The sequence below is a fragment of the Hypanus sabinus genome, chromosome 3 (assembly GCF_030144855.1).
Source record: "Hypanus sabinus isolate sHypSab1 chromosome 3, sHypSab1.hap1, whole genome shotgun sequence".
Lineage (NCBI taxonomy): Eukaryota > Metazoa > Chordata > Chondrichthyes > Myliobatiformes > Dasyatidae > Hypanus > Hypanus sabinus.
Genome location: NC_082708.1, coordinates 11,298,230 through 11,586,587, shown reverse-complemented (window position 1 = coordinate 11,586,587; position 288,358 = coordinate 11,298,230). Strand labels below are relative to the sequence as shown.

The window sequence follows — 288,358 nt, the reverse complement described above, 5'->3', positions numbered from 1 at the left end:
CCGAAATCTCTTCCAAGGACTTGGAAGAGGTCTTGAGCAAGGGAAAGGCCTCGACTCTTCCACCTTATCTGACCCAATGACTGTGATATAGACCTGCTGGCCGGTAGCTGTCCCCCGCAGGGTCAATTGTACGCGTTCTCGGGCCCAGAGAGAAGCGCGGTGGAGGGGTAAGTAAAGGAAGCTCTTGCCACGGGCTTTATTCAGCCCTCCACCTCACCCGCCGGTGCAGGCTTCTTTGTACAAAGGAAAGGTGGGGGCCTGCAGCCGTATATTCATTATAATGGCCAGGAACCGCTGCTCCCTTGCACTCATGAATAAGTCCTTTGAGATGCTCCAAGGGGCGAGAGTATTCACAAAGTTAGACCTACGGTGTGCAACCAACCTGGTCAATAAGGCAATGAGTGGAAGAAAACTGCATTCAATACACCAACAAGGCACTACGGGCTGTTATGCCCTTCAGACTTGCGAATGCCCCAGCCATTTTCCAGGCCCTAGTTTTGAGAATGGTACATCTTGGGGTGTTGCTCACTGAGTCAATGAGGTTCTGTTGGAATCGTTTTGAATAAACTCTGGTCACCGCCTTTACATTGGAGTCTCCTCCTCACTTGGGTTCCAATTTTGAATTTGATAGGAGAGGAGAGGAGAAAGGGAAGGAAGAAGGACATCGGAGGGAGCTGATGGGCAGATGAGGTGAAGAGAAGGGAAAGGGGAGAAAAGAGAAAGTGAAGTGGAGAGAAATGGAAAAATTACATGAAGTTTGAGATTCATGATATCAGGTTGGAGGGTACCCAGACAGGATAGGCGGTGTTGCTCCTCCGACCAGTTTACCTCTCCTTGTTTTTTTACAGCACCTCTCTTTTGAAATCGTATGATTACACTTGAACCATAATTAGAGCTAGGTCCTTCAGCCCTCACTGTATCTATGGCAACCACCAAATATCAAACCATCAAATTGGTGCGGCCTTTCATTGATTCTATTGTGGATTTCTAAGTATGTCTACAAGAAAATGAATCTCAGGATTGTATATGTTGACATGTATGCACTTTGATAATAAATTTACTTTGAACTTTAAAATATCATTCTAATACTAATCCCATTTTCCAACATTTGGGCTGTGGTCTTCTATGCCTTCATCTATCAAGTTCTCCCTATTGTTTAAGGTTGTTATAGCTGGGGGTGGTAATGGGGACAAGCTCCCACTACCTATCAAATGCTCTGCACTTGACCGCAGGAAACTGCGCAGTTGTGGACACAGCTCAACTCATCACAGGAACTAGATTTCCTTCCATAAACCGTGTCTACACTTCTCATGCCTCAGTAAAGTCAAAGTAATTTTATTAGCAAAGAACGTATATGTCACCATATACAACCCTGAGATCCATTTTCTTACTGGCATTTACAGGAGAATAAAGAAATATAATAGAATTTATGAAAAATGATACAAAAACAAAGTCTGACAAACAACCAATGTTCAAAAGAAGACAAATCGTACAAAAAAGTACTAAGAACACGAGTGGTAGAGTCCTTGAAAGAGAGTCCATAGGTTGTAAAATTGATTTAGAGTTGGGGAGAATGAAGTTAACCATGCCATTTCAGGAACCTGATAGTTGTAAGATAATGACTGTTCCTGAACCTGGTGGTGAAGAACCCAAGGCTCCTGTACCTCCAGCCCGATGGCGGCAGTGAGAGGAGTGTACTATGCTTGTGCTCATCATAGATGTTCTCAATGGTAGGGAGGGCTTTGCCTGTGATGGACTGGGCCATATCCATTACATTTTGTAGCCTTTTCTATACCTGGGCAACATAGTCAGTAAAGCAGCCAGCATACTCAAAGACCCCGCCCACCCCGGACATTCCTCTTCCCTCTCCCATAGGGCAGTAGGTACAGGAACCTGAAAACACATGCCGCCAGGGTCAAGGCAACCTCTATCCTGCTGTTATCAGACTCTTGTACAGACCTCTGGGTTTCACAATCTACCTTGTTATGATCTTGCATTCTATCGTTTACCCACACCACACTTACTCAGTAGCTTTTACACTTTATCTGAAACACGAGAAACATCCCTGAAGAAGGGCCTCGGCCCGAAGCGTCAACAGTTTATTCATTTCCGTAGATGCTGCCTGACCTGCTGAGTTCCTCCCACATTTTTGCATGTGTTGCTTTGGATTTCCAGCATCTGCAGAATTTCTTGTGTTTATGATCTGCTAAGTCTCTTCAAGAGATGCCTGCCCTGAAGAAGTTTAAACCTTCTCTTCAGTGGGAGTTCAGAGAAGACCTCTCTCACTGCTCCCCCTCCATCAGCTCTGCTGCCTTCAACCATGCACTTACCCAGACCCACTACGATGGCCATGTATCCTTCCTGAGAGCCTGCCTTCACTTTCTTTCTTAAAGTCCTGAAGAAGGGTCTCGGACCGAAACGTTGACTGATTCTGCTCCATAGATGCTGCTTTTTATTCTGTTTGTCTGTCTATTTATTTATTTATCTATTTATTTATTTATTTATAAACCGTTTATTCTACTGTTTATTTTACATCGTTATTATTTTGCCTTATCCTACATGGGGATGGGACCTGGAGCGATAGAGCAGTGAAAGAAGTGCATGGAGTAAAGCCAGATCTAACATATAGAGAGGCTTTGAGGAAAGAGCAGCAGAATAAAGGGTATAAAGATAGTAAGGTAGAAGGGCTAAAGTGTGTGTACTTCAATGCAAGAAGCATCAGGAACAAAGGTGATGAACTGAGAGCTTGGATACATACATGGAATTACGATGTAGTGGCCGTTACGGAGACTTGGCTGGCACCAGGGCAGGAATGGATTCTCAATATTCCTGGATTTCAGTGTTTTAAAAGGGATAGAGAGGGAGGAAAAAGGGGAGGAGGGGTGGCATTACTGGTCAGGGATACTATTACGGCTGCAGAAAGGGTGGGTAATGTAGCAGGATCCTCTTTAGAGTCAGTATGGGTGGAAGTCAGGAACAGGAAGGGAGCAGTTACTCTACTGGGGGCATTCTATAGGCCCCCTGGTAGCAGCAGAGATACCGAGGTGCAGATTGGGAGGCAGATTTTGGAAAGGTGCAAAAATAACAGGGTTGTTATCATGGGTGACTTTAACTTCCCTAATATTGATTGGCACTTGATTAGTTCCAAGGGTTTAGATGGGGCAGAGTTTGTTAAGTGTTTCCAGAATGGATTCCTGTCACAGTATGTTGACAGGCCGACTAGGGGGAATGCCATACTAGATCTAGTATTAGGTAACGAACCGGGTCAGGTCACAGATCTGTCAGTGTGTGAGCATCTGGGGGACAGTGATCACCGCTCCCTGGCCTTTAGCATTATCATGGAAAAGGATAGAATCAGAAAGGACAGGAAAATTTTTAATTAGGGAAGGACAAATTATGAGGCTATAAGGCTAGAACTTGCGATGTGAATTGGATGATGTTTTTGCAGGGAAATGTACTATGGACATGTGGTCGATGTTTAAGGATCTCTTGCAGGATGTCAGGGATAAATTTGTCCCGGTGAGGAAGATAAAGAATGATAGGGTGAAGGAACCATGGGTGACAAGTGAAGTGGAAAATCTAGTCAGGTGGAAGAAGGCAGCATACATGAGGTTTAGGAAGCAAGGATCAGATGGGTCCATTGAGGAATATAGGGTAGCAAGAAAGAAGCTTAAGAAGGGGCTGAGAAGAGCAAGAAGGGGGCATGAGAAGGCCTTGGCGAGTAAGATAAAGGAAAACCCCAAGGCATTCTTCAATTACGTGAAGAACAAAAGGATGACAGGAGTGAAGATAGGACCGATTAGAGATAAAAGTGGGAAGATGAGCCTGGAGGCTGTGGAAGTGAGCGAGGTCCTCAATGAATACTTCTCTTCGGTATTCACCACTGAGAGGAAATTTGATGACGGTGAGGACAATATGAGTGAGGTTGATGTTCTGGAGCATGTTGATATTAAGGGAGAGGAGGTGTTGGAGTTGTTAAAATACATTAGGACGGATAAGTCCCCGGGGCCTGACGGAATATTCCCCAGGCTGCTCCATGAGGCAAGGGAAGAGATTGCTGAGCCTCTGGCTAGGATCTTTATGTTCTCATTGTCCACGGGAATGGTACCAGAGGATTGGAGGGAGGCCAATGTTGTCCCCTTGTTCAAAAAAGGTAGTAGGGATAGTCCAGGTAATTATAGACCAGTGAGCCTTATGTCTGTGGTGGGAAAGCTGTTGGAAAAGATTCTTAGAGATAGGATCTATGGGCATTTAGAGAATCATGGTTTGATCAGGGACAGTCAGCATGGTTTTGTGAAGGGCAGATCGTGCCTAACAAGCCTGATAGAGTTCTTCAAGGAGGTGACCAGGCATATAGATGAGGGTAGTGCAGTGGATGTGAGCTACATGGATTTTAGTAAGGCATTTGACAAGGTTCCACACGGTAGGCTTATTCAGAAGGTCAGAAGGCATGGGATCCAGGGAAGTTTGGCCAGGTGGATTCAGAATTGGCTTGCCTGCAGAAAGCAGAGGGTCGTGGTGGAGGGAGTACATTCAGATTGGAGGGTTGTGACTAGTGGTGACCCACAAGGATCCGTTCTGGGACCTCTACTTTTTGTGACTTTTATTAACGACCTGGATGTGGGGGTAGAATGGTGGGTTGGCAAGTTTGCAGACGACACAAAGGTTTGGTGGTGTTGTAGATCGTGTAGAGGACTGTCCAAGATTGCAGAGAGACATTGATAGGATGCAGAAGTGGGCTGAGAAGTGGCAGATGGAGTTCAACCCAGAGAATTGTGAGGTGGTACACTTTGGAAGGACAAACTCCAAGGCAGAGTACAAAGTAAATGGCAGGATACTTGGTAGTGTGGAGGAGCAGAAGGATCTGGGGGTACATGTCCACAGATCCCTAAAAGTTGCCTCACAGGTAGATAGGGTAGTTAAGAAAGCTTATGGGGTGTTAGCTTTCATAAGTCGAGGGACAGAGTTTAAGAGATGCGATGTAATGATGCAGTTCTATAAAACTCTAGTTAGGCCACACTTGGAGTACTGTGTCCAGTTCTGGTCGCCTCACTATAGGAAGGATGTGGAAGCATTGGAAAGGATACAGAGGAGATTTACCAGGATGCTGTCTGGTTCAGAGAGTATACATTATGATCAGAGATTAAGGGAGCTAGGGCTTTACTCTCTGGAGAGAAGGAGGATGAGAGGAGACATGATAGATATGTACAAGATATTAAGAGGAATAGACAGAGTGGACAGCCAGCACCTCTTCCCCAGGACACCACTGCTCAGTACAAGAGGGCATGGCTTTAAGGTAAAGGGAGGGAAGTTCAAGGGGAATATTAGAGGAAGGTTTTTCACTCAGAGAGTGGTTGGCACGTGGAACGCACTGCCTGAGTCAGTGGTGGAGGCAGATACACTAGTGACGTTTAAGGGACTACTAGACAGGTATATGGAGGAATTTAAGGTGGGGGGTTATATGGGAGGCAGGGTTTGAGGGTCGGCACAACATTGTGGGTCGATGGGCCTGTAATGTGCTGTATTGTTCTATGTTCTATGTTCTATGTCAATGCACTGTGCAATGATCTGATCTGTATGAGCAAGACAAGACAGTACACGTCAAACCAATGCCAATCCAATACAACTTAACTTAAATCTGTGGTGTCTAGTCACAGGAGAAGGACTGCTCATTATTTCTCCTATAAATGCCCCTCTTGATTTTGTACACATTGATCAGCCCCACCCCCACCATGGAGCCTCATCCACTCCATGGGAAAACTAACAGGGAATATTGGATCCTCCTCATTACCCATACACTCCACCACAGGCAATATCCAAATTAATCTCCCCTGTACCCTCTCCAGTGCAACCACATCATAGAACATAGAAATCTACAGCACATTACAGGCCATTCAGCCCACAATGTTGTGCCAACCATGTAATCTATTCTAGAAACTGCCTAGAATTTCTCTGGTGCATAGCCCTCTATAGCAGAACAATCCTTCCTATAAACACGAGAGATTCTGCAGATGCTGGAAATCCAAAGCAACACACACAAAATGCTGGAGCAAATCAGAAGATCAGGCAGAATCTATGGAAATGAATAAACAGTCAACGCTTCAGGCCAAGACCCTTCTTCAGGACCTGAAAGGAAAGAGAAGACACCAGATTAAAAGGTGAGGGGGGGGGAGGTGACAGGTGAAGCCAGGTAAGTAGGAATGGTAAAGGGCTGGAAAGGAAGAAGAGGAGAGTGATCCATGGGAGAAAGGGAAGGAGAAGGGGCACCAATGGGAATTGATAGGCAGGTAGAGAAGAGGTAAGAGGCCCGAGTGGGGAACAGAAGAGGGGCGGGGGAGGGAAAAATTGTTTTACTGGAAGGAGAAACCTATATTCATGCCATCAGGTTGGAGGCTACAATGCCATAAGGTGTTGCTCCTCCAACCTGACTGTGCCTCATCGTAGCATAAGGGGAGGCCAGGGACTGACATCCTTCTTATAGGTTGGCAACCAGAACTGTGCACAGTGCTCCAACTACAACCCAACAAATGCTTTATATAGTTGAAGTATAATTTCCCTGCTCTTATAACCTGTCTGTCTATCTGCCTTCACGTGGCCCAGAACACTCCATTCCTTGCATGTGCCTTTCTCTGTCTTAATGCCTCTTAAATGCCACCACCAAAGTCCAAGTCGAGTTTATTTTATTTCTCTTTTTAGAAATCTACAGCACATTACAGGCCCTTCAGCCCACAATGTTGTGCCGACCATGTAACCTGCTCTCGCAACTGCCTGGAATTTCCCTACCGAATAGCCCTCTATTTTTCTAAACTTCATGTACCTATCTAAGAGTCTCTTAAAAGACCCTATTATATCCGCCTCCACCACCATCAATGGCAGTGCATTCCACGCACCCACCACTCTCCGTGTGAAAAACTTAACTCTGACATCCCCCTTGAACCTATTTCCAAGAATCTTAAAACTATGCTCCCTCGTGTTAGCCATTTCAGCCCTGGGAAAAAGCCTCTGGCTATCCACACAATCAATGCCCCTCATCATCTTATACACCTTTACACCTTGTACATCTTTATTGTACAACAAATACCCCTCATTTTCCATTTTGTAGTTACCCTCTTGATGCACCATCAATAACTCTGGAGACGTGAGGCGTGATATAGGCTTTTATTGGCTGGAAGAAAGAACAAGCAGCAAGTGACCACCACACAAAATCCCAGAGACTGAGGCCGGAGCGGTGTCCCCAGTTGCCTTTATACCGGGGTCCATGGGAGGAGCCACAGGAGCAGTCAGCAGGGGGAGCGTGTCCATACAGGTATACATAGTTCACCACACCTCTTAAAGCTTAAAGTTTAAATTCAAGTTTATTATCACAGGTGCAATCAAAAACTTGCATGTCGCAGCAGTGCGGCCCCGTAACATCAGATAAGCCGCACCCACAAGAAGAGCAAGAATAAAGCGGTCTTTGAAAGGAAGAACACAATTAGAACAAAAAGCAAGTCATTCTTGGTGACATGTTCAAAGTGGCCGTAGTGCTGTTGTATGGTAGAGATTAGGATTGTGCCAGTGGGTTTGAGAGAGTTTCAAAGAATCAGCTCACCACCACAAAGGAAACTAGGGTTGTGAGGTAGATACCATCCTCGATTATGATGTCCACTACTCAAAAGTACATTTAAAAAAAGATCAATGGAAGCGAACAGAACCTGTTTGAAAGTGTTGTGAAATCTGATGTTCTGCAGCAGAAGATTTCTCTCCCTGCCCTGACAACTCCACACCCATCAATAGTGCAGTCAAACTTGGCAATTCTCGGTGTAGAGAGGCAGGGATGGGCAAGAGGGAAACTCAGATGTCTGCATGCAAATACTGTGTCATACCATTCATTCCATTGCTGAAGGCATAGAACATATAATATATAACGTAGAACACGGAAGATAGAACATGGACCATGGGACATATAACATAGAACAGTACAACACACTACAGGCCCTGCAACCCAAAATATTGCGCTTTTAAATTACTCTAAGATCAATCTGTCCCTTCCCTCCCACATAGCCCTCCATTTTTCTTTCATCCATGTGTCTATTTAAGAGTCTCTTAAATGCCTCTAATGTGTCTGTCTCTGGCAGCACGTTTCACACACCTGTCATTCTCTGTGTGAAAAACCTACCATTGACATCCCCCTATACTTCCCTTCAATCACCGTAAAGTTATGCCAACTCATATTAGACCATAAGAATCATTGGCACCCCGGGGAGAAGGCACTGGCTGGTCACTCTATCTATGCCTCCTGTCGTCATGTACACCATAATCTAGTTGTCTCTTATCTTTCTTCACTATAAAAATCCCTAGCTAGCTCAACCTTTCCTCATAAGAGATGTTCTCTGATCTAGGCATATTGGTGAATATTAAGATATCTGGAGGTCTAATTTCATTATCAATTTCTGCCCTGAGGGAGAATCTCTGGCTGTCCACTCTATGCCTCTTATCATCCCATACGGCTCTATCAAGTCACCTCAAACCCTCCTGCACTCCAAAGAGTAAAGCTGACATCAGGCGAATGAAGACGAAGGGAAGCCCACCCCACCCCTGCTGAAAGAAAAGCATGATTCATATTCAGATCAGTTCACGCCAGTTCTGACAGGGATTTGCATTCATGCATTATGCAGACTGAGGCTTCCTCAGCTCTGTTTTTCCTGTATCTAATGAAGGAAAGAAATTCCCATTTCATGCACTTCATTCTTTCCCACACACAAGAATTATTTTTGGTATAGTCGACATGAACAATAAGTAACCACTGGAGATTCTGCAGATGCTGGAAATCCAGAGCAGCACACAAAGTGTCCCTAATTGCAGCTGCCTCTACCGCCGTGCTTGGCAGCGCGTTCCACACACCCACCGTTCTTTGTGCAAAAATAACCTGCTTCTGACATCCCCACCAATCACCTTAAAAAATATCCTGTCATATTAGCCTTTCACTGCCCAGGGGAAAAGCCACTGCTGTCCACTCTAGCTATGCCTCTTATCATCTTGTACACCTCTATCAAGTCATGTAGAACGTAAACCAGCATACACAGTACATAGCCAGAGCAATATGCAATCTGCCATTGGACTTACACAATGTCAACATGGTGGGCAATAGGACCCGTACTGTACCATTCCCTAGGGATATAGAACACATCCTATGCTGAACCAATTAAACTCGTAATCAAAAGGCTAACTAATCTCAATGTTCACATCCTTCCACTTTCCTCGCATTCATATGCCTCTCGAAATGTCTCTTAAAAGTCTCCAATGTATCTGCCTCTACCCCCACCCCAGGCAGAGCATTGCAGGCACCCACCAATCTGAGTAAAATATAACTCAAACAACACACACAAAATGCTGGTGGAACACAGCAGGCCAGGCAGCATCTATAGGGAGAAGCGCTGTCGACGTTTCGGGCTGAGACCCTTCGTCAGGACTGACTGAAAGGAAAGATAGTAAGAGATTTGAAAGTAGTGGGGGGAGGGGGAAATGCGAAATGATAGGAGAAGACCAGAGGGGGTGGGATGAAGCTAAGAGCTGGAAAGGTGATTGGTGAAAGTGATACAGAGCTAGAGAAGGGAGAGGATCATGGGATGTGAGGCCTCGGGAGAAAGAAAGGGGGAGGGGAGCACCAGAGGGAGATGGAGAACAGGCAGAGTGATGGGCAGAGAGAGAGAAAAAAATAAACAAACAATTAAATATGTCAGGGATGGGGTAAGAAGGGGAGGAAGTGCATTAACGGAAGTTAGAGAAGTCAATGTTCATGCCGTCAGGTTGGATATAAGGTGTTGTTCCTCCAACCCGAGTGTGAATTCATCTTGACAATAGAGGAGGCCATGGATAGACATATCAGAATGGGAATGGGACGTGGAATTAAAATGTGTGGCCACTGGGAGATACTGCTTTCTCTGGCGGACCGAGCATAGGTGTTCCACGAAACGGTCTCCCAGTCTGCGTCGGGTCTCACCAATATATAAAAGGCCACACCGGGAGCACCGGACGCAGTATACCACACCAGCCGACTCACAGGTGAAGTGTCACCTCACCTGGAAGGTCCGTCTGGGGCCCTGAATGGTGGTGAGGGAGTAAGCGTAAGGGCAGGTGTAGCACTTGTTCCACTTACAAGGATAAGTGCCAGGAGGGAAATCAGTGGGAAGGGATGGGGGGGATGAGTGGACAAGGGAGTCACATAGGGAGCAATCCCTGTGGAAAGCAGAAAGAGGGGGGAGGGAAAGTTGTGCTTGGTAGTGAGATCCCGTTGGAGGTGGCAAAAGTTGGACCTGGGGGCTGGTGGGGTGGTAGGTGAGGACAAGGGGAACCCTATCCCAAATGGGGTGGCGGGTGGATGAGGTGAGGGCAGATGTGCAGGAAATGGGAGAGGTGCATTTGAGAGCAGAGTTTATGGTGGAAGAAGGGAAGCCCCTTTGTTTAAAAAAGGAAGACATCTCCTTCGTCCTGGAATGAAAAGCCTCATCCTGAGAGCAGATGCGGTGGAGACGGAGGAATTGAGAGAAGGGGATAGCATTTTTGCAAGAGACAGGGTGGGAAGAGGAATAGTCCAGGTAGCTGTGAGAGTCTGTAGGCTTATAGTAGATATCAGTAGATAAGCTGTCTCCAGAGATGGAGACAGAAAGATCAAGAAAGGGGAGGGAGGTGTTGGAAATGGTCAAGAAATATAACTCACCTTCACATCTCCTTTGAACTTAGTCCCTCTCACCTTAAATACATACTCTCTGGTCAATCTTGTACTTTGACTCTCCCTGCTATCATTATTTCAATCCATTCTCTTTTGCTTGGTGATGTTATACATGGATATATTTCGATTTCCATTTAGTTCGATCTTGGGGTCCAAGTTCATGGCTCCTTGAAAGTGGCCACACAGGTCGATAAGGTGGTGAAGAAGGTTATGGAATACTTGCTTTTATTGGTCGAGGCATTGATTTCAAAAGTCAAGAGGTTATGTTGCAACTTTATAGAACTCCAGTTGGGCCACATCTGGAGTATTGCACACAGTTCTGGTCGCCCCACTACAGGAAGAATGTTGAGGCTTTGGAGAGGGTGCAGAAGAGGTTCACCAAGATGCTGCCTGGTTTAGAGGCTATGAGAGGCATTTACCATGAGAGGCTGGATGAACTTGGGTTGTTTTCTCTGGAGCAGCAGAGGCTGAGGGCAGATATGATAGAGGTTTATAAGATTATGAGGGGCCTCGATAGAGAAGGAAAGAAGTATCTTTTTGCAGGGTAGAAATGTTCAATACCAGAGGGCATGCTCTGAAGGTGAGAGGGGGTAGGTTCAAAAAGGGTGTGAGGGGAAAGTTTTTTTTACTCTAGAGAGTGGTAGGTGCCTGCAGTGCATTATCTGGTATGGTAGCAGAGGCTTTTAAAAGATGTTTAGGTATGCGGATGGATATGAAGAAAGTGGAGGGATATGGACACTGTGTAGGTAGGAAGGATTAGTTGGTGGGGCTTTTTGAAATTTACCTTTTAGATGTTTTGCCACAACATTGTGGGCCAAATGGCCTGTTCCTATACTGTACTATTCTATGTTCTATGTTCTAGTCTCTTTAAGTAAGATTCAGGCTGTAGTGAAGGGGATCTGGGGCCAGACTGAAAAACAATATAAAATTTCCTTGTATGTGTCTTGATTTTATCTGCAGACTCTAGCTCTTTGACTAACTTCTCGATGGGCTTTTGGTTGCCCATCATGGAAGTGAGCAGCTCCTGGATGTTAAAGTCGGAGTTGGAATTTGAGCCCAGCCTGCACGGCCACAATGAGGGAAGAACTGAGCAGCAGTCATGTGGGAAAAAGCCTGGGGGCGTTCACAGCGGATCTCCGCCACCGTGCTTGGCATGGTTACCATCTGCTCCTTCATGCGGCCCAGGAAGAGCTTGCCCTCCATGCCGCTGTAAGGGCACTGATGCCAGAGTACCTTTGGCATCACCATCATCGTTGGCACGTCATAAGCCCGGGCTTGTATTGCCGAGGCAAAGGAGGAAACTGACGAGGAGGAACCCGTGACTCAGGTCCAACCAGAGCCGTCCTGGCCCATGAGTCGATCTCTGCCGCCGGTGTGGCAAGGCAGGACATGGAGCTGGGACTGCCCCACACCTGCACCGTGCCACAGCCCAGCGCAGCCGTTCGGAAATGGAGCCGCTCAAGACCTCCAGCAGAACCCCTCCATTGTTGCCTTTCAGGTTGAGCCGATTGGGCGAAGAGTAAGGCTTGTACGTGGACTGCCTAGTGGAGGGTCAGATGCTGTGTGTTGGTGGACATGGTGCCAACCATCACCGTAATCCATCCGGGTGCCCTCCCCAACACGGACCAGCCATCCCATCCTGGGTGGACGACGACAGCAGTCCAGCTGGCTATGGCCTCCGGCAACCGCGTGGCGATGAGAGGGGAAAGGAGGCTGTGCACCACAATGGGGATAAACACAGCGGAGCATGACGTGTTGCTAGCCGGCATCATTGGCCCGGGGCTGCTGTCCCCCTGGGGGCCCGCGGGGATGTGCCCGGGACAACAATCTACCTCAGCTCTGAAGCCGTGGCTCTCTGGCACGGCAGCTCCAGAAAGCCAGCCCGGTAGGGAGCAGAAGCAACCACCACCGGTCTCGCAGTTCCGCGCACCCCGCGGCAGCCCGACACAACATAGTGGGACTAGGGGCAAGCGGCAGTAGCAGCACATCAGGTGGCAGCCAGCCACAAGCAACTGAGCCATTCCGTGCTGGCCCAGGTGAGGGTGCTTAATCCCCTGCTCTACTCACTTTACACTTCTGACTGTGTGGCTAAGCACAACTCCAATGCCATATTTAAGTTTGCTGACGACATCACTGTTGTTGGCCGAATCAAAGATGGTGATAAATCAGCATTTAGGAGGAAGGTTGAAAATCTGGCTGAGTGGTGTCACAACAACAACCTCTCAGTCAAGGTCAGGAAGACCAAGGAACTGATTATTGACTTCTGGAGGAGGACACCAGAGATCCATGAGTCAGTTCTCATCAGGGGGCCAGAGATGGACAGAGTCAGCAACCTCAAACTCCGTGGTGTTCTCATTTCAGAGGACCTGTCCTGGGCCCAGCATGGAAGTGCAATTATGAAAAAAGCGTGGCAGCACCTTTGATGTTTGAAAATATTCGGTATGACATTTAAAACATTTACAATCTTTTATAAATGTGTGGCGGAGAGTATATATTGACTGGTTACATCATAGCCTGGTATGGAAATAGTAACGTTCTTGAACAGAAAGTCTTATGATATTGGTAGGTATGGCCCAGTCCATCATGAGTAAAGCCCTTCCCTCCATTGAGTATATCTATAAAGGGCACTGTCTCAGGAAAGCAGCGTCATGTTCTCTTCTTGCTGCTGCCATCAGGAAGAAGGTACAGGAGCCTCAGGACTCACACCACCAGGTTCAGGAAGTGTTATTACCCCTCAGCCATCAGGCTGCAAAACCAGTGGGGATAACTTCACTCAACTTCACTTGCCCCATTCCTGAACTGTTCCCACAAACAACGGACTCACTTTCAAGGGCTCTTCATCTCACGTTCTCGATATTTATTGCCTATTTATTATTATTTCTTTTTCTTTTGTATTTGCACAGTTGTTGTCTTTTGTGCGCTAGCCATTTGCCTGCCCTGTTGGGTGCGGTCTTTCATTGATTCTATTCTGGTTCTTTGACTTACTGAGCAGGCCCTAAAATAAATGAATCAGGGATGTGTTATGTTGACCTATACGTACTTTGTACTTCGTGTGTCAAATAGTTGTTGTAACACATCTAGTGTGGTCATGTAGCTTTCAGCTTCCACCGCTGGCTAGCATCCTCACGAAAAGGAAAGCTGACTGCTTAAGTCTCCCCTTGGCAGTACACAACCTCTCCATCAGCGGGTCTTGTGTAGTGCCTCCTCACTCTAACACATGGTAACTGAACTCCTTTTGGCCTTAGGCTGAACTACAGAAGAGGGGGAGGAGGTCTGGCCCCTGCACACACGGCAAACGGGCCCACCAGCGTGATCCAGATCACCAGCTGTGTGTAAATACCCCCACTGCCTTGAGGATAGTCTTGGGAGAGACAAAGGCTACGGGAGTAAACCCAGACAGAAAATCCGGAGTGGAGCCCCTAAGGCAGTTGGATGTCATTGAACATCCTCCCGGCAGCTCCTGCAACCAAGCTGGCGCCAAACGTATCGCTTCACTTTCCTTTGGACTACACTGGTGAGGCCGAGAGGGGGATCTTGTCGACTGGGCATCCCAGGAGCTCCACACCTTCCACCCAGGCTTGCGTCCTGGAGAGGTTACTCCAGTGCCAAAAAAAAACCCACTGTCCTTTGTAACAGACAGATGCCACCACTATCATACGTACTTTGGTAATAAATTTACTTGGAACGTTTAACCTTGATCATACTGCATGGAAACAGACCATTCAGCCCAACTCATCAATGTTAACCATCGGGCACCCATCTGTATAGACAGAGTAAAAGGTGGAGATATGGAGAAACTATCTGTCCTCGACTATTATTCACCTCTGATAAGGGGAAATGTTTCCTACAGTTTAACTCTACACCTCAGAATTTTAGCTATCTCAATCATGGCCTCTTAGACTATTGAATACCTTGTCGCTACAGAAGTCCTGTCACTATGACAGCAAGCTGTTTACTGTTTTCCAGCGCTACACTTGATATGTACTGTGAATTATATTTTATTCAAGTTCAAGTGTATTGTCATCTGACTGTACATATATACAACCGAATGAAGCAATGTGCCTCCAGACCACGGTGCACCCACAAAACATGTATCACACACGGTGCATAAAACAAGGTATTACCATAAATAATTTAATAAAATCGAATTGTAAGTGTGTATGGTGTGTGGCACAGGTAAACAGTCAATGGCTCACTGTCCTGGTGCCAAGCCCTCGGTGGTGGCAGGGTTTTCATTAGTCTCACAGCTTGAGGGGAGAAGCTGCTACCCAGTTCACACAGCTGTTCTTAAGCTGTTTGTGATAGTATTTTGTTTTGTGTGCTGTGTGTGATATGTGTAGTTTGGGGTACACCATGAACCGGAGGAACATTGTTTCGTTTGGTTGTTTAAATGCACAGAGAGATGACAATAAACAAACTTGAACTCCAACCTGAACTTGAACCTCCTCCACTCCACTCCTCCTCTGGACTCTCCTCCTAACCGAAATGCTCTACCCCTGCCATGTCCTGGTGAGCTGGATTTGCAAGGAACTGTACGTGTTGGAATCTGGAGCAACAACCAATTCTCTGGAAGAACTCAGTGAGTCGAGCAGCATCTGTGGGAGGAAGGAACCGTTGATATTTCAGGTTGAAACCCTGCAGTCAGGATTTATCTGACCTCATGCAGGGCTTTTACCTGAACCTCTGACAATTCCAGTCATCCCAAAGAGTTGATCGACCTTCAAGGATCTCTGGACGTACTCTGTCCCTCAATACTCCTTCTGACCCTATCATTCCACTCACTGTATACACAAGTGACCACTATATTAGGTAATTCCTGTATCTAATGAAGTGGCCACTGAGAGTATGTCCGTGATCTTCTGCTGCTGTAGCCCATCCACTTCAAGTTTGATGAAGCAGAATTAGGCCATTTGGCCCATTGAGATTGCTCTGTCATTTGATCATGGCTCATCCATTTCCCTCTCAACCTCATTCTCCAGCTTTCTCTCCATAACCTTTCATGCCTTGACATACTAAAAACCTATCAACCTCCGCTTTAAATACACTCGATGACCTGGCTTCCACTTTATTATGTGCTGCACTGGTCACAGCACAATAAAGAAAATGGATCTGCCTATAGTCCTTGGACTTGAATGTCAACCTGCATTGGACTTTCTCTGGAACTGTAAACTCTTAGAGTCATAGAGTCATAGAAATGTATAGCAGAGGAACAGGCATTTCAGCCCATCTAGTCCATGCTGAACCATTTAAACTGCCTACTCCCATCAACCTGAACTGGGACCATAGCCCTTCATACCCCTCCCATCCATGTGCTTCTCCAAAATTCTCTTAAACATTGAAATTGACCCCGCATCCACCGCTGGTGCTGGTAACACACACAAAATGCTGGAGGAACTCAGCAGGCCAGGCAGCATCTAAGGAAAAAAGACAGTCGACGTTTTGGGCCAAGACCCTTCGGCAGGACTGGATGAAAAAGCTGAGGGGTAGATTTAAAAGGTGGGAAAGGAGAGAGAGAAAAACACCAGGTGATAGGTATAGCTCATTCTGTGCTCTCACAACCCTCTGAGCGAAGAGGGTTCTCCTCATGTTCTCCTTAAACTTTTCACCTTTCACCCTTAACTCGTGACCTCTAGTTATAGAGGTCATTGGTTAATTCTTCATTTTGTCATTGCTTTTTCCTTTGCAATACCATGATGTACTTATGACATACGCCCTAAAACCCTGTTATTCCACTCTCGTGTATGTCCTTGTCTCCTTGGTACTCACAAAATTTTTGATCATCTAAAATTTGTCTGGATTAAACTCTATCTGTCCATTTCATCAACACTCTTCTCAGCCTCAGACTCTTCTTCTTAGGCCTCCATCGGTCATGGTCAGCCATGAACATTGCAGCCCAACTGTCTACATGATACACAAGCCAGGGCAGTACAATATGGAGAGCAAGCTGTAGCCCATGTAGCAGGCTCCCCGTCTCCCCACAGCTGATGAATATAAAGGAATGGCAGATGCCACTCAGCACTGAACTTAACACAGGACTGCCTCGGGAAATCCAGCTCTGGACTTTTCCTCAGGGTCTACTCCCGAAGCCAACCCCATGAGTGGGTGTAGCTGCAAGACAGCACAGGTTTGAGATCAGAGTTTTCCCTCTCCTAGAAGAGCTCCGACCACAGATGATAAGCCCATCTGCCCAAAGAGAGTGGTTTTAAGGCACCAGTAACTCACCTTTCTCTCTCATCCTGTCAGTAGAAATGGCTTGCAGGTTTAGCAGCTAAGCCACATATGAAGGCCAGGAGCTGGACTTGGTCATCAGAAACCATTTGAGATGCATGTCACTGGGAGCATTTAATAGATATTGGGAGCTTATCCCCTCTACCATCCCCAGCTGTAACAGCCTTAGGAACCAGCCTCAGGCTATCAGGAACTCACAAATCCTTGTGTCATCCGAGAATGTAATGACTTTGCCTACTGTATCCACGCCAAGTCCTCTCAAAGAGCAAGCACCAGCGCCAATCCATCTGGAACACCACCAGTCACGGAAACAACCTTCTACCGTCATCCGCAGAATCAAAATCAGGTTTATTATCACTGACACGTCATGAAATTTGCAGTTTTGTGGCATCAGGACAGTCAAATACATAAAGTAAAATATACTACCAACTACAGTAAGAAGTGGAGTACTGTGCAAAGGTCTCAGGCACAATTACTGTATACAGCTCAGGTGCCGATGACTCTTGCATGGCACTGTAATAATTTTATCCATTGCACCTAACTGCTGCCACAAAAAAAAACAAATGATAAACCTAATTCTGATGAGGGTCTCTACTGCGGACTGAGAGTGCGCAGAGGGCAGGGGAAGGGGAATCATGGTTGGGAAAAGGGAGAGGGGAGGGAGTGGGAAGCACCAGTGAGATTTTGTAATGATCAATAAACCCATTGTTTGGAATCAAATTAACTTGGTTGGTTTCTCAGGGCAGTACCCATGCCACCTAACCCACACCCCTGCACTCCATCTCTGCCACCTCTCCCATGTGCTCCACCCTTGCCATTCCCAATATCCTTTGCCCCAACCAGATTTACAAAACTCACTCTCCACTCCACACTGACAAATACAGTACTGTGCAGAAGTCTTAGGCACCCTGGCTTTCTATCTAAGAACTTTGCTCGGTAGTGTATGTATACAGTGAATTTAAATCAGAAGTGCAAAAAGAGAGCGAAGTTATTGAGGCAGTGATCAGAAGATATAGGAGCAGGATTAGGACATTTGGCCAATTGAGTCTGCTCCACCATTCCATCATGGCTGATCCAGTTTTCCTCTCAGCCTCAGTCTCCTGCCTTCTCCCCGTATCCCTTCATGCCCTGACCAATGAAGAATCTATCAACCTCTGCCTTAAATGTACATAAGGACTTGGCCTTCACAGCCACCTGTGCAAAGAATTTCACTCTTTGGCTAAAGAAGTTCCTCCTTATCTCCATTCTGAATGGACGCCCCTCGATTCTGAGGCCGTCTCCTCTGATCTTACACTCTTCCACCATAAAAAACATCCTCTCCACATCCACTGTCAAGGCCTTACACTAATTGATAGGTTTCAATGAGGCCACCCTCATTCTTCTGAATCCCAGTAAATACAGGCCCAGAGCCATCAAACGCTCTTCATATAACAAGCCATTCAATCCTGGAATCATTTTTGTAAACGTGCTTTGAACCCTCTCCAGTTTCAGCACATACGTTATAAGATAAGGGGCCCAAAACTGCTCACAGTACTCCAAGTGAAACATAAAGTTTCAACATTACATCCTTGCTTTTATATTCTAGTTTTCTTGAAATGAATGCTGACATTGCATTTGCCTCCCTCCCCACAGACTCAAGCTGCAAATGACTATTTAGGAAATCCTGTATGCTTTTATGCATTGAAGATTGGCTGATCAGATATTTACATAATCTCTCTAATCAATTCTGGTTCATTGCACAACACCCAATCCAGAATAGCTGATCCTCCAGTGGGTTCAACCACGAGCTGCTCTAAAAACCCATCTCGTTGGCATTCAGTAATTCCCCCTCCTGGAATCCAGCACAAGCCTGATTTTCCCAGTCTACCTGCATATTGAAAACCCCCATGACCATTATAACGTTGCCCTTTTGGCATGCACTTTCTATCTCCCATTGTAATTTGTAGGCAACATCCTCACTACTTTTAGTTGTATGTATATAACACCCATCAGTCTCTTTTTACCCTTGCAGTTCCTTTGCTCGATCCACAATGATTCAACACCGTCTGATCTTATGTATCTTCTTCCTAATGATTTGATTTGATTTTTTACCAACAGAGCAGCCTTCCTGCCTGTACTTCCAATACAATGTTAACACTTGGACATTAAACTCCGAGCTATAATCTTCTTTCAGCCATGATTCAGTGATGCCTACAACATCATACCAGCCAATGTGCAACTTCGCTGCAAATTCATCTACTTTATTCCATATACTGCGCATATTCAGTTACAACACATTCAGTCCTGTATTCACCCTTTTTGATTCTGTCCTTTTACTCATCCTGCTGACTGCAGTTTTGTCCTCTCAACAGCCTCTCCTCACTACACATTACCTCCATTTGTAAACCAGCTCCCTCATCCTCAGCACCGTCATCCACCTGTCCTACGATACTTCTCACACTGAAACGTACCCAGATCAGGACACCAGTCGCACCATGCTCAACATTTTGATTCCTGGCTTTGTCAGAGGTCTTACCTCCAGAACTTCTCCGCTAACTGTTCCTATCCCCTTCAACTCTATTTTAAACCCCACCATGCAGCATTAACAAACCTTCCCACTAGGATATTAGACACCCTCCAATTCAGGTGCAAGCTGTCCCCTACTTTCCCTGAAAGAGAGCCAAATGATCCAAAAATCTTGTGCCCTCCATTCTACACTAACTCCTTATTAAACTGTATAATCTTCCTAGTCTGGCCTTACTAACCTGTGCACATGTAGCAGTCCAGAGATCACAACCCTCGAGGTCCTGCCCTCTAACTCAGCACCTAACTCTCTGAGCTCCCCATGCAGAACCTTGTCACTCATCACTAGGACGTACTTGGACCATAACCTCTGGCTGTTCAGCTTTCCCCTTAAGAGTGCTGAGGAGTCGATCCAAGATATCCTGGACCCTGGCAATCGGGAGGCAACATACCATCTGGGAATCTCATTCTCACTGCACAGATCCTCCTGTCCGTTCCCCTAATAAATCCTCTATTGCCGCAGCACGCCTCTTCTCTCCGCTTCCCTTCTGAGCCTCAGGGATCATGGGTTCATGGTCTGTTCAGAAATCTGATGGCAGAGGGGAAGAAGCTGGTCTCTGTCTCCAATTGTCATTTTTGGATCCAGTTTGCCAGTTCACCTGAATCATATGTGCTCTAACCTTCTGAACCAATATCCCATGTGGAACTTGACAAAAGTTTTACCAAAGTTCATGTACTGTCCTCTTCTTTTTGATAAAATCCATTTGCTCTTCAAAGTATTCAATTAAATTGATTAGACAGGATCTGTGCTCGACAGAGCCATGTTGACTGTTTCTGATTAGTCACTGCCTTTCCAAGTGATCATTAAACCTGTCACTCACAAAGATCTTCCCTACCACTGATGGTTGGAATGATTTCAATGATGAAGATGGAGTTTAATTTTGACAAGTGGAGAATGCAATGTCATCCTCAGCAAAGGGTTGTGAGTTTGGGTCCTATCTGAGTGGGGAGGCAGTGATACTGAGCAAGGATTGTGGGTTCAGGTCCTATCTGGGAGCAATGGCATCCCGAGCAAGCGATGGTGGGTTCAGGTGTCATTTAAGGGGCAACAACTTCCTGAGCAAGGGATTGTGGGTACAGATCCAACCTGGGGAGCATCAGCATCCTGAGCAAGTGATTGTGGGTTCAAGTGACATTTAGGGGGCAACAGCATGCTGAGCAAGGGATTGTGGGTTCAGGTGTCATTTAGGGGGCAACAGCATCCCAAGCAAGGGATTGTGGGTTCAGGTGTCATTTAGGGGGCAACAGCATCCCGAGCAAGGGATTATGGGTTCAGGTGTCATTTAGGGGGCAACAGCATGCCGAGCAAGGGATTGTGGGTTCAGGTGTCATTTAGGGGGCAACAGCATCCCAAGCAAGGGATTGTGGGTTCAGGTGTCACTTAGGGGGCAACAGCATCCCAAGCAAGGGATTGTGGGTTCAGGTGTCACTTAGGGGGCAACAGCATCCCAAGCAAGTGATTGTGGTTTCAGGTTGCATCTGGGGTGCCATGTCATCCTGAGCAAAGGATTGTGGGTTCGGGTGGCATCTGGGGTGCTCGGGATGGCACAGCAGTGTGCCAGTTAGTGTAACGCTATCGCAGCACCAGCCACCCAGGATCAATTCCACCTCTGACTTTAAAGAGTCTGTATGTTCTCACTGTGACTGTGTGGGTGTTCTCCAGGCAGTCTGGACTCCTCCAATATTCTAAAGACATACAGGTTAATAGGTCAATTGGTCACATGGGTGTAATTTGTTACTGCTTTGTATCTTAAAATAAAAAAAAATTTTAAAAGTGAGGTAATGTATCTTAAAAACACCAATGAGGCTAGGAAATACACCATGAATGATAAGGTCCTTGCGAATACTGAGGAACAGAGGGATCCCGGAGTACAAGTCCATACATTCTCGAATGTGGCAACAGAGTGATTCCCACTCTCCCTTCCCTCATTGGCTCATCAACCTCCTCCCCTCACCCCCCTCACATGGACTGACCTATCGCTCAGTATCAGTATCACTGCCCCCCCCCCCAGATAGGACCCAAACTCACTATCCTTTGCTGAGGATGACATTGCGTTCTCCACTTGTCTAAATTAAGCTCTCACTCCAAGCCGGGTCTTGACTCAAAATATAAACTACCCAATTCCCTCCAGAGATGCTACCAGCCACATTAGGTTCCTCCTGCATATTGTGTTTTAGAACATACAAATTAGAACAATACAGCACAGTACATGCCTTTTGGCCCACAATGTTGTGCCAACATTTTAACCTACTCCACTATCACTCTATTCCTTCCCTCCCACATAGCCCTCCATTTTCCTTTCATTCATGTTCCAATCAAAGAGTCTCTTAAATGTCCCTAACGTATCTGCGCCTACCACCAACCCTGGCAGAGCATTCTACACAGCTACCACTCTCAGTGTAAAAAAACCTACTTGTGACATCTCCCCTATGCTTTCCTCTAGTCACCTTAAACTTATGGCATATCACATAAGCTATTTCCACTCTGTAAAAAAAGACACTGGCTGTCCACTTTATCTTAGCTCTTATACACCAGTGTTGGCGCGTGGCCTAGTGGGCAAGGCATCAGACTAGTAACCTGAAGGTCACTGGTTCGAGCCTCAGCTGTTTGTGTCCTTGAGCAACACATTGCTCTGCGACGTCACCGGTGCCAAGCTGCATGGGTCCTAGTGCCCTTCCCTTGAACAACGTCGGTGGACAACATCAGTGGTGTGGAGAGGGGAAGGCCTGCAGCTTGGGCAACTGCCAGTCTCCCATACAACCCTGCCCAGGCCTGCGCCCTGAAAACTCCAGGCGCAGATCCATGGTCTCTCGAGACCGACGGATGCCACCACTATGAAGTCACCTCTCATCTTCCTTCTTGCTCAACTGATCCTCATAAATCATGTTCTTTAACCCAGCCAGCATCTTGATAAATCTACTCTTAATTCAATTATTGAAGGACAATATACTATACACTTTCTTAACAACCCTATCAACCTGCACAACAACTTTTAGAGATATATGGACAAGGACACCAAGATCCCTCCGTTCCTCCAAACTGCTAAGAATCTTGACATTAACCCTGCAGCCTTGCCTTCAAAGTTAACCTTCCAAAGTGAATCACTTCAAACTTTTCCACAATGGACTCCAAAACTGCCACTTCCCAGCCCAGCATTGCGTCCTATCAATTTTCCATTGTAAGCTATGACAACCTTCTGCACTATCAACCTTCAAATGCCACCACCCGCAATCTCCTGGGCAACATTTCCTCTCATTATCTTCACAGCTGTGTGGACCAGCAATTGCTCTGGGCAGGAAATTTTTACACAGCCTGAAAACTGCATGATACTTTAAAGGGCCTTAATGAAGGGTCTCGGTCCAAAATGTTGACTGTTTACTCTTTTCCATTGATGCTGTCTGGCCTGCTGAGTTACTACAGCAATTTGTGTGCGTTGCCATGGCACTTTAAATGATTTTTTTTGTAATATGCATACTATGAATACTTTGAATGAGAATTGAAAAATCACATACTTTTGGATTTCAAACAAGGGAAAATCTGCAGTTGCTGGAAATCCAAGCAATACAAACAAAATGCTGGAGGGACTCAGCAGGCCAGGCAGCATCTATGGAAAAAAAAGTACAGTCGACATTTCAGGCCAAAACCCTTTGGTGGGACTTATGGCATCTGCAGATCTTCTCGTGTTTGTGATTTGATTACAGTTCTGCTGAAGGGTTTCGGCCCCAAACTTTGACCATACTTTTTCCCATAGATGCTCTCTGTCCTGCTGAGTTCCTCCAGCACTTTGTTTTTACTTATTAATTGGTATAATGAAATACAGCAAAACAAAGAAAATCTTTCACATTTCATAAACTTTTTCTCGTCCGTCGTTATTCCAGCTGCGCAGCAACTAAGGCTACGTGTGCAGGCGCATTTCAGTTACTACACGGCCATGGGCCTGCACAGTTTAGAGGGAACAGTGCTCTTGCATCTCCATCCACACACTCCGGCTACACTGGAAATTTGCGTAACCTTGGAGCACAATTATAGACTCGTTGTCATTGGAGATCCGACAGCTTCTTATTAGCTAAGAGATTATCTCCACTCCTACAAGAACATTATAACACTGACTGCATTTCCAAAGTAGGTAATTGGCTGAAACTGTTGTGAGACACGGTTGAAAGACACAGTATAAGTGCCAGAATTTATTTTACTAACTTCTTGAAAGACGGAATTGCTTCCAATTGCCGTGTGAGAACCATGATTCAGTGTCAAGTTTATTTCCACATGTACACTTGCATGTGTGCACAGGTGCCAGTAAAAGCTTGCCTGATACAGCATCACAGTCACTTGGCATCATGTGTCAAAGTCAGAGTAAATTTATTATCAAAGTATGTATATGCTAGGGTGGTGGGTTGGAGATGAGCCTCTACCAAAAGAGGTGTAAAGTGCTGCTTCCTTCCGCTAACCTGCAGGTCACTCTTGGGCAAGGTGTAGCAGCCACCTAGCCCCTGATCTGGGTCACGTGAAGCCATGGGGAGCAGGTGGTGGATGGTCAAATGAGAAGCTGGTGCACATCACAAGTCCTGGTTATGAAACCGCTGACACCAGGCAGACAATCTCTGAAGAGTGTTGATAATGCTGGGGTCACCCATCTTGTAAGTTCACTGCCCAGAAGAAGGCAATGGCAAATTACTTCTGCAGAAAAATTTGCCAAGAATAATCATGGTCATGGAAAGACCGTAATCACACGTGTTGTACAACACAGCACACAGCGAACAAAAGAATGTACAGTGGATTCTGGTCGTTGGATTTAGTTAAAGTGGAGGTTTATAGGTTGTTTGTCCATCAGGAGATGAAAGGTTATGGGGAGAAGGCAGGAGAATGGGGTTGAAAGGGGAATGGATGAGTCATGATTAAATGGCAGAGCAGACTTGATGGGCCAAATGGCTTAAATCTACTCCTATGTCTTATGCTCTTTTGGTCTTATATTTAAAGCAGAGGTTGATAGGTTCTTGTAAAGTAAGTGGAGAAGGCTGGAGAATGGGGTTGAAAGGGATAATAAATTAACCATGATGGAATGGCAGAGCAGACTGTAAATGTCAAATGGCCGAATTCTGCCTAATGGCCTAATGTCTTATGAATGTGTCTCCATTCTTATCCAATAACATAATATCTACTCACATCCTCCAACCAACTCCTCCCCTGTCATATCAGTGCGTTGATTCAGACCAGGCTTACGATAACCCTGTTCATCACAGAACGCAGTTGATGGTGACCCACTATGCCAAAGGCCAGGATCTTGGAGAGTTTTCCATCCCGAAGAACGGCACCATTTTGCACTCATCTGGGATTTAAGGGTTTGTATATGGAGCCTGCCACCTGTTCCACTGCAGGGTTCCTGTTCCAACAAGGTTTGAACTTTAAACGATAGACCTGTGTAAATTGGGACAAGCTGGTTCGCCACCTGCTTTTGCATTTATTCATTCATGAACACAACGTTGCCGTGGTGCCTTAAATCAATCAAGATCAAATTACTGGCAAGACTCTCACTCTGCATTTCACAAAACGTTAAGCAAACTGATTCTCAGTGTGAAGCATTGACAGTTTATTCCTGTCCATAGATGCTGCCGGACCTGCTGAGTTCCTTCAGCATTTTGTAGGTGTAAACCCTCAGTGCTCTCATTCCAAGAGTATGAAGTCATTCAGATACCGATCGAGGTCTCCAAAACAGACAGCTTTGGGTAGATACCTGCAAGACTGTAACTTGGCCTTGGAAAGAGAGCAATGCAAATTCACTGACTGGAAATGAAAGTAGCCACAAACTGGAAACCTGAAATAAAAACCGAAGAAGATGGAAATGCTCAGAACCAGAACCAGGTTTATTATCATTGACATATACTTAGTGGTAATTTTACTAGGTACATCTTGTACCTACGCAAGTGGCCCTTGAGTCTATGTCCACGGTCGTCTGCTGCTGAACTTCAAGGTTTGACGTGGTGTCCGGTCAGAGATGCTCTTCTGCACACCACTGTTGTAACGCATGGTTATTTGAGTGACTGTCATCTTCCTGTCAGTTTGAACCACTCTGGCCATTCTCTGACCTTTCTTATTAACAGGGTGTTTTCACCCACAGAACTGCTGCTCACTGTCTGTTTTTTTTTTGTTTTTCACACCATCCTCTGTAAACTTTAGAGACTGTTTTTCATGAAAATCTCAAGGGATCACCAGTTTCTGAGATCTTAAACCACCCTAATGGCACCAACAGTCATTCCATGGTCAAAGTCACTTAGATCATATTTCTTCCCCCATTCTGATGTTTAATCTGATCAACAGCTGTAACCCTTGACTATGTCTGCATGCTTTTATGCATTGAGTTGCTGACACATGATTGGCTGATTAGATATTCGCATTAACAAGCAGGTATCTTTGGGAGTCCTTGTGTAGGATACCTTAAAGGTTGAGTCGGTGATGAAGAAGGCGAATGCAATGTTGGCATTTATTTCTAGAGGTATAGAATATAAGAGCAGAGGTGTGATGTTGAGGCTGTATAAGGCACTCGTGTTGTGGGCAGTTTTGTGCTCCTTATTTTAGAAAGGATATACTGACATTGGAGAGGGTTCAGAGAAGATTCAGAAGAATGATTCCAGGAATGAAAGGGTTACCGTAAGAGGAACGTCTGGCAGCTCTTGGGATGTATTCCATGGAGTTCAGGAGAATGAGGGGGGGATCTCATAGAAACATTCCCAACGTTAAAAGGCCTGAAAAGATTAGATACGGCAAAGTTATTTCCCATGCTGGGGCATGACTTCAGGATTGAAGGACATCCAGTTAGAACTGAGATGTGGAGAAATTATTCAGAGGGTGGTAAATATGTGGAATTTGTTGCCGTGAGCAGCTGTGGTGTACTTAAGGCAGAGATAGATAGGTTCTTGATGCCAGGGCATCAAAGGGTATGGGGAGAAAGCAATACTCCAGATGCAGTAGATGCAAGGACGTGGTATTGCCTGGAAGGTGGGGATCTTGAGGATCATTGATGATGGATATTAGTTCCTATAGATACTACCTACAGAAGGAAAGGATGTGCCAGTGATGCACTGGCTGAGTTCACTACTCTCTGCAGCTTATTAAGGGGAGAAGGCAAGAGAGTGGGGTTGACAATATAAATACACACAACATGGTGGAGGAACTCAACAGGTTAGGTAGCATCCAAATATGTACTAACTAGCAATGAAGGTCCTCCATCTCTGTCTGAATTGAAGGATTCCTCACTGCTGTTTCCATCACAATTGTTCTTTGGCCCATCAGGTTTGTTAGCCCTGAGCTGAAACCCTGAACCTGGAGGACTGGTGGACCACTCTTAGCCTGGTCTCTACCCTTTGACCTGTTTGGTATGGGTGACCCTACCTAGAGCCAAAGCACAAGGCCCTGACTCCAGCCAACTTTGCTCTCTGGGTCATTGAAGCAGGCAAGCCTCCAGACCCTATGACAAGGGGTCGTGGTCCTCTTGAAGGCGGCATCATCCATGGAAATAAACGAACTGTCGACGTTTCAGGCCAAGCAGGTCAGACAGCATCTATAGAAATAAATAAACAATCGACATTTCAGGCCAAGACCCTTCTCCAGTCCTGAAGAAGGATCTCAGCAAGAAAGATCATCTATTTACTCCTCTCCATAGGTGCTGACTGACTTGCTAGGTTCCTCCAGCATTTTGTGTGTGTTGCTTTGGATTTCCAGCATCTACAGACTCTCCCCTGTTTAGATAAGGCAAATAATTCAGCAGGCTTGATGGGTTGAATGGCCTAAGAGTGACCCTATATCTTCCAATTTTCTGGTAGTGCCATCAATGAATCATTTGCTTAATTATATGCTGGCAACTGGTGCTTTTAAATTTTGTCAGCTTCTGAAAAGTAGGGAAAGAAATATGAGTCAACTCACATCTCAGAATCAGCATCCTCTCAGATAAATTCTTATCTGGAGATCAGTAACATATGAAAATCAGGTTTTCTCGTTGTAGGTCACAAAACACAGACGAATGAGTGCATTTCTCAATCGATGGCTCAGTAGAGCTGAGTATTCATGCACTAACACTAGTGGCAGGGAGCCCTCTATTGGTATAACTGATCTTTCTACTGATCCGCCTGCGGGAAATGAGTCTCTTACTATCAAAAGACATGATCATTGATTACCCGGAGACTGCTGTAACATTCAGTTTTGGATCTCCCACCATTCAAGGAGGCCATTCATCATATCAACCCCATTCTGTTGATTGTGCTCAGTTCATCAACACAGTGGCCATGAGGCATTGGTCAGAACACACTTGGAGTGTTGCGGCAGTTTTGGGTCCCATATCTACGGAAGGATGTGCTGGCATTGGAGAGGATCCAGAAGAGGGCTACCACAATGATTCTGGAAATGAACGGTTCTTCATTGGACATGGCATCAAAGGTCACAGGGAGAAAGCCGGGGAGTGGGGCTGAGGCTGCAAAAAAGGATCAACTATGTTTGAATGGCGGAGCCTAATGTCTTGTGGCCTAAGGTCTTATGAATGAGACCATGGCCCTGGGTCTATACTCACGGGAGTTTAGAAGAATGAGAGGGAATCTCATTGAAATCTTCGAATATTAAAAGGCCTAGATAGAGCGGATGTGGAGAGCAACATACACACAAAATGCTGGAGGAACTCAGCAGGCCAGGCAGCATCTAGGAAAAGAGTGCAGTCGATGTTTTGGACCGAAATCCTTCAGGTTGGAGGAGAAACACTTCATATTCCATCTGGGAAGTCTCCAACCTGAGGGCATAAATATTGCTTTCTCTGACTTCCAGTCTTTAAGGCCCTCTGTTGATGAGGGTCGACCATGGATGTTGCGTCCCAACTGTCTACATGATTCACAAGCCAGGGCAGTACGATAGGGAGAGCGTGCAGGTGGCTCCCTGTCTCCATGCAGCTGATGAATCCAAAGGTATGGCAGACACTGAAACGGTTTGTTTCTAGTGGCATCACAAGAGTTGCCAGTCTGCCTTGAACTCAATGGAGCCTTAGGGACTCCAGCTCCAGATTTTTCCTCGGGGTTTACGCCTGAAGCCTTCCCATGAGTGGGTATAGCTGCAGGGTTTGTGATCAGAGTTTTCCTTCTCCTAGATGAGCTATCAACCACGGCTCACAAGCCCCATCTTCCCAGAGTGACTAGTTTTAAGGCACCAGTAACCCATCTTTGCCCCTTCTCCTGTCAGTAGAAACAGTCCCGCCGGGCTTAGTAGCTGTGCCGCACGCGAAGGCCAGGGTTGGAACTTGGTTTGAGATGCACGCCATTGGAAACGTTTAAAAGGTAATTACTTCCTCCCACATCTCTTTGTTCAGTCCTGATGAAGGGTCTCAGCCTGAAATGTCGAATTAACCTATTGGTACGTCTTTGGACTGTGGGAGGTGGGAGGAAACCCACGCAGTCAAGGGGAGAACATTCAAACTCCTTACAGGCAGCCACAGGTGGCTGGTACTGTAAAGCATAATGCTAATGTTCATGCCACTGTACCGCCTTTCTTTATCTTTATTACGATCAGAAAATGCCGGAATCGTTCACCGGATGCTACGTCCGAAGACTCCCAGATCTGAACTGTTTCCCTTTCCGTGGATGCATCAGCTGCATGTGGAAGCTCCGGTGCAGAGGATTGCAACAGGCTGCAGAAGGCTGTAGATTCAGTCAGCTCCATCATGGGTGATGCACCATCAATAACTCACACTGAGACGTAGGCGAGATATCGGCTTTTATTGACTGGAAGAAGGAACCAGGAGTGAGTGTCTATCATACAAGGTCCTGGAGACTGAGGCCGATCTTCAGGCCGCAGGTCTCCTTTATACAGGGGCCTGTGGGAGGAGCCACAGGAGCAGTCAGCAGGGGCGTGTCCCGACAGGCACATAGTTCACCACAATGGGCCACAACCCTCCCCAGCATCGAGGACAACTCGAAGAGGTGGAGCCTTAAAAGGCAGCATCCATTACTAAGGGCCCTCAGCATCTGAGACATGCCCTCTCCTCATTACTATCATCCAGGAGCCTGAAAACACACCCTCAGCATTCAAGGAACAGCTTGTTTCTCTCCATTATAAGCTTGTCATGAGCGTTGGTAGCTTGATGTAGAGATGATTATAAAGATATAGGGTGCCAAAGTGTCTCCTTGCAACATACCAGCTAGGAGCTCGAACACTGCTGTTTCTCTGTCTGGTGATACAATTTTCACCATGGTCTTGGTATAGCTGGCAGATAACTACCACAGTGTCAGCTTGACCTGCATCTTAGCAAAGCTATATAATTGGATGATCTTGAACAGGATTCACACCACCATTGACCCTAAGCTAAGATTCAGTCAGAATGGTTTTCAGCAGAGACGCACAACAGTAATGCAAATACTTGCTCTCCATAGAATCATCGAGGAAGTCAAGAAGAACAACCTATCAGCCGTGCTTACTTACATCGACTTTCGCAAAGCTTTTGATTCCATTCACCGAGGTAAAATGCTGAAGATCCTGAAAGCTTATGGAGTGCCAGACCGTCTAAAAAGATCATAAGACATAGGGAGATATGGTAGTGTGGTGGTTAACACAACACTCTTGAGTACCAGCGATCTGAGTTCAATTCCTGATGCTGTCTCTAAGGAGTTTGCATGTTCGGCCTGTAACCACATGGGTTTCCTCTGGGTGTTCCAGCTTCCTCCAACAGTCCAAAGACGTACTGGTTAGTGGGTAAATTGTCCCGTGATTAGGCTAGGATTATGTCAGAGGCTGCTGGGTGACACGGCTCGAAGGACTGTGAAGTAGTTCAGTAAATAAATTAATTAAATAAAGAAAGAAAAAGGAGAAATATTAGGCCATTCAGCCCATCGAGTCTGCTTCACCATTTCATCATGGTTTATTTATTATCCCTTACACATTCTCATGCCTTTTCCCTGTAACCTTTGATTACCTGACTAATCAAGAACTCATCAACTTTCACTTTAAATATGATTTCACCTACGCAGCCGCCTGGGGCAATGAATTCCACAGATTCACCTCTCTCTGGCTAAAGAACATCCTCCTCATCACTGTCCTAAAGGGATCCTCTTTTATTTTGAATCCGTGCCTTCTGGTCCTAGACACTCTCACCTATAGGAGAGAGTCCACAGCTAGGCCTGTCTAGGCCTTTCTATACTCGACAGGTTTTAATGAGATCCCCCCCTCACTCTTCTAAACTCCAGCGAGTAGAGACCCAGAAACATCAAATGCTGCTCATGCTTTTATCCTTTCGTTCCCGGAATCATTTTCGTGAATCTCTTCTGGGCCCTCTCCAATGCCTGCACGTCTTATCTTTGACAAGAACCCCAAAACTGTTCACAACACTCCATGTGTGGTCTCTCTAATGCCTTGTGAAGCCTCAGCATTAGATCCTTGCTTTTATACACTCATTTGCCTTCCTTCCTACTGACTCAACCAGCAAGATAATCAGGGAATCCTGCACAGGGAGTCCCAAATCCCTTCGTACCTCTGATTTCTGAGTTTTCACCCCATCTAAAAAACAGTCTATGCCTTTATTCCTTCTGCCGAAGTGTATAACCCTACACTTCCCTGCACTGTATTTTATCTGCCACTTCTTTGCCCATTCTCCCAATCTATCTAAGACTTTCTGCAGGCTTCTTGCTTCCTCAACACTATCTGCCCCTCCACTTATCTGCAAAATTCATCTCCAACTCATCACTTCCATCATCCAACCCACGCACACACAATGCTGGAGGAGTTTGTGTATTGCTTCAATTTCCAGCGTCTGCAGATTTTTTGATAGTTGTACTTCCATCATCCAAATCATTCATATATAACATGTAAAGAAGTGGTCCAAACACCAACTCCTGAGAAACTCCCCTAGTTACCAGCAGCCAACCAGAAAAGACTCCCTTTATTTCCACTCTCTGCCTTCTGCCAGTCAGATAATCTTTCCATGTTAGTATCTTTTCTGCAATACCATTGGCTCTAATCTTGTTTAGCAGCCTCATGTGTGGCACCTTGTCAAAGGCCTTCTGAAAATCCAAATGTACAACATCCACTGACTCTCCTTTGTCTATCCAAAAATAACAAGTTGTTGGTCAGTGATCATAAACCCAATTCTGACTCTCGATGCTGCCTGACCTGCTAAACATTTCCTTTGCTTCCTCCATTAGGAAAACCAAGATTTTGATCACCCGCAAATACTCCAGTGCAACATTGTGCAACATTTTAAAGGCACTGTATGAATGCAGTTTTGTTATTATGGAATAGCAGAGAGGAGGTGCACACGCTCAGCGATTCAGGAACAGCTTCTTCCCCTCTGCCATCCGATTCCTAAATGGACATTGAACCCGTGAACACTACCTCACTACTTGTTTCTTTCTAGTTTTGCACTACTTATTTAATTTAACTATTTAATATATATATTTACAGTAATTCACGTTTTTGCATTCTTATGTATTGCACTGAACTGCTGTCACAAGGTGAGCAAATTTCAGAACATGTGCCGGTGATACTAAACACGAGGAAATCAGCAGATGCTGGAAATTCAAACAGCAACACACACAAAATGCTGGTGGAGCACAGCAGGCCAGGCAGCATCTATAGGGAGAAGCGCTGTCGACGTTTCGGGCCGAGACCCTTCATCAGGACGTCAACATCACTTCTCCCTATAGATGCTGCCTAGCCTGCTGTGTTCTGCCAGCATTTTGTGTGTGTTGCCGGTGACATTAAACCTGATTCTGATTCTGATGAAAGAAAAGAGTCATTTCTTAAATTCAAGATATCTTGCAGGTGCCGGAAACCTTGAGCACCACACACAGGATGCTGAAGAATCTCTGCAGATCAGACTGAAACATCGATTACTTATTCCCTCCATAGATGCTGCCTGACTTGCTGAGTTCCTCCTGCATTTTGTTGCTCTAAATGTTAATTTGCTACCTACCTACCGGTTTGAGTCATAGAGTCAAACAGCAGGGAAACAGGCACTTTGACTGTGTTGCCCAATGAACTAGTCCAACCTGCCTTGACTATCCATGCGCTCACCTAGAAGGCCTTTGTGACGTATATTTGGAATTTGAAACAATGGCTAAGCCAGGGCCAATTTGCCAAGCTACAATCAACCATTATTTCTGGCAGTTCATCCCAAATACGTACGACATTTTGAGGGGAAAAACCTGCCCTCAGTGCTCCTTTTAAAATCTCTCGCCTTTGATTTTAAACCAACACCCTAATGATTTTAGCACACTCCCCTGGGGAAAAGGCTATGAGCTTACACCCTGTCGCCTCTCATGATCTTATATACCTCTATCAGGTAGCCTTTCAAACCTCTACATTCTACAATCAGCAGTCACTTTGTTAGGCCACTGTGTGTATGTTCATGGTCTTAGAAACATAGAAAACCTACAGCACAATACAGGCCCTTCGGCCCACAAAGCTATTCCAAACATGTACTTACTTTAGATATTACCTAGGGTTACCCATAGCCCTCTATTTATCTGAGCTCCATGTACCTGTCCAGGAGTCTTTTAAAAGACCCTATCATATCCGCCTCCACCACTGTCACTGGCAGCCCATTCCATACACTCTCCACTCTCTGTGTAAAAAATTTACCCCTGACATCTCCTCTGTACCTACTCCCCAGCACCTTAAACCTGTGTCCTCTTGTGGCAACCATTTCAGCCCTGGGAAAAAGCCTCTGACTATTCACATGATCAATACCTCTCATCATCTTGTACACCTCTATCAGGTCACCTCTCATCCTCCGTCACTCCAAGGAGAAAAGGCCAAGTTCACTCGACCTATTCTCAAGGTATGCTCTCCAAACCAGACAACATCCTTGTAAATATCCCCTGCACTCTTTCTATGGTTTCCACATCCTTCCTGTAGTGAGGCGACAAGAACTGAGCACAGTCCTCCAAGTGGGGTCTGACCAGGGCTCTAAATAACTGCAACATTACCTCTCAGCTCTTAACCTCAATCCCACGGTTGATGAAGGCCAATACACCGTATGCCTTCTTAACCACACAGTCAACCTGCGCAGCAGCTTTGAGTGTCCTATGGACTCGGACCCCAAGATCCCTCTGATCCTCCACAATGCCAAGAGTCTTACCATTAATACTATATTCTGCCATCATATTTGACCTCCCAAAATGAACCACTTCACACTTATCTGGGTTGAACTCCATCTGCTACTTCTCAGCCCAGTTTTGCATCCTATCTATGTCCCGCTGTAACCTCTGACAGCCCTCCACACTATCCACAACAACCCCAACATTTGTGTCATCAGCAAACTTACTAACCCATCCTTCCACTTCCTCATCCAGGTCATTTATAAAAATCACAAAGAGTAAGGGTCCCAGAACAGATCCCTGAGGCACACCACTGGTCACCGACCTCCATGCAGAATATGACCTGTCTACAACCACTCTTTGCCTTCTGTGGGCAAACCAGTTCTGGATCCACAAAGCTGTTACTGGAGCCCATCCACTTCAAGGTTCGATGTGTTTTGCATTCAGAGATGCTCTTCTGCACACCACTGCTGTAATGTGTGGTTATATGATCTAGTGTCGCCTTCCTATCAGCTTGAGCCTGTTTGACCATTCTCATGACCTCTCTCATTAACAAGGTGCTTTCACCAACAAAACTGACACTCACTAGAGTGTTTTTCTGTTTTTGAACCATTCTCTGTAAACTTTAGAGATCATTGTGCGTGAAAATCTCAAGAGATCAGCAGTTTCTGAGATGCTCGAACCACCCCATCTGGCAACAACAATCATTCCACAGTCAAAGTCACTTAAATCACATTTATCCCCATTCTGATATTTGGTCTGAACAACAACTGAACCTCTTGACCGTGTCTGCATGCTTCTATGCCACATGATTTTCTATTTAGATATTTGCATTAATAATCAGGTGTACCTAATAAAGTGGCCACTCAGTGTAGCTAGCCTGCTGGTTTGTCAATATTGATATATATTTATATGTTTTTCCCCTCATTTCGAGTCGATATTTAATTCTCCATCACCTTGATGCTTACAACAGTAGAAGATTATTTTTTATTGGAATTGGTGCCTCAGGGGTGCAGAGACTTCAATTGTTGGTCATTAAAGAAGGAAAGTGGTTTTTAAATATTTTAAGGGGCACGACAGAATAATAACCAGTTTGACAAATAAGCAAAGAGATACAGTGTGAGAGGTTGTAAATCATGAGCCTTCCCTTCATTGGACTTATAATAATTATTGTTAGGATGAAGTTGCATTCTTCCGTGGAAAGCAGGAATAAGACTGTGAGAAGTTAATAAGACTCATTTAGATCAATAGAAACCAAAAATATTAGAGTTACCATTCAGGTACAACAGCATCTCCAGGGGCAATCAGAATTTATTTTCTTGAAAAACTAAAGCTGTCAAGGGTCATTGAAGGAGGGTCAGGGGTCAAAATCCATTGATCCTATTCCACAGTTAAGTTATACCGGGGGTCCCAGCTTGGGATGTAGAAGCATTCTAAGGGATTAGGTGGAAAGATTATATCAATACACACAGAATGCTGGAAGAACTCAGCAGGCCAGGCAGCATCTATGGAAAAGAGTAAACAGTTGACATTATAGGTTAAGACCCTTCATCAGGACCGGTAAAAAATGACGAGAAGTCCGAGCAAGAAGGAAGGGAGAGGGAAGGAAGAAGTACACGGTGGTAGGTGAGAGGTGAAACTGGGAGAGGGGGAGGAATGAAGTGAAGAGCTGGGATGATTGGTGAACGAGATAAGGGCTGGAGAAGGGGGAGTCTGATAGGAGAGGGTAGACACCATGGAAATAAGGGAAGGGGGAGGAGAACCTGAGGGAGGTGATGGGAAGGTAGAGATAAGGTGAGAGGGGGAAATGGGAACGGGGCAAGGGTAAAGGAGGGTTCAATTATTGGAAGTTTGAGAAATTGATGTAAGATTATATTAATTGATAAAATTAATTCAATAGAAAGATTATATGTCGATTGATATTGGAATTGGTTTCTTATTGTCGCATGTACTGAGATAAAGTGAAAAGCTCATCTTACATGCAGTTCATACAAATCAAATCATTACACCGTGCATTGAGGTGGAATAAGGTGAAAGAATAACACTACAGAATAAAGTGCAACAGCAATGGGAGAAGTGCAGTGCAGACAAACAATAAAGTGCAAGGTCATAACGAGGTAGATACTTCCAATAGTCTTTTCCATACCAGGCTTTGATATTACCAGTTAAAATACTCTCCATCTCCACTGTGCATCTATAGAAGCGTGACATCAGAAACGGTTTGGATAAACCTTGTGCCTGCTCTGGCATTCATTAAGAGTAGGGAATTCCTGATTTTAGCATAGCCATGGAGAAGGATAGGAGCAGATGAAAAGCTTTTGACTGGGGACGGAGAACTATGATGCTATTAGTTAGGGACTTGGGAGAGAAAATTGATAACAAATGTGCTCAGAGAAATGCACACCAGAGTTCAAGAGGCTGTTTAAGGAGCACTTGCTTTGGAGTTCAGGGAAAAAAATGTAAATAAATCAATCAATTACAGTAAGTATATGCAAACGTATATATAGTTATATTAAATACTTAAATTTAAAATAATGCAAAAACAAATAATAAAAAAGTGAGGTAGTGTTCATGGGTTCAATATCCATTTAGAAATCAGATGGCAGAGGGGAAGAAGCTGTTCCTGAATGGCTGAGGGTGTGCCTTCAGGATTCTGTACCTCCTTCCTGATGATAGCAATGAGAAGAGGGCATGACCTGAGTAGTGGGGATCTTTAATAATGGATGTCACCTTTCTGAGGCATTGCTCCTTGAAGATGTCTTGGATGGTACCCATGATGACCATAAGACCATAAGACATGGGAGCAGAATTAAGCCATTCAGCCCATTGAGTCTGCTCTGCCATTCCATCATGGCTGATTCCAGATCCCACTCATTCCCATACACCTGCCTTCTTGCCATATCCTTTGATGCCCTAACCGATCAGGAAACTGTGAACTTCCGCCCTAAATGTACCCATAGACTTTTCTTCCACCACAATCCATGGCAGAGTATTCCACAACTTCACTATTCTCTGGCTAAAAAAAAAATCCTCCTTAACTCTGTTCTAAATGGTCACCTCTCAATTTTTGAGGCTGTGCCCTCTGTTTCTAGATACCCCACCATAGGAAACAACCTCTCCACATCCACCCTATCTAGTCCTTTCAACATTCGGTAGGTTTCAATGAGATCTCCTACCTTCTTCTAAGTTCTAGTCAGTACAGGCCCAAAGCTGCCAAACTCTCCTCATATGTTAACCACTTTGTTCCTGGAATCATCTTCATGAGCCTCTTCTGGACTCTTTCAATGATAACACATCCTTTCTGACATATGGGGCCCAAAGCTGTTGACAATTCTCCAGGTGCGCATGACTAGTGTCTTATAAAGCCTCGGCATTATCTCCTTGTTTTGATACAGTATTCCATTCCTCTTGAAATAAATGCCAACATTGCAATTGCCTTCTTTACCACAGACTCAACCTATAAATTAACCTTCTGAAAGTCTAACACAAGGACTCCTAGGTCCTTCTGCACCTCTGATGTTTGAACCTTCTCTCCATTTAGATAATAGTCTGCACTATTTTTCCTTTTACCAAAGCGCAATATTATACATTTCCCAGCGTTATATTCCATCTGCCACGTTTTGCCCATACTTCCAATCTGCCCTGCTGCATTCTGCATTACCTACCCCACCACCTATCTTCATATCATCTGCAAACTTTGCCACAAAGCTATCAATTCCATTATCCCAATCATTGAAAAACAATGTGAAAAGTAGCAGTTCCAATACTGACCCCTGAGGAAAACCACTAGTCACTAACAGCCAGCCAGAAAAGGTCCCTTTTATTCCCACTTGCCGCCTCCTGCCCGTCAGCCATTCCTCTATCCATGCCAGTATCTTCCCTGTAACACCAAGGATATTATCTTGTTAAGCAGCCTCATGTGTGGCACCTTATCAAACGCCTTCTGAAAATCCAAGTAAATGACATCCACTGCCTCTCCTTTGTCCACCCTGCTTGTTGCTTCCTCAAAGAACTCTAACACATTTGTCAGGCAGGATTTCCCTTGACAGAGACCATGCTGACTTTGACTTAATTTATCACTGGTCTCCAAGTACCGAAACCTCATCCCTGATGAAAGACTGCAACGCTTTCCTAACCACTGGGGTTAGGCTAACTGGCCTATAATTTCCTTTCTTTTCCATTTTTTTTTTTGCATTTGCAGTTTCTTAACTCCACCCACAAAGATTCAACATTCTCTAACACTTTGTCACCTCTTTCAGCAGCAATTTCCGAAGTTGCTAAGAATCGTTCACAAGGCACAGGAGAGGCATGTCCCACAGAAGAAGTTCTCAAGTGGCAGGGGCTGATGAGGAACTGACTAATGTTACAACTTTCTGTAGGTTCTTTAATCCTGTGCGGTAGGAACTCTCCCCCCCACCCCCGCCCATACCAGACAGTGATGCAGCCTGTCAGAATGCTCTCCGTAGTACATCTGTAGACGTTTTCAAGAGTTTCAGGTGACAAGCCAAACCTTCTCTAACTCTGAATGAAACATAGCCTTCTTTATAGCCGCATCAGTATGCTGGGACCAGGTTAAGCCCTCAGAGCCCTTGACATCCTGGGGCTTGAATTTTCTCACTCTCTCCACTTCCGATCCCCCAATGACGATTGGTTCATGTTCCCCTCGTTTTATCCTTCCTGAGGTCCACAATCAGCTCTTTGGTCTTACTGACCTTGAGTGCAAGGTTGTTGCTGCGACACCACTCAACTAGCTGGTGTATCCCACTCGTGTATGCCCTCTGTCTCCATCTGAGGTTCTGCCAAAAGTGGTTGTTTCATCAGCAACTTTACAAATGGCATTTGAGCTGTGCCTAGCCACACAATCATGGGTATAGAGAGAGTAGAGCAGTGGGCTAAGCACACACCGCTGAGGTGTGCCAGTATTGATCGCACATGCCTGGAATCATAGGAGGTAAGTGTTATGTTTTCTAACTCCAAAACATAAGTCTGATTGGAAGAAAAAGATGGAGCAGGGATTGCGAATCTAACTCCGTTTTTACTTTAAGCAAGGCATGCATGTATCATGTGGTGGTGTTGTGGATATGCGATTCACTTTCTGTATTTTAACATATACAGTAGCATGTAGCAGGCCTCCGTTAGTCTCGATAGACCATGGATTTGCACCTTGGAAAGTTTCCAGGGCACAAGTCTGGGCAGAGTTTTTTTTAATGGAAGACCGGCAGTTGCCCAAGCTGCAAGTCTCCTCTCTCCATGCCACTGATATTGTCCAAGGGAAGGGCATTAGACATATACAGTAACCCATAATGAATTATTTAAAGGAACAAGAATGCTTCATCAAACAATATTTGTACAATGTTACTTAAATATTACTGAAATGTTAGATCTACAACATTCCTCCCTGCTTAGCTTTAAACTTCAACTTGAAATAGAACACATCTCAACCATTACACAGTATACTATATAGTACAACTTTAACAGACACCCACAGATTTTAGATTGTCCTGTTCAGGCCTAAAGACTTAATCGCTGTGGGTACAATCTTACTCTTACGGGATAATGTCTTTATCGACAAGGAGAACCGCTCTGCTTGGCAGATGAGACTTGTGGCTGTGAAACAATCTCAGGTTCTGGGGCCTTCTCCATGGTGGCTGTAGGAGCCAACTCTGAGACTGCAGGAAGTAGTGCCGAGAGCTTTGCACAACTTTCCTCTCTCTGAAACTGCTTCTACCCCTTCCTTTTCAACTTCCTGTCTCTCTTTTTCTCACCTTCCTTGTTTCTAGAATGTTGCATCTTGATCTTGGGAAGGTGCATTCAGATTTAGTTTTGAATCTTTCTATTGTTTCTTTTACAATTTGATCTCTCCTCTTGGTTTCCTCATCCACAATATCATCTGATGAATCCTCTTATTTTGTATCTCCATTGACTCCTTTCTTTTTGATTTTCAATTCATCCAGCTGGGCTTTGGTCTTTGTATCATCTTTTAAAGGCAGCTTTTTGTCTCCATTTGAAGTTGTATACATTATACTATTCACTTACAGTCCCATACATGACTTACTGTGTAGAGGTTTGGGTAAATAAATACAAATACAAATTCAGTTTTTCTACTCCAAAAGAAAGTTATACGAATTGTAAATAAGACTAGTTATTATGAGCCAACCAATCCACTATTTATTCAACTAAACACTTTAAAATTCAGCGATTTTGTAGATTTTAAAATAATACAAATTACGTATAAAGTAGAAAATGGACAGCTACCACAAAGTAACCAAAGATTGTTTAAAATGAGAGAAAGTCAACATGATCTGAGAGGAACGTGTATATTTCAAACACAAAGGATAAGAACAAATGTAAAAATTCATTGTATTTCAGTCAGGGGGTGAATCTATGGAACAGTTGTAGTAAGAATTTAAAAACATGCACCACAGTTAACAAGTTTAAAAAACTATTTCAAAATTATTTAATGAATAAATATAAAATACTTGATCTAAAGTGAATGGGAGTCATGTAAATAAATGATATTTGGAATTGAATTTTGTGTTAAAAGACTGTGTATTTTTTTGTTTTTGATGTGATGATTGACGCCAAATATGTTGTTGTATAAGTAAGAGGGGTAGGCGTAATCAGCTGTAGTTTCAGCCTACACCCTTTCAGTCTGTTTTAAAGAATATCCGTTTTTTATTGTAATTTTGTCCTATGAAATCATTGTAGTAAATGATGCTTTTTGTTATGTTTGTACTGACCGAAATAAATTAATTTCATTTCAAAAAAAAAGTTCATGCAATAACCCTGATGCTCACAGGGTAGATTCTGGTTCTTTATACTCACAAAAGCTAAATGTTTGCAACTTCCCTGAAGCTCCTTAAACTCTCTTCCAGTTGAAAACCAAACGACGCTACACATGTAACTGCCTGATTAACATATCAGAGGGCTTCTCAGTTACAAGCATCACTGAATCATGGCTGAAAGAAGATTATAGCTGGGAGCTTAATGTCCGAGGACACACATTTTATTGAGAGGACTGGCAAGAAGGCTGATGTGATGGCATTGCTCTATTGATAAGATAAAAAGTAAAATAAAATTGCTAAAAAGAGCTGACATAGGTCGGAAGGTGTTGAATCATTGTGGGTAGAACTAAGGAGCTGCAAGGGTAAAAAGACCCTGATGTGAGTTGTATACAAATCCCCAAACAGTAGTAAGGACGTGGTCTAAATATTACAACGGGAGATAGAAAGTGCACGCCAAAAAAAACAAAGTTACAATAGTCATGGGGATTTCAATATGTAGGAAGATTAGGAAAATCAGATCGGTGGTGGATTCCAGGAGGAAGAATTTCTAAAGTGCCTACGGGATGGCTATTTAGAGGTTGAGCTCACTAGGGATCAGCTATTTGGATGGGTGTTGTGTAACGAACCAGAATTGGTTAGGGAGCTTAAGGTAAAAGAACCCGGAGGGGTACGTGATCATAATGTGATCAAATTCACCATGAAATTTGAGAAGGAGAAGCTAATGTGAGATGTATCAGTATGACATTGGAGTAAAGGGAATTACAGAGGCATGAGAGAGGAGCTGGCCAGAATTGATTGGAAAAGAACACTGGCAGGGATGATGGCAGAGCAGCAATGGCTGGAATTTCTCCACGCAATTTGGAAGGCAGAGAATATATACATCCCAAAGAGGAAGAAGTATTCAAAAGGGAAGATGGCACAACCATGGCTCACTAGTGGAGTCAAACCCGACATAAAAGCTGAAGAGAGGGCATATAATAAAGCACAAGTTAGTGGAAAGTTAGAGGATTTGGAAGCTTTTAAAAATCAATAGAATGCATCTAAAAAGTCATTAAGAAGGTAAAGATTGAATACAAAAGTAAGTTAGCCGATAATATTAAAGAGGATATCAAACATTTCTTCAGATACGTAAAGTATAAAAGAGAGGCGAGAGTGGGCATTGGACCACTGGAAAATAATGCTGGAGAGGAGGTATTGGGGGACAACAAAGTAGCAGATGAACATCAGTCTTCACTATGGAAGACAATATCAGTATGATAAACACAAAGTACACTGCAGATGTTGTGGTCAAATCAAGACGTACAAAAAAGCTGAATGAACTCAGCAGGTCGGGCAGCATCCATTGAAAGGAGCAGTCAATGTTTCGGGTCCTGACGAAGGGTCTTGACCCGAAACGTTGACTGCTCCTTTCAACAGATGCTGCCCAACCTGCTGAGTTCATCCAGCTTTTTCGTACGTCTTAATATCAGTATGGTAGAAGCTCCAGGAGTCAGAGGGCATAAAGTGTGTGAAGATACCATAACTGAGAGAAGTTTCCTGGAAAACTGAAAGGTCTGAAGGCAGATAGGTCATCTGCACCAGATGGGGTATAAACCTAAATTCTGAAAGAGGTGGTTGAAGAGATCATGGAGGCATTAGTAATGATCCTTCAAGAATCACTAGATTCTGGAATGGTTCCGGAAGACTGGAAAATTGCAAATGGAATTTCACTCTTCAAGAAGGAAGAGAGGCAGAAGAAAGGAAACTTTAGGGCAGTTAGTCTGATCTCGATGGTTGAGAAGATGTTTGTGTCAATTATTAAGGATGATGCCTCAGGGTACTTGGAGGCACATGATAAAATAGGCTAAAGTCAGCATGGTTTCCTCAAGAAAAAAATCTTGCCTGACAAATCTGTTGGAATTCTTTGAAGAAATAACAAGCAGGAAAGACAAAGGAGAATTACTTGATTGTGTACTTGGACTTTCAGACAGCCTTTGACAGGGTGCCACATATGAGGTTGCATAACAAGCTCCAAGCCCATGGTATTACAGGAAAGATTTTAGCACGGATAAAGCAATGGCTGATTGGTAGGAGGCAAAGAGTGCGATTAAAGGGAACCTTTTCTGGTTGGCTACCAGTGATACTGGTATTCCACAGTGATCTGAGTTAGACAGGTTCTTTTTACATTATATATCAATGATTTGTATGATGGAAGTGATGGCTTTGTTGCAAAGTTTGCAGACAATATGAAGATAGGAGGAGGGGCAGGTTGTTTTCAAAGTTCAAAGTCAAATTTATTATCAGAGTACATGCATGTCATCACGTACAACTCTGAGATTTTTTTTCTGTGGGCGTACTCAGCAAATTTATAGAACAGTAAATGAAAACATTAGGAACTGTTAACTGTAAACAACCTATGAAGATGCAGGTATAAATAAAAAGCAATAACTAGCATGAAATAATAATATAACAGAGTCCTTAAGTGAGTGTAGCTATCCCCTTTTGTTCAAGAGCCTGATGGTCGATGGGTAGTAACTGTTCTTGAACATGGTGGTGAGAAACCTGAGGCCTTTGTACCTTCTACAGTGAGAAGGGAGCATGATCTGGGTGGTGGGGATCTTTGATGATGGATGCCACTTTCCTTCAAAAGCATTTCATGCAGTTGTTTTCTATGTTTGGGAGGGCTTTGCCTGTGATGTACTGGGCTGAATGCACTAGTTTTTATAGGATTTTCCATTCAAGGGCATTGGTGTTCCCATACCAGGCCATAATTTAGCCAGTCAGCACACTTTCCACCACACATCCATAGAGTTTTGGCAAGGTTTTCAATGACATGCCGAATCTCTACAGACTCCTGAGGAAGTTGAGGCACTGTCATGCTTTTTTCAAAATAATATTTATATGATGGGTCCAGGACAGGTACTCTGAGATAGTGACACCCAGGAATTTAAAGTTACTGACTCTCTCTACCTCTGATCCTCCGGTGGTTATTGGCTCATGGACAACTGGTTTCCCGCTCCTGGAGTCTACAATCAGATCCTTGGTCTTATTGACATAGAGAGGTTGTTGTTGTTGTTACACCACTCAGCCAAATTTTCATTCTCTCTCCTGTATGCTGATTCATCACCACCTTTGATCTAGCCCACAACAGTGGCACGATCAGCAAACTTGTATATGGTGTTGGAGCTGTGCTTAGCCACACAGTCAGAAGTCTAAAGGAGGTCACCATGCTCTTCTTGGGCACTAGTACGATTGAAGCCTGCTAGAAGCAGTTGGTTCCCACCCATTACCGGAGCGAGATGTTGAAGGTATCTGTGAATGCACCAGCCAGCTGGTCAGCACAGGTCTTCGGTACTCGGCCAGGTCCTCCGTCTGGACTGGATGCTTTCCTTGGATTCACCCTCTTGAAGGCAGTCCACATGTCATCTTCAAATACTGAGGCCAAGGATCATCGGGAGACATGGGGCGTACAATTGTTCCTCCCTGTTCTGGAGGTCAAAGCGAGCAGAGAAGGCATTGAGCCACCTGGAAGCAAAACTCTGCTGTCCCTTATGTCACAAGACTTAGCTTTGTAGGAGATTATGGCATACAAACCCTGCCACAGCCATCAAGCATCCCTCATTGATTCCAGTCTGGTCTGGAATCCCCACTTTGCCTAAGAGGTGGTTTTCTAGGGATCGTACCTGTACCTCTTGAGGCATTCTTGATGTCCAGACTCGAATGCCTCTGGTCTGGCTCTCAGCAGATTCTGGATTCCATTGTTCATCCATGGCTTCTGATTAGGGAAAATCCGGAATGATTTCATGGAGACACTCTCATCCACAGCAGTTTTAATAAAGTCTGTAACAGCCCTGGTGTAGTCATTCAGATCCTCAGATGGGTTCTTGAACACAATTCAGTCCATTGACCCTGCAACCGTTCCTCAGCTTCCTGTGACCACCTCTTGGTTGCCTTCATCTCTGGAGCCTTGCTCTTCAGGTTCTGTCTGTGTGCAAGTAACAGGAGTAGAGTCAAATGATCTGACTTGCCAAAATGCGGTCTCAGGAAGGAATGATAGGTAATCTTTATCGTAGAGTAGTCGTGGTCTAATGTGTTGGGACCTCTGGTGCAACAGGTTATGTGTTGGTGATAATTGGGTAGAGCTCTCTTCAAACAGGCCTGGTGAAAGCCATCAACTGTAATTTGATATACGTTGAGATGGGCCATTTCTTGTTTGCAGACAGCATTGTGAAGTTTTGCGAGCGCTTGCTTATAATTGGACACCGGTGTATGAGAACTCTAGAGGCAAATAGAATTGTCTACATTTAATTGTTAGTTGTTCTAGGCCAGGGAAACAAGAAGTTGGCATAACCCCCATGTTCATGCACCAACGAGAATTGACTATAAAGCATATTCCGCAACCTCTTTCCTCAGCAGAACTCGAGCTCTGATCCATTCTGAAAACTGTAAAACCTTCTGGTCGGTTAGCTGCATCTGGCACGTTCACTCTTCACCAGGTCTCAACGCAACAAACAAATGAGATCTGCCTCATCTAACTCTGATACAGCAGCCTTGCCCTGAGATCGTCAATCTTATTTTCAAGTGTCTACATTCACCAGCAAGGTGGTCGGTAGAGGAGGCCTCATCCCTTTGAACTTCAGCCTGGTTTGAATCCCACCTCTCCTGCTGTATTTCCGGTCTTGGCCTTGGCGTTGAGCCTTAAAGGCACCACGCTTAACTGCTCCGCATTTAATCTTCGAACATGAGATCTGAAGATCATTAATGTAATTTCATAGTCTGCTGTTAAGAGGAAATTGACATGCTTCAGGTTGCAGTGAAAGTAGTTCAAAAGGATTGTATTTAAGAGTAATACTCGTACAAGTTCCTACAGCCCACAGAGGGTTGCTGATGTTCACTGGAACCATATATACTCTAGTCCATCCACCCACCTTCCCCCTCACCTGGTCTCATCTATCACCTGCCAGCTTGTACTCCTTCCCCTCCCCCTCCCCACCTCATTCTGGCTTCTTCCCCTTTACTTTCCAGTCCTGATGAAGGGTCTCAGCCCCAAATGTCGACCATTTAATTACCTCCTTAAATGCTGTCTGACCTGCCGAGTTCCTCCAGTGTTTTGTGTGTGTTGCTGTGGATTTCCAGCATCTGCAAAATCTCTTGCATTTCTGAACGGCAGCAATGTTCTTTTAACAAAGGGTCTTTGCACCACCTCGATGAACTGCTGCAATAAAATAACCTGTTTGGATAGAATGTGAAACATCATCACCATATCTCAGTACTTGTGACAATAATAAATCAACTTATCAATTTATTTTAGGAGGGGACCATACAATACCCTTACCAAAGCAAGACAGAAGCTGTCCTTGAGCCTAGTGGTATTCAGGCTTTTGTATCTTCTGCCTGATGAGAGAGGGGGAGAGAAGAGAGAATGTCCAGGTAGGGTGGGGTCTTTGATGATGTTGGCTGCTTTACTGAGGCAGTGAGAAGTGTAAACAGAAGTCATGAAGATGCTACAGAACTGAAGGCCATATGAGTAATAATCTCAGGTAAGAATTCATGCTATTATTCAACACATCCATCTTAATGATTCGCCAACATGATCCAAAGGGAAACCGCTATCCCTACAAATATTTGCTAAGCCCAATAAGGGCAATTCATGCAATTTATTCACTACAAGAGTCTAATATCTACTTTCACCTTTCTTTTACTCTTTATATATATGAAAAAATAACTTTTGGGATTTATTAATAGATTTGTGGTAGACCGTATCTATCTATCTATCTATCTATCTATCTCTTTCTTCCTCTGCTGGTCAAAGCATCTGACAACCAGTGGACTGTTTTATTAAATAGTAAATGTTGCCTTAACTGTCTCGTTGACACCATTCTGCTGTACATTTTAACAAAGTCAATCATTCTTTGATATTTTTGGTTAGCTTACCTTCAAAGTTCATCTTTTCCCTTCTTATGACTTTCTTAGCTGCCTTCTGTTGGTATTTAAAAGCTTCCCAATCTTTTAACTTCCCACTATTCTTGCTCTGCCATATGCCCTCTCCTTGGCTTTTATGGTGCCTTTGACTTCCCTTGTCAGCCACAGTTGCATCATTTTGCTTTTAGAATGTTTCTTCTTTTTTAGAAGTATTGATCCTGTACATTCCAAATTGCTCCCAGAATCTCCACCATTGCTGTTCTGCCATCATCCCAGCAAGTGTCCCCTTCCAATCAACTTTGGCCAGCTCTTCTCTCATTTCTCCACAGTTCCCTTTCCTCCACTGTAATCCTGATACATCTGACTTTAGCTTCTCCTTCTCAAATTGCTGGGTGAATTCTATCATATTATGATCACTGGCTCCTAAGAGTTCCTTTACCTTCACCTGATTCTTTACACAAGACCCAATCCAGAATAACCTTTCCCCTAGTGATGCACCATCAATAACTCTCAGAGAAGTGAGTCAAGTTAGGCTTTTATTAGCTGGAAGAAAGCACCGTCAGCAGCAAGAGACCACCACACAACATCCTGGAGACTGCCTCCAATCGCCTTTATACAGGGGTCTGTGGGAGGAGCCACAGGAGCGGTCAGTGGGGGGCGTGTCCAGACAAGTAAATGTAGTTCACCATACCTAGTGAGCTATAAAAAAAACTGATTTTTCCAATCTACCTGCATATTGAAAATACCCATGACTATTTTTACATTGCCTGTTTTACATGCCTTTTCTATCCCCTGTTGTAATTTGTAACCCACATCCTGGCTACTGCTTGGGGGCTTGTATACAATTCAGGGTCTTTTTACCCTAGCAGTTTCTTAACTCTACCCACAAGGATTCTATATCTTTTGATCCTATACCACCTGCTTCTAAGGATTTTATTTCATTTTTTTTTACCAGAAAGAGCCAACCCACCCCTCTGCCTACTTGCCTGTCCTTTTGAAACAACGTGAATCCTTGGATGTTAAGCGCCCAGCTAGAATTTTCTTTCAGCCACGACTCAGTGATGCCCCCAACATCATACTAGTGCTGCAAGGTCATCTACCTTATTCCGTATATGGCATAGATTCAAATATAACACCTTCAGTCCTGTATTCATCACCCTTTTTCAATTTTGTCCCCATGTTATACTACAACTTATCTCACCAACTGCAATGTTGCCCTAACTTCTGTCTGCTTCTTTAACTATGGAATTCCCTGTCATGATTACATTTCTCTTCTACCCTCCCCCACCCTTCCTTTCTGAGCCACAGCACCAATATCTAGCACTACAAATATTTGCTAAGGGCAATTGATGAAATTTACTCGCTACAAAGATCCCGTAATGAATTTGGAGGATCAATAAATTCATCTCCGCGCTGGTTGGTATCTCCATACTATAAAGACATATTGCATGAAGAAATCAATCACAGAGTAGAAAGAATTGTCTGTTTGAAATATGGAACGGTCCCTGATTATGAACATTTGTTCTAAAAGCACCTTTGAAACAAGCCGGAATAAACTGAATCTGACAGGTTGCAAATGGGTAATAACATCGGCATCCAAAGAATGTCCCTGTTGATCTTGTTTCAGCTCCAGTACACAAGCCTGATGAACACACTCAAATTGATACCAAAAGTGAGATATTACAGTCTATTTAACAGGAAAGGCATTAAAGTCTTCAGTATTGAAATGTGAAAGCCACTTCACAGTTACACAGCAACACACACACACACACACACACGCAAATGCCGCAGGAACGAGGCAGGTCAGGAAGATTCCATGGAGAGTCAATGTTTTGGGCCAAGATCCTTCATCGGTACCGGAAAGAAAGGGAGCAGAAGGCACAATAAGAAGGCGGGGAGCAGCAAGAGAGTACAAGCCGGCAGGTGATAGATGAGGTGGGAGATGGGTGGGTGGCAGAGAGGGGGATGTGAGAATGAAGCTGGGAGGTGATAGGTGGAGGAGATAAAGGGCTAAAAAAGGAATGACAGAAGGGGAGAGTGGACCAAAGGAGAACGGGAAGGAGAAGCACTAGTGTGAGGTGATGGGCAGGTGAGGAGAAGAGAAGGGATGAGAGGGTGGCCAGAATGGGGAACAGAAAAAGAGAGAAGAGAAGAACGGAGATAATTACTAGAAGTTAGAGAAATCGATGTTCATGCCATCAGGTTGGAGGCAACCCAGAAGGAATATGAGGTGTTGCTCCTCCAACCAGATAGTGGCCTCATCATGGCAGTAGAGGAGGCCACGGACAGAAATATTGGTATGAAGGTGAGAAGTTGAATTAATATTGGTGACCATCGGGATGCCTCACCTTCTGTGTGAATGGAGCAAAGCGGAGCCTTTAGTAGGACAGATGTAGAGAAACCTATGCAGAAAGATCTAAACTGTGGGCACAAGGCACATGTATGCCTTTACTTCCTCAAGGGTAAAAGAAATTCAAAATGGCCCCAGCAACTCTCACAAACTTTTGCAGATGCACCATAACAAGCAGCCTCTCCAAATATGTCACAACATGGTGTGGAAACTGCTCTGCCTAAGAGTGGAGGAAATTACAGGGATTTGTGAACAGAGCCCAGCCCAGGATGCAAACTAGTCTCTTCCCACTGACCCGCTCCCTCAAAAAAAGCAGCCGATTTAATCAAGAATCCCTTCCACCTTGGATATTCTCCTTTCCACCTTTGAAATTCTCCCTACGCCTGTCATGCAGAAGATACAAGAGCTTGAAAACACATTCCACAAGGCTCGAGGATTGTGTGACAAGAGCCCTAGGTGAGGATGGTGAGGACCCAAGTGCTGAGTATCTGTGACTAGAATCAAGACACAATACGAGACTGAAACAAGGACAGGGTTCGAAACTAGGCGCTAGACGAGAATCCAAAGTTGAGTTGACAATTGAACATCAAACTCTCAGTTCAGATGCTCTTTAAATATTAAAATCCTGGCACCAAAACATGGCCACCAATTAGCGGGGCAGGCCTGAATCTTTAAAGGAGCTGCACAGCTATCCAGATTCTGGAGAGTTAAACCATCTAAATGCCAGAGGCTGGCGCAGTTGGGCACATGTCGTAACAGGACCCTCTCCCCTACAGCGGACTCCTGACTGCCCTGGTTGTTCAGAGAGACGAATATGATAGTCATGGATGAGAGCCAGGTCCAAGATGTCCCTTTCATGTATCCAGCTGTCATAGTCCCTTCTGGCACCTGGCTGTTTTACTCAGGAATTGGGCCTTTAATACCTCATTAGTTCCCAATCTATTCCCAGGTTCCAATAATTACGAACACCTGCATTCCATCAAACAGAGTCCTGTGACCACTACGAGAAGGTGCCAGTTCATTGGTCAACTCATGTACAAGTAACCTCACTCCATGGTGTTTAGAACTATCAGTTCCAAGTCTCGCCTTGTTCCTGAATTACCTAGCAAGACTCCGGGAAAAATCCCCCTTGGAACCCTTTCCACGCTCGCTACGATGGCAGCGTCTCCCTCCTCAGCCTCCGCGCCCGTGTTCAGCACTTGGGTTCCATCCACCGCCACATCCGTGCAACACCAGCACCCGTCCATGGATCCAAATCCTTCCCAGTCCATGAGGAATTGCCGAACGCCGTGAACTGTTCATGAATCCAGAATTCTTTTTATGGTGAAAACCTGCTCCCCAGCAACAAACCTGGGTGGTGGCAGGACTGATGGAGGTGGGGCTAAAGGACTGGTGTTTACAGGTTTCAATATGGAAATGTAGAAGGTGAGATTGATCTTGAGGACCTAGGAAGCTGGAAGGGATAAGCCACCAGGTTTGCTTTCTTGAAAACTTTGAAGAATCCAAAGACCTTGGGCACCAACTTCCTAGACTCCAGCTGGAGAGGCAAATCCTGAGTAGACAGCCAGACCTGTTGCCCAGGCTGCAAATTTGATCCTATCTTCTCTTTTGATTAGCCTTTATTTCAGCCTTCCAGGTCAAGGCCATCAAAATATCCCTTGTCCTAGACCAATTTTCCTTGCAGGGTCGGACAAAATCTTCAGCGGCAAGAACCCAAACTTCAGACTCCTGCTCAGAGAAGAATGGCGGAGAATACCCAAATCAGCATTCAAATGGGGACATCCCATGCGTAGTCTGGTGTAAAGTTTTGTGGGCAACCTCGGCCCACATCAAAAGGTCACACCGCTCATCTGATTTTTCTGAGGCCAGATGTTTTAGGATTTGTTCCATATCCTGGTTCACCTGCTGTATCTAGATGTTGGACTGCAAGTAAAACCCAGAAGAAAAACTTGCTGTTGCCCCAATCAGCATACAGGATACCCTCCAAAAATATGATGCAACTTGAGGACTGTGATCTGGCATAACATCCACCGAAATCCATTGGTCCTGGTGCAGGACAATTTCAGCTATCTCCACCAACATGGTACTGTAGTTTATCCAAGGCAATGAAGTTACAGGCTCTCGAAAAATTATCTGGAACTACTAAGATGCTAGTCTTCCTCTTGGAAGGCAGAAGACCCATGACAAAGTCCATGGAGATGTGCGCCTCTAGTCAGTCCAGTGAAGGAGCTCTTGAGGTGGGGAGCAGGGCTTCTTGTTTCGGGTGCACACCTCACACGCCAGCATGTATTGTCTGACTGCTCTCACCAATCAGAATCCGGTTTACCATCACCGGCATGTGACGTGAAATTTGTTAACTTAGCAGCTGCGGTTCAATGCCATACATAATCTAGAAGAGAAAAATAATAATAATAAATAAATAAGTAAATCAATTACAATATATGTATATTGGATAGATTAAAAATCATGCAAAATAAACAGAAATAATATATGTTTAAAAAGTGAGTTAGTGTTCATGTCGATTTAGGAATCCAATGGCAGAGGGGAGGAAGCTGTTCCTGAATCGCTGAGTGCATGCCTTCAGGCTTCAGTACCTCCTACCTGATGGTAACAGTGAGAAAAGGGCATGCCCTGGGTGCTGGAGGTCCTTAATAATGGATGCTGCCTTTCTGAGACATCACTCCTTCAAGATTTCCTTGTAGGCTAGTACCCAAGATGGAGCTGACTAGATTTACAACCTTCTGCAGCCTCTTTCGGTCCTGTGCAGTAGCCCCCCACCCCCACCATACCAATGATGCAGCCTGTGAGAATGCTCTCCACGGTATAACTATAGAAGCTTTTGCGTGTATTTGTTGACATGCCAAATTTCTTCAAACTCCTAATGAAGTATAGCTACTGTCTTGTCTTCTTTATAATTACATTGATATGTTGGGACCAGGTTAGATCCTCAGAGATCTTGACACCAGGAACTTGAAACTGCTCACTCTCTCTACTTCTGATCCCTCTATGAGGATTGGTATGTGTTCCTTCGTCTTACCCTTCCTGAAGTCCACAATCAGCTCTTTTGTCTTACTGACGTTGAGTGCCAGGTTGTTGCTGTGACACTACTCCACAAGTTGACATATCCTGTACCCCCTCTCATCACCATCTGCAATTCTACCAACAATGGTTGTATCATCAGCAAATTTACAGATGGTATTTGAGCTATGCCTAGCCACACAGTCATGTGTATATAGACAGTAGAGCAGTGGGCTAAGCACGGACCCCTGAGGTGCACCAGTGTTGATTGTCAGCGAGGAGGATATGTTATCACCAATCCACACAGATTGTGGTCTTCCAGTTAGGAAGCCGAGGATCTAATTGCAGAGGGAGGTACAGAGCCCCGGGTTCTGTAACTTCTCAATCAGGACTGTTGGAATGGTATTAAATGCTGAACGATAGTTGATGAACAGCATACTGACATACATGTTTGTATTGTCCAGGTGGTCTAAGGCTGTGTGAAGAGCCATTGAGATTGCGTCTGCTGTTGACCTATTGTGATGATAGGCAAATTTCAATGGGTCCAACCAACTCCTTGCTGAGGCAGGAGTTCAGTCTAGTCATGACCAACCTCTCAAAGCATTTCATCCCTGTCGATGTGAGTGCTACTGGGTGATAGTCATTAAGGCAGCTCACATTATTCTTCTTAGGCACTGGTATAATTGTTGCCTCTTTGAAGCAGGTGGGAACTTCCACCCGTAGCAGTGAGAGGTTGAAAATGTCCTTGAATACTCCCGCTAGGTGGTTGGCACAGGTTTGCAGAGCCTTACCAGGTACTCCATCAGGACCTTCTGCCTTGCGAGGGTTCACTCTCTTTAAAGACAGTCTAACATCTGCCTCTGAGACAGAGATCACAGGGTCATCAGGTGCAGCAGGGATCTTCACAGCTGTAGTTGTATTCTCCCTTTCAAAGCCGACATAGAAGGCACTGGAGTTCATCTGGTAGTGAAGCATCGCTGCCATTCATACTATTGGGTTTTGCTTTGTAGGAAGTAATGTCTTGCAAACCCTGCCAGAGTTGCCATACATCAATGTCATCTCCACCTCATTCAAAATTGTCTCTTTGCCCTTGAAACAGCCCTCTGCAAATCATACCTAGTTTTCTGGTACAGACCTGGGTTGCCACACTTGAATGCCACAGATCTAGCCTTCAGCAGACGAGGTACCTCCTGATTCATCCACGGCTTTTGGTTTGGGAATGGACAGTAAGTCTTTGTAGGCACACACTCATCCACACAGGTTTTAATGAAGTCAGTAACAACTGCAGCATACTCATCCAGGTTCGAAGATGAATCCCTGAATACAGTCCAGTCCATGGATTCAAAGCAGTCCTGTTGGCATTCCTGTGCTTCCCTTGTCCAAACCTTCTTGGTCCTCACTACTGATGCTGCAGTCTTCAGTCTCTGCCTATACTCAGGGAGTAGAAGCACAGCCAGGTGATCAGACTTCCTGAAGTGAGGGCATGGAATAGCACAGTAGGTATTCTTGATGGTGCTGGGACAGTGGCCCAGTGTGTTGTTTCCTCTGGTATTGCAAGTGATCCATTGATGGTAATAGCTTAGTGATTTTTTTCAGGCTGGCCTGGTTAAAATCTCCCAAAACGATGGTGAAGACGTTAGGGTGCGCTGTTTCGTGCATGTTGATTCCATTGCTCAAGTCACTCCAGGCCACCAGTAGCTTTTCTTTATGAAGTCGAGGGCCCTTGCAACCCCTGGACAAGCAGTCATTCTTGATGTGTGTCCCCTGAGGCCCAGTGGAACTTGGGACGAACAGAAATCCCAGAGCACCATTCTTGAGACTCTCCCCTTGCGCCTGGGCCTTGCAAACAAGTGCGTCGATTCCCCAGTGCATCGGCACTGTCACCTTAGCTTGGGTCAAAGTGGAGGTAGGCGGCTTCTCTCTTTCGTCAAACTGAGAAGGCAAGGAATTCAGTTTCTGATTCTTTGACCCTGATCAATAGGTCAGGAGGAAATTGAAGCAGTTAAATCAAAGAGACCACCTGGCCTGCCTGGAATTCAGTCTTTTGTCCTCTTGTCTACATGGCAGGTTCTTGTGGTCTGTCCGTACAATAAATGGGTTCTTGGCCCCCTCAAGCCAGTGATGCCATTCCACCAGAGCCAACTTGATCGTGAGCAGCTCCCTATTTCCAATGTTGTAGTTCACCTCGGCCAGGGATGGCCGCCTGCAGAAGAACGCAATGGGTTCAGTTTATTGTCTGAAGGTGTTCATCGAGACACACTGCACCCACTCTGATGTCTCCACGATGAAGGTAAAGTCCAGGTTAGGTGAAACCAAAATGGGAACTGCTGTGAACTGCAGTTTGAGCAGCCTCCACTTTGGTAGTTCAAACAAAAGGGCCAGTGGATTTCTTGGTAAGAGTTGCCGCCAGCGCCACCACTGAGTTGAAGTTCCTAATGAACTTCCAGTAGAAGTTGGTAAATCCCAGGAATCGTTGGACTTGTTTCACGTCGGATGGTTGTGGCCAATCTCTGACTGCCTGTGTCTCAGTAGGGTCCATGTTGAGATTGCCATTAGGGATGATAAACCCCAAAAATGAAACATGGAATTCAGATTTCTCCGGCTTGACGTAAAGTCCATGATGCTCTAAACCTCTTTAAGATATCTGACGAGAGCAACGTGTTCCTCCGTGGACTTTGAGAATATTAGGATGTCATCCAAGTAGACACAGGCCAACTTACGGAGACCGTTCCAGAGCATGTCGTTTATAAAGATCTGGAAAACTGCTGGCACATTCATGAGGTCAAAGGGCATGACCAGGAACTTGTAGTGCCTTGTCAGTGTATTGAATGCAGTCTTCCACTTGTTGCCCTCCTTTACGTGAACCGGATTGTACGCACTCCGCAAGTCTGGCTTTGCGAATACTATTGCCCCTTGGAGAAACTCAAAGGCAGTGTTCATGAGAGGAAGGGGTTAACGATTTCTGGCTGTTATGCAATTCAGCCCTCGGTAATCGATATATGGCAGCTGGTTCCTATCATATTTCTGTACAAAGAAAATGCCTGCGCCGGCTCGTGAGGTGAAGGCCCAAATGAACCCCATGGCAAGAGGCTCATTTAGGTACTCCGCCATAGTGCTTCTTTCCGGGCCTGAGAGTGCGTATAATCGACTCCGCAGAGGACAAGTACTTAGCAGTAGATTTATAGCACAGTCATAAGTTCGGTGCAGTGGAAGAATCGAGGCCTTTCCCTTGCTTTAGGCCTCTTCCAAATCCTTGTCAACAGAAAGGATTTCAACCGGCTTGGATGTTGCAGCTACCTCTGATCATCCTGATGCACCATCAATAACTCACACTGAGACGTAGGCGAGATATCGGCTTTTATTGACTGGAAGAAGGAACCAGGAGTGAGTGTCTATCATACAAGGTCTTGGAGACTGAGGCCGAGCGTCAGGCCGCAGGTCTCCTTTATACAGGGGCCTGTGGGAGGAGCCACAGGAGCAGTCAGCAGGGGCGTGTCCCGACAGGCACATAGTTCACCACACATCCCACTGAGGATGTTCCCTTGTATAGAGGAGATTGAGCAGACCTCACAGTCTCCTCCATTGGTTTCTCGAGTCTTTCGTTGAAACAGAGACCAAATCAGAATCCAGATGTCTTTGTGCTTTTGGACCGAGGCTCCAAGGGGCTGCGTTTAGGAGCCGTTCTCTTAGATGGGACCTGGCAATGGATCCCTTAGGCTTGGCTACAAGATCTCCAGGCTGCTCAGACACCTCCTCGGCTTGCTCCTGAACTAGAAACCCTCTCAATCTGGTTCTAGTGCACCCTTGATAAGACAGGGTTGGGACTTACACTGCCCTATTGGCCGGAGCTGGCTTGTCTGCCCTTGGGGGCAGGACTGGGTCTCCCAAAGGCTCTAGTCACACCAAACAAAAGCCTGCCTCACCATCGGACTCTGGTCTTGGGAGAGTCTGGGGGTCAAAACACCAAGCCGTAAACATGCCCTCTTGCAGCAACTGGACCATGCAATGATCCTCCCTTCCTTCCAGTTCATGGAAGGGTTGTGCTGGGGAAGCCAAGGACGCCCAAGGATCGGGAGTATGTGAGGAGAATCAAATGCCTTCCACATGTTCCTCTATCCTCATTAGCAAAACCGATGTCTGCTCCAGGATTGGCCCAGAACCTAGAGGACAACCATCCAGAACTGTTGCGGACATTCTGCAGAGGTATGTTGAGCTGACGGGTGGTCCCCACATCCACGAAATTACCAGCTGTCCCAGAGTCCACTTCTCGTTTCTAACTCCAGGGGATATCTGCCTTCAGTGTGACACCAGAATCAGCAGGGTTGGGAGTGGGGGCTGCTACTGTCTCAGTTCTCCTGACACTGGACAGACTCAGTAGTTTCCTGATGACTGCAGCTTTGGACTTTCTGCCCTCGGGTGACCAGCTTCCCCACAGTAATAGCAGCAACGTCATCTCCAACACCAGGACTTCTCATCGATGGAGAGCCTTGTGCAGCCGATTTGCATGGGCTCAACATGATCTTGAGGAGGAGATGGGCTGGTCATTGTCCAAGGCTGGACAATAGATTGAGGCCAGGCTAGGTCTAGCTCTTTTCAACCTCTTGAGGTAGTCCCACTCTCACTCACCCAGGCAATTATTGAGGTGGATGGACTGATCGATCAGAGCTTCTGAGTCCTCTACAGAATGGCCAAGGCCTCCATGTTCCAGCCACTCTCTTTGGCCAAAGTCCAGAATTCAGCAACATAGTCGGCTGCAGACCAACTACTCTGACACACCTTCATCACATAGTCTGAGGCTTGGTTTTCTCTGACAGGATGATGGAACATCCTCTTCACGGTGTCCATGAATTCCTCCAGATCTGAGCAAATCTCCGACTTTTGCTCCCAATGCCCGATGGCCCAGGCCAGTGCTCTTCCAGACAGGAAGAGATCATGAAGGCCACCTTTCTGCGCTCCGTAGGGAACCGGGACAGCTGGAGTTCAAGCACCAATGAACGTTGAGTGAAGAAGCCGCAGCAGGAGTCCAGATCACCACCAAAACTCTCCGGAGTGGATGGTGGACTGGCTCTGCAGAGCGACTGACAACCTCACCCAAGCGACTTCCTCTTTGTGATAGTTGGCGCATGGTGACCTGGAAGTCATGTATCTCCAGGCTCTGTCTAGAACTTTTCTCGCTGTGGCTGGGTCCATGTTAGGCTCAGTCGTACTGTGACAAGAGACCCAGGCAAGGATGGTTAGGACCCAAGAGCTGGAACATCCAAGACCAGAACAGAGACACGATACGAGACTGAAACGACGACAGGGTTCGAAACTGGACACTAGACAAGAAGTTGATCTGACAATTGGGCAGAGATCCTCAGTTCAGGTGCTGTTTAAATATTGATATCCTGGCACCAAGTCACGGCCACCAATTAGCGAGGTGGGCATGAATCTTAAAAGGGGCTGCACCAGCTATCTTTAAATATTCTCAATGACTTGGCCTACACAGCCAGCTGTGGCAATGAATTCCACAGATTTCCCACCCTCCGGTAAAGAAATTCCTCCTCATTTCTATTCTAAATGGACATCCCTCTATTCTGAAGCTGTGCCTTCTGGACCTAGACAATTCAGAGATTCCCCCCCCCACCTCCCTTAATCTTCTGAACTCTAGCAAGTACAGGCCCAGATCCAACAAACTTCAAGAAAGTTCAAGCAAACAACATCTACTGACTCTCCTTTATCTATCCTGTCTTTTATTTCCTCAAATAATTCGAACAGATTTCTCAGGCAAATATGCTAACCATATATGCCCCTCATACGCTAACCGTTTCATTCCTGGGATAATTCTTGTGAACCTCTTCTGGATCCTCTCCAATGCCATCATTTTTGAGCTAGGTGGTCCAATATTGCTCTCAATACTCCAAATGTGTCTGACCAGTGCCTTACAAAGCCTCATAAGATCCTTGCTCTTATATTCTAGTCCTCTTCGACTTCATACATTAAAACAAAATGGGAGAAGGAAGGAGGGATAATTATATCTGAGGAAGAATGGACAATAATATGGAGGTATCAATGGAAGTGTACCAGTTCACAGAAATGGAGGGAGTTCGGATGGAAAAACTTGATAAGATATTTTATTACACCCTCTCAGAAATCCCATTATGATAGAAACTTCCCTGTTTGCTGGAGAAATTGTGGAAATCAAAATGCAAATCATTATTATGTTTTTTGCGACTGCCCTGTTAGCAAAGACTATTGGAAGAGGATACACAAGACACTTTTAAATGTGAAATACCCTTGGAGAGTAAGACCATATATTTTGGGTATATACCTCAAGAATGGTTGAAAAGAGATAAATATCTAATGAATATACTGTTGGTGGCTGGTAAAAAGACTCTTACTAGGAAATGGTTATCACAGGAGAGCCCAACTTTAAATACATGGATGGAAATTACAATGAACATTTACAAAATGGAGAAGATAATAGCATCTATAGATAGATAGATATCTGATGGATAGTGGAATCAAGGGATATGGGGACAAGGCAGGGACTGGGTATTGATAGTGAATGATCTGCCATGATCTCAGAATGGCGGTGCAGACTCGAGGGGCCGAATGGTCTACTTCTGCACCTATTGTCTATTGTCTATTATCTGTTAATCATAAGCTGGAACAATTTGATTCATACTGGGAAAAATGGTTTAACTACATAATGCCTCATAGGCCTGATTTTATTCTCACAAATCAATGAATATGTTGTAAAAAAAAAGATCACTCCCTACTTGTACATAGATTTTTTTCTTTTGCTTGTTTTTTCTTTCTACTCTTTTCTATAAGTGTATACCTCAGATAAATACTTTGTGGAGATTTGTGATATATATGATTATATGATATATATGTACAATGTCTGAAATACATCTTATGGAAATGTTTGTTTGATGATGAACTTCAATAAAAAATAAATTACAAAAAAAAGAAAACATTGCTGACACAACAGCAGGTTAACCTTTGGGGAATCCTGCACGTGGACTCCCAAGTTCATTTGAAACTCTGAGATTTGAATTTTCTCTGCATTTAGAAACTAGTTGATGCCATTATTCCTTCTACCAAAATGCATGACCATAAACCACCTACAGTATATCCCATCTGCCACTTTTCTTCCAATTTGTCCAAGTCCTTCTGCAGATTCCCTAACACTATCTGCCCCTCCACCTATCATCTGCAAACTTTGCCACGCAGCCATCAATTCCATCATCCAAATCATTGACGTATAACATGAAAAAATGGTCCCAATATTGACTCCTGAGGAACACCATTTGTCACCAACAGCAAACCAGGAAAGGCCCCCTTTATTTTAACTCTTTGCCTCCTGCCAATCAGCCAGTCTTCCATTAATGCTAGTATACTTCCTGTAATACCATAGTCTCTTATCAAGGCTCTTATCCAAGCAGCCTCGTGTATGGCATCTTATCAAAGGCTTTCTGAAAATTCAAGAATACGACATCTACTGACTCTCCTTTGTCTATCCTTTCTGTTAATTCCTCAAAGAATTCCAACAGATTTGTCAGGCAAGTTTTCCCCTTAAGGAAACCGTGCTGACAAATTACACAGTGGTTTAGGTAGAACAAGGTTAAGCAATAACACAATGCAGAATAAAGTATAACGGCTGCAGAGAAAGTGTAGTACAGGTAAACAGTAAGGTACAAACTCAAAACGAGGTCAGAGTCCATCTTATATTAGGGAACAGTCTTATGACAACACGTGCAAACTCCATTCAGACAGCGTTTGAGGTCAGGATTGAGAATGTGAGAAGGCATCTCCACTAGCTACAACAACATGCCTCAACCGTACCGATCATTTCAGCCAATTATGCTGTACGACCTGCATTGGCATAGTCTAACCTCTAAAGCGAGGTTAGAGTTGCCTCTCATCCTCCACCGCTCCAGAGAAAAGTCCTAGATCACTTAGCCTTTTCTCCTAAGACATGTTCTCTAACCCTGGTAAATCTCCTCTGCCATCTCTCCAAAGCTTCCTATAGTGAGGTGAACAGAAATAAAAAACACAATACTCCAAGTGTGGTCTAAACGGAGTTTTATTGAGCTGCAACATCATGTTCATTGTACAAGTGAACTAGAGCTTTAAAGCCGGGGTCACATAAGCATCATATTAACACAAGATTCAATCTCCTCTCTCAAGTATGTCTGTGAGACCTGAATGTAGAATGCCGAGATGATCAGAAGACTTCTCCCAGAACCTTTACCAATATTCACCCAATGGCACTGAGAAAGGGAGATTAAACTGACATTCATCTTTCTGCTGTCTGAAGCCCCTTGCAATATGCTCATTGTTGGCTACATTACTAGTACCTCATTTACAACAAAGACTGCACTTCCAAAATTATTTCATTAGTTACAAATGCCTGGGAAAGCTATATAAATGTAAGGCTTATATTAAATTTTTGTTGTCCACTGTTCTGTGAAGCAGGTGAAATATATGCGCAAAGCAGCCAGCTAAAAACTCTTTGCAGTTTTAACCACTTCCATTAAACTCATGAGTTCCATCACTTGCAGTTGGAGTTATTAGTTTTAATGAGAAGCTCGGCTGATCAATGAGCCGCAAATACAGTGGCCCAGAAACGATGAGCTATGCACTGGAAATTTATAATGGAAATTAGCTGGTGTGGACTTCAGAATTTTGTTCTCACCTTCCACGTATGTTGTTAGGGTGTTTCCTGGATTTAGGGTGTACAGCAAAATATTATCCTTAGCAACAAACTTGAGCAAACAATATTTAGACATGAACCTGGACTGTAGATTACATTTAAAATGCAGCCTTAGACAAAAGGTTCCTAAAGCTGTGGACAGCAGTTAATTGAAAAACCAGACAATGCTGATTCATTTTCGGTGTCTGGAGTGTGGGTGCAAAGGAGGCGTGAAAGTGTAATTCAAAGGAAGCATCGTAGATACATTGTAAATATAGAATTGTCCTTTGATCTTTAGCATATAAAATGTCATGTAATATTGGGGTGAACAGGCCTTTTCCTTCAAAGGTTGTCCATCTTGTCAGATAAAAGACTCACTTTATATCTAACAGCTGTGTCTCTTCAGTGGCTTTGTCCCTCTCTCTCTCTCTCTCTCACACACACACACACAAACATGCCTGTGTGCCTTCGTCTTTCCTCCAACCTGTCCGCCCGTCCCATTTCGCTGAACACCTACGCTCGGTCCGCCAGAGAAAGCAGGATCTCCCAGTGGCCACAAATTTTAATTCCACGTCCCATTCCCATTCTGATATGTCTATCCATGGTCTCCTCTACTGTCAAGACGAAGCCACACTCAGGTTGGAGGAACAACACCTTATATACCGGCTGGGTAGCCTCCAACCTGATGGCATGAACATTGACTTCTCTAACTTCCGTTAATGCCCCACCTCCCCTTCGTACCCAATCCCTTATTTGTTCATTTGTTTGTTTTATTGATTTATTTATTTATTTGTTTGTTTGTTTATTTATTATGGTTTTTCACCCTTTTTTCTCCCTCTGTCCCTCTCACTATAACTCCCTGCCCATCCTCTGGTGCTCCCTTCCCCCTTTCTTTCTCCATAGGCCTCCCATCCCATGATCCTCTCCCTTCTCCAGCCTCGTATCCCTTTTGCCAATCACCTTTCCAGCTCTTAGCTACATCCCTCCCCCTCCTGTCTCCTCCAAACCAGGCAGTGATGCAGCTGCTCAGGATGCTCTCAATACAACCTCTGTAAAATGTGATGAGGATGGGGGGGTGGGAGATGGACATTTCTCAGCCTTCGCAGAAAGTAGAGATGCTGCTGGGCTTTCTTTGCTATGGAGCTGGAGGGACCAGGTGAGATTCTCCGCCAGGTAAACACCAAGAAATTTGGTGCTCTTAATGATCTCTACTGAGGAGCCATTGATGTTCAGCAGGGAGTGGTCGCTCCGTGCCCTCCTAAAGTCAACAATCACCTCTTTTGTTTTGTTCACATTCAGAAACAGATTGTTGGCTCTGCACCAGTCCATTAGCCGCTGCACCTCCTCTCTGTATGCTGACTCGTCGCTCTTGTTGATGAGACCCACCATGGTCGTGTCATCGGTGAACTCGATGATGTGGTTCGAGCTGTGTGTTGCAGCACAGTCATGGGTCAACAGAGTGAACAGCAGTGGACTGAGCACGCAACCCTGGGGAGCCCCCGTGCTCAGTGTGATGGTGTTGGAGATGCTGCTCCCAATCCGGACTGACTGAGGTCGCCCAGTCAGGAAGTCTAGGATCCAGTTGCAGAGGGAGGTGTTGGATTGTGAGTGTATTTCACCAATGACTAACACAGTCCAAGGATGCGGTGGGGGCAGCCCGCAAGTGTTTCCACACTCCCAATGCCATCGTGAGCACTAATCTGTGTTGTGTGCAGGACATCTTCAAGGAGCGATGCCTCAGAAAGGTGGAATACAACATTAAGGACCCCCATCACCCAAAACATGCCCTCTTCTCTTTGCAGCCATCAGGAAGGAGGTACAGAAGCCTGAAGGCACACACTCAGCAATTCAGGGACAGCGGCTTCCGTTCTGCCATCTGATTCCTAAATGGACATTGAACCCTTGGACACTATCTCAATACTTCTATTTCTATTTTTGTATTACTTATTTAATCTAACTATTAAACACACACACACACATACATAGTTAGATTGAATAACTATATATACACATTTACTTAAATTTACAATTTTTCCTTTCTACTATTATATAATCATATTACCATATAACAATTACAGCACAGAAACAAGCCATCTCAGCCCTTCTAGTCTGTGCTGAACGCTTACTCTCACCTCGTCCCACCAACCTGCACTCAGCCCATAAGCCTCCATTCCTTTCTTGTCCACATACCCATCCAATTTCTTTTATATATTGCATTGCACTGCTGCCACAAAATTAACAAATTTCACAACAAATGCCAGTGCTATTAAACCTGATTCTGATTCTGACATAACATGCAGACAACTTCCTAGGCCTAACCCATCTGTCCATGGAACCTGGGAGGAAAGCAGAGCACCCAGGGGAAATCCATGTGGTTCGGGGGAGAACATTCAAACTTCTTACAGGCCGTGGTGGAAGCTAAACCCTGATCTTCTGATTTCTGAGCACTGTAAAGCATTATGCTAACCGATACCATACCGTGCCACTGCAAATTCTACAACTTGTGATGGTCTTGATAAGGTAAGGGGATACTAAATCTAGTGCTGGAGGAACTCAATAGGGTAGGCACTGCCTATGGAGAGAACTACAATCAATGTTTCAGGTCGAGACCCTTCACCTTCACGTACAGATGCCAACACTGTTTCCTTCCACAGATGCTGCCAACCCACTGGGCTCTTCCAGCATCTCTCTTGTTGCTCTGACTTCCTGCATTTGCAGTCTCTTGTATCTTGAACAATCCTGGTTTAAACAACCACACTGGCTTGAGGCATCTGACAATTCCCTGACTCTTCCAGATACGCTTTTCAACCCTCAAGCAAGGAACAGATGTGTTCAGGTTAATTACTGGGAATATCAGAAACGTTGATCATTTTTATATTATTTATGGGCAAATATTAACTTCAGAAATTAGATTTTTAAATCAAATTAAACTCTTCTCTCAATGAAATATTTTCCACAGGTAATGAAAGATGGTCAGACTCCATCTCTTGTAAGACTTATTTTCAACGCCCACTGTCTTTTCAGAACAGGGGCCCCTTTTGCCCCTAAGGTATGTAGTCATCCTGAACACAAGAGATTCTGCAGATGCTGGAAATCTGGAGCAACACACACCCAGTGCTAGAGGAACTCAGCAGGTCAGATAGCACCTTTTGAGGGGAATAAATAGTCAGATTTTGACAAAGGGTCTCGGCCCAAAATGTCAGCTGTTACTCCCCTCCAACGCTGCTGCCTGACCTGCTGAGTTCCTCCAGCATTTTGTCTGTGTTGTTCTGTAGTCATATTGAATATATCACTCATTCTAGCCATCCGTCCAGTCCAAGCCAGAATTTCTTCATAGAGGAAGCCGATGGACTCTGAAATGGAGAAGAGGCTGAGTGACTTAAGGGAATGTGGATCTTACAGAGCTTGATACAGAATAATGTGGGATGTAGAGGGATGAACGCAGACTGTCTTTTACCGAGGGTCAGAAAATCAAGAATGAGAGGGCACAGGTTAAGGTGCAGGGAGGAGAGATTTAATAGGAACTCAATCAGTAATTATTTCACACATGGGGTGGTACATCCAGTATATGGATCAAGCTACTAGAAGATGTGGTTGGGACAGGTATAATAACAACATTTAAGAGGTACATAAACAGGCACATGGATTGGAAATGTTAAGAGCAGGGCTTCATGACATGGTGCCTTACCATTAACCAAGAGATCTGTGGACCCCAGATTTGTTCCATGGTTTAGGGGGATATGGGACAAACAAGGGTAAATGGGGCTAAACTAGTCTGCATCGATCTTTTGAACTTTAGAATCTGTTTCCATGCTGAATGGAGTTGCTTAAGACAGAGAGAGAGAGAGAGAGAGAGAGAGAGAGAGAGTGTGTGTGTGTGTGTGTGTGTGTGTGTGTGTGTGTGTGTGTGCGTGTGTGTGCACGTGCGTGCACACCTAAGACTTTTGCACAGTGGAGGCTGACTGGGCTAAGAGGGAAAATAAGTCAGCCATGATCCAATGTTGCAGAGACTCGATGGGTCAAATGGCCTAATCCTGCTCCTATGTGTCTTCGTCTTGTGCTCTTCTGTGCATCCACGTGATGTTGTGAGCTTTTGCTCTTGTGAAGAACACTAGTCCACTACACCTTGTTAAAAATGAACCTATATAAAATTGTTTTCATTACATGTGTGCAATATATATTTGTATGTAGTTATCTAAATACATACTCATGTTGAATGCTTTGCCTGTATGAATCTGTGACTGTGTATATGTATGCACATGTACAGACTCTAGTAAGTCCACACACATGTGGTGGTGACGAGAGGGCATACAGGAGTGAGATATGCCAACTAATCGAGTGATATCTCAGCAACAACCTTGTACTCAATGCCAGTAAAGACAAAAGGGCTGATTGTGGATGAAGGAACACATACCAATCCTCATAGAGGGATCAGAAATGGAGACAGTGAGCAGTTTCAAGTTTCTGGGTGTCGGATCTCTGAGGATCTAACCTGGTCCCAACATATCGATGTAGTCATAAAGAAGGCAAGACAGTGGCTATACTTCATTAGGAGTCCGAAGAGATTTGGCATGTCAACAAATACACTCAAAAATTTCTATAGATATACTGTGGAGAGCATTCTGACAGGCTGCATCACTGTCTGGTATGGAGGAGTGGGGTGGCTACTGCACAGGACCGAAAGAAGCTGCAGAGTGTTGTAAACTGAGTTGGCTCCATCTTGGACACTAGCCTACAAAGTACCTAGGACATCTTCAGAGAGAGGTGTCTCAGAAAGGCAACATGCATTATTAAGGACCTCCAGCACCCAGAGCATGCCCTTTTCTCACTGTTACCATCAGGTAGGAGGTACAGAAGCCTGAAGACACACACTCAGCAGTTCAGGAACAGCTTCCTCCCCTCTGTCATCGGATTCCTAAATCGACATTGACCCTCGGACACTAACTCACTTTTTTTAATATACACTGTTTCTGATTTTTGTACATTTTTAATCTATTCAATATACATCTACTGTAATTGATTTACTTATTTTTTGTTATTTTTATTATTTATTTTTATTATTTATTATTTCTTCTTCTATATTATGTATTGCACTGAACTGCTGCTGCTAAGTTAACAAATTTCACGTCACATGCCAGTGATAATAAGCCTGATTCTGATGCATGTCTGTGTGTATAGGAACATATCCATGCAACTGTGTGTTCCTGTGTTCGTCATGTGATGCGTTCATATATGTACAGTGTACCATGTGTCAATGCACACACATCAATGTGAAGGTGTTTTGCCTGTATGTATGTGCACTTGTGTGTTAGTGTCTGCATGTTTGTATATGGCTGTGCGTGTGTGTGTGGAATCTTGTGTGTCTATGTGTATGTGCATATATGTGTGTATGCACTTGTGCGCGTATATGTGTGCACACTTTGTGCATAAATGTCTGTGTGTGTATGTGCACATACTTGTGTGTATATATATATACATGCTTCTGTATGTGTGTTTGTTTGCATGTGTGCCTGTGTGTCATTATGCATGCTCTGTGTGTGTCTGTGTATATGTGTGCTGTGTGTGTGTTTGTGTGTGTGTGTGTGTGTGTGCATTATAGTTGACAAAGAGAAGCTGATTCTCCCACTGTGAATGAGCACATCTCAATGACATGGGGGTGAGGGAGGGGTAGCTATGTACCCAGTCAGATGCCCAGTGGCTGGGCTGGCACTTTAGCAATGGGAATCACTTGAGGAGTCACTGGATGAAAGACACAGTCCACATCAACAAATAAATAGAACCTCTGGAGATGCACAACCCAACACGTGCCACAATCTCACAATTTATTGAAAACAGAACAGAAGTAGGTCAGGGTCACCTACATAACATCAACTGAATGATAGAGAGAAGCTGAAGTTTAATTATAATACATGCTCACTGTTACAAGGATCTACCCAGTAGTAATGATGAACAGAAGGCACAGAGAGAATCAGTAGGAACAGAGAGAAAATGAAGGAGACAATTTTCCTTCATTGTCTCAACGGAAAAGCACATGAATTTACACAACCAAATACCTGTGTACACGACTACAAAGTTTTCCTGACCCTCCATGAAGAGTTAAAGAATAGAAAAGGCTGAAGAAAATCCTCATCTTTGTTCTAAAAGAATGCCCCTCTATTCTGAGGCTGTGTCCTCTAGTACTAGACTCTCCCCATCATAGGAAACATCCTCTTCAATTCTACTTATCAAGACCTTCCAATATTCAAAAGGTTTCAATGAGATCTCCCCTCATTCTTCTAAATTCCAGTGAATATAGGCCTAAAGCCATCAAACACTCTTCCTAGGACAAGCCATTCAATCCTGGAATAATTTTTGTGAACCTCCTTTGAACCCACTCTAGTTTCAGCACATCCTTTCTAAGATAAGGGGCCCAAAACCGCTCACAGTACTCCAACTGAGGCCTCTACAGGCATTATAAATTTTTAAGAACATAAGACATAAGAGCAGGAGTAGGCCATCTGGCCCATCGGGCCTGCTCCGCCATTCAACAAGATCAGGGCTGTAGTTATATAACTACATTACATCTTTGCTTTTAAATTCTAATCCTCCCAAAATTAATGCTAACATTACATTTATCTTCTTCACCACAGACTGAGCCTGCAAATTAAACTTTAGGGAACCCTGCACAAGGACTTCCAAGTCCCTTTGTGGTTCAGAGTGCATGACCAGTCACTCCCTAACACTGTATTCCATCTGTCACTTCCTTGCCCCATTTCTGTAGCCTCTCCACTTCCTCAGCACTACCTGCCCCTCCACCTATCTTTGTATCATCACAAATACACAACACACACAAGGCCATGTGTATACACACACAAATATTCCACAGATACACATACAGTATAGTCACACAGATACATGGTCTAACTGATTGGTGCAAATGTGCACAAAACGCGCACACACACACACACACACACACACACACACACACACACACACTTATTTGATCATTCTAAAAAGGTAAACGCATCTCCCTGCTTTTATTTTAACTAATAAGATTTGCTGGGGATTAAGTAGTTCCCCATTCCAGCCTATCCCCTCTCTGTGGAGCCTCATCAAATTGAATAAATCGACCTGCCTGCATTTACCAGCTATACAGAGGTGAATACTAATGTCTGCCTTTAGGAACTTCCACCTTGTTGAATCTTTCCCTATGATAAGTTGTTGGCAGTATAAAATCTCAAAGCAATCCAGGAAAAAAACATCTTCAAAAGAAATACCAAATAGTGTGGAAGTTCAAAATTATTCTGTCCAAATGATGGATTATACACTCAGCGGCCACTTTATTAGGTACATCTGTACGCCTGCTTGTTAAGACAAGCTAAGGGGTGCCACAACAGAAACCTTTTTCTCAATGTCAGCAAAACCAAAGAGTTGATTACTGCCTCAGGAGGGGGAAACCAGAGGTCCGTGAGCCAGTCGTGATCAGGAGATCAGAGGTGGAGAGTCAGCAACTTACACACCTCGATGTTTTCATTTCAGAGGATCAGTCCTGGGTCCAGCACCTAAGTGCCAATATGAAGAGAGCACAGCAGCAACTCTGCTTTCTGAGAAGTTGGTGAAGATTCAGCATGGCATCGAGAACTTTGACAAAGTTCTATAGATGAGTATATTAACTGTTTGGATCACAGCCTGGTACGGAAACACCAAAGCCCTTGAATGGAAAAGTCTCCAGAAAGTAGTGGATATGGGCCAGTCCATCATGGGTAAAGCCTTCCCCATCATGGAGCACATCTACACAGAGCGCTTTCACAGGAAAGCAGCACCCTAGAGCTCTTAAAGACAGCAGAGTCAAGGGATATGGGGAGAAGGCAGGAACGGGTTACTGATTGTGGATGATCAGCCATGATCACGGTGAATGGCGGTGCTGGCTCAAAGGGCCGAATGGCCTACTCCTGCACCTATTGTCTATCCATCATCAGGGACCCATGTCGTTCAAGCTGTGCTCTCTTCTCCCAGCTGCCACCAGGAGGAAAATACAGGAGCTTCAGGATCCACACCACCAGGTTCAGGAGCAGCTGATAACCCTCAACCATCAGGCTCTTGAACCAAAGGGGGTAACTTCTCTCAACTTCATTCCCCCATCACTTAATTGTTCTCACAATTGACAGACTCACTTTTAAGGACTCTGCAACTTATTTTCTCAATATTTATTGCTTACTTATTTATTATTATTATTTTGGGTTTTTTTTGTTTTGTATATATATAGTTTGTTGCCTTTTGCACATTGGTTGTTGTCTGTCCTGTTGGAGACCATTTTTCATTGATTCTATTGTGTTTCTTCTAATTATTGTAAATGTCCACAGGAAAACTAATCTCAGGTTTGTATATGGTGACATATACTATATGTACTTTGATCATGAACTTAGTTTGAAATTTGAAATTTGATGCAAAACAATGCACTTTGCTGTATGTTTTGATGTAGCTTTAAGTATATTGAAGAAACTCCTCATAGATTGCCATATGGATGATGGTAAATGGAGAACGCTGTAGGAGGGAAAGGTTAAAGTGATCTTTTATTTAATTATTTATAATGAATAATGTTAGTTATAATAAATAATAATCCAGTCCTGATTAAGTGTCTTGGCCTAAAACAACAACTGTACTCTTTTCCACTGGTGCTGCCTGGCCTGCTGATTTCCTCCAGCGTTTTGCGTGTGTTGCTCGGATTTCCAGCGTCTGCAGAGTTTCTTATGTCTCTTATTCATTTATTGAGATACAGCATGGAATAGACCTTCCTGGCCGTTCGAGCCACACCACCCAGCGACTCACCTATTTAATCTGGCCTAGTCACAGGACAATTTACAATGACCATTTAACCTAACACATGGTACGTCTTTGGACTGTGGGAGGAAACCGGAGCACCCAGAGGAAACTGACGAGGTCACAGGGAGAACGTACAAACTCCTTACAGGCAGCGGAGGCAACTGGGGCCAGGTCATTGATAGAGTGAAGTGTTGAGCTAACAACTACGCTTCCATGTCCCCTTCCTCAATCACATCCTCCAGTAGCTCGTTCCATAAAGTGTCCATACCACTCCATGCATGAAAAAAATTGCTGGTTCCTTTTAAATCTCTCTGAAGTCAAAGGACTTGTACTGTGCTGTAATGTTTTTTGTATTCCAGGTTCTACATGTAGAAAATAGACCTAATCTGTAGTCTTTATCTTTGGTATCAGCGTAATGCAGAGTCCTCTATAGATTACGTGGTCAAGAGGTTGCGGAGGTTAAGAAGATATCTGAACACAGGAGATGTGAACATTGAAGTTAGGAACTGGGGCTCAGTGTAGGTCAGCAAGTAGTGGGAATGTAGGGTTAAAAAATGTCAAAATGTCAAAAAAAATCGACTGGCTGCAAAGATGTGTGATGTTCAGAATGTTGTCTGCGCTGTAAAAGGGACATTGAGACCAGATATGTGAGGGAATGGGGTCACAGAGGTCTCACAATAATCTCTGTAACATTTCATTCCAGAGGCACAAGTAGTTCTGGCATGACTCTCCCTCGGATAGGTCCAGTTATCAATCGAAACCGGTCTGGAGAAAAATTGTTAGGGAAACACAAATCTCCTCAAATATATCTCCCTCTTAATTAATGCTCGTGAACAAGCTGTGAATAATAGGGACCAATCAGCCAACTTAGAAAGCCCACTGTATTTTCTTCCTTTGGCATGGCTGGGAATATAAAACAGGCCTTTTAGTTCTCTGCAGAATTCTTTCTAAAGCTGTTTGAAATAAATATAGGATGACAGGAAGTCAGGCAACATCTGCGCAGAGAGTTGATCTCTGGGGCTGGATACCAAAGCTCGATTGGAAGGCCAGAGGTCAAAGCCATTAGTCGAAGCCAGGAGACTGGAGGCCTGAAGGCCTGTCCTGGAGCTGGTGGACTGTTTGTGTGTGTGTGGGTGGGCGAGAGAGAGGAAAGGGGCTTGTTTTATTGCTTGTTGTGTTCTGCGTTACTCTGCCAAGCATTGTGGGAATGCTCTGTTGGCACGGGGATATGTGGCGACACCTGGGAGCTGCCTCCAGCACATTGTTAGGCTGATAATGCAAACGACATGTTTCTCTGGGTGCTTCAATGTACAATAGTGTTAAACAGTCTTCGGCACCTGTAAAAGCATCTGTGGAGCAAGGATGCTTTCAAAAATAATGTGAAGTTTCTAAATATCCAAAAAATTACTATAAAGAGCATTAAAAACTAGATCAAATCCATATTTGAGGACAGTGAGAAAGGTTTTCAAAGCTTGCAGAGGGATTTGGACCAGTTGGAGGAATGGGCTGAAAAATGGCAGATGGAGTTTAATGTGGACAAGTGTGAGGTATTGCACTTTGGAAGGTCAAACCAAGGTAGAACATACAAGGTAAATGGTAGGGCACTGAGGAATGCAGTAGAACAGAGGGATCTGGGAGTACAGATACATAATTCCCTAAAAGTGGTGTCACAAATAGATAGGCTTGTAAAGAGAGCTTTTGGTACATTAGCCTTTATAAATCAAAGTATTGAGTATAAGAGTTGGAATGTAATGGTGAGGTTGTATAAGACATTGGTGAGACTGAATTTGGAGTATTGTGTGCAGTTTTGGTCACCTAATTACAGGAAGGATATTAATAAGGTTGAAAGAGTGCAGAGAAGGTTTACAAGGATGTTGCCGGGACTTGAGAAATGGAGTTACAGAGAAAGGTTGAACAGGTTAGGACTTTATTCCCTGGAGCTTAGAAGAATAAGGGGAGATTTGATAGAGGTGTATAAAATTATGATGGGTATAGACAGAGTGAATGCAAGCAGGCTTTTCCCACTGAGGCCAGGGGAGAAAAAAACCAGAGGCCATGGGTTAAGGGTGTAGGGGGAAAAGTTTAAAAGGAACATTGGGGGGGAGCTTCTTCACGCAGAGAGTGGTGGGAGTGTGGAATGAGCTGCCAGATGAAGTGGTGAATGTGGGCTCCCTTTTGACATTTAAGAAAAACTTGGACAGGTACATGGATGAGAGGGGTTTGGAGGGATATGGTGCAGGTGCAGGTCAGTGGGACTAGGCAGAAAAATGGTTCGGCACAGCCAAGAAGGGCCAAAAGGCCTGTTTCTGTGCTGTAATGTTCTATGGTTCTATATTTGGTGTGACCACTCTTTGCCTTTAAAATTGCATCAATTATCTCGGGTACACAGTTGTGTAGTTGTATAAGAAAATCGGCTGGTAGAGTTCCAAGTACCTTGGAGAACTTGCCACAGTCCTTCTCCAGACTTTGGCTCTCTCACTTGCTTCTGTCTCTCCGGGTAATCCCAGACAGCTTCGATGATGTTGAGATCAGGGCTCAGTGGAGGCCATATCATCTGAAACCATCTAAAAGTCTAACGTGCCAAAGACTTTTGTTACGTAACTGGGTGTCTAACCAGCAGAGAAAGAAGAATTTGTTGGAGTCTGGTGATACTATACTAAAGGTGTTTCTTAATAAAAATAAGCAAAACCATATCAATAATGCAAATATCATATAAAACCAGTTCGCAGTAATAAACTTAAAAGTGTAGGAATAATAATAATCAATAATAAACAAGCTCTATCAATGTCTGGGGTAAATAAATTGTCATAGAAAAGTATAAAGTTCAGTTCAGTTCATGAGTGCTGATGTAGTTATAGTTGTATTGTATTCGTTGGAGAGAGAGAGAGAGAGAGAGAGAGAGAGAGAGAGAGAGAGCGAGATGTAACAGCTACAGGCAAACCTTCCTCTTCTTTCTTAATCCGTCGTATCGGTGTGGTCATTCAGTTATGACCTCTCCGTCCTTCTGCTAGATCGTTCTTCTGTGGTGGACTCGTCACTCTGGCATGAGTGGACACACACACAAGCCCCCACCGGCCCTGCTTTAACACTGATAGCCTTAATGACTGACCTCCTGGTTCGGTCTTCGAAGCCCCCACCTTTCTTGTGGGTTCCAACACTCAATCAGTGTCCACTGGCGTGTCTGGAGGGTGTCTCTCCAGACCTGTCTTTTATCCCTACTCACGGGGACTCAGCTATCCATCACTCCTGAATGGATGTGCCATGTCATATGACATCATCATTATGTGCCATTTCGTCTGACATTGGCAATCATGGCCTTTCTATGACCGTGTTTGCTCTTGGCAAATTTCTCTGCAGAAGTGGTTTGCCATTGCCTTCTTCTGGGCAGTGTCTTTACAAGGCGGGTGACCCCGGCCATTATCAATACTCTTCTGAGATTTGCTGCCTGGTATCAGTGGTCACATAACCAGGAATTGTGATCTGCACCAGCTGCTCAAATGACCATCCACCACCTGCTCCCATGGCTTCACATGATCCTAATCGAGGGGCTAAGCAGGTGCTAAATGTAACACCTGTGTAGCACCCGTCTTACCGCGTGTGACTAGTCGCCGCACTCTTTGAGAAAATCAAATTACATAGTACTGCACTAGGTGCTAGTAGGCCATCAGAAGATTCTAGGTATCACAAGGAGGCAGTGAATAGAAACCACACACTTCTGGAGGTAAGTTTGGTTTATAAGGAAAAACCAATATGTTCAAAATATTTACATGAGCAAGAGCAATTCAAAATTCCAACTTTCTGTTTAAGTTCCAAGTCTTAGATATCAAACCACAACAAATTCCTTTATTACTCTAATCTCTCTAACTAATTAGATCTTGTGTTATTCTCTATTTAAAAGATTATAGACTAAACTTTACTTTTTACTTATCCCAAGTTAGTCAGAAAACCAAATATAATTCCTATTCTTAAGTATTATAGTCAACTTCAGTTTCAGTTCCAGGCAGTGTATCTGCAAGATTAAATTCCACTTCAAAAATTATATATATACAGTTTAACTCCTTTCACAACAATTCTCCATCATCACAACTTTTAAACAAAGTAAATCTCATTCAGTGACTTATCAAAATCTTTGCAAAAATAATCAGTTCTTGCAGAAAATCAAGTTCAGATTCTTTGAATGAAAATAAACTTATACATCGAACCGTATTGAATCCTCAGTGTCATTACACATTTCGTTCCTGTGCTGGTTTGTCATCTTCGTTCTTGATTCGTTGGATGAAGTAGCTGATCATCCATGGCAAGTCAATTCACAAGCTAGTATAAAACTTGACCAAAAGCCTTGGTATGATTTTGCAGAACCAATTCCTGACCACACGGTAGGGATTTTGGACACTGGTCCCTGCCGATATTGTCTCGTTACAGCCATGTTATAGCCATAGCTTCAATAAATCTTTTATTGCTATTCTCTCTCCTCCAGGGGTTTCACCCTAAAGGTTTCAAGTTAGTGGGGTAAAGATACTTGCTACTAATTCCACTCTTAACAGTTCTTCAGCTTCTAATCATTGCTGTGTTTCTCTCCTTGTCCATCCTGTGTCAGCCATGCCCCACCCTCCCATAACTTTTTTTTCAAAATCCTCTTTGTTTTCATCATTAAACCTTGTTTTCATCCCTCCGCAGGTGGAATTTTCTTCCATTACATCTTTGGGTTTAACTAACCTGGGTTACATACACCTTGCCCAAAGGTGACCTGCAGGCTAGAGGAGGGAAGGAGCGCCTTACACCTCCTTTGGTAGAGATGTATCTCCTGACAATACTGTGCACGTGATAAATAAATTAATCTGAATGCATACTGGAAGTGCGAGAAACACTCAGACAGTCAGTCAGCATCTGTGAAGAGAGAAAAAGAGGTAATATTTCAGGTTGAATACCTTTCTCCAGAATTGGGAAAGCGAGAAAACAAGACACAGTAGAGACTGCAGACTCGGAAAGTCTTGAGCAAGACACACACCAAGTGCTGATGGAACTTAATCAGTTGAGCAGCTTCTATGGAGGAAAATAAAGTTTACATTTGGACCAAGACCTTCCATCTGTAAGGAATTTGTATGTTCTCCCTGAGAACGCGTTTCCTCCCACTGTCCGATGATGCACGGATTAGGTTTAGTGATTTGTGAGAATGCTATGTTGGTGATAGACACTTGTGGGCTGTCCCTGTACAATGCCTGACTGTGCTGGTCATTGATGCAAACAGCACATTTCACTGTGTGTTTTAATGTACATCTGACAATAAAGTGCATCTTTAATCTTCACCCTAATCTTTCATCTTACTAATTTTACAATCTGCCCAAAACATTGACATTCTCCAGATTCTGCAGATGCTGGAAACTTGAGCAATTGCTGAGATCCTCCGACATTTGTGTGCGTTGCTCAAGACTTCGAGCGTCGGCAGAATCTCTTCTAGACCTGTGGAGCAAAATGGACAGTCGATGCTTCAGGTCAGAGCCCTTCGCCAGGACCAGAAAGAGAGAGGCAAGGTATCCAGCATGAAAGAGAAGGGGGAGGGTTGGAGCAGGAAGTGATAGGTGGTCCAGGAGAGGAGTGGTAGGCAGATGGGAGAGGGGGAGAGTGGGGACGATGTAAGAAGCTGCCAGGTGATAGGTTGTTCCTGTAGACATTCCCCCAAGTTATCCTACTTTATCTCAGGTGGTTATTAACACTTCAGATTCATTTATTTATCGTGTGCACAGCGAAACACACAGTGAAATGCATCATTTACATAAACAACCAATACTACCTAAAGGATGTGCTGGTGGCAGCCCACAAGTGTCACCAATATTCTGGTACCAACATAGCATTCCCACAGTGTTCAGCAGAACAAACCAAGTGACAACAACAGACAGCAACAAAAGAGCAACAGCAAAACAAGCCCCTTTCCTTCCTCCACCCACCCATGTATAGACAGGCCCTGGACCCAAGGTCAAACCACCTCGCAGTGAACTCGTGGACTCACAGACCCAGGGCTTCGGTCATCGGGCCTCAACTTCCGATCAACTTTTGACCTTTGGTCGTCAGTAACAACCCCAGTACCTGCTAATGACAGGAATCCGAACTCTGGACACACTGCTATCCTCCTCTAAATTCAGGGCATCTGTCCTCATTTTTCAACTCAAAAGAAATAAAACAGTGGGGTACTGTAATGAAAACAAATTTTCATGGTATTTATACCCTATGTATGTATGCCAATGACAATAAACTTAAGCTTGAATAGATACCAGGGTATACCATCCCATAATATCCTTGTACACAGCTCATCGAGTCTGCTCCACCATTTCATCATGGCTGATCCATTTTCCTCTCAACTCCAATCTTCCAATAGAGGGTTACGGGGTAGTGTAGGGTAGTGCCTTCTCCCTGTGTCTCTTCATGCCCTGAGTAATCACAAACCTATCAACCTCTGCCTTAAATATACTCAATGACATGGCCTCCACAACCGCCTGTTAACACGAATTCCACAGAAATACTATTCTCTAGCTAAATAAATGTCTCCTCCTAGACTCCCCCAATATCAGAAACATCCTCTCCACGTCCACTTGATCTAGGCCTTTCAACATTCAATAGGTTTCAATCAGATCCTCTTTCTTCTAAATTCTAACAAGTACAGGCCCAGAACAATTAAACCCTCCCCATGCGATAGCACTTTTTGTTACATAAGCATGATTATATACATTGTGAATGCTTGCTATTAATTGCATTTTAAATTCCATGTCCGCTGTGGAACGAGTCATTGACCAGGAAACAGTATGGAGTATAAGCCCCTGTCTGCACACATTGGGCTGTGGTGGAGATGACTGAAAGCTTCAAGATCCCACCAACTATCTGCCCTCGTTCAGCCACCTAGATGCCATAAGATAGCAGCACATTGACTCTTCTGATGAAGGGCCTTGGCCCGAAACATTGACTGTTTATTCTTCTCCATAAATGCTCCCTGACCTGCTGAGTTCCTCCAGTGTTTGTGTGCACTACTTCCTCAGAAGTCTAAGGAAATTTGAAATGTCCCCAATGACTCTCACCTATTTTTATAGATGTATCACAGGAAGCCAGGCAGCATGGTAACAAAATGCTGTAACAGCACCTGTGTTGCCTTTATGGCAGTTATTTAGTTTATAATATTTTCGCCTTAGTAATTCATTTGTTAGCATTTTAGTTAAAGTTAGGATTGTTTAAAGTAAATTCATTGTCTGTGATATACCGCGGCATGCGATAACGTCACGTCCGGTTTCGCCGCGTCCTGTGGGAAAATACCGGTTTGGAGAAACGGGAAGGTGGGGGCTGACATGTGCGAGTCCAGCGCAAGAAAAGTTGTCTTTCTACGCACTAGGAACATAGTGAGAGCAACGCCGTAAGTCATGAGATAACCGATATGTTGAATTAAAATGTTAACGCCGATCCCGTTAAAAGTAACGACGGTCGATAAGGTTTATGTTTTCGTTAGTTAAAGAGTTGTGGATAGTTTGTGTTGAAGTGTATTTAAAGCAGTCAATGGCGTAGGTAGATTCTGACTGTATGCTGCACTTTAATGTAATGTAGTTGTTGTAGTTTTACTCTTGCAAGTATTTACGATGTAAATGTAATATCAAAAAGGAAACAAATGCTGTACAAATCTTGTATTGTTTTATCAACAGTTTTCACCATACGTTAATGAGGAAGAGCGAACAGTAAATTGTTAATCTTACCGCGACCCTGTTTTCATTGACCACGGTTTATCTCGGTGTTTAGTTCAGCGTTATCTTACATGCCGATTGAGAACACTACAGCACCAGTGACTCAGGTTCAAGTCCACTGCCATCTGTAAGGAATTTGTACATTCTTCCTGTGACCATGTGGGTTCCTTTAGGTGCTCTGGTGCAATTGGATCCTCGAATTCCTCACTTGTAGACCCCAGTCAGTTCAGATGGCAAAAACATCTTCACCACAATCTTCACCAGCACAAGAGCACCACAGGGATGTGTACTTAGTCCCCTGCTCTACTTGCTTTACACCTATGACTGTGGTTGTACGACTCCAACACCATATACAAGTTTGCTGATGACACCACTGTGGTGGGCTGTATCAAGGGGGTGATGAATCTGCATACGAGGGGGGAGATTGAAAACTTGGCTGAGTGGTGTAATATCAACAACCCCTCACTCAATGTCAGTAAGACCAAGGAACCGATTGTAGAATTCAGGAGCGGGAAACCAGAGGTCCATGAGCCAGCAATCATCGAAGGATCAGAGGAGGAAAGGGTCAGTAAATTCAAATTCCTGGTTGTCACTATCTCAGAGGACCTGTCCTGGATCCATCATTTAAAAATTATTGCGAAGAAAGCGTGACAGTGTCTCTACTTCCTCAGGAGTCTGTGAAGATTCATTGAAAACCTTGGCAAACCCACAGATGTGTGGTGGAAAGTGTGCTGACTGACTGCATTACAGCCTGGTATAGGAACACCAAAGCCTTTGAGAGGAAAATCCTACAAAAGCTAGAGGATTCAGCCCAGTACATCACAGATAAAACCTTCATAACCATTGTCTACATGAAATGCTGCCGTAGAAAAGCAACATCCATTATCAAAGATCCTCACCACCCAGGCCATGCTCTTTTCCCACTGCTGTCATCAGGTAGAAGGTACAGGAGCCTCAGGACTCACACCACCAGGTTCAGAAAGAGTTACTACCCATCATCCATCAGGCTCTTGAACAAAAGGGGATAGTTGCACTCATTTAAGGATTCCGTTATATTGTTATTTCTTGCTCATTATTTATTGCTGTTTATTTATAACTGCATTTGCACAGTTTGTTTACAGTTAACAGATCCTGATGTTTACAGTTTACAGTTACTGATCTATAGATTTGCTAAGTATGCCTGCAGAAAAAGAATCTGAGGGTTGTATGTGGTGACTGTACGTACTCTGATAATAAATTTCACTTTGAACTTTGGTTTCCTCCAACAGTCTGAAGACATAGGGGTGAGTCGGTCATTTGGTCACAAGGGTATAATAGGGTGGCTCAGGCTCGTCGGTCCTAAAGGGCCTGTTACTTGCTTTATCTACAAATAAATAAATTGAGCATAAAACAGTTCATGCTCTTCAGCATATGTTGTTTTGCCAAATTTTTTAAAAAGATTAGTTTTATTTGTCACATGTACATACATCGAAATTGAAATACACAGTGAAATGCATCACTTTCCATCAATGGCCAACACAGTCCAAGTCTCACCATGTTACTGTCACCAACATCGCTAACCTAACGCATGAACTGAACTGGAGCACCGAAGTAAACCCACGCAGTCATGGGGTGAATGTACAATCTCCTTCCAGACAGCAACGGGAATTGAACCTCAGTCGGTGATCGCTGGCGCTGTAATCAATTGTGCTGACCACTCTGTTACCGTGCTGAACTACTGTAATAGCAATCTAACGCTTACTCCCGCATAGCCCTCTGTTTTTCTTTCATCCAATGCCTATCCAGGAGTCTCTGGCGCACTCTCACTGGCCCTTTCCGCTGGTGCTGCTCCCAGCTGACTGTGAAAGGCAAACAGCATGGCCTGCAGATGACCCAGCACGAGACAAGCCTTTGTGCCTTCGTCCGCTGAACCAGTGAGAGATGAGGAACTGCGGAATGTTTGTTCTTGCAGAACCATGGCTCCAGGACAGCATCCTGTGGATAATCAATCTCCAGGGCATGCACTCAGGGACTGGTGCCAACACTAATTTGTGATGGTACGTGCTGGATCATAACTATACGTGCTGTGTGTGACTGTATTACTGTGTTCTGCGCCCTGGCCCCAGAGGAATGATGACGATGAGAGGTGATCTGATAGAGGTGTACAAGTTCATGAGAGTTATTGATTGTGTGGATAGTCGGAGGCTTTTTCCTTAAGAGGCTCCTGGACAGATAACTGGAGCTTAGAAAAATAGAGGGCTATGGGTAACCCTTGGTATTTCTAAGGTAAGGACATGTTCAGCACAGTATTGTGGGCTGAAGGGCCTGTATTAGGCTGTAGGTTTTCAATGTTTGTATACATGTGTACAGTTGATTGACAAACTTGAACCTAAACGTGTTCCATGCACCCATCACTCTCTGTAAAAAAAAACCTACCTCTGACATCCCCCTTCATAACATATTGGGCATGGAGCCTATTTTCTGTGCCAAATGACTCTACTAATTCTATAGCCCGGTCAGATTTCAAGGGACCATCAAGATTCAAGATTGTTTAGTGTCATTTCCAATACACTAGTGTGGAAGAGAATTAAATAATTGTTATTCCAGATCTGATGCAGCTCAAAATAAACTCATTTAGGTAAAGAACACAATAATCAATAAAAGCACAATAAATATAAATACATTGTATTCTGGTTAATTGGGACACATCAGGACCAGCTCATTTTGGTCCTAATAAGTGGTGGCCCCATTTAGCTGAAGTTTAATGTAAATAGTTAAAAAGGTGTAAAAAAAGACAAAATACCATTTAACTGAATAACAAATTATGTGTTTAAGTGAAATACAGAATAAATTAGAACACTACCAATACTACTACAGTACTATAAAATTGCGTGTTGGTTGCTAATAGTTATCGGCAGAAGATGTCATCCAATGTACACTGGTGTGCTCTTTTGATTGACTGTAAATGAACAGAATCAAAACAGACACCGTCAGATATTGGACTGCCTTCATACAATGCTTTTTTCGATGATTGCATCCTCCAAATCTTCATTTTCATTGTAACATTCAAGACGACTGTTGATATCTTCAAATTCTTCACAGTTCCAAAATGTTGAAGGAGTGAAATTGTTTCCTTTACACTCCTGGCCTGAATGGTTGCAACTGCACTGAGTAAAACAGTTGTAAATTATCTTACAACTTATTTCTTACAACTATCAGTGACAAAGATCACTGCTTTTTGACACAAACACAGTAGTGGAGCAGTTCAGCCAGACGGGGATGAAATTGCTTTGGTCAGTTGTCCAGAAAGAAGCAGGGAGCTTTAAGGTTCTCCTGATAGGGGATGGAGGTGTATAGGGACTGGACATTCATAGTGAAAATGTGGCGATCAGGGACAGCGAACTATTTAAAAACTGTTTTCTTTAAGCATAGTGTGGTATCTAATGGCCGCACATGTGCATGCGACTGACACTATTTAGAATCTGTTTGGTAACAGTCTCCTATCCCCAGTAAGCAACATAATGTCCCAAATAAATGAAGAGAATCCTGGCTATATTGTTCTTTAAGAGTTATCCCAAATAAACAGCTGCCCTGACAAACTAATGGTCCAATTAACCTGTATCGACTGCTTCAAACAGCTTATATCCAGAAATTGATTGTATGTTCATGAAGTAAGGCTAGGCACAGGAGTGTCTGTACATAAGGTGACTCTGACAGGGGATGATAAACTAGTGGTGGTTGTGGGCGTGGAGGGGTGGGCTAGTGGGTGGAGGTGTTGATCAGCCTTACTGCTTGGAGAAAGTAATCACTTTTGAGCCTGGTAGTCCTGACATGGATGCTACGGAGCCTCCTCCCTGGGGGGATTGGGAACTTCAGAAATAGCACGAACGTGCTTTTGGTAGCATAGAAGGGGCAGTAATGCTGTCTGAGTCATCCACATTTATCTTCACAGCTCTCATTAAGACAGTCAGTTAAAAAGGGCTCCTTCGGAGTCAGGGATACACCCAACGCTGTCCCCTCACCTCAGTATCACTCCCTGGGGGTATTCTTTCTCATGCATTGACTAATTTACTGAACAGTTGTAATATCGCCCCAGCAGTCAATACAAATCACTACGCTAGTCACATTGATATTGGGCTCGTAAATCAAACTGCTGTCTTGGCTCTACAGGAGCCCAAGTATTTCTCAGTGTCCAACCACCCTCGTTTACATGAGAAATTATACAGAGGGTTTGCAAGACATCCCTCACATCAAGTGGCCGGTATTGATGTCACTATATCATAAGTTATTGCCGCTCTCTGTAACAAGTTGCATGTTGTCCCCGTGGCTGCGTGGGTCCCCTCCAGATGCTTCCGTTTCATCTCACATTTTAAAGACATGCGGGTTAGGGTTAGTGATTTGTAGGCATGCTACATTGGTGCTGGAAAAGTGGCGACCCTTGCTGGTTGCACCCCAATGCAATCCTTGGACTGTGTCGGGCGTTGATGCAAAATCAAACATCTCACGGCGCGTTTCGATGTCTCAAATTAAATTCATCTTCCTTTCTCTTCTCGCCTGTACCCTGGCAGAGGATGAACCTCCCATCATCGGGGCTGGAGTATCAACCTGACTAAGTCATAGAGCACTACAGACCAGAAACAGGTCTTCAGACAACTTAATCCACGCCAATCTGTTTTCTGCCTAGTTCCATCAAGCTGCACCTGGATCATAGCCCTCCATTCCCTTCCCTTTCTTATCCCTCCAAACTTCCCTGAAATGTTATGGTTGAACCCCCATTCACCATGTCCGCTGGCAGCTTATTCCACCTTCTCCCACTTTCTGAGTGAAAATGTTATCCCTCAGGTTCCTTCAAATATTTTGCCTTTCACCATCAACTTATGACCTCTAGTTCTAGTTTCTCCCAACCTCAGGGGAAAAAGTCATTTTGGATTTACCCTATCTATACCTCCCCCAGTAATTTTGTATACCTCGATCAAATCTCCCCTCATTCTCCTACGCTCCGGGGAATAAATTCCTAACCTATTCAACCTTTCCTTACAACTCAGGTCCTCAAGTCCCAGCAAGCATCCTTGTAAATTTTCTCCGTACTCTTTCAATCTTAGTGAAATCTTTCCTGTAGGTAGGTGACCAGAACTGCATACAATACTCCGAATTTGGTCTCAACATAACCTGCCAGTTCCTGTACGCCATATATGGGCATCCATGTGCCAAAAGCTCTCCCTATGACCCTATCTACCTGCGATGCCACTTTGCAGGAATTATGGACCTGATGGTTCAGTAGCCGGCACCTATGGAAATGGATGAACGGTTGACGTTTCGGGCCAAGACCCTTCTTCAGGACTGGGAGGAGAGGGGAAGATGCCAGAATAAAAAGGTTGGTGGAGGGAGAGGAAGGAGGAAAGCTAGAAGGTGATAGGTGAAGCCACGTGAGTGGGAATGGTAAAGGGCTGATAGGAGAGGAGAGTGAACAACAGGAGAAAGGGAAGGAGGAGGGAACCCAGGGGGAGGCAATAGACAGGTGAAAAGAGGTAAAAGGCCAGAGTGAGGAATAGAAGAAGAGGGGAGAGGGAGACAATTTTTTTTACTGGAAAGAGAAATCGATATTCATGCCATCAGGTTGGAGGCTGCTCAGGTAGAATATAAGGTGTACCTTCTCCACTCTGAGGGTCACCTCATCTTGACACAAGGGAATTTAATTCAAGCACCTGTCCAGGTGTGAGCAACTGAGAAGCCACAAGATTGTAGTAACAACACATTTGGTTCACTAATTGTCTTCAGTGAAGGAAATCCCCAGTCATTATTATGACACCAAAAGAGGCCATTTGACAAATTATTTGATGCTGGCATCAAACAGAGAGATCCTCTTATCTTCCCTGTGGCCCTGCGCCTTATCCACTCCCACTTACTCCCTAATTCCCTTTCCCCTCCAATGAATTTGCCCAGTCCCACATCAGTGTGCCTGATGATTAACTGACCTCAGAGGGGCAGATTAATAAATGTAATAAATGCTAGACCTGGCCACATCTCGTGAGTATGGAAAAGGAAACTTACCGTGCAGAAGTAGCCGGCCTTCTTTCTACAAAGAAAGTCCTAGCTATTTGCCTACAGATACACAAAGCACAATATTAACCATAAGGCAGGAGCTCCTAACCTGTTTTATGCCATGGATCTTTACCATTCATCGAGGAGTCCGTGGATGCCAGGTTAAGAACTTCTGCTGTAAAGATTTGTGAAGCTTTACTAAAATACACTCAGTGGCTACATTATTGGGTACACCTACACACCTGCTCGTTAATGCAAATATCTAATCAGCCAATCGTGTGGCAACAACTCAATGTGTAAAAGCATGCAGACATGGTCAAGAAGTTCATTTGTTGTTCAGATCAAACATCAGAATGGGAAAGAGATCTGATCTAAGTGGGATGATTGTTGGAGCCAGACAGGGTGATTTGGGTATCTCAGAAATTGTTGATCTCTTAGGATTTTCATGCACAACAGTCTATAGAGTTTAGAGAGAATGGTGCAAAAAGCAACAACAAGCAGAGAGCAGCAGCTCTGTGGGTGAAAACGCCTTGTTAATGAGAGAGGACGGAGGAGAATGGCCAAGCTGACAGGAAGGCAACAGTATCTCAAATAACCACATGTTACAGCAGTGGCATGCAGACGAGCATCTCTGAATGGACAACACGTCAACGCTTAAACTGGATGGGCTATCGCAGCAGGTGACCACACCAGGTTCCAATCTTGTACCTAATAAAGTGGCCACTGTGTGCACCTTTTAATTCTGCCTTTGAAGACTTGAGATGGTCTTTACTGACTCAAGGAGTAAATAGGCGTGCAAGACTCTGTGATCTTCCCCATGCCCTGATGTATATTGCAAATGAAAGACTGGACAAGTTATGACAGGTATAATTCATTTTAACATCCCCTACAGACACCGACAGGATTTGGCTCCACATCTTCCCACACGTTCCTGAAAACACCTGGGATCACGATAAGTTATCACCCACACCAGAGTGAATTCACTTCATTTTCAAAATCGCTTCTTCAAAGAACAAAGACTTTTTTCCTGAAGTATTTGATTTACAGGCACGGTGAGTGTGGATGATTGATATGAGTATGTGGCTGGTAATCTCCAGGCTCAGCCTAAGCAAACAGAAGGATGACTTTTTTGTATAATTAGCAAATACTCTGGCTGTTAATATATCCCATGTTGCTTTTGAAGCAAGCTAATATTGTACTTGTAATTATTATATCTTTTATGCTGCTTTATTACGCCTGAAACACTTACCCATGGTTCAGAATTTACATACAATATCAATTACAGTTATCTCACTTCTGATGGGGATCTCCGAAGATTAGAGTCATAGAACATTACAGTTCAGAAACAGGCCCTTCAGCCCATCTAGTCCATGCCAAACTGTTATTCTGCCTGATCCCATCGCCCTGCACCTCTACCCCTCCCATCAAGTACTTATCCAAATTTCTCTTCAATGATTAAATCGAACCTGCATCCACTACTTCCATTTGTTCCACACTTGGGCGACCCTCTAGTCTGTGTCAAACTGTTATTCTACCTGGTCCTTTTATCCTGACCTGGACCATAGGCCTCCATACACGACCACCCTACTTCCAAACTTCACTTAAATGGTGAAATTGAACCTACATCCATCACCTCCACTGGCAGCTCATTCCACACTCTCACCACCCTCTGCATGAAGAAGTTTCCTTTCATGTTCCTCTTAAACATTTCACCTTTCACCCTTAACCCATGACCTCTAGTTCTAGTCTCACCCTACCTCAGTGGAAAAAAGCCTGCTTACTTTTGCACTATCTATACCCTTCATATTTTTGTATACCTCTGGCAAATCTCCCCTCATTCTCCTACACTCCAGGGAGAAGGTCCTAACCTTTCTCTATAACTCAGGTCCTCAAGCACTGGAAACATCCTTGTACAAGTGTTCTGTATTCAAGCCCCAGAGACTTCAGACCAGCTCTCACTGACGTAGTACCGGGAGTATGGCCTCACAGATGAAGCATTAAATCTTTTTTCTTCTTAGGTAGACTGTTAGATTCAAGGGTGACTCATTTGCATTTGGGTTTTGTGGATTCTGAGGTGAAGAGAAGGCAATTTGAGAACTACAAACTCTGCCACAGATGAGGCAAGAACTATCCAGGGGGATCATCGGGAGCAACACACACGAAACACTGGAGGAACTCTGCATTTGTGTGTGTTGCTCAGATTTCCAGCATCTACAGATTTTCTCTCGTTTGTGGTGGGATCATCAGGAGGGTAGTTTGGGACATTGTCCTTGCCTTCCACTGTTTAAGAGCATAAGACCATTTGGCCCATTGGGTCTGCTCCATCACTTCATCATGGCTGATCCATTTCCCTCTCAGCCACAGTTTAAGAAGGCTTCAGCAAGCTCCCAACAGCTGCACTCACGCCATACAGAAACAGGCCCTTCGGCCCAACTGATCCATGCTGACTAAGGTTGCCAAGGTCTGTTGGAGGAACTCAGCGGGTTAAGTCAATGGAATGGAAATGTCAATGATTTGGGTCAAATGCTGCATTAGTTCCTCCCAACCGCATCCTTCTGAACTCCGTCGAGTGCTGGCCCAGAGCTATCAACTTTTTATCAAAATAAACTTGATTCATCATACAAAATATTTACATGAATGAACCATGCAATGTCTTTTCATTCTTGCCTTCACGGTCAATGTTTTCAGTAGCATTTGATTACATTCCTACACAACAGCACTGCTGTTTTTCATGTGCCCCTCCAGGGTGATACACTAGTACAATAATTGAGTGGCTTCTGCACCCAGCCCAGCCCTTCCCTCTCTGGTAGCAGAAGAACCCCACACTGTGTTCCATCCCCACTGGCTGTACCAAGCTTCAGTGCGTACTCCCTCAGCCTGGAACGTGCCAGTCGGCAGCATTCCTCTGCAGACACCTTGACACGCTGGCAGACCGATGGGTTTCGGGCAGACCAAAGCCCATCTTTCACTGAGTTGCTGATCTCCCAGCAGCACTTGACGCTCGGCTGTGCGTGTGTCCCTGGGAAGAACCCATGCGTGAGAGAGCTCTCTATCTCACGGCTGCTGGCGATGAGCTGAGATACCCTTTGTGGTGAGCCTTTCCTCTCTAGGATCCCTCTGGGCTCCACAAGATTACTTCCTCAGCCCCTTACTCTGCTCCCTCTGCACTGGTGACAGCGTGGCCAAGTTCTGCTCTCGTTCCCTTCCTCAAGTTTGCAGATGATATTGATCTGCACAAACAGATGCAAGGCAAGCTTTTCTCCATACCTCTATACACGTGACAATAATAAACCCACTCCCGTTCAGAATCGGAATCAGGCTTATTATCACTGACATCAATCACAGAATTTATTGTTTTGTGCCAGCACTGCAGAGCAGACAGAACAGGGTAGCATAGTGGTTACCGCAGCACTCAGCAGTGCAAGTGACCCAGATTTAGTTCCTGCTGTTGCCTATAAAGAGCTTGTGCATTCTCCTCCGGGTGTTCCGGTTTCCTCCCACAGACCAAAGACCAACCGGCTGGTAGGTCAATTGGTCATTGTACATTGTCCCGTGAGTTAAATTGGGGGTTTCGGGGCAGCGTGCGTCGAAGGGCCAGAAGGGCTTACTCCTTGCCGTGTCACAATAAATAAATAAGTCAACAACAAACTGCTGTAGGTTACAAAATATTTAGAAACATACATAGGATGACACAGTAGTGTAACAGGGCAGCATGGTGGTATATTGCAATGCTTTAGAGTGCGCCTACAAGTTTGCTGACAATACAGCTGTTGTTGGTAGAATCTCAGGTGGTGACGAGAGGGCGTACAGGAGTGAGATATGCCAACTAGTGGAGTGGTGACGCAGCAACACCCTGGCACTCACCGTCAGTAAGATGAAAGAGCTGATTGTGGACTTCAGGCAGGGTAAGACGAAGGAACACATACCAATCCTCATAGAGGGATCAGAAGTGGAAAGAGTGGGCAGCTTCAAGCTCCTGGGTATCAAGATCTCTGAGGATCTAACCTGGTCCCAACATATCGATGTAATTATAAAAAAGGCAAGACAGCGGCTATACTTCATTAGGAGCTTGAAGCGATTTGACATGGTCTACAAATACACAAAAACTTATATAGTAGTACCGTGGAGAGCTTTCTGACAGGCTTAATCACTGTCTGGGATGGAAGGGCCACTGAACAGGACCAAAAGAAGCTGCAGAAAGTTGTAAATCTAGTCAGCTCCATCTTGGGCACTAGCCTACAAAGTACCCAGGATATCTTCAGGGAGCGGTGTCTCAGAAAGGCAGCGTCCATTATTAAAGACCTCCAGCACCCAGGGCATGCACTTTTCTCACTGTTACCATCACGTAGGAGGTACAGAAACCTGAAGGCACACACTCAGTGATTCAAGAACAACTTCTTCCCCTCTGTCATCTGATTCCTAAATGGACATTGAAACTTTGGACACTACCTCACTTTTTTTAATATACAGTATTTCTGTTTTTATAACCATATAACAATTACAGCATGGAAACAGGCCATCTTGGCCCTTCTAATCTGTGCCAAACACTTACTCTCACCTAGTCCCACCGACCTGCACTCAGCCCATAACCCTCCATTCCTTTCCTGTCCATATACCTATCCAATTTTACTTTAAATGACAATATCAAACCTGCCTCTACCACTTCTACTGGAAGCTCATTCCACACAGCTACCACTCTCTGATTAAAGAAATTCCCCCTTGTGTTACCCCTAAACTTTTGCCCCCTAACTCTCAACTCATGTCCTCTTGGTTGAATTTCCCCTACTCTCAATGGAAAAAGCCTATCCACGTCAACTCTATCTATCCCCCTCATAATTTTAAATACCTCTATCAAGTCCCCCCCTCAACCTTCTATGCTCCAAAGAATAAAGACCTAACTTGTTCAACCTTTCCCTGTAACTTAGGTGCTGAAACCCAGGTAACATTCTAGTAAGTCTTCTCTGTACTCTCTCTATTTTGTTGACATCTTTCCTATAATTCGGTGACCAGTACTGTACACAATACTCCAAATTTGGCCTCACCAATGCCTTGTACAATTTTAACATTACATCCCAACTCCTATACTCAGTAGTCTAATTTATAAAGGCCAACATACCAAAAGCTTTCTTCACCACCCTATCCGCATGAAATTCCACCTTCAGGGAACTATGCACCATTATTCCTAGATCACTCTGTTCTACTGCATTCTTCAATGCCCTACCATTTACCATGTATGTCCTATTTTGATTATACTTACCAAAATGTAGCATATTTTGCATATTTTTAAAAATCTATTCAATATGCGTAATTTATTTATTAGGCTTTATTTTATTTATCATTGTTTTTTCTTCTATATTATGATCCGCATTGAACTGCTGCTGCTAAGTTAACAAATTTCACGTCACATGCCGGTGATAATAAACCTGATTCTGATTCTGAACTGTAAGACCGGGGTTCCACTCCTGCCACTGTACGGGGAGGAGTTTGTGCGTTCTCCTTGCGATGCGTGGGCTCCCTCCGGCTACCTCCAGTCCAAAGGTGCATGGGTTAGGGTGAGTGAGTTGTGAGCCTGCTATGTCGGCAAAACTTTCAGGCTGCATCAGAAATCTTCTTACCACTATCAGCTTTTCTTATCTATCTGAACCAGTGCTCTTCGGTTAGTGACCTGCCCACAGTGAAAATGTGTTTACCATTACACTTCCATCGAATCAGAGTAAATTTATTAGCAAAGTACACATACGTCACCATACACAACCCTGAGATTCATTTTCTTACGGGCATACTCAATAAACCCAATAACCATAATAGAATCAATGAAAGACTGCACCAGCTTGGTGTACAAGCAATGTGCAAGAGGTAACAAATACAAAATACAAAAAGGAAGAAAGAAGAAACGGAAATAAGAAATAAATAACGAGAACATGAGATGAAGTGTCCTAGGGAGTGAGTCGATAGGTGGTGGGAACAGTTCAGTGTTGGGGCGAGTGAAGTTATTCCCATCAGTTCAATAGCCTGATGTCTGAGGGGTAATAACTGTTCCTGAACCCGATGGTGTGAGTCCAGAGACTCCCGTACGTTCTTCCTGATGTCAGCAGTGAGACGAGAGCACGGCCTGGGACGTGGGTGTCCCTGGATGCTGCTTCCCTGTGATAATGCTGACGTGGAGAATTACTCAATGGTGGGGAGGGCTTTACTGATGATGTATCCACCACTCTTTGTAGGAGTTTCCACTCCGGGGCATTGGTGTTTCCAAACTAGGCTGTGACGTCGCCAGTCAAAACACCCTCCACTATAGATCTATAAAAGTTTGTCAAAGTTTTAAATGTCGTTTTGAATCTTCCCAAACTCCTAAGGATGTAGAGATGCTGCTACTGCTTTCTTCATAATTGCACCGACATGCTGGACCCAGGGCAGATCCTCCGAAAGGATAACAATGAGAATTTAAAGTTGCTGACACTCTCCACCTCTGATCCGCCAATGAGGACCAGCTCCTCAGCCTTTGATTTCCTCCTTCTGAAGTCAATCAGCTCCTTGGGCTTGCGGACATTGAGTAAAAGGTATTTTCATGGTCTTCTGCTGCTGTAGCCCATCCACTTCTAGGCTTGCCACGTTGTGCATTCAGATACGGTCCTCTGCACATCACTGTTGCAAGGCATAATTACCTGAGTTCCTGTCAGCTTGAACCAGTCTGCCTGTTCTCCCCTGACCTTCTCATTAACAGAGCTGCACGGTAGCATAGTGTATAGCACAACGTCCTAGAGTACCAGCGACTCGAGTTCAGTTCCTGCGAGGGGTTTGTACGTTCTCCATGTGACCACATGGGTTTCCTCCAAATGCTCCACTTCCCTTCCACTGTCCAAAGACGTACTGGTAGGTAGCTTAATTGGTCATTCTAAATTGTCCTGTGTTTAGAAATGTAGAAAACCTACAGCACAATACAGGCCTTTGCCCATGGTGCTGTGCCAAATATGTACTTACCTTAGAAATTACCTAGGGTTACCCATAGCCCTCTATTTTTCTAAGGTCCATATACCTGTCCAGGAGTCTCTTAAAAGACCCTATCGTATCAACCTCCACCACAGTCACTGACAGCCCATTCCACGCATTTGCCACTCTCTGTGTAAAAAATCTGCCCTTGACATCTCCTCTGTACCTACTTCCAAGCATCTTAAAACTGTGCCCTCTCATTCTAGCCATTTCAGCCCTGGGGCAAAGCCTCTGACTATCCACATGATCAAAGCCTCTCATCATCTTATCATCTCACTATCTCTATCAGGTCACCTCTCATCCTCCGCCGTTCCAAGGAGAAAAGGCCAAGCTCACTCAACCTACTGAGGGTTCAGAGAAGATACACAAGAATGATTCCAGGAAAGAAAGGGTTAACATATGAGGAACGTCTGGCAGCTCTTGGAGTTCAGGAGAATGAGGGGGATCTCATAGAAACATTCTGAATGTTAGAAGTCCTGAACAGATTAGACATGGCAAAGCTATTTCCCATGGTGGGGATTCTAGGACAAGAGGGCATGACTTCAGGATTGAAGGCATCCTTTTAGAACTGAGATGCGAAGAAATTACTTTAGTCAGAAGGTGGTAAATCTGTGGAATTTGTTGCCATGAGCGGCTGTGGAGGCCAAGTCATTGGGTGTATTTAAGGCAAAGATAGATAGGTTCTTGATTAGCCAGGGCATCAAAGGGTATGGGGTGAAAGCAAGGGAGTGGGGATGACTGGAAGAATTGGATCAGCCCATGATTGAACAGTGGAGCAGACTCGTTGGGTCAAATGGCCTACTTCTGCTCCTATATTTTATAGCCTTATGGTCTTATTTTCATAAGGCATGCTCCCCAATCCAGGAAACATCCTTGTAAATCTCCTCTACATCTTTTCTATTGTTTCCACATCCTTCCTGTAGTGAGGTGACCAGAACTGAGCACAGTACTCCAAATTGGGTCTGATCACTGTCCTATATAGCTTTAACATTACCTCTAGGCTGTTAAACTCAATCCCATGGTTGATGAAGGCCAATACACTGTATGCCTTCTTAACCACAGAGTCAACCTGCACAGCTGCTTTGAGTGTCCTATGGACTCAGAGCCCAAAATCCCTCTGATCCTCCACATTGCCAAGAGTCTTACCATTAATACTATATTCTGCAATCATATTTGACCTACCAAAATTAACCACCTTGCAATTATCTGGGCTGAAGTCCATCTGCCACTTCTCCAGTTTTGTATCCTATGTCCTGCTGTAACCTCTGCCCTCCACACTATCCACAACAACCTTGGTGGTGATGACCTTGGTGTCATCAGCAAATTTACTAACCCATCCCCCTACTTCCTCATCCAGGTCATTTATAAAAATCTTGAAAAGAAGGGGTCCCAGAACAGATACCTGAGGCTCACCACTGGCCATTGACCCATCTACAACTGTTCCTTGCCTTCTGTGTGCTAGCCAATTCTGGATCCACAAAGCAATGTCCCCTTGGATCCCATGCCTCCTTACTTTCTCCATAAACCTTGCATGGGGTACCTTATCAATTGCCTTGCTGAAATCCATATACACTACATCTACTGCTCTACCTTCATCAATGTGTTTAGTCTCATCCTCAAAAAATTGAATCAGGTTCATAAGGCACGACCTGCCTTTGACAAAGCCATGCTGACTGTTCCTAATCATATTATGCCTCTCCAAATGTTCATAAACCCTGCCTCTCAGGATTTTTCCATCAACTTACCAACCTCTGAAGTAAGACTCACTGATCTATAATTTCCTGGGCTATCTCTACTCCTTTTCCTGAATAAGGGAACAACATCTGCATCCCTTCAATCCTCCAGAACCTCTCCTGTCCCCACTGATGATGCAAAGATCATTGCCAGAGGCTCAGCAATCCCTTCCCTCACCTCCCACAGTAGCCTAGGGTACATCTCATCTGGTCCTGGGGACTTGTCCAACTTGATGCTTTCCAAAAGCTCCAGTACATCATCTTTCTTAGTGCTTATATGCCCAAGCTTTTCAGTCTGATGTAAGTCACCCCTACAATCACCAAGATCCTTTTCCATACTGAATACTGAAGCAAAGTATTCATTAAGTGCCTATGCTATCTCCTCTGGTTCTATACACGCTTTTCCACTGTCACGCTTGATTGGTTCTATTCTCTCACATCTTATCCTCTTGCTATTCACATACTTGGAGAATATCTTGGGCTTTTCCTTAATCCTGCTCACCAAGGCCTTCTCGTGGCCCCTTCTGACTCTCCTAATTTCATTTTTAAGCTTCTTCCTGCTAGTCTTATAATCTTCTAGATCTCTATCATTACCTAGTTTTTTAAACCTTTTGTAAGCTTTTCTTTTCTTCTTGACTAGATTTTCATCAGCCTTTGCACACCATGGTTCCTGTACCATCCTTTCCCTGTCTCATTGGAACGTACCTAGGCAGAACGCCGCTCAAATATCCCCTGAACGTTTGCCACATTTCTGCCGTACATTTCCCTGAGAACATCTGTTCCCAATTTATGCTTCCAAGTTCCTGCCTGATAGCCTCATATTTCCCCTTACTCCGATTTTAGGCTAGGATTAAATTTAAGGATTGCTGGGCGGCATGGCTCAATGGATCACAAGGGCCTATTCTGCACTGTAACTCAATAAAAAAAAATTTAAAACTTTTTTTTTGTTTTCACACCATTCTTTGTAAACTGTAGAAACTGTTGTGTGTGAAAATCACAGTTCAACAGCTTCTGCTCTTGACCGAAAGTGAACTTAACTGAGTGACTACACATACCAGGCAAATGACTGGTGATAACCTAAACTGAGTAGGTCATCCTGACTCATCTTCCTCATTGCTCAAGTGGAAAATACCATGAGGATTTCAGACATTTTATTGTTAAATCTTCTGATGGAAAAATTGATAAAAAAAAACGTCCAGTAAACCTCAAACATTTGTACAGAGGAGACTTGCTATAAATTACCTTGTGTGGTTTTCACACTTACAGAGGCCTTTATAGTCTGGAACGTGCTTTTTGCTCTGGGGAGAGAACACTTCTGGGTAATGATTTTTCACAAAAGAGATAAAGGAGTTTGCATTTACACATTGTCTTCAGGCCATCCCACAAATGGAAATAACCATAAGACCATAAGACACAGGAGCAGAATTAGGCCATTCAGCCCATCGAGTCTGCTTTGCCATTCCATCATGGCTGATCCCGGATCCCACTCAACCCCATACACCGGCCTTCTCGCCATATCCTTTGATGTGCTAGCCAATCAGGAAACAATCAGTTTCCGCCTTAAATATACCCACGGACTTGGCCTCCACTGCAGTCTGCGGCAGAGCATTCCACAGACTCGCTACTCTCAGGCTAAACAAGCTTCTCCTTACTTCTGTTCTAAATGCTCACCCCTTAATTTTGAGGCTGTGCCCTCTAGTTCTGGATACCCCACCACATGGAAACATCCTCTCCACATCCACCCTATCTACTCCTTTCAACATTCAGTAGGTTTCAATGAGAACCCCACGCATTCTTCTAAATTGCAGTGAGTGCAGGCCCAAAAGTTACCAAACACTCTTCATATGTTAACCCCTTTGTTCCCAGTATCATCCCAATGAACCTGCTCTGGATTCTCTCAAATAACAACACATACTCTCTGAGGTAGTAGCATCTGTTAGTCTCGCGAGACCATGGATCTGCGCCTGAAATGGTTTCCAGGGTGCAGGCCTGGGCAAGGTTGTATGGAAGACCAGCAGTTGCCCATGCAGCAAGTCTCCCCTCTCCACGACACCGATGTTGTCCAAGGGAAGGACAAGAGCTGATACAGCTTGGCACCAGTGACGTCGGAGGAGTTGCCAGAATGAGGTTGAAGGCAACATCGGACTGCCTTGGGGACTCCAGCTCCGGATTTGCCTTCAGGGTTTACTCCTGAAGCCTTTCCCACAAGTGGGTATGGCCGCAAGCCAGCGGAGGTTTGAAATCAGAGTTTTCCCTCTCTTAGATGGACTGCCTTCCCAGGCTGATGAGCTCCATCTACCTTTCTGAGGTATGGGAGTCAAAACTGTTGACAATACTCCAAGTGGGGTCTGACTAGTGTCTTATAAAGGCTCAGCCTTATCTCCTTGCTTTGATATTCCATTCCCCTCAAAATAAATGCTAACATTGCATTTGTCATCTTTACCACAGACTCAACCTGTAAATTAACCTTCTGGGAGTCTGGCATGAGGACTCCTAAATTCCTTTGCACCTCTGATGTTTGAACCTTCTTTCCCCATTTAGATAATAATCTGCACTATTCTTCCTTTTACCAAAATGCATGATCATACATTTCTCAACACTGCATTCTATCTGCCACTTTTTTTTTGCCCATTCTTCCAATCTAGCCAAAGAGGCTGGGTTTTTATTTAGGACTGAAGGATAAATATTGGTCCGAAATCTGGCTGAGGGAAGAGAGGTGGAATCTCCTCTCACCCAAAATGGAGGCTGTAGATCGCCGGGGCGTTGTCATGGCAACACTGCAGAACATAGAACAGAGCAACACGGGAACAGTTCCTTCAGGGTCTGTGCTGAACGTAATGCTGAATTAAACATTACTTAACCTTTGTGAAACTTGCTGTCACGTACCCCGTGACCGGGTTAAAGAACCAGCAGAAATGGAAAACACTTTGGAGTCTGGTATTGCTATAAACTAACGGTGTTTATAGTGTAATAGTGTTTATTAGTAACTACATAATACAGTACTATAAATGCAAATATATCAAACAGGTTAGCAATGAGATATATATATATATATATATACATACACATAAGTGTGGAAATAGGAACAAAGCTAGGCTCTTTCAAACTTAGGGGTAAATGGGTACAGTCGTATGATGATGAAGAGAATTCAGTTCAGTTTGAGGTAGTTAGTTGAGAAATGTTGGAGAGAGAGAGGGAGGTGAGAGGTGAGCTGATGCTGTCAATCTTCCCGTTGTCTTCCGAAATCCTGTTGTAGTCACCGACTATGACCATAACACGTACAACCATTCTTCAGTGGTGGAATTATCACCCAGGCAAGGGTGGACACACAAATAATTCCCCACCGGTCACATGTTTTCACACTGTGAGCCACTGATCGATTTCCCCAAATCGATCCTCCGAAACCCCCACCTTCCTGTGGGTGCAACAAAGCTCGTTCAGTGTCTGAACTGTGTGTCTGTCTGTGTATCAGCAGACCTGGCTTTTATCCCCACATGTTGGACACTGGCTGTCCATCAACCTGCTCCGCCCTCCTCTCTGTGTAAGAACTTTACGAGCAGGCAAGTGTCCTTGTGGAAAGGTAAACAAACTGCCGAGAAATCATAACATCAATCTTTCGAGCAGTTTCTCTCTCTCTCTCTCTCTCTCTCTCTCTCATTTAATAACAGCGTCTCCGCGTTGGACACCTCCCTACTGCTCAAACAGTGTCCAAAAGCCAGTCTCATTACCCTGACATTTTAAAGTGATTGTCCACAAAAAATATGAAGCCTAGGGGTACATAACATTTCACATGATCCATATCCCCCACCCACCCACCATTCCATGCATATTAGTCTGTCTATACCTTAAACACAACTGTCGTATCGCTTCTACCACTACAGAGTAGAGAGAACACTTACCCAGGACGTTGCCAGCACTGAGTTAGGGAGAAAGGTTGACTAGATTAGGACTTTACTCCCTGGAGCTTGAATGAAGAGAGATTTGATAGAGAGATACAAAATTATAAGGGTAAATGCAATCAGGCTTATTCCACTGAGGCAGAGGTTCCCAAGCTGGGTTTCCACAGACCCCCTTGCTTAATTGTATTGGTCCATGGCATAAAAAAGGTTGGGAACCCCAGTGCTAAGGTCATGGGTTAAGGGTGAAAGCTGAAATATTCAAAGGGAACCTCGGGGGGAGGAACCTCTTCACTCAGAGGGTGGTGTGAGTGTGGACGGAGCTGCCAGTGGAAGGGGTAGATGTGAGTTTGATTGCAACATGTAACAGGTTTGGATAGGTACATGGATCGGAGAGGCATGGAGAGCTATGGTACAGGTGTGGCTTGATTGGACTAGGCAGACCAACAGCTCAGCATGGACTAGATGGGCCAAAGGGCCTGTTTCTACAGTGGAACTCTCTGAGTCTATGGGTCTTCTGCCTGTGCATGATTCATATTCAACTTTAAAGAATGTGCCAATTATACAACCTTGAGATTTGCTTGCTTAGAGAAAGAGAGAGTATTCTTCCATCTCTTGCACATTCATGTCTGTCTAAAAGCTTCATCAACGTCATTGTTATGTAGGGCTCTCAGTACCATTAACTGTGGTGTTAACTGTTCAGGCTAACAAAATGGCGTCTCTCTAATGCTGTAATGGGTTTCTGCAGCTGGAATGTTTGGGTTATAACTGCAGATAAAGGGGAACTAACCAATGAAGAACTGTTATGATATCTTGTATGTGTGAGCTGACCTGGAGTTCACGGTCTTTTTCGGGAGGCAAGCGAGGAGGATGGATGTGTGAGGAGTGAACAGCAGTTCCAGGGCAGCAGATACTGGACGTCGGCAGTTCAAACAGTGACTGAAGGCTCGGAAGGTCGTTGTGGATGGAACCGGAGGCATGAGCTCCAACGTATTAATATATTATGTGCACAAACTGATAAACTTACTGATTTGGCACCTTTAGGTTATCTATTTCTACTAACCCATCACTAAGAAATAACTATAAAGTTGTAAGTATTTACTCGTCTTTGGTGTATTATCTGATATTTGTGCTGTGAGTGTGTACTGGGGGGGCATTACACCGTATTTACACCAAAGTATTGCACTATTGGCGGGGCAATGGTGGTTCGCCCTAGGTGAACGGGGGTAATCTCCAGCCACCCGCCAATCTCTGTGTATGACACTTGCTCCAGACATACCCCTCTCACCTTAAGTCTCCAGTACTTGATATATAGAAGATAGAACATAGAACAGTACAGCACAGAAACAAGCCCTTCGGCCCTCAGTGTTGTGGAAAAAACAATTAAATTAGCAATTAAATAGCCAGCTAAACTAATTGTGCATGCCTACGCCATGTCCACATCCTTCCATTTTCCTCACATTCATGTGCCTACCTGAGCATCTCTGAAACGTCCCTAATGTTTCTGTCTCTACCACCACCCTGGGAGCAAATTCCGGGAACCCACTGCTCTCCGCGTAAACAAAATTGCCCCTCATATCTCCTTGTGAAATTGCCTCCTCTCACCTTAAGAGCGAGCCCTCAGGTATTAGACATTGCAACCCTGGGGAAAATATATTGTCTGTCTACTCTATCCCTGCCTCTCATAATCTTGTAAACTTCTATCAGATCTGCCCTCAGCCTCCACCAGTCCAGAGAAAACAAACCTCTCATTATAACACATGCCCTCTAAACCAGGCAGCCTCCTGGTAAACCTCTTCTGCACCCTGCTTCAATACCCCGACGTCTTTCCAATGACGGTGTGACCATGCAGGTTGGTCAGTTAACTGGTCGTTGTTGTCCCTCACGTGGAAAATCTAGAGGGAAGATGATGAGTGTGTGGGGAAAATTTTTTTTAATGGGATTAATGTCAGATATGAGTTGAGGGTTAGTGGTTGAGGGGTCTGTTTCTTTGCTGAAACTCTCGGTGACGCTGTGACTCAAATCTGGTGCTGGTTTCCCACAGAGAAGCAAGAGTGACTTCAGAAGTCAGGTGGAAATTATATTTACCCTTGTGGATCTTCTTTGCCTGAAAGGCAAACCATTTGTGTAAACCGACTAATACATCCGTTGATATTTTCCACCCCTGATTCAGCTGCAGATAACTCCTTACACCATGGAACAACTATTACCCCTCAACCATCAGGCTGTTGAACCAGAAGGGATAACTTCACTCACCCCAACGTTGAACTGATTCCATTGTCTATGGACTCATTCTTAAGGACCCTACAACTCAGGATCTCGATATTTATTATTTTTTAAACATTTGCGCAATTTGTGGTCTTTTGCACATTGGTTCTTTGTCCATCTTTGTCATGTGTATTTTTTCATTGACTCCATTGTGTTTCTTCGTACCTACTCTGAATGCCTGCAAGAAAATGAACCCCAGGGTAGGTATAAGGCGACAATACTTGTACTTTGATAATAAGTTAAACTTTCGATTTTGATATAGGTGGTAGTCACGATTCACACTTCTGAAAAGTAGCAGCCAAACTGATACTCCGGTACAGTATGGAGGGAAATACACTCAGTGGCCACTCTGTTAGGTATCTCCTGTATCTATAAACTGGCCTCTGAGTGTATGTTCATGGTCTTCTGCTGCTGTAGGCATCCACTTCAAGGTTCAACATGTTGCGCATTCTGAGATGCTCTTCTGCACATTGCTGTTGTAAAGTGTGGTTATTTCAGTTAACCTTTCCCTATAACTCAGCTCCTCAAGTCCCAGCAATGTCCTTGTAATTCTTCTCTGCACACTTTAAACTTACTGATGCCTTTTCCTGTAGGTAGGTGGCCAGAACTGCCCAAGATACTCTAGAGAAATGATGACGGACTTCCATCAAGTCATAACTCGAGCTTCCTCAGTTGTAGGAAAGCCTATCCAATGTCTGATCCGTAACTGAAACACTCCAACCCAGGCAACATCGTGGTGAGTCCCCTCTCCGGAGCAACGTCATAGAGAGATAACCTGGAGTATACGCAGTGCATATCCTAACCATGCACATATAATAAAACAAAATTACACAGGCACCCTGGTTGTTATATTCTGTGCAAGTATCCCTTTCACCATGCTAACTACATGAGCTGCCCACTTCAGACATTTATAGACACATTCCAAGATGCCTCTTCTCATCGGCACTCTCTAGAGCCCCTATTAAGACCATAAGATGTAGGAGTAGAATTGAACCTGCTCTGCTGTTCATTCGTGGCTGATTTACTTTCATGGAAATCTTGATTAACTCATGCAAAATGCTAGAGGAATTGAACGGGTCAGGCAGCATTAATGGAGTGGAATAAACAGTCAATATTTCAGGCTGTGCTGCTTGATCGGGACCAGAAAGAATGAAACCAGAATCAGAAGGTAGCGGAAGAGAGTGTGTTCACACTTGCTGCCAGCAGAATCTCAGCTGGTGACAAGGAGGTGTGCAGAAGTGAGGTAGACTGGCTGCTTGAGGTGTAACAGAGACAACCTTGCACTGAACGTCATTGAGACCAAGGAATTGACTGTGGACTTCAGGAAGGGGAAGTCAGGGGAGCACGCATCAGTCCTCGTTGAGGGATTGGAGGTGGAAAAGAGTGAGCAGCTTCAACTTTCTGGGTGTCACTGTCTTTGAAAATCTATCCTGAGCCAACCATTCTGATACAATTCCAAAGGAGGCATGCTAGCAGCTACATTTCAGAGGGCATGCATTTCTCCCCCTCCAATCTGGCAGAAGGTAAAAAAGCTCAAGATCGCATCCCACCGGGTTCAAGGACAGCTTCTGCCCAGCTGTTACCAGACTATTGGACAGACACCTCATACACCACAGACGAACTCTTGAGCTATCAGTCTTCCTCGTCATAGCCCTTCCACGCTCTTTGCCCGCCTGCACTTCGTTCTCTCCACAACTCTAACACTAAATTCTACATTTTGTTTCTTTTCCCCCCTTTTGTACTGCCTTGATGTACTTACATATAAAATTATCTATCTGGATGGAGTGAACATTTCTAAGTATTTCTGTACGTCTGACAATAATAAACCAATTGCCAATTACTTCATATGTTCTTATGCTCTTATTGCATCAGGAATTAACTCATCCATTCACATGTTATTCTGCCAACAGCCCCCCATACCCCTCCCATCCATGTACTTATCCAAACTCCTCTTAAATTTTGCAATCAATTCTCTATCCTTCACTTCTTCTGGTAGCTTGTTCCAGACTTGCACTGACCTCTGAATGAAGAAGTTCGCCCTCAAGTTCCCTGTAAATATTTCACCTTTCACCCTTAATCTATGACCTCTAGTTCTAGTCTCACCCAACCTCAGTGAAAAAAGCCTGCTTATATGTACTCTATCTATACCCCTCTTAATTTTTTATACCTCTATCAAATCTCTCCTCATTCTCCTGCACTCCAGGAAACAAAGTTAACTTCAGAACTTCAGAATAAGGTTTTGTATCGGGGCATATGTCATGAAATTTGTTGTTTGCGGCAGCAGTACATTGCAATACATAATAATAAAAAACTATATATTACTGAAATAAATATATATACTGTACAAAAATTAAACAGGTAGTGCAAAAAGAGAGCAAATGAGTGCACACGAGTTCATTGTCCATTCAGAAATCTGACAGTGGACGAGAAGGAACTGTTCCTGAAATGTTGAGTGTGCGTCTTCAGGCTCCTGGACCTCCTCCTTAATGGCAGCAATGAGAAGAGGGTGTATTGGAGAAGGTAGGTAGTAGGAAGCTTTTACAATTAGCATTTGGTTCAAGGATCAAAGGACACATCTGTAAATCCATCTTCTGCCAGTGCATGGACATCCTGGAGGTTATGTCACTGAACACTCCAACAGCCTCCACGGATGTACCGTTGGAAGTATCCTGACTGTTTCATTGTGGACTGATGTGGAAATTTGAAGGTGCACGAATGCAAGAAACTGCAGGGAATGCTGAACCCTGCCCAACATCTCAGGGGCACAACCCTCCCCACCACTTGTAGAACCTAGACCAAGTTCTGCCTCAAGAAGGCAGCATTTATTATCCAAGATACCCACCATCTGGGCCACACCATCTCCTCACAGCTATCATCAGGCAGGAGGTACCAAAGCCTAATGTCCCACACCGCCAAGTTCAAGAACAACAACTTCTCTTCAACCACTCATTTGTTGAACCAACTAGCAATACTCTAATCACTACAGCTTTGCAACATTATGACTACTTTGTACTAAAATTGATTCTGTCTTTGTTCTAAGTGTTCCTATTTGTAAAAATTCTGTATAATGTAAGTTCACTTCATATTTTTTGTGAATGCTGTTTATTACTACCTCCTAAATACCATCAGAAAGGAGGTACAGGAGCCCAAAGACCCACACTCAACATTTTAGGAAGAGCTTTTTCCTCTCCACCATCAGAACGAAGTGCCTTTTGCACTTTTTATTGTAGTGTGTTGTAATTTATATGTCTTACACTTTACTGCTTCACAAGACGATAAATTTCATGGCATACAGTACATCAGTGATAGTAACCCTGATTCTGATTCTGATATGAGGGCTGGTGGAGTTGTGGTTACTGTAGAAGGTTGCAATGGGACACGGATTGTTTTGATACGTACCCAGCCACGCCAGCTTCTGGGGTTTAGATGCTCAGATTTTCTGGAGAGTGGTAAACTGGCACAGACCCTTTAAAGATTCAGGCCTACTCTACTAATGGATGGCCGTGATTTGGCGCCAGGATTTTGATATTTAATGAGCACCTGAACTCAGGTTTGGCACTCCGTCATCAGCTCAACTTTAGTTCGGTCTGCAGTCGCATTTTGGGTTTCTGTCTCATTTGGATTCTAACCTAACATCTAGTCAAGAAGCCCGCTCTCTTTTCTGTCTCGTATCGTGTCTCGATTCCTGCCTTGAATACTCCAGCACTTGGGTCCTTACCGTCCTCACCTAGGCCTCTTGTCACGCTGAAAGGATGCAGAGCTAAGCTGAGAAGTGGCAGAAGGAGTTCAGTCTGGAAAAGTGTGAAGTGAATCATTTCAAAAGGCCAAACTTGAAGGCTGAGTACTGGGTTAACGGAAGGATTCTGAGCAGTGTGGAGGAACAGAAGGGTCTTGGGGCCCATGTCCATAGATCTCTCAAAGTTGCCATATAAGTTGTTAGGGTGTTTAAGAAGGTGTGTAGTGGATTGGCTTTCATTAGTCGTGTTACTGAGTTCAAGAGTAATGTTGCAGCTCTACAAAACCATAGTTAGACCACACAGAATATTGTGTACAGTTCTGGTCACCTCATTATAGGAAGGATGTGGGATTTAGATGTGGGATGTGATTTAGAGAGAGTCTAGAGATTTACCTAGATGCCTAGGAGCTAGAGACCATGTCTTATGATGATAGGCTGAGTGAGCTGGGGCTTTTCTCTTTGGAGCGAAGGACAATGAGAGGTGACTTGATAGAGGTGTACAAGATGATAAGAGGCATTGAAAGAGTGGACAGCCAGTGCCTTTTGCACTGAGACGGCATAGTTTTGAGGTGATTGGGATGGGGATCACAAACACAAGATTCTGCAGATGTTGGAAATCCAGAGTACTGCACACAAAATGCTGGAAGATCTCAGCAGGTCAAGCAGCATCTATGGAAAGGAATAAACAATCAACGTTTGGGGCTGAGACCCTTGGTGGGGGGGGGGGGTATCAAAGGTGATTCTTTTCACACAAGGAGTAGTGTGTATGAGGAATGTGTTACCAGTGGTGCTGGTAGAGATTGATACATTAGGGGCAGTAAGGGACTCATAGATTGGCACATAGATGATAGAAAAATGGAGGCTATGTATGAGGGAAGGGTTAGATTGATCTTGGAGTAGGTTAAAATGTCGATACAACATGGTGGGCCAAATAGTCTATGCTATGCTGCACTGTTCTAGGCACCAGTAAAAAAAATCCTGTAAAGTGAAGATGCTTTCAAAAATAATATCCATGAACTGTTTGTTCTTCTGCCATCAGGCAAACGTTACAGGAGCATCAAAACTAAAACCACAAGATTACTAAACAGCTTCCTCCCACAGGCAGTCAGACTGCTAAATAGCTGCTCTATCTGACTCTGCTTTGGGCACTTTTAACTTGCACTGGACACTTATAACTTGTTTTTGACTGACATGTGGCTGTTGTGTTTTACTACTTATTGTTGTGTTTACTATTTATTGTTGCGTTTGTTATGTTATGATTGTGCATGCCCCTTGGGAACGCTGTCTCATTCTGCCCTGCAGAGCTGATGTATGGTTGGAAAGACAATAAAGTTTTTGAATCTTGAATAATGAAATGAAAAGTTTCTAAATATCCAAAAAAAAACATAAAGAGCAGTGAACAGTAAAAAACTAAATCAAGTCAATATTTGGTGTGACCACCCTTTGCCTTTAAAGCTGCATCAGTTCTTTGAGTTACACTGTCGTGCAGTTTTATAAGAAAATTTTAACCAATGAAACATGGCAGCCCAGCTTTTGTTTTGTTTTGTTTTTATTTTGCTCTAGGCATTGCTGAAGAGTACCTTGTTATTTGTTACAGTCATCTGCTGTATCCTCCCAGCACTGTGTTGATTTTTAAGGCTTTCATGTCGTGTTTGCAGAGGTCCTTGAAGCGAAGCTGGGCTCTACCAACATTCCTCTTGCCTGGTGCTAGTTCTCCATAGAGGATGTCCTTTGGCAGTCTACCATCCTTCATATGATGGACCTGGCCCAGCCAGCGCAGTCTGTGTTGTCTTAAAAGCATGAACATTGTGGGGAGTCCAGCGCAGGAGAAGAGGACCTCAGAGTTTGGGATTTTGACTCTCCAGGTGATGCCGAGGATGCAGTGAAGGCTACGCAGGTGAAAACTATTGAGTTTCCTGTCCTGTTTGGAGTAGATGGCCCACATCTCGCTACCATACAGGAAGGTGCTGATAATGCATGCGCTGTACACAGTAGGCTTGATCTTTGTAGCGAGTTTCGGAACTCCGAGACCCGCGAGAAGAGTCAAGCAAGGATCGATGTTGCTTTGCCGATATGCCTATTGATTTCAGCATCGAGGGAGAGAGTGTCGCTAATGGTCGACCCCAAGTACGTGAACTCGGGGACCACTTCTAGATCGTAACTGGCAATGGTAATGACTGGTGTCTCCACTATGTTCTGGGCAAGGACATTTGTTTTCTTTAGGCTGATGGTAAGCCCAAAGTCCTTGCATGCCTTAGAGAAGTGGTCTATTAGAGTTTGTAGTTGCTGAGATCTTTCACACCTTTGTTCTTGCTCTCAGGCTCGCAGGGTTGAACAGCCGCCCATCAGACCTGGTGTGCATGTAGATGCTTTCTGTCGATGTCCCAAATGCATGCTTCAATAGCATAGAGAAGAAGATGCCGAATAATGTTGGAGGCAACATGCATCCTTGTTTGACTCCATTACGAATAGCGAAGGGTTCTGAAGAGCTGCCATCATACTGAACAGTATCCCTCATGTCGTCATGGAATGACTTGATGATACTTAGGAGTTTCGGGGGACAGCCGATCTTGAGGAGAATCTGAAAGAGCCCATCCCTGCTGACAAGGTCAAATGCCTTGGTCAAGTCAATGAAAGCGACATAGAGGGGTTTCTGTTGTTCCCTGAACTTTCCCTGGAGCTGACGGCGTGAGAAAATCACGTCGACAGTTGACCTCCTTGCGCAAAAACCACATTGGGAATTAGGGTAGACTCGTTCTACCAGAGATTGGAGACGTGCCAGAGTTACACGAGCGAAGACTTTGCCGACAATGCTCAGGAGAGAGATACACCTGTAGTTGTTGCAGTCCCTTCTATCACCCTTGTTCTTGTACAAAGTGACGATTTTGGAGCCGCGCATATCCTGTGGTGCGGCTCCTTCCTTCCAGCACTGACGGAGGACCTCGTGTAAAGGTTGGAGGAGTGAGCTCTTGCAGTGTTTGATCAGGTCTGGAGGAATCCCATCACTGCCAGGAGCCTTCCCTGGGGCCAGACAGTCAATTGCCTTGCTGAGGTCCTCAACGGAGTCGAGTTCATCCGACTGGTAGACGATCGATGGCATCAATGGCTGAGCTAACAACAACATTATCCCTCGAGTAGAGCTCAGTGTAGTGTTCTACCCAGCGTTCCATCTGCTTGCTTTTATCCATGATTATTTCCCTGCTGGATGACTTCAAGGGTGCTGTCTTGCTCTGCGATGGGCCAAGGGCCCTCTTGATACCACCATACATCAATCTGATGTTGCCTGTCACAGCTGCTGTCTGAATGTCCTCACTGAGCTGGAGCCAGTCCTGATTGATTCTATTATGGCTGTTATTCGATTATGCATTTATTGAGTATGCCCGCAAGAAAATGAATCTCGGGGATGTATTTGGTGACAGATATGTACTTTGCTAATAAATGTTCTGTGAACTTTCTGCAGGTAGGTGACCAGAATGGCACACAATACTCAGCATTTTGCCTTACCAATGTCCCAACATCCCAACATCCCAATTGCTATACTGAATACTTTGACTTAAGAAGGCCAATGGGCCAAAAGCTGCCTTTGCAACCCCATCTGCACATCATCTGTGTGCCTATCTAATAGTCTCTTAAATGTCTCAATGTATCTGTATCTACCACTAACCCTGGGCAGGGCATTCCACACGCCCACCACTCTCAGTGTGTAAAAAAAACTATCTTTGGTCAGTGTGTCTAGCAGGGTTTTATAGAGCTGCAACATAATCTTCCTCCCTGTCTGTATTAGACTTCATTTTGGTAATAATGAGGTCACAACTACAGCTTTCACTCTTCTTTGTATCATTCAAAGAATGGTCATGTTCTTGGAAACTTCTACAGCAGTGTTTTTCAGAATGAATCACATTGATGTAAGATGATGAGATTGCTTGAAAGGTTACAACCTTTCAATGACTTCCAAAGGACAGAGAAGGTGCCAGTGGCATAGTTCCTGTTCCGCTGTTGGCATGATAGTGGGGCAGCCACGTGGCTTGACTATTTAATCCCCAGCCCAGGACTTCAGACTCATAGAAGTCATATAGTCATAGAACACTACAACACGTAGATGGGACTTATTATTCTGGCATCTTCCTCCTTCCTATCCATTCCTGAAGAAGGGCCTCGGCCAGAAGCATAGACTGTTCATTAACTTCCATAGATGCCGCCTGACCTGCTGAGTTCCTCCAGCAGCTTGTGTGTGTTGCTTCAGAAAATAACTTTATCATTATGGCTCAAGACAATGAAATAGTGGTGCTACTCCAGTCCGTGCAAAAACAGATACTTACAATGCATGTGGTATGGCTGATGCACCATCAATACCTCTCTCTGAGATGTAAAGGCGAGATATCGGCTTTTATTGACTGGAAAAAGGAACAAGCAGTGGTTGACCACCATACTACATCCTGGAGACAGAGAGATGCACCATCAATAACTCTCTCTGAGATGTAAAGGTGAGATATTGGCTTTTATTGACTGGAAAAAGGAACAAGCAGTGGTTGACCACCATACTACATCCTGGAGACAGAGAGATGCACCATCAATAACTCTCTCTGAGATGTAAAGGTGAGATATTGGCTTTTATTGACTGGAAAAAGGAATAAGCAGTGGTTGACCACCATACTACATCCTGGAGACTGAGGGAGGAGCAGTGCCTCCAATCGCCTTTACACAGGGGTCTGTGGGAGGAGCCACAGGAGCAGTCAGTAAGGGGCGTGTCCAGACAGGTATATGTAGTTCAACACAATGGCTTAATAAAAAAACATCCCATATTTACATGCAACAAGTGACTTTGATAGTCTGTAACACTCACAGGCCATTGGCAAGCTGGGGTGTAGCATTATTGAGCTGCACAACAGCCCTGGGGAAGAAGCTGCTTTTCAGTTTTACTGTCTTGGCCAAGATGTTTCTGTATCTCGTGCCAGATGGCAGGAGATTGAACAGAGAGTGTCCAGGCTGGGACGGGTTTTTACTGATGTTACCAGCATGCTGTAGGCATTGAAAGTTGTAGATTGTCTCCAGGTCCTGTGGTTGAATCCTAGTGATGTGCTGAGCTGTCCTAATCACCCGTTGGAGTGCTTTGCGATCTTTCTTGCTGCGTCTGGAGTACCAACCTGTCATTACCATTGATCGATATGACGAGGATGGACAGACTACAACTGTTTTAGACCAACATTACCATGTGGCTCTTGAACTTGACCTTTTGGACTTGGAGGCAATTCAATGTGGTAGAACCGAGGCGAGGTGAGGCAGCGGGCCCATCACCTCGAGCAAGGAAGACCCAAGGTTCGATCAGTTTAAGTACCAGGCCGAACCAGAAAGGTCGGATACGGCAGAATCAAGGCAGCAGGGTCCGGATAGTTCCCAGAGCAGGACGAGGCGACTAAACCCAATGTTTGGACATCAATTTAGGCGCCGGGCCAGATTGAAAAGGTCAGGGTGTCGGAGCCCGAGGCGAGGGACAGATCCGTTCAGCTCACTGCTCCACGATGTTTACTCCGTTCTGCGCTACCCGGACTATCTTTGTGGACTTCAGTTCAGGAAGTTTCTTGCTTGAGGTTATTGTTTGCATGATTTGATTTTTTTTTCTCTCTGCACATTGGGTGTTTGATGGTCTTTTTTATGGGTTATTTTGGGTTTCTATGTTTTGTGCCTGTAAGGAGACGAGTCTCAAGGTTGTATAATATATACGTACTTTGATAACAAATGTACTTTGAACTTTGACTAATGAAGGCCAATGCACCATATACTTTCTTTGCAAAAACAAAGGAATGGGTTGTGGATTACAGGAGGAATGGTGACGGCTAACTCCTGTTGACATCAATGGATCTGGGGTTGAGAAGGTAAACAGCTTCAAGTTCCTCAGCATCACCGAGGACCTCACATGGTCTGTACACACCAGCTATGTGGTGAAAAAAGCACAACAGTGCCTCTTTCACCTCAGACAGTTGAGGAAGTTTGGTATGGGCTTCCAAATCCTAAGAACTTTCTACAGGGGCACAATTGAGAGCATCCTGACTGGCTGCATCACTGCCTGGTATGGGAACTGTACCTCCCTCAATCGCAGGACTCTGCAGAGAGTGGTGTGGACAGCCCACCGCATCTGTAGTTGTGAACTTCCCGTGATTCAGGACATTCACAAGGACAGGTGTGTAAAAAGAGCCTGTAGAATCATTGGGAACCCAAGTCATTCCAAACATAATCTATTCCAGCTGCTATCATCCAGGAAGTGGTACCACAGCATAAAAGCCAGGACCAACAGGCTCCGGGACAGCTTCTTCCACCAGGCCGTCAGACTGATTAACTCGCACTGATTTGAGTGTACTCTATGTTACACTGACTGCTCCATTTATTATAAATTATTATAAATTACTATGATTGCACATTGCACATTTAGATGGAGACGTAACATAAAGGTTTTTATCTCTCGTGTATGTGAAGGATGTAAGAAATAAAGTCAATTCAATTCAATAGTCACCCGATCAACTATGTTCTGGTTCATTAAACAGCCTCGTCTTTTGACATTTTAAGCAGTATAGACACATAATTCTTCATTGATTACTATGATTTTTTTTTTGCATTCTTTTGATCACTTGAATCGAAATGACATTGATCGAACAGGAGATAACAACTTTCAGGATAGACATGTGGGTGGATATAGTTCTGGCTCATGGTATCACTGAAGTACAAAAAGCTCTGACCTGAAATAGTTTGTCAGCTTGCAATGAAGAAGGTAGAAATCACCTTCTTATTAAACAATAACTTGCGAGTGTGCATGTATGAATAAGGTATGTTTTAATTAAGAATTTTTCCTGGCTGTATGTTTGATTTGTTTGGTCCTTTGAAGGAGCTAACTAACTACAACTCTTCTCCTCAGATAGTTTAACAGATTATTGGTGAAGTCTAGACACAAGCTATTTTGGATGCTGGCAAGCTTTTGGCAATTTTCTCTTCAACAGGCTCGCTAAGACTCAAGGCTACAATCTCATGCTTCGCAGGTTAAAGTGATCAAACTTTTTTTCACCATTGCAATTGTTTAATTTCTATCACATTCACAAGTCGGTGAGATTAGATCTTATTTTCTACGCCGAATTGTTCTGCTCCTTTGAAGGAAATACCTGACCACAGACTGATCTTTGGCAGTTTAACCAATTACCGCTGAGGTTGAGACACAAGTTTTCTTAGACTCTGCCAAGTTTCATTGCAGAAGGAGGAAATAATTTTGGCAATGTTTTCTTTAATGGCATTCATGGCTACAATCTCAGGCTTAGCAGGTAAAAGTAATCCTACTTTCTTTTCACTGTTGTGTCTGTTTGATTTTTATTTAATTTACAAATTAATTTACAAGTTAGAAAGAGGAATGGCTTCACTTGGCCTGTCACTAAAATATTTCCACAACCGAGGGACTCACTTTCAAGGACTCTTCATCACCTGTTCTCAATATTTATTGCTCATTAATTTATTATTATTCCTTCTTTCTTTGTGCACTTGCAGTTTGTTGTCTTTTGCACACTAGTTGAACGTCCAAGCTGCTGCGGTCTTTCATCGAACCTATTTCGAATATTATTCTATTATGGATTTATTGAGTATTCCTGCAAAAAAAAATGTCCGGTTGTATACAGTGACATATATGTACTTTGATAATAAATTTACTTTGAACTTTGAAATCAGTGAGATTAGAATGTAAATCAAGCTATGTGCACTGGTTTGGAAGTCTCAATGGGACTTATTTCTGTACCTTCAGAACTGAGAAAGAAATTGTCTTGATTTACAAATTACTTCTAACAAATCCCTCAAGCGTATCTCCAGATATGTTGAATAAGCTTAGGATTTTAAAAGAAAGCACACTTGTTTGCTTGTACATGGTCTCTCCGTACTTTGTCCATTATCTGTTTATTTCCCACTACCATCAGCATAAATATAAAAAGTTTCTGGACCTCATCACTAACTCATCCAAATTACCAAATGCCAATTTCATCAAAACTTCAAAATATATAACAAATTTTAATGTAACTTTGATTAAGTTAGCAACATTTTCTACGATTTGTTATTTTATTTCATTGCTAACAAATAAGTTGATCATGTAATTTACAATTCAGGGGTTTCTAACCTTTTTTATGCCATAGACCCCGACTATTAACCGAGAAAACCATGGGCCTCAGGCTGGAGACCATGGTTTATTTCGGCTATTATATACCAATATATTTTTGTACACACAGGGTCATATGCCCTTAGAATTATTTTCTATCCTGAAATATTATTTCTTTCTTTTTTGTTTTTTACCTCTGGCCACTGTTGCTTGGTCAACGGTGCTTGTATCATTAATGCAGGATCATTCTTTGCAGAGTTGTGGGAGGTTAACATGAGCCGCTTTTAACTTTTCACAAGCAGACTGGTCTTAAGGAAGGTCTTCTGGGCAGCTGGAGACGTTGTCCCAGGGCTGAAATGGCTAATACCAGGGTGCATAATTTTAAGGTGATTGGAGGAAAGTATTGGGGAGATGTCAGAGTAGTGAGTCTGTGCTAGGGTGGAGGCTGAGGCAGATACATTAGGGGCATTTCAGACACTCGTAGATATTAGAAAAATGGCTGGCTATGTAGGAGGGTAGAGTTAAATTGATCTTAGAGTAGGTTAATATGTTGGTACAACAAACGTGGACTGAGCTGTGCTGGTGAGGTGGAGATACATCTCTATCAAAGGAGATGTAAGGCGCTCCTTCCCACTGCTAGCCTACAAATCACCCTTGGGCAAAGTTTAACACCTACTTAGCCCACCCCTCCCCACAGAGCCCTCTGGTCAGGGTGACGTGAAACCATGGGAGTAGGTGGTGGATGGTCGTATGAGCAGCTGGTGTATTTGATTTCCTGGTTAGGCGAACACTGACACCAGGCAAAGAATCTCTGAAGAGTATCAATAATGGCAGGGGTCACCTGTCTTGTAAAGACACTGCCAAATGAAGAGGTGTGTGGGATGGAAGGGCTAGACTGATCTCAGTGTGGGTTCATATTTCGGGAAAACTTTGCAGGCCGAAGGACCTGTACTGTGCTATAGTGATCTATGTTCCATGAAATTTGAATATCAGCATCGCAGTAGTATCAAACTTCATAGGGTTGTCTGACGGAGGGTATAAAACAGGCAGTAACTGGCACTACTTTCAAGAATAGTCTACAAAGATAAAAATCAGAAATCACTCTGCGAATTTGATGGCACCTCTCCCAATCTGCCACAGAAAGCCAAATAACTTTCCTATTGCATTGCCCATGATCAGAAAAAGCAGCGTGTATTGCTAAAATATATCAGGCGATCATTCAGTAAGTGAGTGGCATTTTATGTAATGAGGTTGATTTGTCGACAGTACGGCGAGCATTCATAAAAACAGCCACTGAATTTATCCAAGCAGAATTATTTCTGAGGAGCTTGTTCAGGGAGAAAACTTGATCATATTTACAGAGAATGGGTAGCTGTGTTTCTTTCTGTCTGTGAGAGAGGGGGAGAGGTAAGAAAATGAGAGGTAGAGAGAGAAACAGAGAAAGAACAAGAAAAGTGGACAGAAAGAGAGAGGAAAAGTATGTGTACTAAGAGAGAGAGAGATAGAGATCAGGATAGATAGAGGGACAGAGACAGAGGGAGAAAGATAGATAGACAAAGTGTGAAAGAGAAAGAATGAGTGAGAGAGAAAGAGAGTGAGATAGAGATTGTGGTAGATAGAGACAGACACAGAGGGAGAAAGATAGACTAAATGAGAGAGAGAAAGAATGAGTGAGAGAGGTTGCATGAAAGAAAAAGAAAGAGATATAGAGATCAGGATAAATACAGAGAGATGGACAGAGACAGAGGGAGAAAGATAAACAGAAAGACAAGGAATAAGTGAGAGTAGAAGAGAGAAAAAGAGCGAGGTAGAGATTGGGATAGATAGAGACAGACAGAGACAGGGAAAAAGACAAACAAAATGAGTGTGAAAGTGAATGAGAGAGAAAAAAGAGAGATATAGAGATCGGGATACATAGAGACAAATAGACAGAGACGGGAAAGAGAAAAGACAGACAGAAAGAGTGAGTGTGAGTGACTGGCCAAAAGAGAGAGAGAGAATGAATAGCTGTGTATTATCAGTTGTGGCAATAATGTCATTTGTAGGTGGCATCAAAAAGATGTGTGCCAGTCACAGAACATGGTTTGATACAGCCTTTAGTCATAAGCACACTTTTTATAAGTATCAGTAGATAGTCACTTGTGAAGGAACTGATTTTTTTTTCTAGAGATGAGCAACGTTCTCATTATTTTATAAGGGCCAATTCCGATACCTCCTGGGAAATGCTTTGATTCTTTTGGTCATTTACTTGTTCACATTTCTTTTTTGCCACCACAGATCCAGGTCAATGCAGAGGCAAGAGTTAAATTAATCAAGTGGTTGACTGTTGGTGCAGGTACAGTGAAAGACTTTGTCTTGCATGCTATCCATGAGATAGAGCAGTGCAAGGTACAAAGCGGAAAACAATAACAGAATGCTACACAAACACAGGGGTTTCTGCAAAGCTATTCTGCAAAGATTCTGCTAGTCTGCACGTTTTTTTAAAACTTGTACTACTTCAATGCACCGTTGGCCGGTATAGGCAGTACACAAAACAAACTTTTCACTCTATCATGCGACAATAATTATCCAATTATGTCTTTATTGTCATGAAATTGTGAGGAATTGTGAGGACACGATAAAATCAGCATCACACTTGGAACGTTGTGTTCAGTTTGTAAAGTTAAAGTCTGTCCCGAGCCTTACAGGCCAGTGCTTATGCCAATTTCCATGGCGTGAAGCAACAGAGTACAAGACATCCCCCTGGATAGGATGAGGTTAACCCCCAGCATTTTGCCGGTACTCATTTTCAGCTGGGTGGACTGGAGCAATGTGTGTTTAAGTGCCTTGCTCAAGGACACAACACGCCACCTCAGCCGGGGCTCGAACTCATGACCTTCAGATCGCTAGTCCAACGCCTTAACCACTTGACCACATGCCTCACTGTGTTCAGTTCTGGCCACCTCATTGTAGGAGGGATGAGGAAGTTTTACAAAGGGTGCACAGGAGATTTATCAGGATGTTGCCTCAATTTGAAAACGTGTCTTATGAGGGTAGGTTGAGCGAACTAGCGCTTTTTCCTCCGAGTTTAAGAGAAAGAGAGATGACTTGCCTGAGGTGTACAAGATGATAAGAAGCACAGATTGAGTAGACATTTAGAGACTTCTTCCCGAGGGTGGAAATGGCTAATATGAGAGGGCATAATCTTAAGTTGACTGGAGGGAAGTATAGGGGATATGTCAGAGGTAGGGTTTTTACACAGAGCATTGTGTGCATGAAACACACTGTCAGGGATATTGGTAGAGGCAGATCCATTAGGGACATTTAGGAAACTATTAGACAAATGGATGATAAAAAAAATTGAGAGCTACGTGGAATCAATTGGTGGCAGGATGGAGATACGTCCCTACCAAAGGAGGTGAAAGGCCCTTCATCCCTCTGCTAGCCTGCAGGTCACCCTTGGGAAAGGTGTAGCACCTGCTTATCCCCTGATCAGAGTCACGTGAAGCTCTGGGACCAGGTGGTGGATGGTCATATGAGCAGCTGGGGTATATCACATGTCCTGGTTATGTGACCACTGATGCCAGGCAGACAGTCTCTGAAGCGTATTGATAATGGCGGGGGGGGGGGGCGGGGGGTCAACACATCTTGTAGAGCCCAGAAGAATTGTGATCACAATTCTATCTCCTTTGTCATAGCATTGGAGAGGGATGGGAACAGGCAAGTTAGAACAGTTGTGTACAGTTCTGGTCACCGAATTATAGGAAAGATATCAATAAATTAGAGAGAGTGCAGAGACGATTTACTAGGATGTTACCTGGGTTTCAGCACCTAAGTTACAGGGAAAGGTTGAACAAGTTAGGTCTCTATTCATTGGAGCGTAGAAGGTTGAGGGGGGATTTGATTGAGGTATTTAAAATTTTGAGAGGGATAGATAGAGTTGACGTGGATAGGCTGTTTCCATTGAGAGTAGGGGAGATTCAAATGAGAGGACATGATTTGAGAGTTAGGGGGCAGAAGTTTAAGGGAAACATGAGGGGGTATTTCTTTACTCAGAGAGTGATAGCTGTGTGGAATGAGCTTCCTGTAGAAGTAGTAGAGGCCGGTTCAGTTGTGTCATTTAAGGTAAAATTGGATAGGTATATGGACAGGAAAGGAGTGGAGGGTTATGGGCTGAGTGCGGGTAGGTGGGACTAGGTGAGATTAAGTGTTCGGCATGGACTAGGAGGGCCGAGATGGCCTGCTTCCGTGCTGTGATTGTTATATGTTATATGGTTATATAGAAAAGCATTTAATTGGAGTAAGGGGAAATATGAGGCTATCAGGCAGGAACTTGGAAGCATAAATTGGGAACAGATGTTCTCAGGGAAATGCATGGCAGAAATGTGGCAAATGTTCAGGGGATATTTGCGTGGGGTTCTGAGTAGGTACCTCCCAATGAGCCAGGGAAAGGATGGTACAGGAACCATGGTGTACAAAGGCTGTTATAAATCTAGTCAAGAAGAAAAGAAAAGCTTACAAAAGGTTCAAAAAACTAGGTAATGATAGAGTTCTAGAAGATTATAAGGCTAGCAGGAAGCAGCTTAAGAACGTAATTAAGAGAGCCAGAAGGGGCCACGAGAAGGCCTTGCGGACAGGATTAAGGAAAACCCCAAGGCATTCTACAAGTACGTGAAGAGCGAGAGGATAAGACGTGAGAGAATAGGACCAATCAAGTGTGACAGTGGGAAAGTGTGTATGGAATGGGAGGAGAGAACAGAGGTATTTAATGAATACTCTGTTTCAGTATATTCACTATGGAAAAGGATCTTGGTGATTGCAAGGGTGACTTACAGCAGCCTGAAAAGCTCGAGCATGTAGATATTAAGAAAGAGGGTGTACTGGAGCTTTTGGAAAGCACCAAGTTGGATAAGTCACCGAGACCAGACAAGATGTACCCCAGGCTGTTGTGGGAGGTGAGGGAGGAGATTGCTGAGCCTCTGGTGATGATCTTTGCATCATCAATGAGAATAGGCGAGGTTCCGGAGGATTGGAGGGTTGCGGATGTTGTTCCCTTATTCAAGAAAGGGAGTAGAGATAGCTCAGGAAATTACTACAGGAGTCTTACTACAGTGGTTTGGTAAATTAATGGAGAAGACCCTGAGAGGCAGGATTTATGAACATTCAGAGAGGTATAATATGATTAGGAATAGTCAGTATGGCTTTGTCAAAGGCAGGTCGTGCCTTATGAGCCTGATTGAATTTTTTGATGATGTGACTAAATACATTGATGAAGGAAGAGCAGTAGATGTAGTGTATATGGATTTCAGCAAGGCATTTGATAAGGTACCCTATGCAAGGCTTATTGAGAAAGTAAAGAGACATGGTATCTACCAGGACATTGCTTTGTGGATCCAGAACTGGCTTGCCCACAGAAGGCACAGAGTGGTTGTAGACGGGTCATACTCTGCATGGAGGTCGGTGACCAGTGATGTGCCTCAGGGATCTGTTCTGGGACCCCTACTCGTTGAGATTTTTTATAAATAACCTGGATGAGGAAGTGGAGGAATGGGTTAGTAAGTTTGCTGATGACACAAAGGTTAGAGGTGTTGTGGACAGTGTGGAGGGCTGTCAGAGGTTACAGCAGGACATTGATAGGAGGCAAAGCTGGGCTGAGAAGTGGCAGATGGAGTTCAACCCAGGTAAGTGTGAGGTGGTTCATTTGGTCAGTCCAATATGATGGCAGAATATAGTATTAATGGTAAGACTCTTGGCAGTGTGGAGGATCAGAGGGATCTTGGGGTCTGAGTCCATAGGACACTCAAAGCTGCTGCGCAGGTTGACTCTGTGGTTAAGAAGGCATATGGTGCATTGGCCTTCATCAATCATGGGATTGAGTTTAAGAGCCGAGAGGTAATGTTGCAGCTATATAGGACCCTGGTCAGACCCCACTTGGAGTATTGTGCTCAGTTCTGGTTGCCTCACTGCAGGAATGATATGGAAACCATAGAAATGGTGCAGAGGAGATTTACAAGGATGCTGCCTGGTTTGGGGAGCATGCCTTATGAGAATAGGTTGAGTGAATTCGGCCTTTTCTCTTTGGAGCGATGGAGGATGAGAGGTGACCTGATGGAGGTGTACAAGATGATGAGAGGCATTGATCATGTGGATAGTCAGAGGCTTTATCCCTGGGCTGAAGTGGCTAGCACTGGAGGGCACAGTTTTAAGCTGCATGGAAGTAGGTACAGAAGAGGAGGGGTAAGTTTTTTCCACAGAAAGTGGTGAGTGCGTGGAATGGGCTTCTGGTGATGGTGGTGGAAGCAGATACGACAGGGTCTGTTAAGAGGGTCTTGGATAGGTACATGGAGCTTAGAAAAATAGAGGGCTATGGGTAACCCTAGGCAATTTCTAAGATAAGGTCAAGTTCAGCACAGCTTTGCGGGCTGAAGGCCTGTATTGTGCTGTAGGTTTTCTATGTTTCCAAGAAGGCAAACCACTTCTGTAGGAAAGTTTGCCAAGAGCAATCACGGTAATGGAAAGATCCTGATCGCCCACATCATACGACATGGCACATAATGACGATGACGATGTGGGAGTAAAGGGTTAGATTGATCTCAGAGTGGGTTACAAGGTTGGCTCGACATTGTGGGCTGAAGACCCTGTACTGTACCATAATGTTCCATGTTCCGTGCTCTATGTTCTGTATCCATGTTCTATGTATGTGACAATAATAACTCAACTTACCAATTTAGAATGCAGAATAAAGTGTTACTGCTCCAGCGAAAGTGCAGAGCCAGCAGACAAAAAGGTGCAGAGATGTGATGAGGTAAATTGTGAGGTCAAGGGTCCATCTTGTCATTCTAGGGGACCATTCAATAGTCTGATAACAGCAATAGCTGTTCTTGAGCCCGGCAGTGTGTACTTTCAGGGTTTTGTTTCTTCTACCCTGCAGGAGGGGAGAGAAGAGAGAATGTACGGGAAAGGTATGATCTTTGATTGAGACCTGAAGAAGGGTCTCAGCCGGAAACATTGACTATTTATTCATTTTCACAGATGCTGCCCGGCCTGCTGAGTCCCTCCAGTATTTTGTGGGTGTTGCTTGGATTTCCAGCATCTGCAGTATCTCTTGTGTTTATGGTCTTTGAATCATTGGCTGCTTTGCTAAGGCAGCAAAAACTTGGAGAAAGAGTCTGTGAAGATCAACTTAAAAAAATATTTTAAGTGGAACATTGGTGATGCTTTTACAACTACAGACACCATATGAGGAGCTTTTGATGGCTCCGGTCTGTGTTCGCTAGAGTTTATAAGAATGAGGGAGATCTCATTGAAACCTATCAGATATTGAAAGGTCTGGATAGAGTGGATGTGGAGTGGATGTTTTCTATAGTGAGGGAGTCTAGGACCACAGGGCACAGGCTCAGAATAGAGTGATGTCCACTTAGAACAGAAATGAGGAGGAATTTCTTCAGACAGAGGGTGGTGAATCTGTGGAATTCATTGCCACAGGTGGCTTGGAGGTGTAGTCACACTCTCACTTTCTCCTCTCAACCTTGCAAGCTAATCTTTCTTAAGTCCCTGAGAGCTATTTTTGGTTGTTGCTTCAAGGTAAAATTTCTTGACTCTTTTTTCTCTTTGTTATGACACGTAAGAGACCACTTAGCATCATGATTCCGGGCACTGTCATTTCTCTCATCTCCCCAAACTAAGTACCACTGTGTGAAAAAGTCCTTCTTCATGTTCCCTCTAATCCTCTTAATCCTCAGTATAAGCCAACACCCTCTGGTTTCTGACATCTCTGCTGGTGGGTGGCGGGGTGGAGATATGTTTCTACCCAAGGAGGTGTAAGGCGCTCCTTCCCTCCGCTAGCCTGCAGGTCACCGTTGGGCTGCTTAGCCTCCAATCGGGGTCACGTGAAGCCATGGGGGCAGGTGGTGGATGGCCGTGTGAGCAGCCGGTGCATATCACAAGCCCTGGTTATGGGACCACTGACACCAGGCAAACAATCTCCGAAGAGTATTGATAATGGCTGGGGTCACCTGCCTTGTAAAGACACTGCCCAGAAGAAGGCAATGGCAAGCTACTTCTGTAGAAAAATTTACCAAGAGCAACCCTGGTCAACATGATCACCCTCATCATACAACATGGCACATAATACTGATGATGCTATGAGTTTTTATTGTGTTACCATCCACTCTATCTATTCCTCTGACTTTGTACGCCTCTATCAGGCTCCCTCCCTCTCTGCTCTAAAGAAAACAAACACCGTTCATCCAGTTGACATATTCTGTCCCAGGCAGCATTCTGACCAGTTGCATCACCCTCTGGCACTTACTTACTGCCTGTTATACCACTGGCATTTAGGGCAGCAATGAATGTCCTCCATCTCTAGCTGTATAGGATTCTTCATTGCTGTTTCCATAACAATTGTTTTTTGACCAGTCAGGGTTGCTAGCCCTGAACCAAACCTGAAGGACTCTTAGTCTGACCTCTACCCTTTGACCTGTTTGGCATGGGTGACCCTTCCAAGAGCCAAAGCTTAAAGCCCTGGCTCCAGGCAACAGAGCTCCCCGGGTCATTCAGGGACACACAAGTCTCCAAACCCCCACAGCAAGGTTGTGATCTTCTTGGAGGGCCGCCACCACCTGATACGGGGGGCACCAGTGCATAGGGTTGAAAGAAGCAGCAGAGTGTCGAGCCCCCTCCATCATGGGCACAACCCCCCCCCAACCATCGAAGGCGTCTTCAAAAGGCGCTGCCTCAAGAACGTGGCATCCCCCCATGAAGCATCCTTGCCATCGGGACATGCCCTCAGCTTCTGAATGGACAGTGATGAACTAACCCGTGAACGTTAACTACCTCACTAGTTTTTGCTCTTTTTTGGACTATTTATATATAGTATATTTATTATTATTTATATTTTTGTTGTGTGGATTACAGTCACAAGGAAGTTTAAAGATCTTTTTCGTGAAAATTTTGCCAATCTTTCATATACTATAAAACAGAGCCTGTTACAATGGTCACCTCTATCTATGTCTTTGGTAGGTCATATTAATGTTGTTAAAATGTATGTTCTCCCTAAACTTTTATATTTATTTCAATCAATCCCAATTTTTATTCCTAAATCTTTTTTTGATTCCTTAGACTCTATTATTTTGTCATATCTGTGGAAGAATAAGCGCTCTAGATTTAATAAAGTTTATCTCCAAAAATCTAAAAAAGAGGGTGGCATGGCTTTACCTGACTTTCGTTTATATTATTGGGCAGCCAATACATGTTGTGCTACCTTTTGGTCTTTTTTCCATGGCCAACCCGAGTGCCCTAATTGGGTGGCAATGGAGTTGAGTTCCACTAAAGACTTATCTATTTCTGCACTTCTTGGCTCTATACTCCCTAGTAGCTTGTCCAGATTAATTGTTAATCCTCTTGTTAGACACACTTTGCGTATATGAGCTCAGTTTAGGAAATTTTACGGTTTCCATGGTTTTTCCTTTTCTAGCCCTATCTTACATAATCACCTTTTTTTACCTACTACGTATGATTCAGCATTCCATGATTGGTATAGGAAGGGCATTAGACATTTTGAAGATCTTTTTATTGATAATCGCTTCTCATCTTTTCAACAGCTCTCTGCTAAGTTCAATCTGCCCAATGCTCATTTTTTTAGATATCTCCAAATTAGACACTTTAATTCCTAACTTCCCTGAAATGCCTGAGAAAAATGTTATGGATTTATTTCTTTCTATTAATCCACTAGGTAAAGGTTTAATATCATTTATTCGTGATATATTAGCATCCTTACGACATGCCCCTGTGGATAAAATTAGAATGGCTTGGGAGCATGATTTAAGTACCTTCCTATCTGATGAGACTTGGGACTCGATATTCAAATCGGTTAATTCAACCTCTCTTTGTGCTCGCCATTGCCTTTTACAGTTTAAGATTGTTCATAGAGCCCATATGTCTAAATCTAAACTATCTCGATTTTACCCTAATATTAGTCCTCTTTGTGATAAATGCAAAAGGGGCGAGGCGTCTCTCATTCATATGTACTGGTTTTGTCCTAGCTTGGAGAAATTTTGGAAAGATGTCTTCATAACATTATCGTATATTCTGAATCACCACCTAGAACCTAACCCTTTAATTGCTTTGTTTGGTTTTTTGGGTGAGACAGATTTACGTCTGAGTTCGACTAAGTGTCAAATATTATCTTTTGCTTCTCTCCTGGCTAGACGTTTAAACCTCCTTAGATGGAGAGATGTTGCCCCGCCCACGCATGCTCAATGGCTTAATGATATTACGTCCTGCTTAGACCTTGAAAAAATTCATTACTCAGTTCTTAATTCGGATATAAAGTTCCATAAGGTCTGAGTACTTTCATAACCTTCCTCTTAACTAAGGTTTTTTTTTCGGTCCCTCGCTTTCAGCTCCTTTTTTTTTGGTAGTAGGCATTAATATCTTCTGTTGCTAAGTGTATTTACAGTCTTGGGGGTTTGAATGTCCTGATTTATATTCTCTATATTGTGTTGTGGTTGGTCTGGAGTTTTTTTTGTTGCGGGGCTTGGGGAGGATACTAACTTTACATATCTTCAATTTGGGTGCTTTCTCAATTTTTTTTTGCATTATATTATTATTGTGTGTTTATTTTTGCACTGTATTAATGTTCTTCATTTTGATCTGGGGTTTTTTTTATCTGTAGCAATGTAGAAAATGTATAAAAAAACTAATTAAAAAAATATTTTTGTTGTGTATTGCACTGTACTGCTGCCACAAAAGAACACGTTTCATGATATACAGGACTGTGCAAAAGTCTTAGGCCCATGCTGCATATATAGTAGGGTGACTAAGACTTTTGCACGGTACTGTGCTTGTCAAAGTGATGCAAAGAGCGAGTTTGTAAAGCTGGAGGGAGCACAGTAAGTTGGGAATGGTGAGGGTGGAGCACCGCGGGAGAGGTGTGGGATAGGTGGCAGAGATGGAGTGTCAGGGGGTTGACGCAGGCACAGACACGCCCAGACCTGAGCCACCAGGCAAGGTCATTTAATTCCAAACAATCGGTTTAGTGATCATTAGAGAATGCTTCTCTGGTGCTTCCTGGTCCATCCTCTCTCCCTTCCCCCTTTCTCAACCATGATTCCCGTCTCCCTGCCCCCTTTCCACTCTCAGTCCACAATAGAGACCCATATCAGAATAAGGTTTATCATCACTCACACATCATGAAATTTCTTTCTATTTTGTGTCAGCAGTACAGTGCAATACATAAAATTACTACAGTACTGTGCAGAAGTCTCCGGCAACCTCGCTGTATATACGTGCCTAACGCTTTTGCACACTACTGTATGTCAGAGATTATTAACCTGTGTCTGAATCTCTTCTCCTTACTTGCATCTGGGAGAGAGTTACAGGAATCTGAAGACCCACAGTCAGTGTTTTAGGAATGTCCCTTTTCTCTCTGCCATCAGATTTCTGAAACTCATGAACATGACCTCACCATTCCTCTTGTTTTCTATGTAGTTATATTTGCAGCTTGTGGTAATTTTTATGTCTTGCAATGTACTGCTGCCACAAAACAACAAGTTTGGCGACCTATGTCAGTGATAATAAACCTGATTCTGACTGATTCTAGTGAATTTCTTCTGTGCCTTCTGTCGTGTAAGTCCTACCCTCAATCACAAGATGCACCACCTCACACATTATTACTGTAATTAAATTGCCCAATTTAATTAAGATCATAAGATACAGAACAGAATAAGACCATTTGGCCCATCAAGTCTACTGGGCCATTTCACCATGGCTGGTCCATTTCCCTCTCAACCACATTCTCCTGCCTTCTCCATAACCATTCAAACCATGACTAAACAACAACTTATCAACCTCTGCCTTAAATATACCCAATGACTTGACCTCCACAACACCCTTTGGCCACAAATTCCACAGATTCACCTCTCTCTGGCTAAACAATTTTGTCATCATCTCCTTTGAAATGAATGTCTCTCTATTCTGAGGCTGTGCCCTCTGGTGCTAGACTCCCTCACTTTAGGCAACATCCTCTTCACATCCACGTCCATTCTATCTAATTAATTATGGTGACATAGTGGTTAGCACATCCATTAACAGTGCCACTGATTACCAAATGGTGTTTGATTCCTGCCACTGTCTGTATTTTCTCCCTGTGGTTGCTGGTTTCCTCCAGGAGATCCGGTTTCCTCCCGCATTCCAAGAGGTAGGGTAGGGTTGGTGAGCTGTGGGCATGCTATGTTGGCGCTAGAACTATGGTGACACTTGTTCTGAAAATCCTCGCAGATTTGATTTGACACAAGTGATACATTTCACTGTATGTTTTGATATACATGTGACAAATAAAGCTAGTTTTTTATCTTTATAAAATTAGGTTGCATTTACCTTCACTCCAGGCCACATTCAATCTCACCCTGTAACTTAAGTCTATTCATCTCACTATCAACCACACCACCAATCTTCATGTCATCTCCTCTTAGTATTTCTTCCACATTCAAGTTAAAATTTTTAATATGCATGATAGTCAGTAGTCCCAGTACCAACCCCTGTGGTACATCACTGGTCACAGGATTCCAGTCACAAGCGTAACACTCCACCATCACAGACACACAAGAGATTCCACAGATGATGGAAATCGTGAGCAACGCACAAAAAGTGCTGTAAGCAGGTCAGGCAGCATCTACCCTCTGGAGCGGAAATAAAGAGCTGATGATTTGAGCCAAGACCCTGATGAAGGTCATGCTCTCGTCTCACTGCTGCTATCAGCACGGAGGTACAGGAGCTTCAGGTCCCACATCACCAGGCTCAGGAAGTTATTACCACTCAATCATCAGCGCGGATAACTTCACTTACCCCAACACTGAACTGATTCCACAACCTATGGACTCACTTTCAAGGACCCTACAACTCGTGTTCTCAGTATTATTTATTTATTGTTATTCATCTTTTGAGGATTTGCACAGTGTTTCAACTTCTGTGCGTCGGTTGTTTGTCAGTCTTTGGGGGATAATTTCACTTGCCCCATTACTGAGTTGTTCCCAGAATCTATGAACTCACTTTGAAGAACTCTTCACCTCATGTTCTGGACATTTATTGCTTGCATTTGTATAGTTTGTTGTCTTTTGCACATTAATTGTCTTTCCATCTTGTTGGGTGCAGTCTTTCATTGCTTCTATTATATTTCTTTATTCTACTGTGAATGACTTCAAGAAAATGTGTTGTATATGGTGACATATAGATAATACATTTACTTTGAACTTTGGATCTCACTTGCAAACTTGCCTTGAATCTCATGAGCTCTAACCTTATATGCCAGCCTTCCATGTGGGACCTTGCTCAGGTCTCCCTGAGTCCATGTAGACTATGTCAACACACACACACCACACACAAAATGCTGGAGGAACTCGGCAGGCCAGGCAACATCTATGGAAAAGAGCAAACAGTTGACATTTCGGGCCGAGAGCCCTCTGGAGTCCTGTCAAAGAGTCTCGGCCCGAAACATTGACTGTACTCTTTTCCATAGATGCTGCCTGGCCTGCTGAGTTCCTCCAGCATTTTGTGTGTGTTGCTTGGATTTCCAGCATCTGCAGATTTTCTCTTGTTTGTGATTAAACTATGTCAATTGTGCTGGCCTTGCCGATGAACATGTTGTGCAGCATTTCACAAGATAACTCATAGTTCCATCTTCCTGCCCCCCCCCCCCCCGCCAATTCCCTTGCAGGTAGTGACAGCACATTGTCTGTGTCACAGCACCCCAGGAAAACCACCGCGTCAGTTGGAATGACAGTCATAATTGCCTGCGAGGCGCACTACCCCAACAAGACCCCACCCCAGGTGGATGTTTACTGGTACAAGGATGAAGTATCTCCACAGAACACGCTGACCATCTCTCCGCAGGACAGGCGCTGCTATGTTTGTGGCAGTCAACCCAGATGTTGTTGCATCCTGGTGCTGAGCAACTTGACTCTGAATGACTCGGGAGTTTATATTTGTGAGGTGTCCATCCCTCTGCCTCCTCCTCTTGTGAGCCAAGTTGGAAAAGGAACCAGATTAATCGTGCAGGGTGAGTAGAAAAGTCCAAAGGCTTTATTCCCAGGGGCATATCAGTACGAGGGGAGATTTGATGGAGCTGAACAAAATATTTGATGGATAGCAGGACAATGTAACATGACACTAATCCAGCAGCAGCAATCAGTGACCAGGCTTCAGTTCTGGCCACTGTCTGTAAGGAGGCTCCATGTTCTTCCCATGATTCCTCTGGGTGATCCAGCTTCCTCCCACATTCCAAACATGTACGGCTTAGGGTAAGTGGGCTTTCTATATTGGCGGCACTTGAGGGCTGCCCCAGCATACAGTACAGTGCTAAAGTTTTGGGCACATATATAGAGCTAAGACGCCAAAGATTTTTGCACAGTACTGTCTGTGAATGTGATGCGGAGAGCGAACTAGTAAGTCAAAGGATGTCGGAAATGACGAGAGTGTGCAAAGGTCTTTGGCACCCTGGCTATATGAACTTACCTGGAGATGTGAGTTCTGTTCCCCACTCCACCTCCTCTGCATCCCCACCCCTTAATGTTCCACCCTCCCCCTGCAATGGGGCAATCTGCTGTCAACTACCCTCTGATGCCCCACAGCCCACCTGCACTTGGGGTAAGTTACAGCAACCAGGATCACTGTGAGCTAAAGATTTTTCCTCTTGCTCAAATCTCCTGTGATTTCATTTCAGAGTCACAGCAACGTTCGGCTTTGGAGACTCACACCGAGACAAGACAATCGATTATTATCCCGGTCCTTTTCATTTATAGTGTGGCTGTCACCATTGCTGTGGTGGCTCTGGCTGTGAGTAACTTAAAAAAATATTTAATTTTTTTAATTATTTAAAAAAATTCAAATAAGAGAAATTCTGCAGATGCTGGAAATCCGAGCAACACACACAAAACGCTGGAGGAACTCAGCAGGCCAGGTAGCATCTATGGGAAAAAGTTTTTTCCACACTCTTTTCCATAGATGCTGCCCAACCTGCTGAGTTCCTCCAGCACTTTGTGTGCATTTACCAGAATTGTTTTTTAATAATATTAATAACTTATTTATAGAGCACTTTTCATACAGATGATGAATGGATAAAATCATACAGATTTTATACTTTCCATACAGGTGATGTGGGATAAAATGCAAACATGAAAATAAAAGACGAAACGATGTCAGATAAGAGCAAGGTTAATTAACTAGGTTTTGAGTTGGTGTTTAAAAGTGTCAACTGAGTCTGCATCCCATACAGGTTTGGATATTGAATTCCACAGTTTAGGAGCATAGTCCAAAAAGCCTGACCTGCCAATTATCATTTGAGGGAGACTGTTTAAATTTAAGAGATGGGTGGAAGAAGACCTGAGAGGTCGAGCAGGATTATAAAACGAAAACGATTCTGTGACGTCCTCCAGTCCCTGACCATTAAGAGATTTAAAAACGAGTGCGAGAACTTTAAAATCAATACTAAAAGATACAGGAAACCAATTCAGAGCATTTAGGACAGGAGTGATAGGTTCCCTCATCCTGGTTTTTGCTAAGAATCCAGCAGTGGTGTTGAAGTTTTTGTTTTGGGTGGTGCTATCAAACTTTCAGCAACACACAGGGAGCTGGAGGAACTCAGCAGGTCTGACAGCATCTGCGGAAAGAAATGGACAGACAATATTTAGACCGAGGCATTTCATCTGGACAGATTACAATTTCAGTATTAGCTTTATTGGCCACAAATGAATCGAAACATCAAAGCATACAGTGAAATGAGTCATTTGCGTCAACGACCAACACAATCGAGGATGATCTGGCGGCAGCTTCTGCTGCTAAGATGCATGCCGGCAACTCACCAACCCTAACCCACGTGTCTTTGGAATGTGGGAGGAAACCAGAGTACCCAGAGGAAAGCCACACGGTCATGGGTGAGGACGTACATACATACTCCACAGAGACAATGTCGGGTTTGAACCTGGGTCACTGGAGCTGGAGGAGTGTGAAGTTTACCACTACACTGTCATGCCACCCAAATTCTCATCTTGCCGAGATAACACCTTGCATTAATTTCCATCACTTTTCTTTCTGTTATCATTTCTCGGTAAAATAAAGAGACTGCAGTGATCATTGGACTATGATTTAGCACGAGTGACACGGCCTTATAGATTTCTCTGCCTTGTATAACTTACCACTTATCACTTCATTTTGATTCCCGTAATACAACATTGAGCGACATCCAGTTCATATTGCACTTTGAGTATTTTAGTCCCTAGAGCAGCAGGCAACTCAATAGTATAGACACAGGAAAGTCTGTGAATGCTGGAATTCCAGAGTAACACACATAAAATGCTGGAGGAACTCAGCAGGTTAGGCAACATTTATGAAAATGAATAAATAGTTGACGTTTCAAGCGAGGCCCTTCTTTATTACTGGAAAGGAAGAGGGAAAACACCAGAATAAAAAGCTGGGTGGAGGGCAGGAGGATAGCTAGAAGGTTTTTAGGTGCAGCCAGCTGGCGTGGAAAGATAAAAGGCTGGGGAAGAAGGAATCTGATAGGAGAGGAGAGTGGATCACAGAAGAAAGGGAAGGAGGAGTGGCAAAAGAAGGAGGTGATAGACAGGTGAGTAGAGGCCAGACTGAGGAATAGAAGAAGAGGGGAGGGGGACAGAATTCTCTTAACAGAAAGAGAAATTAATATTAATGGCATCAGGTTGGAGGCTAACCAGATGAAATATCGGGTGTTGCTCCTTCACCCTGAGAGTGGCCTCATCTTGGCACAAGTGGCCAACATCTATAGAATTGAAACACATTGATATATTCTTCCAGAGTTAGATTAGGATATTGGTCAGATGTGATTTGTTTTGTTTGATGTAAGAGTAACCAGATCCTGAGTCCTAATGGCATTGAGTAGGCACAATACAAAATGTCAGATGTATAATTGAGTAACTGGTAATTGGATTATTATTGTCCCATATACCGAGATACAATGAAAAGCTTTGTTCTTACAATGCCATTGATACAGATCATAACATAACTATACCAAAGTAGCAAAGAGGAATAATGGAATTCAAAATATAGAACGTAGATTATTCCGTCACTCTTCAAACCCTTCAGCCCACGATACTGTGCCCACCTTTTAACCTACCACTTGGATTGATACATGGATGGCAGGCATATGTAGTGCTATGGTCTGGGTGTAGGTCAATGGGATGGCATGGACTAGATGGGCTGAAGGGCCTGATTCTCTGCTGTACTTTTCTACGACTGTACTCTTGACGCCACAGTAGCATAGCAGTTAGGACGATGCTATTACAGAGTTCAGCCCTGGTGTCCTCTGTAAGGAGTTCCTGGGGAATGCAAGGATTTTCTCCGGGTCCTCCGGTTTCCTCCCACAGCCCAAAGGCGTACCAGCTAGTTTAAATGCTCATCGTAAATTGTTCTGTGATTAGATTACAGTAAAAGTAAGGGCATTTTTTAAGGAGTTGTTTGGCAGTGTGGCCATTCGGCCCATCGAGTCTGCTCCGCCACTGTATCATGGCTGATCCATTTTCCCTTTCAGCCCCAAACTCCTGCCTGCCTTCTCCCTGTATCCTTCATACCCTGCCTAATCACAAATCTATCAACCTCTCCTTTAAATATATCCAATGATTTGGCCTCCACAGCTGCCTGTGACATTGAATTCCACAGATTCACCAGTCTCTGGTTAAAGAAATTCCTTCTCAACTCCGCTCTAAAAGGACACCCCTCTATTCTGAGTCTGTGACTTTTGGTCTTAGTCTCCCACCACAGGAAACGTCCTCTCCACATCTTATCGAGTCCTGTCAATATTCCATAAGCTTCAATGAGATCCCTTGTAGATCACAATATACTCTGTTAGCCCGGAAATGCCATCTTCCTTCATGGATCGCCTAGCAGGGATTCACTAACATTGGAGCTCCAGTGACTCAAGACATATCCTGACCTTGGGTGCTGTCTGTGTGGAGTTTGCACGTTCTCCATGCGACCACCTGGGTTTCCTCCAGACGCTCTGGTTTCCTCCAACATCCCCGAGGCAAGCGAGTTTATCTGTCTCCTGCACATTACACTGTGAAATTCGCTGCTGACACCGACAGCCAGCACAGTCCGAGGGTGTGCTGGGGGCAGCCCACAAGTGTTACCATGCTTCCGGCACCAACATACACAATGCCACAGCTTACTACGCCTTTGGAATGTGAGGAGAAACCGGAGCACCCAGAGATTTGCCCAGTGAGCCAACGATGAGGTCATGAGGTGGAAAATATGGAATATCTTTCCAGCCAGATCTAAAATAAGATTTGTAAAATTGTTGAAATGGAAAATCATTACTACACAGCTGCTGCTGTCAAAGTGCTGCTTTGCTGCAAAATGTGTTTAATCTGATATCTTATTTGTATTTAAATATTCGCTGTTACTAAATTTATTCTGTTCCTACTCCAAAGGAAGCCTTGTCACTAAATCATTAATCAAACCTTTTCTTTTCCCTAACGTAAACGGAAAATGCTGTGAAAACTTAGCGGCACATCTGCGGAAACAGAATCGGTTAACATTTCAGCTCTGGCAACCTTCGTCTGAGCTGGGACGGGGAGCTCGTCTTCATTAGACATAGGAGGTCTATAGGAAAAGGTCCCCCTCAGATGCTCTCTAGATCTCTTCCCTATTAACTAATAATTGACAAGCACCAATCACTGTTCACTTCTGAAAATTAGTGGGTCGAGCAGCATCTGTGGGGGCGAGAGGAAGTAGACCTTCGCCACAGGTCCACGTCACTGGTTTTTAAGTGCAGAGCAGAGGCTAGACTTCTGCTAGACCTCTAATTTCCCCAAATACCTTTCCCTAAACCTTAACCTGACCCCTAACTCCTTTTTTTATCCCAAGAGGGGAGCACAGTGGTTAGCACAACACTTTACCTTACAGGCGACCCGGGTTCAATTCCCACTGCCGCCTGAAAGGAGTTTGTACGTTCTCCCTGTCACTGCACAGATTTCCTCCAGGAGCTCTGGTTACCTCCCACAGTCTAAGGATGTACTCATTAGTAGGTTCATTGGCATTGTGAATTTTCCTGTGATTAGCCTAGGATTAAATCAGGGATTACTGGGTGGTGTTGCTTGAAGGGCCTGTTCCATGCTGTATGTCAACAAATAAATCAATAAATAAGACCATAAAACATAGGAGTAGAATTAGGCCATTCAGCCCATTGCATTTATTCCACCATTTGGTCATGGCTAATTTATTTACATCAAGAACCACTTTAAATATACCCAATGATCCCTTTACCCTTTACACCTCCGATTCCTGAATTTGAAATCTGTTTATTCCTTTATTCTGTGTTGCCCTGGTTCACATCTTTACTGTTCTGCTGTGGGTATTTCATTTAGCGGCTCTGTTCTGCTTTCAGCCTGTTTGGGTTACTGGGATGATGTGGAATGTGTGCCATCCACTTAGCGGGAGGTTTTTCTTGGTGAGGGACAATAAGGTTGGTCTTGGTTTTTTGTTCGAGAGGAGATGAGAGAGAAGACGCTGGGGAGAACCAGTTGTATCGTACGATCCGGTGGGAGGCCTGTTTGTTTGAGACGGATTGTGAGCGACATTCAGAAGGTGGTGTGGGCTTTCACGTTTACCGAGGGCCCAGAGCGTGAGAGACAGAGAAGTTCAAGACGAGCTCCAACTTGTGCACATTAGACTGTTTAATTAGAATGGATCCTTTTGTTTCTGTTATCCTTTACTAACCCTTTCATTAAGTTAATATTCATAAATATAATTCCTTTAGTCATATGCAGTGCACTGTCTGTTATTCCGTAGAACTAATTTGTAACAGAGTAGCAAATTGCACAGCATCCACACTAACCAGGGTTTGAGTGGGATCTCACGAGTTTGGCAGGACTTGAGGGTGTCTTCACTAGATTTATGTAGCCGAGGAAACCCGGTGCTTCCTTCTACCAAACTGCAAGGCCAACCACTTCCCTACACTAAATTTCATCTGCCGCTTCTTGGCCCATTCTTCAGTCGGAATGAATCATACTGCAGGGGAACAGTCATTCAGCGCAACTCGTCCACAGCGGAGACTCAGTCAATGCCGGTGAATAGTGGTGTTCCACAGGGGTCGGTGTATGCACCGCTTCTTTTCACGATATATGTCAAACACTTGGTTGACAGAAATCAAGTCAAGTCAAGTCAAGTCACTTTTATTGTCAGTTCGACCATAACTGCTGGTACAGTACGCAGTAAAAATGAGACAGCTTTTTTCAGGACCATGGTGTTACATGACACAATACAAAAACTAGACTGAACTATGTAAAAAAAACAACACAGAGAGAAAAAAAACAACTACACTAGTCTACAGACCTACCCAGGACTGCATAAAGTGCACAAAAACAGTACCAGCATTACAATAAATAATAAACAGGACAATAGGGCAAGGTGTCAGTCCAGGCTCTGGGGTATTGAGGAGTCTGATAGCTTGGGGGAAGAAACTGTTACATAGTCTGGTCGTGAGAGCCCGAATGCTTCGGTGTCTTTTCCCAGACGGCAGGAAGGAGAAGAGTTTGTATGAGGGGTGCGTGGGGTCCTTCATAATGCTGTTTCCTTTCATTCCCTTTCATTCTAAAGCATAGAGATTGGGTCATAGATACAAATACATGTTTGCCCAGGAGCAATGAGAAACTTCCTTGTCACAGCATCACAGGCACAGGGCATCATATAAGCAGCACTCACAAGAAAAACAAATTAAGTATAAATTATACCTAATTTTTACAAGAAAGGTCACAATTAGAACAAAAGTGAAGTTCGTTGTCATATAAAGTGATCAAGTGATTCTCGTGTTGCTGTAGGTATTAGGGTTGTATCGGTTGGCTCAGGAAATGAATGGCTGAAGGGATGAAGCTGTTTCTGAACCTGGTGGTGTGGAACTTCTGGCTTCTATACTTCCTGCTGTGAGAAGAAGGCATGGTCCGGATGGTGGGGATCTTTGAAGAAGGATGCCTCCTTGAGGCAACACCGCCTGAAGTTATGTTCAGTAACCTGGCCTCCACTGATGATGTAGGACAGTTGACGGGCCATTCAGCCCATCATACCTGTGTCAGCCAGCTCTTTGATAGAGCGATCCTGTTCGTCCCACTCCTGCTGAGTCCCCTTTCACCTGCAAATTGGCTTTCTTTACAGAATTTAGCTCTTCTGGAAGCTGTTACGAGATCATGACAGCTCACTGTGTTTAAAAAAAACTCATCCCATTTCTGTTTCCTCTGCCAACAGATGAGAATCTTTAGATTTCTGCTGTGTCTCTCATTGCCAGTATATTAATCACCCAGTGTCTGTATGTTTAAGTGTTTCTCACATCTGTACGAAATTTGTAAAAGAAACAGTCGTAACTGGCGTGCGTCTCTCCCTCTCCACATCACTCTGAAAGGAAAATAATCTTTAAAGGGCTTTACATTCAATTGCTTTCACACATTTTTTTTAAGATCAGCATTATTTGTCACATGTACTTTGAAAAATTGAAGCATACAGTGAACTGGGTTGTTTGCATCAACAACCAACTCAGTTCGAGGGCGTGCTGGGGGCAGCCAGCAAGTGTAACCATGCTTTCACGTAAACATGGCACGCCCTCATCTTACTAACCCACACGTCTTCAGAATATGACAGGAGAACGTAGCCCCCGGAAGAAACACACGCGGCCACTGGCAGAACGTACAAACGCCATATGGATCATGGCGGGAACTGAACCCCAGTCGCTGATGGCTTAGTAAGGGTTGGTGAGATTTTGGTGCCAAAGGTAAGTTGACACTTTGGGGCTGCTTCAGACAGTGCTGATCCTTGACACAAATGACACAATTTACTGTACGTTTTGATGTACATGTGATAAATGAAGCTATTCTTTTGATCTGTGTCTTTGATAAATAATACATTAATAAAGTATATAAACTTTAAAAATACTCCCAAAATAAAAAATTAGATACACACTCAGTGGCCACTTTATTAGGAACCTCCGGTACCTAATAAGTTGTTTACTGAGTGCGTGTTTGTGATCTTCTGCGGCTGTAGCCCATCCACCAAGTTTAATGTGTTGTGCGTTCAGAGATGTTCCTCTGCACACACCGTTGTAATGCACGGTTACTTGAGGTACTGTTACCTTGCCGTCAGCTTGAACCTGTCTGACCTTCTCATGAACTAAGTGCTTTCACCCACAGAACTGATGCTCACTAGATTTTCTTTTTGGTTTTCACACCATCCTCTGTAAACTGCAGATTGTTACATGTGAAAACCCCAGAAGATCAGCAGTTTCTGAGTAATTCAAACCACCCTGTCGAACTTCGACATGTTCTGTGTTCAGGGTTGCACTTCTGCACACCACTGTTGTAACATGGCTGTTTGAGTTACTGTCACCTTGCTGTCAGCGTAAGGCAGTCTACCCATTCTCTTCTGACCTCTCTCATTAATAAGGTGTTCTGCCCACAGAAGTGCTGCTATCTGTTCTTTTTCAATCTTTTTATTAAGTTTCAAATTGATAAGCATAGCAATAATGATAATGATACATAGAGATCAGGATTACATTAATAACAGTTAACGTGTACAAACACAGATTCCAAGTAACAAATGTAGTTTAGCCTCCCAATCTCTTAATAACTAACCATGAAAAAGATATTTTATAAAGAGAGAGAAAAAACCCAAACTAAAAAAAGCTTAACTAAAAAAAAACAAAGATTGGGCTGCCATATTTCATTGGTTAAAATTATAGTTTGCCGTTAACTCCACTCCTCTATACACGAGCAAAAAATTACTAAAAAAGGATTCAGAAAGGGTCAACTTACATCATATGAAAATACTGAATGAATGGCCTCCGAGTTTCTTCAAATTTAACCGACGAGTCCACAGTACTACTCCTAATTTTTTCCAAGTTTAAACATGCTATTGTTTGCAAACTCCATTGAAATGTGGTAGGGGGATTGGAATCTTTCCATTTAAGTAAAATGGATCTTCTGGCTATTAACGTAACAAATGCAATTAGACGACAAGCTGATGAGGATAAATGACTGGAGTCTATCACTGGTATAGAGTCCAGTTCATAGGGCTCATTTTAAAGTAAAATTGGATAGGTACATGGACAGGAAAGGAATGGAGGGTTATGGGCTGAGTGCAGGTCGGTGGGACTAGGTGAGAGTAAGCGTTCAGCACGGACTAGAAGGGCCGAGATAGCTTGTTTCCGTGCTGTAATTGTTATATGGTTATATGTCCAAGGATAAGTTAGCTCGCTTTTATTGCCATATAAATCCTATTTGTGATAGATGTAATTCTGAAGTAGCTTCCTTGACACATATGTTCTGGCCTTGTCCTCTTCTAGGAAAATATTGGAAAGATATTTTTGACGTGCTGCTATCTGGATTTTTTTTTTTGGTTTTGTTTTTGAACAATTCTCTGTAAGTTCTAGAGATTGTTGTGTGTGAAAATTTCAGGAGATCAGCAGTTTGTGAGACACTCAAACCTCCCCGTCTGGCACCAAAATTACACCACAGTCAAAGTCACTGCATCACATTTTGCTCCCATTCTGATGTTTGATCTGAATGACAACTGAACCTCTTCACCATGTCTGCATGTTTTTATCCATTGAGTTGCTGCCACATGATTGGCTGATTAGATAACTGCATTAATGAGCAGATGTGCCGGTGTACCTAATAAAGTGAACATTATGTGTAGAAAATATAGTTTATAAGACCATAAGACGTAGGAACAGAATTAGGCCATTTGGCCCATCGAGTCTGCTCCACCATTCAATCATGACTGATCCTTTTTTTCTGTCTCCTACTCAACCCCAGTTCCCAGCCTTCTCCCCATAACCTTTGATGCCATGTCCAATCATGAACCTATCAATCTCTGCCTTAAATACACCCAACAACCTAGCCTCCACAGCTGCACATGGCAACAAATTCACCACCTAGTAATTATACTTCCTAGTATCACCAGTGAGTGTTAGGACATAATGATGCATCCATACAAGATGTTGGTGAGATTTCACTTTGGAGAATTGTGGGCAGATCTTGCTGCCCAGCTATGGAAAGGATGTCATTATGCTGGAGAGGGTGCAGAAAGGATTCATGAAGATGTTAGCGAATTGTGAGTCTTTACATCAAAGAGTCTGGGAGCACAGAAGCTTTGCTTATTTTTAAGGTAGGTAGATCCTTAAGAAAACACTCGAGTTGAAGACAGGAAAGAAGGGTTAAGGAGCCGTGTTTAAGGCAGGGGTTCATATCCTTTTTGTGCCGTGGAGCCTTACCATAAACCGAGAGGTGCATTGGCCCCATGTTGGAAAATTCTGGTTTAAGCGAAACATGAGGGGGAAATTCTTCACTCAGGGGGTGGTGACAGTGTGAAACAAGCTGCCAGCAAAAGTGGTGGATGTGGGTTCGATTGCAACGTTTAAGAGAAGTTTGGATAGATACATGGATGGGAAGGGTATGGAGGGCTATGGTACACATCTGGGTCAATGAGACTAAGCAGATTAAAAGTTCAGCATGAACTAGATGGACTGAAGGGCCTGGTTCAGTGCTTAGCACTCCATGACTCTATGACATGGTTCCAATCAGAACGGCCAATACAGCAGAGTGGACTTGAAGGTCTAATTGGCTTAGTCCTGTTCTTCATTTGTATATTTGTAATCCTTCGGCAATTAACATATTGAACAGCAGTGTTTGACATAAAACAGCACAGAAACTCATTGTCTGTGTCAGATATGTTGCTGTGATGCTCAATAAATCTGATTCACTTCTGCCTGGATGTGAATCATATCCTTCCATTGCCTGCACATTCCCTGTGTCTAACAGGCTCCTAAACACCACTGCCATATCTGCTTCCAGCAACCCATTTCAAACAAAAACATCCCCTGCACGTACAGTCTCCTTTAAACCAGGGGTTCCCAAACATTTTTTATGTCATGGACCAATGCCATTAAGTAAGGGGGTCTGTGAACCCCGATTTGGGAACCCCTACTTTAAAAATTCTGCTCTCTCACCTTAAATAAATACCCTTTTAAATTTCAACACAACACTACTGTTTAACTATATGTTGTATACACATTGAGTCAACTTTTACACCTACAGAGTACTTTATCTGTTAATAATATTGTGTCAATATTATTTGATGTGCTGTGTTTTACACCTTGGTTCCAGAGGAATATTCTTTGGTTTAGCGGTATACATGCACACAGTTGAATGACAGTAAAATTGTACTTGAACTTACTTTCTTCAAAACAACGCACAAAATGCTGGATGAACTCAGCAGGTTAGGCACTGATGAAGGGTCTCAGCCCAAAGTGCCAGCTGCTTATTCGCCTCCATAGATGCTGCCTGACTTGCTGAGTTTCTCCGGCATTTTGTGTGTGTGTTGCTCTGGATTTCCAGCAGAATTTCTCCTCTTTATTCTGTTCATATTTTAAACTAATAAACTCATTTGATTGTCTGAAAGATGAAAGCACGTGACTGAGACTGTAATTAAATACTCTGCAGATCCTGATGTGTTCTCGTGTAAAGCCCAAGGGCACAGTGACCGCAGAGGTGTCCAGATGGCTGGTGGAACCACCGCTCAATTCTTTCAGAGAACATCCAGGCTCCATGGATACAGAACAGACCAGGGAGACATCCTTTCAAGAATACGAGGACATGGCACATTTCAGGAACGTGAACCAGAAGCAGAGATGAACAACAGATGGACAATGTCTTTGGCTGAGCCCAAGGGTCGACACTGGGCCGGCATGGTAGTGTAACGGTTGGTGTAACGCTATTACAGTGCCAGAAACCCAAGTTCAATTCCCGTACTATCCATCAGGAGTTTATACGTTCTCCCCATGACCTTGTGGGTTTCTTCTGGGTGCTCCGGTTCCCTCCCACATCCCAAAAGCGCACAGGTTAGTAGGTTAATTGGTCACATGAGTGTAGTTGGACAGCATGGTCTCGTTGGGCAGGAACAAGCCTGCTTCTTATCTGTATCTTGAAATAAAAAGAAAATAAACATCTGCAAAGAATGGCCATTGACAATGATTCTGTAAAAGCTTTCAGACTTATTTTTTTGTGTGGAGTTGCTTTTAAATTATGAAAAACAAGTGGTTCTGCAGATGCTGGAAATCCAGAGTAATACTCACAAAATAAGACCATTAGACATGGGAGCAGAATTAAGCCATTCAGCCCATCAAGACTGCTCCACCATATCATTGTGGCTGATTTGTTTCCCTCTCAACCCCATTCCCCTACATTTTCCTAATAACCTGTCACAACCTGACTAATCAATTACCTGTCAACCTCTGTCTTAATGCACCCAATGACCTGGCCTCCATAGCTGACTGTGGTGACAATTTCCACAGATTCACCAACCTCTGGCTAAAGAAATTCCTCCTCATCTCTGTTCTAAGTGGCTATCCCTCTAATCTGAGGCAGTATCCTCTGGTCCTAGACTGCCCCACCAAAGGAAAAATCTGCTTTATGCTGGAGAAACTCAGCAGGTCAGACAGCATTGATGGAAAAGAATAAAGTCAATGTTTTGGGCCTACACCTTCATCAGGACTCTAAATGATTGCTTGTTAGGTCCAACCAAGTGCCTTTATGCATTGAGTTGCTGACGTGTGATTGGCTGATTAGATATTTGTATTAAAGAGCAGGTGTACAGATGTACCTAATAAAGTGGACACCTAGTGTATATTTTAATGTACTGTGCCTATAAAAAGTATTCGACCTCCTTGGAAGTTTTCATGTTTTATTGTTTTACAACATTGAATCACAGTGTATTTAATTTGGCTTTTTTGACTCTGATCAACAGAAAAACTCTTTTGTGTCAAAATGAGAACAGATCTCTACAAAATGATCTAAATTAATTACAAATATAAAACATAAAATAATTGATTGTACAAGTATTCCCTCTCCTTTAACATGACACACCAAATCATCACTGGTTCTGCTAATTTGTACTTCAGGGAGCGCGAAGCGCAGAAACAAATATCACTGTGATGATTGTATGCTCTAGTATCAATTGTTTGTGACAATAAAGTATAAAGATAATTGGTTTCAGAAGTCACATAATTAGTTAAATGGAGACCTGTTTTTGGAGACAGGCCCTGGAAGGCTTGTGAAGGGAGAGGGTAAAATGAATGCAGCAAAATACAGGGAAATCCTGGAGGAAAACCTGATGCAGTCTGCAAGAGAACTGTGACTTGGGGGAAGATTTGTTTTCCAGCAAGACAATGACTCCCAAGCATAAAGTCAAAGCTATACAGGAATGGATTAAAAACAACAAAGTTAATGTCCTGGAGTGGCCAAGTCAGAGCCCCATCTCAGCCATTGAAGCTTGTAGCTCCTCCAGAGTTGTCGTAGGTCTTTTGGTGGCCTCCCTCACCAGTCCCCTTCTTGCACCACCCCTCAGTTTTTGAGGATGGGCTGCTTTAGGCAGATTTATAGTTATGTCATATTCTATCCATTTCTTGATGATTGACTTAACTCCAAGGGATATTCAGTAACGTGGAAATTTTCTTGTTTCCACCTCCTGAATTGTGCTTTCCAATGCACTTTTTGCAGAGATGCTTGGAGTATTCTTTTGATCTTGCCAGGATACTGTCTCACCCGCAATTGTGCCTTCCAGATACAGGGGTATATTTACTACAATCAATTGAAACACCTTGACTGCACACATGTCTCCAAAAACAGGTCCCCATTTAACTAATTATGTGACTTCTAAATCCATTGGCTGCACCAGGCACTGTACATGTGATAAATAGAATCACGTGGATTCCCTCCAACAATTATGGTAAATTTGTTTTTGCTGGATGCAGGAACTTCTGCCAATGAAAGTAAGACCATAAGATATAGGAGCAGAATTAGGTCTGCTCCACCAGTTCATCATGGCTGATCCATTTCCCACTTAGCCCCCAAACTCCTGCCTTCTCCCCCTATTCCTCCATATCCTGAATAATCAAGAATTCATCAATTTCTGCCTTAAGTCCACCCAATGGCTTTGCCTCCACAACCACCTTTGGCAATGAATTTCATAGATTCACCATTCTCTGTTTAAAGAAATTCCTCCTCATCTCTGCTCTAAATGGACTTCCCTCTATTCTGATACCGTGCCCTCTGGTCTTATACTCCCCCACCATGGGAAACATCCTTTCCACATCTGGTCTATAGATGCCTTTCATCATTTGATAGGTTCCAGTGAGATCCTTTCCCCCCCCCCCCACCCCATTCTTCTGTATTCCAGGAAGTACAGGCCAAGAGCCATCAATCCATTCTCATATGGTATGGTAACCCTTTCATTCCCAGAATCATTCTCATGAACCTCCTCTGCCTTTTCTTATTTACTCTTTCAAAAAGGTTCCAATAAGTCTTAAATCTCTCCCTAACTATCTCTGTTCTAAGGAGAATGACCACAGATTCTCCAGTCTCTCAGACAACCTGAACTCTCCCATCATGTAATAAGGGGAGTGGAATTTATGAACATTGTGTTGTTTTCAAAAGAAAGGTGGTGCAGTTTCTAAAGAACAAATCTTGAACCGTAGGTAACACTCCGAAATGCTGGATAGACTCAGCAGGTGATGTGGCATCTTTGGAGGGAAATAAACAGCCCATAAGACCTTAAGACAGTGAGACAAAGGAGCAAAATTAGGCCATTCAAACCATCGGGTCTGTCATCCAATCAAGGCTGATTTATTATCACACTCAACCTCATTGTCATGCTTTCTCCCCATATCATTTGATGCCCTTATTGATCAGGAACCTCTCAACATCTGCTTTAAATATGCCCAACGACTTGGCCTCTACAACCCATCTGTGGCTGGGAATTCCACAGATTCACCACCCTCTGGTTAATGAAATTCTTTCTCATCTTTGTTCCAAAGGGACGCCCTTCTATATTGAGCAAACACGAGGAAATCTGCAGATGCTGGAAATTCAAGGAACACACACAAAATGCTGGTGGAACGCAGCAGGCCAGGCAGCATCCACAGGGAGAAGCACTGTCGACGTTTCGGGCGGAGACCCTTCTCAGCTCAAAACGTCGACAGTGCTTCTCCCTATAGATGCTGCCTGGCCTGCTGTGTTCCACCAGCATTTTGTGTGTGTCCCTTCTATATTGAGACTGTGAATGGTCCAAGATTCTCCCACTATAGGAAACATCCTCTCCATGTCCATTCCATTTAGTTGTTTCAATATTTGATTGAGATGTCCCTTCATTTTTCTAAACTGCAGCAAGTACAGGCCCAGTGCCATCAAACACTCCTTGCCCTGTGTGTTAACTCTTTCATTCCTGGGATCATTTTAATGAGCCTCCACTGAACCCTCTCCAATGTCAGCATATCCTTTCTTAGACAAGGGGCCCAAAACTGCTCAAAATAATCTAAGTGAGGTCTGACCAATGCCTTATGAAGCTTTAACATTATATCCTAGTGCCCTCAAAATGAATGCTAACATTACATTTGACTTCTAACTTTTCTACTGACTCTACCTGCAAGTTAACCTTTCGGGAATCTTGTACAAGGACTTCTGAGTCCCCTTACACCTCTGGTTTCTGAAGTTGTTCTCCATTTAGAAAATAGTTCTGCCCAAAAACAAGACCGTGCACTTACCCACACTGTATTCAATCAACCATTTCTTTGCCCATTCTCCTAAAACGTTCAAGTCCTTCTGCAGATTCCTTGCTTCTCAATACTATCTTTCTATCATCTGCAAACTTGGCCACAAAGCCATCCATATGAGGATGGTTTATTTGTCAGAGATAAACCATCCTTTTAAAACAGTGACCTTTAAATTGTGGCTATGTTAGAGCCCTCGAGGCTGGTTTAGTAAAAGAATGTCCTTTCAATAATGGCTCTTGCTGTCTTAATGAATCTTAACATCATCCCTTTATATTTGAGTAAGACTTGCTCTCTGGTATTGCTTTAAAAGTCAAACTGCTAAAAATAATTATGACTAAAGTTCAATATTTCTATTGTTATATTGCTAACAACTTCACAAAAGTTCAAAGCTCACAAGTTCTTTAGAGACCAGGCTTGAGAGGAGTCCTTCAGCTTGCTAGATCTTTCCTATCCTGTGATTTAGGTACATGTGTCAGCTCTGGTCTCCGCATTACAAAAAGGATGTGTAGGCTTCGGAAAGGGGGCAGAAGAAGTTCACAAAAAGGAGTCATGGAGTAGAGAGAATTACCTGTACAGAAATGTTGAACAAGTTTGTTGCTTTTCCTGGAGGTTGAGTGAAGACTGGATATAAATTACAAGAGGCATAAGACCATAAGGTAAAGGACAGAATTAGGCCATGCAGACCACTGGTGTAGTCTTTCTGGTAAGATCTCTCTGCTCATTTAATGGAAGCAAAAGATTCCGTGGTGCAACCTGATGTCATTTTACCCTGGTCAATATCTCTCCAGCTTCCTCCAACATCCCAAAAACTGTGTGGGTCGGTCAGTTTATTCATATGTTGTGCAATGTTCTTGTGAACCTCTTCTTCACACTTCCCAAAGCGTCTACATCCTTACTGTGACGCAGTGTATGGTGTAGTGATGATGGTCTCATGACTATGATTGCTTTTGGAAAACATTTCTACAAAAGTGGTTTGCCATTGGCTTCTCCTGGGCAGTATCTTTCCAAGGTTGGAGACCTCAACCCAGATAAGTGTGAGGTGGTTCATTTTGGTAGGTCAAATATGATGATAGAAAATAGTATTAATGGCAAGGCTCTTGGCAGTGTGGAGGATCAGAGGGATCTTGGGGTCCAAGTACATAGGGCACTCAAGGCTGCTGCATAGGTTGACTCTGTGGTTAAGAAAGCATACGGTGCATTGGCCTTTATCAATCATGGGATTGAGGTTTAGAGCCAAGAGGTAATGTTGCAGCTAAATCGGACCCTGGTCAGACCTCACTTGGAGTACTGTGCTCAGTTCTGGTTGCCTCACTACAGGAAAGATGTGGAAGCCATAGAAAGGGTGCAGAGGAGATTTACAAGGATGTTGCCTGGTTTGGGGAGCATCCCTTATGAGAATAGATTGAGTGAACTTGGCCTTTTTTCCTTGGAGCGACGGAGGATGAGAGGTGACCTGATAGAGTTGTATAAGATGATGAGAGGCATTGATCACGTGGATAGTCAGAGGCTTTTTCCCAGGGCTGAAATGGCTAGCACGAGAGGGCACAGTTTTAAGGTGTTTGAAGTAGGTGCAGAGGAGATGTCAGGGGTAAGTATTTTACACAGAGAGCGGTGAGTGCGTGGAATGGGCTGCCAGCGACGGTGGTGGAGGCAGATACAATAGGGTCTTTTAAGAGACTCCTGGACAAGTATTTGGAGTTCAGAAAAATAAAGGGCTATGAGTAACCCTATGTAATTTCTCAGGTGAGGAAATGTTCAGCACAGCATTGTGGGCCGAAGGGCCTGTATTGTGCTGTAGGTTTTCTATGTTTCTACCTTTCATTATCAATACTTTTCAGAGATTATCTGCCTGGCGTCAGTTGTCACATAACCAGGATTTGAGATATGCGCCACATGTATGACCATCCACTACCTGTTTCCATGCCTTCATATGACCCTGATCGGGGGTGTGGGGGGGGGCAGGGGTGTTAAGCAGGTGCTACGCCTTGCCCAAGGGTAATCTGCAGGCCAGCGGCAGGACAGAGTGCCTTACATCTCCTTTGGTAGAGACATATCTCCATCCCGTCACCCGGATAGGTTCATTGGCCCATTGTCAATTGCCCTTGGTGTGCAGGTGGGAGTTAGAATACATGGATCATAGAGCACTACATCTTTGCCCCATGATTTTGTGCTGGCCTTTTAACCTGCTCCAAGACCAGTCCAACCCTTCCTTCCTACACAGCCCTCTATTTTTCTATTATTCATGTTTAATTTGACTTTTAAAGCAATTGCAGAGAACATGCCTTACTCAGATAGAAAGAGGATCTGTTAAGATGCATTAAGACAGCAAGAGCCGTTTAAGAGTTTCTTTAAAGACCTTAATGAATCTGCCTCTACCACCACCTCTGGCAGGGCGTTCCATGCTCTCTGTGGAAAATTATTACCTTTGATATTGCCTCCCCCACACACACACACATACATGTGAGGCTGAGCAGCTGGTGCAAGGGGCAAGGCTTCAGGTTCTTGGATCATTCGGATCTCTTCTGGGGGAGATATGACCTGTACAAAAGTGACAGGTTGCACCTGAACCCAAGGGGGACCAATATTCTGGCGGGTAGTTTTGTTAAAGCTGTTGGGGAGGGTTTAAATAAATTTGGCAAGGGAACCAAACTGAAGGGATGCAGGACAGGACAGATGGTAAAAAAGCAAAGATAGCGTGCAGTCAGGCTGTTAAGATGGTAGGACGTAATTGCAGCCAGCTGAGTGAGTATCAGTACGTTAGGGATGCAGAATCAAAAAAGGGTGGCAAATACAATACACAAAATGTTATATCTCAGTGCAAAAAGTTATATCCACCTTATATCTCAATGAAATAAGGTGGATGATTTTGTTCCACTGTTACAGTTTGTCAAGTGTGATGCAGTGGCTATCACTGAATCGTGGCATAAGGATGGTTGTAGTTGGCAGCTGAGTTCTCAAGGTTACATGTTGTATCGGAGGGATAGGAAGGTAGGCAGAGGAGGTGGCATAGCTCTGCTGGTAAAGAATGGCATCAAATCAGTTGAAAGATGTGACATAGGATTGGAAGATATTGAATCCTTGAGGGCTGAGTTAAGAAACTGCCAGGGTAAAAGGTCTCTGATGGCAGTTATATACAGCCTTCAAACAGTGGCTGGGATGTGGACTAGGGATTACAACAGGAAATAGAAAAGGCGTGTCAAAAAATGCGATGTTATGATTGTCATGGGAGACTTTAACATGCAGGTAGATTGGAAAGATCAGTGCTGTTCTGCAGAGGTCGGTGTTGGGATCACTTCTTTTTATGCTGCATATCAATAATTTAGATGATGGAATAGATGACTTTGTCGCCAAGTTTGCAGATGATACAAAGATTGATGAGAGGCAGGTAGTGTTGAGGAAACAGGTAGGCCACAGAAGGACTTGGACGGATTAGGAGATTGGCCAAGAAAGTGGCAAATGAAATACAATGTTGGAAAATGCATGGTCATGCACTTTGGTAGAAGAAATAAATACACAGACTATTTTCTAAATGGGGAGAAAATCCAAAAATATGAGATGCAGAGAGACTTGGGAGTCCTTGTGCAGGACACCCTAAAGGTCAACTTGCAGATTGAGTCAGTGGTGAGGAAGGCAAATACAATGTTAGCAGTCATTTCAAGAGGTCTAGGATATATGAGTAGGGAGGTGATGCTGAGGCTTTATAAGGCACTGATGAGGCCTTGCCTTGAGTATTGTGAACAGTTTTGGGCTCCTTATCTAAGAAAAGATGTGCTGGCATCAGAGGGGGTTCGAAGGAGGTTCACGTGATTCTGGGAATGAAAGGGTTATCATATGAAGAACGGTTGATGGCTCTGGGACTGTATTCAGAAGGATGAGGGGGGATCTCATTGAAACCTTGTGAATGTTGAAAGGTCTAGACAGGATAGATGTGAAAGAATGTTTCCTGTGGTGGGTGAGTCTAGGATAGAGGGCCATCCACTTAAAACAGAGATGTGGAGAAATTTCTTTAACTAGAGGGTGGTATATTTGTGAAATTTATTACCACAAGAAGCTGAGGAGGCCAAGTCGTTGGGTGTATTTAAGGCAGAGATTGACAGGTTCTTGATTGGCATGTACATCAAAGGTTATGGGGAGAAAGCCAGGGAGTGGTGATGAGGAGAGGAAAAAGGGATCAACTGTGATTGAGTGGTGGGGCAGACTCAATGGGCCAAATGGCCTAATTCTGCTCCTATGTCTTATGGTCTTATTTCCTCCAATCATGTTAAAATTGTTCCCCCCACCACCAAGTATTACCCATTTCTATCCTGTGAATAAGTCTCTGGCTGTCCACTTTATCTATGCCTCTTCTCATCTTGTGCACCTCTATTGAGTCACTTCTTATGCTCCTTCACTCCAAAGAGAAAAGCCCTAGCTCACTTAACCTATCCTCATAAGACAAGTTGTAAATAAAGTGGGAAGAGGGAGGATGTTTTAAAAAGCAGTATTAAAGCAGAGTAAGTGTAAGTGGGGGAAGGGGGTTGACTGTCAGTGTAGGTGGTGGGTGGGAGGTGTATTTGTCAAGTATCTCACTATGACTCAGAACTCAGTATTACTACTCTTGCTGACAACCATGTAAGCACTTTTCTCTGACCTAACACCTTGTTTAACTTGTCGGCTACAGTTGGACCACTTTTTCTACTGACTTTAAAGGGATAGATATCTGTGGTAATATAGTAAATTGTGAGACGTTAACCATTATTTGTTATCTTGCGTTTTATCCTAGTTTCCCATTACACTGTTACAATTTTACACCTCTTCTCTGTAGCATGAGCTTTGTCTAAACTGTGTATTGAAAGCAAACAAGAATATTACAAGAATATAAACGCTATCAAAATAAATCTGAAGGTAACATCTCCAAAGGTTTTTTGTTTTATTTCATTTATTATCTATGCTGACTAATAATGTTTTTTTAAAAAATCACTATTCATTTTTTCATAATGAAATATCCAAATATTTGAAACAATAGATATTGGTTCATTTTTAAGTGTCTTCAAAATGGTGTAAACACGAGGAAATCTGCAGAAAAATGCTGGTGGATGCAGGCCAGGCAGCATCTATAAGGAGAAGCACTGTCGACGTTTCGGGCTGAGACCCTTCGTCAGGACTAACTGAAGAGAAAGATACTGAGATTTGAAAGTAGTGGGGGGAGGGGAAAATGTGAAATGATAGAAGACCAGAGGGGGTGGGATGAAGCTAAGAGCTGGAAAGGTGATTGGTGAAAGTGATACAGAGCTGGAGAAGAGAAAGGATCATGGGACGGGAGGCCTCAGGAGAAAGAAAGGGGTGGGGGGGGAGCACCAGAGGGAGATGGAGAACAGGCAGAGTGATGGGCAGAGAGAAAAAAAAATCAACTACAAATGTCAGGGATGGGGTAAGAAGGGGAGGAGGGGCATTAACGGAAGTTAGAAAAGTCAATGTTCATGCCATCAGGTTGGAGGCTACCCAGCCGGTATATAAGGTGTTGTTCCTCCAACTTGAGTTTGGATTCATTTTGACAGTGGAGGAGGCCATGGATAGACATATCAGAATGGTAATGGGACATGGAATTAAAATGTGTAGCCACTGGGAGATCCTGCTTTCTCTGGTGGACCGAGCATAGGTGCTCAGCGAAACGGTCTCCCAGTCTGCGTATCAGCAAAATGGTCCCCAGTCTGTATGCCATGGTTATCTGTGATAAATTAAACTCCCAGAAATACATGCCCACATCCAGAATGAAAGCCTGGGATAGGGACATATCTGAATTGGGACAAGACTTAGACTAGGATGCGATTTGGGATCATGCTGCCGGTGTTTCGAAAAACCCAAATCATTGGTAGATACATTTGAAATGTTGTCATAGAGCATATTAAACACTGAGAATTAGACATCAAATGCGACTGGTTCCTGACCCATATTGTTCATTTTGCCCCCACGGAACCACTGGCTCTTTTATACATGTTGTATGGGAATGCCCTGGGGTTTTTGGTTTGTAGGGGAAGGTTATCAGTACTCTTACAGAACTAACGGGGGTAGAATTACCAATGGACCCTGCTGTACATATCCTAAGTGATGACTCCCACCTTCCCCTTACGGAAAAAACACGCAAAGTCTGGCTGGCAGGCCTGACTGCGGCTAAGACATTGGAAACCTCCTCATGATATTTGAAGTACTCACTGGCTTCAGAGCTTTTTGGACATTTCTTACCGGAATTATCATCAGCAAGAGTAAATGATGCACGACCAAACACAATCTTAATGTGGACAAATCTGATATCTAGCTTAAAAGATCTTTTGTTAAAATAAGAATGCTCTGTCTGTGTATTCAGTTGGTTGGTGGAGGGGAGAGGGATAGGGGAGAGAGAGAGGTAGAGAGGGGGGTGGGGATGAGGAAGAGGATGAGGGGTGGGGTGGGATGGCGATGAGGGTGGGGGGGTGGCTGGGTTAAACAGTCAAAATGTAATCTGCAACTGTTTGTATTGAATGTAATTTGTTGGTGTTGTAATAAAAATTAGTGATAAAAGAGAATGGTTCCATAGTAGCAGAGCAGCTAGTACAACACTATTACATCCAGGGTGTCAAGTTTGGAGTTCAGTTCCTCTGTCTCCTGTAAGAAAGTTTGTACATTCTTCCAGTGAGCGTGTTGCTTTCCTCTGGGCAATGCTCCCTCTATCTGTTGTTTATGGCTGCGGAGTCCGCACGTTGCTCTGAGCAGCAAATCTGTACACAGCCTGAAAACTGCGCAGCTCTTTAAACTGATTTTGGAAATATTCATGCTGTGAATATTTAGAATGAAAATTGAAAACTTTTTGATTTTATTTATTAATTGAAGATGAACCATGTCCCGCCATTTCCTGCATGTTCACATGCCTATATAAATGCCCTTACAACGCCACATATAGAAAAAGATAGCGATTTTCTTGTTCTGAAATCTGATGGAAATAAAGGTCAAATCTTTTAAACGCCAGCTCACATAATTACTGTTTTGATTATGTGGTTTTCCCCAAATACCACAACCAACTCATACCTCAGCTTCATTTAGACTGAAGACCTGGTTTCCTACAATCGTTAGAGAAAATTCCATCATATTTGGAACACTCATTACTAAGCCCCAGAACCGTCAGATTATTCACTCTTTACCTCATTGCACAATACAAAAAATATTACAGGTTTCCTGGTTGGTTCCTCAACATACTGATCTATCTCTTACACTCAAGATGAATTTAACCTCAATACGATTACTGCTCATTTAGTTGCATGTTCAGGTTTAATACCACTGGCCTATGTCATGAAATTAGTTGTTTTGCGGCAGGAGTACATTGCATTACATAATAATAAAGAACTATAAAATATAATAAAAACATATTAAAAGTTAAATTAAATAAGCAGTGCATTAAAAGCAAAAAAAAGAAAAACTGCAGTATACATGGGTTCATTGTCCATTCAGAAATCTGGTGGTGGAGGGGAAGAAGCTGTTCCTAAAATGTTGACTGTGTGCCTTCAGCCTCCTGTACCGCGGCCTTGATGGCAGCAATGAGAACAGATCGTGTCTTGGGTGATGGGGGTGTTTAATGATGGATTCAGCCTTTCTGAGGCATTGCCTTTTGTCACAAACAGAAGGGAGGCGCCCATCTCCTCCCTTGCAACTTTCTGCAGCTTTTTACAATCTGTGCAGTGGCCCCTCCATGCCAGATGGTGATGTATTCAGTTAGAATGTTCTCTATGGTACGTCTGTAGAAATTGGCAAGAACCTTTGGTGATATACCAAATCACTTCAAACTCCAGAAGAAATATAGCTGCTACCATGCCTTCTTAGTGGTTGCATCAATATGTTGGCCCCAGGATAGATCTTCAGAGATGCTGGCATGCAGGAAACTGAAGCTGTTCACCCTTTCTATTGCTAATCCCTTGATGAAGACTGATGTGTAGTTCCTTTATTTTCCTTTCCTGATGTCCACAATCAATTCCTTGCTCTTACTGAAGTTGAGTGCAAGGTTGTGTTACAGTTTTACTTGGTCTTTATAGAACATGAAGCTCCTCATCAGTACATTGTCCTTATGCCAGCACAGTAGCATAGCGGTTAGTGTAACACTATCACAGCACTAGTAATCAGTGATCGGAGTTCAATCCTTGCCGCAGTCTGTCAGGATGTTCTCCCTGTGGCCATGGGTCTCTTCTGGGTACTGCATTTTCCACCCACATTCCAAACATGTACAGATTAGGGTAAGTTGTGGGTATGCGATGTGGGCCAGAAGCACAGCGACACTTGCGGGCTTCCACACAGTTTATATTCGACTCTGTTGACTGTTGACACAAATGATTCATTCCACTGTACGTCTCGATGTTTCGATATACGGGTGACAAATAAAGATAAGCTTTATGTCTATCTCTTTATTTCCTGTGGCCTACTTTACCATTATTGCTGGTGGGGCCTATAAATAACCGGCAAAGTGCAGGTCAGGAGTCAAAATGGAGATGGGCCCGAGGAGTGGAAGGGAGGATGGAAGTGGAGTCAGCGAAGGTGTGATGAGAAAGTATAAAACATTTTGTCTGGAGAATGAGAATCTCATGGAGGTTTGTTGTGTGAATAAAGAGTTTTAAATATTCCAGTTACAACTTCTGTGTGGCTCAGTTTTAGCCACCCCTGCGAACTGGCTGATCTGCCCCTAGAGTAGATGGACTAGCCAGGTCCGACAGTCTCACTTATCCCCTTCATACCAGGCGTGATGGAATTCGTTGCCTCTCTCACACTTCAGTTGCTTCCAGTTGTCCCCAGTCCAATTCAAGTTCAAGTTTATCGTCATCTTGCTGTACATTTATACAACCAAACAAAACAATGCTCCTCCAGACCAACAAAACATATATCACGCACAGCACATAAAGCAAAATATTACCACAAATAAATTAATAAAGTATAATTCAAAGTGAATGTAGTATATAGCATAGGTAAACAGTGAACAGCTCGCTGTCCTAGTGATGACTAGGACTAGTCTCACAGAGGGAAGATGCTGTTACCCAGTCTGGTAGTCCTAGTCCTGATGCTCCTGTATCTCCTTCCTGCTTGTAGTGTGTCAAAGAGATTGTGGGATGGTGGTAGGGATCCTCAGCAATGCTTTGGTCCCTTCGTATATAATGTTCCCAGTAAATGTCATAAACAGGAGAAGGGAGACCCCCATCTCCTCCCTTGTTAGCACGGACAAAGGGCAATCACTTCATATTGAGGGTAGTGTGCACACATGGAATGAGTTGCCAGAGGATGTGGTGGAGCCATGTATGATAGCAACATGTACTGGTTTTGGTATTGGTTTATTATTGTCACATGTACCAAGTTACAGTGAAAAGCTTGTCTTGCATACTGCTCGTATAGTTCAAATCATTATATTGGGCTAGAATAAGGTAGAACAGTAACAATGCAGAATAAAAGCTACCAAAATAGTGTGTAGGTAAACAATAAAATGCAAAGTCATAATGAGGTAGATCGTGAGGCCAAGAGTCCATCTTATTGTCCGTTCAAAAGTCTGATAACAGAGGACATTTCCTCTGCTTGCTGTTTTTTGTTCTAACTCCATCCCAGTTCATTCCATTCCTTCCCATTTATGATGAATTGTCTTCACCTGAAATGCTAACTCTGTTTCTCTTTGGTACCTAACCTGCTAATTATACTTAGTGGCCACTTCAGTAGGTGGCTCCGGTACGAAATAAAGTAGCCACTGAGCATTTGTCCATGGTCACTGTAGCCCATCAGCTTCAAGTTAGACATGTGTGGTCAGAGATGCTCTTCTGACACTGTTGTAACACGTGGCATTGGAATTGCTGTTCCCTTCCTGTCAATTTGAACCAGTTTGGCTATTTTTCTCTGACCTCTCTCATTATCAAGGCATTTTCACCCACAGAACTGCCGCTCACTGAAAGTCTTTTGTTTTTCACACTGTTCTCTGAAAACTCTAATGCGCAGAAGTCTCAGGAGATCAGCAGATTCTGAGATACTCAAACCACCCCATCTGGCACCAACAATCATTCCACAGTCAAGTTAATTTTCATTCAACCATACACATGAATAATGCTAAATGAAACAGCATTCCTCTGTGTACAAGGTGCAAAACACAAACCCAACAGTCATACACTGCAACACACATAAAATGCTGGTGGAACGCAGCAGGCCAGGCAGCATCCATAGGAAGAAGCACAGTCGACGTTTCGGGCTGAGACCCTTCGTCAGGCCTCCTTGAAAGAAAAGATAGTAAGAGATTTGAAAGTGGGAGGGGGAGGGGGGAATCAGAAATGATAGGAAAAGACAGGAGGGGGAGAGGTGAAGCTAAGAGTGGAAAGGTGATTGGCAAAAGGGATACAAGCTGGAGAAGGGAAAGGATCATGGGGCTGGAGGCCTAGGGAGAAAGAAAGGGGGAGGGGAGCACCAGAGGGAGATGGAGAACAGGCAAAGAGTGATTGTGAGAGGAGCAGAGAGAGAGAAAAAAGGAGGGGGAAATAAATAAATAAGGGGTGGGGTAAGAAGGGGAGGAGGGGCATTAACGGAAGTTAGAGAAATCAGTGCTCATGCCATCAGGTTGGAGGCTACCCAGCTGGTATATAAGGTGTTGTTCCTCCAACCAGAGTTCCACATAAGTCATACACTATACTGTACAATACAATTATGATAGCAGATATTAAAATATAATTTAGCCCAGCTCCTGGATGCCATGGCCTGTAGATTGATGGTGCATGGGATGTTGTCCCAGAGCCATGCTTCTGCAAGAACAATAATTCCTCACATCACATAGTGCAGCCACAGGCGAAGGTAATCCAGCTTATCTTCCCCCGAGCAAACACTGGAGGACAACACCAATGGGAGGGTGCAGACTCTGGCCCAGAATGGAATCCAGTGGCACACAGCCAGCTCTGATGTCTCCTTCCTTGGCAATCGCAACAGGTGACCGACAAGGCATGATCAGTACAGAACCGAGGCTACCCCACCATCAGTCTTTCCAAAGAATTACTGAATTAGACTCGCAGTATTCTACATTACCAATGTCTAATGGGGTCTCGCAGCCTCAACAAAAACATCCTGCTCCGGCCGTTTCATCATGCACTGCCTCTGTCACCTTCTTCCCTGCTTTGCTAAAGCAGGCTGCAACACGGTGCACAAGTCCAGCTCCACGATAACCCAAAGCATACGGTGCATTGGCCTTCATCAATCATGGCCTGAGTTTAGGACCCGACAGGTAATGTTGCAGCTATATAGGACCCTGATCAGACTTCACTTCGAGTACAGTGCTCAGTTCTTATCACCTCACTACAGGAAGGACGTGGAAGCCATAGAAAAGGTGCAGAGGAGATTTACAAGGATGTTGCCTGGATTGGGGAGCATGCCTTATGAAAATAGGCTGAGTGAACTCGGCCTTTTCTCCTTGAAGTGACAGAGGATAAGAGGTGACCTGATAGAGGTGTATAAGATGATGAGAAGCATTGATCATGTGGATAGTCAGAGGCCTTTTCCCAGGGCTGAAATGGCTAGCACAAGAGGGCACAGTTTTAAGATGCTTGGAAGTAGGTAAAGAGATGTCAGGGGTAAGTTTCTTTACACAGAGAGTGGTGAGTGCATGGAATTGGGCTGCCAGTGGTCGTGGTGGAGGCGGATACAATAGTTTCTTTTAAGATACTCCTAAACAGGTAAATGGAGCTCAGAAAAATAGAGGGCTATGGGTAACCCTAGGTAATTTAACAAATTTCATGTCACATGCCAATGATAATAAACCTGATTCTGATTCCTAAGGTAAGGACATATTCGGCACAGCTTTATTAGTCGATGGGCCTGTATTGTGCTGTAGGTTTTCTATGTTTCTAATCCAACAAATTGCAGTACTGCACATCTGCAGTACTTAGCAAACTTAATATCCAGCAGTTTTTGCGATAGGAAAAAACTGGAAAGGATGAACAACTTCTAGTTGCACATGTTCGTTTTTTTGTGTGGGGAGGGGTATTTGGTGGCTGATGTTCTTGTGTTTTTGTGTGGTCAATGGGGTGTGGGGGCAGATGTTCTAATTGTGTTTCTGTGCGGTCAATGGGGTGTGGGGTCTGCTGTTCTTGTTGTGTTTTTGTGTGATCAATGGGGCATGGGGGCTGATGTTCTTGTTGTGTTTCTGTGCGGTCAATGGGTCGTGGGGTCTGATGTTCTTGTGTTTTTGTGCTGTCAATGGGCGTGGGGGCTGATGTTCTTGTGTTTCTGTGCGGTCAATGGGGCTTGGGGTCTGATGTTCTTGTGTTTTTGTGCAGTCAATGGGGCGTGGGGGCTGATGTTCTTCTTGTGTTTTTGTGTGGTCACTGGGGCGTGCGGCTGATGTTCTTCTTGTGTTTTTGTGTGGTCACTGGGGCGTGCGGCTGATGTTCTTGTGTTTTTGAGCGGTCAATGGGGCGTGGGGCTGATGTTCTTGTGTTTTTGTGCGGTCAATGGGGCGTGCGGCTGATGTTCTTGTGTTTTTGTGCGGTCAATGGGGCGTGAGGGCTGATGTTCTTGTTGTGTTTCTGTGCGGTCAATGGGGCGTGAGGGCTGATGTTCTTGTTGTGTTACTGTGTGGTCAATGGGGCGTGGGGCTGATGTTCTTGTTGTGTTTCTGTGCGGTCAATGGGGCGTGGGGCTGATGTTCTTGTTGTGTTCCTGTGCGGTCAATGGGGTGTGGGGTCTGATGTTCTTGTGTTTTTGTGTCATCAATGGGGTGTGGGGGCTGATGTTCTTGTGTTTTTGTGTCATCAATGGGGTGTGGGGGCTGATGTTCTTGTTGTGTTTTTATGTGGTTAATGGGGCGTGGGGGCTGATGTTCTTGAGTTTTTATGCGGTCAATGGGGTGTGGGGGCTGATATTGTGTTTTTGTGCCGTCAATGGAGCATGGGGGCTGATGTTCTTGTTGCGTTTCTCTGCGGTCAGTGGGGCGTGGGGGCTGATGTTCTGTTTGTGTTTTTGTGCGGTCAATGGAGTGTGGAGCTGATGTGCGGTCAATGGGGTGTGGGTGCTGATAGTCTTCTTGTGTTTCTGTGCAGTCAATGGAGCATGGAGCTGATGTTCTTGTGCGGTCAATGGGGCGTGGGGGCTGATGTTGTTGTGTTTTTGTGCGGTCAATGGGGCATGGGGGCTGATGTTCTTCTTGAGTTTTTATGCGGTCAATGGGTTGTGTGGGCTGATATTCTTGTGTTTTTGTGCAGTCAATGGAGCATGGGGGCTGATGTTCTTATTGCGTTTCTGTGCGGTCAATGGGGCGTGGGGGCTGATGTTCTTGTTGTGTTTCTGTGCGGTCAATGGGGCGTGAGGGCTGATGTTCTTGTTGTGTTTCTGTGCGGTCAATGGGGCGTGGGGGCTGATGTTCTTGTTGTGTTTTTGTGTGGTCAATGGGGCGTGGGGGCTGATGTTCTTGTTGTGTTTCTGTGCGGTCAATGGGGCGTGGGGGCTGATGTTCTTGTGTTTCTCTGCGGTCTGTGGGGCGTGGGGGCTGATGTTCTACTTGTGTTTTTGTGCGGTCAATGGAGTGTGGAGCTGATGTGCGGTCAATGGGGTGTGAGTGCTGATAGTCTTCTTGTGTTTCTGTGCAGTCAATGGAGCATGGAGCTGATGTTCTTGTGCGGTCAATGGGGTGTGGGGCTGATGTTCTTGTTCTGTTTTTGTGCGGACAATGGAGCATGGGGGCTGATGTTCTTGTTGTGTTTTTGTGCGGTCAATGGGGCGTGAGGGCTGATCTTCTTCTTGTGTTTTTGTGCGGTCAATGGGGCATGGGGGCTGATGTTCTTCTTGAGTTTTTATGCGGTCAATGGGTTGTGTGGGCTGATATTCTTGTGTTTTTGTGCAGTCAATGGAGCATGGGGGCTGATGTTCTTATTGCGTTTCTCTGCGGTCTGTGGGGCGTGGGGGCTGATGTTCTACTTGTGTTTTTGTGCGGTCAATGGAGTGTGGAGCTGATGTGCGGTCAATGGGGTGTGGGTGCTGATAGTCTTCTTGTGTTTCTGTGCGGTCAATGGGGCGTGAGGGCTGATGTTCTTGTTGTGTTTCTGTGCGGTCAATGGGGCGTGGGGTCTGATGTTCTTGTTGAGTTTCTGTGCAGTCAATGGGGCATGGGGTCTGATGTTCTTGTTGTGCTTTTGTGCGGTTAATGGGTTGTGGAGGCTGATGTTCTTGTGTTTTTGTACGGTCAATGGGGCGTGGGGGCTGATGTTCTTGTGTTTTTGTGCGGTCAATGGGGCATGGGGCTGATGTTCTTGTTGTGTTTTTGTGTAGTCAATGGGGTGTGGGGGCTGATATTCTTGTGTTTTTGTGCCATCAATGGAGCGTGGGGGTTGATGTTCTTGTGTTTTTGTGCCATCAATGGGGCGTGGGGGCTGATGTTCTTCTTGTGTTTTTGTGTGGTCAATGGGGCGTGCGGCTGATGTTCTTGTTGTGTTTTTGTGCGGTCAATGGCGCGTGGGGCTGATGTTCTTGTTGTGTTCCTGTGCGGTCAATGGGGCGTGAGGGCTGATGTTCTTGTTGTGTTTCTGTGCGGTCAATGGGGCGTGAGGGCTGATGTTCTTGTTGTGTTTCTGTGCAGTCAATGGAGCATGGGGGCTGATGTTCTTATTGCGTTTCTCTGCGGTCTGTGGGGCGTGGGGGCTGATGTTCTACTTGTGTTTTTGTGCGGTCAATGGAGTGTGGAGCTGATGTGCGGTCAATTGGGTGTGGGAGCTGATAGTCTTCTTGTGTTTCTGTGCAGTCTATGGAGCATGGAGCTGATGTTCTTGTGCGGTCAATGGGGCGTGGGGCTGATGTTCTTGTTGTGTTTCTGTGCGGTCAATGGGGCGTGGGGCTGATGTTCTTGTTGTGTTTCTGTGCGGTCAATGGGGCGTGGGGTCTGATGTTCTTGTTGAGTTTCTGTGCAGTCAATGGGGCATGGGGTCTGATGTTCTTGTTGTGCTTTTGTGCGGTTAATGGGTTGTGGAGGCTGATGTTCTTGTGTTTTTGTACGGTCAATGGAGCGTGGGGGCTGATGTTCTTGTGTTTTTGTGCGGTCAATGGGGCATGGGGCTGATGTTCTTGTTGTGTTTTTGTGCGGTCAATGGGGTGTGGGGGCTGATATTCTTGTGTTTTTGTGCCATCAATGGAGCGTGGGGGTTGATGTTCTTGTGTTTTTGTGTAATCAATGGGGCGTGGGGGCTGATGTTCTTCTTGTGTTTTTGTGTGGTCAATGGGGCGTGCGGCTGATGTTCTTGTTGTGTTTTTGTGCGGTCAATGGCGCGTGGGGCTGATGTTCTTGTTGTGTTTCTGTGCGGTCAATGGGGCGTGAGGGCTGATGTTCTTGTGTTTCTGTGCGGTCAATGGGGCGTGAGGGCTGATGTTCTTGTGTTTTTGTGTGGTCAATGGGGCGTGCAGCTGATGTTCTTGTTGTGTTTTTGTGCGGTCAATGGCGCGTGGGGCTGATGTTCTTGTTGTGTTTCTGTGCGGTCAATGGGGCGTGAGGGCTGATGTTCTTGTTGTGTTTCTGTGCGGTCAATGGGGCGTGAGGGCTGATGTTCTTGTTGTGTTTCTGTGCGGTCAATGGGGCGTGAGGGCTGATGTTCTTGTGTTTCTGTGAGGTCAATGGGGCGTGGGGCTGATGTTCTTCTTGTGTTTTTGTGTGGTCAATGGGGCGTGGGGCTGATCTTCTTGTGTTTTTGTGCGGTCAATGGGGCGTGGGGTCTGATGTACTTGTTACGTTTTTGTGCGGTCAATGGGGCGTGGGGCTGATGTTCTTGTTGTGTTTTTGTGTGGTCAATGGGGCGTGGGGGCTGATGTTCTTGTTGTGTTTCTGTGCGGTCAATGGGGCGTGGGGGCTGATGTTCTTGTTGTGTTTTTGTGCGGTCAATGGGGCGTGGAGCTGATGTTCTTGTGCGGTCAATGGGGTGTGGGGCTGATGTTCTTGTGTTTCTGTGCGGTGAATGGGGCGTGGGGGCTGATGTTCTTGTTGTGTTTTTGTGCGGTTGATGTGGCGTGGGTGCTGATGTTCTTGTGTTTTTGTGTGGTCAATGGGACGTGGGGGCTGATGTTGTTGTTGTGTTTTTGTGCGGTCAATGGGGCATGGGGGCTGATGTTCTTCTTGAGTTTTTATGCGGTCAATGGGTTGTGTGGGCTGATATTCTTGTGTTTTTGTGCAGTCAATGGAGCATGGGGGCTGATGTTCTTATTGCGTTTCTGTGCGGTCAATGGGGCGTGAGGGCTGATGTTCTTGTTGTGTTTCTGTGCGGTCAATGGGGCGTGAGGGCTGATGTTCTTGTTGTGTTTCTGTGCGGTCAATGGGGCGTGGGGGCTGATGTTCTTGTTGTGTTTCTGTGCGGTCAATGGGGCGTGGGGGCTGATGTTCTTGTTGTGTTTCTGTGCGGTCAATGGGGCGTGGGGGCTGATGTTCTTGTTGTGTTTCTCTGCGGTCAATGGGGCGTGAGGGCTGATGTTCTTGTTGTGTTTCTGTGCGGTCAATGGGGCGTGGGGGCTGATGTTCTTGTTGTGTTTTTGTGTGGTCAATGGGGCGTGGGGGCTGATGTTCTTGTTGTGTTTCTGTGCGGTCAATGGGGCGTGGGGGCTGATGTTCTTGTTGTGTTTCTCTGCGGTCAATGGGGCGTGGGGGCTGATGTTCTTGTTGTGTTTCTCTGCGGTCTGTGGGGCGTGGGGGCTGATGTTCTACTTGTGTTTCTGTGCGGTCAATGGAGCGTGGAGCTGATGTTCTTGTGCGGTCAATGGGGTGTGGGGCTGATGTTCTTGTTCTGTTTTTGTGCGGACAATGGAGCATGGGGGCTGATGTTCGTTGTGTTTCTGTGCGGACAATGGAGCATGGGGGCTGATGTTCTTGTTGTGTTTTTGTGCGGTCAATGGGGCGTGAGGGCTGATCTTCTTCTTGTGTTTTTGTGCGGTCAATGGGGCGTGGGGGCTGATGTTGTTGTGTTTTTGTGTGGTCAATGGGGCGTGCGGCTGATGTTCTTGTTGTGTTTCTGTGCGGTCAATGGCGCGTGGGGCTGATGTTCTTGTTGTGTTTCTGTGCGGTCAATGGGGCGTGAGGGCTGATGTTCTTCTTGTGTTTTTGTGTGGTCAATGGGGCGTGAGGGCTGATGTTCTTGTGTTTCTGTGCGGTCAATGGGGCGTGAGGGCTGATGTTCTTGTTGTGTTTTTGTGCGGTCAATGGGGCGTGAGGGCTGATGTTCTTGTGTTTCTGTGCGGTCAATGGGGCATGAGGGCTGATGTTTTTGTGTTTTTGTGTGGTCAATGGGGCGTGCAGCTGATGTTCTTGTTGTGTTTTTGTGCGGTCAATGGCGCGTGGGGCTGATGTTCTTGTTGTGTTTCTGTGCGGTCAATGGGGCGTGAGGGCTGATGTTCTTGTTGTGTTTCTGTGCGGTCAATGGGGCGTGAGGGCTGATGTTCTTGTTGTGTTTCTGTGCGGTCAATGGGGCGTGAGGGCTGATGTTCTTGTTGTGTTTCTGTGCGGTCAATGGGGCGTGAGGGCTGATGTTCTTGTGTTTCTGTGAGGTCAATGGGGCGTGGGGCTGATGTTCTTCTTGTGTTTTTGTGTGGTCAATGGGGCGTGGGGCTGATCTTCTTGTGTTTTTGTGCGGTCAATGGGGCGTGGGGTCTGATGTACTTGTTACGTTTTTGTGCGGTCAATGGGGCGTGGGGCTGATGTTCTTGTTGTGTTTTTGTGTAGTCAATGGGGTGTGGGGGCTGATATTCTTGTGTTTTTGTGCCATCAATGGAGCGTGGGGGTTGATGTTCTTGTGTTTTTGTGTAGTCAATGGGGCGTGGGGGCTGATGTTCTTCTTGTGTTTTTGTGTGGTCAATGGGGCGTGCGGCTGATGTTCTTGTTGTGTTTCTGTGCGGTCAATGGGGCGTGAGGGCTGATGTTCTTGTTGTGTTTCTGTGCGGTCAATGGGGCGTGAGGGCTGATGTTCTTGTGTTTCTGTGAGGTCAATGGGGCGTGGGGCTGATGTTCTTCTTGTGTTTTTGTGTGGTCAATGGGGCGTGGGGCTGATCTTCTTGTGTTTTTGTGCGGTCAATGGGGCGTGGGGTCTGATGTACTTGTTACGTTTTTGTGCGGTCAATGGGGCGTGGGGCTGATGTTCTTGTTGTGTTTTTGTGTAGTCAATGGGGTGTGGGGGCTGATATTCTTGTGTTTTTGTGCCATCAATGGAGCGTGGGGGTTGATGTTCTTGTGTTTTTGTGTAGTCAATGGGGCGTGGGGGCTGATGTTCTTCTTGTGTTTTTGTGTGGTCAATGGGGCGTGCGGCTGATGTTCTTGTTGTGTTTTTGTGCGGTCAATGGGGCGTGGAGCTGATGTTCTTGTGCGGTCAATGGGGTGTGGGGCTGATGTTCTTGTGTTTCTGTGCGGTGAATGGGGCGTGGGGGCTGATGTTCTTGTTGTGTTTTTGTGCGGTTGATGTGGCGTGGGTGCTGATGTTCTTGTGTTTTTGTGCGGTCAATGGGACGTGGGGGCTGATGTTGTTGTTGTGTTTTTGTGCGGTCAATGGGGCATGGGGGCTGATGTTCTTCTTGAGTTTTTATGCGGTCAATGGGTTGTGTGGGCTGATATTCTTGTGTTTTTGTGCAGTCAATGGAGCATGGGGGCTGATGTTCTTGTTGTGTTTCTGTGCGGTCAATGGGGCGTGAGGGCTGATGTTCTTGTTGTGTTTCTGTGCGGTCAATGGGGCGTGAGGGCTGATGTTCTTGTTGTGTTTCTGTGCGGTCAATGGGGCGTGGGGGCTGATGTTCTTGTTGTGTTTTTGTGTGGTCAATGGGGCGTGGGGGCTGATGTTCTTGTTGTGTTTCTGTGCGGTCAATGGGGCGTGGGGGCTGATGTTCTTGTGTTTCTGTGAGGTCAATGGGGCGTGGGGCTGATGTTCTTGTGTTTCTGTGAGGTCAATGGGGCGTGGGGCTGATGTTCTTCTTGTGTTTTTGTGTGGTCAATGGGGCGTGGGGGCTGATGTTCTTCTTGTGTTTTTGTGAGGTCAATGGGGCGTGGGGCTGATGTTCTTGTGTTTTTGTGCGGTCAATGGGGCGTGGGGTCTGATGTACTTGTTACGTTTTTGTGCGGTCAATGGGGCGTGGGGCTGATGTTCTTGTTGTGTTTTTGTGTGGTCAATGGGGCGTGGGGGCTGATGTTCTTGTTGTGTTTCTGTGCGGTCAATGGGGCGTGGGGGCTGATGTTCTTGTTGTGTTTCTCTGCGGTCTGTGGGGCGTGGGGGCTGATGTTCTACTTGTGTTTTTGTGCGGTCAATGGAGTGTGGAGCTGATGTGCGGTCAATGGGGTGTGGGTGCTGATAGTCTTCTTGTGTTTCTGTGCAGTCAATGGAGCGTGGAGCTGATGTTCTTGTGCGGTCAATGGGGTGTGGGGCTGATGTTCTTGTTCTGTTTTTGTGCGGACAATGGAGCATGGGGGCTGATGTTCGTTGTGTTTTTGTGCGGTCAATGGGGCGTGAGGGCTGATCTTCTTCTTGTGTTTTTGTGCGGTCAATGGGGCGTGGGGGCTGATGTTGTTGTGTTTTTGTGCGGTCAATGGGGCATGGGGGCTGATGTTCTTCTTGAGTTTTTATGCGGTCAATGGGTTGTGTGGGCTGATATTCTTGTGTTTTTGTGCAGTCAATGGAGCATGGGGGCTGATGTTCTTATTGCGTTTCTCTGCGGTCTGTGGGGCGTGGGGGCTGATGTTCTACTTGTGTTTTTGTGCGGTCAATGGAGTGTGGAGCTGATGTGCGGTCAATGGGGTGTGGGTGCTGATAGTCTTCTTGTGTTTCTGTGCAGTCAATGGAGCATGGAGCTGATGTTCTTGTGCGGTCAATGGGGCGTGGGGCTGATGTTCTTGTTGTGTTTCTGTGCGGTCAATGGGGCGTGGGACTGATGTTCTTGTTGTGTTTCTGTGCGGTCAGTGGGGCGTGGGGTCTGATGTTCTTGTTGTGTTTCTGTGCAGTCAATGGGGCATGGGGTCTGATGTTCTTGTTGTGCTTTTGTGCGGTTAATGGGTTGTGGAGGCTGATGTTCTTGTGTTTTTGTACGGTCAATGGGGCGTGGGGGCTGATGTTCTTGTGTTTTTGTGCGGTCAATGGGGCATGGGGCTGATGTTCTTGTTGTGTTTTTGTGTAGTCAATGGGGTGTGGGGGCTGATATTCTTGTGTTTTTGTGCCATCAATGGAGCGTGGGGGTTGATGTTCTTGTGTTTTTGTGTAGTCAATGGGGCGTGGGGGCTGATGTTCTTCTTGTGTTTTTGTGTGGTCAATGGGGCGTGCGGCTGATGTTCTTGTTGTGTTTTTGTGCGGTCAATGGCGCGTGGGGCTGATGTTCTTGTTGTGTTCCTGTGCGGTCAATGGGGCGTGAGGGCTGATGTTCTTGTGTTTCTGTGCGGTCAATGGGGCGTGGGGGCTGATGTTCTTATTGCGTTTCTCTGCGGTCTGTGGGGCGTGGGGGCTGATGTTCTACTTGTGTTTTTGTGCGGTCAATGGAGTGTGGAGCTGATGTGCGGTCAATGGGGTGTGGGAGCTGATAGTCTTCTTGTGTTTCTGTGCAGTCTATGGAGCATGGAGCTGATGTTCTTGTGCGGTCAATGGGGCGTGGGGCTGATGTTCTTGTTGTGTTTCTGTGCGGTCAATGGGGCGTGGGGTCTGATGTTCTTGTTGAGTTTCTGTGCAGTCAATGGGGCATGGGGTCTGATGTTCTTGTTGTGCTTTTGTGCGGTTAATGGGTTGTGGAGGCTGATGTTCTTGTGTTTTTGTACGGTCAATGGAGCGTGGGGGCTGATGTTCTTGTGTTTTTGTGCGGTCAATGGGGCATGGGGCTGATGTTCTTGTTGTGTTTTTGTGTAGTCAATGGGGTGTGGGGGCTGATATTCTTGTGTTTTTGTGCCGTCAATGGAGCGTGGGGGTTGATGTTCTTGTGTTTTTGTGTAATCAATGGGGCGTGGGGGCTGATGTTCTTCTTGTGTTTTTGTGTGGTCAATGGGGCGTGCGGCTGATGTTCTTGTTGTGTTTTTGTGCGGTCAATGGCGCGTGGGGCTGATGTTCTTGTTGTGTTTCTGTGCGGTCAATGGGGCGTGAGGGCTGATGTTCTTGTTGTGTTTTTGTGTGGTCAATGGGGCGTGCAGCTGATGTTCTTGTTGTGTTTTTGTGCGGTCAATGGGGCGTGCAGCTGATGTTCTTGTTGTGTTTTTGTGCGGTCAATGGCGCGTGGGGCTGATGTTCTTGTTGTGTTTCTGTGCGGTCAATGGGGCGTGAGGGCTGATGTTCTTGTTGTGTTTCTGTGCGGTCAATGGGGCGTGAGGGCTGATGTTCTTGTTGTGTTTCTGTGCGGTCAATGGGGCGTGAGGGCTGATGTTCTTGTTGTGTTTCTGTGCGGTCAATGGGGCATGAGGGCTGATGTTCTTGTGTTTTTGTGTGGTCAATGGGGCGTGCAGCTGATGTTCTTGTTGTGTTTTTGTGCGGTCAATGGCGCGTGGGGCTGATGTTCTTGTTGTGTTTCTGTGCGGTCAATGGGGCGTGAGGGCTGATGTTCTTGTTGTGTTTCTGTGCGGTCAATGGGGCGTGAGGGCTGATGTTCTTGTTGTGTTTCTGTGCGGTCAATGGGGCGTGAGGGCTGATGTTCTTGTGTTTCTGTGAGGTCAATGGGGCGTGGGGCTGATGTTCTTCTTGTGTTTTTGTGTGGTCAATGGGGCGTGGGGCTGATCTTCTTGTGTTTTTGTGCGGTCAATGGGGCGTGGGGTCTGATGTACTTGTTACGTTTTTGTGCGGTCAATGGGGCGTGGGGCTGATGTTCTTGTTGTGTTTTTGTGTGGTCAATGGGGCGTGGGGGCTGATGTTCTTGTTGTGTTTCTGTGCGGTCAATGGGGCGTGGGGGCTGATGTTCTTGTTGTGTTTCTCTGCGGTCTGTGGGGCGTGGGGGCTGATGTTCTACTTGTGTTTTTGTGCGGTCAATGGAGTGTGGAGCTGATGTGCGGTCAATGGGGTGTGGGTGCTGATAGTCTTCTTGTGTTTCTGTGCAGTCAATGGAGCATGGAGCTGATGTTCTTGTGCGGTCAATGGGGTGTGGGGCTGATGTTCTTGTTCTGTTTTTGTGCGGACAATGGAGCATGGGGGCTGATGTTCGTTGTGTTTTTGTGCGGTCAATGGGGCGTGAGGGCTGATCTTCTTCTTGTGTTTTTGTGCGGTCAATGGGGCGTGGGGGCTGATGTTGTTGTGTTTTTGTGCGGTCAATGGGGCATGGGGGCTGATGTTCTTCTTGAGTTTTTATGCGGTCAATGGGTTGTGTGGGCTGATATTCTTGTGTTTTTGTGCAGTCAATGGAGCATGGGGGCTGATGTTCTTATTGCGTTTCTCTGCGGTCTGTGGGGCGTGGGGGCTGATGTTCTACTTGTGTTTTTGTGCGGTCAATGGAGTGTGGAGCTGATGTGCGGTCAATGGGGTGTGGGTGCTGATAGTCTTCTTGTGTTTCTGTGCAGTCAATGGAGCATGGAGCTGATGTTCTTGTGCGGTCAATGGGGCGTGGGACTGATGTTCTTGTTGTGTTTCTGTGCGGTCAGTGGGGCGTGGGGTCTGATGTTCTTGTTGAGTTTCTGTGCAGTCAATGGGGCATGGGGTCTGATGTTCTTGTTGTGCTTTTGTGCGGTTAATGGGTTGTGGAGGCTGATGTTCTTGTGTTTTTGTACGGTCAATGGGGCGTGGGGGCTGATGTTCTTGTGTTTTTGTGCGGTCAATGGGGCATGGGGCTGATGTTCTTGTTGTGTTTTTGTGTAGTCAATGGGGTGTGGGGGCTGATATTCTTGTGTTTTTGTGCCATCAATGGAGCGTGGGGGTTGATGTTCTTGTGTTTTTGTGTAGTCAATGGGGCGTGGGGGCTGATGTTCTTCTTGTGTTTTTGTGTGGTCAATGGGGCGTGCGGCTGATGTTCTTGTTGTGTTTTTGTGCGGTCAATGGCGCGTGGGGCTGATGTTCTTGTTGTGTTCCTGTGCGGTCAATGGGGCGTGAGGGCTGATGTTCTTGTTGTGTTTCTGTGCAGTCAATGGAGCATGGGGGCTGATGTTCTTATTGCGTTTCTCTGCGGTCTGTGGGGCGTGGGGGCTGATGTTCTACTTGTGTTTTTGTGCGGTCAATGGAGTGTGGAGCTGATGTGCGGTCAATTGGGTGTGGGAGCTGATAGTCTTCTTGTGTTTCTGTGCAGTCTATGGAGCATGGAGCTGATGTTCTTGTGCGGTCAATGGGGCGTGGGGCTGATGTTCTTGTTGTGTTTCTGTGCGGTCAATGGGGCGTGGGGTCTGATGTTCTTGTTGAGTTTCTGTGCAGTCAATGGGGCATGGGGTCTGATGTTCTTGTTGTGCTTTTGTGCGGTTAATGGGTTGTGGAGGCTGATGTTCTTGTGTTTTTGTACGGTCAATGGAGCGTGGGGGCTGATGTTCTTGTGTTTTTGTGCGGTCAATGGGGCATGGGGCTGATGTTCTTGTTGTGTTTTTGTGTGGTCAATGGGGCGTGCGGCTGATGTTCTTGTGTTTTTGTGCGGTCAATGGCGCGTGAGGGCTGATGTTCTTGTGTTTCTGTGCGGTCAATGGGGCGTGAGGGCTGATGTTCTTGTTGTGTTTCTGTGCGGTCAATGGGGCGTGAGGGCTGATGTTCTTGTTGTGTTTCTGTGCGGTCTGTGGGGCGTGAGGGCTGATGTTCTTGTGTTTTTGTGTGGTCAATGGGGCGTGCAGCTGATGTTCTTGTTGTGTTTTTGTGCGGTCAATGGCGCGTGGGGCTGATGTTCTTGTTGTGTTTCTGTGCGGTCAATGGGGCGTGGGGGCTGATGTTCTTGTTGTGTTTCTGTGCGGTCTGTGGGGCGTGAGGGCTGATGTTTTTGTGTTTCTGTGCGGTCAATGGGGCGTGAGGGCTGATGTTCTTGTTGTGTTTCTGTGCGGTCTGTGGGGCGTGAGGGCTGATGTTTTTGTGTTTCTGTGCGGTCAATGGGGCGTGAGGGCTGATGTTCTTGTTGTGTTTCTGTGCGGTCAATGGGGCGTGAGGGCTGATGTTCTTGTTGTGTTTCTGTGCGGTCTGTGGGGCGTGAGGGCTGATGTTCTTGTGTTTTTGTGTGGTCAATGGGGCGTGCAGCTGATGTTCTTGTTGTGTTTTTGTGCGGTCAATGGCGCGTGGGGCTGATGTTCTTGTTGTGTTTCTGTGCGGTCAATGGGGCGTGAGGGCTGATGTTCTTGTTGTGTTTCTGTGCGGTCAATGGGGCGTGAGGGCTGATGTTCTTGTTGTGTTTCTGTGCGGTCAATGGGGCGTGAGGGCTGATGTTCTTGTGTTTCTGTGAGGTCAATGGGGCGTGGGGCTGATGTTCTTCTTGTGTTTTTGTGTGGTCAATGGGGCGTGGGGCTGATCTTCTTGTGTTTTTGTGCGGTCAATGGGGCGTGGGGTCTGATGTACTTGTTACGTTTTTGTGCGGTCAATGGGGCGTGGGGCTGATGTTCTTGTTGTGTTTTTGTGTGGTCAATGGGGCGTGGGGGCTGATGTTCTTGTTGTGTTTCTGTGCGGTCAATGGGGCGTGGGGGCTGATGTTCTACTTGTGTTTTTGTGCGGTCAATGGGGCGTGGGGTCTGATGTACTTGTTACGTTTTTGTGCGGTCAATGGGGCGTGGGGCTGATGTTCTTGTTGTGTTTTTGTGTGGTCAATGGGGCGTGGGGGCTGATGTTCTTGTTGTGTTTCTGTGCGGTCAATGGGGCGTGGGGGCTGATGTTCTTGTTGTGTTTTTGTGCGGTCAATGGGGCGTGGGGCTGATGTTCTTGTTGTGTTTCTCTGCGGTCTGTGGGACGTGGGGGCTGATGTTCTACTTGTGTTTTTGTGCGGTCAATGGAGTGTGGAGCTGATGTGCGGTCAATGGGGTGTGGGTGCTGATAGTCTTCTTGTGTTTCTGTGCAGTCAATGGAGCATGGAGCTGATGTTCTTGTGCGGTCATTGCGGTGTGGGGTCTGATGTTCTTGTTGAGTTTCTGTGCAGTCAGTGGGGCATGGGGTCTGATGTTCTTGTTGTGTTTTTGTGCGGTCAATGGGGCATGGGGGCTGATGTTCTAATTGTTTTTGTGTGGAGGTAGACTTGTGGTCCCTTGTTCTTATTGCATTTTCTTTTGAAGTGAGGGGGGTTTAGGGGAGGTTGATGATCATGTTGCCATTCTTTATTTTGTGGGGATATGAGTTTACTGTTTCTCTTTGAACTTACTTCCATGGTTTTTCTTTTTTTTGTGACTATCCGGAGAAAAAGAATATCAGAGTTGCATATCGCATAGCTACTTTAATAACAAATTGTCTCATTTTTACTATGCACTGTACCAGCAGTTATGGTCGAAATGACAATAAAAGTTGACTTGACTTAACTTAAATGAACCTTTAAACCCAGAGAGGCCACTGCATCTGAGCCACTTAGCTCAAAGTCAGCAAACAATGCCACTTAGATCACATTTCTTCCCCAGTCCGATGTTTGGTCTGAACAACTGAACCTCTTGACTATGTCTGCATGCTTTTATGCATTGAGTTGCTGCCACATGATTAGCTGATTAGATATTTGCATTAATGAAGTGGATGGCCATTGAGTGTATCTAGCCATTCATTGACTTTGTAAACTTGCACAAAAATCTAGATTGCCTTGCTGTGAATGTACAGCTCAGGTTCACCTCATTAAGTGGTCTCTAAGTATATTTCCACTATGCTCTGCTTTTGCTTGTCATATATTACATCCTGTGGTTGACATTTGGGTACCCAGTTTGCTGCCTGGAGCCCCGTCATTTTACTCCAAACCTCAGGACCTGTGTAAATATATGTGATATTGGTCCCCAAAAAGAAAAAGATTCCAGGGTTAGAACTGGCAAGCACCAGTAGCATGAACAGCATCTATCATAATAATAAATTCATACTGGCATTGGTTTATCATTGGCACATGTACCAAAATACAATGAAAAGCTTGTCTTGCATACTGTTCATGCAGACCAGATCATTACACAGTGCATTGAGCTGGAATAAGGTAAAACAATAACAATTCAGAATAAAGTGTAAAAGTGAAGTGCAGGTCAATGATACGGTGCAAGATCGTAACGAGTTTGAATCCGTCTTAACGTACAACAGCATAGAAGCTGTCCTTGAGCCTGGTGGCATGTGATTTCAGACTTTTGTATCTTCTGCTCAATGGAAGAAGGGAGATGAGAGGATGTTTGGAATTGGCAGTGAGAAGTATAGACATAGTCCGTTGGAGGCAGTTCATATGTAAAAGGCAGCTGGACAGCTACAAGGCTAGGAAGGGTTTAGAGCAGAGGCTCCCAATCTTTCTATGCCTTGGATCCATACCATTAACCGAGGGATCTGAAGACCCCAGATTGGGAACCTTGGTCTAGAGTGATATGTGACAAACACATGCAAGTAGGGTTAGTTTAGATGGGCACCCTGATTCAACTGAAGGGTGCTGGTGCTGTAGCAGCTAGCATAACACTTTACAATCGGGGTCGAATTCTGTCCACTGTCTATAAGAAGTTCTCCCTGTGAACACGTTGCTTGTGTGGGGTACTGCAATTTCCTTCCACATTCCAAAAATGTATGAGTTAGGGTTAATTGTAGATATGCCATGTTGGCATTGTAAACATGGTAACATTTGCCGGCTATCTCCAGCACATCCTCAGACTGTGTTAGTTGCTGGCACAAATGACATATCTTGCTGTATGTCTCAATGCATATGTGACTAATAAAGCTAATCTTAGCTGTTTCTGTGTGGTGTAGCTCTATGACTCGAAATCTTTAGTGGATTTGCTCAACAGTGACCCTTGCTTTTATTGAATGATCTTAGTTAATGAAAAAATACAAGTAGAACAAAATCTCAAAATTCTACTTAATAAAGCCAAGATCACAAAACTTGATGGGCCAAATGGCCTGATTCTGCTCCTGTGTCTTATGGCCTAAAATGAGCTGTTAGGGAACTCAGTCGGCATCTGTGGAGGGAAATGGACAGTTGGCATTTCAAGTTGAGATCCTTCATAACCTCCTAATAAAATCAAGATTTTAAATCCGTTTTTTCACAGCTTGTGTCAATGCACACCATGCCAAATAGAAAAAGATTTGCAAGATTCAATGAATTACTGGAAGTAGTTTTTATTCCGCAGAAACCTCACAGCATCATCGAACCCTTTGTGATACAGAGACTCCATCCTCTCTTTGTTGGGTGGGAACAACGCATGATTGAGCTTGACAAAATTTGCAACGGACAACTGCAGAAATGAGGGTGGGTAGGGACAGGGAGCAATGGCAGGAAAGAAAAGGGTAGAGAATACATATTATTAAAATGTTGTATGGTTTAGTGTCTATTCATCCTATCATTGTACAAATTAAAGTATTTATATTCAGAAAAGATGGGGTGAATATGTGGGAAGGACAAACTATCTTCTCTGCTGCCCATTATAAATAGATTCAGAGTAACACATACAGAATGCTGGAGGATCTCAGCAGGTCAGGCAGCGTCTATTGAAAGGAGCAAAGAGTTGATGTTTTAGGCAGAGATCCTTCATCAGGACTGGAAAGGAAGGAGGAAGAAACCATAATAAGAAGGCGGGAGAGGGGAAGGAGTACAAACTGGCAGGTGGTAAGTGAAGCCAGGTGAGGGGGAAGGTAGGTGGGTGGAGAAGGTAGGGGATGAAGCAAGAAGCTGGGAGGTGATAGGTAGAAAAGGTAAAAGTTCAAAAGTTCAAAGTACATTTATTATCAAAGTACGTATGCATGCATACATACATATACAACCTATATGTACACAACAACGAAGTAAGTGCACGATACAACCTTGAGATTTATCTTCTTACAGAGAGCCACAAAAGGGCTGAAGTAGAAGGAATCTGATACAAGAGGAGAGTGGACCATGGGAGAAATGGAAGGAAGAAGGGCACCAGAGGAAGATGACAGACAAGTGAGGAGAAGAGAGGTGTATGGAGGGATATGGGCCAGGTGCAGTCAGTGGGACTAGGCAGAAAAATGGTTCAGCACAGCCAAGAATCAGAATCAGACTTTAATCGCCAAGTACCTGTGGACATACAAAGAATTTACTTCCGGCAGATGTTGTCTCTCTGCTCATATCAATAATAATGATAAAAAGGCCAGTTTCTGTGCTGTAATGTTCTATGGTTCTAAGAGGTAAGAGGGCAGCCAGAATGGGGGATAGAAGAAGAGAGAAGGGTAAGGGAAGAAAAATTACTGGACGTTAGAGAAATCAATGTTCATGCCATGATCCGTAGTTAATCCAACGCCTACAGCAGGAGCCAACAGAGGAAAAGACAAAGAGTTGCCACATTCTAACCGTTGCCATGAGCTGTTTGGAAATTGGGTCCTGAGCCTTCTTCCACGTGCTTTAGAAATGCACAGCACAGGGAAACAGGTCCTTTGGCTCATCGAGTTCATATCAACCAACTAACATCCATTTTAACACTGTGATGGCAAATCTGGCTGAGAGTGTGGTTAGAGAGCAGCAGTAATCACAAAGGGGGATCAGTGAGAAAGGACCTCACAGAACTTCTGAGAAAAACCTCATATATTTTTTAATACAGAGAGTGGTAAGTGCATAGAATGTCCTGCCCGGTGGTCTTTGTAGAGGCAGATACATTAGGGACATTTAAGAAACTCTCAGCTAAGCACATGGTTGATAGAAAAAATGAAGAGCTATGTAGGAAGAGAAGGTTAGATTGATCTTGGAGTAGGTTAACAGGTCAGCACAAGATTATGGGCTGAAGGTCCAGTATGGTACTGAACTGTCCTATGTTTTATATTCTAACACACAATATATACAATAAGCTGGAGGAACTTAGTGTGTCAGGTACTGAGCTGTCATGTTCTACGTTCTACACTAGAAGCAATCAATAGTGGGCGATTGACCTACCAACCCACATGATTCTGGGATGGAGTAGTTTAATTGTTTAAGTGAATTTTTAATAAATGGCATAGAGCCACAATTTATTTTTGACACCATTATGAAACATGGAGAGTGACCCATTCTGAGCCTGAGCGTGTCTGAAAAATGACTCAGTTCAACTTTAAATAAGGTGTGATTGGCATGCATTGGGCACCAAATGTTGGTCTCTAAATCAGGTCTTGTCACGACTGTTTACCACCTACAAATATTGGCACAATAAGATCCAATTTACATCCCTAATCTCCAAAACAAATTTCAATCAGTGAGGAGAACAGTACTCAAACAGCCCTGATTGATGGGCCCAAGATGAGTGTGAGGATTAGCTAAAATAACAAATCTGGGAATCTGGGAATACAGATCCATAATTCCTTGAAAGTTGTGTCACGGGGTCAAAAAGAGAGTTTTAGGCATGTTAGCTTTCATAAACCAGGTTACACAGCACAGGAGTTTTGGGATGTCATCTTGAAGTTGTATAAGATGTGAGGTCAAATTTGAAGTAATGTGTGCAGTTCTCATCAGCTCTCATACAGAAAAGAGATCAATAAGATTGAAAGAGAACAGAGAAAATTTGCAACGGCATTTGCTGCAACTCGTGGACATGATTTATAGGGAAAGGCTGAATAAGATGGGACTTTTTTTCCCCTGGAATGTAGGAGAATGAGGGGAAATTTGATAGTGGTATACTATATTATGAGGGGTATATTGGTATAGGGTAAGTGCAAGCAGGCTTTTCCCATTCAGTTTGGGTGAGACTAGAACTAAAAGTCACAGGTCAATAGTGAAAGCTGAAATATTTAGGAGGCACATGGTGCAAGTCTATTGAAATAGGCAGAATAGCAGTTTAGCATGGACTAGATGGAATGAAGGGTCTGTTTTTGTGTAGTCATATTCTATGACTCTATTCTATTCTATTCTATTCTATTTAGAGGGAACCTGAGGGAGAACCTCTTCACTCAAAGGGTGGTGAGAGTGTAGAACGAGATGCCAGTGGAGGTGTTGGATTGCAATATTTAAGAGATGTTGAAGCTCCAAGATTGGGTAGCTTCAGCATTCTGTGGAAGTGTGACAAATAAATTTGGTTTATTAATACCAATCCTGATTCTGAACTGAAGCGAAGCGAAGCATCCTCAGCACAGTGTCATAGTTCTTCACTCTGATGTTAAATCAAAGTCCAGCTCAGAATCTATACAAGCTCAGATGCATCATCTATGCAGTTGTATTGGTGGAAATAACCTTATTTAAAAATAAATAGCCACACTGTGTAGATGCATGCATTTGAACTGCAGAAAGTACTTAAATCAGCATCTAAGATATGGAAACTTTTCTGTCCTTGAAGTACCTTAGCAGCACATTCACTTTGAAAAGTACTTACAATGAAATCTTGCTTTGCAATCGTGATGTATAAATTTTTTTGGTCTTCATCTTGAGGGCAGATGTCCAACTTGCCACTGAAAGGTGATACAGTCAAGGTCCTCCCGCTGGATAAGATCGGAAGCCTGTTTGTCAGCCCGCCATCAATCCAAGACTAAAATTAACATTTTAAGAATGTGTCAAGATTAATTTTTTAAAAAACAAAAGAAGCTGCAAATGCCAGACATACAAAATAAATAAAAGTCAGCCAGTATTTGGAGAAAGTAATGTCAGGATAATGACCTTTCATCAAAATGAGAATATTTAGGTGGTCTTATAAAAAGCAGAGACAAAAAGACATACATAGATAACACAGAAGATAAGCAGCAAAATTTGTCATATGTACATCAAAACATGCATTCAAGTGGCCACCTTATTAAGTACCGCATGTACTTACTAAATTGCCTACAGAGTGTACGTCTGTGGTCTTCTGCTGCTGAAGTCCATCCACTTCTAGGTTCGATATGTTGTGCAGTCAGATACCCTTCTGCACTACAATGTTGCAATGTGTGGTTATTTGAGTTACTGTCACCTTCCTGTCAGCTTGAACCAACCTGGCCATTCTCCTCTGACCTCGCTCACTAACAAGTTGTTTTCACCCACAGAACTGCCACTCTCTGGATTTTTTTTGTTTTTCACACCATTCTTTGTCATCTCTAAAGCAGACCCTTGCTTAATGGTATTGGTTTAGAGACTATTGTGCATAAAAGTCCCAGGAGATCAACAGTTTCTGAGTTACTCAAACCCCATGTATGGCACCAACGATCAATGCACGATCCAAGTCACTTAGATTACATTTCTTCCCCATTCTGACACTTAGTCTAAACAACAACTGACATTCTTGGCCATGTCTGCATGCTTTTATACACTGAGTTGCTGCCACATGATTGGCTGATTAGATATTTGCCTTATCGAGGTGTACAGGTGTACCTAATAAAGTGGCCTCTGAGCATACGATGAAATGCATCATTTGCGTCAAATCATATCAACAAACCCTGTGCTGGGTGCCCCACAGGTGTCACCACATATCCAGAGCCAACATAGAACGCCCACAACCACAACCCATATGTCCTTGTGGGTGGAAACTGAAGCACCCAAAGAAAACTCATGTGGTTACGGGGAGAGCGTACAAATTCCTTACAGACAATGGTGGGAATTGAATGCTGATCATATGATAGCGTACAACACTGAATAGGCTGATCTTGAGGCAAATTTATATTAAATATTTTCATTCTGTGTATCATCCATCTCCCTCCATATAAATTATTACAATATCTGAACTCTTTTTTGAATATCCAGTCAAAGATAACCCAGGGAGATTTGATTCAGATTTATCAGGGGTATAGGTGCAATAAATGAAAGCAGGCTTTTTCCACTGAGGTTGGGTGAGATTAGAACTAGAGGTTATGGGTTAAGGGTGAAATGTAAAATATTTAATGGGAACATGAGGGGGAGCTTCTTCACTCAGGGTGGGGGGGGTGAGAGTATGAAATGAGATGCCAGTGGAAGTGGTGGATGTGGGCTTGATAGCAACATTTAAGAAAATTTTGGAGAAGTATAAGGAAGGTAGGGGTATGGAGGGCAATCGTCCAGTTTCAGGTCAGTGGTACTAGGCAGAATAATAGGTTGACACAGACTGGATGGGTTAATGGGCCTGCTCCAGTGCTGTAGTGCTCCATGAATCTATGACCCCCATCACCTAGGCCATGCCCTCTTCTCCTGTTGACAATGGGCAGGAGCTCCCATACCACCAAATTCAGGAACAGTTATCACCCTACAACCATCAGACTCTTACAGCAGCCCAGGTAATGCCACTCATCTCAACTCTAAACTGATTCCACAACCTACAGATTCACTTTCAAGTACTCTTGTTCTCAGTACTATTTTTATATTTGCACAGTTTGCCTACTTTTGCAGATTGGCTATTTGCCCGTCTTTGCTTACAGAGTTTTTTTGTGAAATTTTATAGTATTTCTTTTTTTAAAAAAAAACCCTTTTCAGGGCACCACCGTAGTGTACCGGTTAGTGCGATGCTATTACAGCTCAGGGCTTCGAAATTTGAAGTTCAATCTGACGCCATCTGTAAAAAGTTTGTACACCCTTCCCGTGAGTGTGTGGGTTTCCTCCAGGTGCTCTGGTTTCCTCCCACAGTCCAAAGACATTGACTTATAACATTGAGAGGACATATCCCTTAGAGGGTAATAGGCTGAAAGCATTCATCATCTAAGACACCCACCATCCAGACCATGCTCTTTTCTCGCTATAGGTTAATAGGTCATTGTAAATGTTCCTGTAATTAGGTTAGGGTAAAATAGAATGCTGCCGGGCTGGTGTGGGTGAAAGGCTTGTTCTGTGCCTGTCTCATGGCTGCAAGAAAATTAAATTCAATGAAATATGGTAACATGTATCTATTTTGAAGATAAATTTGCTTTGAACTTTGATGTCTTTCTCTTCTTTTCAGAGACAGAACTGCTGCTCGAGGCAATCTGAATAAATGTCAGTGCCATAAGAAACTATCATTGGAGAATAGAAGGCAAGATATGTGCTAACACTTCACCATGTAACATAGAGATTTGAGGACAATATTGCATGATGCTTCACAAAGGATATTTTGACTACCATGCTTACTGGGTCTCAGATGATCTTTCTGTTATCTAGTTTCACAATCTACCACTAAAAGCATATTTTGTAAACTAGTTTAGTTTCCGATAAAGAACCATTTAATCTGATATATGTCAGTGCTTTGGGCTTCTGGTGTAGACATCAATTGTTATTTTTGGTTTCATATCTAAAGATATAATTAATCTAAAACCCAGCATGTTGCAAAACAGAAAGATTCATGGCTGGAGAGTTATCAGTTCAGTGTTTCAAGCCTCCCTGCAGTCGTCTAGCTTTACATTTTTTTTAATCATTTCCAACACTGTTTACCTAGGTCTCAAGTATGTTTCAGTCACCAATGCCACAAAGTTTCAGTTTCACAACACTTCTGTCTCGCTTATGTTTTTATCGCGCGCTATCAAATTTGAATCATGCTTCAGTTAAGCATCAGTGATGGCACATTCACAAGGATTCAACCCTAGGCAGAACCCAAGTCCCCTCCCCAAGTACAAACATTCAGCATCAACTTTGGTTAATTAGACTTCCCAGGTTTCCCAGTTCTAATGAAAGCTTGTTAGCCTGTAACATTGCAACTTACAACATTGATTGACTCTGAGCACATAGAGGATATGAGGCTGAGAGCATCCATCATCCAGGACACCCACCATCCAGGCCATGCTCTCTTCTCACTGCTGCCATCGGGAAGGTGGTACAGCAGCCTCAGGCCCACACCTCCAGGTTCAGGAATAGCTACGACCCTACAACCGTTAGGCTCTCCCTGAACCAACATGGGTAACTTCACTCACCTCAACTCAGCACTAAACTGAGGCTGTGGCCTGCAACTACCAGTCTTCCGAATCAGTTTCATGGCTGTGGACTCACTTTCATGAACTTCAGTTCTGAATGTTATTTGCTTACTTTTATTGTTTGCATGATGTTTTCTCTTCTCTGAATGTTTGACAGTGTTGCGTTTTTAATGAGTTCTATGGGGATTCTTTATTCTGTGGTTGCCTGTAAGGAGACAAATCTCAAGGTTGTAGATGGCATATATACTTTGATAATAAATGTACTTTGAACTGAACTGATTCCACAACCTATGGATTCACTTTCATGGACTCTACAACTCATGTTCTCAATTTTATTTATTTATTATTACCTAGGATATTTTGATATCCCAAGGAAGCAGACTGGAAGACCCCTTCAGGGTGCTGAATTTTCGTAGCTCTGGCGACACGCTGATTCAAGGCTGGGGCCCCGACTGAGACATCGCGGGAGAACACGGAACATGGGGAACAGGAGGTCAGCTGTCATGGGCTGTGTCCAGAGACCTGAGCCTTCAGGGCAACTCTCTGGGCACAGAGCTCAGAAAAAGCAATGCAACAGACTTTTAACATTGCTGTGAAATGGGGTCACCTCTTTTTCCCTTATTAGGGAGCGAGAGATCCTCTGGTATGTTGAATTACTGGGTAAATGAGTAGTCTTTGGGGTACAACAATTTTGTGTCGTCATTGATGCTTTGCTGCACACTCGAGTCCTTGGTGGAGGTTGCTGATGCTTTTTTGCTGGTGGGGGTGGGGGGGGGGGTTGTTGCCTTGCTGTTGCTTGCATGTGGGAGGGGGGAGTTGGGGGGCTTTGGGATTCTATCGTTTAACTGTCATTCATTCTTTGGGGTACTCCTCTTTTTGTGGATATCTGCAAAGAAAAATAATTTCAGGATGTATATTGTATACATTCCTCTGACATTAAACATACCTATTGACCTAGTTTGCCTTGTGCCAGTGGTTGCTTGCCTTTGTGTGTGTGTTTTTATTGATTCTATTGTGTTTCTTTTTATCTACTGTGAATGGCCAGAAGAAAATGAATCGCAGACTAGTTTATGATGTACTTTGATAATAAATTTATTTTGAAGTTTGAACTTTGAGAGCTGATCTGATAGAGACGTATAAAATCCTGAGGGGCATAGATAGCGAGAATGCACTCAGTCTTTTTCCCAGGTTTCGGGAAATCAAGAGCTGGGCGTAGGTTTAAGTTGAGAGGAAGAGGAAACACAATGCTTTACAGTACCAGCAACCCCGGTTCATTTCCCGCCCCGCCCGTAAGGAGTTTGTACATACTCCCTGTGACCGAGTGGGTTTCTCTGGGTGCTCCAGTTCTTCCCACTGTCCAAAGACGTACCGGTTAGTAGGTTAAATGGTGATTGTAGATTGTCCCATGGTTAGGCTAGGGTTAAATTGGGAGATCGCTAGATGGCACAGCTCGAAGGGACGGAAGGGCCTATTCCACGCTGTATCTCAATAAATAAATAAATAAATTTGATGGGAACTCATGGGCAACTAATTTTTTTTTAAAACAGAAAAGGTGGCGTATATGTGGAATTAGCTGCTAGAGGAAGGTGTTGAGGCAAGTACCTTAACAACTTTTAAAAAGCAGTTGGGATAGGTACATGGATTAGATAAGTTTATACAGTTGTTGTCAAACGCTGGTACAAGGGACTAGTTTGAATAAGGAAACTTTGCTAGCATGGACCAGTTCGTCCAAAGGGCCTAGTTCCTTGCAGAATGACTCTACACTGCTCCACCTAGTAAGTTCCTCCAGCAGACTGTTTGTTGAACTTTTTATTCTCTCCACAGATGCTGACTGAGCTTCTGGACATTTTTGGCATTTGCTTTCAGAGATTTAAAGATTCAAAGTGCATTTATTATCAAAATATGTATACATAATACAAATCTGAGATCTTTCTTCCCGCAGGCAGCCACAAGACAAAGAAACGCCATGAAACCTGTGCAAAGAAACATCAAACACCCAACGCAAACTGCAAAAAAACAAGCACATATAGAATATCAAACATCATACCATAAGTCCAGAAGTATTCCGTATAGTTCAGTTCTGCACTGTTTAGTTCAACACTGTTAGCCCACTGCAGGTTGCAGGACAAAATACTCTTTCCTGACCTGCCCCAGACCACACTGATCACCCCAATGAAACTGCTCAAAAACAGCAAAAAAAAAGAGTAAACAGAATCCAGGAACACATGCAACATGAACCTCAAAGTCCCCTAAAACAAATTCACAGCCTCTCCAATCAATCCTTGAAATGTGGATCCTAAGATTCCTGCACTTTCCGCTGACAGAAGCTAGCAAGAGAGAGAGGAAGACCGGTCAAAAGCAGGCAGCTGGTGCCGAACACCCGCCTGTCCTCTGCTCTCATCCTTGTCAACCTCAACCTTACTGGACAGCTCAATCAGAGAGAAGCAATGGAGTCAATCACAGGCTCACGCCCTCAACGCCTCAATCAGAGAGAAGCAATAGTCTATCATGACCCTTCTCCAGACTTACAGGCCTTCAGACCACACACTCTGCTCCAAACTTCACCGAACTCCCTTGGAGATGGCAAACCGCCAGATTGATCAGTCCAAAAACACACCATCAAATTATAAATGACAGGCTCCAATCACATGCAGCTTAGTAACAGAATCATATTATTTAAATTTATTTCAGATTTCCTACAATTTCTTGTGTTCTGCAGCTTAAATCCCAATAATGTTTCTCTCTCTGTTCTTTTTCACCTCAGTCACGGGTAGCTGTGCTGAACGCACTTTCTCAGCCACAACCACCACCACTGCCACTCATATCATTCAGCTTCTCCTCTGTTCTCTTCCTTCCTGTGCTTTTTTGACTCATGCTCTCGCTATGACAAAAGATCTCCAAGCTGAAATACTGACATGGCTTCTCACTCCACAGGGGAACTGCAATATTTATTGAGGGAAGGACATGAGATCAGAAAATATACTTTCAGTGGAGCAGGTAGTATCCATCATTAAGGATCTTCACCATCCATGACATGCCCTCTTCTCAGTACTACCTTGAGGAAGTACTGGAATGTGAAAACACATAGTCAACGTTTTTGGAACAGCATCTTCCCCTCTAGTCTATGAACAGTCTATGAACCCATGAACACTACCTCACTTTCCCTCTTTTGCACTAATTATTCTTCTTGTAACATAGTAATATTTATATATCGCATTGTACTACTGCTACAAAACAACAAATTTCACAATATATGTCAGTGATAATGAACCTGTTTCTGATTCTGTTTGAGCCCTGTTGTCTATTTCGGCTTTCACTTGTCCTGACTAAGGAGTTAAATTTCTCCTGAGAGAAAATTAGGGATGTTCTCTTTCTATGGACTTTACCTTTCCTGACATATTTTCTCTGGTACATAATCATAATCAGAATCAGGTTTAATATTATTGGCATATGTCATGAAATTTATTGTGTTTACAGCAGCCATACAATTCAATCCATAATAATTGAAAAAAAACTGTTAAGTATTGCGAGTATGTATATATATTCACACAGTTAAATTAAATAAGTAGTACAAAAATAGAAATAAAAAGTAGTGAGGTAGTGTTCATGGGTTCAATGTCCATTCAGAAATTGGATGACAGAGAGGAAGAAGCTGTTCCTGAATCACTGACTGCGTACCTTCAGGCTTCTGTACTTCATTCTGTTCATAGCAATGCAACTAAGTCATGAGCTGAGTGATGGGGGTCCTTAATGATGGATGCTGCCTTTTTGAGACATCGCTCCTTGAAGATATCCTGGATACTGTGGAGGCTAGTGCCCATGATGGAGCTGACTAAGTTTACAACTCTCTGCAGCTAACTTCAATCCTATGCAGTAGTTCCACCCCCCCACCCCATTCCAGATAGTGATGCAGACAGTTAGAATGCTCTCCAAGGTACACCTGTAAAAATTTGCATGCCTTTGGTGACATAGAACACCACAGCATAGTACAGGCACTTTACCCACAATATTGTGCCGACCTTTTAAGCTATACTAATATCAGTCCTTTCCATATAGACATCCATTTTTTATCATCCATGTTTTATATCCTCCAATGGTGTTGTCCCACTATTGGCAGATGTGCCTTCAACAATCTGGATCCAGACTCAAAGTACTTTCGCCAGTTTTCTCCCTCGTCCATTTTAAGACTCTGGTTAAAGGTGAACTTACTAATTTGCTGCCTTCACACTTCGATCTTACATAGCAATTTTAATTAGGGTGGACTGCAGTCAATGAACAACAGAGCATTAGATTGAACTGAACTGGACTGAACTGGACTGAACTGGACTGTTTCATTGATTTTGTGGTTTGATGTTTTATATCTGCAGGTATCCTGATCTCTGCAAGAGACTGGCAGCTGTTGGTGGACCTCAAAAGGCAGCTGAAGTTCCCCAACCATATCGCAGCCAAAACCCTGCGACCAGACATTGTCCTTGTGGCTGAGTCTACGAAGCAGGTGGTGATGCTGGAGCTGACAGTCCCATGGGAAGATCGCTTGGAAGAGGCCTTTGAAAGGAAGCTCTTGAAGTACGCGGGACTGGTCAGTGACTGCCAGCAGGCTGGATGGAGAGTCGGTTGTAGGGGATTCGCAGCCCATTCCTTAGCCAGAGCCTACAGCAATTTGGGCATCGAGGGAGAGAGGAAGAGGAGAGCCATCCGCAGTACCACCGATGCCGCAGAGAGGGCCTCAAGATGGCTGTGGCTCAAGAGAGTGGAGCCATGGAGTCATGTGTAGCTAACCATCTGGACACAAGCTGGGGTCTGATCAGCCCCAGCTGGGTCACCTGGAGGAGGGTGTATGATGTTGAAAGACCCGAAACACCCGAAACACCCAGTGATTCCAGGAACATCACTAATGATGTGTCCAGAAGCATCAGTAGATGTATGCACACAGCAGCATATTCTATATATTTTCCTTTTTTTTGCCATTTATGCAATTTGTTCTTTGTTTTGCACATGTGGGGGGGGGGGGGAATTGATGTTTTTCTTTGAAAGGGTTTCATGGTTTTCTTTGTTTTGTGGCTGTGGGAAGACTAATCTCAGAATTATAAATTGCATACAGACTTCCAATAATAAATATAATTTGACTCTTTGAATTTCATACCCACCCAATATCAAATTTTCTCTACCATCTCTCCTGTACAACACCTTGAGATATTTCTTTTGATTCTTAATGGCAAAACTTAAATGCAGGCAGTTTCTGTTATATAGAGAGCCTGGAATTGGTTGCTTAATTTCTAATTTTCCTTTTTGAGGCCATCAGCCCATCAAGTGTATGCCAGCTCTCAATGCAAACCCACCAATCTATTGGAGTGAGTCACAAAGTCACACAGAACAGAAATAGGCTCTTCAGCCAAACCAGTCCATGCTGACCAAGATGGTCATCTAATCCCCACTTGCCCGCATTTGGCGCTTTTCCTTTTAAACATTTCCTATCCATGTACTTGTCCAAATGTTTTTAAAACGTTACTACTCTACCTGCCTCAATTACTTCCTCCCTCCAGTCAGCTCATTCCACGCATGGACCACCCTCTGGGAGAAAAAGTTTTCCTTGCAGATTCCTATTAAACCTATCCCTTCTCATCTTAAAACTAGTACTCTCCATTTTTTGATTCCCCAACACTGGGGAAATAAAACTTTGTGAACTCACCCTATCTATGGTCATCATGATTCTATGTGTCAGTCTCTGTGTGTAGTTTTTTATTCATTTTATTGTATTGCTTTGTTTTCCTGTGAATGCCTACAAGAAAATGAATCTCAAGGTAGCATACGGTGACATACAAGTAGTTTGATAATAAATTTACTTTGAACTATATATCTATATCACCCCCTCCTCCTGCACTTCAATTAATATTTTTAGCTGACCAAGCTCTATAACTCAAGCCCTCAAGTTGTGGCATCCTCATAAATCCCATCTGCACTCAAGGTTATTGGCATCTGACTATGCATGTATACGACTAAATGAAACAACATTCCTCCAGGCCATAGAGCACCCACAAAACATACGCCACACACAGCACATAAAACTAAATATTACCACCAATAATAAAATATAATTCAAAGTGCATGTAGTGTGCAGCACAGATAAATAGCTCACTGTCCAAGTGACGACACCTCGGTGACGGCAGGTAGTCATCAGTCTTGCAACCTGAGGGAAGAAGCTGTTACCCAGGTTGGCAGTTCTAGACCAGATGCTCCTGTACCTCCTTCCTGATGGTAGTGGGTCAAAGTGATTGTGGGGTGGGTGGTACTGATCCTCAACAATGCGTCAGGCCCTTATGGTTTCATAGTATCTTACCGAAAACAAAGGCGAACAAAGCTGAACATAATACTCCAAGTGCAGTCTTACCAACATCTTATACAATTCCTGTTGCCTGCTCCCTCATTCCTTCAGTATTAACAAGTGTGCATGGTGTGGAATGCCAAGATGGCCTTCCCCACCATGACACGTTCAATGTGTCGTACATACATACTTAGCATCTCAGCTGATGCCGGGGAACCCTATTGTGTCTCCATCTGCTCAATCCCTGTCAGAGACAAATAGACCTGGCGCTGGCAAAGCAGACTTGACGCAGGTTCCAATGTAAAAAAAAACCATATTTACAGGACAGAATAATAAATAAGGCTACTTATTTGCAATGTGACCTCCACTTGTGAAAGAGTACAATTTTCCAACGCACAGAAAATGCTAGAGGAACTCGGCAAGTTGAACAGCTCATATGGAGAATTATTTTGACTGTGACCTTCCATCAGGACTGGAGTAGAAGCCAGAATAAGAAGGCAGGGGAAGAGAAAGAGTACAAGCTGGCAGCTGATAGATGAGACCAGCTGAGGGGAAAAGTCAGTCGGGGGGGATGAAGTAAGAAGCTGGGAGGTAATAGGTGGAAGAGGTAAAGTGGAAGAAGAAGAAATCTGATTAGAGAGGACAGTGGAGCATGGGAGAAAGGGAAGGGGGATGGGAGGCAGAGAGAAGTGATGCGCAGGTGAGAAGAAAGGGTGAGAGGGTAAGCAGATTAGGGAATGGTAAAAGAGGGAAGAGAGAGGGGGCATATTACTGTAAGTTAGAGAAATCAATGTTCATGCCATCAGGTTGGTGGCTACCCAAACAGAATAAAGGGTTTTGCTCCCTCAGTCTAAGTTTGGCCTCATCATGTCAGCAGAGAAGACCATCAAGAAACATGCCAGAATGGGAAGTCCAGCTGAAATGGATAGCCACTGGGACATCCCGTCTTTTATGGCGAACAGAACAATGTTGACTGTTTATTTCCTTCCACAGATGCTGCCTGACTTACTGAGTTCCTCCAGCACTGTGTGTGTGTTGGTCAAGATTACCAGCATCAGCAGAATTTCTTGCTTCTATAATTTTTCAGTTGTATATATTGCTTTGAAACAGACACATTGTTCCTTTGAGAAGGGGAATAGCAATCGTAGCAGTGGTCTTTCTGTTGACTCTAGCAATGACGTAATGATCTTGGGAGGCAAAAATCCACTCGATCAGTACGAGTTACAAGCTAGAATAAATTATTTAGACTGGAAAGTATGGACATGGCCTTTCCTTAACTGAGCAGAAGCAAATCCCTGGTGGAACTGTTGGGAAACATTAGATCCCTGCACCACTGAAACAGAATCAGATTTTAAAACCATAAGACACAAGAGCAGAACTGGGCCATTCAGCCCATTATTTCTGCTCTGCCATTCCCTCATGGCAGATGTATTAACTCTCCCAATTCCATTTCCCTCCCCTAAACTTTTGATGCCCTTACTAATCAAGAACCTATTAACCTCCACTTCCTATTACTTGGCCTACGTTGCCACAAACAGCTAGATTGAAATTCCACAGAGTCAGCACCATCTGGCTAAAAAAATGCCTCTTCTTCTCTGTTGTAAAGATTTTTATTGTTTTCTTAGGCCGTGTCCTCTGATCCTAGACTCCCCCACTTTAGGAAGCATTCTCTCCACATCCACTCTATCTCAGCCTTTCAATATTTGATAGGTTTCAAAGAGACCCACCCCCGCACCAATTCTTCCGACCTCCAGTGAGTACAGGCTCAGAGCCAACAAATGCTCCTCATACATTAATTCATTCATTCCAGAGGTAATTCTTGTAAACACCCTCTGGACCCTCTTCAATGGCAGCACATCCTTTTTCTGATAAAAACTGTTCACAATACTCCAAATGTGACCGGACCAATGCCTTAAAAAGCTGAGGCTTTACTGAAATATGTTGTGAAACTTGATTTGTAGCTGCAGCACAGAGTAATACTATAAACTACAATAAGAGATCTATATAAAAATAAAAAATATAATAAAATATAAATAGATACTGCAAAACGAGAGGAGTAGATTTATCGTCCTTTCTGAAATCAAATGACTAAGGGGAAGAAGCTGTTTCTAAAATGTTGAGTGCTGCACTCAGTCTTAAAGTACAGCCTTTGTCAGCCAAGTCAATGAGTACAAGAGTTGAGAAATCGTGTTACAGCTATACAATACGATAGTTATGCTGCATTACTCACAAAATGCCGGAGGATCTCAGCAGGTCAGGCAGATTCTATGGAAATGAGTAAACAGTCAATTTCAGGGCCAAGACCCTTCATCAGGACAGGAAAGGAAAGGGGAAGATGCCAGAATGAGAAGGTAGGGAGGAGCGGATAAGCCAGAAGGTGATAAAGGAAGAAGCTGGGAGGTGATAGGTGGAAAAGGCAAAGGGCTGGAAAAGAAATCCGCTAAGAGATTTGAGGACCATGAGAGAAAAGGAAGGAGTTGGGGCACCATGGAGAGATGATATCCAGGTGAGGAGAAGAGGCAAGAGTTCAGAGCAGAGAAATGAAGAGTGAATGGAAAGGGGAAGAAGAAAATATTACCAGAAGTTCAAGAAATTGATGTTCTTGCCATCAGGTTGGAGCTACCTAGATGGAATATGAGGTGTTGCTCCTCCAGCCTGACTGTGGCTCCATCGTGGCAGAAGAGGAGGCCATGTCCAAATTGAGCAACGTCATTATTATTACACTACAATCTTTGATCAAGCGAGCAAGAGAAAGTGCAGAAAAGATTCACAATGCCTACACTGGTCGGTTTGAGTTATAATGAGAGTCTGAATATGCTAAACTTTGTTCCTTTGCTCCAAGGAGGCTGAGGGGTGACGTTTTATGCAAGCTCCTGACAGAGGTAGGATCTATCAGACTATTTATCAGCCACAGACTATTTCTCAAGGTACAGGAGTGTAAAACCAGAGGGCAGGGGTTTAAGGTCAGAGGGGAAAGACTGAAGGAGGATGTGAGGATGAGGTTTTTCCAGTCCGGGGGAAGGGGAAAGGGTAAATGGAACAAGCTGCCAGAGGACATGTTATAGACAATTACATGTTTAAAAGATATTTAGACAGATAGAAAAGGTGAGACAGACACAATAATAACATTTAAAAGACACTTGGACAGGTACATAGCAGGAAAGTGTTGAAAGGATATGGGTCAAATGCAGAAAAATGGGAATAGTTTAGATTGGCATCTCAGTCAGCATGGATGAGTTGATCTGAAGTGTACGTTTCCATGCTGAATAGCTCCATGAACTAATGCATCCAGAAAAAGAACGCAAAGAAAACTGAGGCAGGAGTAAGCCTCACGCTTTTAAAGATGTACCGTGGAGAGCATTCTAACTGGTTGTGTCACCATCTGATATGGAGGGGCCACTGCACAGGTTCAGTAAAAGCCACAGAGGGTTGCAAACTCAGCCAGCTCCATCATGGCCACTAGTATCCCCAACATTGAGGGTGTCTTCACAAGGAAGCCTCAAAAAGACTACATCCATCATTAAAGATCCCCATCACCCAGGACATGCCCTCTTCTCATTGATGCCATCAAAGAGGTAGTACAGGAGTCTGAAGGCAGGCACTCCACATTTTAGGAACAATGCACACAAATTGCTGGAGGAACTTAGCAGGTCAGGCAGCAACTATGGAAAAGAGTAAACAGTCAACATTTCGGGCCAAGACCCTTCCTCAGGACATTTTAGGAACAGCTACTTCCCCTCTGCCATCAGATTTCTGAATGGACAATAAATTCATATACATTATCTCACATTTTTTGTTTTTTTCCTCTCTTTTTGCTGTATGTGTGTGTATATAAACATACATATATACACGCATTCACATTTTTTATTATGTATTGCAATGTACTGCTGCTGCAAAACAGTAAATTTCACAACATGTGCCAGTGATATTAAACCTGATTCTGATTATGAAGCCTGTCCCACTATTCATAATAATCACTGATTATCTGCCCCGACCATCAATTCCTATTCTGTACCAGCTCCCATACCCCTCAATTCCCTGATCTTCCAAATATTTAACCCCTGCTTTTCCATATTCATTAGTTGGTAGGTATTCAGGAATTAAGTGCCAGCAATGCCAGCCAGAGTAATTTCAGCCTGTACCCCATTCCACCCATCGAACTCACCCACTGGGCACAACGTTAGCGTAGTGGTTAGTGCAACGCTGTTACAGCTCAGAGAACTGTACGATAGGGTCTTTTAAGAGTCTTTTGGATAGGTACATGGAGCTTAGAAAAATAGAGAGCTATAGGTAAACCTAGTAATTTCTAAGGTAGGGACACATTCGGCACAACTTTGTGGGCCAAAGGGCCTGTATTGTGCTGTAGGTTTTCTATGTTAACTCTGGAGTTCGGAGTTTAATTCTGTTGCCGCCTGTTTAGGAATTTGTACCTTCTCCCCCTGAACCATGTGGGTTTCGTCTGGGTGTTTCAATTTCCTCCCACAGACCAAGGACATATCGGTTAGTAGGTTAATCGGTCATTGCAAATTGTCCCGTAATTAGGCTGGGATTAAATAGATGGTTTGCTAGGCAGTACGGCAAGTTGGGCCGGAAGGGCCTGTTCTGGTTGGGTGGGTGGGTGAGAGGGATGGATACCTAAATTTAAAAAGTATAAATTAAAAGGAAAACCACACATAATTTTCAACTCTGGCAACTTCTCTCTGACACTCCTGCTTTGAATGTTACACTACTGCCCTCAAGTGTCCATCTCTGGAGCTGCACACAGTTTGAAAGCTTACATGGATTTAAATCGAGGGATAGAGTTTAAAAGTCGTGATGCAACGATGCAGCTCTATAAAACTCTGGTTAGACCACACTTGGAGTACTGTGTCCAGTTCTGGTTGCCTCACTATAGGAAGGATGTGGAAGCATTGTAAAGAGTACAGGGAAGATTTACCAGGATGCTGCCTGGTTTAGAGAATATGGATTATGATCAGAGATTAAGGGAGCTAGGGCTTTACTCTTTGGAGAGAAGGAGGATGAGAGGAGACATGATAGAGGTGTAAAAGATATTAAGAGGAATAGATAGAGTGGATAGCCAGTGCCTCTTCCCCAAGGCACCACTGCTCAGTACAAGAGGACATGGCTTTAAGGTAAGGGGAGGGAAGTTCAAGGGGGATATTAGAGGAAGGTTTTTTTTACTCAGAGAGTGGTTGGTGCATGGAATGCCCTGCCTGAGTCAGTGGTGGAGGCAGATACACTAGTGAAGTTTAAGAGACTACTAGACAGGTATATGGAGGAATTTAAGGTGGGTGGTTATACGGGAGGCAGGTTTGAGGATTGGCACGACATGTGCTGCACTATTCTATGTAACTTGCTTTACAGCTTCTGGTGTAAGGAGTTCAGCATTAACAATTTCAACCTCAGTTCCCGCAGTGCTAGCATTGAGAGGTTTTGGATCCTCCCTTCATTTCTGTGAGTAATTTCACATATTTAATCATCCTCCATTTACACCCCCTCAACACCTACAGGTTCACCATTCACTGATGCCTGTACCACTGTCATTCACTCCTCTCCATGACCCTTTTTGTCATGTACCTACCTCCACTGATTCACAGACATTATCCTGTGTTCTCTCCACTGCCCCACTCTTCCTCTGCATCTTAAAACTTTCATTTCCAATCTTTTCCAGTACTGATGCATGCTGGACAATCTCCTTTTACCTCCACCCCACCAACTACCAAATGTGGCAAAAGATTCAGAAGCCTGTAAGCACATACCACCGGGTATAAGGACAGCTTCTAGCCCACTGTTACAAGATTATTGAACAGTCTCATAGTATTAGGCCTCCCAATCTACCTTGTCATGGTCTTGAGCTTACTTTGCACTGCACATTCTCTGTAACTGTAACACTTTATTCTGCATTCTATTATTGCTTTTCTCTGCAAATGGATGTCGGTTTGATGCAACACTTGAGAAGTTTGGACAAGCACATGGATTGGAGGGCTATGGCACAGTTGCAGATTTACTGGACTAGGCAGACTTATGGTTCGGCATGGACTAGGTGGGCCAAAGGGGTTGATTCTGTGCTGTAGTGTTCTATGACTACAAAATGAACTGTCTGTAACTCAGTACATGTATCAATAATAAACCAATTTACCAATAGGTTAATGATGTGCAACATTAATTCTTGTTTCTCTCCCCACAGACGCTACCTGACCTGTTGGTTATTTCCAGCATTTTTTATTTAAATTAATTTCATACTCACTTCTCCTTTGTACTCCACGGCCCTGAACCCAGCGTAGAGAGGCACAAAGCTGCTGGCAAGTAGAACCTAGTAAAAAATAGTGAGTGTCAAAGGGAAATCTGCAAAGATTCAGACTTTTGAATGCCTAATGGTATTAATATATGGTAATGCACCATTCTAAGAAGCTTAATCCCCGTTTGTCCTGAAACATTTCTGGGATCTTGTTCGGAACAAGCTTCTATTTCCTATATGTTAATAATGACCACAAAGAAGTTAATTTATGTGGCTGTAACAATGAATAATGAATTCCCATTCCCATTCCAACATGTCTTATGGTCTTATAAGGCAGGATAATGGGGTTGAGAGGGAAATGGATCAGCCATAGTGAAATGGGGAGCAAACTTGATGGGCTGAATGGCCTACTTCTGCTCCTATATCATATGGTTTTACGTCAGTTTATGGCCTTCTCTATTGGCACAATGAGGCCACACTCAGTTTGGAGGAATAACAGCTCATATTTCAGTTGGGTAGCTTCCAACCTGATGGCATGAACATCAACTTCTAATTTCCACTAATTTCTCCTTGGTCCTTCCCTTTGCTAATTACCATTCTGGTTCCCCTCTTATCTTTCTCTTCTCCTCACCAACCCATCACCTCCCTCTGGTTTCTCTCCTCTACATTCTCCCATGATTCACTGTCCGCTCCCATTAGCTTCATTTTTCTTCAGCCTTCACCTCCCAGTTTCTTACTTCATTTCCCTCTCCCCACCTACTCCCTCAACTGGTCTCACTTGTCACCTGCCAGCTTGTAATTCTTCCCCTTCCCCAATCTTCTTATTCTGGCTTCTTTCCCCTTCTTTTCCAGTCCTGATGAAGGGTCTCAGCCTGAAATGTTTATTCCTCTCCATAGATGCTGCCTAACATGCTGAGTTCCTCCAGCATTTAGTGTGTTACATAAAAGAAAATTACTTACAAAAAAATTTAAAAAGTAAAAGAGCCAGAAGTGCCATGGAGCTGCTGCCTTGCAGAGCCAGAGATCCAGGTTCTCTCCGTGACCAAATGGGTTTCCTACAGGTACTCTGAATTCCTCCCACATCACAAAGATATGAGGATTAGTTACCTGCTACAAATTTTCCATGTTGTGGATGTCAGGGCAAAATCTGGGCTGAAGTTAATGAGGGGAGAGATTGGGCAAGGCTAGAACTACAGGTCATAGGTTAAGGGTGAAAAGTGAAATGTTTAAGGGGGATCTGAAAGGGAACTTCTTCACTCAGAGGGTGGTCTGACTACAGACAAGCTGCCCACAGAAGTGGTGAATGCAATATTTAAGAGAGATTAGATAGGTACATGGATGGGAAGGGAGGGAGGGCAATGGTCCAGGTGCAGGTCGATGGGACTGGGCAGAATAACAGTTCAACGCACATTAGATGTTTTTGTGCTACAGTTCTCTATGACTCATTATGCTTTACAGTACAAATGATGCGAGTTCAATTCCCGACAGAGCCAGTAACGAGTTAGTGCATTCTCCCCAAGAACACACGGGTTTCCTCTAGGTGCTCCAGTTTCCTCCCACATAATTTTAAGGTGAATGGAGGAAAAAATGGGGGGGGGGGTTTATATATACAGAGTGGTAGGTACAGCATCCTGCAAGGAATGGTGGTAGAGGGAGGCATATTAGGGACATTAAAGAAAATCTTAGATAGGCACATAGATGATAGAAAAACGAAAGGATATGAAGGAGGGAGGGTTGGATTGATCTTGGAGTTGATTAAAAGATCAGCATCATGAATTGAAGGGCCTGAAACGTTCTATGTTAACATTGGGTTTTTTATAGTTTAATAATTATAAATTATTCTAGAAATTATTGATAAACCCCTGAGTAACTATATTTTTTTCAAATCCTGGTTAGTTCAAGAGAGGGATAAAAGCAATTTTTCTTACTTTAGACAAGATCTAATCTGCAATATCCCAGGTGGATCTAAATTAAAACTGTTTGTAGAACAAAATATGACATTTATAAGAATGTTAATGTTAAGGGAAGGTCAGTGGTAATAAATCACACTGGTGAGCAATAAAGCAAGAGATATAGCAGGCAATAAGCAGTGTTATGATCAGAGTTGGCTTTATGATAAAAATTATCTCCTTTTACGCTGAACATCAGTATCTTGACCCTCATATATATTATTTCTCGCTTTCCTCATTAAAGCCTCTACCCACAATATTTTCCAGGGTTTCCAGATATTCTGCACACCCATATGACCCTGCCAAGTAATCTTCATCTACACGCACAGAACAAATCAGACAAAGTGCTTTCTCCAGAAACATAGTTGATAAGTCTTATTTATTTATTTGGAGATACACAATGGAACAGATGCTTCCAGCCCATGTCTTTGGAGTGTGGGAAGAAACTAGAGCACCCATAGGAAACCCACAGTCACAGAAAGGAAGGTACTTACAGAGGCCATCAGAATTGAACTCTGACCTTCAACGCCCTGAGGTGCAATAGTGTCACACTAACCACTACACTGTCGTGGTTCCCCCCCAGCCACACCACCCCCCTCCCACTATGCAAACATTTACCTACCTGTCTAGTTCAGGAAATTAAAATGTACACTTAGCTGCCACTTTATAAGGCATAGGAGTGGAACTCATTGTGGTCTTCCATTGCTGTCGTCCATCCAATGTGTTCTCAGATGCTCTTCTGCGCACCACTGTTGTAACACTTGGTTATTTAAGTTTTGTCATCCGTTAGCTTGAACCAGTCTGGCCATTCTCCTCTAACTTCTCTTATTAGGCCGACGGGAACAAATGAACCAACAGTGAGCTCCAAGATGTGCAATAGACTGTTTCACGAGAATGGGCTTTTTCCTTTTTATTTTGTTTCTTTACTAACCATACAGTCAAATTAAGAAGTATAAAGATCAATCGTTTAATTGCGTATTGTGTACTGTTTGATATTTTGCAGTACGGATTTGTAACTGGGCAACACATCACGCAGCATACACACGAATGAGATTTCTCAGTTTGGCGGGGCCAGAAGTTGTTTCCATAGACAAACACGTGGTGGCCGACCCTGAGGGTTACATTAACAAGGCATTTTTGCACACAACACTGTTTTCCACACCATTCTCTGTAAACTAGAGACTGCTGTGCCTGAAAATCTCAGGAAATCAGCAGTTTCTGAGATATTCAAACCACTCTGTAAGGCAGCAGCAATGGTGAGAGACCTTAATGATGGATACCGCCTCCTTTAGGCTTTATAGTTAACAATAATGAATACAGAATTAAATAAGTATTGCAAAAGGAAAGTGGAAGTAGTGCAGTAGTGTTCATGAATTCATGGTCCGTTGAGAAATCTGATGGTGGAGGGGAAGAAGCAGTTCCTAAAATGTTGAGTGTGTGTTTTCAGGCTCCTGAACCTCCTCCTTGATGGTAGCAAAGAGGACATGTCCTGGGTGATGGGGGCCCTTAATAATGGGTGTCGCCTTTTTGAGGCATCACCTTTTGAAGATGTCCTTATTGCTGGGAAGGCTAGTGCCCATGATGAAGCTGGCTGTGTTTTCAGCTTCCTGCAGCTTTTTCCAATCCTTTGCAGTGGTCCTTCCATATCAGATGGTGATGCAACCAGTTAAAATCCTCTCCATGAAACCTGTTGAAATTTGCAAGTGTCACTGGTGATGTACCAAATCTTCTCAAGCTCCTGATGAGATATAGCCTCTGTCATACTTTCTTTGTAATTGTACCAACATGCTGGCCCACCCAGGAACTTGGAGCTGTTCACTCTTTACAGTTCTGATCCCGTGATGAGGACTGGTATGCATTTCCTCGACTTCCCTTTCCTGAAGCCCACATTCAGATTCAGGCTAAGACCCTTCATCTGTACTGGAAAGGAAGTGGGCAGAAGGCAGAATAAAAGATGAGGTGGAGGGGAAGTACTACATTCTGGCAGGTGATAGGTGAAGCCATGCCAGGGGGAAGGGGCTGAAGGAAGAAGCTGTGGAGTAATAGGTGGAAGAAGTAAAGGGCAGGAGGAGGAATCAGCTATGAGAAGACAGTGGACGATGAAAGAAAGAAAAGGAGGAAGGGTACCAGAGGCTTTCTTATTCTGGATTTTTCCCCTTTCCTTCCCAGTCCTGAAACGTTGACTGTTTATTCCCCTCTATAGATGCTGCCTGACCAGCAACCCAGGTCCAATTCCTGCTGCTATCTGTAGGGAGTTTGTGTGTTCTCCCCGTAACTGCACAGGTTTTCTCTGGGTGCTCCAGTTTCCTCCCACATTTCAAAGGCATTTGGTTTAGTAGGTTAATTGGTCACATTGGTGCAATTGGGCAGCACAGGCTTGATGGGTTGGAAGGGCCTGTTACGAAGCTGTACCTCTAAATAAATAAAACAGATATACCCAATAACTTGGCCTCCATGGCCGAATGCGGCAACGAACTCCACAGATTCACCACTCTCTGGAGAAATTCCTCCTCATCTCTGTGCTAAGTGTGAGACATGATCTGCGTCTAAGCCCCGTTAGCTATTCTCTGATTTGAGACACTGACGTGTCATGTGCATCAGCTCCAGATATTATATTCATGTCTTTCAAAACCAGGTTTATTATTACTGACATATGACATGAAATTTATCGTTTTGCAGCAAGTCATTCTTGATTCAAGTTATGTCCAAGTGTGCGGTGCCTTGCTGAGCATCCACTCAGTGGCCACTTTATTAGGTACACTAGTACACCTGGTCGTTAATGCGAACATCTAATCAGCCAATCATGTGCAGCAACTCAAAGCATAAAAGCACACAGAAATGGTCAAGAGGTTCAGTTGCTGTTCAGACCAAACATCAGAATGGGGAAGAAATGTGACCTAAGTGACTTTGATTGTGGAATGCTTGTTGGTGCCAGATGGGGTGTATGAGTGTCTCAGAAACTGCTGATCTCCTGGGATTTTCACACACAATAGTCTCTAGAGTTTACAGAGAGAAAAAAAAACAAAAAAAAAATCCAGTGAGTGGCAGTTCAGTGGGTGAAAACACCTTGTTAATGCGAGAGGTCAGAGGAGAATGAGACTGGTTCAAGCTGACTGGAAGATGACAGCAACTCATCTCAATTAACTGGAATCTACTATGTATTATATACTCAATATCATTTTTTGATTTCTGCTGTCAGTTACAGATGGATTTCTTTTCCTCTTAAGTTTTTGTGTCACAAGGGAACACAGTTTTTTTCTGCCAATTATGCATTTTTTTAAGATGCTAGCCGTCAAACAGCATGATGTCAGACAGGGAGTATATTTAGCCAGGTGATCAAAACCAACCCCTTGTACCTTCAGTTTTATGGAACATAGAACACTGGAGCACAATACGGGCCCTTTGGCCCATGATGACATTGTGCTGACCCTTTAACCACTCCAATATCAACCTAACCTTACTCTCCCAGATTTTTCTTTCATCCATGTGCCTATCCAAGAGTCCCTTAGATCTTCATAGTGTAACTGCTTTGACCACCATCTATGGCAGAATGTTCCATGCACTAACCTATCTCTATATTAAAAAAACTGCCTCTGTCATACCCCTATACTTTCCTCCCAACATCTTTAATTTATGCCCCCTTGCATCAGGACTTCCGTCCTGGGAAAAAGTCTCTGAATGTCTGCTCGAGCTATGCCTCATCACCTTGAATACACCTCTATCAAGCCACATCTCATCCTCCTTCTCTCCAAAGAGAAAATCCCTAGTTTGCTTGATCTATCATCATAAGAGGTTTTCTAAACCGGGAATCATCCTGGCTAATCTCCTCTGCACCCTCTCTAAAGCTTCTAAGTCCTTCCTATACTGAGGCAACTAGAACTCAACACAATAATCCAAGTGTGGTCAAATTTGGGTTTTATAGAATTGCAACATTACCTCACGTTACCTGAACTCAACCCTATCAACGTGTGCAGCAGCTCTGAGCAATCTATGGACCTCAACATCCCTCTGTTCCTTCACACTGCTAAGAATCCTTCCATTAATACTGTACTTTGCCTTCAAGTTAGACCTTCCAAAGTGAAATACTTCACTCTTCTGGGTTGAACTCCATCTGCCACTTCTCACCCTAGCTTGGCTTCCTGTCAAGGTCCCGTTGTAACCCTCAACAATCTTCTACACTATCCACAACTTCACCAACCTTTGTATCATCTGCAAACTTACTAAGCCACCATTATACCGTCATGGCGTCATAGAAGAGTACAGCACAGAAACAGGCCCTTTGGCCCAATAAGTCCATGCCGAACCATTTAAACTGCTTATTCTCATTAACCTTCACACCATTACCATCCATGCATCTATCCAAGCTCCTCTTAAACATTGTATTGAGCTCACATACTCTACTTTGGTTGGCAGTTCATTCTATACTCTCACCATCCTCTGAGTGAAGAAGTTTCCACTCATGTTCCTCTTAAACTTTTCTCCTTTCATAGTTTTCATTGTTTAGATTTAGGATCTTAGTTTCAGAATGAACTATGCTTTCAAACTCAACATAAATATTATGTTCCCTCTTTTCTAAAAGATCCTTAACAACAGGATTATCAATTAACCCTTTCTCATTACAGAAACTGAGATAGAAAATAGCTTTTGCCTTAGTTGCATTCTCAACATGTTGATCTAGTAAAGTATCTTTTGTACAATCCATTAATTCATTTCCCATCTTATAACCTCTTCCTTAATGTCAATAAGACACAGGAGATGGTTATTGACTTCAGGAGAACCCGCACCACTTACATGCCTCTTTTCATTGGCGGCACAACAGTGGAAACTGCAAGCAGTTTCAAATTCCTGAGAACGCACATCACACACAACCCCTCATTGTCCCAGAACACATCCTACACAATCAAAAAAGCTCACCAACACTTCTACTTTCTAAGGAGGCACAAGACAGCTGGATGATGCATATCAATACTCATTACCTTCTATAGATGCACAGCAGAGAGTATCCTAACATGCTGCATTAGTACATTACGGAAACTGCACTGCAGCAGACAGGAAAGCTTTACAACAAGCAGCTGAAACTGCCAAGCTCATTAGCGGCATCAGCCCACTTGAGGACATGTATACAGAAACGTGCTGGAAAAAGGCCAGCAACATCATGAGAGATCCCACCCCCCTTGCTCATGGTCTGTTTGTCCCTCTTACATCAAGGAGGACGCTGCGTAGCATCAACACCAGGACCACCAGACACAAAAACAGTTACTTTCCTCAAGCAGCAAAGTTGATCAACACCTCCACCTACTAGCCCACCCCTCCATACCTCCCACCACCACTACTTTATCATTTTCTGTCACAGTCACCTTATGCACAGACACTAATGTACTGCATCTGTAGGTACATATAAATCAATGTAATCAAGCTGTATTATGTATTTATAGTTACTACCTTTATATTACTGTCTTTTTTATCTTAATGCATTTTTATATGCTGCATCAGATCTGGAGTAATAATTGTTTCATTTTCCTTTACACTTGTGTACAAGAAATGACATAAAAATATTCAATCCTGAATAGTGACTACTTTGATGTTCCATCTACATATAAATGGAGTCCCCATGATAACTGCACTACCCCACTACCCTCCCCCCAATATGTTGGACTTACACCATACCCAATATTACAAAACTATCTGGTGGGTCATAAATGATTCCCACAAATGATTTCTACCCTCTGTGCTTAAGTTCGACCCCAATTGATAGTAACCTAATGACAGACCAACACGCTGTATACTTCTGTGCTCTCTGTTTTGAGATTAAGATAACATTAGCTTGATTTGTCACATATAATTTGAAATATACAGTGAAATGCATTGTTCACATCAATGAGGATGTTTTAGGGGGGCAGCCTGGAAGTATCACCATGTTTGATATGTTGGAGGAAACCGGAACCTAGGGAGGTCACAGGGAGAACGTACAAACTCCTTACAGAGAATAGTGGGAATTAAACCCCGATCTTACAGTTGGCTTTGTAAAGCATTACACTTACCACTAATCTACCGTGCCACTAAGTTTTACATTCTCTTTCCAGAGCCTATGTAGCATAAAGACTTGAGATTTTCAACAGCCCAACCTAAATGTAAATATCCATTTTCTTTTCATTGATCAAACATCTGATCATGCACTGAGTTACCGTCATGAGATCCTCCCTGGTAGGAAACGAGGAGATCATACAGTTTTTTAGAGTCTTGACGTTTGTGACGGAGACATGGAGCCGGCCGTGAGCTTTCGTGTGTGCGTCAGCTGTAAGTATCGAGTTCATGCCCTCCCTTGAAAGGAAAAAATAGCATATTACAGAATCTGTCTGTTCCTGGCCTAACTGAACCCTACCATCTTATGAACAATGTTCATTCACAAAAAATTCATCAGCCAACAGGTCTCAGTTGGGCAGGGCGCATGGCTCTTGGGAGGCAGTCCATCATACAATAAACAATGCCGATTTATATTTGCATTGTATTTAGAGATACAACACAGCACGAGGCCCTTCCAGCCCAATGAGCACGTGCCGCCCAATTACACCCATGCGGCCAATTAACCAACTAACCCATACATCTTCGGACTGTGGGATGAAACCAGAGCAAACCCACCGGTCACAGGGAGAACATACAGACTCCTTACAGACAGCGGCAGGAAAAGCAGTCTACTTGCAAAGCAGCCTTTTTTTAGTGGGGAGGGGAAGCAATAACAACAGGACATTTTTGTTTGAAAATAGTGGAGGTTAATTCAATCCAGTGGTTAACGTCACCACAGTTACAAAACTCTATTTACAGGGGAATTATCCAATCATCTTCATTCTGTACAGTCACTATAACTGGACTTTTATAACAATGAAATAAACAACCCACATCACTCACACACCATTTGTATTCAAGGCAAATTAAATTTGTATCTGCCTTCACTATTTTCACTTCAAGCTAACCATTTATTACTGGTATTATATATTTTGGGTTGCAGGATGGAGATGTGTCTCTACCAAAGGAGGTGTAAGGTGTTCCTTCCCTCCGCTAGCCTGCTGGTCACCCTTAGGCAAGGTGTAGCACCTGCTTAACCCCCCTAATCAGCAACACACGAAGCCATGGGAGCAGCTGGTGCATATCACAAGTTTAGGTTATCCGACCACTGATGCCAGACCAATCTCTGAAGAGTATTGACAATGACAATTGTCACCCGTCTTGTAAAGGCACTGCCCAGAAGAAGGCAATGGCAAACCATTTCTGCAGAAAAATTTGCCGAGAACAATCATAGTAATGAAAAGACCATGATCGCCCACGTTAAACAATGTGGCACATAATGATGATTATAGATTAAAGGTGACATGACGATAAGTTGAGCAAGCTAGGGCTTCACTCTTTGGAGTGAAAGAGGATGAGAGGTGATTTGACAGAGGTGCATAAGATGATAAAGATTAGCTCCATTTATCACTTTCATCGAAACATGCAGTGAAAGGTGGCATTTGCATCAACGACTAACACAGTCCGAGGATGGGAACAGCCTGTAATTGACAACATGCTTCAGGCACTGGTGTAGCATGTCCACAGCTTACTAACCCCAACTCATGTCTTTAGGATGTTGGAGGATACCGGAGCTCTTAAGAGGAAACCCACATGGTCAGAATGAGAATGTACAAACTTCTTACAGACAGCGGCAGGAATTGAACCCCGTTCAGTGATCGCTGATGCTGTAAAATATTGCGTTAACCACTCCACTACCATGCCACTCAGCATCTTGGGTGCATCACACAAGGCAAAGGGATAGGCCATTCAGCCCAACAAATCGAATGGTCCTCTCCTGTTCCTTACCTAAGAAACTTCATAAAGTCATAGCCAGGGGTTATTGCTCCAAACATCTGTCTCCTGACATCAGCGGCAAACTCGTAGGTAAATTCTTTACATTGCTGAGAGTGGGAAAAGAAAAAACAGTAAATACAGCTTCATTCTAGTCATAAAAGGGATTGGATAAGCCTTTCAGAACAGAAAGATGCTGAAGCTCCTGATCACCAATCATTGTAGGATAACACTGATCAAAAAATGCCAAATGGATCTCAACCAGACTGAAAACAATTTCGAAGAGTCATACAGCACGGAAACAAGCTCTTCGGTTCTAAATTCTCTGCATGCTGACCAAGGTGCTCGACTAAGCTAGATCCATTTGACAGAGATCCAACCACGTTGATATCACAGCCAGGAGAGCTCACGAACGCCTCTGCTTCCTCAGGGGGCAAAGGAAATTTGACATGTCCCCATCGATTCACCATAGAAAGGATACATAACAGTTTGACTACAAGACCTTAGAGCAGAGTTAGGCCATTTGGCCCATTGAGTCTGCTCCACTATTCCTTCATGGCTTCTTTATTATCTCTCTCAACCCTATTCTCCTGCCTTCTCCCCATAACCTTTGATGCCCTAATTAATCAAGAACCTCTGCCTTGAATATATGCATTGACTTGGCCTCTACCGCCATCCATAACAAAGAATTCTACAGATTCACCACTCTCCAGCTAAGGAAATATCTCCTTATCACTGTTCTAAATGGACGTCCCTCTATCCTGAAGCTGTGCCCTCTGGTCCTAGATTATAGGAAGCGTTCTTTCCCCATCACTCTATCAAGACCTTTCAATATTTGAAAGGTTTCAATAGGATTCCCCCTCATTCTTCTAAACTCCAGCAAGTACAGGCCCAGATCCATCAAGTGCTCCTCATCCTCATATGTTAACCCTTTCAGTCCTGGGTTAGAGGAGCAACACTTCATATTCTGTCTGAGTTGCTTCCAACCTCATGGCACGAACATCAATTTCTCTAGTTTCCAGTGATTTCTCCTTCCTCTACCCCTTCTCCCATTCCCCATTCTGGTCCCATTACATCTTCTTTTCTCCTCACCTGCCAATCACCTCCCTCTGGTGCCACACTCCTTCCCTTTCTCCCATGGCCCACTCTCCTAACCTAAAAGATTCCTTCTCCTTCAGCCCTTGACCTTTTCCAATCACCTCCAGCTTCTCGCTTCATCCCACCTTATCCACCTACCTAACTTCCCCTTCACCTGCCTTCACCTATCACCCTCTAGCTTGTACTCCTCTGCTTCCCCTAACTTTCATTTCTGGCTTCTGCCCCTTTCCTTTCCACTTCTGATGAAGGATTTTGGCCCAAAATATCGACTGTTTATTCATTTCTATAGATGTTGGTTGATCTGCTGAGTTCCTCCAGCATTTTGTGTGTCTTACTCTGAAACGCACCTGTGTCAGCTCCAAATTAGTTCCTTTGCACCTTTTACAAATCTGAACATATTAAAGTCTCTCTCTCACATCCTTAGCTCCAATTTGGATAAGCTGTTCTACACAAGTGGTGTTGCAATCCCAGTTCTAGCAAAGCCTGAGCCAAGAATCAGTGTTATGCCAGGAACAACATACTGGAAATATGCCAGCGAAGTGCCTTTCATACCAAATACCAGCATAAGTAACCACTAGCATAAGTGGAAAGAAGAGGCACCACGGTAGTGTTGCAGTTAGAGCCATGCTTCTACGGCTCAGGGCATCGGAGTTTGGAGTTCAGTTCCAACGTTGTATGTAAGGGCTTTGTACATTCCTCCCTGTGAACAAATAGATTTCCTCTGGGTGTTCCAGCTTCCTCTCACATTCTATGGACATACCAGTTTGTAGGATAATTGGTGATTGAAAATTGTCATGTGATTAGGCTAGGGTTAAATAGATGAGATGCAGGGCAGTGCAGCTCATTGGGCTGGAAGGACCTGTTCTGTACTACATCTCTGAAAAAAAAAAAAAATAAAATTACACAGAGTGTGGAACAGTGGCCTGCTCGTCACCAAGAATCTTTTAACATGCCATTGTACTCAGTGGACACTTTATTAGGTACAGGTATGCAACCTGGTGTGGTCTTCTGCTGCTGTAGTCTATTCACTTCAAGGTTTGCATTCCGAGATGCTCCTTCGCACATCACTGTTGTAACGTGTGGTTATGTGAGTTGCTGTCAGCCTACTATCAGTCTGAGCCAGTCTGGCCATTCTCTTCTGACCTCTTTCATTAACAAGGTATTTTCGCCCACAGAACTGCCACTCACTGGATGTTTATTTTTGTTTTTCATGCCATTCTCTGTAAACTGTTGTGCATGAAAATCCCAGGAGATCAGCAATTTCTGATTTACTCAACCACGCATCAGACACCAACAATCATTCCACAGTCAAACTCACTTGGATTACATTTCTTCCTCGTTCTGAGGTTTGGTCTGAACAACAACTTAACCATGTCTGAATACTTCTGTCCATTGACTTGGCTGATCAGTTGTTTGCATTAACAAGCAGGTGTACCAGTGTACCTTATAAAGTGACCACTGAGTGTAGGTTTGGCAAGGCATCAAACACTCAGAAATAACTTGAATAAAGGAACACTGCTGCCGCAAAACAATAAAATTCATGTCATGTGTCAGTAATAATCAACCTGATTCTACAAGACATGAATACAATACTTGGAGATGATGCAAATGACATGTCAGTGTCGGAAATCAGAGTAATAGCTAACAGGGCTTAGACACACTTAGTACAGAGATGAGGAGGAATGTCTTTAGTCAGAGTGTGGTGAATCGGTGGAATTCTTTGTCACATTCAGCTGTGGGGGCCAAGTCATTGGGTATATTTATTTTATTTAGAGATACAGCACGCTAAAAGGCCCTTCCAGCCAAACAAGCCAGCACCACCCAATTACACCCATGTGACCAATTTAACATACTAAACCATACGTACATCTTTGGAATGTGGGAAGAAACTCACGCAGTAACAGGGAGAACACATGTACTCCTGGAATTGAACCTGGGTTGCTGGCACTGTAGTAGCGTTACTCTAACACCTCCGTGCCGTCCATAGTTAAAGTTGAGGTTCATAGGCTCTGGGTTTGTAAGAACATCAAAGGTTATGGGGAGATGGCAGGAGAATTGGATTGAGAGGGAAAATAAATCAAGCCATGATTGAATGGTGGAACAGACTCAATGAGCTAAATGAAATAATTCTACTTCTAGGTCTTACATTCACTCCATTCATTAATCTCATGTTTATACGGGATAGGAGTAGGGATCCAAGCCCTGATCACAACTCATGCTCACTCCCTGACTAAGCCCTATGGTATTAATAAATAAGAGGTATTTGGCCCCTCATGCATATTCTGTATTTAGTAAGATCAGGACTATTCCTTCACACTAATACCACTTTCCTGTAGTCAACCCATATCCTGGTCCCTTAATAATTCACCCTTGTCCTCTGCCAGTATAGGACTTCAATGTTGCTTGCATGGCCCATCCACAAGGAGGAGTTAGTCTGTGAGCAGTAACAAAGTTACAGACAATGTTACTGGGGTAGAATGGAATATACAAGAAGTATAGGTAGGGTAAATGCAACAGGCTGTTTCGAGAGGTTGGGTGAGACTAGAACTAGAGGTCATAGGTTAAGGATGAAAGGTGAAATATGTAAGGGAACCTGGGGGTTAACTGTGTGTGTGTGTGTGTGTGTGTGTGTGTGTGTGTGTGTGTGTGTGTGTGTACGCGCGTGCACACGTGCGCAGCAAGCTGTGACTAGAAGTGGTGGATGTGGGTTCAATTGCAATATTTAAAAGTTCGGTTAACTACATGGATGGGGGAGATGGGGGAGGATGCAGCACTACGGCCCAAGTGCAAGTCGATGGGACTAGGCAGAATAATAGGTCGGCACGGGCTAGATAAGCCAAAGGGCCTGTTTCTCTACTGTAATGCTCTATGAGTCTATGACAACCGTTAATCCCCACACCTGATCCCACTCTTAACCTCCTGTCATCTAAGGCATTTTCCGCCATTTCCCAATGGAAATAGCGGAACTTACACCATCAATAACCGATCTGTACTAATGTGATGTACATATACTGTATTTTAATTTTATTATTGCACAACTTACTTTAATAATTTAAATGTTTTTGACTGCTTTGAAATATCTCCAATCATCAGACTTTAATTGAAGGCAAGTATAGACGTGATGGGCATGCTTCTGCGACATAATTCTATGAACATAAACCAGTACAGTATAGGAATAGGCCCTTCAGCCCACAAGGGTGTATTGAACCAATTAAATTAATAATCAAATGCTCAACTAAGCTAATCCCTTCTACTTACACAATGTAAGAATCCTTTCATTCTTGCCCACTCAGATGCCTACTGAAGAGCTTCCTAAACACCTCTGCCTCTACCACCGCATTCCAGGCACCCACCACTCTGTGTAAAAAATCTTGCCCTGCACCTGTCCTTTAACTTATCCCTCTCACCTTAAATGCATGCTCTCTGGTATTAAATATTATGAAGAATGACTGTAAATATTGTTACGTACTCGTGACACATGACAGTGGAGCCCTTGTCATGTGACTGGGGTTGAAGCTGTACTGGACTTGAGGTGATGGTCTTGTGATGGTGGTGATGTCATTTTCCCGCCAGTAGAGATCATGTGACGGGTTTTTTTTACAGGTTATAAAAGGTAGACCCCACCCTGTGAGGAGGGGCAGTTCGTGGCTGGATTTGCCAAGTTGACTTCATGCCACTGCGTGTTTGAAGTGATGATGCAGTTTAGTTGAAGGATGAAGTTTTTATTTAATGTCTAAAGTTTAAAAGGTCATTGCCAGCAGGTTCTTTATGATTCTGTTAGTTTGAGAATTAGAGGAGAGTGAAGATTCGAGGTTGGAAGTTAAAGATCGAGGAGAATCGCTTTCTACGGTGAAACGGGGGCGACCTTTGTTTGATCCTTATTTGGAAGGATTTCGTTGACTATCTTCGTGTTAATCCCTAGGTTTACCTAGAAAGGATTGAAGGTAGTGAAGAAGGAAAGGTCAGTGCCTTTAAGCCGTTCTGTTTCGTGAATTCTTCTTGGGAAGTTCGACGTCGGGGATCGAAGCAAGCGACGTGAAAGAGAACCTAAATCGTCCTGTAAAGTCTCTCCTTTTAAATGGACTGTGAGCATATTGAACTTTTGGCAATACCACTTTAAAGAACTGTTTTGGAATACCACTTTACGAACTGTTTGAACAGCCGCTCAGCAGCTGTTTACGGTTACGGTAGTGTTTGTTTACTTTTGGGGGGTTTGTTTTCGGTGTTTAATAAAAGTGTTGTTTGTTATAAGAAACCCTTGCCGATCTCATATATTTATTGTTGCCTGAATACGTAACAATATTGACAAGGAATTTTTTTATATAAAAAAGCCATTTATCTTAATTTGTCTTTCAATGAAAGTTGTGACCCTATTCTGTTATGAAACTGGGGCCAGATACAAAGTACATCCAGCACCTTGGCTTAGCTCCTAAGAAATTCTTGACTAGTGAGGGAGTCTAGGACTAGAGGGCACAACCTCAGAATAGAAGGACATCCCTTTACAGCAGAAATGAGGAGGAATTTCTTCAGCAGAATGTGATAAACCAGTGCCACAATGCAATGCAATGCAAACCAGTGCAATGATAAATCATCGCTACAGGTGGCTGTGAAAGTCAAGTCATTGAGTACATTTAAAGTGAAGGCCGCTAGGTGCCTGATTAGTCAGATTATAGGGAGAATGCAGGAGAATGGGGTTGAAAGGGAAAATAAATCAACCATGATCAAAAGGCACACCAAACTCTGCTGTATCTCAAAATAAACACAGAAATACATAAGAACAAGATGAGCTTACTATTTCCAGTGATCTCATGCCTTCCAAAACATTTGTTGTAGGCTGCCAATTTGTGGTTGACTCGTCCCTGTTACTTCCTCATTTTTGTACAATTTGCAGTACATTGCATGCTTGCAGTCATGTATTCTTTCAGTAAGCACATTTATTGTACTATCTTCTTGTTACTTTAGCTATGTGCATATATTGCAACATATTACCTTAGCACTTTCGGATTGTCCACTCCATTTTGTCACATCAATGAAAGGGTTACCGTATGAGGAACATCTGCCAGATGTATTCCCTGGAGTTCAGGAGAATGAGTGGGGGATCTCATAGAAACATTCCAAATGTTAAAAGGCCTGAACAGATTAGATATGGCAAAGTTATTTCCCATGGTAGGGGAGTCTAGGACAAGAGGGCACGACTTCAGAATTGAAGGACATCCATTTAGAACAGAGATGTCATCAGATTACTTTAGTCAGAGGGTGGTAAATCTGTGGAATTTGTTGCCACGAGCGGCTGTGGAGGCCAAGTCATTGGATGCATTTAAGGCAGAGATAGACAGGTTCCTGATTAACCAGGGCATCAAAGGGTCTGGGGAGAAGGCATGGAGTGGTGATGACTGTAAGAACTGGATCAGCCCATAATTGAATGGCAAAGCAAACTCAATGGGCCAAATAGCCTATTTCTGTTCCTATATCTTGTGGTTTTATCAAATGGTTGCAAAAAATACAAAGTTCAAAACATATTTCCGCACAGGTAACTGGAAGCTCAGGGTCAGCCCTGAGCACTGAAACAGAGGAGATGCACTATCCTCTGCTTGATTATATCCAATGCAGAAAACAGTGAACAAACCCCAAAATTACTCAGACTTGCCAGAGTAGAATTAAGACCAGATGAAGACGCTGAATTGCAAAGCTGAATCTGGAGTTGGGGAAAGTGCAGGGGAACAAAATCTTTCTTTGAACAGGGCAGTAGTTCAGGAAGGGTTAAACACAAGATTCTGCAGATGCTGGAAACCCAGAGTAAAAAAAAATGCTGGAAGAACTCAGCAGGTCTGGCGGCATCTATGTAGAGAAATAAACAGTTGATGTTTCAGGCCAACTCCATTCATCAGGACTGGAAAGGAAGGGGGCGGAAGGCCGAATAAAAAGATGGATGAAGGGAAGTTGTGCAAACTGGAAGGTGATAGGTGAGGCCAGGTGAGTGAGGAATGAAGCTAGTTAGGAGAACATTGATGGACATCGTATGTGTGCTTCAGGAAGTGTACTTGTCAAACACTGGCTCACCATCACAGACAAGAGAAAATTACAGCAAAAGAGAAAGCTGTCAGAAACCCTGGTGCAGAAACTTTGCCTCGGTCATTGCACAAGTTAAACTTTCCAAGGCAGCTGGCAAAGAAGCAATTAGAACATCTTTGAAACAGTACAGCTGATCAAAATCTTGGACAAAGGGACAAGCTTGTAAGGAGTTAAATTTGATGTGAGAGAGACAGACAGACAAACAAGGTGGGAGGGGTGAGGGGGAGAGAGAGAAAGAGAGACAGGAACAAGGGGGGAGAGAGAGACAGAGAGAGCGAGAGACAAGGAGAGTGGAACAAGGGGAGAGACAGAAAGGGAGGGACAAGGGGAGAGAGACGGGGGGAGAGACGGGGGAGAGAGAGAGAGAAGGTGGGGGGTGATGGGAGGGTGGAGGGGAGAAGGGAGAGAAAGAGAAAGGAAAGCGGAACAAGGGGAGAGATACTGAGAGAGGGGGAGAGGGGGAGTGGGGAGGGGGTGGGAGGGGCGAGAAAGAGAGTAAGGAGAGAGGAACAAGGGGAGAGAAAGTGAGAGAAAGAGGAGGGAGCGAGACAAGGAGGGTTACAGGGGGGGGAGAGAGAGAGAAGGAAAGAGGGACAAGGGGAGAGACAGGGAGGGAGAGAGACAGACAAGGTGAGAGGGACAGAGAAAGAGAGAGAGAGAGAAGGGGTGAGAGACAGACAGACAGACAAGGGGGAAGAGAGAGAGAGACAGGGGAAGAGAGAGAGAGAGAGAGAGACAGGTGGAAAGAGGGAGAGAGACAAGGAGGGGAGAGGGGTGGGGAGTGGGAGAGAGGGGTGGGGAGAGGGAGAGAGGGGTGGGGAGAGGGAGAGAGGGGTGGGGAGAGGGAGAGAGGGGTGGGGAGAGGGAGAAAGGGGTGGGGAGAGGGAGAAAGGGGTGGGGAGAGGGAGAAAGGGGTGGGGAGAGGGAGAGAGGGGTGGAGAGAGGGAGAAAGGGAGGGAATAGGGGAAGGGGGAGAGGTGGTGTGGAGAGAGCGGGGAGAGCGGAGTGGTGTGGATAGAGCAGGGGTGAGAGAGCGGGGTTGAGAGGGTGGGGGAGAGCGGGGAGAGAGAGACTGGAAAAGCTGTTGGGCACTTGTAGATCCATATGGCTGTATACTGTGTGGGTTGAGCTTAGTGACTGCTCTCTTTTTGTCTCTGTTACTACTGTATTAAACATTTTCCTTTCTTTTTGAACATTATTCATTATACATTTCTTATAACATCTAACATGTGTATAGTGCCTTCTTACTTTGCAAATACCTCTTGCAGCAGAATTAGAAGAGTACAAGGAACCAATTTTAATATACTCTTGTTACAGCGCTACAAGGAGTATTTTATAAAGAAGCAGGTAATGCAAAGGCTTAGAAAGGCCGGCAACATAAAAACCCTGACCCAGCAGGGCAATGAAATTGTGCAGACACAGGGTGCCACAAATGAAGGCTTGAGGCAATGAGCGACAAAGACACAAAGCGATTTGCAAACAACACAAGAGTTGTAAATATTGAGGTAATTCATAACCAGAAGGTGCTGACATAATCCACTTCAGTGAGCACTGACATGATCCACTTCACTTTGAATACACCCACAACAGGTGAGATTTCTCTAGCTGTTCACTGCACTCTAGACCAACTAGACAACCTACATACAGGTTGGTGTTGAACACAATCATCCCATGAAATATCTTCGAACTGCAAGGCCTGGTCCTCTGTGCCTCCCTCTGCAACTAGATACTCGACTTCCTCAGCAGCAGACTCTCTCAGCAATGATTAGTAACAGCAGAATACGTTAATGGCAGTGTGGACAAGCAGGGTAACTGTGGATCTACATCTATAGATCCCTCAGAGTTACCACACAGGTTGTCAGGGTGGTTAAGAAGGCATACCATGTGTTGCCCTTCATTAATCGGGAGGGGATTATGTTCAAGAACCTCAAAATAACGTTGTAACTCTACAAAACTCTGAAATGACACTTGGAGTATTGTGTTTAATTTGAGTCACCTCATTCTAAGAAGGATGTGGAAGCTTTCGAGAGGGTACAGATGAGATTTACAAGGATGCTGTCTGGATTAAAGAAATGCCTTGTGAGGCAAGTTTGCACGAGCTGAGGCATTTCTCTTTAGAATGAAGGTGAAGGTGGATGAGGTTACTTGGTAGAGGTGTATAAGATGACAAGAGGCATAGATCAAGTGGACTACCAACACCTTTTTCCCAGGGCAGCAATGGCGAATACAACAGGATATTCTTTAAAAATGACTTAAAGATAGTATAGTGGGTGGGGGGTGTCAGAGGTAGGTTTTTTATAGAGTTAGTGGTAAGTGCACGGAATGCATTGCCAAGTTTTGTGGTAGAGGCAGATAATGAGTCTCAGGGCTGTATATGGCAACATACGAGGGGTGATTGATAAGTTCGTGGCCTAAGGTAGACGGAGTCAATTTTAGAAAACCTAGCACATTTATATTTCAACATAGTCCCCTCCTACATTTACATACTTAGTCCAGCGGTCATGGAGCATAACTCATCAGTTAACAACTCCTCAGGGAAGATTGATATGTTTTGTGGCCTAAGGTAGAAGGAGATGTTATTAACTTTAAACTTTCTGCATAATCACTCAAAGAGTTGAACTGCATGTACATGTAACGAGATCTGTATAACTCAGCTCCTTCTGCTTCAGGCCACAAACATATCAATCACCCCTGCTGTGGACACTTTCTGGAGGTCCAAGATCCCTATGCTCCATGATCGCTGGACTAAGTTTGTAAAGGTAGGAGGGGACTATGTTGAAAAATAAATGTGCTTGGTTTTCTAAAATTGACTCCTTCTACCTTGGGCCACGGACTTATCAGTCACCCCTCATACATGTATTTTGATAATAAATCTCCTTTGAAATTTGAACTTTTGGGCAAGGTGAATGGTGAATAGCAGATGGTGTCAAAAAGAGATCGATGGGGGGGGGGGGTAAGTGGGGGAAGCTTGTGTGTGCAGTGGATGACCCAGGGGAATAAGATGTGTTGTTCCTCCAAATTGTGAAGCTTGAAGTGAAATGAAGTGGGGTGATTGTAAAAAATCCAGACAAAGGATCTCAACTTGAACAGTTGTCAGTCCATATTTCCCCCCCCCCAATAAATACTGAGATCCTCCAGCCTTTCACCTGGCAAGGCGAGGTACAATGCAAATTCCACCGTCCACACTCACCTCTAACGTTTCGGGCTGCGTAAGCAGAACGGCAGCAACCATGGCTCCACCAGAAGCTCCAGCGTAGTTCTGCATCTTGGCAAGGAGTTTGTGCCCGTGTCTGTGTAGGGCAACTGCTGCACCCAGATGGTAAATGGCCATAAATCCACAGGCACTGAAAGTCAGGTGTAACATGGTCACTGTAGGAACAGAAGTCAAAGTCAAGGTAAATGTATTATCAAAGTACATATATGTTACCTGAGATTCATTTTTTGCATTTACAGGAAAATTAAAAAAATACAATTTATGAAAAACTGTACATAAACAAAGACTGACAACCAACCAATGGGCAAAGACAATTGAGGAAATGCAAAATACTGAGAACATGAGCTGTAGAGTCCTTGAAAGTGAGTCTACAGGTTGTGGAATCTGTTCAATGTTGGGGTGAGTGAAGAAGGAACCCGATGGTTGAAGGGTATTAACTTTCTGAACCTGGTGGTGTGGGACCTCAGCCTTCTCTACCTGCTTCCTGATCATGTGGTGAAAAGGAGGGGTGGCCAGGATGGTGAGGGTCCATGATGATGGATACTACTTTCTTGATGATGAATGTGCTGCGTAATGGTGCTCAAAAAGAGAAAAAAATAACAATTAATTGACATAGTGTCCTATAGTGTACCAGTTAACAAACAGATCAGGTAATCAATTTAGACAACCATCCTGCACAGCTTCTAACAGAAGATTCAGATTCTCATTTTATTTTTTTTAATCCAGAGGTACAGCACGATAACAGGCCCTTCCGGCCCAATGAGCCCCCAATGCCCAATTATCAAATCAAAGTCAAAACATTTATGATTGAAGTGTGTATGCAACGTACAACCCTGAGATTCGTCTTCCCTGCAGACAGCCATGGACGAAGGAAAATGATGAAACCTGCTCAAAGAAACAACATCAACCCCATCCCACTCACACATGCAAAAAGAAACAAATAGGACAAAACAGCAACAAAAAGAAAAATGAAATGAAAACACAATATAAAACACAAAATTTAAAGAGTACAGTGCAGGAATATTCAGTGTTTGTTATTCAGTGTCTACTCAGTGTTTGTTATCTCCAGGCTGCCCCGATTCAAAGTCACCCAAAACAGCAACAAAAAAAAACAAGCAACCAGAAACACATCACAGTGAACTCCAGAGTCCCATCCACAAACCTCACGATTAAATCCTGGCAAAGACCCAGATCTCCAGCACCATCCTCCTTCAAGGGAAGGAGAGAGAGACCTTTCGAATGCAGTCACCTTCCTCCGAGCGAGAGGCTGATAGATGGCACTAAACACCTGCTCCTCTTCCACACCCGCCTCAATGATTTCAGTCTTCCCCGGCGCTTTAACTGGCGAAATCAGTGAGAAATGCAGTCAATCATGGGCCGCACACTTCACTCAACACCTCACAGGATAGCCTTGGAGACAGCAAAGCTCCAGATCACTCAATTGGCCCAATAACAAACCACTAAGATGTAGATTACAAGCTCCAACAGTACCAGAATCACATTTGAAAGAAAAAAAGACGTAAGGAATGTGAAAGTAGTGTTGTGAATTGTCTGGAGGATGTCAACCCTTGTTCATGTTTTCGCTGATGCCGTCTTCCTCCGGATCTTCTACATGCCAATTAATCTACTAACACTAATGCCTTTGCAATGTGGGAGGAAACCGGAGCACTAGGGAGAAACAACGCAGTCATGGGGAGAATGTTCAAACTCACTGACAATGGCAGTAATAGCATTATGTTAACCACTACACTACCGTGTCGTCCTGTACGTGTGTTGCGGAATGTAATTATTTTACATGGCCTGAAAGCTGCACTGCACTTTAATAAGACATTATATTAAAGAAAAGCTTAGTTGCGTGACAACAAAGGCTATGTGCAGGGGAGCATTTCAGTTACTGGGTGGCGTGCACCCCTGCGGCTTAGAGGGAACAATGCTCCCCAGCACCACATGGTTTCCCTCTGGTGGTCTAGTTTCTTCCCACATTCCAGGAACACAGGTTAGTAGCTTAATTGGTCAATTGGTTTATTTGGGCAGTCCGGGCTCATTGGACCAGAAGGGCCTGTTACTGCGCTGTATCTCTGAACCTGAAAAGGAAAGGGAATCAAAAAATGGGAGGGCGTAACGTTCGGCTGAAAGGGGGTGTAGAATTTGGAGGGGATTTGAGGGCTAACTTCCTCACAGAGTGGGTAGTGCACATATTGAATGAGTTGCCAGTGGAAGTGGTTGAGGCAGGTACAAAAAACATATAAAGACATTAAGATGAACTTGAATAGCAAATGCATCAAGGTCTTTAGTCAAGTGCAGGCAAATGGGACCAGCTTAGATGGGAATCTTGCTCACTATTGATATTGGTTTATTATTGTCACACATACCAAGATACAGTGAAAAGCTTGTCTTGCATACTGTTCATAAAGTTCAAATCATTACACAGTACTTTGAGGTACATAAGGTAAAACAATAATGCAGAATAAAGCGTAAAAGCTACCCAAAAAGCACAGTATGGAAAACAATAAAAGATCATGAGGCACATTGTGAGGTCGAGTCCATCTTATCACATAAGAGGTTTATTCAACTGTCTGACAGCAGTGTCCTCGAGTCTGGTGGTACGTGCTTTCAGGCTTGTGTATCTTTTGCCCGACGGGAGAGGGGAGAATAGAGAATATCCAGGGTGGGTGCGTCTGCTTTACAATAGACCAAAGCCACAGAGGGGAGGTGCTGAGCTGTGCAGTTTCTTGTGGACAGTTGCCACAAATAAATAGAAATGCTTTCTATGGTGTATTGATAAAATAGACAAGTTAAGTAGAAAAACAACACACACAAAATGCTGGTGGAACACAGCAGGCCAGGCAGCATCTACAGGGAGAAGCGCTGTCGACGTTTCGGGCCGAGACCCTTCGTCAGGACTAACCGAAAGGAAATCGGTCCTGACGAAGGGTCTCGGCCCGAAACATTGACAGCATTTCTCCCTATAGATGCTGCCTAACCTGCTGAGTTCCACCAGAACTTTGTGTGTGTTGTTTGAATTTCCAGCATCTGCAGATTTCCTCTTGTTTTCTCAATACTCTTCCCTTTATTTTGCCGATTATCCCAAGAGTATAACCTCAGGTTACTGACCCTCCTGTCTGTGGGAATCTCTATTCATGACCCACCCCACCACCAACACCACTACATCCACATCAGTCTCTCCTCTCCACAGGTCCTCGGGTCCCTTTATCTCTTCCCTCCCTCAATGCACTGCCACCTTACACTTACACTCCACACCTCATACCTACACTGAGACAGTCACATTCCTAGTGTGTTTCCATATGCCCACTGCTACCTAGAAGAGTTCCTCCTGCCAAGAATCACTTTGTCGGTGCTCCGAAGATAAAATTATTGGTTATTTGGGGAAATAAATAAATATATATATATACTAAGGCTTTTATGAACTCCGTGGAGCATGTGGGGATCTTCCGATATCCAGGCATTCTTTCTTTCTTTCTTTTTCTTTCTATAGGGATATGTTGGGGGGAGGGGTTAAGGGGAGGGGGGAAGGGTTGATAATTTTTTTTCTTTCTTTCTGTAATCATTTGAAAACTCAATTAAAAATTTTTTTAAAAAAAGAATCACTTTGTCACTTTATCGTTTCCTGTCAGAGCCACCTCATGTACAGATACTCCTACACCTAGTGTCACTTTATATACAATCAGTTTATGTATACAAGCTAATCTCAAGTTTATACGACCGCTTGTACATTGTGTCCTATAGGATTGCTTTTATATTTATTATATTTTTATTGTTATTTTTGTCCTGCACTACAGAAATGGACTAATAATAATTTTGTTCTCCTTTACGTTGTTGTACTGGAGAAAGACAACAAACAATCTTGAATCATGAACGCTGTTGTGAAAATCTCTCTTAATCCCCTCAGCTCTCCAGATAGCAACACTGATGTTGCCAAACTGAAGTTGCTTACCCTTGAGTGGTAAGTGGAGCCTGCTGTTACTGAGGGGCCACGTCAATGTGAATTGTAATGCTGTGAGATGGGCACTTCAACTGGCATTCTTCATCCTTAACAAAAAAAGCACAGTATAAGAATGAATGGGACACAGAATGCCAATACGAAGTGAAAGTTCAAGAGTCATGAGGTAATGTTGCAGCTCTATAAAACTCTGGTTAGACCACACTTGGAATATTGTGTTCAGTTCTGTTCCCCTAAATAGAAGGTGGTTGGGGAAGCTTTAAAGGGGCTGCAGAGAAGATGCTATCTGGATTAGAGAGCATGTCTTATGAAGAGCAGTTCAGTGAGCTAAGGGTTGGCTCTTTGGAGCAAAGGAGGATGAGAGATAACTTGATAGAGGGGTACAGGGTGATAAGAGGCATATATCGAGGACAGCCAGAGATGTTTTCCCCAGACAAAAATGGCTAATAAGTGGGGGAATACAGAGAAAACACAGTACTGGCAGACAATAAGGTACAGGACCATTATGTAGTAGACTCTGAGGCCAAGACTCCATCTTACTACAAAAAGATGAAGTAAGATCTGTCTGCAAGCAGGATGATATATCTTTCAGGACCCAGCAATCACTGTACACAGTTCAACCTCTGCCACTGTTTGCAAGAAGTTTGTAGGTTTTCCTGGATGCTCCGGTTTTCTTCCACATTCAAAAGACGTACAGGTTAGGGAGTTGTGGGCAAGTTGAGCTGGTGCTGGAAGCATGGCGACACTTGCAGGCTACCCCCAACACAATCCTCGGATACTGACACAAACCTCACACTTGACTGCATGTTTTGATGTACATGCGAGAAATAAAGCTGATCTTTTTATCTCTCTTCTGCCTGATTGAAGGGGGAAGGAAGGGAGGCGTCTCTGTTTTACAGAGGGAGTAAGAAGTGCAGACCGAGTCTATTACGGGAAGGCTGGTATCTGTGACACGCTAAGCTGTGCCTGCAACTCTCTTGTGGTCTTACTGTTACAGTTACTGTACCAAGCCATTTGCTCTGGGTCAGAAATAAGACAAGCTAGGGAAAATGATTACCTTCTTTAAAAGGTTAACCAAATAACCTTGCAGTTTCATCGGCTTGATTACTGGTATTAGTTATTTATTATTACTTCTCATTTACTTTATTAAATGAACTTAAATTCCTGGTGATTTTACTTCAGTCTTTGGATCATTACCCCAGGCCTTTGGATAACTAGCCAGTAAATTAATTCAGACATATGCAAAATAGTTTAGAAACTAGATGGAATTGCAACTAATTATTTAGCTCAGATTAAGAGACTGAGAAAGACAAGATGTCTGGGTGTTCAGATCTCACTCCAATAACCAGAATGTGCTCTCTTCAAAGACCATAAAACATAGGAGTAGAATTAGGCCATTCAGTACATCGAATCTGCTCCAACATTTCATCATGGCTAATTTATTACCCGTCTCAGTCCCATTCTTCTACCTTCTCTCCATAACTTCTGACATTCTTACTAATCAAAAACCTATTAACCTCCACTTTAAATATCCCCAGTGACTTGGCCTCCACAGCTGAATGTGGCAATGAATTCCACTGATTCACTACCGTCTGGTTGAAGAAATTCATCCTCATAGCTGTTTTCCTTCTATTCTAAGGCTGCTCCTGGACTCCCCCACTGTAGGAAACATCCTCTCCACATCCACTCTATCTAGGTCTTTCAATATTCAAACTTTCAAAAGTTCATTTATTAACAGAGTATGCAACACTGAAATTCTTCTTCTTCAGATAGTCACAGACCAAAGAAAGGAAAGGAACAGCAGCACGATGATCAACCCCCAAATCCTTCCTCCCCACACAAAAAAACACAAGCACATTGACCCGCCCCCCCCCCCCAAATCCCCCTATTGTCCAAGTCCATATCCTGGGCACAGAAAGCCTGGCTGTGCTGAATATTCTCCAAGCCCAGCAGAAGGCCTTTCCCTCTGTAGCACAGTGATCTCACCAGCAATCAAAAGGCAATCTCCCCTCTCTGTAGCAGAGTGGTCCCAGCAGCGAGCAAAAGGCAGGCAGCCAGTGCTCACATTCTGCATTCATCTTGATGCTTCAATCTCCTTCATCACTAAATCAGCAAAGTGAAAGCTTTAATCAGCGAAATGGAGCTGAACATCGGCTTACGCCTCGCAGCCTTCTCGCCATGAGGTTCCCACGCGCTGTCCGTCTCCCAGAATCATCTCAGAGACTGCAGAGCACTGGAACACCCACACAATCTCCAAACTGCAAATCACAGGCTCCAACAGTTCCAGAATTACATTCAAGATGAACAAATGCAAAATACAAAAAAGTAGTGGAATTTATGGTTACATGATCAAGAAGATGCCAAAGAAGCATTGTACTGTAGGCACCATCCTGACCGGAAGGAAAACCTACTTAATAGATTTCAATGAGATCCTCCCCTCATTCTTCAAAGATCCAGTGAGTACAGGCTCAGAGCCATCAAATGCTCCTCATACATTAACACTTTCATTCTGGGAGATACAAAAGCCTGAAGACATACACGCAATGTTTCAGAACAGATTTCTGAATGGACAATGAACCCATGAACACTACCTTACTATTTTTGCACTACATATTTCTTATAGTAATTTACAGAATTTTTTATGTACTGCGTTGTACTATTTTACCAAAGCAATAAATTTCACAACATATGCCAGTGATATTAAAGCTAAATCTGATTCTGGACCCACAAGCTCAAAAAATCTAACCCAGTACTCCATTATAGAGTGTGGCATTTTCAAACATGATCTTTCAATGATACATTAACTGATTTTAAAAAAAATTAGTTAATAATGCATACACAATTCTGGGCTTTATTAATAGAGAATTCGAGTATAAATACAGGGAAATCATTCTTCAGAAACAACTTCTTTGCCTCTGCCATCAGATTTCTAAACAGTCCATGAACACTACTTCATTATTCATTTTGTGATTTATAGCAATGTTATGTCCCTGCACTGTATTGCTGCCACAAGATAACAAATTCCACATTGTATAAAACAGTGAAAATAAACCTGATTTTGAAACAAAGAACTGGAGGAACTCAGTGAGTCAGGCAGTATCTGCTGAGGGAAATGGACAGTTGACCTTTTGGGTCACGACTCTTCATTTGAACTGGAACTTACAGAAACCTATCAAATATTGAAAGGCCTAGACAGAGTTGACGTGGAGAGGATGCTTCCTACAGTGGGAGAGTCCAGGACCAGAGGGCACATCCTCAGAATATGAGGACATCTATTTAGAACAGAAATGAAAAGGAATTTCTTTAGCCAGAGGGCAGTGAATCTATGGAATCCATTGACACAGATGGCTATACAGGCCATACCATTGGGTATATTTAAAGAAGAGGTTGATAGTCTCTTGATTAGTCAGAAGATCAAAGGTGACAGGCAGAAAGCTGGAGAATGGGGTTGAGAGGAATAATAAATCAGCCATGATGGAACGTCAGAGAAAACTCGATGGGTCAAGTGGCCAAATTCTGCTCCAGTGTCTGATTGTCCATCTGCTCAAGGCCACAAGAAATTGCAGAGTCGTGAACGCAGCACAGTTCATCACACAAACCAGCCTTCCCTCCGTTGACTCGGTCTACACTGCATTGGAAACGCAGCCAATAATCAAGGACTCCTCCCATTCTGGTCATTCTGTCTCCTCTCCTCTACAGTCTGGCAGAGGATACAAAAGCTTGAGAACATGAACCACCAAACTCAATGACAGCTTCAGTCAGACTCCTGAACAGACATCCAATATGTTAAAGATGGATTCTTGTTCTCCCAAATCTGTTGTGTTTTATTTGTCTACTACACTGCACTTTATCTGTAACAGTCTGTACTCTGGTTTCTGTTGTACCACCTCAATGCACTTATGTATGGAATGATCTGTCTAGCAGATGTGCAGCAGAGAGCATCCTAACAAACGGCATTACTGCACGGTACGGTAACAATATTGCAGCAGGTAATCAAACTGCTCAACACATCACCACACCCGCCATCAAGGACACAAAAAGGTGTCGGAAAAGGGAACATAGCAGTGGGAGTCATTATAATGGCAGGTGTACAAGGCATTGGTGAGGCTATACTTTGTTTTAGCTCTAACTGTGCTGTTCTTGCAAAAAAATTGTCCTTAAACTATGTTTACTTGTGAATGCTGTTCGTGCTTGTGATGCTGCAGCAAGTTTTTCAGTACATCAGTGTGTACGTGTACTAGGGTATATGACAATAAACTCGACTTTGACTTCTGACTTGGATTACTGCCCACTGTTTTGGTTGCCTTGTTTTACGAAAGACATGGTTTAAACAGTGCAGAAAAGTCTTACAAGGATTAGAAGGCTAGAAGGGAGATTTTGGGCTGGCTACATCGTTATACCTTTAAATGTAGAGAAAGAAGGGTAAACATGGAAATATTTAAAATTATAAAAAGGGAAAAGGAAGCGAGAGTGAGGAAGGAGTGGGGGCGGGACAGAGAGACAGGGTTGGGGCAGAGGAAGATGGGAGAACGGGTGGGAAAGGGGGAAGGGGAGTGGGAAGAATGGGTGGAGGGGAAGAGGGCAGAGGGGATTGAGGCAAAGGAAGTGGGTGGGGAAGGGGAAAGGGTGGAGTAGAAGAAAGGAAAGGAGTATGGAAGAAAGGGAAGGGGTGGGGGTGAAAGGGAGAGGGAACCCAAACGCCAGTGCCGAGGAGAGGGCCCTACACCGGCCTAGTGGATCACACTCACACACTACGGCGCTGCCAGTTCACGAACACCCCCAAAGTCACGAAGCGCCCGAACACTTCGAGCAAGGACCCCGGTTACTTCCACCCACTCCGTCTGCAAGCATCGCCAGCGCCCCGGTTGCTAAGGGCCGCTCATAGCAACGGGGTTCGGCGGACCCCGCCAGGTGCTTCCGGACTACGGGAGCCGCGCCGTCCAGCTGGTGAATGCGATTGTCCCTCATCCTCGAAACAGAAGGAGGGGTGGGGGAACCTTCAGTGCATTTGAACAGTAATAAAATATTGTACTTGCAATTCTGTGGCGACACTTAGGGATGTCCCAAATTAATTTGGTCACAACGAAGCTTTTGCTTCCAATAATAATTCCTAAATTTACTGAGGGTTGCTTGAAGAAAGAACGATGGGATCTTCTGTGATTCAGACTGTTTTTAAGTGCTAGACACCTGATGAAGTTCAGCCTCAGGGTAAAATAAAGATTTAAACATCCTTAGTTTAGCTGAAACCCCTGCCAAAACACCTTATAGCAACAGAGTGCAATTAATGGGCATACAGGAAACATAGTAGATGAGGAGTGCACAGCAAGAAATGTGATCAGAATCAAAATCAGGTTTATTATCACTGACAGGTGATGTGAAATTTGTTAACTTAGCAGCAGCAGTTCAATGCAATACATAATCTAGCAGAAAGAGAAAAATAATAAAAATAAATAAAATAAAAAATAATAAATAAACAAGTAAATCAATTACGTATATTGAATAGATTTTTAAAACGTACAAAAAAATACTGTATATTTTAAAAAGTGAGGTAGTGTCCAAAGCTTCAATGTCTGTTTAGGAATCGGATGGCAGAGGGGAAGAGGCTGTTCCTAAATCACTGAGTGTGTGCCTTCAGGCTTCTGTACCTCCTACCTGATGGTAACAGTGAGAAAAGGGCATGCCCTGGGTGCTGGAGGTCCTTAATAATGGAAGCTGCCTTTCTGAGGCACTGCTCCCTGAAGATGTCCCGGGTACTTTGTAGGCTAGTACCCAAGATGGAGCTTGCTAGATTTACAACCTTCTGCAGCTTCTTTCGGTCCTGTGCAGTAGCCCCTCCATCCCAGACAGTGATCATGAAGCGCCCAGGCCATGTCCCCATTACTACCACGGGGGAACTGGTACAGGAGCCTGAAGACACACACTCGACATTTTAGGAACAGATTCTTCCCCTCCACCATCAGATTTCTGAAGCTACATCACTATTTTCCTCTCTTTTTGCAGGGTGGGGATACGTCTCCACAAAAGGAGATGTAGGGCACTCCTTCCCTCCGCTATCCCACAGGTCACCCTGGGCAAGGTGAGGTCCCTGCTGAACACCCCCAACCATTCAGGATCACGTGAGGCCCTGGGAGCAGGTGGTGGATGGTCGTACGAGCAGCTGGTGCACATCACAAGTCCTGGTTTGGAGACCACCGACACCAGACAGACAGTCTCTGAAGAGTATTGATAATGGCTGGGTCACCCATCTTGTTAAGACACGGCCCAAAAGAAGGCAATGCAATGGCAAACCACTCCTGTAGAAAAACTTGCTAGAAACAACCATGGTCACAGAAATACTGTGACCACTCACGTCATATGACACGGCACATAATGGTTATGACGATGATTTGTTTTTATACATTTCTTATTGTAACTGCTGGTAATTTTTAAGCATTGCACTGTACAAAGCAGCACACCGTGTGACATGCATCTGTGGTAATGTGGTAATCTCTTAATGTGAACAAAATAAAAGAGATGGTTGTTGACTTCAGGAGGGCACGGAGCGACCACTCCCCGCTGAACATCGACGGCTCCTCGGTAAAGATCATAAACAGCACCAAATTTCTTGATGTTCACCTGATGGAGAATCTCACCTGGTCCCTCAACACCAGCTCCATAGCAAAGAAAGCTCAGCAGCGTCTCTACTTTCTGCGAAGGCTGAGGAAAGTCCACCTCCCACCCCCCATCCTCATCACATTCTACAGGGGTTGTATTGAGAGCATCTGGAGCAGCTGAATCACTGCCTGGTTCGGAAATTGCACCATCTCAGATCGCGAGAACCTGCAGCAGTTAGTGAGGTCAGCTGAGAAGATCGTTGGAGTCTCTCTTCCTGCCATCACGGACATTTACACTACATGCTGCATCTGCAAAGGAAACAGCATTATGAAGGACCCCATGCACCCTTCATGCAAACTCTTCTCCCTCCTGCTGTCTGGGAAAAGGCTCCGAAGCATTTGGGCTCTCATGTCCAGACTATATAATAGTTTCTTCCCCCAAGCTATCAGACTCCTCAATACCCAAAGCCTGGACTGACACCTTGCCCTATTGTCCTGTTTATTATTTATTGTAATGCTTGCACTGTTTTTCTGCATTTTATGCAGTTCTGTGTAGGTCTGTAGTATAGTGTAGCTTTCTTGTGTAGCTTTTTTGTGTAGTTCAGTCTAGTTTTTGTACTGTGTTGTGTAACACCATGGTCCTGAAAAAGCGTTGTCTCATTTTTACTGTGTACTGTACCAGCAGTTATGGTCAAAATGACAATAAAAGTGACTTGACTTGACTAATAGAGCTGATTTTGACTCTGATGAAGAAATAATCTGTTTCCATTGCTGTTCACCAATTGATAAATATTCTCCCGCACAGAAGGGAGAGTGCCCGCGCTCTTTATCAGTCAGAATACGTATCAAATATCTGATTTTCTGCTGCTGCTGCTGCAAAAAGCTAATTGTCACGGCACCTACCGCCGGGTATGTATGCCCCTGGCAATAAATTTGAACTTGAATTTATCTGAGGAAAGCAACACACACAAGATGCTGGAGCAACTCAGCAGGCCAGGAAGCATCTATGGAAAAGAGTATACAGTCACTGTTTCAGGCTCTGTCTTTTCATCAGGAACTATGAAATGTCAACTGTCCTTCTTCCTATACTTTATTGTCACCAAACAATTGATGCTAGAGCGTACAATCATCACAGCGATATTTGATTCAGTGCTTTGCGCTCCCTGGAGTACAAATCAATAGTAAATATAATAAAAATTTAAATTATAAATCATAAATTAAAAAAAGGGAAAGTAAGGTAGTGCAAGTCAGGTCTGGATATTTGGAAGGTACGGCCCAGATCCGGGTCAGGATCCCGTTCAGCAGTCTTATCACAGTTGGAAAGAAGCTGTTCCCAAATCTGGCCGTATGAATCTTCAAGCTCCTGGAGAAGAGGGAAAAAATGTGTGTTGGCTGGGTGGGTCGTGTCCTTGACTATCCTGGCAGCACTGCTCCGACAGCGTGCGGTGTAAGGTGAGTCCAAGGATGGAAGATTGGTTTGTGTGAAGTGCTGGGCTAGGTTCACGATCTTCTGCGGCTTCTTCCGGTCTTGGACAGGACAACTTCCATACCAGGTTGTGATGCACCCTAGAAGAATGCTTTCTACGGTGCATCTAGTGAGGGTTTTAGATACTGCCTGGCCTGCTGCGTTCCACCAGCATTTTGTGTGTGTTGCTTGTGTTAATTGATGTTTTTCAGCATTTACAATTTTGTTGTAATTTTAAGTTTTTTTAAAAATCTTGAATATGGAAATTTCCTGTTTGGATAATGTTTCAAAAATGTTCACAATAAAAAAAGCTTTTTGGAAATTATCTGGATTGGTTTTCCTTTAAATTATTAGCACTGATTTGTATGTTTTAATATTGCAAAACGTTCTGTATTTGTTTTATCGAGGCAGTTGTCAGAGTAAACTGCTGCCTTTTGTATAACACTTAGTAACTTTTTGATTAAGTTTGTATCATCCTTCAAAATGTTATAACTTTAGGAACACTTCTGTAGTTACTATTTTAGAAGTGTAATCTTAAAAATAAATACAAATTTCAAAAAGAAATATTTACTACCACTCTAAATATTTCCAGTAAACTAGTTTCCATAACTTTCTGAGACAGAAATTCCAGATATCCGCCACTAACCGTGAGAAGAAATTTCTATGTCCCTCGGTTTTAAATAACCAGGCTGTTATCTTGTAGAGGTGTCCCTCCATTCACACAGGAAACATCCCAATGTCTTCCCTGTCATACAGAACACAAAATTCTGAAAGAACTCAGCAATCTATGGAGGGAAATGGACCATTGACTGTGTGAGGGACCCTTTCTCTGAACCTCCTGCTTAGCCTGAAAACTTGACTTTAAGGGAGGAAGAAGAACTTTGTGAGATGTAGTCTGATCATGCACTCAAGATGAGATTTACTGACCTACCCCTGGACAAGTTCTGGATTTCTGTGAAAGACGACTATCCTGCCATTCATAGGAAAGCAATGAATATTTTGCCTCAATTTTCAATTTTTGCATGTGTGAGCAAGCATTTTTCTTGTTTAACAAGCATCAAGAGCATGGATAAAAATCACCTCATTTCAGTTGAAGGTGCTTATCTCAAGATCGACCTAGAATTGAGTGTTTGTACAGCAAAAAAACAAGCACAAGTTTCACATGCTAAGACCATATTTGAGCCGATGTTTTTTCAAAGTCTTGTATAAAGTTGTGTCTTAGGCTAAATTTTTCTTCATGTTGTTTTGGTTTATGGTTTTTAGTAACATTACAATTCAACATTGTTAATAAATGTTCATGTTGTAAATAAATCAATTTACAACCTTTATTTAAATTAAATCTGCCGAGCCTACCTTTAGAAAAATTAAATCTCATTTTGGCTTACGTCAGTTATTAACAGAAATTTATTGTGTTTGCCTTATGAGTTTTTAAAATTTATGAAAAGGAAAGAGATTAGTTTCAAGAAACATAAGCTAAGCTTAACTACCTGTTTTTTTTTAAGAAAGGTTGGCTAAAAATTCATTCTCTACTCAAAAGAGCATTGACAATTATTTTTGGGTTATTATATCTACAATTTACTGATCACACTAATGTATCATGAGCTGTAGAAAAAAATTATTCCAAGGGTTCCTCCAGAGCAAAAAAGGTTGAGAAAGGCTGGTCTAGACAGAGAGAAGCTATTCAATTTTGTGATAGTCTCAACAATTGGGAGTCATAAAATGATTATCATTATCAAATGATCCAACAGCGACAAGAAGAAAACATTTTCAGTTTATGGTCTGAACAGAGAAGGCAAATTTAATTGTCAAGCTCAAAGAGGAGGTGAATAAGTATCTGAAAAGAAAAAAAAATGTATGGCAATGGCAGAGGAGGACTGTGGAACTAGATTCCAAAGTTATTAATCTCAATGTTCACATGATGGGCTGAATGTCCTTCCCTGCTGCTGTATTGACACCTCCCGGCCGCTAGTATCGCTATGATTGTCAGATGTTTGTCAGACCACCGGCGCTCAGTCCTCCAGCAGTGGCGGGATCTCCCTGTGGCCACGCACTTCAATTCCACAGACCACTCCCACTCTGACATGTCTGTCCATGGCTTCCTCTACCGTCAAGATGAGGCCACACGCAGGTCGATGGAGCAATACCTTATCTCCCGCCTAGGTAGCCTTCTACCTGTCAGCATGAACATCCAACTGATACCCCTGCCCCCCCTTACCCCCATCCCTATTATTTTAGTCGTTCTCTTTCTCTCTTTTTCCCCTCTTACTTTAATCTCCCCCCAGCCCTACCTTTCTTTCTCTTTTATTCTCCACCTTCCCCCTAGCCCATTTCCCTCCAGCCTATCGCTTCCCAGCTCTCCAATTCATCCCTCCCCCCACTTCTTATCCCCCCCCTTGACCATCCCATGTTACTTCACTCCTGATGAAGGGTTTCGGCCCGAAACGTCGTCACTACCTCCTCCCACAGATGCTGTCTGGCCTGCTGAGATCTGCCAGCATTTTGTGTTTTTATTTATTTCCAGCATCTGCAGATTCACTCGTGTTGACAATGACTCGCGTGGTGAGTTGGTCTGAGTCCTCCCAGCTGTGGTGGAGAAAAAGGACAGTATTGTGAGACCTCCCAGCGCTGGCGGCGCTGTGGAAGAGAAGATTTGCGTGTTGAGACCTCCCAGCCGCTGACGGCGCTGTAGTGAAGATTTAGGGGTTGAGACCTCCCAGCACCAGTGGCGCTACAGGTGGTGGATGATGCCGGGATTGTTTCCGGGTCAGGCGGCACCGCATGGCGCGGTGAGGGGCGAGAGAGGCAGCGCCAGTCCGAGGGCTGGGCCTCCGGGGAGAGTTGGCTGCACCATGGTTTTCCTGAAGTGTTTCCCTCCCCCGGCTGAGGGGGTGCGCCTGCAGCAGCCCGAGATCGCGGCGGTGCTGGACGGCAAGGGACTGGGCACCGGCACACTGTACATCGCCGAAAGGTGAGGAGTTTGTGGGGGTCTGTGCTTCGGCCTGCCGAGTGTTTCTGTTTGCGGGGGAAGAGTAGGGAGATGCGAGGGTGGGAGAGGGAAAGGGGTAGACGGAGAAAGAGAAGAAAGCCATGAAGGGAGGGTGGGATGGGAAAAGAGGAGGATAAAGGTAGAGGTGAAGGCAAAGAGGGGGAGTGGGATGAGAGGTTAGATCATGGACCAATACCATCAAACAAGGGGGCCGTGGACCCCTGGGTTAGAAGAGGTAATCGGCTGAGACATTTCTATCATAACAGATACTGCCTGAGCCGGAGTGCTCCTGTGTTCGGGCGGGGGGGGGGGCAAAAGCGGGAGGAGGAGGGGAGGGGTGAAGGTCGACTATGCACAGGGGACGGTAGTGTTACCTATTGCCGTCCTTCCCTTCAACTAACGTGGTGCCATTTATCACTGTCAACGCAACAACTTTTGTAGGGTTTTGTCAATTTTGCGTCAAATTGGTGTGGCCTCATTTACTTGCTTTTGTTTGTCTTAAGTTTGCCACTGTTCTCGTAGCCTAGTGTTCAAAACATTTAAACTGAACTGAGTGTCTTCCAGCCAGTTCTGGTAAATGGGGACAGGAATCATCTGTCAGCCTCTTGAGTGTTGTCTGACTAAATTACAGTATAACTAAAATAGAGCCAGAAGCTGGTCTATTATTACTGACTTATGTCATGAAATATGTTGTTTTGTAGCAGTGCAGAGCAAAGGCATTACAAATTGATACAAACTACAATATCAAAAAGATAATTATTGTAGAAGTAAGCGAAGTAGTGAGGTGTTGTCCATGGAGTCATTGTCTGTTCAGAAATCTGATGAAGGATAAATAACTGTTCCGAAAACATTGAGTATCTGTCATCAGGCTCCTGTACCTCCTTCCTAGTGGTAGTAATGATAGGAGGGCACATCCTCGGTGATGGGATCAGTAATGATAGATGACGCCTTCTTGAGTCAATGACTTTTGACAATGTCCTCAAGGGTAGGAGAGGCTAGTGCCTAGGCTGAGTCTGTACTGTTCCTGTGCAGTGGCCCCTGCGTTACCAGATACTGATGCAAGTTGTCAGAATATTATCCACGGTATATCTGTAGAAAATTGGTTACTTTGCTGAATCGTTCCATCTTTGCTAATTTATGTGGCATTTGCTTAGTCCTCCCTGCCCCCACCCCACCCGATCAGGGTCACATGAAGCCATGGGAGCAGGTGGTGGATGGTCGTATGAGCAGCTGGTGCATATCACAGGTCCTGGTTATGCGACCACTGACACCAGACTATTGATAATGGCCGGGGTCGCCTGTTGTGTAAAAACACTGCCCAGGAGAAGGCAATGGCAAACCACTTCCGTAGAAAAATTAGCCAAGAGCAATCATGGTCATGGAAGAGCATGATCGCCTACATCATACAACACGGCACATAACATGCGAGTGATGATTCATAGAACAATACAGCACAATCCAGGCCCTTCCACTCATGTTATGCCAGCCTTCTCGCCTACTCCAACATCAATCTAACCCTTCCCTCCCACATAGCCATCCATTTTTCTTTCATCTATGTGTCTATATGAGAGTTTCTTAAATGTCCCTAATGTATTGGCCTCTATCACCACCCCTGGCAGTGTTTTTCATACATTGCCCACTCTGTAAACAAAACAACTTACCTCTGCCATCCACTTCCCTATTGCTTTCTCCAATTCTGCTTTTTCATTTTACAATTTGCCCTCAAAAAGTTTGAGTAAAACAACTAGCAACCCAGCAGCAAAATGCTGCATAGTGGCAATGTTCAGCAATCAGGTTTCAATTATCCACCGCTGTCAGTAAAGGATTTGTCTGTTCTCCCTGTGACCACGTGGGTGTCCTCTGGGTGCTCCAGTTTCCTTGCACATTCCAAAGGCGTACGGGTTAGGAAGTTGTGGGCATGCTGTGGTGGTACCAGAGGACTCTCCTTACAAAGAGCGGCAGGAATTGAACCTGGGTTGCTGATGCTGTAAAATGCTACGTTAACACTACACTACCGTGTCAAACTTACAGACGTTCTTCTGTATAAATAAGCTGCAATAATATTCAATTTTAAAATCTGATGTACTGTATACACAGGTTCAGTTCTACAAACAGCAGAACTAGTTTTCTCTCTCCACTTTAAGAAATTGTTCCTTATCAGTTTTATCACGAACATTTATACTATACACTGCATCCACAAAGGAAACAGTATTATGAAGGACCCCACGCACCCCTCAAACAAACTTTTCTCCCTCCTGCCATCTGGGAAAAGGCACCGAAGCATTCAGGTTCTCACAACCAGACTAAGTAACAGTTTCTTCCCCCAAGCTATCAGACTCCTCAGTACCCAGAGCCTGGACTGACACCTTGCCCTATTGCCTTGTTTATTATTTATTGTAATGTCTGCACTGTTTTGTGCACTTTATGCAGTCCTGGGTAGATCTGTAGTCTAGTGTAGTTTTTTTTCTCTCTGTGTTGTTTTTTACATAATTCAGTCTAGTTTTTGTACTGTCATGTAGCACCATGGTCCTGAAAAACGTTGTCTCACATTACTATGTACTATACATAGCAGTTATGGTCGAAATGACAATAAAAGTGACTTGACATTATGTACTCTTGATCAGAATCAGGTTTAGTGTCACTGACAAACATCATGAAATTTGTTGTTTTGTGGCTGCAGTACAGTGCATCACAATTTAAAAGACTACACTACAATAAGAAATGCATTCTAATAATTAAATAATTAGTGCAAACTGAGCAAAAAGGAATTGTGAGGTAGAGTACACGTTTTCAATGTCCATTCAGAAATTTGATGGCGGAAGGGAAGAAGCTATTCTTGAAATGTTGAGTTGTGTGTCTTCAGATTCCTGGACCACTTACCTGGTGGTAGCAATGAGAGGGGGGGCTTGTCCTGGTGGTAGTAATGAGAGGGGGTATGTCCTGGGTGATGGGGTCCTTAATGATGTTCTTTTAGCCCTCACTCTCTAATTCAGGCAGTGTCTTGGTGAGCCTCTGCTTACTTTCCAAAGCCTCCACATCTCTCCAATACTGGGCCAACAAGAATGAACTACAGTACTCCAGATACTGTGGAGACCTGGTTGTCATAGTGATTGATTTTCCTTGTGTTTGCCAACTATTCTCAGGTTTTATTTACTCAGGGAGGTGGGTGTGTGGAATGCCTGGCTGGGGGTGGTGGTAGAAGCCGATACATTAGGGACATTTCAGAGACTCTTAGAAAGATGGAGTGTTATGGACTGCGTGGGAGGGAAGGGACGGATTTATCATGGAGTAGGTTAAAAGGTTGGCGTAGCATCCATTACACAAGTGTTAAGGAGAACAAAATAATTATTACTCCAGATTTGATGCAGCACAAAAAACAAGATAAAGAACTCAATAAATTAAACACATAAGTGACCATGGTAGCAGTCAGTGAGGTGCTATTACAGCTTGGGACCTAGGGGTTCAGAATCCAGTTCTGATGCTGTTTGTAAGAAGTTTGTATGTCCTTCACATGAGTATAAGAGTTTCCTCCGGGTGCTCTGGTTTCCTCCCATAGAGTAAAGACGTACCAGTTAGTAGATTAATATAAATTGTCCTGTGATTGGGCTAGTGTTAAATGGGTGGGCTGCTGGTTAGCGCGGCTCATTCAGCCAGAAGGGGCTGTTCTGCACGATTTCTCTAAATAAGGTAGCTTATATACATTGATTGTATGTCTATAAAGTGATGCTAGACACAGGAGTGTCTGTTCATCAGGTGGAAGGGTGGGTTAGTGGGTAGAGGGGTTGATCAGCCTTACTGCTTATGGAAAGTAACTGCTTTTGAGTCTGGTGGTCCTGGCCCTGACGCTGCCTGGTTGATCACCCTGGCCCTCCGAGTGTAGTTTGTATTTCTGGCAGCTCAATGCCAGAGAGCATTTTCCTGCTGTGAGGCGGGGGAGCAGGTTCGTGCTTTGTTCCTGGAATCTGCTGACTCTGTAGTTTGGTAACAATAGCCCCAATGTGCAGGAGAAAATGGGCGATTGTTTACTCTAGATGTTGTATTTCCATTCTGCTGGGCAGCCTGGAGATGGTGTAACTCCAGTAAATGGTCCTGCCTTCCAATTTAAGATTTAATGATTAGCTTTAATTGTCACACGTACATCAACACATCGAATCATTAGCGTAACGTCACCAGTGACCTGAGTTCAGTTCCTGTCACTGTCTTTAAGGAGTTTGTACATTGCTTCCCATGTGCTCGGGGGTTTCCTCCAGGTGCCCTGGTTTCCTCCCTCATTCCAAAAACATGCTGGTTTGTAAGTCAATTGGTCAATGTAATTTGGCATGTAATTAGGCTGGGGTTAAATCAGTGGGTTGCTGGGCGCTGTGGCTTGAAGGGCTGAAAGGGTCTGGTCCACCCTGTATCTCTAAATAAAAATAAAATGAACAAACATGGTGAAAATGCAATTAACTAATAACTCCTGGTAAAGGTTTCACAGCTAACAGTGTTTGGGTTATTGTTGAGAATGTGGGCTATCCAATCGGGAGTGAAGGCTGGGGAGCGTTTTGTTTTTGTGCCAGACACCGGTGGGAGTTTTTGTCTTGTTTCGGAGGGAGATGGAGAGTGAAGAAGCCAGAGAGACCTGGTTGCAGGATTTGAACTGGTGGGGACCGTGATTTGATGCAGCCAAGGTGTGGAAGTCTACTAGAGATCAGTGAATGTGGCTTTTGGAAGATTTGAGCTCCAACCTATGCACATTTGACTGATTAATTATAATTGGCACTTTTTGTTATTCATACAAACTGGGGCATGGGTGGGCGAGACATCTCACAGATTTGGCGGACCCGGAGTATGTATACCCTAGACGTACGAGGCCGGGGAGCGGTTGGTTTCTAGTGCTGAGTTGGGAGACTGCCAGCATGGGCTACTGAGCTGTTTCTGGTGATGCACAGGAAGAAAGGGGGTTTCACTAGTATATAAACTCTGCCAGGGTGGATCCAAGCCCGGCTGCGAAACGAGGGGGGTTAGGTGTGGAGCTAGCAATTACATCCCATTGAGCCCCAGAGTTACAGAAATGGCAGCAGAAGCTCCAAAGACCTCATCCCTGGATCTCAGAAGATGGTGGACAACTTGAAAGACTGGCCCAGAGCAGCAGACTCTGGTAAGCTGCCGTCGGTAGCCTGTGTCCCAGTAGGAGTGATGCTCTGAAGACAGGGGTTCCCAATCTTCTCTCTCTCTTCCCACCCCCCCCCCCCACAGCATTCCTCCAGCAGATTGTGGGTTGCTGAGGGAAGCTGGATTAAGTGGGAAAACAAGCTGGTCTGCCACCTCCTCGAGTACCACCTGGCATCTGCTCAGTATGTGCTCCTTACGGCAGGGATTCCCAACTTGGGCTCCACGGACCCCTGGCTTAATAGTGTTGGTCCATGGCATAACAAAGGTCGGGGACACCTGCTCTGTTCTGTGACTGTGCCCTCTGGTTGTGGACTCGCCCACTATAGGAAACATCCTCTCCTCATTCACCTCATTAGGTTAGATATATGCTGAATGGCCACTTTATTGGGTACACTTGTGCACTTGCTCATTCGTGCAAATATCTAATCAGCAACTCCATGCATAAAGGCAAGCAGATGTGATCAGGGAGTTCAGTTGTTGTTCAGACCAAACATCAGAATGGGGAAGAAATGTGATCAAAGTGACTCTGACCATGCAATGATTGCTGGCGCCAGACAGGGTGGCTTGAGTATCGTTGAAACTGCCGATCTCCTTGGAGTTTTATGCACAACAGTCTCCAGAGTGTACAGAGAATGGTGTGGAAAAACAAAAAAAAAACTCCAGTGAGCAGCATTTCTGTGGGTGAAAGCTGCTTATTTATGGGAGGGGTTAGAGGAGAATGCCAGACTGGTTCAAGCTGACAGGAAGGTGGCGGTAACTTGATACAACAGTGATGTACAGAAGAGCATCTCTGAACACACCACATGTCAACCCTTGAATTGGATGGACTACAGCAGCAGAAGAGCATGCCCAGCTTCACTCCCATACCAGAAAATGAGGCCACTGAGTGTATCCAGTTGAGAGACAGGCAATGAATGGAATTACCAGACATCACATCCCAAGACTAATTGATAGATTAATTAATTGCTTACTGCTGGCTGTTTTCAAAAGTAGGAGAGATTACCCATCTGATTCATTTCACGGTCCATACAAGGTGGGTGGAATGGCCTCTGCTGTGCCAGACAACTAAAGTCCTGTCACAATTTTCTCCGGATCTTTGCAAGGCTGGTAGCATTAAAAATACACTCGCCTAGCCTTTGAAAGCCCTCCTACCATTGAGCACGTTTACACGTGAGTGTTGTCGCAGGAAATCACAATCAATCATCAGGGGCCCCCACCACCCAGGCCATGCTGTCTTCTCACTGCTGCCATCAGGCAGAAGGTACAGGAGCCACACCACCAGATTCAGGAATAGTTATTACTTTTCAACTATTAGGTTCCTGAACCAGCGTGGATAAGTTCACTCGCCTCAACACTGAACTGATTCCACAACTTTTAGACTCGCTTTCAACTCATGTTGTCAGGATTTATTACTTATTATTATTTTATGTTTCTTATGGATTTGCACATTGGCTGTCTTTTGTGTGCAGTTTTTCATTGATTCTGTTGTTTCTTTGTATTTACTGTGCATGTCTGATGAATCTCAGTGTAGCCTATGGTGACAGATATGAACTTTGATAATAAATTTACTTTGTATATGGGGATTCCTGCTTGCCATTTGGTTGACTCTGCATTAAAGTTTGGCCAGAATGAGATTGTACAGCCGGTGGGAACTGAACTGTTCCCACACATCGGGAAGCAGCAGTATTGTAGATCAAGCCATTTGCTGTGCCGCCAGTGATGACAAGGAGTTTAAAGCAGTTAGAAGCTGCAAGTCGTCCATAACCCACACAAAATGTTCTATTCCAATGCTTGGTAGTTAGTGAGGTAAATTACTCCCTGAGTGTAGATATGTGGTGGAGAGTGGGGGAGTCAATGGAAACATAGGAAGAATAAAATATTACTTGGGAGTGAAAGACACCCCCCCCCCCCCAATCCAGGCTGTGTTCTCTTCTCGCTACCACCAATCATCAGGAGGCATTGGGTCTCACAGCACCACGTTCAGAAACAGTTACTACCCTTGAACCAGCGTGGGTAGCTTCAGTCACCATGCTCAACTGATTCTACAAGCTATGGATTCACTTTCAAGGACTCGTTACTGCCCCTGTTCTCGGTGTTATGTTTATTTGCACAGTTTGTTTTTGCACAATGGTTGTCTGTTAGTCTTTGTTTATGTATAACTTCAAAGTAAGTTTATTATCAAGGTATGTACATATTACCATATAGTACTCAAAGATTTATTTTCTTGAAGGCATTCACTTTAAGTACAGAGAAGCAAATGGGAAACCATACTCAACAGAGACAAACAACCAATTTGCATAAGACAAACTGCCCTTACAAACATATAACACTGTGAACAAGAGTCGTTGAAAGTGAGTGCGTAGGTCATGGAGTCTGTTGAAGTGAGTGAAGTTATCCACGCCGATTCGAGGTTGAACTACTGTTCCTGAACCTGGTGGTGTGGGGCCAACACCCCTGTACCTCTGTCCCAGTGGGAACAGTGAGAAGCGAGCGTGGTCTTAATGATGGATGGTGCTTTCCTGCAACAACTCTCCTTGTAGGTTTGCTCTGTGGTGGAGAAGGCTTATAGAAAACAGAAATCTACAGCACATTACAGGCCCTTCGGCCCCAACATTGTGCTGACCATGTAATCTAATCTAGAAACTGCCTAGAATTTCCCTACCGCATAGCCCTCTTTTTTTAAGCTCCATTTACAGAAGACCCTAATATGTCCACCTCTACCGCTATCACTGGCAGTGCATTCCACACACCCACCACTCTGTGTGGAAAAACTTACTTCTGACATCCCCCCGGTACCTATTTCCAAGCACCTTAAAATGATGCCCCCTTGTGTTAGCCATATCTACACAATCAATGCCGCTCATCATCTTGCACAGCTCTATCAAGTCACCTCTCAACCTCCATCACTCAAAGGAGAAAAGGACAAGTTCACTTGCGATGGACTGGGCTATGCTCACAACATTTTATAGGCTTTTAAAATTTCAATTTTATTTCTTTTCCCTGTGAATGTCTGCAAGAAAGTGAATCTCAGGGAAGTATATGGTTACATATATGTACTTCAATAGTAATTTGCTTTGAATTTTGAATAAAGGCATTGGTGATAGTGATAATCTTATGTAAGTCATAATCTTATCTGTTTTCTCTCTGTCATTCTGTGTCCCTGCTTGTCCTTGTTGAAAGAAATTCTCCTCATCTTGGGTAGCCCTCTTATTCTGATATTTCCCCAACAGTCAGGAATGATGTTATCCTTTAGTCCAATGTCCTTTAGTGGCTGTGTCTTCTGTCATTTGGATTCCAAGCTCTGGATTTGCCTCACTGCCTTTGTATTTCTTTCTTAAGATGCTGATTAAAACCTGCCTCTGACTTCTGGGCGTCTTCCTGAATATTCCCATAGAACCGGCTTTTGAGTGATGCTTAATTCGAGTAGCTTTATTAGTCACATGTACTGCATATCTAAACATACAGTGAAATATGTTCTCTGCGTTAAAACCAGCGCAGTCTGAGGATGTGATGGGGGGGGCAGCCCACAAGTGTAGCCTAATAATCCAGTGTCAGTGTCGATTCCCAGAATGTTCAGAACAACACGGAACATGACAGCAAAACAAATACCTTTCTTTCTATCCTCTTCCCCCATTGAGAAACGCCAACCCTTGTCTTCAAGTCCTCCTGCCTGCAGTTCTTGGCCCTGGGGATCACAGGTCTTCCTCCTCAGCACCTGCTGACCTGACCTCCATCTTTGGGCATCGCTGGAGTCCAAATTTCTGAACTGCTGACTGACCTTGAACCTCTGGATCTGGCCTGTACAGACCTCAAGCCCCTGGATCTACCCTGCACAGACGTCCGACTTTGTACCTGCCCTCCCCTGGGGTGTGAAGATGCGTGAGGTCACTAGCCCTCGTCGAGATCTATATAAAAAGAAATTATTGTCTTTGAAGTCCGAAATGTGGAAATGTGGGGGCCTTATGCAAAAATCCTTCCTGAGGTAACTACAGGGGAGAAGCCAGCAGCTCTGAATCTGTTGGTTGCTTCAAGTAAGAGAGCAATACTGGGTCAATTTTCTTCCTATTCTTGCTAGTTTTTGCAATATGCACCAAGTGTGCCATATTGATTCTTATTGTTTGATGCTTTAAAAAATATTATTGATAATTATTCAGCATTCATTTTGAGAGAACTAGGATATAAAAGTATGGATGGAATGCTGAGGATTTATAAGGCCTTGGTCAGGCCACACCTGGTGTTTTGTGAGCAGTTTTGGGCCCCTTATTAAGGAGGATTGTGCTTTTAAAGCCCAATGGAAGTTTATGAGAATGATCGCAGGAACAAAGCGGCTAAAGTAGGAGGTGTTTGATGGCTCTAGAGTTTAGGAGATTGAGGGGAGAGATCTCATTGAAACCTATCCAGTATTGAAAGGCCTAGATACAGTGGAAGCAAAGAGGATGTTTCCTATAGTGGGTGAGTCTGGGCACAGCCGCAGAATACAAGGGCGTCCCTTTAAATCAGAGATGAGAAGGAATTCCTTTAGCCAGAGGCTGGTGAATCTGTGGAATTGGCGGTTATGGAGGCAATCGAACTCTACCAGTGTAGTAGAAAATAGGAGGGAAATTTTCATTCTAAAGATGAAGTTTTTACATGCCATGACTTCACTGCTGGCCTGCCACTTTGTCGTGTTGTAAAAGTTGCAAAATGCGAATTGTGCAGGTTAGGAGTGAATTATATTGTGAAGTTTTCATATATTTTGCAGTTTTCTAGTATAGTTATTTATTATGCCATTCTTATGCAATAAAGAACACACAAAAAAGTTTGTCTCGACAATGGAAGCTACAATGGGCTTCACATGGACTGGTGATCCTCTTTCATTGTGCCCAGTCTGTGGCAAACAAATTACAAATGCAGCAATGGCTCCAGCTCAATTGAAAAGACACTTGACTGGAAATCACAGCCATGTGACATGTAAATGTGCTCATTATCTTAAACGGCTATTGGAATCTCAAAACAAACAGTAAAGCTTTTGTTAATAAAGTCACTGTCAGGAAAGGGGTTCAGGAAGCAAGTCATTTAGTAGCAGAACTTATTACCCCAAAAAGGAAAAGTCACATAGTTGGTGAGAACCTAGAAATGTTAGCATGTAAAATTAAAGTGGGTAAAATCCTCAGACAAGATACAATATGAAAAATTGAACAGTTTTCACTCTCAAACAGTACAATAAATCAACGTATTGATGACATGTCACATGATGCCGAGGAGTTATTTGTGATAAACTGAAAAACAACAGCTTCACTGTCCAGGTTGATGAGTCACCTCGCTGCTTGTAAAAAAGGCAGAACAAAGACGCTTCTTCCTCAGAAAGCTGAAACAGGCCAAACTCCCACAAAAGCTGTTGCTTAACTTCTACAGAAGCACAACTGAAACCATCCTGACCAACAGCACCACCATGTGGTGTGCCAGCTGCACAGCCGCTGAGCGACAAGACCTGCATCGCGTGGTGAAGGTGGCCCAGCGAACTGTCAGGATGGCGCTCCCAGGACTGGACACCATCTATTCCAGCAGACTCAGGAGGAAAGCAATCAGCGTAACCGGAGACACCACACACCCCGGCCGCTCCGTTTGACCCACTGCCGTCCAGCAAAAAGTTCAGGACACTAAAAGCCAGAACAAATAGACTATGGAACAGCTTCTACCCCAGAGCTGTGGCCTCCATCATACCACTCCCACAGAACAATGACTGAAACTGTGAGCACACACAAGGATGCAAATACTTGCACTAATGGCACTTAGTGCATTACTGTGACATTCTGGTGCTGCTGCAACTTATTTCCTGCTACTTATCTATTTAATGCAGTTTTTTTATTACTATTGTGGCGACCCACTTGCTGCGCAGGCGAACCGGTTCACAAATAGCCAGTGCGCGGGGGGAGACTTTGGTAATGCACCTCTGATTTCATTTCCACCCGGAGAGCGCGGGCGCTAGGTATTAAATGCCAGCGCCGCAAAGTTTGAATAAACTAGTCTTCAAACAACTGCGTGCATGTTGTTATTTCAGCGCTGTGTGTAGCACATCGCTACATTGGTGACCCCGACGGTCCAAACGGGGTTTGGACCAAAGATGACCGACTCTTCATCTGTTCACGCATTTTCACTAAAACTGCCGACTTTCTGGACTCTGCGACCATGCGTGTGGTTTAGCCAAGCAGAAGCCCAGTTCCAGATTCAGCAGATATCTTCTGATTCCACGTGTTACTACCACGTGTGAGCGCCCTTGACCAGGAGATGGCCGCCCAGGTTGCGGATTTCATACAGTCGCCCCCGGAAGAAGGCAAATATGAAGCATTCAAAGCGCTGCTCATTGGGACCTTTGGCCTCTCACGGCGCGAGCGATGTGCCCACCTGCTTCGCCTGGACAGTTTGGGAGACAGACTGCCGTCAGCATTGATGAACAAGATGCTGTCCCTGGCTGACGGACACAAGCCCTGCCTCATGTTCGAGCATGCGTTCCTAGAGCAACTGCCCGGGGACATACATCTGCTGCTGGCCGACGTAGATTTCAGTGACCCCCGGAAAGTGGCGACCCGGGCAGATGTGCTGTGGAAAGCCAAGAGGGAGAGCGTGGCGTCCATCGGTCAGATTACCAGGCCACGCGCCCAACAGCAGACCAGACCAGGCCCGGCAGGGGGGCGCACACAACACAGAGGCAGGAGTGAGGAGGCCAGTGAACAGTGGTGTTTCTACCACCAGCGGTGGGGCACAAAACTCCGCTGTTGTTGCCCGCCCTGCAAGGGCCAGGGCCAGCTGCCGCTAATGACTATGGCGGCTGGCCACCAGGACAGCCTCTTGTATGTCTGGGACAAACAGTCAGGACGCCGCTTCTTGGTCGACACCGGAGCGGAGATCAGCGTCTTGCCCCCAACAGGGTACGACGCCCGCAACAGGAAGAAAGGACCCACCCTGAGGGCTGCAAATGGCAGCACGATACGGACCTATGGCACCCACACATTGCAGCTGCAGTTCGGCGCCAGCCGGTTCACGTGGGACTTCACACTGGCTGCAGTGGCCCAACCACTCCTGGGGGTGGACTTCTTGCGAGCTCACAGCCTGCTGGTTGACTTGCAAGGGAAAAGACTGGTACATGCCGAGACTTTCCAGACATTCTCCCTGGGTGAAGCCAAGTTGCCACCTCCACACCTGGACTCCATCACGCTGTCGGGCAATGAATTCACCAGAATCCTGGTGGACTTTCCATCGATCCTGGCACCGCAGTTCACGGCAGCCATGCCCGCACACGAAGGCTCCCCCCCCCCCCCCCCCCCACTGGAAAAGCTCTGCCTGGCGAAGGAGGAGTTCAGGAGGATGGAGGAATTGGGGATCGTACAGAGGTCTGACAGCCCATGGGCCTCCCCCCAGCACATGGTGCCCAAAGCAGCTGGGGGTTGGAGACCATGCGGCGACTACCACAGACTGAACGAGGCTACCACTCCAGACTGCTACCCCATGCCACACATACAGGACTTTGCAGCAAACCTGCACGGGGCAAGAATCTTTTCCAAAGTAGACCTTGTCTGGGGATACTATCAAGTCCCGGTGCACCCTGAAGACACCCCCAAAACAGCACTCATCACCCTGTTCAGCCTGTTCGAGTTCCTCCGAATGCTGTTCGGCCTGAAGAATGCCGCACAGACGTTCCAGCAGCTAATGGACGCGGTGGGACATGACCTGGACTTTGTGTTCATCTATTTGGATGACATCCTTATAGCCAGCAGTATTCACCAGGAGCATCTGTCCCACCTCCTCCAGCTCTACTCCCGCCTGAGTGATTTCGGCCTCACAATCAACCCGGCCAAATGCCAGTTCGGTCTCGATACCATCGACTTCCTGAGCCACAGGATTACCAAAGATGGGGCAACACTTCTGCCCGCCAAGGTAGACGCGATCTGCCACTTTGCCCGGCACAACACAGTCAAAGGCCTGTAGGAGTTCGTTGATATGGTGAACTTCTACCACCATCTCCTCCCCTCAGCAGCCCGTATCATGCGCCCTTTGTACACCCTGATGTCGGGTAAAGACAAGGACATTACTTGGGACAAGGAGGCCGCTTTCGTTAGTAAAGCCAAGGAAGCCTTGGCAGATGCTGCGATGCTGGTACACCCCAGAACGGACAGTCCGACCGCCCTCACGGTGGACACATCCAACACAGCAGCCAGTGGGGTGCTGGAGCAGCTCATCAAGGGGTGCTGGCAACCCCTGGCGTTCTTCAGCAAGCACCTACGACCACCCGAACTCAAGTACAGTGCTTTTGACTGGGAGCTGTTGGCACTGTATCTGGAAATCCGGCATTTCAGGTACTTCTTAGAAGTTCACGGCCCACAAACCATTGACCTTTGCTTTCACGAAGGTGTCCAATCCCTGGTCGGCTCACCAGCAGTGACATCTGTCCTACATCTCCGAGTATACGACGGACATCCAGCATGTCTTGGGAAAGGACAATGTCGTGGCGGACGCACTCTCCGGACCAGCGGTCCAGGCCCTGTCCCTGGGGGTAGACTATGCGGCACTGGCTGAGGCGCAGAGGCAGACGACGAGATGCCCAGCTACAGGACCGCAGTCTTGGGTTTGCAGCTGCAGGACTTTCTCGTACCCCCAGGTGATAGGACCCTCCTGTGCAATATGGCTACCGGCCAACCTCGCCCCATCATCCCGGCAGCCTGGAGGCGGTGAGTTTTTGACTCCATACACGGTTTGGCGCACCCATCTATCAGGACAACTGTCCGGCTGGTCTCCAGCAAGTTCGCATGACACGAATTTCGCAAGCAGGTCAGTGAATGGGCCAGAACGTGCGCGCAGTGCCAAACAGCCAAGGTGTAGCGGCACACTAAAGGCCCGCTGCAGCAGTTCGAACCCACCCACCGGAGGTTCGACCACATTCATGTAGATATCATGGGCCCCCTACCAGTGTCCCGAGGAGCGCGGTACCTCCTAACTATGGTAGACCGCTTCATAAGGTGGCCAGAGGTGGTCCTGCTCATCGACACATCTGCCGATTCCTGCGCCCGAGCACTGATCGCAACCTGGGTAGCACGCTTCGGGGTACCGGCCCACATTACCTCCAACAGAGGCACCCAGTTCACCTCCAGCCCGTGGTTGGCTGTGGCCAGCCTGTTGGGAACGCAGCTACACCACACTACTGCCTACCGCCCACAGTCGAACGGACTGGTGGAACACTTCCACCGTCACTTGAAGTTGGCTCTCATGGCCCGCCTGAGAGGACTTAACTGGGTGGACGAGCTTCCCTGGGTCCTGCTTGGAATTCACACAGCACCCAAAGAGGATCTGCACGCCCCGTCGGCCAAATTGGTGTACGGCACGCCCCAGGAGAGTTCATTCCAGCCCCAAGGGGGCAAGAGGAAGAACCTGCAGCAAGTCCTGGACAGGCTGCGCGAAAGGCTCGGCAACCTGGCCCCCGTACCAACTTCACAGCATGGACAGACCCTGACCCATGTACCCAAAGACCTGCAGAACTGTAAGTTTATGTTTGTACGAAGGGGCGGACACCGGGCACCGCTACAGCGGCCGTACGAGGAGTCGTTCAAGGTGATCAACAACAACGGGTCCACGTACGTTCTGGACATTGGAGGGAGAGAGGAGGTTTTCACAGTGGACCGACTCAAACCAGCTAATGTGGACTTGGCGCAGCTGGTCGAGGTTCAGGCACCGTGGCACAGAGGCTGATCCAAATTGTGGACATTTGGGGGAGGGGTGTATTGCCGGTTCTGTGGGGGGGAGGTTATGTGGTGACCCACTTTCTGCGCAGGCGAACCGGCTCAAATAGCCAGCGCGTGGGGGGAAGACTTTGGTAATGCACCTCTGACGTCATTTCCGCCTGGACAGGGCGGGTGCTAGGAATTAAATGCCAGTACTGCGAAGTTTGAATAACCTAGTCTCGAAACGACTTACTGACTGCGTGTTGTTATTTCAGCACTGTGTGTAGCACATCGCTACAGTGTCTTGTTTTTATCTACTGCTTTGTTTAATTGCCTGAAAGGAAGCCAGAGTTTCAATGTATCTATGTATAATGACAATAAAGGTCATTCATTCATTCATTCATTCAACAGATTTCAGCAATAAATGTCATGTAGCATTTGAAAGGTTTGTAAATGATGGTGAAATTAAAGAAAACTTCTTTCTGTTGCAAAGTGGTGCCAGAAAAAAGCAAAGGCCAGGATGTATTAAACATTTGGTCTTCATAGCTGGAAACAAAGGTACGTCTTGAAAGAGCTGTTTTGGCAACTGTACTGATGGTGCCCATAAAGTTGGCTCCGTGAGAAGTTTTGTTTCTCTTTAAAAACAGAAAGAAAATCCTGATATTGTCACAACAAATGTTGTAAGTAGCATTAATTAAATCAATTTACAAACCTTATTTAAATTAAATCTGCCAAACCTACCTTTAGAAAAATTAAATCCCATTTTGGCTTAAGCCAGTTATTTAACAGAAATTCATTGTTTGCCTTTTGAGTTCTGAAAATTTATGAAAGAGAAAGAAAACTTAGGGAGAAGAAGGATGCTTATGTGAGAATGCTGTTCTTGGACTACAGTTCAGCATTCAACACCATAACTTCATCCAGGCTCGACAGGCAGCTCAGAGACCTTGACCCTGCCTTGTGCACCTGGATCTTGGACTTCTTGTCAGATCACTGGCAGGTGGTAAGAGTGGGCTCCCTCATCTCCACCCCTCTGATTCGCAATACAGGAGCCCCTCAGGGCTGTGTACTAAGTCTCCTCCTTTACTCCCTGTATACCCATGACTGTGTCACCACCCACAGCACTAGACTGCTAATTAAATTTGCTGACAACGCTACATTATCTCAAAGAACAACAAGGTGGCCTACAGAGAAGAAATCACCTCTCTGACACAGTGGTGTCAAGAAAACAACCTCCCCCTCAATGTCGCAAAAACAAAGGAGCTGGTTGTGGACTACAGGAGGAATGGAGACGGGCTAACCCCTATTGACATCAATGGATCTGGGGTTGAGAGGGTGAACAGCTTTAAGTTCCTCGACATCCACATCATTGAGGACCTCACGTGGTCTGTACACACTAGCTGTGTGGTGAAAAAAGCACAGAAGCGTCTCTTTCTCCTCAGATGGTTGAGGAAGTTTGGTATGGGTCCACAAATCCCAAGAACTTTCTATAGGGGCACAGTTGAGAGCATCCTGACTGGCTACATCACTGCCTGGTATGGGAACTGTACCTCCTTTAATTGCAGGATTCTGCAGAGAGTGGTGCGGACAGCCTAGCTCATCTGTAGTGAACTTCCCACTATTCAGGACATTTACAAGGACAGGTGTGTTTTTTTAAAAAAAAGGTTCATAGTATCGTTGGGGACCTGAGTCACCCCAACCACAATCTATTCCAGCTGTTACCATCTGGGAAACTGTACTACAGCATAAAAGCCAGAACCAACAGGCTCTGGGACAGTTTCTTCCACCTGGCCATCAGATTGATTAACTCACAGTGACTCTGTGTTACATTGGCTGTTCTATTTATTATAAATTACTACGATTGCACATTTAGACAGAGATGTAATGTAAAATTCTTACTTTGTGTATGTGAAGAATGAAAGAAAGTCAATTGAATTCAGTGGAAAAGAAATTAATTTCTAGAAAGGTAAGCTGAGCTTAACTACCCCTTTTCAAGAAAGGTTGGCTAAAACGTCATTCTCTACTCAAAAGAACATTGACAATTATTTTTCGATTATTATTTCTAAAACTTACTGCTCACGTTAACATACCATGTGGTGTAGATATAATAATTTTTACACAGGGTTCCCTGAAACCTGAAAATTATTTCAAGGGTTCCTCCACAGCAAGAAAGGTTGACAAAGGCTGGTCTGGAATATCTGCTATGTTTTGTTGTGTACTATTTCCAAACAGTAGCTTCTTTGTGCAGAGTTGTGTGTACAAGGAGCGAGCCGACAAAGGAGGCAGTTGAGACATGCACGTTAACAGTATTTAGACAACACCTGAACAGGTACATAGATGGGAAACACCTGAGGGATATGGGACAAACATGAACTTATGGGCATTTTGTTTGGCACGGACTAGTTGGGTTGGAAGGCCTGTTTCCATGGGAAAAGAATGATTGAAATTCCAGAATGTGATCCCAAAGTCCTGGTTGGAGGAGAACTTGATTTGCACTGGCAGTGGTTCTCTGGTACTTCCTGGTACCTGACTGACCATCTGCAATTATTTAGACAGCTCATTTAGGATTATTTTTAAAGAATTGTTTGTGGGAGTTTTATTAATTCACATTTTCGCCCTGTTTTTGTTTTCCAGTCGGCTGTCTTGGTTTGACGGATCTGGCATGGGATTTTCCTTGGAATATCCATCCATCAGTTTGCATGCTGTGTCCCGGGACATAACCGTTTATCCCCAGGAGCACCTGTATGTGATGGTGAATGCCAAGCTGGGGGGTGAGCATACACCTTTCTTGTATTTTAATAAGCCAGGCGGATTAGGAGATCTCCTGCTTTATTTCTCCTCTCCTGTATACAGTGGACTCTGGTTAATTGGGACACATCAGGACCAGAACAGTTTGGCATACTAAAGCAGCTGTCCCAATTAGCCATAGCTTCGTGGAAATTGTTTAAAAAGTATTGAAAAAGACAACAAACCAAATTGAGCAACAAATTGTGTATTTAATGAAATACAGAGGAAATTAGAACATTACCAATACAATCACAGCAATATAAAACTGCATATTGGTTCCTAATCATTATCAATGGAAGAATTCATCCAGTGTATGCTGCTGTGTTCTTTTAATTAACTAAATGAACAAAATCAGTGCAATACAGGTAGTCCCTGAGTTACGAACATAAGACTTATGAACCGAGGAAGGAGAACGCCGTCTGCCATTTTAATTCGTATCGCAACGCCATCCGTCATTTTACGTTGTTGCCGCTGACACTGCATTGAGTGTGTAACTTTGTATTTGGCTTAAATTTTTCTTAGCAAGGTTCACCCTGACACACACACACACACACACACCCCCCCCCACCTGGTGGCGCAGTGAGATCAGCGCCGGCCTGGAGAACGGAGGTTCCCAAATTCGATCCACTGACAGACTGCTTCCGAGCCTGCTCTGCATCCATGCCGGCTTGACGTCAAGCTCGCAACTTGACCTCGTAAAAAAAAACACTGCCACCTCCAGTTTAAATTCCCATGCGGAATATTGTGGAGGACCAAATACCCAAACCCAGCACAGCCCCCACTTGTCCCATTTAACCTGTCTCAGTGTAATGGAGTTTAGGACCCGGGGAATTCAGTGTGGTGGTCCTTAGGACCTGGCGGAGCTCAGGAGCCGGCGGATGTCAGGTTCTGCCGCCCGCAGTGTTTCTGTTCAGTTGACGGGAAGTGATCGCGATTGAAAATAAAGTGGAAATAATAAAGCGTTTGGAAAGAGGTGAAACATCATCGGTCATTGGAAAAGCATTAAGCTACGGTCGGTCAACGATTGGAACAATTTTAAAGGATAAAGTGAGAATAACAGAGCATGTGAAAGGTCCTGCCCTGATGAAAGTTACAATTATTACTAAGCAATGCAGTGGTTTAATTATTGGAATGCATACATTTCTTAATTGTTTTATATGCATAGAAAGGTAAAATATATACTAAGACAAACGTTTGACTAACTGATGCTAAATAATACCGGATGTACTTGTTCCGACTTATGTACAAATCCAACTTAAAGACAGACTCAGGAATGGAACTCGTTCGTAACCCGGGGACTGCCTGTATATGGGCTGCAAGAAGTAGGGTCAAAACAAAAAAGAACAATAATCAAAAATCACTGCTTTTTAAATTTGCATCCATCAGGATGACATAACACAAGCAGACACAACTTGAGTTATTTAAGAACTGTTCCTTCTAAGCATGGTAGAGTGTCTAATGGCCACGACTCATCCTAGTTAGCAACTGTTCCTGTTCCAATTAAGCACCATAATGTCATAGATAAAAAAAGAATCTCTGCTCTTTTCTTGATTAGTTTTTTATTCTTTAAGACTTGTCCCAAATAAGCAGCTGCCCCAGTGATGGCAGAGTTAATTGGAATCCAGAGTTACTTGGAAGTTCAGACTATGGAGTTGGGCTCCATCTGTTTCTAACATTAAAAAAATGCAATAAAAATATGTGATGGGAAATTTTAACTTTACTAATATTGGCTGGCATCTTCCTAGAACAAGGAGTTTAGATGGTATGGAGTTTGTTAGGTGTGTTCAGGAAGGGTTCCTTTCTTTTTCAATCTTATTATTATTAATATCAACATAATAAAATTGATACATAGATAATGGGATTACAAACATACACATTTCAACTGAACATGAAAGAATACATAAGCAATAGTTACAGTATAAATGAGTCTTCCCAAATCATGGACGATACAAGTAACAAATAAGCAAGGCAAACCTAGGTATATCGTAATATATATAAAAAAAACAGAGAAAAAAATTATGCAAAAAAAAACCTAATCTAACAATCTAATAACTAATAAGGAAAAAAACGAAAAAAGAGAAAAGGGAAAAATAAAAAAAAGGGCTGTTTATAATATCTAACAAAAATACAAAATTATCAGTGTCGTCAACTCCGATCCCCTCAACATATGTAAAATTGAAACTGGAAAAACAAATAGGCTTGGAACAGGGCCATATTACATCATATGAAAATATTGAATAAATGGTCTCCATATCTTTTCAAATTTAATAGAAGTATCAAATACAACACTTATAATTTTTTCTAAATTTAGACATAACATAGTTTGAGAAAACCAATGAAATATGGTAGGAGGATTAATTTCTTTCCAATTCAACAAAATAGATCTTGCCATTAATGTAAGAAATGCAATCATTCGACAAGCAGAAGAGGATAAATGGAGTGAGTCCATCATTGGTAATTGCAGTAATAGGATGAGGTTGTAAATCAATGTTCATTACTGTGGAAATAATATCAAAAATGTCTTTCCAATATTTTTTCAAAAGCGGACAAGACCAGAACATATGAGTTAAAGATGCTATCTCAGAATGACATCTGTCACAAATAGGATTTATATAGGAATAAAAATGAGCCAATTTATCCTTGGACATATGAGCCCTATGCACAACCTTAAACTGTATTAATGAATGTTTAGCACATATAGATGATTTATTAACTAATTGAAGAATTTTATCCCAATTCTCAATAGGGATAGTAAGGTTAAGTTCTCTTTCCCAATCATTTTTAATCTTATGGAAGGGCTGTGAACGTATCTTCATAATTATATTGTAGAGTTTTGATATTAGCCCTTTCTGAGAAGGATTTAGTTCAAACAAATTCTCCAAAATACCTGAAGACACAAGATTTGGAAAGGTAGGAAGTACAGTATTTAAGAAGTTCCTAATCTGTAAATATCTTAAAAAAAAGAAATCTAGGCCAATTATATTTATTAGATAATTGTTCAAAACACATAAAACAATTATCCAAAAATAAATCAGAAAATCGTAGTAATCCTTTAGTCTTCCAAGCTGAATAAGCTTGGTCTATAATAGAAGGATAAAAAAAGCAATTGGATACAATAGGAATATTTAAAACAAACTGAGTCAACCCAAAAAATTTCCGAAATTGAAACCATATACGTAAAGTATGTTTAACTATCGGATTGTCAATTCGTTTCTGCAATTTAAAAAGAGCAAAGGGAAGAGAAGACCCTAAAATAGAACCCAATGAAAATCCTTGTACAGATTTAATTTCCAAGTTCACCCAATGAGGCTAAAAGATAAATCCCAATCCTTTAACCAACATATCAAATATCAGATATTGACTGCCCAATTATAAAATCTAAAATTAGGCAATGCCAATCCACCTTCCTTCCTTGCCTTCTGTAAATATTTTTTTATCTAATCTAGGATTTTTATTCTGCCATATATATGAGGAAATTTTTGAATCAACATTAGCAAAAAAAGATTTTGGAATAAAAATTGGTACCGCTTGAAATATATATATAAAAACTTGGGTAAAATAACCATCTTAATAGCATTAATCTGACCTATCAGAGATAAAGATACTGGTGACCATTAGTAAACAAAAATTTAATCTGATCGATTAGGGTAAAAAATTAACCTTAAATAAGTCCTTATAGCTTTTTGTGATTTTAATCCCTAAGTAAATAAGAGTCATTGACTAATTTAAAAGGTAAATTTCCATAAATTGGAACCTGTCTATTTAAAGGAAACAATTCACTCTTATTAAGATTTAATTTATACCCGGAAAAATTACTAATTTGAGCCAACTTATAACTGCAGGAATGGATTTCTCAGAATCAGAAATAAATAATAAATCATTGTGGCGACCCATTTCCTGGCACATCTGAACTGGCTCACAATTAGCCAGCGTTCCGGCTAAGGGAGATAGCCTGCGGGGATTTGCGAGCGCAGAGCTTTGGAGCCTCTGCGCCACGGGGGGCAGGTTGAGGGAGGCTTAAAACTGAGGCTGGGGATTTCGAATAAAGTTTTTCCTTTGACTGCAGTTACCGACTCCGTGTCGTAATTTTAGCGCTGCGTGTAGCACACCACTACAATTGGTGACCCCGACGGTCCAAACGATTTTTGGACCAGAAATGACCGACGCTGCCTCTGTTCATGCGGTTTCGTTGAAACTGCCGGGTTTCTGGATACGGCGTCCTCACCTGTGGTTTCAGCCAGCTGAAGCCCAATTCCACGTTCGGCAGGTCGCCTCCGAGGACACCCGCTACTACTACTTGGTGAGCTCCCTCACCCAAGACACAGCGGCCCAAGTCGCGGAGTTCGTACAGTCGCCCCCGGCAGACGGCAAGTACACAGAATTCAAAGCCCTGCTCCTTAGGACTTTCGGACTCTCACGGCGCAAGCGGGCTGTCCGTTTACTGCACCTGGATGGCTTAGGCGACAGACCTCCATCGGCTTTAATGAATGAGATGTTGTCTTTGGCCGACGGACACTCACCCTGCCTCATGTTTGAGCAGGCATTCCTGGAGCAGCTGCCCGAGGACATATGCCTGCTGCTGTCCAACGCGGATTTCAGTGACCCCTGGAAGGTGGCAGCCCGGGCGGACTTGCTGTGGAACGCCAAAAAGGTGAGTGGGGCGTCCATCGCACAGATCACCCAGCCCCGCTCCCAGCAGCAAACCAGTCCAGATCCGGCCGCAGAGCCCGCTAACCTCAGGGGCAGGGGTGGGGGGGCCCAACGAACAATGGTGCTTCTACCACCAGCGGTGGGGCGCAGAAGCCCGCCGTTGTCGCCCACCCTACGTTCCCGGGAAAACGCCAGGGCCAGCCGTCGCTGATGGCTACGGCGGCTGGCCATCGGGATAGCCTCCTGTATGTGTGGGACAAGCGTTCAGGACGCTGCTTTTTGGTTGACACCGGTGCTGAGGTTGGCGTTTTACCTCCGACGAGTTACGACACCCGCAGCAAGGCACCCTGAGGGCCGCGAACGGCAGCACAGTAAGGACCTATGGCACCCGTCAGGTGCAGCTACAGTTCGGCTCCAGCCAGTTCACTTGGGACTTCACACTGGCCGTCGTAGCCCAACTGCTTCTGGGTGCGGATTTTTTGTGGGCTCACAGCCTACTGGTCGACCTGCCCAGGAAGAGACTGGTCCACGCCAAGACCTTTCAGACGTTCCCCCTGGGTGCAGCCCAGTTGCCAGCCCCTCACCTCGGCTCCATCACGCTGTCCGACAATGACTTCACCAGGGTCCTGGCGGATTTTCCTTCGGTTCTGGCACCGCAGTTCACAGCGGCCCTGCCCCGACACGGCGTACAGCACCCACATCCTGACCCAGGGACCACCCCTCCACGCCCACTGGCTTCCCCCGGATGAACTCCGACTGGCAAAGGAGGAGTTCAGGAGGATGGAGGAGTTGGGGATCATCCAGTGGTCCGACAGCCCATGGGCCTCCCCCCTGCACATGGCGCCTAAAGCGACAGGGAGCTGGAGACCATGTGGCGATTACCACACCGGACCGCTACGCTGTGCCGCACGTTCAGGACTTTGCAGCAAACCTGCACGGCGCACGGATCTTCTCCAAGGTAGACCTCGTCCGAGGGTACCATCAGATCCCGATACATCTGGACGACGTCCCCAAAATGGCTCTCATCACCCCGTTTGGCCTTTTCGAGTTCCTTTGCATGCCGTTCGGCTTGAAGAATGCCGCACAGACGTTCCAGCGGTTAATTGACGCGGTGGGACGGGACCTGGACTCGCGTTTATCTATTTGGACGACATCCTCATAGCCAGCAGCAGTCGTCAGGAGCATCTGCCCCACCTTCGTCAACTCTGCGCCCGACTGAGTGAGTATGGTCTAACGATCAACCCCGCCAAATGCCAGTTCGGGCTCGACACCATTGACTTCCTGAGCCACAGGATTACGAAAGATTGGGCAACCCCTCTGCCCGCTAAGGTAGATGCGGTCCACCATTTCCCCCGACCCACCACGGTCAAAGGTCTTCAGGAATTCGTAGGTATGGTCAATTTCTACCACCGCTTCCTCCCTTAAGCTGCCCGGATCATGCGCCCCCTGTTCGCTCTGCTGTCCGGTCCGGGCAAGGACATTACCTGGGATGAGGAGTCCGCCGCCGCTTTCATTCAAACGAAGGAAGCTTTGGCGAACGCCGCGATGCTAGTGCACCCCAGAATGGACGTCCCTACCGCCCTCACAGTGGACGCATCTAACACTGCAGTCGGTGGGGTACTGGAGCAGCTCATCGCAGGTCGCTGGCAACCCCTGGCATTTTTCAGCAAACACTTGTGGCCACCCGAGCTCAAATACAGTGCTTTCGACCGGGAATTGTTGGCGCTCTACCTGGCAATCCGGCATTTCAGGTACTTCCTAGAAGGTCGGCCCTTCACCATGTTCACGGACCACAAACCGCTTACCTTTGCGTTTACGAAAGCGTCCGACCCCTGGTCGTCCTGCCAGCAACGCCACCTGTCCTACATCTCTGAATACACGACGGATGTCCGGCGGAGCGCGGCACCTCCTAACTATTGTGGACCGGTTCACAAGATGGCCAGAGGCGATCCCGCTCACCGACACCACCTCCGAATCTTGCGCCCGAGCCCTGATCACCACCTGGATATCTCGCTTTGGTGTACCGGCCCACATTACCTCCGACAGAGGCGCCCAGTTCACCTCCAGCCTGTGGTCAGCTATGGCCAGACTTTTGGGGACTCAGCTGCACCACAAAACTGCCTACCACCCACAGTCGAACGGGCTAGTGGAGCGTTTCCACTGTCACCTGAAGTCAGCCCTCATGGCCCGCCTGTGAGGAGGTAACTGGGCGGACGAGCTTCCCTGGGTCCTACTCGGCATCCGCACAGCGCCCAAAGACAATCTGCACGCTTCGTCGGCCGAGTTGGTATACGGCGCGCCCCTGGTCATCCCCAGGGAGTTCCTACCAGCCCTACGGGGGCAAGAGGAAGATCCCACAGCAGTCCTGGGCAGACTACGCGAGAAGCTTGATAACCTGGCCCCCATACCCACTTCGCAGCACGGGCAGAACCCGACCTGCGTACCCAAAGACCTGCAGAACTGTAAGTTTGTGTTTGTACGAAGGGGCGGGCATCGGCAACCGCTGCAACAGCCCTACGAGGGGCCGTTTACGGTGCTCCGGAACAACAGGTCCACGTTCGTGCTGGACGTTGGGGGGAGAGAGGAGGTTTTCACGGTGGACCGACTCAAACCGGCCCATATGGACCTGGCACAACCGGTTGAGTTTCCGGCATCTCGGCGCAGAGGCCGACCTCCCAAGCAGGTTCCGGCCCAGACTGTGGACATTGGGGGGTGTATCGCCGGTTCTGGGGGGGGTTTATGTGGCGACCCATTTACTGGCACATCCGAACCGGCTCACAATTAGCCAGCGTTCTGGCTAAGGGAGATAGCCTGCGGGGATTTGCAAGCACAGAGCTTTGGAGCTTCTGCGCCATGGGGGGGCAGGTTGAGGGAGGCTTAAAAGTGAGGCTGGGGATTTCGAATAAAGTTTTTCCTTCGACTGCAGTTACCAACTCCGTGTCGTAATTTTAGCGCTGCGTGTAGCACACCGCTACATCATCTGCATATAATGATAGCTTATGTATATCCGTCCCATGATTAATGCCAAAAATGTTCTGTGATTCTCTGATAGCAATTGCCAAGGGTTCTAAAGCAATATCAAATAATAATGGACTAAGAGGACAGCCTTGTCTAGTACCCCGAAATAAACAAAAAAAGGGAGATCTTTGATTGTTAGTAAGCACCTAGGCTACTGGAGTATGATATATCAGTTTAATCCAGGAAATGAATGTCAGACTAAAATTAAACTTCTCAAGCACAGTAAATAAGTATGGCCATTCAACTCTATCAAATGCTTTCTCCGCATCTAATGAAATGACACATTCTGAAGTGCTATGTGAAGGAGTATAAACAATATTCAATAATCTCCTAACATTGGAAAAAGAATAGCGATTTTTAATAAAACCAGTTTGATCTTCTGAGATAATTTGAGGTAATACCTTCTCCAGCCTGGATGCCAGTAACTTGGAAAAGATCTTGGAATCTACATTCAATAAAGATATTGGTCTATAGGATGCACAGTCAGTAGGCTCTTTATCTTTCTTCAATATTAAAGAAATGGAAGCTCTATAAAAAGATTGTGGCAGATTACCCAATCTAATTGCTTCTTCAAAAACCCTGCATAACCAAGGAGAAAGAGTAGCGGAAAACATTTTAAAAATTCTACTGTATACCCATCTGGACCTGGTGCTTTCCCAGAATTCATAGAGGAAATTTGAAATTTGAAAATTGCTACCTGCTATCATAGAGGACATTTGAATCGGGAGCAAGTTACAGCTTGTGATTCAGCTGGGAGCTCAGATAATTCGACCGTGTAGGTAGGATTTAAGCCTACCTGGTCAATACCTCTGGAGGAGGGGGAACTGCGCAGGCGCGAGTGACGTCAGCGTCGAGCGTGCACTTTAAAAGGCAGGACTTCTTTTCAGAGCGGGCAGCGGAGTCCGTGGAAAAGACCCTAATGGGTGTTGTGTACAGGCCCCCAAACAGTAGCGTGGATATTGGGTACAAGTTGATTAGGGAGTTAACATTGGCATGTGTTAAAGGTAATGCAGTCGTTATGGGAGATTTCAACATGCAGGTGAACTGGGAGAATCAGGTAGGTGCTGGACCCCAGGCTAGGGAGTTTGTGGAGTGTCTAAGGGATGTATTTTTGGAACATCTTGTGCTTGAGCCAACCAGGAATGAGGCTATTTTGGACTTGGTGATGTGTAATGAACAGGAATTGATAAGTGATCTTGAAGTAAAGGAGCCATTAGGAAGTAGTGATCATAACATGATAAGTTTTTATCTACAATTTGAGAGGGATAAGGGCAGATCAGAGGTGTCAGTGTTGCAATTAAATAAAGGAGACTACGGAGCCATGAGGGAAGAGCTGGCCAAAGTTAAATGGGCGGATGCCCTGGCAGGAAAGACAGTGGATCAGCAGTGGCAGATATTCTTGGGGATACAAAAGCAGTTCATTCCAATGAGAAGGAAGGATTCAAAGAGGGGGAAGGGGCCACAGTGGTTGACAAAGGAAGTTAGAGATTGTATAGCATTAAAGAAAAAGAAGTATGACAGGACGAAGATGAGTGGGAATACAGATGATTGGGAAAGTTTTAAGGAACAGCAGATCTTAACTAAAAAAGCAATATGGAGAGAAAAAAATCAGGTATGAGCTCAGTCCAGCCAGGAACATAAAAGGGGATAGCAAAAGCTTTTTTAGCTATGTGAAGAGAAAGAAGATAGTTCAGAACAATGTTGGCCCCTTGAAGAATGAATTGGGAGAAATTGTTATGGGAAACAGGGAAATGGCAACAGAATTTAATGCGTACTTTAGATTTGTCTTCACCAGGGAGGACACAAGCAATCTCCCAGATGTATGGATGGGCCAGGGTCATAAGATATCAGAGGAATTGAGACAGATTAACATTAGGAAAGAAACTGTGATGAGTAGACTGGTAGTACTGAAGGCTAATAAATCCCCGGGTCCAGATGGTCTGCATCCGAGGGTTCTAAAAGAGGTGGCTCAGGAAATGCGGGTGCATTGGTAATCATTTTCCAATGTTCCTTAGATTCAGGATCAGTTCCTGAAGATTGGAGAGTGGCTAATGTTATCCCACTTTTTAAGAAGGGAGGGAAGGAGAAAACAGAGAACTATCGCCTTGTTAGCCTAACGTCAGTCGTGGGGAAGATGCTTGAGTCCATTATTAAGGACGAAATAGTGGCACATCTTGATGGCAGAAATAGGATTAGGCCGAGCCAGCATGGATTTACCAAGGGCAAATCATGCTTGACTAATCTGTTGGAGTTTTTTGAGGGTGTAACAAGGATGTTAGACGAGGGTAAGCCAGTGGATGTTGTATACCTAGATTTTCAGAAGGCATTCGATAAGGTGCCACATAGGAGATTGGTGAGTAAAATCAGAGCTCATGGCAATGGGGGCAGGGTTTCAACATGGATAGAAAACTGGTTGGCAGATTGAAAGCAAAGGGTAGCAGTGAATGGGTGTTTCTCGGACTGGCTGGAGGTGATTAGTGGGGTACCACAGGGCTCTGTATTGGGACCACAGCTCTTTACGATTTATGTCAATGATTTAGATGAGGGCATTGAAAACTATATCAGCAAGTTTGCTGACGATACTAAACTGGGTGGCAGTGTGACATGCGAAGAGGACGTTAGGAGAATACAGGGAGACTTGGATAGGCTGGGTGAGTGGGCAGATACTTGGCAGATGTCATTCAATGTGAATAAATGTGAAGTTATCCACTTTGGAAGCAGGAACAAGAGGGCAGAGTATTGTCTGAACGGTGTAGAGTTAGGTAAGGGAGAAATGCAAAGAGACCTAGGAGTCCTAGTTCACCAGTCAATGAAGGTGAATGAGCAAGTGCAACAGGCAGTGAAGAGGGCAAATGGAATGTTGGCCTTTGTTACAAGGGGAATTGAGTACAAGAGCAAGGATGTCCTTTTGCATTTGTACAGGGTCCTGGTGAGACCCCACCTGGAATATTGTGTACAGTTTTGGTCTCCAGGTTTAAGGAAGGACATTCTGGCAATTGAGGAAGTGCAGCCTAGGTTCACTAGGTTGATTCCTGGGATGGCAGGGCTGTCTTACGCAGAGAGATTGGAGAGATTGGGCTTGTACACGCTGGAATTGAGGAGATTGAGAGGGGATCTGATTGATAATTAAAGGATTTGATAGGATTGAGGCAGGAAATATGTTCCAGATGTTGGGAGAGTCCAGTACCAGAGGGCATGGATTGAGAATAAGAGGTCAGTTATTTAAAACAGAGTTGAGGAAGAACTTCTTCTCCCAGAGAGTTGTGGAGGTGTGGAATGCACTGCCTCGGAAGACGCTGGAGGCCAATTCTCTGGATGCTTTCAAGAAAGAGCTAGATAGATATCTGATGCATAGGGGAATCAAGGGATATGGGGACAAAGCAGGGACTGGGTATTGATAGTGAATGATCAGCCATGATCTCAGAATGGCGGTGCAGACTCGAGGGGCCGAATGGTCTACTTCTGTACCTATTGTCTATTGAAATAACCCCTTTAATTTCTGCATCCGTAATAGGAGTTTCTCATATTGAAAGATCATCTGATAATAATTTTGGAAAATTTGTTTATCTCATCGTGGTTAACTGTCAGATCCCCATTCTGCTGACGAATCTTAGTGATTTGACGCTTAACCAAAGCATTCTTCAATTGACTAGCTAACAGTTTACCCGATTTATCACTATGTATATAAAAATCAGATCTGGTTTTCATTAATTGATTTTCAATCGAAGATGTAAGTAATAAACTATGTTCCATTTGAAGTTCAACCCTTTGTTTGTAAAGCTCCTTACTAGGAGTAGTCGAATATTTCTTGTCAATCTCTTTAATTTTATCAACCAATAAAAGAGTTTCCTTCTTAATGTGTTTTCTCAGACCAACGGAGTAGGAGATAATCTGTCCATGTATATATGCTTTAAAAGTGTCCCAAAGTGTTCCACAAGAAATATCATCCGTGGAATTAGTTGAAAAGAAGAAATCGATCTGTTCCTTCATAAATTTAATAAAATCCGGATCTTGCAGTAAGGTAGAATCAAATCGCCATTGACTAGCACTAGAAGCTGTATCCGTAAATTTAATAGAAAGTTTTAATGGAACATGGTCAGAGATGGCTATAATATCATAATTACAACCAATTATCGATGGAATAAAACAAGAGTCAATAAAAAAATAATCAATTCTTGAGTTGGAATGATAAACATGTGAGAAAAATGAAAACTCTTTGTCCTTAGAATGCCGAAATCTCCAAATATCAAGAATTCCATTATCAGTCAAAAAAGAGTTAATATAAGTGGCCGAAGTCTGAGTAGATATAGATCTGTCCAACAAAGGATTTAAACAACAATTAAAGTCACCACCCATTATTAACTTATATTCATTTAGATTAGGTAGAGAAGTAAAACAGTAAAAGGACTTAAAACAATCGGGATAATCCACATTTGGAACATACACATTAACCATAGCAACCTTTTTGTTAAAAAGTAAGTCAGTAATTAACAAAAATCTACCATTCGGATCCAAAAAGATATCGTGTTGGACAAATGCAATAGAGGAGTCAATAAAAATTGAAACTCTCTTTACTTTAGCATTCAAATTCGAATTGTACTGTTGACCCCACCAAAACCTAAAAAAGTGATAATTATCCTCTTTCCTCACATGAGTTTCTTGTGCAAAAATAATATGTGCATTCAGTCTTTGGAATACTTTAAAAATCTTTTTCCGTTTAATCGGATGGTTTAAGCCATTAGTATTCCAAGAGACAAAATTAATGGTCTGAGCCATATTTCTGAAATCAACCCTTTGGTATATAAAGAGTTAACCAAATTATGACCTCGTGCACCCGGAAGAGGAACAAAAATAAGGGGCGGACCTGGAAGTGATGACATCAGACATTTTAGTAGTTTAAAATCAGCTCAAATGTAAAAACTAAAAAAAACTGGTGTAAAGAACATAAGATTTAGAAAAAGACCCCCCACCCCCCACCCAAAAGGAGAAAAGTTCTCCCCAGCCAGGAAAAGGCTGGGAAAAAAGAGAAATTAAACTAAATCTACCCCCATATCAGCAGAAGGCAACTCCGTATATAAAGGATAAAAAAGATCCACCCAAACTCTAAAGAAATAATAATCACTATACTGAAACCAAACTTCTTAATATAATTGCTAGTTAAAAAAAACAAAAGGAATATAATCACTAGTAACTTATAAATCGGGTTAAAACCCAAACAAACCAAAAAAAAATTTAAACTGTGATAAGAAATGCATTATAGGAAGAAGACGAGAGGAAAAAAAATGGCGAAATCAAAAAAAAAAGCCAGAAGTATTTTAGAGAAGAAACCGCTATCTTAGTAAAAAAAAATCACCTTCGAAGGATTAATAATAATGTCCAAAGATAAAGTACATTGATTAAAGTAAATAAAATAAAAAGATTAGTACATCAAAAAAAAACTTTAACTGGAGTATAAAATATAGAGTAAACCTACACCAATAGCCAGAAACAAAATCTGGTTTTGGAAACAAAAACCATCTTGCAACGATCAAAATCACTCGTTTATTAGAGATGAGAATCCGTAGCAGTAGGGAAGTTCTCATTCAAAAAGCTTCTCGCTTCAAATGTAGAAAAGAAAACACGCCGAGTTGCATTGGGAGGCGAGATTCTGAGCTTCGCAGGGTATAAAAGCGCAGGTTTTAGATTTTTCTCATAACATTCGGACATCAGAGGTTTAAAAAGAAGCCTTGTCTTCATTACTTCTGGACTAAAATTCTCCACTAATCGAAAATTGAATTCTTGGAATTTGACCATCCCTACGCGCCGAGCTACACGAATAAGTTGCTCTTTAACATGCACATAATGAAATCGGACAATTACAACCGGTGGTTTAGCTGAAGCACTTGGTGGTCGACGCATCACCAAGCGCGATCGAGTAACAGAGGACTGTCTGCGAATACAGAAGGGAACACATCCTTTAAAAGTTGAGCAAAGTACTTCGAGGCATCCCCTTGTTCAATACCTTCCGGGAGACCAAGTATTCGTAAGTTCTGTCTTCTGGACCGATTCTCAAAGTCGACACTCTTGGCTTTAAGTGTTTCCACCTGTTTAATCGTCGAAGATAATTTCTGCTCCAGTTTTTCGATTATCAAGTCTCGCTTCCGAGCGTCCTCTTGCAAAGTTGCAATTAGAGCTTGCTGCTGGTTAACTACTGAATCCGTCTTAACCATATAATCCTGAAAGGCCTTTATATCTTGTTTGAAAATTTGTCGTTGTGCTTCAAATTTTTCATTTAATATCTCCAATAACATTTCATAAGTCAATTCAGTGTGCTTAGGATAGGTCTTTTTCTTCTTCCCGTTCCTGTTAGAATCTTTTCCAGGTTCTCGCCCTTTAGATCTAAGAGCCATTTCTGTATTCATTTCTTCAAAATTCACAATAATCTCTTAAAGATAAGTCCAAAAAAGTAGCAATAATCTTTTGGTGTAGGTAAAAGTAATTTAAAAAGAGTGATCATAGGTTTAAAAAAGTAAAGGTTATGGAGTGAATCTGAAACAGTTCTCACTCCATGAGTGTTTCCTGCTGACTCCCAGGAAGGGTTCCTGACACAATATGTAGATAAGCAAACTAGAGGAGAGGCTTCACTTGATCTGATATTGGGAAATTAACCTAGCCAGGTGTCAGATCTCTGGGTGGGAGAGCATGTTGAAGGTATTGATCACAACTCGATCTCCATCACCATAGCGCTGGAGAGGGATAAGAGCAGACAATTTGGGAGAACTTGAAATACTTGAGCGTTTAGGTGTCAAGAAAGAGGATGTGCTGGAGCTTTATAAAAGCATTAAGTTAGATAGATCACTGGGATTGGGTGAGATATACCCTAGACTACTGTGGGAGGCAAGGGAGGAGATTGCTGAGCCTCTTGCAATGATCTTTGTGTCATCAGTAGGGACGGGAGAAGTACCGGAGGATTAGAGGGTTGCAAATGCTGTTTCCTTGTTCAAGAAAGGGAGTAGAGATAACCCAGGAAATTATACACCAGTGAGTTTTACTTCAGTGGTGGGCAAGTTGTTGGAGAAGCTCCTGAGGGACAGGATTTATGAGCATTTGGAGAGACATAATCTGATTAGGGATAATCAGCATGGCTTTGTCAAGGGCAGGTTGTGCCTTACGAGCCTGATTGAATTCTTTGAGGACGTAACAAAATGCATTGATGAAGACAGAGCAGTGGATATAGCGTACATGAATTCCAATAAGGTGTTTGATAAGGTTCCCCATGCAAGGCACCTTCAGAAAGTAAGGAGTCATGGGTTCCAAGGAGACCTTGCTTTGTGGATCCAGAATTGCTTGCCCACAGAAGGCAAAAGGTGGTTGTAGATGGTTTGTATTCTGCATGGAGGTCGGTGACCAGGGGTGGTGCAAAGGGATCTGTTCTGGGACCCTTCCTGTTTGTGATTTTTATAAATGACCTGGATGAGGAAGTGGAAGGGTGGATTAGTAAGTTTGCTGATGACACAAAGGTTGGGGCTGTTGTGGACAGTCTGGAGGGTTGTCAGAGGTTAATGCGGGACATCGATAGGAAGCAGAACTGGGCTGAGAAGTGGCAGATGGAGTTCAACCCAGATAAGTGTGAAGTTTATTAATTGTACTGCCCTGCACTGTTTTATGCACTTTATGTTGTTCTGTGCAGGTCTGTAGTGCTGTTTTTTAATGTTTTTTCATAGTCTAGTGTAGTTTTGTGTTGTTTCATGTAGCACCAGGGTCCTAGAGGAACGTTGTTTCTGTTGTACCAGTAGTTTATGGTCGAAATGACAATAGACTTGACTTGAAGAGGTTCATTTTGGTAGGTCAAATTTGAAGGCCGAATATAATATTAATGGGAAGACTCTTGGCAGTGTGGAGGATCTGAGAGATGTTGGCGTCCATGTCCATAGGACGCTCAAAGCTGCTACGCAGGTTGATAGTGTTAAGAAGGCATATGGTGCGTTGGCCTTCGTCAACTGTCGGATTGAGTTCAGGAGCAGTAAGGTAATGTAAGACCTTGGTCAGACCCCACGTGGAGTACTGTGCTCATTTCTGGTCACCTCACTACAGAAAGGATGCGTATACTATAGAGAGTGCAGAGGAGATTTACAAGGATGTTTCCTGGATTAGAGGGTGTGCCTTATGAGATTAGGTTGAGTGAACGTGGCCTTTTCTGCTTGGTGCAACGGAGGATGACTTGGTAGAGGTGTATAAGATGATGAGGGGCATTGATCATGTGGATAGCCAGAGGCTTTTTCCCAGGGCTCAAATGGTTAACACAAGGGGGCATAGATTTAAGGTGCTTGGAAATAGGCACTGAGGGGATATCAGGCGTAAGTTTTTCCGCACAGATTGGTGGGTGCGTGGAATGCACTACATGCTGCAGTGGTGGAAGTGGATATAATAGGATCTTTTTAAGACCCTCTTAGATAGGTACATGGAGCTTAGGAAAATAGAGGGCTATGCACTAGGGAAACTCTAGGCAGTTTCTAGAGTAGGTTACATGGTCAGCACAATATTCTGGGCCGAAGGGTCTGTAATGTGCTGTAGATTTCTATGTAAGGCCAATTACATCATGAAGGATCCCACCCACTCTGCTCATGGTCTGTTTGTTCCAATCCCATCAGGGAGGAGGCTATGTAACTTCCACACCAGGACCATCAGAATCAAAAAGAGTTACTTTCCCCAAGTAGAAAGACTGATCAGAGCCTCCACCCGCTAACACATCCCACCACCACGACTATATAATTTCTTGTCATTCACCTTGTGTGTGGACACTTCTGCAACTTGCTTCACTTCGTGGGCATATGTACTTCAGAGGCCGCCATAACGATTAGCGTGACGACATTACAGCTTGGCTTCAAAGTTAAATTCCGGCACCGTCTTGGTTTTCCTCCAGGTGGTCTGGTTTCCTCCACACTCCTAAAGTATATCATTTAGTAGATTAATTGGTCATTGTAAATTGTCATGTGATTCGGCCAGGGTTAAGAAGATGTTGCTAGGTGGCACCACTCAGTGGGCTGGAAGGATCTGTTCCTTGATGTATCTCAAAATTTAAAAAAATACATCTATGTATATAAGCTATCTCGTGTTTATATTGTATTTTTTATTATTATGTATTTTTCGTCAGCATCAGATCTGGAGTTACAGTTATTTCGTTCTCCTTCACACTTGTGCACTGGAAATGGCAGCAAGTAGCCTTGAATGAGCCCAGTGAATGTCATTCTCACGGAGCTTGGCAGTAACAGATTAATCTGATCGTTGTCTAAGATTATCTCCTTGTAGGCCTTCACGGTCAATACAAAGGAATACAATAGGATCAATGAAAAACCACACACACCAAGACATCAACGACAGCCATTGTGCAAAAACGCGACTAACTGTGCAAATAAAAAAAAAGGAAAAATTCCAACAGACAAATTAATAATAATAAGCACTAAATAGCGAGATGAAGAGTCCTTGAAAGTGAGTCCGTAGGTTGTGGGAACTGTTCAGTGAAGTTGTCCCTTCTGATGCAAATGCCTGATGGATGAGGGGTAATACCTGATACTGAATCTGAGGGTCCTGTATCACCTTCTTGAGAGATTGAATGAGTTTTCTATGGTGACAAGTACTTTGATAATAAAGTTACTTTGATCTTTGGATGCCATCTCACCTTATCCACCCTTGATTCTTTATGGGTCAAAGCCCTTCATCGTTTCAGAGGATCGGTCCTGGGACCAGTACACACCTACCACTGTAAAGAAGGCACAACAGCACCTCTACTTTCTCAGGAGTTTGCATAGAAATAGCATATCCTCTAAATTCTTGACAAACTTCTATAAAAGCACAGTGGAGAGTATCCTGACTGGTTGCATCACGGCCTGATATGGAAACACCTACAACCAAGAATGGTAAAGCCCACAAAAAGTAGTAGACACATTCCATCACAGGAAAAACTCTGCCCACCATTGTGCACATCTGCAAGGAGTGCTGCCACAAGAAAGCTGCGTACAACCATACAAGCTGTGCTCTCTTCTTGCAGGTAGCATTGGGCAGGAGGTACAAGAACCTCGGATCACACACCAGGTTCGGGAACAGTTATTACCCTTCAACCATCGGGCTCCTGAACCAGCATGGACAACTTCACTCACCTCAACACTGAACTGATTCCACAACTTTTGAACTCACTTTCAAGAACTCTACCACTCGTGTTCTTTGTATTATTTATTTGTTTGTTTGTTTATTTTTTATGTTTGAACAAATTTTCTTTGCATGTTGGTTGTTTACCTGTCTTCGTAGCTTTTCATTGATTCTATCATGTGTCTTTGTACCTACTGTAAATCCCTGCAAGAAAATAAATCTCTGGGTAGTATGTGGTGACATATACACACCTCAATAATAAATTTACTTTAAACTTTGAACTTTTAATACAACACTAACTGCTCTCACAAATTCAGGATGCCCTTAACTTTGGAAAAGTTCTTAAAAGCTTAGGTTTTAAGGCTTGGTGGTATGCACAAATGTGTTTGAGAAAGACCAATTTCTGGTTGACTGATGTAGTTCACCATCCCACAATCTCCTTTTCATTCTTATCACATAACCAGGAATAAAAAGAATCCCAATATCTTAAAGTACCAAAGTCATTGCTGTCGTCGTCGTCATTATTATGTGCCGTGTTATATGACGTGGGTGATCATGATCTTCCCATTGACCATGGGGAATTTTTTCTACAGAAGTGGTTTGCCATTGCCTTCTTCTGGGCAGTGTCTTTACAAGATAGTTGACTCTTCAGAGGTTGCTTGGTGTTAGTGGTCACATAACTAGGACTTGTGATACGCAGCAGCTGCTCCCATGGCTTCACATGACCCTGATCCGGTGGGGTGGGGGGACTAAGGTGCTGCACCAAGGGTGACCTGCAGGCTAACAGGGGGAAGGAGGGCCTTACCCGTCCTTCAGTAGAGCCGTATTTCCACCGCCACCCTGCTGGAAATCTATCCAGGGGTATTGGGCATTGTAGGGGATGAAGTATGAAAGGTAGAGTTAATTTAACTGATCGGTTTGAGTAAAAACTATCTCTTCATTGACAGAAGATGACAAGGAAGCAAATATGGAAGAAAGGGCATCTGATGGTGAAGAGGCAGAGGATGATGATGAAGCCGACCCGATCACAGAGGTTCGATTTGTGCCAGTGGATAAAACAGCTTGTGAGTGGCAACTTTGTCAGTAGTTCTATCGTTCACTCTCCTCATTGGTGGTGTGCTCGACCTTGCTGGTTTGTATCAGCCCCTCTGCAGGATTGTTCTAATTATTATCTGTACCTTTATCAAGTCGCCTTTCATTGCATGTGACCTGGGTTCCATTCCCACTGCTGGTACTGATGTACCTCCCACAACCCCCAACCCCCCCCCCCCCCCCCCGTATGACTGCATGGATTTTCTCCCATATTCCAAATATGTACTGATTAATAGGTTAATTGTTCACATAACGGTGTGATTGGGCAGAGTGGCCTCGGGCCGGAAGAGCCTGTAAGTATGCAGTGTTTCTAAATAAATAGACAGACTCCATTTGGCCATCAGTACTGTGGATGTTGACCTGTGCCAGTACCTGGTTTAGCCAGGTCACGAATTCAACGCTCACATAGCCATCTCTGAAGCTTGAACCCGCTACACAGAGTAGTTGAATGCAGAACACCAGTGAGTTCTTGTTAGGGGATGTGGAGTCCATGTAGAGAGTGCAGAAGAGCTTTACAGGGATGCTGTCTGAATTAGAAGGTATACACTATAAGGAAAGGTTGGACAAATGTGGGTTGTTCTCCCTAAAGTGGTGGAGGTGAGGGGAGACCTGATAGAGAACTTAAAAAATATGAGTGTCATAGATACAAAAGACAGAATCTTTTCACCAGGATAGAAATGTCAAAAATTTGGGGGCAATTGAAGGTTAGAGAGGCTTTGAATTTAAAGGAGAATTTTTTTCTTTAACAGAGTGGTACTTATTTGGAATGAGTTACCAGGGATAGTAATGAATGCAGGCAGATTGGTGGACTTTAGTTTTTTTAATTTCTTTCAGAGATATGGTAACAGGCCCTTCTAGCCCAATGAACCTGCGACGCCCAGTTACAGTCGAAATTGACAGCTGACCCATGTGACCATTTAACCTACTAACCAGTATGTCTTTGGGTTGTGGGAGGAAACCCATGGGGAGAAGATACAAAGTCCTTACAGACAGGGGCAGGAATTGAAAACAAAGTGCTAACCGCTATAGGCACATGAATATGGAGGGGTATTGTTGATACACAGGGAAAGGGCATTTAGTATAAATTGGCATCAAGGTGAGTATGATATTGTGGGCTAAATGGTCAGGTCCGTGCTGTGCTGTTCTGTGTAACCCGGAGATTGTGTTGCTTCATGGCTTAGGGGAGTGTCCTCCCCAAAAGCAGCAGCAACAAAATGTTTAATTTCCTAACCCACAGAATGGCGATGTCAGGTGAAGAAAAGTGTGTGTAAACAGACTGCTTTATTCTTCAGAAAACAGTTCAGTGGTGGTAAAGCACTTGGAAGTGGTGCAACTAACAATCTCCTGGAGGAACTCAGTGGGGAGAGCAGCATCTGTGGGGTTAGGGAGGGAAGGAGTTGAGAATATTTTGGATTGAAATCATGCATTAGGACTGGGAGAGGAGGGGTGGCCAGTATTGAAATGAGGAGGGTGAATGGTAAAACAACTTGAACTAGAGGTCGTTGATTAAGGGTGAAAGATGAGACGTATGGAGTCATAGAAAACTACACCACAGAAGCAGACCCTTTGGCCCATCAATTTCCTGCTCAACCAGTTAAGCGGCCTACTCCCATCAACCTGCACCCAGACCAGAGCCCTCCTTATCCCTCCCATCATGTACCTCTCCAAACGTCTCTTGACCATTGGGATCAAGCAAGCATGCACCACTTGCACTGGGAGCTCATTCCACGCTCGCCACTCATGTAGTGGTTGTTGTTACAAACGATACATTTCTCTGTAAGTTTCAAATTTCACGTGACAAATAAAGCTAAGCTTCATTATCTTTAAAATTCAGAGTGGTATGGATAGGGTAAATGCAGGCTTTTTCCACTCAAGTTGAGTGAGACTAGAACTGGAGGTCATGGGTCAAGGGTGACAAGTGAAATGTTTAAGGGGAACCTGAGAGAGAGAACTACGTCACCCGGAGGGTGGTGAATGTGTGGGACAAGCTGTCAACAGAAGTGGTGAATGCAGGTTCGATTTCAGTATTTATGAAAAATATTGAATCCAGTACATGGATGAGAGGGGTATGGAGGTCTGGGTGCGGGTCAATGAGATTAAGCAGCATAATAATTCAGATAGCTTGGATTAGATGGGCTGAGGGCCCTGTTTCTGTATTATAGTGTTCTGTGACTCTGAGGATGGAAAACGTGTTTCTGAGCAAGGTCATCATCTCAAGAGATTCTGCAGATGATGGAAGTTCAGAGTAACACTCAAGATACTGGAGAAACTCAGCAGGTCAGACAGCATCTATGGAGGGGAATGAATAGTTGAAGTTTTGGGCTGAGACCCTTCACCAGGACTCAGCTAGTCCTGTTTACCTTTCTTTGACCCATATGTGACGTGACCCTAGACTGACGGGATGACTGGAGCTGTTTAAGTCAAAATTAGTTTAGCCACAAGTTCACGGAGCTGTTCCTTTACAGTGGACCAGATGTTCACAGCAATGTGCGACTGCCAGGCTCTGCATCCAGACCCCGACGACACGGACTCAGAAAATGATTTCGAGGAGGATGACGAAGAAGGAGAGGAGTATGATGTGGAGGCTCATGGTGAGTGCGTTATAGAGTCAGAACATGGATCCATGCTGAACCATCGTTCTGCCTAATCCTACAGACTTACACCCATTCATGTACCCATCCAAACTTCTCTTAAATATTGAAATCGAAGCCACAGCTCATTCCTCGCTCAGTGAAGAATTTCCCCTTCAGATTCCCCTTAAGCATTTCACCTTTCACCCTTAACCTATGATCTGTATTTCTAGTCTCATTCTACCTCAGTGGAAATGACCTGCTTGCATTTACCCTATCTCAACCCTTCATAATTTTAAAGATTATCTGTCGCATGTACTTCAAAGCATAGTGAGATGACATTTGCATCAATGACTACTACAATCCAAATTTGTGTTGGGGGCAGACCACAAGTGTCACCACAGGGTTTGTATTGTGCAGTAATGTTCTATGCTGGACATCCTGTAATCTAGTGGTCGCCAACCGGTCAATCGTGATCGACTGGTCGATCTTTGAGACTTTCCCAGTAGATCCTGAAAAAAAAAGTAAAATAAATACACAAATACTGTTGAGAGATTGTCTCCAGGTTGCGGGGTTTTGGTTCCATTCTTTTTACCCAGTGCGCATGCGTGTAGCTCCCCTGCCACACACCGCGGTAGAAAAGACCTGAAGTAAAACCCCGCAACCTGGAAGCAACCTCTCTTTACAAACAGCTTCTGTAGCGGGGGGGGGGGGGGGGGTATTGCTATATTATCATTATCCTAATTTGTGTTAACTTATCTTTATAATGCTTGCATTAGAACACTTCTCCCCCTTTAAGTTCCAACATTCCCCAAATGTAAATAACTGGGAAACAAAAAAACAGTGGTGTCATTATCTTGCGTACCTCAGAAACAGTTTGCCACTACAAAATACCTGAAAAACATGGCAGATTCAGCATTCAGTCTAACAAACGAAACTGTCCATTCAAATATTCAGTCTGTCAGGAGGTTTGCGAGGATGCTGTGCTGGAACAGATGAAAATTATGAAATCTAAGTACAGGGGCTTTTTTACTGACAGACACCTCACACAGACTATCTCAAACTGGCTGTCTGAAGCTATGAGTTAAATTTCTCACTTCCAGATAAGGGACAAAAGTAGCAATCAAATACGACACTTGTGTTTATCCCGCAAAAGACTACCATGACCATGAAGCCCTGTGTGGGCACATGTATGTGCATGCGTGTATATGCCACTTTTTTTTTTCTTTTTCTCTCTACAAATCGGTTTTGGATTAATCTTCCCGATTCTGTTAAGTGAAACTACACAGTGTACATACATTATTTCTACTGCTGGGTTGCGGGGTTTTACTTCCTGTCTTTTCTGCCCAGTGCGCATGTGTGTGACTAACCGATTTAGTAGGTCAATCTTGCCTTTCACTAAGGCCGAGGTAGGGGATCTTGGGCTTAAAAAGATTGGTGACCACCACTTTAACCCTTTCCTAACCATGTACTTATCCAAATGTCATCGTACAATAATCCGCCTAAACCACTTGCTCTGGCAGCTCATTTTACACAGTGATGGGGTGGTCTACTTTTCACGTCTACATAAATTACAGTGCAGTTTAAAAATCTTTGGCTAATATATATATAGAGCTAGGGAGCCTAAGACCTTTGCACGGAACTGCATTTGTCAATGTGGAATGGAGGGTGAATTTGTAAATCTGGCAGGAGCAAAAGATGTTGGGAATGGTGAGGGTGGAGTGTCACAGGAGAGGTGTGGGACTGAAGGCAGAAAAGGAGTGCCAGCACCAGGGGTGACGTGGGTGCAGACGTGTTCAGCCTGAGACACCAAGCAAGGTCATTCGGTTCCAAACAATTGATTTACAGAATGTCTTCCAAGATTACTTTTTTTATTTCCATCTTTTACAGTTTCAAAATAACAAAAAAAGAAAAGGACCAAAAGCAAAAAATTTGGGCACCCTACATGGTCAGTACTTAGTAACACCCCCTTTGGCAAGTAACACAGCTTGTAAACACTTTCTGTAGCCAGCTAAGAGTCTTTCAATTCTTGTTTGGGGGATCTTCACCCATTCTTCCTTGCAAAAGGCTTCTAGTTCTGTGAGATTCTTGGACTGTCTTGCATGCACTGCTCTTTTGAGGTCTATCCACAGATTTTCGATGATGCTTAGGTCAGGGAACTGTTAGGGCCATGACAAAACCTTCAGCTTGTGCCTCTTGAGGTAGTCCATTGTAGATTTTGAGGTGTTTTTAGGATCATTATCCTGTTGTAGAAGCCATCCTCTTTTCACCTTCGGCTTTTTACAGACAGTATGATGTTTGCTTCCAGAATTTGCTGGTATTTAATTGAATTCATTCTTCCCTCTACCAGTGAAATATTCCCCGTTCCACTGGCTGCAACACAAGCCCAAAGCATGATCGATCCACTTTCGTGCTTAACAGCTGGAGAGGTATTCTTTTCATGAAATTCTTCACCCTTTTTTCCTCCAAACATACCTTTGCTCATTGAGGCGAAAAAGTTCTATTTTAACTTCATCAGTCCACAGGACTTGTTTCCAAAATGCATCAGGCTTGTTTAGATGTTCCTTTACAAACTTCTGACACTTAATTTTGTGGTGAGGATGCAGGAAAGGTTTTCTTCTGATGACTCTTCCATGAAGGTCACATTTGTGCAGGTGTTGCTGCACAGTAGAATAGTACGTCACTACTCCAGAGTCTGCTAAATCTTCCTGAAGGTCTTTTGCAGTCAAACGGGGGTTTTGATTTGCCTTTCTAGCAATCCTACGAGCAGTTCTCCGGGAAAGTTTTCTTGGTTTTCCAAGCCTCAACTTGACCTTCACCATTCCTGTTAACTGCCATTTCTTAATTATATTATGAATTGAGGAAACTGCTACTTGAGAACACTTTGCTATCTTCTTAAGCCTTCTCCTGCTTTGTGGGCATCATTTATTTTAATTTTCAGAGTGCTAGGCAGCTGCTTAGAAGAGCCCATGGCTGCTGATTTTTGGGACAAGGTTGGAGGAGTCAGGGTATTTATAAAGCTTTGAAATTTGCATCACTCGGCCTTTCCTGACTGAACAAGCCATAGCCCAAACAAGCTAATTAAGGTCTGAGACCTTGGTAAAAGTTATCTGAGAGCTCAGATCTCTTGGGGTGCCCAAACTTGTGCATGGTGCTCCTTTCCTTTTTTTCACTTTAAAATTGTACAAAACAAAAATAATACACTAATCTTGCTTAAATTGTTGAAAAGAATGTTTCATCTTTAACTTTATGACTTTTGGAGATCAGTTCATCTTCTACTCACTAACAGAAATTTTGACTGGTGGGGGGGGGGGTGCCCAAACTTTTGCATGCCATTGTATGTCATGAACTTTTTTTTAGGAGTAGTACAGGGCAATACATAAAATTACTACAGTATTGTGCAAAAATCTTAGACGCCCTAGATAGATATGTGTCTGGTAAGACTTCTGCACAATACTGTATGTTGCTAATGTAACACGCGATTCTGCAGATACTAGAAATATTGAGAAACACCCTCAAGATGCTGGAGGAACTCGGCAGGTCAGGCAGCAGGAAGCTGTAGAGGATTGTAAGTTTAGTCAGCTCCATCTTTGGTACTAGCCTACAAAGTACCCAGGACATCTCAAGGAGTGGTGTCTCAGAAAGGCAGCGTCCATTATTTAAGGACCTCCAGCATCCAGGGCATGTCCTTTATCTCATTGTTACCATCAGGTAGGAGATACAGAAGCCTGAAGGCACACACTCAGCGATTCAGGAACGGTTTCTCCCCCTCTGCCATACTAAATGGACATTGAACCCGTGAACCTCATGTTTTTAATAAATATTATTTCTACTTTTTGTACATTTCTTTATCTATTCAATATACATATACTGGAAGTGATTTACTTACTGATATTTTTTTCTACATTGTGTTACGTTGAACTGCTGCTGCTAAGTTAACAAATTTCACTACGCATGCTGGTGATAATAAACTTGATTCTGATCTGTGGAGAGGTATAAACAGTCAATGTTTCAGACAGAGATCCATCATCAGGACTCGGCCTGCAATATGAACTGTTTGTTCCTCTCCTTAGATGCTGCCTGACCCGCTGAGTTCCACCTGCCATAATGATTCATTATGGCCCGAAATGTCGACTGCGCTTCTCCTTATAGATGCTGCCTGGCCTGCTGCGTTCCACCAGCATTTTGTGTGTGTTGCTTGAGTTTCCAGCATCTGCAGATTTCCTCGTGTTTGATAGTGATTCAGTGATTTTTTTTTGGGTGAATTGGGTTTGTGGACATTTTGATTTCAACCACCAGATGGCAGTGGCTGAACTAAGGTTCTGATAATTGGTGTGAATTTCCAGGACTTGTACTCTGACACCTAAGCCAATTAGGCAGCTTATCTGCAATATTTCAGAGAGATGTTTAAATGGCCTGCTTTACCTTGTTTGACGACACATCAATGGTGGTAAAGGAAGTTCTTTACTCTTTTGGTAAGGTGGCAGCGTGTTTGATCGCAGCAGCTTCTACGCAGTCAGCCAAAGGTCTTGTCCTTTTGATAAGTACTTTTTATGATTGCAAGACCTGGCTGAACATTAAGAACTTATACCCTATCAGCAAGTTGCTTATTGGTGGAGAAAGTGAAGGAGGTGGACTTGGTGCGGATCGTGCTACAGCCTGCATTGGAGAGACATTGGAGCAGTCGGTGCACAAAGGTAGTGTGGAGTCTAACAGCGAGGGATCATCTTAATCACTGTTCTTGTGATCGCAAGACCTGTTTGACGTTGTTAATGCTGAATGCTGCAAATTCAGTGATTTATTGGCGGACGGCGTGGGAGCTGTGTAGCCTCAGTCGTTGCGAGGATTGCGTCTCAAGCCATGTTGTCGTCTTTAAATTCGCCCAGGAGAGGGATGTCGGAGGCATTGTGGCAAAATGTCGAAGCTGGAGTCAGTGCTGTCCCTCTTGTGTTTACTCGGCAGAGGACAAGCTGGATTGTAGTTGACTGCAGGTTTCTGCAACGTTCATGGGCTCTCTGTCTTGGACCATATATCTTTTTGAGTGACTGTAATTTACTGATACCATGCGTTTGTTATCTTGTATATGCTATATGTGCCTTTTGCTGAGTGTGTTTGTTGGTACTGCCATGTTGCACTTTGGTCATGGAGGAAGAATTTTGTTTGACGGTATTCATGCATGGATGACAAATAAACTTGAAGTTGGGAGAGGCAAGGATTAGCTTGAACTTGCAAACATTTGCATGAGCAGGAATAAGCAACTTCTCTGCCATTCAATAGTAACATGTCTGATGTGATAGTTACCTCAGCTCTGAACCCCCCCCCCCAGTATTCTTTGACCCCTTTGCTTATTAAGGGTCAACCTACATCTGCCCCTAACAAATAGAGAAATGAGAAAGATTAGTTTTACTTATGACATGCACATCTAAACAAAAATCACCTGCATCATTTTAAATCAACACAGTCGGAGGATGTGCTCAGGGCAACCTGCAAAAGTCACCACACTTCCAGCGCCAGCACAGCTCACTAACCTTAACCCGTACGTTAGTGGTTGCCAATCCGTTGATCTTTGAGACTTTCCCAGTAGATTCCGGAAAGAAAATTGAAAAATAAATACAAAATACTGTTGAGAGATTGTTTCCGGGTTGCGGGGTTTTAGTTCCGTTCTTTCTGCCCAATGCGCATGCGTGTAGCTCCCCCGCACTACACAGTGTACTTCAGTTGTCCCCAACCACTGGGTCGCGAGGAAACGATATGAGTCAGCTGCACCTTTCCTCATTCCCTGTCACGCCCACTGTTGAACTTGAACCCACGCGAGGTCATCAATCGCCTAAATGCAGTGATACCCTCACGGCAGGAAGTGCCATTGGTACTGGCCTGGAGCGCGGACAGATGGGTGCCGCCTCTAAACCTGTTCACCACACCGAATGTTCGTGGGGAACCAGATGCTAAAATATTCGTAGACAACCTAACTCGGGCTCAAGGTTTCCTAAGTATCAGAGCAGCTACCACGCTGCGATCTACTGAAACAAACTTTTGTTGGCCAGTAGATCCGACAAGGGGGGCAGGCGCGGGCCTGTCACACTCCTCATTCAGTCAGCCGCTCTCTCCGGGCCGTGTCCCCGGTACGGGGACCACCGGCCCTGACCTTGTCCTCTCACCCCACCCACAACCAGCTGGCTGGCGGCAGGCGGGTGGAGGCTGCAGTTCAGGCCGGGTGGCTGTCCAAGCCAATGAAGTCCTCAAAACAGCTTCGGCACCTTGAGTCCAAGCACCCCGCACTTAAACAAACACGTTGAGATTTTTCAGCGGAAAAAACATGAGCAAGCGTGACAGAAACCAAGTGCCGAGAGCTGTGAAAACTAAATTGCGGAATAGACTGGACATAAGGAACCTGTATTGGTGTATTCCGGTCGCATTTAACACCCCCCCCCCCCCCCCAAGTCGGCCGTTCCGCAAGAATATTGTCAATATTAAACAGGTCCACGGTGCGAAAAAGGGTGGGTACCCCTGGTGTTTATACATTATTTCTACTTCCAGTCTTTTCTGCCTCGGTGCACATGCGTCTAACTAGTCGATCTCACCTTTCACCAAGACCGAGGTAGGGGATCTTGGGCTTAAAAAGGTTGGTGACCACTGTACATCTTTGGAATGTAGGAGGAAACTAGTGCACCCAGAAGAAACCCATGCAGTCATGGGGAGAATGTAAAAATTCCTGAAAGACTGGTGGGAATCAACGAACCCTGGCGCACAAAGCAATTGTGCTAGCTGCTCTGTTACCATGCTACCCCAAATAACAGAAGACAATTCAACTAAGAGTCCACAGAGGAAGAAACTTTAAAGAGTTAATGTTAAGAGGGAACTACTTAATTCTGGGCTGATTTCTGATCCAGAATTCATTCACTGTTGGATGGAAACAAATGTGCAATTATCAAAATGGAATTGAGTGTCTGTTGGGGTGAGAACTATTTTTACAGTTATGAGGAAATGCTCCACAAAGAGCTGATAGGGTCACAGCGTTGAAGTAATAAGATGAATATTTTTGAAACTAATTACTGAGCTTGGAGCAAGGAATTAATCACACAGGATTATTGATTTTAAAAAGCGAGTTTGGACTTGGGTTCTCTGCCACAATCTTCTGTACAAACAGGGACCAGCGGTGTTTTTGTGCACTTTGGACTGGACTTGGAATGTGTTGTCCCTGGAGCTGGAATGTGTTTTCATTTATTTTGTAATTTAGAGAAATTAATGTTTTTAACAGTACTCCTGCCTCAGAACAACACATTTCACATCATGTAATACAGTGATAATAAGCCTGATTCTGATTGATGTTTGAAACTCAATCGCCTAATTCTGCCTTCATCCCCACAGAACAAGGGCAGGGCGACATTCCCACATTCTGCACGTATGACGAAGCCTTCTCTCACTTGAACCCAGAGGGACAGGCAACTCTGCAGAGACTCGAGGGCATGCTGGCTCAGTCAGTCGCCCAACAGGTTTTCCACATGGCTGGTGTACGGACAGATGACTCGGCTGTTGACAATGAAGGTGAAATAAACTTTTAATGGATAGGAAGGAGCACCACTTAAGACCATGAGACTTAGGACAGAATTAAGCAGTTCGGCCCTTGGAGTTTGCTCCATCATGCCTAATTTATATCTCTCTCAACCTCATTCTTTTGCCCTCTTCTGTAACCTTTGACACCCTGATTAATCAAGAATCTATCCACCCCTGCTTTAAATCTACCCAACGATTTGGCCTCCACATTTCTCTGGCAATGAATTCCACAGCTTCACCACCCTTTGGCTAAAGCAGTTCCTCCTCATCTCTTTTCTAAAGGAACATCCTTCTATTCTGAGGTGGTGTCCTCTGGTCCTTGACTCTCCTGTAAGAAACATCCTCTCCAAGTCCACTCTATCCAGGTCTTTCAATATTCAATAGGTTTCAGTAAGATACCCCCCCCCCCCCCCATTCTTATAAACTCCAGTGATCACAGGTTCAGAAGTATCAAGCTCTCTTCGTACATTAACCCTTTCCTCTGGACCCTCTCCAATCCCAGCACACGATTCCCAAAATTGCCTGCAATACTCCATGCGGTTTGACCAATGCCTTATAAAGCCTCAGCATTACATCTATGCTTTTCTATTATAATCCTCTTGAAATGATTAATGTTTAAGTTCAAAGCTTGGTAATATAATTGAATCCAGATGAAAGGTTTTGGCTGGAAATGTTGGCTGTTCATTTCCTCCATAGATGCTGCCTGACCTGCTGAGTTCCTGGAGCATTTTGTGTGTGTTGCTCTGAATTTTCAGAAACTTGTGTTTACGGTATAGTTAAACAATAGGGGAGGTTGGAAATAATTTGGAAAATGTGTAGATCAAGCAGTTGATGGTTGGGTTGAGTTATTCTCCAATCTTGGATATTTACTTGCAAAAGTTTCATCACTATTCGAGGAGACATCTTCAGTGATGTCTCCTTGCATGGTGGTGAATGGTTTGCAAGTAAATTGCCAAGATTAGTGAGCAACTCAACCCAACCATTGAGGGAGGTTGTGGTACGCTTCAGGGGAATTAATGAAATGAACAGATCGATCTAGAAAATACAAAATGATTCACTTTAGAAGGGAAATGAGGTGAGACAACCTAAAAGGAACAAACCTGGAAACTCCCACAAGTACAGGCTGTGAGCTATCAAGTGTCCTCGTATGTTAACCCTTACCCCAGGATAATTCTCATCAAATTCCTCTTGACCCTTTGCTTTTACATCTTAACAAGGATTCACAAACACATATAAAATAGATTTGTCACACGTATGCTAGGTTTCAATTTCTCTTGAGGCAGGTTTGGCAGGGAGAACCTTCAAGACCTGTGCTACATTTAGCAGTCTTCCTGCTTCAACCTGTGGTTCCCTCCTGCTTTAGGACTCAACTCTATTCACCACATACATTCAGAATGTGCTTTCAGTGTGCACATTCTTTCTTAGATAAGTGGCCCAAAACTGCATAGAATATGGTCTGATCAATGGGTTACTAATACAGTTATTGAAATAGGAGCTCAAAGAAGGTTTATGACGCTGTTGCCTGGACTTCCAGGACTGAGTTGTGGGGAGTGGTAGGACAGGCTAGGTAGGACTTTACTCCTTAGAGCATAGGAGACTGAGGTGATCTTGTAGAGATGTGTAAAATGGGGGGTATAAACAAGGTGAGTGCACTTGGTCTTTTTTCCCAAGATTGGGGAATCAAGAACTAGAGAGCATGGGTTTAAGTTGAGAGGATAATAGGAACTTGAAGGGCAATTTTGTCACCCAGAGGGTGGATGATAGATGGAACGAGCTGCCAGATGAAGTGGTTGGGGTAAGTAAGTACATTCAGAACATTGATTTAGAATACAGTGCAGAGTAGGCATTTCTGGCCCTTTGAGCCACACCACCCAACAACCCCAATTAACCCTAAACTAATCATGAGATGACAATTGCAATGACCAGTTAACCTACCCGATACGTCTTTGGACTATGTTCACGGTTTGGATCAAAATGCTGCTAGTAGCATCTTTCCACAGATGCCACCTGGCTGATGAGTGTTTCCAGCAATCTCCGTTTATGTGAGCTATGTATACATGGTGACCATTTCATTAGGTACACCTCACTAATGCAAATATCTTGCGGCAGCAACTCAATGCATGCAGACATGGTCAAGAGGTTCAGTTGTTGTTCAGACCAAACTTCAGAATGGGAGAAGTGAGATCTGAGTGACATTAACCGTGAAATGATCAATGGTCCCAGTTGGAGTGGTTTGAGTATCTCAAAAACTGCTGATCTCCTGGGATTTTCACACACAGCAGTCTCTAGTGTTCACATAGAATGGTGCAAAAAAAAAATCCAGTGGGCAAAAATGCTTTAATTAATAAGAGAGGTCGGTGTATAATGGCCAGACTAGTCTAAGGTGACAGGAAAGTGACAGTAACTCGAATAACCACTTGTTACAATAGTGGTGTGCAGGAGAGCATCTCTGAATGCACAACACGTTGAACCTTGAAGTAGATGGGCTATAGCAGCAGATGACCACACTGGATTCCACTCATGTGGCCACTTCATCAGGTACACTCCTATACCAAATAAAGCAACCACTGAGTGTATATTGTGGTTTCTACACAGCTCTAATGGTGTCATTGTTAATTCTCCTGCAGATGGGATGGAGGTGGATGCCACACCGGTGGAGACTGGCCAGTTCGACGATGCTGATGTTGATCACTGGTAAAAGCTGCTAAACTTACTTCCAAGTCTTACCTAGCTTGGTCTCTTTGCAGTTGACTGGCTAATTTTCCCTGACAGCCTGTTCCACTTAGTCTCCACGGAATTCTACGATTAAAGAACTGATGGGCTCTCCATGGAAATTTTACTCAAACAGTGGGGTGGCAGGGTAGCATAGCAGTGTGCATAATGCTGTTACAGCTTCAACAATACGGGTTGAGTGTAGAGCTCGCAACTCAACCTTGTAAAATACATGAAAATACTGCAAAGTCCCTGTGTGAGGAGTGGCGCGCCACACAGTCTTCCGTTCTGCGGCTTGTAAGGGATGAAAATGCCCAACACTGGCCTCTTAGGCCTGAGTCGACATCATCATCAACACGGGTTCAATCCCCTCTGCTGTCTCCCCAGAGGCACCAGGCAGTCGTATTAAGGCATGGTATCTTGTTCTTGGGTATTGGGATGATGGTGATCTTCCACTAACATCAAAGAAGTGGGCAGGAAAAATCATAGCAGACACTACCCACCCAGCAAACTGCCTTTCCTGGAAGTTCCCTAACGGAGTTCAATCCGGATAAGTGTGAGATGATGCATTTTTGGAAGGACAAACCGGAAGACTGAGTACAGGATTGATGGTCAGTTACTTAAGAGTGTGGATGAACAAGGGGACCTTGGGGTTCAAATCCATACATCCCTCAAGGTCGCTGCACAGGTTGATAAGGTAGTTAAGAAGGCCTATGGGATGCTCGGCTTCATTAACGGAGATTGAGTTCAAGGGTAGAGAGGTCATGTTGCAACTCCACAAATCTCTGGTGAGACCACACTTAGAGTATTGTGTTCAGTTCTGTTCACCTCATTATAGGAAGGATGTGGAAGCTATGGAGAGGATGCAGAGGAGATTTACCAGGATGTTGCCTGGTTTGGAGAACAAGTCACATGAAGCAAGGTTAGCAGAGCTGGGACTTTTCTCCTTTGGAGCGTAGAAGAATGAGAGGGGACTTGATAGAGGTCTACAAGATTATGAGAGGCATAGATAGGGTGGATAGTCAGTACCTGTTTCCCAGGGCACCAATAGCAAACACCAGAGGGCATATGTACAAAATTAAGGGAGGGAAATTTAGGGGAGACATCAGGGTTAAGTTTTTTTTACACAGAGGGTTGTGAGTGCCTGGAATGACTGGTGGTGGAGGCTTAAACATTAAGGGTATTTAAGAGCCTCTTGGACAGGCACATGGATGAAAGAAAAATAGAGGGTTATGGGGTAGTGTGGGTTTAGTACTTTTTTTTAAGGATTATATGGGTCGGTACAACATGGAGGGCTGAAGGGCCTGTACTGTGCTGTAGTGTTGTATGATTCTATGGAAAACAGTATAGGGCTATTAAAACAAAAACCACGCTATCTTAAAAGTTTCTTCCCGTGGACAAATTATCTGTTCAGCCACTCTAGTGAGCCTTCCCCACCCCCTCTGTTACCCCTTCACTGCACTGTAGTTAACTTAAACCACTTCTTATAATGTTGTTTACATTATAAATGCATGCTGGTATTTATGCACATCGTATTCCATATCAGTACTTTAAACTATATTTTTATATAATTCTGTATAATTGTTGAATGTTGTCATTTTTTTGTTGCATGTGGTAGCAATGTGATCACTCAAGTCGAGTATGATGAAGGGGTTGTCTTGGCTCCTCGGGTGGCTGTCGAGGCTGATCTAGGATATTAGGGTGCATTCTCTTCAGGGAGAATGCCTGTACGTGCCTTGTTTAATACGGGGATGCTCATGCATGAGTAGCCAGCACGCGGTCCTTGACAGATCGGGGTCGGGGTCCAGTGGCATGGAATGCAAGATGTTTGGGGACCCTTCACTGCTGCAGCCTTCCTCCACTTCCTCCACTGTTGTGATGTCTCGTCATCTTTCACCAGCTCCACTGTTGCTTCAGTCTTTGTCTGGAATCTCACCCTCGATCTAATGTCATGATGACCCTACCAGGAGCTAAGTGCCAGACAGCATCACCCTTGGGATTACAGAAACTCACTTGCTTCACTACCACGATCCTCTTGAGAAGTACTGACACACCACAGCAAATTCTGAATACATGCGAATGCACGTGGCGATTCCTAGAGCAGGAAGGAACCACAGGCGGAAGCAGGAACTCTGCTAACTGTAGCGTGGGTCTTTAAGGTTCTCCTTGCCAAATCTGCCTCGAGAAATTGGAACCTAGTGTACTCATGACAAATCTATTTTAGCTTTGTCAGTCCTCATTAAGATGTAAAAGCAAAGGTCAGCTTCAGTGATTGCATTAATTCAATGATGTTTGACCCAGGGATAAATGCAGATGGAAGCCCGGAATTTGCTCTGAATTTTGAAACATTTTATCAAGATTTATTTGACTTGTTAAAGCTGTTAATTGATTATTAATAGCAGTAAAAGATCTGCAGTTTATTTTTGTTATTTAGTGGTACAGTGCAGGATCGGCTCTTCTAGCCCTTCAAGCTGCACCTCCCAGCAACCCCCGACTTAACCCTAATCTAATCATGCCTGAATTTACAGTGACCAATTAACCTTTGCACTGCGTCTCCAGACTGAGAGAAAAGTGGAGCACCCGAGGGAAGTAGATGCATTCCACAGGGAGGACCGACAGAGATTCCTTATAGATGACACTGGAATTGAACTCCAAACTCTTGACGCCCTGAGCTGTAATAGTGTTGCACTAATTGCTGTGGTGCCAGGTGGATGTTGTTCTCTGGATCTCTATTTCTTACAAATTAGTATTTAAGAATACAGGCAGTCCCCAGCATATGAATGAGTTCCGTTCCTGAGTCCGTCTTTAAGTCGGATTTGAAGTCGGAACAGGTACATCCAGTATTATTTAGCGTCAATTAGTCAAGCATTTGTCTTAGTATATTGTATATATTTTACCTTTCTATTCATATAAAACTCTTAAGAAATGTATGTATTCCGATAATTGAACCACTGCGTTGCTTAGTAATAATTGTAGCTTTCATCGGGGCAGGGCCTTTCACATGCTCCCTTATTCTCACTTTATCCATTACCTTTATCCTTTAAAACTGTTCCAATCATTGACCGACTGTAGCCTAACGCTTTTCCAATGACCGATGACGTTTCACCTCTTTCCAAACGCTTTATTATTTCCATTTCATTTTCCATCGCGATCGTTTTCTGTCAACGGAACAAGAAACTGCAGATTCAGTAGCAGTCGCGGGTCCTCTACTGCCCAAGGTGCTAAAGTCCATCCGCACTGAGACAGGTTAAATGGGACAAGTGGGGGTGGTGCTGTCTGGAAAAGGGAATCAGGGTGAATCTTGCTAAGAAATATTTAAGCCAAATACAAAGTTACACTCTCAACACAGTGTTAATGGCAATGACTCAAAATGGCAGACGGCATTCTCCTCCCTCCATTCCTAAATAGCAGTTGTTCGTAACTCGGGGACTACCTGTAGTTAATGGTTTATTGGTTACTTTCTGGCAGTAAACTTGTAGTAAGGATTGAATGTCAATGGTACTGAGCAGAGGTGGTTAAAGTTGCGCTCATGTTGTACTTGGCCTGTACGGACTACTCAACCCGTCATCTACAGTTGCACATTTATTAATATGCTTGGTACTTTTGCAAGGTCTAGAATTATCAAAGCAAGGACATAATGCTGTGGCTTTATAAGGCAATGTTCAGACTGCACTTGGAGTATTGTGAGCAGTTTTGGGCCCCTTATTTAAGAAAGGATGTGCTGACATTGGAGGGAGTGCTGAGGGGGGTTCACGAAAATGATCCTGGGAATGAAAAAGTTCATGTATGTGGAGTGTTTGATGGCTCTGAACCTATATTCGCTGGAGTTTAGAATATTGAGAGGGGATCTCGCTGAAACCTATCGAATATTGAAAAGCCTGAATAGATTAGATGTGGGCAGCAGTTTTCCAGTAGTGGAAGAGTCGAGGATCAAAGAACACAGCTTCAGAATAGAGGGACATTCCTTTAAAACTGAGATAAGGATTTGTTGTGAGAGGTTGGCGAATCTGTGGAATTCATTACCACAGATGGTTTTGGAGGCCAGGTCATTAAGTATATTTAAAGCAAAGGTATGCACACTCTTGATTAATAAGGGCATCAAAAGATTACAGAGAGAAGACAGAGAATGGGGTTAGGAGGGAAGATAAATCAGACGTGCTGGAATGGCGGAGCAGACTCAATAACCTGCTTTTGCTCCTATGTCTTGTGTGTATGTACAGAGGTGTTGAGGTAGCCATGCTTTGTAGAGATTTAGAATCTGTTCAATAGAGAGTTCACAGTCGTACAACATGGAAACAGAACTTTCAGCCCAAATGGTCCTTGCTGACCAAGATGCCCCAAATAGACCAGTCCCATTTGCTACTGTTTGGACCTTTCCATTATGTACCTATCCAAATGTCATTTAAAAGTTGCTGTATCTGGCTCAATTACCTCCTCTGACAGCTTATTCCACATACATTATCACCCTTTGTGTTTTTTTAAAAAAATCATTTCCCCTCAAGTTCCTATTAAATCTTTACCCCTTTACCTTAAACTCATGCCCCTCATGATGTTATAAATTGTCTCCTACTCTGCAGGGAATAAACTAAAATGTTTCCATGGAAAAACCTTTTTAGACATCAGATATGGAGACTGCCCCTCATGATTTATACACCTCTAAGAATGCTGTGCCTCAAGGTATAAACTCCTAAATATATCAATGCAGAAACCTTGTTAGACCATCAGACACAAAGAAGCGCATTGGCTGTCACATTTAACCTTCCTGCCCTTTCCTTCACCTTGCTCCTTCTCATCTCTGTAACCACTGAGATAGCAGCAATACAGAACTTCCAAAATGACCCAAACCTGCCTCATTCACAGTTTCCTCCCTACAGACCTGCTCCTGCTCTCTGATGCTGGTTAAACCCTCCTCTGTGGCTTCTGTGTTAGATTTATCCATGGAACTCTGTGTCTGATTTTGTTTAGTATGTTTCTTACAAGCATTTTAGAATGCTTGAGGTGAAATATTTAAGGGGAACATGAGGGGGAATTTCATTCAGAGGGTGGTGAGAGTGTGGAATGTGGTGAATGAGGGTTTAATTTCAACATTTAAGTGAGATTTGGATAGTTACATGGATGGGAGGACTGGCGTCCTGATGCAAGTTGATGGCAGTAGGCAGATTAATAGTTTGCTATGGTCTAAATGGGCCAAAGTGCCTTGTTTCTGTGCTGTTGTGTTCTATGACTATGAAACTCTATGGGACCTGAAGGACAGCTTTTTCGTGCAGAGCGTGTGAATACATGGATCGAGCTGCCAGAAGAAGTGCGCAGCACACACAAATGCTTGTGGAACTCATTCGTTCAGGGAGCATCTGTGGTGGGTGCATTCTGATGTATCAGGTTCTTCCAGCACGTTGTGTGCATTGCTCAAGATTTCCAGCATCTGCTGAACCTCTTATGCCAGAGGAGGTGCCATTTAAGAAACACTTGGAGGGGCAGTGCTTAGAGTGATTTAGGCCAAATGAAGAAAAATGGGACTAGCTGGGTAGGCAGTATGGTCAGACTATTGGGTTGAAGGCTCTGTATCCAAGAACTATAAATCTAAATTGTTTCTGCAGGAAGTTGCCTCTCCAGAACCCATTGTCTTGTCCGTATTATAAGACCATAAGACAAGAGGGCAGAATTAGGCCATTTGGCCCATTGGGTGTCTACCACTCCATCATGGCTGGTTATTTTCCCTCTCATTGCAATTCTATCTTCTGCTCATAACCTTTAACACACATATTAATCAAGAACCTATCAACTTCAGCTTTACATATACTCAATGATGTGGTTTCCACAACTGTTTTTGACAATTACTTCCACAGATTCACCACCTGTGGCAAAAGAAATTCCTTCTTGTCTCCGTTCTAAAATAACACGCTTGTATTCTAAGGTGGTACCATATGATGCTAGACTCTCCCACTGTAGCAAATATTCTCTCTACATCCACTCTATCTCGTCCTTTCAGTATTCAATAGGTTTTAATGAGATCGCTCCTCATTCTTCTCAGCTCTAGCAAGTGCAGGCCCAGAGCTGTCAAATGTTCCTCATATGTTAACCCTTTTATTTCAGGGATCATTCCCATTAACCTCCTCTTGACTCTGATTTACAGGTTGACTCTCCCACTATGGGAAACATCCTCTCCACTTCCAGTCTTGTACAGGCCTATCAAGGTTATTGCCCTGGGAGTTTTACCAGGACTGTTGTTCTGTCATGTTGTTCACACAGAGGGTCAGGGTCATAAAGCATGCTGGACAAGCCTGCTGGCACACAACGCACCTGTTTACATTAATCCTCTTTATCGCTACATTCTATCACTAACATCTGCCCCAGCACACCAAGGAAAATCTACAGCAGCCAATTAACCTACTCACCCACTCATCTTTAAGATGTGGGAGGAGTGCCAAGCACTCGGAACCTTCATATGGACAGTACAGGAGGTTGGGGTTGAAGCCAGGTCACTGGGTTGGTGAGGCAATGTCGGCTTGCCCTTTGATCTTCCTTGTTGAGAAATAGTTGGTCAATAATGAAACTTACTGCTTCACTGATCAAAATTGTGCGACAGTTCAATAAGAGTTCACAGGAACAGAACTTCAACAATTTTGCCTGTACGGAGATGAATAAACAATTGATGTTTTGGCTCTAGGCCGTTAATCAGAACTGGAAAGCAGGGGGGAAGAAACCAGAATGAGAAGTTGGGGGAGGGAAGAGTTCAAACTGACAGGTAATGGGTAGGACCAGGTGGAAGTGGGTGAAGAAAGAAGCTGGGAAGTAATAGGTAGAAGAGGTAAAGGGATAAAGGAGGAGAAATCTGATAGAGGTGAGTTAAACATACCGTAGATTCCGGACTACAGAGCGCACCTGATTAAAAGCCGCACGCTCTAATTTTAGAAAGAAAATCAATTTTGTACTTGTACAGGCCGCACCGGATTTTAAGCCGCAGGTGTCCCACGTTGTAATATGAGATATTTACACAGAAAGATATTACACGTGAGGATTTTTAAACTTTTAATTAAATCCGTATGGTAACATAAACAAATATATATCGCAAATGCTTTTTTTCGAACAGTGCCTGTAACACAGCTACTTTTAAATATACATACGTATCGGTAACACACAAATTACGTTGCGTATACTTTTTTACTGAACAGTGCACGAACAACATTACAATATCTCCTAACGACTGCCAAAAAAATATATATACTGCAGCCTACCAGGAAAAGTTATTGATCGCCTTCTTCATCTTCTTCCTGCGCACTAAAACCATCAAAGTCCTTCAGTGTCCGAATTGAATAAAACCTCAGGATCTCGTCACTCACTTCAGTCTCTTCGTTGTCGCTCTCACTTGAGCGCACGCGGTCCTCTTCATCGCGCAGCAGTCCAGCCTTTCGAAACCCGCTGGTGATGGTGGATGTTGTGACACGGCTCCACGCATTTAGGATCCACTGGCAGACTTGAGTTAAAGATGCTCTTTGCATGTGTCCTGTTGTGGTAAAGGAATTCTCGCTGCTCGTCATCCAAGCCTCCCACTCAACGCACAGCGCCACTTTAAGTGCCCGGTTCATGCTGATGTCCAGTGGCTGCAAATACTTCGTGGTGCCCCCAGGAATCACAGCTGGAATTGAGTTTGTACTCTTGATGGCAGCTTTCACTGAACTTTCATTGTCAGCCACTTAAAAAATCACCATCGGTGGAAGCTTTGGTGCGGATGCTGTGCAGCTCAGAACACAAGTAAAATGCGTTCTCTCATGGCCACTTGTTTTCAGTGTGATGGACGAGTCACCTTTTTTATTAACAGTCCGAGTGAGAGGCAGGTCAAACGTCAAAGGTACTTCATCCCTATTTATGATATCATCTGGCCCAATGGAATTCTCCGCTATCTTTGTTTGAGTGAATGTGCGGAAGTTAGCAAGATTTTCCTCGTGGTCGGGAGGGAGCTGCTGACACAGAGTCGTGCGTACCCTGACGGACAGGCCTTTTCGTCTCATAAATCTAAAACACCATGATGGCCCACCTCTAAAATCTTCGATTTTCATTTTGGTGGCGATTGCTTTAGCCTTCAGTCTGATCTGCACGGTGGAAACACCGCGGCCGCCTGCTCTCTGTGTGTTAACCCAGTCTTCAAGAAAGTTTTCAAGTTCGGGCCATCTGCTATGATTACCTCTGAAAGCTTTTGTCGTCTTTTTGCATTGACTCAGTTCTTTACGCTGGCGTCTCCACCGTCTCAACATCGATTCATTTATGCCAAGATTATGTGCAGCAGCTCGATTTCCTTCTTCAACCGCCAGATTGATCGCCTTTAACTTAAAAGCTGCATCATATGCTTTTCTTCGAGTGTTTTCCATGTTGATGAGGGTGAGTACAAATGACTGATTTACAATAATTTAATTGTGAAAGTGCGCTTGATTTATCGTACAATTTCATTGGACCTCTGTGAACTACTCATCAATTTTATTGGTCTACTGTTACGAGGCAAAATGTTTTTGGCGGCATGAGAAAAAAACATGCATTAGCCGCACCGTAGTATAGGCCGCAGTGTTCAAAGCGTGGGAAAAAAGTAGCGGCTTATAGTCCGGAATTTACGGTAGATAAAGGAAAGAAGGGGGACACCAAAGGGAGGTGATGGGAAGGTGAGGAGAGGAGGTGAGAGGGGAATGGAAGAGGAAGGGGGTAAAAGTTACCCTAAGTTAGAGAAATCAATGTTCATACCATCAGGTTGGAGCTTCTTGGATGGAATAGGACTTACTACTCCTCGAACCTGAGTATGGCCTCATTGTGGCAGTATGAGGAGGCCAAGGACCGACATGTTGGAATGGGAAGTCAAATTGAAGTGGGTGGCCAGTGTCAGATCTTGCCTTTTGTGATGATAGCATCTTTTGTGAAGATGCTCAACAAAACAGTTCCCCATCTACATCCGGTCTCACTGGTGTTGAGGAGACCATACTGCGAGTACTGGATGCAGTAGGTGACCTTGACAGACTCAGAGTGCCTCACGTGGAAGGACATTTTGGGTTGCTGAATGGAGGTGAGGGAGGAGTTTAAGCATTTTTCATGCTTACAGCGATGTGCCAAGAGGAAGATCAGTGGGGAGAGATGAGTGGACAAAAGGAAAGTGGGGATTAAGATGTGTTTAGTAGTAGGATCCTATTGTAGATGAGAGGTTATGGAGATGTGTGCTAGATACAGAGGTCTATGAGGGGGTATGGTATACCTTTCCATAACCACTTTGCAACTTAGGCTACATCCACACTAAACCGGATGAATCCATAACCGAAGCTTCTTCTCTTCATTTTGACCCTCCACTGAAATGGCGTTTTCCTCCCCCGAAAACGGAGCTTTTCTAAAACACTGTCCGGAGTGTGTAAATCTGAAAATACCTAATGAGCAGTTCAGTGTGTACGGGGTAAGCAGAGCTTTTTAAAAACGCTGTCATGATGTGCCGGAACAGATGGTGTCAGCAGTACAGCATTTCATTGTTTTCTTGAACTCAACCTCCAGCACCACAACAACAATGGTGGATGGCTTCAGGAGACTGTCCCTAAGCAGAATGTTACTGCAGCTTTGCAGTATGAACAGAGAATTTCAACTCCCCTACCTCACACAACCTAACAATTTCAGAACAGACGGCAACGAGAGTGAAGCCAGAAGAGTTACAAATATATTCACCAAATACTTTGACCCATAACTTAATAAATAAGTATACTCACTTTGCCCCGTTTTCTGCCCTTACTTGTATGAAGGTGGTTTACCTATTTATGCAAGTACTTCTCTGACATTAGGTGCATAACAGCCTAATGTAACATTGTATGGAAGTACAAGATAGCACTGATGCAGACATGTTTTATACATTTAACAAGGTGCTTTATTAATGTACTCCTTGTGCAAACATTCAATAGATGCAATTGTCACTACTTCCAAAATGTCATTTTTAAGTAGTGGCTTAAGTTTGGCATAGATGTGAAAATGTTAATGCCAAAAAAGGAAAATTGTAAGTTTCACTTTTACTCAGGTAAAAATAAAATCACTTTTGCCCAGTAACTCATTTTATTGCACATGTTAAATACAGCAAAATAATACAGAATGACAGGACAAAAGTAAAGGCAAACAAATGAGGCAACAGCACATTTCACTTTTGCCCAGTAACAAGCCTCGTTGCATTGAGTTGTAGCTGTGTCCCTTTCGTCAGTGAAGAGGCTGTAGGAAATGTTTCCAGGGTGACCCCTCGGTGGGAGTGGGGAAGATGTTGGTGGGGCCACCCGGGGGTCTGTGTGTCCATATGTGTAGCTATTGTAGTGGCTGTGAGGCTGGTAGTGTGGTAGTGAAAAGTACTGGGGGGGTGGGCCATCATATTCCTCATCATTGCAAATCCCTCTGCAACAGAGTTAGTCAGTTTTTCAATGTTATCATCAGCTGCATCATATTCTGTGAACTCCATGTCGGTTGCCTGCATACTCTCCAGCATTTGTTTTTTTTAGTTTTAAATCCTCCTGCACGAGAGCCAACAGCTGTCTGTCGTTTGGCAATTTCCTTTTAAGTTTTTCTAGTCTGTAACTGGACAAACGCACACCAAGTCTTTCACTGCAAGCTTCGAGACCAGACATGTCACTTGTTTTCTGTAGATGTGTCCTGTGCATGCCCAGTGGGAGGATATTTGCCCAAATACCTCTTTTAATGTGGACGGAGATATTTTCGAAAACACCTGGTGTGTACATAGTCTTAGTTAATTATGGTCACTGTTTACTCTAACTGGGAAATGAGAAGCCACCACTTTCTCGGTTTCATTTCCTTAAATGAGTTAGATTACAAACCCAGCTGTCTCTGATAGTCTATTTGAGGCGATATGTAGAGTCCTGTTGTGGGCACACTTGACAAATTTCACCTTGTCTAAGCCCATAGACGGGAGCAAAAATAGGCCATTCAATCCATTGAGCCTGCTTCACCAATCCATCATGGCTCATTTACTCCTACCCCTCTCAACCTCTTTCTCCTGCCTTCTCTCCATAATCTTTGACACCCTTACTAATCAAGAACCTACCAACCACAGCTTTAAATATAACCAATGACTTGACCTTCACAGCTGTCTGTGGCAATGAATTCCACAGATTTACCACCTTTTGGCTGAAGAAATTCCTCATCAGCTCTTCTAAAGGGATCTCCTATTCTAAGGCTGTGCTCTGTGGTCCTAGACTTCCCCCCGTTATAGGAAATATCCCTCCATGTCTACTCTATCTAGGCCTTTCAGTATTTGGTAGGTTTCAATGAGATCCTCCTCCTACCAATATAACAATATTCCTCTTGTTTCTTACGAAGATCTACTTTTGTATTTATTCCTCTAATTCCCGCTGATTATTGAGAGACCTCTTGCAGGCTGCCCCCAGTGCATCCCTTGGTTGTGTTGGTTGTGCATGCAAGCAACACCCTTCACTATATTTCAATGTGCATCTGATAAATGAATCTGAATTCTAGTGAGGTGTTTTCTAACTTGTACTATCCTGGCCTCATTGGGCAACCTTCAGGATATTCTGCCAAAATATTGTCTCTAATTAGTAGTTAAACAGAGTCTTTGTAAAATATGTATATTAATGTTTTTCTATCTGCTCTATTTGTCTTGCAGACACAACTTGATAATTAACTGTTAAAAGCTACATCTCAACATGAATGGTCAACTGGAAGTTTAACATTGGAGGAAAACAAGACAGCCAGCTAACCTGTTGAAATGTAACACATGTATTGTACTGACCACTGACACTTCATTTGCCCGACCTGTAAATGTGGTACAACATGCTTAGTATAGTGCTGTTTCCATAGTGTATGTTTTGTACCAAGGAGTTTTACAAGTTTACAGTGCTAAGTAAAAACTATTTTGTACTCTTCAGTGGATGACTGGTCTTAATGGCTTTCGAATCTCCTCTTTGGGAGGCTTTGAACATTTGGGGAAATCCCAAAATGTTAGTAGCAAATTTTCTTACTTAAGCCCGTCATCCCTACTGGGACATAGGCTGCTGACAGCAGCTTGACAGAGTCTCTGTCCTAAGCTGGCATTTAAAGTTGTCCCAGGTGTAGCAAATAATCAAAGATCCTCTTTCTCCCAGGGATGAGATCTTTGGAGCTTCTGTTGATGTTTCTGTTACACTGGTTTTTACACAATGGGGTTGCTAGCCCCATACCCAACCCTCCTCCTTTCACAGCTGGGCTTGGGACTGTCCATGGCGGCGTTTGTAACAAACTTTCTGATTCATTTTTTGTTGTTTTTGCCGTGTAACTAATGACCAATATTTTGTTCAGAAGTGTTTTAAAGCTGAAATGTTAACCTGATGACAATTAAACTAATTGGTTCACAATTACCACATGTGCATTGAAACTTCTAACTTTTTAAGAGAAAATTTCTACTTCCAGAAAGCTGAAGGCAAATTACAACTTAACATCTTTAATTTCTGGTTATTGTCTTTTTAAGCTTGCAGGCAATCTCAAGGTGAAGTTATTATCAAAATACATTTATGTCACCATATACAACCCTGAGATTCATTTTCTTGCAGTCATTCACAGTAGAATCAAACTGCACAGACTGACAAACAACGGATGTGCTAAAGAAGGCAAACTGCAAATACAAAAAGAACTAAATAATAATGAATACTATTAAGAACAGGAGTGGTAGAATCCTTGGAAGTGTTCAGTGGTTGTGTTCAATGATTAGTTCAGTGTTTACTTGAGTGAAGTTATCCATGCTGGTTCAGGGGCCTAAAGGTTGAAGGTTAATAACTTTGTGAACCTTGTGGTGTGGGAACTGAGGCCCAATACCTCCTTCCCAGTAACAGGAATGAGAAGAGAGTATAGCCTGAATGGTATGGGTCCTTGCTGATGGATCTTTGTCGATGTGCTCAATGACATGGAGGGCATTTCCCAAGATTCAGTTGTCGATGGTGCAGTGATGAATTCCTGGGACTGAGTTCGATCCTGATCCTAGGTGCTGTCTGTGTGGAGTTTGCACCTTCTCCCTGTGGCTTTTCTTTTGTATGCTTCGGTTTCCTCTTGCATCCCAATGATGCATAGGTTGGTAGTTTATTGCAATGTGAACTATCTGTGTCTTACAACACAGAACTAGGCTGTTTGGCTCCTCTCGTCCGTACTGACCAAGGATCGCATCCAAGCCTCTCTAATTTGTCTGGGTTTCACCCATATTCCCTTTAAACTTTTCTTGTACATGTATCTGTCCAACTATCTATTAAATACTGAAAATGTATTTAAACAACTTCCTCTGGCAGCTTATGGAATTATATGCACCACTCTCTGGGTAAAAAGGTTGCCCCTTGAGTTCCTATTAAATCACTTCCCTCATCTTAAACCTATGCCCTCTTGTAACCCTGGGAGAAAGATAATGTGTGTTTATCCTCACTGTGCCCTTCATTATTTTATAAACTACTGTAAGATGACCACTTTCTTCTAAGCTCAAATGAAACAAGTTCCGATCTGCTCAACTCCTTAACTTAATCCTTTGAATCTACGCAGTGATCACTTTTATTATGTACACCTCTACACCAGTTCATTAATGCAAATATTGAATCAGCCAATCGCGGCAGCATCTCAGTGCATATAAGCATGCAGATATAGTCAACAGGTTCAGTTACTGTTCAGCCCAAATTTAAGAATGGAGAAGTAATGTAATCCAAGTGACTTTGACCGTAGAATAATGGTTGGTGCCAGATGGGATGGTTTGAGTGTCTCAGAAACAGATCTGTGAATCTCTAGAGTTTACAGAGAATGGTGTAAATAAAAAAAAACCAGTAGTGTGCAGTGGTTCTGTGTTGAGAGGAGAATGGGCAGACAAGTTGAATCTGACAGTAACTCAAATAACCATGTGTTACAACAATGGTGTACAGAAGAACATATCAAATCTTGAAGTGGATGGGTTACAGCAGAAGACCAGCATCATCACTCAGCGGCCACTTCATTAGAATCAGGAGGTACCCACTAAATCTGGATGCCAGAACTGATGGCTTTATGACCAAGTTTACAGAGAATACAAAGGTAAGAGGAGAGATAGATGATGTTGAAGAAGCAGGGAGTCTGCAAAAGGACTTGGGACAGATAAGGAGAACAGGCAAAGAAGTGGCAGAATGAATACAGTGTGAGAAGTGTGTCATTGCCTTGTCATCGTGTATAAGGTGGAATGGCAGTAAGTGATTTCAGAGACAGAAATGGGCAGAGGGGAAGGGTGATGTTCCTAGCTTGTTAACAGCAGATAGTTAACAATACAGCATAAATTATTTTTAATTAAAAAAACTTGAGAGGCAGAGGGTACTGTAGCACAGAAACAGGCCCTTTGGCTTATGCTAAACTTACTCTGTCTAGTCCCATCGCCCTCAATACCCTTTCCATCCGTGTACTCATACAAATTTCTATATGCTAAAACCAAAGAAGTTCTCCACCATGTTCCCTTTAAACTTTTTTGCCTTTCACCCTTAACCCATGACTTCTAGTTCTAGTCTTACCCAGCCTTTCACAAATGCATCATTTTTCTGTTGCTGCATGAAGAGGTCAGTCTTCAGGGCTGATCAAGAAGCCTAGTAGAGATATATTAATTACCTCCAAGGCGACATGCTCTCCATTACCACAGGAGATTCTGCAGTTGCTGGAAATCCAGAGCAACACATAAAATGCTGGAGGAACCCAACAGGCCAAGCAGCATCTATGGAGAAGAATAAAGACTCCCTGTTTTGGGCTGAGAACGTTCATCAGGACTGGAAAGGAAGGGTGAAGAAGCCAGAATAAAAAGGTGCGCTCCATAAGCTTCCCACCACATAGAGGTATAACTGCAGTGTGGCAATGGGAGGAAAAGGAATGTTTTAATTTCCCACAGTAGCGTAGCATTTAGCATGATACAATTAGAGCTCGGGTTGTTTCTGTGCTTCAATTCCAGTGCCATCTGTAAAGAATTTGTACATTCTCCCCATGGCAGCCTGGGTTTCCTCCGGGTGCTCCAGTCCAAAGATGTCCCAATTAGTGAGTTAATTGGTCATTGTAAATTGTACCGATTACGCTAGGATTAAACAGGTGGTTTGCTGGGCAGTGCATCGAGTTGGGCCAGAAGGGTCTGTTCCACACTGTATCTCCAAATAAGTAGATTAGATAAACTTGTTAAACATTGTTCTCATCAGTGCTGTGTGACACAATAATGATGAAAAGGAAACTCAGATTCTTTCTGTCTCTTTCCCCCTTGCCCCAAATTGATAGCCACTAATGTCATTAACCTCTGATAAGGGGGAGTTAAGGCAGTGATGCGGTTAATACTCTTTTACTCCAAAAAAAAACTAACAGGAACTTGATAAAGTCAGGACTCAGAACTTGCGCCATTCAAGTATGTTGCTTGGTTTCTAATATTTCAACTTACAATATTTTATTGATAATAAAATGTTCAACATGTTTGAGCCAAGCATTTGAAAGTTGCTATAGCAATACAAATCACCTTAATCATTGAAATTTTCTAAAAGGATAACCATTCAAAGACATGGTTTCTTCAAAGAACCAACAAGTTTCATGATGACAAATAGAACATAGAGCAGTATAGGCCACATAATTGTGCAGAACTTCAACATACTTCATGGTCAATCAAACCCTTCCCTCCTACACAGCCATCACCCTCCAGTTTTCTTTTGTCCGTGTGCCTAAAAGTCTATTCAATGTCGGTGAATAGCAGTGCCAAGGTGCTGATACATTAGGGACATTGAATTTCAATGCCCCTGCAATCTCCTCTCTTGCTTCCTGTAGTAACATTGGATATATCCTGTCCTGCCCCAGGGACCTATCCTAATGTTTTTCAAAAGTTCCAACAATGCCCTTTGACATATTTCAGCCTGTTAGAGGGGGTTTGTCATTCATCAAAGCCCCTCTCTGGCTGGTGAATACTGAAGCAAAGTATTCTTTAAGGACCTCCCTGTTCGTCTTCAACTCCAGGCACATTTCCCCTTTAATCCCTGAGCAGTCATATCCTTACTGTAGTCATCCTCCTGTTCTTTACTTACATGTAGGATGCGCAAGGCCTTCTCAAGCCTAGCTCCAAGTCCATTATAAGTGCTTTCCTGGCTATCATAACTCTCAAGAACCCTGACTGATTTTTGCTTCCTAAACCTGAAGTTATGCTTGCTTCCTCAAAGTCAAAGTAAAATTTATTATCAAAGTGTATACGCTACCATATTCTACCTCAAAATTAATTTTTGTGCAGGCATTATAGGAAGATGAAATACAATAGAATTTATGAAAAACTATACGTAAACAGACTGACAACCAATATGAAAGAGAAGATCATTTGTAGAAATAAAAAAACCCGAGAACATGACTTGTAAAAAAAGTTCTTGAAAGTGAGTTTATAGATAGCAGAATTAGTTCAGAGTTGTGGTGAGTGAAGTTGTCTACAGCAGTTCAGGAGCTTGATGGTTGTTCCTGAACTTGGTAATGTGGGACTTAAGGGTTCTGTACCTCTTACCCAATAGTAATAAAGAAACGAGAGCATGGTCTGGATGGTGGGGGTTTTATTGAGGCAGTGCTCTATGTACAATAGTGGGGAAGTTTTTACCTGTGATGGACTAGGCTTCATCCTCCACTTTCTGTAGTCTTTAGTGGTTCCACGTCAAACCGTGATGCAACTAATTAGTATTCTCTCCACTGTGGGGTATCTGACTAAAAGGTTAAAATATGGTGAAGAAGATCCTGTTTCATTCCTCGGTCTATACTGAGTACCTAGATCTAGTCCTAGTGTTAGATAAACCACAGGAATGGCTAGCAACATATTCAGCAGGACAGCTAATGGTTTAGACTCAAAATAGTGAAAGAAAATTTTAAACTTTTTTTTAGATTATTTCTAGTTTATTTTGGAACATAGGAGACGGGTGACTGTGTAAAAGGAGCATGGAAGGCTGAATGCACACAGTATATGGCTGAGGGAAATGGAATCAGAAGCTAGAGAGCACAGGTTTAAAGCAAGAGAGGGAACATTTAAAAGGGAGCCAAGGTGCAACTTTTTCCCACACAGAGGGTGGTACCGATACGCACAAGCTGTCAGAGGATGTGGCTGTGACTGTGACAACCTTTAAAGAGTAATGAAATGTAAATACTACCTTTATGTCACATGTACATCAAAACATACAGTGAAATGTGCTATTTGTGTCAACGACCAACACAGTCTGAGGAAATGCTGGGGGGTGCCTGCAAGTGTCACCACACATCCAGCACCAACATAGCATGCTCACCATGTTCACCAGAACAGCACAAGCAACAACAGAATAGCATAACCCTAACTCATTGATCTTCAAAATGTAGGAGGTAACAAGAGCACCCAGAAGGAACCCAAGCGTTAACTGGGAGAATAGCAGTAGATCCAGACATAACTTCTCCATAAGTTCAGTAATGGAGAGCTTTGGGAACCTGAGCTGTAAGGTCACTGTCCAGGATTAATCAACAACTCATTCTCAGATCAAGTGAATACTGAGAGGAGAAATAAGGGACATTTTTTCAAAGTCAAGGTCATGTTCATTGTCATTTGCACATGTACATGTATGCACAGGTGGAATGGAAAAACTTATGCAACAGCATCAGAGGAATGTAGCATCAGATACTTTTACTGTTAACGGGAGGTTACAATGCAGAAATAGGCTGCCACGTTTTAAACAGTTGAACCTGTTGAACATTACATGCAAGACAAGTGAAAGTGGATAAAGGAGTTCCGTATTTCCCATAATTGTTATGATCCAAATTGTATTGCCCAAGGGATTCTAGAAACAGATCCAACTGTAGCCGATAATGCAATACTTGGTCCCCTCATTATAGGAACTGGATGCTTTAGAGAAGTTGCAGAGATTTACTAGGACGCTGCCTGGATTGGAGAGCGTGTTTTATGATGGCAGATTGAGCTCTTTGTAGATGAGGGTGAGACCCTTCATCTGGATAGGAAAGGAAGGGGGGGAAGCCCAAATAAGGTAAGAGGAGGGGAAGGGGTGCAGGCTGATAGGTTATAGGTGAGACCAGGTGGGTTGGGGGGGGGGGGAAGCTGGGGAAGGGAGTGAAGAAGCTGGAAGGTAATGGAAGAGATGAAAAGACTGAAAAAGGAATTGATAGGAGAGGAGAGTGGACCATGGAAGAAAGGGGAGGGGGGAACCAGAAGGAGGTGATGGGCACATGAGAAGACCTAAGAGGGGAGTCAGAATGGGGAATGGCAAAAGAGGAAAGAGAGGGAGGGGAGGAAATACCATAAGTTGGAGAAATAGATGTTCATTGATGTTACTCTTCCATCCTGAGAATGGCCTCATCGTGGCAGTAAAGGCTATTTTGGACCACCATGTCAGAATGGGTTTGG

At 44.1% G+C, this 288,358-nt stretch overlaps 3 protein-coding genes and 1 long non-coding RNA gene across 20 annotated transcripts; 2 read left to right on the top strand and 2 right to left on the bottom strand.

Moving 5' to 3' along the window:
• The first annotated feature begins 108,636 nt into the window (after positions 1–108,636).
• On the top strand, positions 108,637–136,007 carry LOC132390713 (uncharacterized). The gene is made up of 4 exons (XM_059963269.1): positions 108,637–108,761; positions 123,270–123,611; positions 124,275–124,387; positions 135,067–136,007. The coding sequence occupies exons 1-4, from the start codon at positions 108,716–108,718 to the stop codon at positions 135,256–135,258; spliced, it is 693 nt and encodes a 230-aa protein (XP_059819252.1). The 5' UTR covers positions 108,637–108,715; the 3' UTR covers positions 135,259–136,007.
• A 28,431-nt stretch (positions 136,008–164,438) lies between these two features.
• pnpla4 (patatin-like phospholipase domain containing 4) lies at positions 164,439–214,540 on the bottom strand. 8 transcript variants are annotated; one of them, XM_059963740.1, is made up of 9 exons: positions 214,348–214,539; positions 209,594–209,688; positions 206,801–206,979; positions 205,615–205,793; positions 195,270–195,364; positions 193,604–193,739; positions 185,479–185,544; positions 169,468–169,620; positions 164,439–166,410 (listed from the first exon to the last, which is right to left on the bottom strand). In XM_059963740.1, the coding sequence occupies exons 4-9, from the start codon at positions 205,786–205,788 to the stop codon at positions 166,279–166,281; spliced, it is 756 nt and encodes a 251-aa protein (XP_059819723.1). In that variant the 5' UTR covers positions 205,789–205,793; positions 206,801–206,979; positions 209,594–209,688; positions 214,348–214,539; the 3' UTR covers positions 164,439–166,278. The 8 variants fall into 8 exon arrangements, 6 of the variants coding, with proteins under 6 accessions (XP_059819723.1, XP_059819725.1, XP_059819724.1 ...); XM_059963742.1 differs by lacking the exon at positions 206,801–206,979 and having other exon boundaries at positions 214,348–214,540; XM_059963741.1 differs by lacking the exon at positions 209,594–209,688.
• Positions 214,541–220,399: 5,859 nt separating this feature from the next.
• Positions 220,400–282,356, top strand: clns1a (chloride channel, nucleotide-sensitive, 1A). Of its 2 annotated transcripts, XM_059963738.1 has the most exons (7): positions 220,402–220,625; positions 238,118–238,254; positions 257,011–257,127; positions 259,621–259,746; positions 267,094–267,270; positions 269,907–269,973; positions 281,627–282,356. In XM_059963738.1, coding segments are annotated over exons 1-7 (849 nt in total). In that variant the 3' UTR covers positions 281,628–282,356. The 2 variants fall into 2 exon arrangements, with proteins under 2 accessions (XP_059819720.1, XP_059819721.1); XM_059963737.1 differs by lacking the exon at positions 281,627–282,356 and having other exon boundaries at positions 220,400–220,625; positions 269,907–269,977.
• LOC132391049 (uncharacterized) lies at positions 250,000–267,087 on the bottom strand. 9 transcript variants are annotated; one of them, XR_009511068.1, is made up of 4 exons: positions 265,254–267,087; positions 260,591–260,711; positions 256,211–256,267; positions 250,000–254,863 (listed from the first exon to the last, which is right to left on the bottom strand). It is a non-coding gene; the product is annotated as an uncharacterized LOC132391049 (long non-coding RNA). The 9 variants fall into 9 exon arrangements; XR_009511073.1 differs by having other exon boundaries at positions 260,620–260,711; XR_009511067.1 differs by lacking the exon at positions 265,254–267,087 and adding an exon at positions 264,151–264,416.
• Positions 282,357–288,358: the final 6,002 nt, after the last annotated feature.

Coding starts and splice junctions, on each gene's coding strand:
- LOC132390713 (XM_059963269.1), top strand. CDS start 108,716: ATGTTTTCTTTAATGGCATTCATGGCTACAATCTCAGGCTTAGCAG. Junction 108,762..123,269: donor TACAATCTCAGGCTTAGCAG/GTAAAAGTAATC, acceptor ATTCCCTTGCAG/GTAGTGACAGCACATTGTCT. Junction 123,612..124,274: donor AACCAGATTAATCGTGCAGG/GTGAGTAGAAAA, acceptor ATTTCATTTCAG/AGTCACAGCAACGTTCGGCT.
- pnpla4 (XM_059963742.1), bottom strand. CDS start 205,788: ATGTTACACCTGACTTTCAGTGCCTGTGGATTTATGGCCATTTACCAT. Junction 195,365..205,614: donor CGCAGCCCGAAACGTTAGAG/GTGAGTGTGGAC, acceptor TCCCACTCTCAG/CAATGTAAAGAATTTACCTA. Junction 166,411..169,467: donor TTGCAAAGCAAGATTTCATT/GTAAGTACTTTT, acceptor TCATTTCTGCAG/TTGTCCGTTGCAAATTTTGT.
- clns1a (XM_059963737.1), top strand. CDS start 220,402: ATGCCGGGATTGTTTCCGGGTCAGGCGGCACCGCATGGCGCGGTGAGG. Junction 238,255..257,010: donor GGTGAATGCCAAGCTGGGGG/GTGAGCATACAC, acceptor CTTCATTGACAG/AAGATGACAAGGAAGCAAAT. Junction 259,747..267,093: donor GTATGATGTGGAGGCTCATG/GTGAGTGCGTTA, acceptor TCATCCCCACAG/AACAAGGGCAGGGCGACATT.